Genomic DNA, 284,003 nt, shown 5'->3' on the forward strand with positions numbered 1-284,003 from the left:
TGGGTGGAGCATCTCCCAATGGGATGATGTAACTAATCTTACCAGCCACAGTGAGTAATTCAATAGCCCATTAGCAGGACATTGTCTTCCTGGCAGTGTCATTGTTCTTGAAAGAGATAAGAAAAACTGCCTAACCCCCAACAGATGGCAAAAAAAAATACATGCTTATTTTACAAGCCAGGACATTATATAGCCCATTAGCAGGACATTGTCTTCCGGGCAGTGTCATTGTTCTTTAAAGAGATAAGAAAAAACTGCCTAACCCCCAACAGATGGCAAAATAGAATACATGCTTATTTTACAAGCCAGGACAATTCTCTGCTGTTTTCCAGTGCTGGCCTCTGAGATGAATAGGGTAGGAGATCTTTCTCCTTTTTAATATTTTTATTAAAAAGAAGCAGCTCAGGTGGGAAGAAATCAATGGGTCGTGCCCACGCTGCTGGTGCTCCCAGGAGTGGCACGGAGAAGGAGGATGATGCAGCTGTGTCCGCTGGTCTGCAGACAGAGCTGGGGCTTCCGTCCTCATGGGACATTAGGAGATTCTGCTTTTTTGGTCGAACATTCCAGGTCCTCTTTCTACTTAAGACCTTTTCAGGTTAGGGTGAGAAGTAAAAGTATTTTAGCAGATACTGGATTAAGTTTCTCATCCTTAGACATCACTTAGGTCTCTTAATTCCATGTTGGCTCATTGTTTTTAGGGGTTTTTTCCTGGAATGTTACAAAATCTGGTGAAATGTATTCTCATCTGCATACTAGCTCTGATGTCACTCCGCCCCTGCTACCTGTGGGGGTCTGGTGTCACCCCTGGCAAGCATCAAGGGGGACAATGGCTAATTACCAACCATTAACAGGTAATTGAAGAAGAACTCTTAACAACAGGTGGCTGCCACATGCAGGTAAACTTCAATTCAACAGCAACTGGCTCAACTTGTTTAACTCTGCAACCTTAAAAAAAAAAATTGATAACTTTTTATTTATAACAGCCTCGACAGTCTGTTTTTTTGGGATTTATTAACATTCACACTCAGTCTGTTGGGGGAAAAGCAGGGGATGATTTTTCCCAGCCTTTTACCTCCTTCCTCTTCAGATCTGGCATGTCACCATTTGAGAATATTCCATTCCCTCTGGATGTTAAAGATACCATATTTGCTTTTTAAAAATTCTGCTAGCTCTCCTGCATAAGACTTACAGCACATTTAGAACCAGGGTTGAGATTTCCAGAGAGGTTGTCCAGACATCTGCCCCAGTGGTGGAAAATCTTGAGTGGTGTGGGATGTGGGAGGACATAGACCAAACCCTGAAGGAATTCTCTGCCCCCATAGATTGAAACTTTCACCCTGAAAAAATTCAGAATCCAGCTGAGGTGGGGAAATATCTGAAAAAAAAAAAAAAAATTGTAATGACAGCTCTAAAGAGAAGAAGCTCATTGCAATGTGCTGGGCCTTGGCTAATGCTTATCATACACTGCTAGACACTGTAGGACAGCAAATACAGCCAGAGGGGCAGGAGGATGAATCAGCAGACACCCCAGGCACACTGGCTGCAGCTAAGCCAGATGGTGAGCCTAAGCCAACAGCAATTACCCCTGTCCAGAGAAACCAAATCCACTCACCCAGTGGATGATTATGGGGAGTAAGGACCCTCACAGCCAGAGGAATTGGAACCAGAAATAATCACCAAGTCTTCATGAAATAAGTGGGCAGGAGATCTTTCTCCTTTTTAATGCCTTTATTAAGAAGAATCAGCTCAGGTGGGGAGAAATCGACGGGTTGCGCCCATGCCGCCGCTGCTCCCAGGCGTGGCAGGGAGAAGGAGGATGATGCAGCTTTGTCCACTGGTCTGCAGACAGAGCTGAGGATTCCGTCCTCACGGGAGAGTAGCAGATTCCTGGCTTGTTTGTCTAACACCCCGGGGCGTCTCTTTAATCAGTATCTTTTCAGGTTAGGGTGAGAAGCAAAAAGGGTCCAAGCAGGTACGGGACTACGCTCCCATCCTTAAACATCACTTAAGTCACTTGTTGGCTCGTGATTTTAGGGGTTTTTCTTGTAAAAACTGTAAAAATTCGGGGCGCAATGCATTTCTCATCTGCATACTGGCTCTGATGTCACTCCTTGGAGGGTCTGTCCTGGTGTCTTCTTGGCAAGCGGCCAGCATCAGGGAAACAATGGTTAATCACCGGCCATTAATGGGCAATTGAGGAGCTTTTCTTTGGCAGCGAAACCAAAGAGGTCGGACTGGTTTGACTTGTTTCTAACTCTGAAACTCAAAAAATTTACAACTTTCTATTCATAACAGTCCCCCCTTTTTTTCTTTGATCAGGCTTAAGCTTAAGCTTGCATCAACTTATAATTTTTGGCTCATTAACATAGAATTTCCTATATTTTTTGTATTGATTATACATTTCCTGAGCACTTTGGTAATCATATTTACCAAACTTCATTACTTTTTTTGGTTTTTTCAGGTTAATTTCTTTAGAGATCCTTAGGTTATTCTGTACAGCAGATGTCACTATTTTTGTTAAACAGGGAAATAAGAACAGACTAACAAGTGTACCCACAGTGAAGGTTATAGTTTTCCAACTTTTTTTGAAAGTCCATAGATTATTCCACCAACTGGAATCATGTGTAGGAGTCCTTTGATTTCTTAAATATGCTAGTTTTTTTATTTCGTTTAAAGTGTTTCTAATGACTGCTACAATTAATTTGATTTGATAAATTACTGTTTTGGTTTGGTTGAATTGGTCATTAATATGATTAAGTGCTAATGTGGTCTGATTAGATATTACTTCTAATTCTGATTGTAGTTTCAAAATTTTGTTTAACATATATTCCTTCTTCAGTTTTTTTCTTAAATCCTTATATATAGGAACTCTTAAATTTGATCCAGATTCTTTGTGTATTATAAAGACAGTTTGTTTTATAATTCTAATGATGCCACCACTAGACCAGTCTCTTGGCAATTCAGTGGATGTTGTGGTACTATTGACCCAAAACAGGTGTTTAGGGGTTTCCTGAAAGATATTAGTTTTTGTTGTGCCCTCCCAATATTTAGAAATACTTTTTCCTTTGACCAGATTTACCAGACTTGCTTTAGTAGTATCACGTTCAAAGCACCACCAGGCTTCTCCTACAGGGTGCTCTCCCAGGAGTGGCTGCCTAAAGGTGGCGGTGTTCCGGGCCATCCAATATCTTATTCTCTTGATAAAAGATCAGTTGGGAGAGGTTAACACAATTGTTGTGGACTCTCAGCAAGGAACTTACTTCTTTCTCATAGAAAGGTTGGTAGTACTCATTGCACAGCTCTCCTGGGCTCTCCAGAGCACCACCAGCAATCAGAGCCAGCACTACTACCCTTCCCAAGAGTCCGGTATGGGTCATCTTGCACAGCCTGCCCACCCGGCCTTGCCTCTTGAGGATTTTACTGAGAAGAAGTCTCCAAGCTCTTTAGAGTCTCTTGCTCCTCTGGTTAAACCTCTCTTGATCTGTCCCTGCTAATTTGGTCTCTCCTAGGGGAGCACTCTGCAGAAGATCAACCTGGGATCTTTGGTACTAAGTTGGGCCGACTTAACCAGAATCACTTATTAACAATTTTTAACTTCTACAAATTTCTTAAAACACTATAAGACATGTTATGATTCTAAACTTTTTTCTTATGCAGTTCATCAGTCTTTTTGAATGTCAACTTTAAGTCATTTGGTCCTTTTATAATAGTATACTCAGCTGAATTAACTCCTGATGCGGTTGAATCCTGTCCTGAGTTAGAGTGTGAGGGTAGTGTAGAATCTGGTCCAATACCAGAGGGAGACACTGACGAATCTTGTCCAATGCCCAGGGGTGAGAGTGGTGTGGAATCTGGTCCAATACCAGAGGGAGACACTGACGAATCTTTTCCAATGCCCGGGGGTGAGAGTGGTGTGGAATCTGGTCCAATACCAGGGGGAGACACTAACGAATCTTGTCCAATTCTCAGGGGTGGGACTGGTCCTTTAATTCTCGTGATGTGGGTCCAACCTTTTTCTCTGGTTTGCACAGCAGAATTAGTGATGAGGAGTACCTGAAAGGGGCCTTCAAATTTAGGCATTAATGGTCTATAATTCCAGGATTTTATTAAAACCCAATCTCCTGGGTTGATGTCATCTGCTTTTGTATCAAGAGGGGAGGTTTGAGGGAGGTATCCTTTTTTTCTAAGTCTTTCTAGGGTTCTTCCAATTACTTCTAAATATTTCCTTGTAGCTTCTTCTCCTTCCAGGTAGTCTCCTGTGCTATAGGGTGTTAACAAGAATGGCAATCCGAACATCATTTCATAGGGTGAAATCCCTATGTCAGACCGGGGTCTTGTTCTGATGCGCAAGAGCGCTAGGGGCAAACACTTTAGCCAATTCATTTTTGTTTCTTAAATCAATTTAGTCAATACATTTTTGAGAGTTTTGTTCATTCATTCCACCCTCCCAGAACTCTTGGGGTGCCATGGAGTATGCAATCTCCATTTTATCCCTAAAGCTTCAATTATATTGTGCAATGTTTGGGCCACAAAATGTGGACCTCGGTCTGAGTCTATGGTATTCACCATTCTGTTCTGGTTCACTTTTTGGCAAGTTAAACACTCTTTTATAATTGTTTTTGCTAGGTCATATACACTTATGCACAGGTTATTTCTTAGGAAATAATCACATAATCCTTGGACTCCCCAGTGGGTTAATTTCTGTCGTTCTATTAGCACCATCCTAGCAAGTGCTTTGTTTAGAAACACCCGTCCGTCTGATGTTAACCACTCCCCCATTGCCCTTGATGTAACTTTAAATTTCACAAAATATGAATTCTTCTCTTCTTTTTTCCCTACTCGGGTGTGGTTTTTGCTTAAAAAAAACCTTTTACCAGATCCTCTGGTCTTAAAGCTGCTTCCTTTGCTATCTTGATCAGCTAGCAAAGGTTTCACAACTTTAGGCTAAACAGTCTGGGGGGGGGGTCCAGTTGCTCCACAGTAATAGCAGCAGCTTTCACTTAAAGGGACTCGAGGCCTCTCCATGCCTCCTGTCCCTGACAGTACTGGCCTATCCTTGCCTGCTGCTGGTGGTGGACCCCCCCACTCTTTTGTAGCCTTGGACTGCAGGAAAGGGTTTTTTGCTCCTACATTTTCTCTGGCTATAGAGACCATGATCCTAGCTTTGGCCTTTGCTTTTTCTTCTTCCCTCCTTAAATACACCTTCAATGCTTCCCTCAATAACTCATTAATGTCTTTTTCTTGCCAGTCCTCAATCTTTTCCAGTTTTCTCCGTATATCAGGCCAAGATTTAGTAACAAAATGGAATTTTAGTAGCATTTCACCCTCTTTGGTGTCCAGGTCTGTTCTGGAGTACAATTGAAAGTTCCATCTCAGGCGATTAAGCCAAGTGGCAGGAGTTTCATCTTTCTCTTGTGTACCCTCAAATGCCAATTTTGTATTAGTTCCTTTGGGAATTGATTCTCTGATCCCCCGAATTATCAAAGACCTGTACTCCATCATGGCCTTCCTCCCTCCTCCTGGTTAGGGTTCCAATTTGGATCCACTAGTGGCAATTTTTCTTCACCTGATGGCACTTGGGGCTCTGGATGATTATCTTTTTCCCAAATTCTTATGCTTGCGGCCCTAATCATTCGGGCCTCTTCTGGGGAAAATAATATATTTAGAATGGAATTCATCTCCCCCCAAGTGTAGAAATTTGGACCTAAAAACTATTCCACTTGGTTAGCAATGCCCACGGGGTCTTCAACTAAATTCCCTAACTCCTTCTTGAATCCTCTCACCTCAGAAGCAGTTAGAGGACCATCCACAAAACCAACACCTCCTGCTACTCCTCCCATAGGAACTTCTCTAAGGGGAAAAAGTCTCTCTGCCTTGGAGGTCTTGGATCGGGTACTACAGTATGGCCCATCTTCAGACACAAGATTACACATTTGAGGGGTATTAGCATTAACTTGGGCCTGCTGTAGGTCAACGGCTGTACCTGGTGTTAAGAGGTTACTAGATAAGGAAGCATTTGTGTCCCAGTTAGGAGGAGGTGGAGGGACAGCAGTAGGAGGGGGAGAAGAGCTTGGGTGCATGTTAGGTGGAGCTGGAGAAGGGGTGGAGCATGCAGCAGGTGGAGTGGGTATTAGTGGTGGTGCAGAGGCAGCTAAAGGAGTTGAAGGGGGTGGTGAGGGAATAACCCCCATGGCAGCCGGGAGAAGAACTGGATCTGCTATTTGAGGTGCTCGAAGGAGAGGATTATAAGGTGGAGGGGCATCAGGAGGCAAGTAGTCTAGGGGGTCCCACCTTTTACCAATTTCTTTAATTCCAGCATCTCCTCTTTCATTCCCTTCTTTCTTGCTCTGCACTTTACAAATTTGCACTCCTTCATTCTTTATAGCATTCAACCAACAAGCTACATATAATAATTGCTCAGGATCAGTATCTTCTCGAGCCATTAGATAGTTACTCAGTTGTTGACACATCCACTTGTCTTTCGTCCCACACCACGGCCATCCTCCTTGCACATCTAATTCTGGCCACGCTTCTGAACAGTAATGTATCATCTTAACTTTATCTAGTCCTTCTGTGGCTTCTATAGAGTCCCATCTCTCTAATAGTTCACCTAGGGGACTGTGGGGAGGTATATTCCTCAGTCTTTGGCCACTTTTCTTATTACTGCACCCTCCCATTTTTTCTGCCTCAAAACAAATCACAAAGATGCCTTTTTCTCTTATTTAAGAAGTCTCGACCTCCTGCCAAAACTCCAATTTCTCTGACCCTTTTCGTCAGGACTTTGTTGAGACCTTGGCCTTCTCTTGCCAAGACTCAACAAACGAACAAAACAAAAAAAATCCTCGAGGTCCTGGCCTCTGAGTTTTGCCTGACCTCCTTCGTCAGGACTTTGAGAGATCTCGGCCTCCTCTGCTGAGACTCAACCAGCCAAACCTCGAAGCCCTGGCCTCTGAGGGGTGCCTGACCTCCTTTGTCAGGGAAAAACTGCCTGATATTCTAAATCGCCTAACTTCCTTCATTAGGACCTGTATCAGGGCTTTTGGGGTGCGTGCCACTCACACAGCTATTTCCTCCGCACGCCCGGAGGGGGGTCCTCTTTACCCCTTTGGAGGCGCCTCAATCACCAGTTCCACTCGCTTCCCCCTGTTCCTGGCCGGCCCCCTCGCGGGGGTGCGGAACCGCGGTACTGAGGGGTCCTCACTCGCTTCGAGGGGCCGAGCTGCCGGCCCTCGTCTCACTCACACACACTCGCTTTTCTCCCTCTCCTGCCGCCGGATATTCTCACCAATCCGGCGCTGCTCTGTGTCACTGTCCCAAGCTGATCTTCTCTGGTCCTGATAGCCAGCTGTCCTGCAGGTCCAGGGTGGGCGGCCATCCCAGTCCTGGTGTCCTCTTCAGGTGTGGCTATCCCGGACGAGTCCCTCAAGCTGAAATAAGTGGGCAGGAGATCTTTCTCCTTTTTAATGCCTTTATTAAGAAGAATCAGCTCAGGTGGGGAGAAATCGACGGGTTGCGCCCATGCCGCCGCTGCTCCCAGGCGTGGCAGGGAGAAGGAGGATGATGCAGCTTTGTCCACTGGTCTGCAGACAGAGCTGAGGATTCCGTCCTCACGGGAGAGTAGCAGATTCCTGGCTTGTTTGTCTAACACCCCGGGGCATCTCTTTAATCAGTATCTTTTCAGGTTAGGGTGAGAAGCAAAAAGGGTCCAAGCAGGTACGGGACTACGCTCCCATCCTTAAACATCACTTAAGTCACTTGTTGGCTCGTGATTTTAGGGTTTTTTCTTGTAAAAACTGTAAAAATTCGGGGCGCAATGCATTTCTCATCTGCATACTGGCTCTGATGTCACTCCTTGGAGGGTCTGTCCTGGTGTCTTCTTGGCAAGCGGCCAGCATCAGGGAAACAATGGTTAATCACCGGCCATTAATGGGCAATTGAGGAGCTTTTCTTTGGCAGCGAAACCAAAGAGGTCGGACTGGTTTGACTTGTTTCTAACTCTGAAACTCAAAAAAATTACAACTTTCTATTCATAACACTTCATCCTTAGAAAGCCTTCACAATCTGAGAAAATATCTCAGCCAATGGCCTGATGAGTCTATATTATGTAGGTTGGTCCAAATCTGGGACACTGCAGGCTATGATACAATTTTGGATGGTACTGAAATGAGGCATTTTGGACCTCTGTCATGTGATGTATTGACCAGGGGATTGCAAGGAGGCCCAAACCTCTCAGCCTCTGGACACAGTTCTTAACAAGTATGAAGGAAAGATACCTTAACTCAGATCTTCAGCTGCAGCAAGGCCTCTGGAAGACCATGGAGCAAGGAATCCAATACTTGAGAAAACCAGCTGTGCTAGAGGTCCTTTTCTTAGATGATGACCAAACCCCTAAGAGTCCAGACATTGTAAAATGTATGACAGTGATGTGGCTCAAAGTTGCACAAATCCAGCCACGCATGTACACCCCTGTCATAGCAATGCTGCAGTGGAAGGAGAGGGATGAGACAGCAGTGCTGGGACAAAGAGGCTCCGGTACTATGAAGACACTGTTCATGGCCCAACAGAAGCAAAAATCTTAGCTGTGGAAACACACTTGGCGGCGCATATATAGAAAGTGAAAGACAGGACTAAAGAGACCCATCAGAAACTCAGGAAGGAGATGAAGAGGACCTTCTTTAAGTCTCATCAGCACAGTGCAGATGCCCTCTTATCTGATGCAGATGGCCCCAGCTAGGGACAGGGGGTACACCCCACAAGCTGACCTGTGGTTCTTTCTGTGTGAGCACAGGGAAGATATGAGGTGAGATGGAAAACTAATTTCTGTCTGGCAGCACAGGTGTGTAAATTAAAGGAGGAAACTACTAACAAGGGAGTTCCACCATAAGGAATGCAGCTACAGCTTCCTGTAGCTGAGCTGCCAGGTAAAACAGAAGAGATGTTGATATGTCCTTCCCCTTGAAGGAACCTCTGGGATATTCACAGAGGGAGTCAATGGTAGCCAGGAGAAGAGGGGCCCTGGCCTCCAGCCAGGTAAATGCTGGGGAAAATTGCGTCTTTTGGACTGTGTGGATCCAATGCCCTAGCACAACCGAACCACAAAAATACAAGGCTTTGGTTGACACTGGTGCACAATGTACTTTACTACCACTGGGACATGTGGGGACAGAACCTGTTTCTATTGGTGGGTCAACAGGAGAGTCACAACAGTTGACTCTGCTGGAAGCTGAGGTACACTTGACTGGGAAGGAGTGGAGTAAACACCTTATTGTGACTGGTCCAGAGGTCCCATGTATTCCGGGAGTAGGTTTCCTCAGGAGTGGTTATTTCAAAGACCATAAAGGACTCAGGTAGGCTTTTGGAATACCTGCTGTGAATACAGAGTGTCCTCTGTCTTTAGACGCCTTGCCTGGTTTCTCAAAGTACCCTTCTGCAGTAGGACTCCTGAAAGTAGAACAGCAGGTACCAGTGGCCACCACTATAGTACATCATTGGCAATACCACACAAACCGAGACTCTGTGATTCCCATACATAATGTGATCCATGAGCTAGAGAGTCAGGGAGTGGTCAGTAAGACCCATTCATGCTTCACCAGTCCCATTTGGCCTTTGTGCAAGTCTGATGGGGAATGGAGATTGACTGTGGACTATTTTTGCCTAAATAAATTTATACCATCACTGAGCGCTGCCATGCCGGACATGCTGGAGCTCCAGTATGAGCTGAAGTCTGAGGCAGTGAAGTGGTACTCCACTACTGACATTGCCAATGCATTTTTCTCCATTGCTCTGGCAGCAGAGTGCAGGCCCCAGTTTGCCTTCACCTGGAGGGGTGTGCAGTATACCTGGAACTGACTGCTCCAGGGGTGGATACACAGCCCCACCATCTGCCATGGGCTGATCCAGGCCGCACGGGAAAAGACCGAGGCTCCAGAACATCTGCAGTACATCAATGACATCACTGTATGAAGGAACACGGCAGGGGATGTTTAGGAGAAAGGAGAAAGAATAATCCAGAGTCTTCTGAAAGCAGGTTCTGCTATCAAATGAAGTAAAGTCAAGGGGCCTGCCCAGGCAATTAATTTCCTAAGGGTTGTTATAAATGGATAATGAGATGATTGGCTCTCACAGTTAAGGGATAACTATTGTGTGAATATTAAGAAAAGTTTAGTGATGTATAGTTATGTTATTTTAGTTTAGGTGTCCTCTGTTCTCCCCATGGTTCCCTTTTCTCCCCTGTATTGTGACCATCAGACAGCCGGGGTGGTTTAGGACAGGTAAAAAGAAGGCATGCACATGTGTCCCCTGCATGGGGCAGTTGAGAATGGAAAAGCTTGTTGCTAAGGGGGTGCGGCATGGCAACACCTGATCTCCAGTCATGTTACAAGAAAGCAGACTCCACCGATAAATGGCAAAGAAGAACTGACTGACAGACTTTAGGAGGGGCCAGGGCTGGCTGATGCAACCCCCAGGGGTATAAAAGACTGAGCATCCATCTTAAAGATGAACTGGCCACATGGTATGCATGAAGGCAGTTCCCAGTGCTGCAGCTTTTTCCTTATGTAGTCCTTTGCTGTATTTTTGTTAAGGTTTAATAAACCTCTTTAAATTTTCAAAGTGAGCAGTTGTCTCTCACAGGGTGAAGTGGCAAGATGGATACAGACAGATGCCAACAGATATCATTAATAAGATAAGTGCTATGTCCCCACTGACCAGCAAGAAAGAAACACAAGCTTTCCTAGGCACTGTGGGCTTTTGGAGAATGCAAATCCTGGAATACAGCCAGACTGTAAGACCTTTCAACCTCATGACACAAAACAAAAATTGTTTTGACTGGGGCCCTGAGCGACAGCAAGCTTTTGAGCAGATCAAGCATGAGATTGCCCATGCAGTAGCACTTGGGCCTGTCAGGACAGGACATGATATGAAGAATGTGCTCTACACCACAGCCGTGGAGAATGGTCCTTCCTGGACCCTCTGGCAGAAGGGACCTGGGAAGACCTGAGGCTGACCTCTGGGTTTTGGAGTCATGCATACAGAATCTGAGGCCAGCTACACCCCAACTGAGGAAGAGATTCCTGCAGCTTATGAAGGGGTTCGAGTTGCCTCAGAAGTGACTGGCACTGAAGCACAGCTCTTCTGGTACCCTGACTACCAGTGCAGGGCTGGATATTTAAAGGAAAGGTCCCTGCAATACATCATGCCACAGATGCTACCTGGAGTAAATGGTTCACCCTCATCGCAGTGAGCTTGAATAGGAAACCCAAACTGGGATCTTGGCAGTCATCACAAACTGGTCCAAAGGCAAGAACTTTTGATTATCATCAGAAGAGGAAGAGCAGGTGACATATGCTGAGGAAGCCCCACCATATAACCAGCTATCTGAAAGTGAAGGATGGTACATCCTCTTCACTGATGGATCCTGCTGTACTGTAGGGACCAGTAGGAAATGGAAAAGAACTGTATGGAGCCCTATATTGTGAGTTGCAGAAGCTACTGAAGAATGAGGTGGATCCAGTCAGATTGCAGAGCTGAAAATTGTCCAGCTGGCTTTGGACACTGCTGTGTAAGAGAAGTGGCCAACACTGCCACTACACTGACTGGTGCATGGTGGCAAACAGTCTGAGGGTGGCTGGAAAGGTGGAAAAAGGCCAAATACAGTGTAGAGGAAAACCAGTCTGGGCTGCTGAAGAATGGCAAGACATCAGTGCCTGGGTAGAGAAGCTGATCATTAAAGTCTGTCATGTATATGTCCCTGTGCTGAAGAGTCAGGCAACAATGAACAGGTGGATCAGGCTACAAAATCAAGGTGTTACAGATACATTTGGATTGGCAACACAAGGGGAAGTTGTTCCTAGCTCAATAGGCCCATAATACCTCAGGTCAGAAGGGCAGAGAGGCTACCTAAGACACAAGAATGAGAGGAGGATTTACCGTGGCAGTCTTCCAGATTATCCATGATTGTGAGATGTGCTGATAGGACAAGGGGAAATGGCTTTGCAGTGACAGACAGTAGCTTTGTACATGTCTTCCCTGAGGAGTTGCAGGATGCCCTACTGTTTATTTTTTCCCCGAAATGAAAATTCTGGGGTTGAATAAATGGGTATAAAATCTCCGGGAGAATTTGTACAGTACCTATATGATTTGTTAATTAGCAAGTTAAGATAAGGTTGTTTCCCATCCTGTCATGATTATCTACAGCCCTCAGGCAAATGAGCACACCATGCTGCAGTTTGCCTCTGTGCAGCTGCCTCTTTGATTGCTCCTTCTCTCCATTGGCCAGGCTTATACAGCCCCTCTCATCTTCCTCAACTCCCCCTTTTCTCTGCCCTTGTCTCCTCCCAAATATGGAGCCATGTCCAGGCATCATTTGCCCCTGGCTCACAGGTTGGTTGTGCCTGTGAACAGCCTTGGTGTTGCAGGTGGTGTTGGCCCACTCACCTTGGCCTTCTGTGGCATTCCTGGTGTACTTTCCTACAGTTCCTGCCAGGTTCCTCTCCCAGAATGACCCCAGCAGTTCCTCTGAGTATCTGTGAAGTGTGACCACTTGGCACATCAATCCCCCTTTGCTGCCTGTGAAATCTGGCTCTGCCTTAGGGCACTGGCACTCCAGTCAGGAGCCAGGAGTTTCCCTTGTCATGTCTGGGAGTTTCCCAGATCTGTTCCCTTAGCCCAGGCACACACCAGGCCCTAATTAGCAGCCCATGTGCATTTGAGCACCACCCCCAAGGTGTCAGCTTTTATCCTGTTCTCTTCTGAGGCTTGATGTAGCAGGTTCGAAGGAACCCGTGGTGGCTCAGAGCACTCTCCTCTCTCACCAGGCCCTTTGCCGCTCTTTGGAGCCCCTTTGTGCCCCCAGGCTCATTCTGCAGGTGTGGAATATGGAAGTCCTTGCCTTGCCCAGGAGTCAGAATTCAGTCAAAAAGATGGTTCCCGGTGATGATTGGTAACTTTACTTCAACAATTAAATCAACTCCAGTGTGTGCATGCAGGATCAGCAGTCATTCCCCACCCCCACCCCCCCCCCCCGACCCCCCCTTCCCCGCCAGAAAACAATTTCTGTGCACTGAGGCACACCCTGGAGGCTGCCCACCCTGGTGCACAAAAAGCACTTTAAACATTGTTTGTGCCCATGTGGGCTAGAATCCAGTCATAGAAGTACTGAGTGGAGGTGTAGATTCCAGGACGCCTTGCTCTGCCACAGCTTTTTCCCCAGCTGGTCACTCCGACAACCCACCAGTAATCAGCATGGTTATCTTGGCACATGAGAGGACCACCGCTGTCACCCTGCAGCAGAGCACAGAGGATTAAGGTGGTGTTGGGTGGCCCCTGTCAGCACTGGGGCTGTCTCCTTCTCTTGCACAGTCCATGCCAGAGCTGTATCCAGGCACTTGAGCCTCCAGAAGCTTGGCTGTGAATGGCATGGGGTCCTAAAGGGTAGGGTTCTCTGTGTTGTCCCTGCACAGGACTCCTGGATGTGCAGAGGATGGATGTTTGGCACCTGGACCTCTGTGCTGCCAAGAGCACTAGCTGGGCTTTCTGGGCTTTTGGCACAAGGGGAGTCCTGGGCAGGCAGGTGTGGATGGGGAGTGTGTGGGAAGCCCCCAGAGCAGTCGGGGGGGAGCTGGCTGGGCAAAGCAGGCCCTGGGGTGGGGTGTTGGGGTGGTGCTGCCCTGGCTGCCAGTGCTGCTGGAGGCTGAGTGGCTTGTGGCACACTCCTCCTACCTGGCAGGTGTCGATGTTGCCCTGTGGGTAACCAGCACACAAGTTGTATGGGTGGAGTTTCCCTGAGTACCAGAAGGTGCTGTTGCAGAGCTGGATATTGATGACGCGTACCTTGGCCTCCTGGAGGTCATCACTTGGGGTTTTATCTGTGATCACAGAAAGAAACGAGCCACGAGCAGCTCCTTCCCAGTTCTTTTCCCTTGTGTGTGGGGGATCCCCTTCCCTAGGATATGGCTTTGCCTCTGCAGAGGCACTGGGGCCCTCTGACCCTGCTGCCTGCCTCTGGGGAGCAGGCCAGGCCCATCTCTGTAGACGTCTGTACGTCCTGCAGCCTGGGTTTGGCCTCTGCTGTGGGAAAGCCCAAACCATCTCCCCAGTGTGTTAAGCTAGCTCTGGAGTACCTCTTGGAAACCCACCTTTTGCAGTGGTGGCACCCCAGCCAGCAATCCAGCAGTTATGCTCCTGTGACACTGACACTCCTAAGATAGCATCGGCCACACAGGCCACCTGGACGTAGGGGCTGCACTGGACAGGCTTGCTCAGCTCCAGCAAGGCAATGTCATTGCTCATGTCACGTCTCTGATAGTTTTCGTGACGCAGTAACTTCTTAATTTGGCGGACTTCTGCCCCAGGACCGGGCTGACTTAAATGGGTGGCCCCAATCACCACGTAGACCAAGGTGGTGTTACTGGAAGGCAGATGGAGAGAGGGCTGAGAGTGAGCAGAGCCACGTGCCACAGCAGTCCAGCAGTTGCTAGACCTCTGCTCTGTCAAGGCAGAGAGGGAGCAGCGCTCTGGCAGGTGTGAGTGCCTTAGCACACCTTAGGCTGAGGGAATGCCAAGCTGGAGGCTGCTAGGAAGCCTTGGCACAAGCCCAGGCTTCTCCTGAGCAGTGTGGCAGCCTGACTGCCTGAGAGGAAAGGGAATGGGAGTAGCAGGTGATGCTGCTGACAGGGCACCTGTTGGTGTTGTAGAGATGTCCCCATTGCCTGCCCCTTCTTACAAAATGAGGTCAAAGCAGTGGGCTGCTGTGAGGACCCACTCTGCCCTGATGAGAGACCCTCCACAGAAATGCTTTGTGCCTGGTATCCTCGGATGCTGGATGCTGACCATCCACGGCCAGGCTCCTGGCTTGGCCCCTGTGCCACCCACAATGCGTGTCATGCCGTAGTCACGACTTTTGTAACCAGAGTCAGACACCAGGGGTCGGAGGCCACAAGTCCATCTGGAAGCAGAAAGTGATTTCCGTGCTGCTTCATGGCCTGCTGTGGCTCAGGCTGCAGCTCAGCCCTCTGCCCTCCCCACAAGGCCTTGCACGCACAGCAGGCCAGGGAAGCCCAAGGCGTGCGCGTCTGTCCGTGCCAGCACCTGGTTGCTGGCAAGAAGCTGAGGCTTCCTGTGGTGGGTGGGAAGCTGTGACCCGGCCATGGGGAAAGGCGGGTCCCCTCCAGGGAAGGCCGCAGGTGCTGCAGTGGCTCCTCTCCAGGGCCTGGGGCCACTTACCCGCAGGTGTACTGGATACTCTGTGCCAGCCCAGCCACGGTCAGCAGGATGAGGAGGCCGAGCCAATTCATGGCTGCCAGAGGCATGTGTCAGCTGCAAGCACTGAGGGCTCCGTGCAGCAGCACAGCCACAGCCGCAGTGACCACAGCAGCCGCGCTGCCCGTGGTGCCCTTGGCCCTGGGGCTGATGTCATGGAGGGGTGGGTTCCATGTTCTGGGCACTGTGGGGATCTATGGCACAGGGCCCACTGGGGGAGGGGTAACATGGAATTGAGGAGCCATAGAATGGTTTGGGTTGGAAGGAATCTTGGTGATCATCTAACTCCAAGCCCCTGCCATGGGCAGGGAGGGATAGCACTAGGGATCCCAGGGAGGGATTGGGAGGGTCTTGTACTAGACCCAGTTGTCCAGAGTGTCCAGAGCTTGGCTTGAGAGCAGTCCTTGAACAAACTCATACCAGTGCCTCAGTACCCTCACAATCCAGAATTCCTTCTTATGATCTTATCTACATCTACTTCTGTCACTGTAAAGGCATTGGCCCTTGTCCTGTCAGGACCTGCACTTGTAAAAAGGTTCTCTGCTGCTTTCTTTAGGGCCCTCTTCTTGCAGGATGAGGCTCTGCAGTCCCTAGGGCAGGCAGCAGCTGAGGAATCCCTTTGGGGCAGGGAGCTGGGTGTGCAGCTGCAGTGCCAGCTGCAGATTGAGCTCTGGCTGGCAGGAGCCTGGGACCAGAGGCTGTGAACTGCCCACACTTTGCATAACAGAGAGCACAGGGAGCTGTGGCACTGGCCAGGGATTTGAAAGAACACAGCCGGAGCCAGGGGCTGTTTATGGAATGTGACATCTGTGAGTCTGCTGGGAGAATCCTGAGGTTGAATGGGTATGGAAACCTATTGGTTGTTACCAATATCACTGAATGGGACGTGTCGTGGCTTGTCTGGCTCCTGATGCTGAGCCAAATAACAGCAACTGTGGTGTTTTCACCCCACAGACACTCTGGCTAGCAATGAGTTGCAGCTGGGCATGTTGGGGCAAGCCTAGACATGTCTGAGCTCCAGTGCTTACAGGCTAGAGCTTGTTGGTAGAAGAGGGTTACTCCTCAGGCCTCGCTGTGCTGGAGAAACCTTTTAAGGCGATGGTGAAGGAAGGAGTCGGCCCTGATGGAGGGTTTAATCCAGAGTTTTTATTCAGGACCGCATGGCCCCTGTATGTAGCAACAGCTCCACAAGGACTCCCTCACTGTGTGCAGTGCTTGCCCTTTTACCCAGGGGAGAGGGGGAGGGGAGGGAACACAGGGACCACCAATCCAGGTACAGGGGGAGAAGGCCTCAGGGAAAAGGACACCTGGGTGCCCCAATGCCTTTCCAAGGGCGAGGAGCATCTTTTGAATCTGCACAATCACTTGATGCTCCTCTGGAAATTCTGGGTTGATAGACAGTGCCCAGCAGGAGTTAGGGTTGGGGAAAGGAGATGTGATTGACACCTGGGAAGGACCAGGGTTGCTGAGGCAAGCCATGACATCACACTGCAACAGAAACCTGCTCTGACTGGGTGAGAGCAGCATTGGTAGGGAGTCAAACAGGGCGACCATTGGATTGTTGGAGCCCCCTGTGCCTCTGGAATGGTCACACAGGGGAGTTTCCTCAGCACTATTGAAATAAGTGGGTAGGAGATCTTTCTCCTTTTTAATGCCTTTATTAAGAAGAATCAGCTCAGGTGGGGAGAAATCGACGGGTTGCGCCCTCGCCGCCGCTGCTCCCAGGTGTGGCACGAAGGAGGAGGATGATGCAGTTTTGTCCACTGGTCTGCAGACAGAACTGGGGACTCTGTCCTCACGGGAGAGTCGTTGAGTCCTTGGTTTGTTGGTTTAGAAACCCGGGGGGGTCTCTTTAATCAGTTTCTTTTCAGGTTAGGGTGAGAAATAAAAAGATTCAAGCAGGTACGGGACAATGCTCCCATCCTTAGACGTCACTTTAAGTCACTTGTTGGCTCGTGATTTTAGGGGTTTTTCTTATAAAAACTGTAAAACTGTAAAAACCCAGGTTGCACTGCATTTCTCATTTGCATGTTGTCTCTGGTGTCACTGTTCATTCTCTTTACCCTGGAGGGTTTCCCTTGGTATCTCCTTGGCATACGGCTAGCATCAGGGAAACAATCAGTTAATCACCGGCCATTAACAGGTATTCGAAGAGCTTTTCTTCGGCAGCACACCTAAAGAAGTCTGACCGGTTTAACTTGCCTTTTTTTTTTTTAACTCTGAAACTAAAAAAATACAATTTTCTATTCATAACACTATGGCAGCCCAGATGGGACTGTAGAGAAGTATCCTTAGAGCCTCGCTCCACCAAACATGCAACTGTTGGCAGCAGGTGAGTTCACCGGGATTTTTAGAGCAGGAAGGAGCTAAATGGGGAGTGTTACAATTCCATGCACAGACTCGATGTAAATTATATGGGTGCATTTGAGCCTTTCTATTGTTGTAGCATTTGGTGCAGAGTTGATGAAATCACTGGTAGAGGGTGAAGGCATACACAGCATGATCAGTGTAACAGAGGAGTTGTGGAGGCCCCCATAAGGTGTGATGTGGGGGGCCCCTCAGTCTCTGCTAGGACACTTGAGTCTCCGCTTAAAGGGTTTTGGAGACAGGCACAGGGAGAGCCTTGTATGCCTTGTGCCAGGGTGCTAGGGTTCCTGGGCACACACAGAAGGGGGTGGAAGTCCCTTTTTGGCATAAAAAGGAGTTTTACAGCCCTTGTGGTTTTTGACATGATGGGAAATATTCTTATAGATGAAAAATGAAAAATAGCCAATTTTAATAAAAATATAAAAATAAAATTTATTTCACGACCGTAATACAGTCTCAACAGCCACCAGCCAAATCGGACAGTGTACCACTCCTGGGAGGTGATGCGGGTGAACGTGAGATTGGCCTCGCTAGTACCAATTCTACCCTGTCCACACTGGCTGCTCCGAGGCAGCAGTTCTTATACAGTTTATTTCACCCGAGGCAGGATGTCTTTGTTTCTTTCTGAGTTCTTCATATTCAAGTTGGTTTCTTTCTTTGGCTCAGGCTGCACAAAGCCTTCGTCAGGGAATAGAATAACACACTTCCCCAATTCCCGGAATCTGTCATTCAGATGGAAGGTGTTGATGGCCCTGGTCCTCTCAGATAGGTATCTTGTCCGGGCCATCATCGCTTGGGCTTCACTGGGTGTAGGTTCTTGTGAATGCCCATCTCCTGTGCAGCCAGAGTTTCCTTTGAATGCAATTGTGGTGGTGCCTCTCTGTCCATCTGCCGCGGTTTCTCCATCCTGGGGAAGAATCTCTCCCCCCTCTTGTACACCAATAGTTCATTTTATACATATATATTTTGATACATCTCTTATTCCCATGAATTACTAACCATATCTATAACATTCTTGTTCAGAGGATGAGAACAAGATCCTCTGTGGCTGAGCTTGTGCAACACTGACAGAAATTCTTATGGGCAGCAGAATTTTGCCAAGACAGCACAGTAAAGTTGTGCCAGGGTGATTCGGTGACTCTAAGCTGGTCTCCTCACTGGGCAGGGTAATGGCATTCTGCAGCCTTGAGTGAGACACTTGCACCAGTGTTGTAAGCTAGCAACCGCTGACTTAAGTCAGGTGGCAGGGACCAGTACAGATGTAGGGTGGTTGTTCTCAGAACAGCCCATCTTGATTAACACAAAGGGAAGAGTGCCACCCACTGTGAGACTCCACTGGCCTGGAAGCCAAGAGAATGTGCTTGGCACATGTCCTTCCCAAGGCATTCCAAGATCCTCTACCATTCCCCAGCCCCAGTATAAAATTTTGATTGAAAGGGTTTAAAATTAGAGTGCACATTTGCACAGTTTGTAGATGATTTGTTAATTGGCGAGTTGAGATAAGAAGGTTGTTTCCCATCCTGTCATGATTATCTACAGCCCTCAGGCAAACAAGCACACCATGCTGCAGTTTGCCTCTATGCAGCTGCCTCTTTGATTGCTCCTTCTCTCCATTGGCCAGGCTTATACAGCCCCTCTCATCTTCCTCTACTCCCCCTTTTCTCTGCCCTTGTCTCCTCCCAAATATGGAGCCATGTCCAGGCATCATTTGCCCCTGGCTCACAGGTTGGTTGTGCCTGTGAACAGCCTTGGTGTTGCAGGTGGTGTTGGCCTACTCACCTTGGCCTTCCACAGAATTCCTGGTGTACTTTCCTACAGTTCCTGCCAGGTTCCTCTCCCAGAATGACCCCAGCAGTTCCTCTGAGTATCTGTGAAGTGTGACCACTTGGCACATCAATCCCCCTTTGCTGCCTGTGAAATCTGGCTCTGCCTTAGGGCACTGGCACTCCAGTCAGGAGCCAGGAGTTTCCCTTGTCATGTCTGGGAGTTTCCCAGATCTGTTCCCTTAGCCCAGGCTCACACCAGGCCCTAATTAGCAGCCCATGTGCATTTGAGCACCACTCCCAAGGTGTCAGCTTTTATCCTGTTCTCTTCTGAGGCTTGATGTAGCAGGTTCCTCCAGGCCATGGTGGCTTAGAGCACTCTCCTCACTTTGCAGATCTTTGGAGCCACTGTGTTCCTTTGTGCCCCCAGGCTCATTCTACAGGTGCTGAGCATGGCACTTTTCTTGCCCAGGATTTGGAATTCTGAAAAGGTAGTTCTCTGTGAACAAAGGTAACTTTACTTCAACAATTAAATCAACTCCAGTGTGTGCATGCACAGAGGAGAGGAGTGTGGTCAGGAACACAGAGCAGGGTTTTGCCCCTGAGGCTGACTTTGGATCAGCAGGCTTTGCCCAAGCAGGATACACTTGCTGTGCACTGCAGTATGCCGTTGATGTTGCCCACCCTGGTGCTCAAAAAACATTTTCAATTGTCTCCAGGCCGATGTGGATGCCAATCCAGTCATAGAAGTACTGAGTGGAGGTGTAGATTCCAGGACGCTTTGCTCTGGCGCAGCCTCTTCCCCAGCTGGTCACTCCAACAATCCAGAAGAAATCACTGTTTTTATCCTGGCACATGAGAGGACCACCACTGTCACCCTGCAGCAGAGCACAGAGGATTAAGGTGGTGTTGGGTGGCCCCTGTCAGCACTGGGGCTGTCTCCTTCTCTTGCACAGTCCATGCCAGAGCTGTATCCAGGCACTTGAGCCTCCAGAAGCTTGGCTGTGAATGGCATGGGGTCCTAAAGGGTAGGGTTCTCTGTGTTGTCCCTGCACAGGACTCCTGGATGTGCAGAGGATGGATGTTTGGCACCTGGACCTCTGTGCTGCCAAGAGCACTAGCTGGGCTTTCTGGGCTTTTGGCACAAGGGGAGTCCTGGGCAGGCAGGTGTGGATGGGGAGTGTGTGGGAAGCCCCCAGAGCAGTTGGGGGGGAGCTGGCTGGGCAAAGCAGGCCCTGGGGTGGGGTGTTGGGGCGGTGCTGCCCTGGCTGCCAGTGCTGCTGGGGGCTGAGTGGCTTGTGGCACACTCCTCCTACCTGGCAGGTGTCGATGTTGCCCTGTGGGTAACCAGCACACAAGTTGTGGGTGTGGACTTCCCCTGCATACCAGCCACTGCTGTTGCAGAGCTGGACATCGATGAGCTGGACCTTGGCCTCTTGTAGGACATCACTTGACTTTGGAGCTGTGAGCAGAGAAAGGAATTATCCCCCTGTAGCTCCTTGCCAATTCTGCTCCACTGCTTTAGGGGATCTCCTTTCCTAGGGCATGGTTTTGCCTCTGCAGAGGCACTGGGGCAGAGGCACTGGGGCGCTGTGATCCTGCTGCCTGCCTCTGGGGAGCAGGCCAGGCCCATCTCTGCAGAGGTGTATGTCCATCAGCCTGGGTTTGGCCTCTGCTGTGGGGAAGCCCAAGCTGTCTCCCTAGTGTGCTGAGCTGGCTCTGGAGTCTCTCTTGAGAACTCACCTCTTGCAGCAGTAGAACCCCAACCAGCCACCCAGCAGTTCTGCAGCTCTGACAGGCTTAGGGCGGGGTCAGCCACACAGGCCAGCTGGACGTAGGGATTGCAGTCAACAGGCTTGCTCAGTTCTACCAAGGCAATGTCGTTACTTTTGTCACTTGGATTATAGTGTTCATGACGCACTAACTTCTTAATCCGTCGCAGTTGTGCTCCATGTCCTGGCTTAGTCAACTGGGTGGCCCCAATCACCAGATACACCATGCCAATTTTCCTGGAAAGTAGATGAAGAGAGGTCTGGGAGGGAGCAGAGCCACGTGCCACAGCAGCCCAGCAGTTGCCAGATCTCTGCTTGGGAAAGGCAGAGAGGGAGCAGCACTCTGGCAGGTGTGAGTGCCTTAGCACACCTTAGGCTGAGGAATGCCAAGCTGGAGGCTGCTAGGAAGCCTTGGCACAAGCCCAGGCTTCTCCTGAGCAGTGTGGCAGCCTGGCTGCCTGAGAGGAAAGGGAATGGGAGTAGCAGGTGATGCTGCTGATAGAGTACCTGTTGGTGTTGTGGGGATGTCCCCATTTCTGGCATGTCTTTACCTGATGGGGTCAAAGCAGTGGGCTGCTGTGAGGACCCACTCTGCAGTGATGAGAGATCCTCCACAGAGGTGTCTTGTGCCTGGTATTGCAGGATGCTTAAGGCTGACAATCCAGGGCCAGGCTCCTGGCTTGGCATCTGCACCACCTACGACGCGTGTTGTGCCGTCGTCATGATCCATGTACTCATAGTCATACACCATGGGTCGGAGCCCACATATCCCTCTGCAAGCAGAAAGTGATTTCCATGGGCTGCTTCATGGCCTGCTGTGGCTCAGGCTGAAGCTCAGCCCTCTGCCCTCCCCACAAGGCCTTGCACGCACAGCAGGCCAGGGAAGCCCATGGGGTGTGCGTCTGTCCGTGCCAGCACCTGGTTGCTGGCAAGGAGCTGAGGCTTCCTGTGGTGGGTGGGAAGCTGTGGCCCGGCCATGGGGGAAAGGCGGGTCCCCTCCAGGGAAGGCCGCAGGTGCTGCAGTGGCTCCCCCCCAGGGCCTGGGGCCACTTACCCGCAGTTGTCCCATGACCCGTGCATCATTCCAGCCATGGTCAGCAGGATGAGGAGGCTGAGCCAATTCATGGCTGCCAGAGGCATGTGTCAGCTGCAAGCACTGAGGGCTCCGTGCAGCAGCACAGCCACAGTCACAGTGCCTGCAGCAGCCGCGCTGCCTGTGGGGCTCCAGGGCTGATGTCACAGTGATGGGGGTTCTGTGTTCTGGGCACTGTGGTTTTCTGTGGCACGGGACCCACTGCGGGAGGCACAACATGGAATTGGTGAGCCACAAAATGGTTTGGGTTGGAAGGGACCTTGGTGATCATTTGGCTCCAACACCCTTGCCTTGGGCATGGAGGCATGGCCTTCACTAGAACCAGTTGTTTAGAGCCTGGTTCAGAAGCTGTCGTTGAACACTTTCAGGAATGGGACATCCACAGATACTCTGGGCAACCCATGCCTTTGCCTCAGTACTGTCACAATCAAGATTTCCTTCCTTTGATCCTAACTGAAGCTACCCTTATTGTAGCAAGACGTCCCCAGTGGGGGACTAATGAGCATTGACTCCATGATTCCGAGAAGGCTGATTAATTGCTTTATTATACTATACTATACTATTAAGAAAAACCCATTGCCCTTGCCAGACAAGGATTGGATCCTTGTGGATCCAATTGGTCAATGAATCCAAACCACCATCACCAGAGTTCAATTAAAAAATCACCCTCTGGTAAACAAATCTCCATAACACATTCCACATGTGCACAACAACAGGTGCAGCAACTGAAGATAATAATTGTTTCTCATTCTTTTATCCGAGCTTTCTCACAGCTCCTGACAGCTTCCCAGGAAAATCCTGGGAGAGAGCTATGTTTCTCGCTGTTCAGAGGATTACCACATACCCTCTGTCACTGTAAAGCCATTGGCCCTTGTCCTATTAGACCTTGCTCTTGTAAGAAGGTTCTTTGCTGCTTTCTTTAGGCCCCTCTTCTTGCAGGATGAGGCTCTGCAGTCCCTAGGGCAGGCAGCAGCTGAGGAATCCCTTTGGGGCAGGGAGCTGGGTGTGCAGCTGCAGTGCCAGCTGCAGATTGAGCTCTGGCTGGCAGGAGCCTGGGACCAGAGGCTGTGAACTGCCCACACTTTGCATAACAGAGAGCAGAGGGAGCTGTGGCACTGGCCAGGGATTTGAAAGAACACAGCGTTGCAGCAGGAGCCAGGGGCTGTTTATGGAATGTGACATCTGTGAGTCTGCTGGGGGAATCCTGAGGCTGGATGGGTGTGGAAACCTGCTCTGACTGAGAGTGGCGTGGGTAGGGAATCAAACAGGACAACCATCAGCTTGTTGGAGTCACATGTGTCTCCAGAATGGTCACACAGGGGAGTTTCCTCAGTACTTTGGCAGCCCAGATGGGACCCAAGGGCACCACTGTCTTGGTGTTGCAGGTGGTGTTGGCCCACTCACCTTGGCCTTCTGTGGCATTCCTGGTGTACTTTCCTACAGTTCCTGCCAGGTTCCTCTCCCAGAATGACCCCAGCAGTTCCTCTGAGTATCTGTGAAGTGTGACCACTTGGCACATCAATCCCCCTTTGCTCCCTGTGAAATCTGGCTCTGCCTTAGGGCACTGGCACTCCAGTCAGGAGCCAGGAGTTTCCCTTGTCATGTCTGGGAGTTTCCCAGATCTGTTCCCTTAGCCCAGGCTCACACCAGGCCCTAATTAGCAGCCCATGTGCATTTGAGCACCACCCCCAAGGTGTCAGCTTTTTTTCTATCCCTTTCCTAGACTTGATGTACCAAGTTCCTCCAGCCCATGGTGGCTCATGACACTCTCCCTCTCTGACCAGGCATTCTGGTTGTGAGTAGCTCTTTGGAGTTGCTCTGTCCCTTTGTGCCTGGCACATCTGCCCTCAGACTCATTCTGCAGTTGCCAATTATGGCAGTCCTTACTTTGCCCAGGTGTTGGTTCACTGAGTTTGCCCAGGAGTTGGAATTTCACTGAAAAGATGGTTCCCTTTGACCACAGGCAACTTTACTTCAACACCTAAGTCATCTCCAGTATCTGCATGCACAGAAGAGAGGAGTGTGGTCAGGACAGAGTTTTGACCCTGAGGCTGCCTTTGGATCAGCAGGCATTGCCCCCGCAGAAAACAATTGCTATGCACTGCAATCTGCCCTGGATCCTGCCCACCCTGCTGTTCAGGAAGCACTTCCAAATGGGCTCAGCCCCATGTGGGCCAGGATCCAGTCATAGAAGTACTGAGGGGAGGTGTAGATTCCAGGCCTCATTGCTCTGCCACAGCCTTTTCCCCAGCTGGTCACTCCAACAACCCACCAGTGGTCAGCATTGTTGTCCTGGCACATGAGAGGACCACCGCTGTCACCCTGCAGCAGAGCACAGAGGATTAAGGTGGTGTTAGGTGGCCCCTGTCAGCACTAAGCTGTCTCCTTCTCTTGCACAGTCCATGCCAGAGCTGTATCCAGGCACTTGAGCCTCCAGAAGCTTGGCTGTGAATGGCATGGGGTCCTAAAGGGTAGGGTTCTCTGTGTTGTCCCTGCACAGGACTCCTGGATGTGCAGAGGATGGATGTTTGGCACCTGGACCTCTGCGCTGCCAAGAGCACTAGCTGGGCTTTCTGGGCTTTTGGCACAAGGGGAGTCCTGGGCAGGCAGGTGTGGATGGGGAGTGTGTGGGAAGCCCCCAGAGCAGTCGGGGGGGAGCTGGCTGGGCAAAGCAGGCCCTGGGGTGGGGTGTTGGGGTGGTGCTGCCCTGGCTGCCAGTGCTGCTGGGGGCTGAGTGGCTTGTGGCACACTCCTACCTGGCAGGTGTCGATGTTGCCCTGTGGGTAACCAGCACACACGTTGTGGGTGTGGATTTTCCCTGCATACCAGTCACTGCTGTTGCAGAGCTGGACATCAGTTAGCTGGACCTTGGCCTCCTGCAGGTGATCAACTGACTTTGGAGCTGTGAGCAGAGAAAGGAATTATCCCCCTGTAGCTCCTTGCTAATTCTGCTCCACTGCTTTAGGGGATCCCCTTTCCTAGGGCATGGTTTTGCCTCTGCAGAGGCACTGGGGCAGAGGCACTGGGGCGCTGTGATCCTGCTGCCTGCCTCTGGGGAGCAGGCCAGGCCCATCTCTGCAGAGGTGTATGTCCATCAGCCTGGGTTTGGCCTCTGCTGTGGGGAAGCCCAAGCTGTCTCCCTAGTGTGCTGAGCTGGCTCTGGAGTCTCTCTTGGGAACTCACCTTCTTCTGTGGTTGAACCCCAGCCAGCAATCCAGCAGTTCTGCAGCTCTGACAGGCTTAGGGTGGGGTCAGCCACACAGGCCACCTGGATGTAAGGGCTGCACTGCACAGGCTCATTCAGTTCCAGCAAGGCAATGTCATTACGTAAATCACGTCTCTTATAGTTTTCGTGACGAAACAGGTTCTTAATCTTGCGCACTTGTGCCCCAGGACCGGGCTGAGTCAGTTGGGTGGCCCCAATCACCACATTCAAGATTCTGATTTTCCTGAAAGGAAGGTGGATGGAGGGCTGAGAGGGAGCAGAGCCACGTGCCACAGCAGCCCAGCAGTTGCCAGATCTCTGCTTGGGAAAGGCAGAGAGGGAGCAGCGCTCTGGCAGGTGTGAGTGCCTTTGCACACCTTAGGCTGAGGGAATGTCAAGCTGGAGGCTGCTAGGAAGCCTTGGCACAAGCTCAGGCTTCTCCTGAGCAGTGTGGCAGCCTGGCTGCCTGAGAGGAAAGGGAATGGGAGTTGTAGGTGGTGCTGCTGACAGGGCAACTGCTGGTGTTGTGGGGGTGTCCCTATTGCCTGCTCCTCCTTACTTGAGCTTGTCAAAGCAGTGGGCTGCTGTGAGGACCCACTCTGCACCGATGAGGGTCCCTCCACAGAAATGCTTTATGCCTGGTTTCCAGGGGTGCTGGATGCTGACCATCCACGGCCAGGCTCCTGGCTTGGCCCCTGTGCCACCCACAATGCGTGTCATGGCGTCATCATGAGGTATGGAGTCAGACACCATGGGTCGGAGGCCGCAATTCCATCTGGAAGCAGAAAGTGATTTCCGTGCTGCTTCATGGCCTGCTGTGGCTCAGGCTGAAGCTCAGCCCTCTGCCCTCCCCACAAGGCCTTGCACGCACAACAGGCCAGGGAAGCCCAAGGCATGCGCGTCTGTCCGTGCCAGCACCTGGTTGCTGGCAAGGAGCTGAGGCTTCCTGTGGTGGGTGGGAAGCTGTGACCCGGCCACGGGGAAAGGCGGGTCCCCTCCAGGGAAGGCCACAGGTGCTGCAGTGGCTCCCCCCCAGGGCCTGGGCCCACTTACCCACAGTTGTCCCATGACCCGTGCATCATTCCAGCCATGGTCAGCAGGATGAGGAGGCCGAGCCAATTCATGGCTGCCAGAGGCATGTGTCAGCTGCAAGCAATAAGGGCTCCGTGCAGCAGCACAGCCACAGTCACAGTGCCCACAGCAGCTGCGCTGCCCCTGGTGGCCTTGGCCCTGGGGCTGATGTCATGGAGAGGTGGATTCCATGTTCCGGGCACTGTGGGGATCTGTGGCTCAGTGGTCATGGAAGGAAGAACAACATTGGCTCAAAGAACCGTAGAATGGTTTGGGGCACAAGGGATCTTGGAGATCTTCTAGATCTGACCCCCCTGCCATTGGGAGAGAGGGATAGCTTGCACTAGGTGCTGTTGCCTAGCCCCTGGCTCAGAAACCTGTTCTCAAGCACTTTGAATGATGGGGCATCCACAGCTGCTCTGGGCAACCCATGTGGGTGCCTCAGCAACCTGAGAGTCAGAAATTTCTTCCTAATATCTAATCTATACCTACTCTCTCTCCTTTTGAAGCCTTTCCCTTTTGTAATTTCTTTTGTTGACCCTGAACAAATCATTACCTGCATTTCATACAGTGTAAATCTGTATTTAGTCTAATTATCTATTTTTGTAAACTGCATTAAAGCCTTTGTTCAGCAGCATATATGCCAATGCAAATTATTCTTCTTACTGGAAATGTATTGTAAATTTTGGCTATTAATTGTTTAGCTGAATGTCTTTAGGAACTTCGCTTAAAATTATGCCAGATGTTTTTCAAAACATAGTTTTGTTTTCTGTAGTCATCCATATATGTAAAATGAATCATTAAAAATTAGGAACTACTGAACTTATAAAAAACACATTAAGGGCTATTGTGTAGGCAAAGTGTTAATATGAGTTTATCTGTACTCAAGACTGTCTTGAAATATTGGCTTATTTGCTGAGTATTCATTGCCTTATTTTATGCTTTTATTGGTATCTTCATAGTTCTTAACTTGACTTCTTCATGTACAGCAAACCAGGCAGGTTTGATATGACAGTCTTACACTGTTCACTATTCTCTAATGAGGAAAATTTTCATAATGTGATGAAAGTTTCACTAAAGAATGACAAACCATGTTGTTAATTTAATTTCTTGCATACTCTTTATTAATTCAGTTGACATTACTAGTGACCGTGCATGTTACAATTCTAAAATGTCATTAAATAGTTTTGTTTACAGGCTCTATAAGTTTACTTAGAGCATCTGCAAATCTACCAGCCTCTTGTCTCAACTTTTCCCACATTGTGACCTTGTTTCTGAAGAGTATCCTTCCTATTACTCCACATCATGTAATTCTATGTTTGTTCAGAAAAACAGGATTGAACAACTCTCTGCTGAATAGCCACAGGATTATTCATCTGCTTAAATTCAAGTCTAACCTGTGTATTGCCTGAGGAGCCACAGATTTGAAATGTAAACACAAAATGTTTCTGTAGTTGCCAAGGGCAAAATTACTGAGCCCTGATTAGTTGTCCTGGGTACAGAGGAAAAGACCATAGATGGAGTTTCTAGCACTCTTTAATTCAATACTACCTACCTCATTGTGGGGCTGTGGTATCAGCAGGAAATCTGGAAGCAGAAAGCTCCTCATATTTTCGCAGGCTCGTGGAAGAGGCTGGGACTGCATGGCTGCTCAGCACCCAGATAAAGCCACCATGGCCACTGTAGAGTCCTATTGCTGCCACCTCAGGTATATTTTATATAGAATAAATTATTCATTATGACATATTATGAGATGAAAGATCTTAACCAATACAAAAGTTAAAACTACTAATAGTGTCTCATACAGGGTAATATAGTGCACTATATCAAAGAAATTATATTAAAACTAGCAAAAAGAAACAATGCCAGGCTCTCTCTCTTCAAGAAGTGTTCGTTCCATGCTGAATACCCTCTGTGGGTATTGCCTCTTTTGTGCCCTCTTTTATTGGTACTGCAGTACTGCATTTATTACAAGCTTTTCAGCAAAACTGTGATTCCTGCTAGTGTTTTGTCGCTTGTTGGAAGAGAGTGGAGGAGGAGATGCAATTCAGTGGGGTTAATTTTCCCGTTGCATTTTAAACCAGCACATCACTACAACAAAATAGAATAGCTGAAGACATTAAAAAGGTATCAGGGTAAATATAAGCCAGTTTCTTTGCATATCTCACAAGAGATTTTCTGGCGTTTATAACTTGTTATAGTCTGTGCCTTTAGGACAATCCAGCTGGAGCCCATTTGGCATGAAACTTCTCTTAGTAAAAATTTGTTTAATCTTAGAAGGTATTTAAAGACACGTAGAAGGCCTAGAACACAAACCAAACTTGCAGAATAACTTGGACTTTCTCAGTTATTTCTGCTTTTCTCAGTTATAGCTGCTTTTAGCTACATAAGACAGACATTGCTATCTATCACATAAAAGAGCCCTGTAAGAAAATAAGAAAGAGTTCTTATATACATATATATGTATGTGTGTGTGTGTATGTATGTGTATGTATACACATATAAAGGCTAGTCAAGCAAGAGCCATTAAAAAATTTGTCAAGTCTTATGCACAGGAGAATTTTTATTTCCTCAGGGTCTAGAGAACATCCCTCGGTGTTCTTCCCACACATTCTTTTTTCTCCTTACCTGAAGAGGAGGTTTTGGAGGCTGCAGGTCAGCTGTCAGCATTGTACTGATGTCACTCCACAGCAAATCTCAATCATCATAATTGCTGCTGTCACTCAGATGCTGCAGTGTCCAGAGAAGGAATAGAAATGGGTTGACATTAAATCTAAATAAAAGCTTTGTATTTGCAAGAGCAGTCAATACTGAAAGAAACCCTGTTCTCACTAACCATGTTTGCTATTCATCAAAGTAACATGGGGGTTTTGGGCTGTGCTGGTTCAATATTACGTCTAGATGGTAAAATCCAGCTGAGGGAGTTAGTATTGTTTAGCCTGGAAAAAAAGGTGTTCAGGGATGATCTCACAGTTCTCTACAGCTACTTGAGAGGAGCTTGTGGATGGTGGGCGCTGGCACTTTTTTCCCAGGCAACTAGCGACAGGACAAGATTAAATGGGCTCAAGCTGCGCCAGGGGAAACTCAGGTCTGACGTTGGAAGAAATTCTCCACAGAAAGTGCGACTGAACACCGCAATGGCGCGCCCTGCAGGGCGGTGCCTTCAGCGCTCCTCCCTCAGCACCTCCCCCTCGGGCCCCGCCCTCCGGGGCGCATGCGCTGTGCGCGGGGCCGCGCCGGGCCGGAGGGACGCGGCCGAGCATTTCCGGGTTGGGTGGCGGCGGCTCTACCGGCAGCGGGAGCATGTCCTGCGCCCTCGTCCCCTTCGCCCACTTCCAGGACCTGGAGTTGGCCCGCGACTTCCTGAGCCCGCACCGCCGCCAGGGCATCGCCGCGGCTGGCAAGGAGAGCGGTGAGTCCGGCCCCCGGTGCGGGGCTGTGCCCGCCGCCCCGCGGGGCCCGTCCGGCCGCGGGGCTGTCCCTGCGAGCCCTGCGCTCTCTCGGCGCCGCGCTGCCATCCCCGGCCCGCGGGCGGGGGGCCGTGTTATCCGAGTGCTCGGGGTCGCCCATGTGGCGCAGGGTGGGTGTCTCGCCATAGCTGCCACATCTTCAAAGTCAGCTGTCACATCTGCAAAGTCAGGCTTTTCTGGCGTCCAGAAGTTTCAGGTGCGCAGCTGTTCGCAGGTGTCACTGCTTATTCCGTAGTGTGGAGGTGAAGTTCTTTGGCCGCTGACCCTGCGTGCCCCAAACTTTAAAAGTTTGTAGTTTTCTTGCTGGGAATGTACCTGTCTGAAGACGCTCCCCTAAAGACAACACACGTTGTGCATGCAAGGTTACCTAGGAATGCAGAACGTGCTGAAAGTGTATAAAAGGTTTAGCTTGACAGATTAAATTAAAAGGCAACGAATCTTAAAGCAGATACGGTCTGAAGTTGTGGACCGTGTTTCTGCTGTGTGAGGCAGTGCAGGCTGAGCTGCCTGACACAGAAGCTGCATTCTCAACAGATCCATGCCCACGCTAGAACCCAGAGTGAGTTAAAATACTGTTTTTTGTATTTGTTATTGCATGCTGTATTAACTGTACACTCTGTGTGTGTGTGTGTAGATGTAAACCCCCCAAAATATACAAACTCTATCTGGCTGATGTTTTTTGATTTCTGACAACAGTAGGGAAGGAAAGTGTCTGAAGTGGTTAATGGGGATGCTTGTAAAAAATCCTCACAGCTGTGGACAGAGCTTTAAGAGAAAACATCGAGGTGCTTATTTTAAAAGTCTAAAATGCCTGTGGGGAGTTACAAGAGGGGAGATCATAAGATGGTTTGTGTTTGAACTGACCTTTACAGTTAATCTAGTTCAACCCCCCTGCCATGGGCAGGGACACTTTTCACCAGACCAGGCTGCTCAAAGCCCTATCCAGCCTGTCTTTGAACACTTCCAGAGATGGGGCATCCACAGCATCTGAGCAACCTGTTCTAGTGCCTCATGTTCTTTATTATTAAAAAATAAATCTTCCTAATATACAGTATAAATCCATTCCCTGTTTAAAGCCATTGGTCCTTATCCTGTAACTACAGGTCTTGTTAAAAAAATGACACAACACTTGTTAAAAACCTTTAAAAGTACATTACATGTTCAGCTAGTTGATTTTGCCACTAAAACTTCTGTGTGCAAAACTTTTGGTAGAAAACAGTTTTCTGCTGCTGCTTGTTTTGTAATTCTTAACAGATTTTGAAAAATGCATAACAAGTTCCAGATGGCTTTTCTTTGGTATCATCCGTATCTTAAGGAGGGATTGTGGAAGCAGAAGGCTTCGGTTACTATCTCTTGAATTCTGAAGATAAAAGCAAAGGATTGGAATGTGTTTGTGTTTCTAAAAGTAGGTGTTGAAAGAAATTAAGAAACTATTTTTCTCTTACTTGATGATACATGAGAGGTGTTTGTGTAAAATAACTTGGATATTTTATTGGAGTGGCTTTATCAAATAGCAGCCATAAAGAGAAAATGTTTAGTATGTTGTAAAACTACCAGAATAATAGAAGCAAAGAAATGCATGGCTGCTGTTCCATTTTAATGGGTTGGCTGTCTTCTGGACTATTTTTATATTTGCTTATTCAGTCATTGAGGCAGAAGTGAGTGTTTTTCAAAATAATGCTCATTTAGATTCATTGAAATCTTTTGGATTTGTGCCTGTAGTTTTTTGCTACCACAGCTGTTTTCATGGTTGATTATAAATAAGTATAAATGTCAGCAAGTGAGAATTCCCAGAGTGGTTTAGACATAAGATTGTAACTTAGTGATTTTTGAAGCAGAAATTCTTGATGCATTTGTGTTTGACAAGGGAGAAATGCTGCTCCAACTTGCCTAGGTATCTTAAATTAGAAGTGAGTAAATTGTGGTTTTTTATCAGGGAATACTTTGCTAAAAGCTCTTGTGTTGACAGAATCTACTGTTTTAAAACAGTAATTTAATAAGGTTGCATGTTTAAAAACTTGCATTTTAATCTGTTTTTATATTTTTACTCTACAGGGAAAAAAGAAAATCCAGGGTTTTTTTGCTAGTAAGTTCAATAAAGGTGTTAATTTGCTTTCAAATCAAACTTTAGTTTTCAACTTAAACTGTGTTTATTTTTATTCAAACAATTATATAAATACTAGCAAACATCTGTCAAAACTCTTAAGTATTTTTTTTTACCTGAGGATGAGAACCTTTCTTCTGCTTTCTTTTTTTTCAAACCTAAGCTTCATTTGTGTGAAAACTCTTGCTAGTATATTAAGGTTGTAGTTACAAATGATGGCTACCTTAGGGAAATAAATATATATTAAATATTTTAATTTAACAAAGCACATTTTAGTTAACAAATTATTTTAGTCATAACTTAATGTTTCAAGTGTTGAGTAGAATTTTCAAGAATTCCTGTCAGGTTTTGGATAACAAATGTTTTTGAACAGGTGCCTCTGGAATGCTCAATGTGTGAGGTTTAGGGTTTTTAGTGGAGGCTGTGGGCCTTGTCTTTTTTTTTTTTTGTTTCTTAGTTATAGGGCAAGGAAGTTTTTAATGCTGTTTTAGCTTTGGCCATATTTTAGGTCTAACAGAACTAACCAAAGTATTTTCTGTGAGTGTATTTGCTGCAATAAAATTTAGGGTTATTATGGTAAAAGCATTTTTGCAGTAACATTTTAAATGAAGAGAATTTGCTTGCTTCAGAAAGTGCAGGCAGTATACGTTTCTAAATCATGATGTGATACTGTGACTTTAGTCCAGTTTTGAAGTTAGATGTCTTTAATTTGAGTAAAAACCCTGTAACTTGTCATCTTGTATTTAAAACAGTATACTTTGTTTATATAAAAGTTTATCTAGATTGTCAATTTCAAATTTAACTTGAAAGACTTAGCAAAGTGTGGATTATATTAAAAGCACAGATGTAGGTAAGTGAAAAAAAAACAACTGGATTTTTATTCCAAGGGGACTTGATTTTTTCCCCCTTTCTTTGTACAGGTAAGCATTTAAACGCATTCTACAGTAGAACAAGATGAAGGAAAGCATCCTATCAACCACAGCTTCACTTCAGTTTCTCTTGTAGCCCAACAGATTGTCTTGTTTGTGCAAAGGATACACTTGTCTGGTAAACTGGGAGGAAAAGAAAGCTTCCTCCTCCTCTGAGCTTTGTGTGAAGTCGCTGCTGCAGGTGCCTGTTTGCTGCTCACTCAGTAAACACTGGAAGAAAGGGTTCATGTGCTTGTGTTATGCAGTCATCTGTTAAAATTGCCACTGATGCCATGCTGGAATAATGTAAGAAATGTTCATAGACTGCTTGAGCTGACCATTGATCTGCCATGAAGGAAAATGCAGCTACTTTTTATTGTCACTATTGGAAGAGAATAACAGGTGTTGGCTCACGTGCTTTAAGTAAATACACCTGGTGTTACAGAGGGAGCTGGTTAAAGATGCTTCATATGGAGTTGTTCTGTCTTTATTCTTTAGGAAAATTCAGGTTGGAGTGCTTTTTCATATTTTAATGAGGAGGACTTAAAGAAGCATAAGAATTTAAAAATCTTGAGAAGAGTAATGCTGCTAATGAGACACAAATCCTCTGTGGAGCCTGAGCCTAGTGGTGTCTAAGTGGCTCTGAAAACTGCTGTTCTAACTGTGCAAGTACTGGGAATAGGAAGTGTTTGCACCACATTTAATTTGATATCTTGCTGTGTTGAAGATGTTTTGGGCTGCTGTTGGCTGGACCGGGAAACAGCTGTAACAGTTAACTTTCTTATAAAGCTGTCTAAAATAAAGGCATGCACATGAAGGAAAATATCCATCTTACTCGCAGTATGTGACAAAGCTTTGCAGACATGATGGAATTTTAGCATTCAGAAATTAATTAATGGATGCTTAGCCGAACAGAGCAGAAAGTAGAGCAAGAGAGATAAAATTTCCTAGAATCTTTATAAATTGAAGAATTTAATTACAATTTTGAGCAATGTGTGTTTCTGTTCCTCTAGTACATTCACAACTCGAACTGCGTTTTAAGACGTTTTATAGGCTTGATGACATCAATTCAGTAGCATAGCCAAGTACGACTGCTGCTAGATGAACTGTGGGGGTGTTAAGATGAATCTGAAAAATTAGTACTTTGTTGATGTGAAGATATTTTTAGTTCCCAGGTGTGTTTATCTCCTATTACCTAAATGAAATGAATAAGGAAAAAAGCCAACAAACCCAAACTTGACCTTGAGAGTTCCCAGGCAATGATATCTCCATTTATGATAGTTTGTTCTTATTCAGGGGAAGAAAAAAATTGATCCCCTGACCTGAGGGTTTCCTCAGAGCTACAAGGTATCACTTTGCTGCTTCTTTTTGCAGTGGAAGTGATGGCTTAAGCATGTCAGAGAAATTCCTTTCCAAAATCCTGCCTTCTTACATTGACAGCAGCCTAAAAAGTGCTCTTCAGCCCAGTTCCTTTAAACAACATCTTTGGACTTGTACACTTTGCTTTATCTGGATCAGCTGATTTAGTTCAGAAATACAGAAGGCCAGGCTTTTTATTTCAGAGTTGTCAACAAGGTTACAAAGAAAAAAATACATTACTAAATGAAATTCTAGATTGCATTTAGCATTAGGGTTGTTGTTAGCTGCTTCTGTATCAGTCTTATTGAATAAGTTATATTCCTATTGAATACTCTTATTACAAGGTCTTTTTCATTGCCTCTTTAATCAGATTCTCCCTTCCCAGATTGTAGTATTTATATTTAGTATTTCTTTCTTTCAGTTTTCCTGCAAAGGTTCATTAAAATAGGCACTCTACATGAATGGGGTTGTATCTGTAGCAGTTAATACATCTCAGATATGGGGAAGAGTAAATGACATGCTCTCAGCATACCTGACAGAGTGCTGTCAGAGTACTTCATCCAAATGATCTTTTCTCCTGAGTTTTTTGCTGCCTTAACACCTCCTTTATAGCGTAGCCTTCATTCTTTCTTGCTGTAATTTAAGACATTGCTTGCATTTGAGGAAAAAGTATGGAATACTATGTTGTGTATGTAATCTGTTTAATTTGTCTCCTATGGCCTTTGGTTTATTCCCCCTCTGATATTTCAAATTTTGGTTTTGGGGTTAAGTTATAACTGTAAGCCATGGGATTTTGCACTGTTACTTTAAAAAAACAATCTTTGTAGTACCTGGATTATTTTTAATTTAGTAATTTAGTAATTTTTCACTTTGTCGAAACAATTGTGACTTCCTTAAGGAAGAAAAAATGCCCAAGTGGTTATTTTTGTGATTAGAATACTAACTTAGTTGTACTTTTGGGGTTTTTTTCCCCCACTTAAGGATGCCTGAAGTGAGAAGAGAGAACAAATCTAAAACTAGTCTCAAGAGAGGCTTCCTTGTATTGTTGGTAAAATAACCTTATGTATTTGTCAGTCCTCACATAGGAGGAGCTTTGGGAATAAATGCTCTATGATTCCTGAGTAGCAAGAAGATTCTAAAGCTGTTTCTAAAATTCCTTAGCCTGAAGAAAAAAGAAACTGCTTCTATTTCTTTTGTAATTATGTAATCCTGTGGTATCAGAATTGCAGTAAACATGCATAGAAGAAAACCTGCAACTCTCACCGTTAAGCAATAATTTCTTGCACTGTTATCTAGTAATGTTTTATATTCATGAAGCATGGATGGGACTTCATTGTGTGTGTCCAAGCACATACTCCAATAACCTCCTGCTGGGAATTGGAATGTAAATATAAGGGCAGGAAGGAAAGGCTTCAGCTGCCTGCCTCAGGTCATAGTGCTGCCCTGGAAGGGAGGGCACTGGCAGTTCTCTCTGCTCAGGTGCCTATTCTGTAATTTGAGAAGTGAGTAAAAACATCTTTCATATTGAATTTGAGCTGTTAAATGCCAGTTAGACCTCAGTGGTCTTGATCTCTTGTGATTTTTTTCTCTCCTCTGTTCTTGTCTTTTAAACAAAACATTCTTGTAGGTAAAAATTGTTCTTGTAGGTATTATGTTTGATGATAAATGTGCTTAAATTAACTTTCTTATGTATTAACACCAGTGTTGCACATGTGCAGCATTTAAACCAGCCCTTAAGTTTCAAATGTGCTGATGCTATGTGCTTCAAATTAAAGAATTAAGTCATTCATGTAAATCCAGTAGATGAGCTTTTATTTTTGCAATCTCCATAGTAAAGCAAAATCTGGAATATTGCTGCTGCTTTATCCAAGTAAGGAGAACTGTTTATAAGACATCTACTACTAGTCAGAGATAGAGTTGAATGGAAATAGAGGTTTGTGCAGGAAAGTTTGTTTTATTTTTTACATTTTTTTTTTTCCTGAAGAGGGTCTGGAAAAAATCATGGTGTTGCAGCTGTTTTGGGCTTGCTTAGGTATTGTTTACTAGATAATGTGTTATGTTCCACCGTTGCTAGTTCTGATCTGTAATGTTACTAAAGGAAATGGTGGGGGATGATTTCTTAAAATTGTTGTAACAGAACTTGGACCCTGTGGACTTGCACTCTGACTTGACCAACCTTATCAAGTGCTGGTGAGTGGGAAAGGCTCTGCAAGCTGGTAACCTCCATGGAGTACTTTATAATTCTTTTGCACAGGTGAATAACTGGTGCTTTGAGTTACTTTGTGACCATGTCTCCTCTATCCATTGTTCCAGGGATTGTTGTCTGTTGTTTAATGCCTCGCTTCGTTATTCATCACGTGGGTGAAATATCAGAATAATAAGAATGATGTGAATAAGAAAACAATTTTAATTTCATTTCTTCTTAAAATAAGAAGCAATGTGTAGAGGGAAGGCAAGATGGATGCAGGTCTTGAGAAATACATATAATGGCACATTCTGGGATGATCTATCCAATGAGAAGGATGCATATGAGGGAGCAGGCTTGTAAATGCTTGTAAGCTGGAGAGGGTGCTGGCTTTGCAGAGCAGGCCACACACTGTTCCAAAAGATCTCTGCAGTTTCGTCAATGGAGTGGTGACTCACCATTTTCCCATCTTTTTTCATTATCTACTGTCATCCCATCATGACGACAACTACCACAAAATTGTGGCTATTCACAGAGGCAGCAAGAATCCTCACAGCTGCAGTTTTATGTTGTGGATGTTCAGTCTCAGAATTGAAGTGGATGAGGTTTCTGGGGAAGGTTGATCTGCTCTGTGCTGCAGGGAAGACATTGGCCCCAGCTGTGTTTCTTAGATATGGTTCTGTTTCTCTCTGGACCATGGGACATGGACAGACTTCTTTCCTCCATGAATTTTATAGGAAGGAGATTTTTTAAAGATCTTTTTAGATAACAAAATGTGAGCAGAAGTAGAGTTTCATTAGCTATCTTAATCTAAACATTGAAGTTAGCTACTGTTTTCTCCTTGTGGTTACTGTATTCAACAGTATCAGCCATAATTTTCCTTTATATGTTTGTACACTGCAAAAACTTTCAACCTCAAATACAAGATGAGACTGTCACCCTTGGAAACTTGTTGTTTATATAGTGGTGTCTGAAATAGCAGTGCAGTTATATTTGCATTGATGATAATGCAGTAGAACTGCTTGGCTTGCCCATTTTGCAGATGGTACAGACCTTTCCATTTCACAGAGGTAAAATGAAGTGGGTATTTTGTCTTCTACATCCTCCTAAAATACCTTCTTGACAGCATTGGGGAAAAGTCTGTCTTAAATGAAAAAGTTTTTTTCAAAGGTTTTTGTCTTCATTACCCATACAGAAGATTTAAAATCTAACTAAACAGGGAGACTGCAGATTTCTGTTTTGTTGTTCAGCCTTTCCTTGCTTGGTGGTAACAGAACTACGAGTTTTTAGACCAAATAAAATTGTTCTTAATCCAAACCTTCTTGTCTGTACTGTTTGGCCATCCAAGATGGCAGAATCTTACTTGCTTAGAACTAATTTAAGCTCATTTGAGACAATGTGCTTAAAAAACTTTTTCAGGTCCAATTTGCCATGACAGCAGTTAATGCAAAAACTTGAAAGATATCCTTGGAAAACTCTTGGAGTTGATGTTACTGCTTCAGATTACACTCTAGTGCATGCTTGGATGGAAGTCAGTCCTTGGCTTTTCTGCTGAACTACAATGATGTTGATTTTATTGAGGGTCCCAGGGGTGGTAGTGTCTAAGAATTGTACATCTGCTACTACTAAATGCCTGTGGCTTTTCAATTTATTTCAAGTTCTGTATTTTTAGGTGAAAAAAAAGAACTTCCACTTACAACTGAACATTGTTCATGTTGTTCACAAAAGAACTTTCACTCTTACAACTAAAGAAGTAGGCCTGTCTCTGTTAATCTCTGTTTTCTGAGGTGCTTGAGGTATTTTGGGAGCTTTTGCTTACTCTGAGGTTTCTGAATTACATGATTGAAACTGATCAGTGTCTCATTAATTTTCCTCTGTTGTCATGCAAAGATGTGAATGAACAAGACCCTTGTGTTCATTTTCTCATCAGAGGCCAAACCTTCAGCTTTTGCTTTGCTGCTGGGCTCAGCTGTTTTGTGGTCACAGATGAATTTGCCTGTACCATTGTTCCCTTTTGTATCTTGGGTACATCTCCTGTTAATACTTGTCCATAGTGTCTGAAATGGAAGTAAATAAAATACAGAAAAATAAGACACTTAAGGGTTCTTTCAGCAAAACTCCTTTAGTATCTGTCATAAAAAAAGTTGTAAGGCATTAGTGGGGAAAGGAAAATGATTATTTTATCGCCTATGCTGTATTCCTGTGACAAGTCTTTTTTCACTTAAAGCAGGCAAATCAACAAGCTGGGAAGATGGTGGCTGGGGAGCCTGGGATGAAGCAGAATTACAAGAACCTGTAAGTTCATATGTATGTATGTGTGTTTATTTATTTATTTATAACTAACTTCCCTTTTATAGAGGACTTTTCCTTTAGTTTGTGTGTGTGTGTTTTGGTTTTTTCCTCCTATGTAACTGTTATCTGGGCAAGAAAAGTCTTGACTTGTGTTTTAAATGTGACTGCTTTTTTGTCCCTTGTTCCTGTAGTTTTTTTCTAAATATAATGTGGATGTTATCTATTGAGAAAATTGCTCATATTCTTGTGTTCTTTGGGCTTTTCTCACTAAAGTATATGTACATCTTCCTGTGCTTCTGCACCTGAGGGCATCCTTTTTGTCCTGTAGCTAGTCAGAAACAGTAGGGCATGGCAGTGAATTGTGAAGAAATAGAAATCAAAAAGTCCTAAATAATTAATTACTGGCATAGACATCCTCCTAAGGATCACTAGTGCTCCTTTTATGTTGTGATGTGTGGATGGTGCTGCAGAAGGATTTAAACTACCTGTGTGGGATGGAACAACACAATTGCTCTTTAAAGGGGGAAAAACATTTCTCTGCACATCTCATTCTGCTGAGAGTAGCAGGGCTGGTCTGTTAATTGTTTGTAAGGCTGAGCCTTCCCACTGCCAGCTGACTTCATGAGATGTCAGTGAGGCTGCTTGTAGAAATCCTTTGCAGCTGAATGAATCATCTCAACAGAATTACTTGATTAATTCCCTCTAAGAGCGCTGAGAAATCCAGACCTCACCTTGCTAACAAACCCTTTACCTGCCGTCTTTTTCTAAGTGTGTGGGAAGGATGCCCAAGCTGTTGGGCATTGTGTATCCTTGTGACTATTCAGCAGAGAAACAGATTTTTCAGGTGAGGTGACAGACAAATTGAAATGAGCATGATGTCTCCCAACGATGAATCACTGACACTGTCAGGAATGACGGGGTATAAAACCTTTTAAATAGGATGGGTACTCAGCTGCACTGTAATTGTCATGAAATGAGTGTGTTTCTCAGGCCACATCTTTTCTTAGATGTACTGTAATGTTTACAAATTCCTGAATGAGTGGAACAAATACTTGGTTTTCTACTTTTGTTGTAATTTGATGGAACCAGCAGGCATTTCTAAATTGAAATAGTTGAAATTTTCACTCTTTTCTTTAAAATATCACACTTCTCTGCCAGGTGGTTCGCATCTTTCTGGCATCCTTTACTTCCAAATTTTCCTCTAAAGTTGCCAGTGATTCCAGGCCAACTTCAGAAAGGGTTTGCTATCATACACAGCAAAGAGGTTGTTCTGTGTAGGAGCAAGTAAATACAGGAGTCTGTGTGTCTGAACACACATCAAAATGAGTGCATGAGAATTATTAGTAAAATACAACAATCAATTCCCTTGTTTAAACTTTTAACTCTTGATTTGCATTATAGTTGGTGAAAGATTCATTGTTTCTTGGAGTTATTTGTGCCCTGGACAGGTATCTATTTCATGGAGCGTAGCAATTTCTGAGAAGGCATTGAAAATTTTGAAAGTGTTCTGTTTTTTTATAAGGTGTCCTTTTATGGATCTGATTAGTTGTTTTGTAGGAATGTTGATGTCTTTTCCTAAATGCAGATTTTAATAATTCTGTCTTTCACCTTTAAGTTTGTTTTGATAAATTCAGTGCTTTCCCTGTTTTAACCCTTAGCTTGTTTTTGTAGCTAATATGGGATGGTGATGTTTTATGTCTTTGTATTTCAAGTTCTTTGTTCATGCTTGCAGATAATTTTAAATTTTCTGCCTGAAATACTGTTGTAATTCCTTTTAATCTTCTGACAAGCCTTTAATTTCTGTTTCTTTTTCCTCAGTCTGAAAATCATGACAAAAATTAATACAAGGCTTTTCTTTGGCTTTTGCTTATGTGACACATTTATCTCTGCCAGGAGTTAAAATTGTTATTAGTATATCAGATGACTTCATTGCCTTTTTGTAAAGTCTTGAAAAATGCCAGTAAATAGGGGGAAATTGTTGCTAAAGAATTTGGCATCCATCGGCAGACAAAAATCACATGAAAATAGGTTCTCTTACATAAATTAGGAGATTGTGTGGACAACAGTAGTTGTCCACACAATTTTTATATGTGCTAATGTAGACTTTATCATGGATACACAGTGTATTTCTGTGTGCAAAGTAACCATTTTTATGGTACAAGCTTATGCAAGGAAATAAATACAATGAATAGCTGATTAAGAGCATGATATGCAAATTCTTCCTACAGTTTGGTGTTTATTTTTCTGCTGGGAGTAAATGGGCAGATTTTCAAGTGGTTGCAACTTTTCTGTAACAGAATAAATAGAATGAATCAGAAAATGAAGTTGTTGGGTTTTTTATTTGTGCATAGCTGCTTTGAGATATTAGGTTGGAGTAATATTTTGTAGAGTTAAGAGGAGGTAGGGTTGGATATGGAAGTGGAAATGGAGTCTGTGGACAAGGAAAAGTGTGTTGCTGTGATTGGATAAAAGGATGAATCTAACTAACCAGGAGTATCAACTCTGAGACTTTGCAGCAGTTCACTCCAAGGCTGTTACTTCCTGACTTTGAACTATGATTAGCAGAAGCTACTTTGTGCCACAATAACATATTTGGCTTGTTGCCCCAAGGAAAAAAGATATAATTTTTTTTCTCTCATACATGAGGATGGTATCTAAATTTTTACTTACCCATCTTGATACCTTTAACATTTGGCACCATTTAGTTTGGAATTTTTTTTCATTGTGGAGTTGCTTTGTGGAATAGCACCTGATACCTGGTGCCATGTGAATACCACCTTAGTTACCTTCTTCATATGTGCATGTATTTGCTTAATGCTGGTCATTGTATGAGCTTGGATAAATTCTTCATTTTGAGTATGGATTGTAATGAGAATAACTAGAGAGATTCTCTCCACTTTCTAACCAGTGATTTTAAAACTTTAGATCTCATTCTCCTAGTGTCTCTTTAAAAGGAGATAATTTGTGTAGAGCTAGTGATGAGTGCTTCTTTGTTTTCTGTTTTGTAAACACAGAATTAGTACAAGGCTGATGCATTTCTCAGGGCTTTTCATGTAAGTTGGAGCTGAAGTGATGTGGGCAGTAATGAAAAGTCCATTCAGCGCTGCTATGGAGGGCAAGCCAGATTTTTCTCATAGGTCTTGCAAGTTCTGCTGTGTCTAAAAATTGTTGCATCCATTGACTAAAGCTTTACCTGTAGGAAGAAGAGGAATCTACTTCCAAGAACCAGCGAAATTACTGGCTTCAGGATTGTGTGTTGTCCTTATCACCAACCAATGACCTAATGGTAATAGCTAATGAACAGAAAGCAGTCTTTTTAGTGCGTAAGTATCCGTTCCACTGAGTGTTTATGCCAGGACACTTTATAGTAACCAAAGCAAGATTTATTTGCACTACTCCCTTTTGTTTATCCCCCAAGTCATACCTTCAAGAATTTTGAAGTGTTTTATAGTACACATCATGCATTTTCTAGGTGCTGCTTGTCAAGTAAGTTGCTTTGTCTTTACTTCTCAGCTGTTTTTGATCTGTGGAAACTATTTTGTCACACAAAATGCATATGTGTTATAACTACCCAGTTGTTTTAAAATGCTCAGAGACATTGACATTTTTCTCAGTAAGAAAAGCAAAAGTTTTGGATTTAGCTCTTAAGAAATGCTTGACCTCAGTTTTCTTTTCCCTTAAAAATTACCTAAGCCAGTATTCCTCTTGTAAAGGAGTATTAATGTGATGTTCTTGAAATTCCACCTTCAATAGAAAATTCTTGAATACCATCTTGAATAACGCGTGGCTTGGTATTTTATTCTGAAGTAGGGCTCTGGGAACTTTTAAAGGTATCACTAGTATTATATGAACACTGATCAGCCAGCTGCTGTTTGTTAATATGTTAATTGCTGTTTATAGATATGCTGTTGTTTGGGGTTCTGGTCTTTTGATGGCTGAAGTGGTGATGTGAGGAAGATGAAGGGAAACATTGTGATATGGGGACTATTATGGCATTTTAAAAAATCAGAGTGTTGAAACTCAGATTTGCATAGTTGGGCAGATTGTATTGAGTTGTCATACTGCTTTGTCATTCCTTGCAAAGCTTCCTGTTCTAAATCTGTTGTAGTCCAGTTGCTAATTTGTCATCAAAATTGGAAAAATGGCAGTACTCTTCATTAAGTTCTTATTGGTTCAAGCATAAAAAAGTGATTTATATTGCTGGAGAACTGCCTCTGATGAACTTTACAGTGACAACTGTCCCCCACTGGGCAGAAGTGTCCCTGTGCCTCTGGTTTTAGGTGTCAGACAAATGGCACACAACACTAACTTAGTTTTGGCTGTCCATTGACACCTGGTAGATGATTCAACAATCAAACGCCAGCTGTATCAGCACCCTGTGAATAACAAAGTATGGTGTCCTCTAACCTCCTCTAACCTTGAATTATGACGCAATGATTAAAGATTGTCACATTTAATGTGGAGTACTTATGTTCTTTTTGGCAGTTAAAATTAAAATTTTCTATTCACTGTAGCTCATGTTCAGTAGTGTTCCCAGAAGTTTTTCCTTGCTTAGTACTTCTTTCCTAAGGATCCCTGTTTCCTGAATTGAACCTTTTAAAATTTGATTGATTACTGTATAAATATTTTTAAACAAAACTAGATATTTCAAAACTTTAGTGTCTTATTCCGTGTAAATTTCTAAGAAAGCATATGAGTCCTTTAGAAAAGTCACTAAGAATATATTTTTACTATTATGCTTTGTAATTGGCACTTAATCTAAGTGTTGGAGGATATATTGTATCAAAGAGAAAAATTAAAAATAGAACTATTTGTGCGATGCAAAACATTGGAGTTTTATGGATGGTGTCTTTATTCTTCATGGCAGCTAAATGGAAGCACAGTGACAAGGGAAAGGAGGAAATGCAATATGCTGTTGGCTGGAGTGGCTCTCTGAATGTTGAAGAAGGGTAAGTGTTGAAATGCAGCTGTGATTAATATGTTATTTTCATGTTTAGCAATTAGTAACCTGATTTTTACTTGTTCTCTTTTTCCTTTCATCTGAGTGCATTTGTGGTTTTATGTATATTAGTGTTGGGAACAAATAGAGTAACATGGCTCGTGGGAAGCAGTATCTGCAAAGCTCACTCCTGTGTATTATGTGGAATCACAGAACAAGTTCTTACAAATTGAAAGAATGGTTCTCTGGAAATCAGTGTATTTGTGTGTAATTTAGACATGCTTTTTATAAATTCTTATTCTAGAAGGGGGAAAAAAAAAGTACTTCTTTGAAAAATCTTTTACAGTAGAGATGAAATTTTCTTAGGGAATGTTGCCACTGGAAATGTATGAAGTTGTTCTAGAAATACTTCTCTTCGTTTTCAAAACCTCATTCAAACAAGCATAAAGTCACCTTTGATCAAAATATGGTTTTGGGCTCTAAGTGTCTTAGGGACTTGGAAAATTTGCTTTGGTCATACATTTGGTATTTATACAATATTTTTCCTTCATCTATCTTCAGATAACCAGACAGATCCTTTTTTGAATCTCCCATATGGAATAAGATTTTGCACTTTGCTGTTACATTTGCAGCCTTGAGTTGCTGTCTGCCTTTGAACATGCTCTCTAATGCTTTCAGCCTTCTGTTTGCAGCAGGAGGTGTTGACTTCATCAGCTTCTCTCCAATCTGTAAAAATCATAATCCTTTTATAAAACTGATGTTGCTATGCATTTTAAATTACCCTGACATTTTTTGTAAAAAAAAAAAAAAAATTCTATTTGAGGGTTTGTTTCTTACTACTGTTACAGCCCTAAGGGATGTTACCCTATGAAACAGGTAGCTCTGTTTATATAGGGGCACTTATTTTCAATAAATTTTGATTTATTATTCTGTGGAGGTGTTAATATGTTGATTACTGTCCAATTGTCAAAACATTTGACTGGTTTTGGTTGGTTTTTTGGTTGTATTTTTTTTTTCCTTTCCCCAAAGTTGCTTTTAACTGAGAATGTTATGTGGTGGCTAAGCTTTGCTATTGCAAGATGAGATGTCACTCAGATATTTAATGTTGCTTTGAGGATGTAATGAAATTGCAACTCATCTCAACCTTGCATTTAGATGCTTTCCTTCTCTAATTCTCTACCCTGCTTATTTAACCACTCTTTGGGAAATGGAGGTGACCTGGAATATAAATAATAAACAGTACTGCTGGCATTTATGCTTTAAGTGCTGTTTGGGATGTCATCTTGAATTCTATGCTGTCTCATAAAACCTTTGTACTGCTTCTGTTTCCCCAGACAGTGTAAAACTTTGTATCATGGTAACTGTTAAATAACTTCTGAATTGAGATATTGAGGCATGCTCTCTGCTTGCCTTCTGCATGCTTTGCCTGTCACTGAGCATGCTCAGTTATTGCATTAATTGGGAAGACCATATTCAGATGCTCTCAAATTTTAAGGCACTGAAAGGAAGTGGATATAAAATCTACCTAATTGCATATTTCAAAAATTTATTTTGATATGTATGATTCAGTTAGCTCTTAAAAAAAGTGTTTTTTTATAACATACTATTATATATCAGAAGAAATAATTTCCCTTTAGGCACATGAAATTCAGCTTGAATCTGCTGAACAATAGTGACAGAATAATCTGTCTGTGATTTATGAAAGAGGTACAAAAAGTCTGGGCACTCTTGAACTTGTAATTGAAAATGTCTTTAAAATGAAGGGACTTTTTTTGATTCTTATTGTGAATTTGATATATGGTGTGCTGCATTAATAAATTATTAAAACTTTCAAAGGGCTGACATGGCAATATCTTTTGTGTGGAGTAAAATTTCACAACAAGGGAAAACCACTAATTTTGTGTTTCTGTTTCTAGTGAATGTGTGAGTAGCGTATTGTGTATTCCACTGGCAAGTCAGAAGAGGTAAGGATGTATATGCATCAGTAATGTCCTTACATGACACTTTTCTATGTCACTGGCTTAGAATGGGATTTGTTTTTAACTTGAGTGTATCTTTGTGAACTAGGAGCTCCACAGGCCGCCCTGACTGGACGTGCATCGTGGTTGGCTTCACCTCTGGCTACGTTCGGTTTTACACCGAGGTGCGTTTCTCAGCAGGACAGGACAAGGGTGCTCTTGGCATAAACATCTGGGTGTTTTAAACTTTGGTCCCTGCAGATTGTGCTTTTTGCCATCCCCAAGAAAAGCGATGGAAATGTTCATGCTTCTCATCCTTTCTTTTCTAGAGCGGAGTACTGCTTCTTGCACAGCTTTTGAATGAAGATCCCGTCCTACAGCTAAAGTGCAGAACCTATGAAATTCCCAGGCATCCTGGTGTCACAGAACAGGTTTTGTCAGATTATTTCAAAAGCAAAGTGCCAGTGTTATGGGGTATAGAAGGGAGTATTCTCTGTGAATCCTCTGTGTCCTTTACCCATTTTTGATGGGATGGACAATTCCTTGGAACAAGAGGCCCTTGATTTCTTGTTCTAGATATATTCATACCTGTATAGTTTGAGCATTCTGAGTGTCTTTTGGAGTATTAGCTCTATAGATGTGTTCTGTTTTTCTGTGTTTGCAAAGGAATAGTTAATTTATTTTCTGTTTATTCATTTATGTGCAAAAACCATGACAATGCATTGATGAAGGGAAAAAATGTAACTTGATAGGTGCCAAGAGCTATTCATACTCATTCATAAGAATTTATCTTAGTTATTTCACAGAGAAGATAGCTAGAAATTAAAAGAATATTTATAGGGTTAGGAACCTGCATGTCATTATGAGTATTTCCTGCAGAGAAGGCTCTGCAGAACTCAGACTATTTAGTAAAGAAGACAGCTTTCTTTGCTTTTTGGCTGAATTGGCAAGCTTTATGTGGAAAATGAACAAAATCACAGAAATTTCCAAGTATTCTTTGTAGAAATACTCACATGATTTAGTGTGACATTTTTGGGATCAGTTTTGAAATACAGAAGTATTAAGGAATTTGACTCTTGAATTTGTATTGCCAGATTAGCATTTATGTGCCCAAGTCATAATTCAGGCAGGCACTAATCCAGTTTCAGAATCTGGCTTCCTAAAACTGATTTTTACATTCTAGATGAACCTGTTTTTCTGTTGCCTTCAAAAGCTGCTGTAACTTATGTATTTTCTTCCTAAGCCGTAAGATATATTAAGCAGACAAAGAAATTATTAAAAGAAGATAAAAGTAGAAAGCTATGTGGCTAAAATGATTTTTGTGAGAGTTTAATACTGAATTTCTGTAGTTTTGTCTTAGTTGTCTCTGGCTTGTTGGGTATGAACTCTCTGGATGTAATCCTCATCTTTGCGGAGTTAATAGTATAAAAAGCGAGAAAATAAGCTGGTCTAACAGCAGCAATGATCTATTTTTGTCTCCTTTCTCTCATTTTTTCCCCAGAATGAGGAACTAAGTATCTTGTACCCAGCAGCAATTGTGACAATTGATGGCTTCAGCCTCTTCCAGTCCCTTCGTGCATGTCGCAATCAGGTAGCAAGAGGTACGTGTAAGGGAAATGCTTGTTTTTCAATCTGTTAATAGTTCTTTATTTTTTAGGAAATTTACTTAGATTAAATATAAAATCAAGGTGGAATTTAGATCTTCCTTGCTTGTTCATTGATACATTGACACCTACTGCATTCAGGGATGTTTCTTCCTTTACAGAAAATGTTCCCAGAGGCCAAGTTGTCCAAGTAGTATTGATCTTCTGCATGCTCACCATAATACTGTACACTGGTTTTGGCTGGGATAGAGTTAATTTTTTTCCTAGTAGCTGGTATGGGGCTGCGTTTTGGTATTGTGATGAAAACAGCACTGATAGCATGCTGATGTTTTAGCTGCTGTAAAACAGTGCTTACTCAGTGTCAAGGCTTTTTTTGTTTTTCACACTGCCCTGACAGTGCCAAAGCTGGGGGTTCTCAGAAATTGGGAGGAACACAGCTGGGACAGCTGACCCCAACTGACCGAAGAGATATTCTTGCCATATGATGATGTTCCTGGAAATAATAGCTGGGAAAAGAAAAGGAGGAAGGGGGAATCATTAGTTATGGCATTTGACTTCCCGAGCAACTGTTACATGTGATAAAGCCCTGCATTCATGGAAGTAGCTAAATACCTGCCTGCTGATGTGAAGTAGTGAAGTAAATTTATTATTTTGATTTGTTTGCATACTGTTTTTATCTCAACGCAACAGTGTTCTCACTTTTACTCTTCTGACTCTCTTTCCCATCCCACTAGGAGGGAATGAGTGAGCTGCTGTGTGGTGGTCAGCTGCCCACTGGCATTAAACCACTGCATAATGCTGAGGTGCTTCTTAGCATGTCACTGTCAGTGGAATGTACTTCTTCACAAGAAAGACTTTATGGGAAGTGATAATGCTGGGATGATGGCAGTGGTGGTCCCTGCTCTTTGTGTTCTTGTCTAAGAGCTTTTCATACCTTGTTTGATTGTGCAGACTTTGATCCTGTTCCTTTAGTACAGTGCCTGTTCATATCTAATTTGGAAACAAGCTCAGTTTCCAGGGGGTAGAGGAGAATTATGTGACAGTACTGTGTGATGGATGGCACAAAGATGGTGTTGAGAAGGACTCAAAGCTTGTTGCAGTATCTGTAGCTGGAGTGCTGTATCTTCCTTCATTCTTGGTCATCTGTATTTTGGGTAATGATATTTTGAAAGTGACACTCATGGTTTAGTCTTACCACTGTTCTTACCTCCCACTACTACATATCTAGTGAGTGTTCTGACTTTGAAAGTACTTGGGAGGAGAAGTTTCCACTTAAACATGCCCAAACCACAAAAAGCAATTGTAGTAGCTTTTAAAAATTGTACAGAATATTATACCATAACAGCTAGTAAATTGTACAGAATATTATACCATACAGAATATTATACCATAACAGCTACTATCTGCAAGTATAAAATGTATTTATGATGGAATATCACGTGCAATTTTCTTCAGTTAATTTTTTTGAATGTTTTAATTTGATGGTGGTATTTCAAAAGTCCATTTTAACAGATGTTCCAATGCATGTTAACTTAAAACTAGGTTATTTTATGTCTTCAGATTGCATCAGGTGGTTTTTTTCCTCTCTTATGTTACTCCTTTTACTCAGTAGAAATTTTTTTGTGCTTTATTGACTTTTGCCAGCTGCTGCATCTGGCAATGAGAATGTTCAACCTCCACCATTAGCTTATAAGAAATGGGGTTTGCAAGATGTGGATACGATTGTTGACCATGCTAGTATAGGTAAGCATTTCTATTTAATGTCAAGTATTTTAAAAAATGAAATTAATGCTTTTCTGCAGTTAAATTCTGGCTGAGAGCACTTAATGGTACTGGTTGGATAGAAGTACATAATGAGTGAAGGCTGTCATAGGGAATGATCTCATTAACCGCTACCAAAAATATTTTTGATTTTCTTTTCTAGTCGGATTGAATCTTCCCTCTTACAACTGTAACAGTATTGTTCTTTGTTGCTTAGTAAGAAGCAGCTGAGAGAGGCCAGATCAGATGCAGTTATTTCCATTTCTGTCAGATGAATGAACTGTCTGGCAGGCAGGTTAAGACTGGTATGGGTCTTTCCTGAGTCTAGCACGTAAGGAAATTTAAATTTGAGATGGTTCCTTTCAAAAAAGGACAAATTGACTCATAAATTCTCAAATAATTTTACCCTTCAGGAAATTGCAGATGCCTCAGTTTTTGTCAGAGAGGCATATCTGAGGGATAGCAAGCTTAATTTCTCTTCCACCCTTTCTACAAAAGCAGCTAAGACGTCAGAAGGCTGCTGTCAAGGCAGGTGAAGTGAGTTTGGTGCATGTATTTTTGCTGCTGAACTCTGCTGAATTTTTTTCTTCTGAACAAACCAGATGTGCTTTATAATTAACCCAAGCCCGTTAGGTTATTTCTGCCATGTTGTTTGGCATTTCTATGGTTAAAGCTATTCCCTTCCCACTGAATGCTGGCTGGTCAGTCAAGAAGGCAGGAATATATCTATGCTTTTAGAGCAATTGCATGCCTCTGTTCTGAATGTGTAAGACATGCTTTAATGTTTTTATTAGGCATCATGACACTGTGTCCTTTTGATCAAATGAAGACTGCCTCCAATATAGGAGGATATAATGCAGCTATAAAAAGCAGTCCACCTGCCATGTCCCAATATGTTACTGTTGGAGCCAATCCTTTCACTGCGTTCTTTTTTGCCCTGGAGGTATGTACTACCAAGTTGACTCGCTGAAACTTTGAATAATTAATCTTTTTTCCTCTATGAGTATTTCTGAAGTATTCTTATGTTCTTTTTATGTTGACATTTTCCTTCTTGATCTTCTGCAACTGGAGTGATTTGGAGTGGATGTGATAGTAGTATCTAGCATGGGTTCCTGCTACTGAGAAATTTTATTTTCTATCTTAAATTGAGTGTGATAATTAATTTTTTCAGATTTGTTAATTTATTGCCAACTAATATTCTTGAAAAATTATGTTGGTATTGTATAAATATGCATCTTATGGATATTTGGAGGTCTTTAGGTCTTTGATTCAACACGACTGAGTACATTGTAGTGATTTCTTGTAGGAGAAAATAGCAATTAGTGCTTAGCTGTAGCATATTTACGTCATATTCTGTTGTTTAGGAGGAAAAGGATGTCAGTGTGGCTGTGTCTGTTCATTCAGACCCTATGCATATGCTGTCCTTTCCAGGATTGAAAGTTAATTGTAAATTCTAGAATTGGAATTATGGTTTTTGTACTTGCTTTTCAAAAGGTTTGTGAAAAAACTGCTTACGTAGATATTTGCAAGGATGCCAAAGCCATACGCCAGCCTGCTCTCTGTGATAGGTGATGCACAGGGTTTTTTTAACTTCTGTTGCAGACAAACATACTGAGCTACCAGTGACTTGCAGAGGATTTTGAAATGGTAGAGATGTCAGAAAGGCTTTTCTGGGGGCAATGAATTTAAATTTTGCAGTCTTAAAGCTATGTTTTCTGAGCTGAAAGTCCATAGGAGGCCTGAAAAAGTAATCTGCATTTGAGTTGAGTGTAAGAACTATTTCTTGGCTTTCTAAAGGTTTTGTTGCTTCATTTCAGGGTGATTCACAGCTGATTATTTATCGACTTTCCAAACACTTTATTCCTGTATTTCAGGGTAGCTCACAGCCTCTGTTGTCTCATGTTGCCTTAGCAGTTGCAAGCAAGCTGACTTCAGCATTATTTAATGCTGCCAGGTAATAAAATTTTTTAAAATGTCTTTTTCTTTTTTTTTTTTTTTTTTTAGTTGTAGCTGCATAATATTTTCAGGACCATTATTGTAATTCTTGTTATGTTCTTCTGTTGCAAGTGGCTGGCTTGGTTGGAAGAGTAAACATGAAGAAGAACCTGTCCAAAAACAGAAACCAAAAGTGGAACCTGCAACCCCATTGGCAGTGAGGTAAGTTGGGGGTTTTTTTACTATCAGTTACTTTGGATGTCTTGTGTTTTAAATTATTTACATTATCTTGAAAAGCATATAATTGATGAATATGTGACTTCAAGCAGTAATGGTAGTTTGCAGGTCATTTGTTTTAAGCTTTGTTTCATTTCAGTTTGTTGTTCTGGACAAATAATTATTCATATTTCCTTTCCAGTGCATGGGTTCATTGTTACGGTTGCAGTCATTGCCTGACAGTGCATGACAAGGCAATCACTTACCCCACTTCCTGAACTTTGCTTTTTCAGTAGGACTTATGCAGAGCTATGGTATATCTTAGTAAACAGAACAAGAACTTTTTTCATGACTTGCTTGTAATTTTACCCATACCTTCTGTTATCTTAACAAAAGTCATCTTAATCCTTAGAAGAAAATCTGTTTCTGAAGAAAAGGATCTGTCTGGTGGGTTTGCTTCATTATTATTTTTTTAGGTTTGGACTTCCTGACTCCCGGCGCCATGGTGAAAAGATATGTCTTTCTCCATGTAACACTTTGGCAGCAGTAACAGATGAATTTGGAAGGGTTATTTTGCTGGATGTTACAAGAGGACTCGCAGTTCGCATGTGGAAAGGTATGGTAGTGATATTAGTATAACAAATAATATTCTCCAGAACACTGGGGCATCTTATGTTCAGACTTAGAATTCCAAGAATTTTAGTACATTGCTTCATTACAAACCAAAGTCAGGTGTGATATGAAGTCCATAAGGGTATTTTTGCAAATCCCTGCAATACAGTTAAAATTGGGTCTGTTTGTTTTGTATTTTTTCTGGAAGAGCTTTAGCTCTATTCAAGATTCTTTCAGTTGATAAGCTCTAGTACCCTTTTTAATTCTGCTGAGAAGATAAACTTTAACAAGCTGTATGTCTTCTTACTGACTTTTCAGATTCTCATTTCATCATGATGGCTGCACAGCAAGGGACTCCTCAATGTCTTGCATTGGTTTAATGTCCTGAGCACTGACCTGATGAATGTTAAGGCTTTTTAATATATTTTTCAGAAGAATTTGTTCCTCCCCAGAGCTTTGGTCACTCTCTGGTGGGCCCTGTTCCAAGTCAGTGGACTAGAGTTCTTTACAGGAGTGAGGAGTTGACAATTTGAAACAAAGCTTAAGATTACAGCTTGATGCTCTAATCCTGTATTAATTTCTGCACACTAGTAACCTTCTATCTTCTCTTACAAAGGATACCGTGATGCAGAAATTGGTTGGATACAGACTGTAGAGGACCTTCAGGAAAGGGAAACTGAGAAGATGGATTCTTCTCCTTTTGGAAATGCACAGGGTCCAAGCAGGGTAGCTCAGTTCCTTGTGATCTATGCTCCAAGAAGAGGCATTTTGGAAGTGTGGAGCACACAGCAAGGACCTAGGGTTGGAGCCTTCAATGTGGGGAAATACTGCAGGTAAGAAGCAGGTAGGCATGGTGGCTGTGCTGCTGGAATAAAGTGATATACGGCTATGCCAGGGTAAAAGTGCTAGTGGTGCTGGCAAGCACTTCTGTGCTGCCCAGTGTTTCCACTGAATGCAGCTTGTTGTTCTAGAGGTGGGGATATGTTGTCATATTTCATCACTCTACACTCTTTTCTGATAAAGGTGTTTTGCAGTTCTTAAACCTTAGCTTCATAAAAATTACTGCCTCTTTATTTTGTTTGTGGACAGGGAAGGTTGCTAATTTTGGTCATTTAAAAAAAATTTCAGGTTATTGTATCCTGGTTATAAAATAATGGGTCTAAACAATGTGACCAGTCAGGGATGGCAGCCCCAGACTTACCAGATCTGCCTTGTTGATCCAGTCTCTGGAAGTGTAAAAACTGTCCATGTACCTTTCCATTTATCACTAAGGTAAGAACATTTTGTGCTCTATATAAGTAAATTAATTTCCTTATTGCTTTTGGAAACAGTTAGAGACAGCAATTCTGGTGTTCCTTTTCAAGCTGAATAGTACTCTCTAATAGTCTCATTGGTTTGTATGGATTAACATGATTTTTGTTATTGGATTGTTACCTTAAAGTAGCGTAAATAATTAAAAGAATACCGTTTTAGTGAAAAGAACTTTTAGTTTGCTTCACTCATACAATTAAAAATTCTTTTCCTTCAGTGATAAAAAGAGTGAACGAGCAAAAGATATGCATCTAGTGAAGAAGTTAAATGCTTTACTCAAAGACAAAACCTCAGATCCAGGTAGGTTCTCTTGTATAATTTCTTGAGATTGTGTTACCAAAGAGTTCTTGGGTTATCTGTGTTGTAAGTATGCAACCACAAGTACAGTTGTGATGCATTCTGACAGCTCTGTGTGCTATGAGCTATTATCTTTAAGTAGCTTGGGGTTTCTGTTATTTTGTTTCATTTTCCTCAAGCTTATTTTGGCAGCTTCTGCAACAGTGTCTTCATCTTTGTCATGAACTCACAGGCACCTTAACTGTTGTGTGCAGGTTTATTTGCTCTTCAGAAGGCATGTGAGAAGTATGAATTTAAACTGTGATTGTCTTTGTTTGCAGATTTATTTGAAGCTGAAGCAAAGGAATTAATACTTGATATCAAATATCCTGCTACAAAAAAACAGGTGAACATCTAGCATATACTTTAATATTAGAAAAATAATACTGCATTATCAGAGTTCTAAATATTTCAAAATAAGTTTGGGTTTTTTTCCCTGGAATTACTTGAAGCAAGTAATTGAGCTGTTTAGGGTTTCTCTGTGTTTTTCTGGGTAGTTTTTTTACGACATATTGACTAGAATTAACTTTGACTTGTGACTTCCACAAGGCATTGTCTATGAATAATAAAAAGAGAGAAGACCTTTCTGTAGGAACAAATTATGCCATAAGTATATGTGAAGTTGAAATACAGATGAAAAATCATGGTCAAAGTTGTGCTATTGTTGGCTTAACTTCCATGTTTTTACAATGAGATTAAGTGAATGTTTAATTCTCTTGAAAATCTTCTTAACAGGCTTTGGAAAGTATATTGACAAATGAACGTGTGCCACTTTCATCTCTCACAAACATCACTCAGACATTAATGGATAATTTAAAAAAACAGGGTAGGTGGTTATTTATTTTGCAAATATCGAGAGGTATTTGCACCTTGTCTGCAGTGCTGTAAGACTATTACTATTATATGTAGAAATGTTCTGTTCCAGAGGGAGACCAGGCTTGTTCTGCTTAGTTTCGGTGCTAGATATCACAGGATGTTGCTTTTCTTTGTCTTTATTTAATGCAGACTAGAAATAGCTTGCTGGTTTATATGTTTGGCTAAGCTTGCTGGGTGCCTAGTAACTTGTGATTATATTTTTTAAAAAAAACAACAAAACAAACTCAACAAAACTGGTCTGGGTACTTGTGTCCTGTAAAAACATCCTTTAGAAAGGGGGTTCATAGGCTTTTGCCTGTAAATGTTTTAATTTATTCTCTGTCCAAAGAAGGGAGTGAGGATGTGGCACGAGAATCTGAGCTGCGACCACATCTAGTACCTTTTTTGGTAAACTTTGCTGAAATTTACCAAGTAATTCATGTTTTGATAAAGATTTCAGAGCTTATGTCAGGAAATTCCATTGCCACTTCAAAATCTTGTTGCTGAAAATCAAAGAAATTTCTCCTTCATTTCTGTCAGTGGTAGTTTCTTTTTATGGTTTTCTTGAAGTACATAGAGGAGATTGAGACCTTCACACATGCAGTTCTCTACCTAAATTTTCTAAATCAATAGTGTTATCCATTTCTGTTAGAATTCCTAAAACATCCAAAGGGAAAACAGGAACATGACTTTTAATTCTGAAGAGAGGTTGACAGAGTAGTATATTTCCTAAGGTCTGTGTGTTTGTGCATTTTTCATCATTAATCTCTTGTTGAACATAACATTATTTCCACACAGTCACAATATACAGTAAACTTGACTGATGTTCCAGCCTTCTAATTTCACAAGAGTAGTGCTATATTTCTCCACTTCTGTCTAGTAGGTAAAACATAATATAAAGCAGATCCTGGGCTCTGTGAGTGCTGTGGTTGTGAATTCAAGGTCAAGTGGTTCTGTGACAAACTCTGTGTTTTTCTGTTTTTTTGGTAGGATTTTAATAGCAATGTATCAAATGTATTTAAGGGTTTGTATATGAAAATCATGTTTAGAAGCAGCTTCAGGTGAAAATTTTGTATTTAGTGGAATCTTTTGTATAGAAAGGTCATTTTAGGATCTCTCAGGAAAGCTTTCTTTCAAGACTAGTTGAAATAAAAGGGGTTTTTCTGGACATGTTGGTGTTAGTTTCCTATATTGTTTGCTTTAATTGTTACTGGAATTTGAATGTCAATAGATAGATTAAATTTCTGAGACTAAGATTGCAAAAATACAGAAGGCAGTGTCTTGCTGAGGTGAAATTTAATTCATGTCAGTAGTTATCAAGGCTTCTTCAGATGAGGGGAATATGCTTAAAGTGTCAGAATGAATAAAATATTATAGTTTGTTATTCTTGATGAAAGAAAACAGGAACTGTATTTCAGTTTTTGACAATCTGTGGTTTGGTCTTAAACCGGGAGAAGACAATAGATTTGTCTTTGTTCCGTTTCATGTTGTCAACCTCCAGTTTTAAAACAAGCTTCATCGCTTTCTTTAATACCTCTAGTAAAAATAATTCTTATTTTATGCTGCTCTGAATTGAATGCAATGATTGCAAACAGCAGTGCATCAAAAAATTACAGTGAGTTTCAGAAATCCTCCAGTTCTGTGTGTGTGTTTCACTATTTCAGGCTACGTGTTCAAGTTCAAATGCAGTTTTATTTCTCCTCAGAGCTGGAGTGTGTGGACGAAGGACTGCTGCAGTTCTGTGCAAACAAGTTAAAGCTGTTACATCTTTATGAACTGGTTAGCAAACTAAATTCCCAGAGCATACAGAAAGAGACTTCACCTTCAGATAATGTGAGTAAATTGAAAATTCAGTTATCTTTTAAATTCAAGTGGTGATTTGAGCATAAAAATACATTTTCAAAGCCTCAGATTAAGTAGATAAGCAAGTTTCCCCTTTTGTGGCCTGCAGCTTTTAATGAAGTAATTCTTATAATACCTTCCCTTCAGCCTCATACAAGTGTCTGGTGATTCATCTACCTAATATTCTTTAGGAGACACAAAGTTGAGATACGAGTGAAAATAAAACCACAGTCTCCTGTTTTCAGTCCTTTATTCAAAATACGTAGTGTGTTCTTCACTTTAGTTTTGGAGGGATATTTTGGGACCTGTAGAAGTTAAAAATTTTGATGCTTGCATAATTTAGCTTGCTTTTGCTATAATTTATAAAGCTGCTTGTATATTTGCAAAACCATACTGGTATTTTATAGGCTTGTTTACTTGATGGACTATTGTTATGCTATGGGCAGAATCTAAAAATGGGAAATGCATCTGTTCTGGGCGTTAAAAAGGAAGTTAGACAAGCTCTTTGTTTGAGCAATATGAATAACTGATTTGGAGATCACCTTCTCAAAGATGTTTTTAATGTTTGAAATGGAATATTTTGATTCTTCTGACTTTTTACATTTTCACTATGTTTTGTGTAAGTCTTTTGTGAGATGAGATTTTTTTTTTTTTTGCTTTTAAGGACTTGGCTAAACTGCTTCGTCTTGAAGAAAAATATTTTCATAGGCTTGAAACTTTACTGGAGAATTACAAGAAAGAAAATGCTCAAACTACCACTCAGTTGACTGATGAGAAGGATGACATATTGTCTGTGAAAATATTCTTAGAATATCTAGAATATGAAAAGGATGTGATTACTGTAAAAAATATGGAAGATGGAGAATATGTGGCTTTAGGTAAGAGCTATTTGCGCTCTGTTGCATTTCTCAGACTGATTGTAATCTAAGATGGTTGTCTTGGTTTGAAAAGACAGGAGTCTGTGAAGGAGGGCAAAAGCCTCCTGTGAAATGGAAAAGGTAAACCCCCTCCTTCCGAATTATCACAGTTTCAGAATTAAAAGGGCTCTCAGGCAAAGATATGGGAATGGGAATAACAGTTTTTTACTAGGAAGAAACAAAAAACTAAATAACAATGTAATTTAGCACAAGCAAAAAAACCACTGGCAGAGTGAGAAAAACCTGACACCCTGAGAAGTCAGGGTGCTGATAGCAGTCCAGCCAGATGGTGGCTGCTCCTCCTGGAGCGGCGATCTGCAGAAAGGTGTAGATCCTTTCTGAAAATGCGGCGAAGGAGCAGCTGGGCCTTGGTTCCTGATTCCTCTGGGAAATTCAGCGAAGAAGGCTGTCTGTGGTCTCAGAAATGCTTGTTTTATGGTGGCAGGGATGCTTGACTCCTCCCTCTGGGTGGAGCATCTCCCAATGGGATGATGTAACTAATCTTACCAGCCACAGTGAGTAATTCAATAGCCCATTAGCAGGAGATTGTCTTCCTGGCAGTGTCATTGTTCTTGAAAGAGATAAGAAAAACTGCCTAACCCCCAACAGATGGCAAAAATAGAATACATGCTTATTTTACAAGCCAGGACAATGGTATAAATATTTTAGCCCTAATTTGAGGCCTTAGCAACCCATCTTGCCTTGAAGTGGTATGTAACTGCTCGTTTTAGACTCTTACCTTTAGCTGGAGGGCAAGTCTTTTTCATTAATGACTATTAATACAAGTTAACGGCATCTGTGGATACAATTACCCTGAAGCCATGTAACCAATTTATTTAATTCATTTATTTAATAATTTATATAATAATTTAATTTATTTAATTCATTTCTTAACACCACAAAATTGGGTGATAACTGGATACTTCACAGAGCAGCTGTACCCTGCTGCTTCTTTCATGTTCACAGCACTCTAAGAGTTGAGTTAATGGCAGAACTCACATTAGCCTTCAAGATGGGGGCGCTGACCAGAGGCAGCATCAAGGCCATTAGGTGAGGCAGCAAGGACCTAATCCACCTAATTTATGGAGTTGAGATTTTCAACAAGGTCCCTCTAAAATGTCTCATGATTTCATTTAGTCCATGGCTGTGGGCTCCCTCTGTCACAGTGGTCCTCTAGGGCAGGAGAAGTGGTGTGTGCTGTTGGATTGTTGCATGCTGAAACCAGTTCTGGATCAATCACTGCTGTGCTTGTCATGTTATAGCATCACTGCACTTTAGCAGATTCATCAAAATTAAATTGTAATTAATCTTGGTAATTTTTATTGTAATACCATTGTTACGGCATATAGCATCCATAGTAGTGATGCCATACAATTTTATATAGCAATTAACATACCATTTGAGTCATTGTGTGTTCTCATCCAGAATCAAATCCCCTTGAGGTACACATCAGACTTCCCCAAGTGCAGCCAGGTCCTTTAGCAAAAGCAGTTCCACAAATGGGTTTGCTTTTGCCTGAGACAGGAGCAACATAAACTCTGTTCTCCAGCGTATTTTTATCCCCTTCTATTGTACAGTAGAGTTTTGATTGGGCAGGGATAGTTTGATTAGCAGATCCCATAGTGCTGACCAACCAAGTGACCTTAGTTACCTCTGAATGTTAGAATGTCCTAGCATCCATTGCATTCCATATAGCCTTTTTAAAAGTCCATTGCATCTTTCAGTCTTTCCAAAAGGTGGGTTCACCCTGTTCTGTGCAGTCTGGATCAGTCTGCTTGCCTGGGAGATGTGTCATGTATTCCTTAAAGGGATTCCTTCCCATTAGACCTTGGGGAAGTTGCCTCTAGAGGCTGAGGATTTGTGCCTCTTTTCCATTTCTGTTGTCAATGCCCTCTTTCCTAGAAACGGATCCCAACTTGTTGGCTTCCTTACCGTCTTATTTCAGGCTACTGGCCCTGTTATCCCAACATAAGAACAACTGAATGACAGTGTACTCACCTGGATTTTGGCTGAAATCTTCAAGGATATCTTGCAGCTCCCTCAGAGAGAGAGATTTTTTTGCTTACTGCCTTGTTTACAAATTCTTCCTCTTCTTCCTTCCTGAGTAGTGAACACCTCATTCTGCTGTTCTCATGCTGGTCCTACTTTGGAGTAGTCTGCCTCATCCACCTCCTCCTCCTGTTCCTCCTACTGAGTGAGCTCACTTTCACTTCCACTATTTCTTCTTGTGTAGAGTTGTCAGCGATTTCAATGTCAGGTTGTTTCTCTAGCTCAGCCACAGTGTGGTTGCTGGGCTCAGAGTAGCCACAGTACCTGTCACTTTGCCATCAGATCCAGAGGCCTTCTCTTTTCTCCGACTATACCAAGCAGTGTTGAGCAGAATGATTGTAATTCAGCTGGAAAAGGGGGAGGTGGAGGAAGGCGTTTACCCCTGGATGGGCCTGTGGAGGAGCAAAGGTGTAATTGCGAATCGTTACTACTGCGTGGCACCCGAGGGCCGGAGCCGGTGGCCGAAGGCAGATCAGTGTCAAGACAGCCATGTGCCAGCTTACAGCACCGAACCAAACCCCCAGGGGCGATAGAGCACAACAGAGAGTGTTTACAGCAATTTACACTTTACACTGCTCTGGCAGCAAATCTGTCAGCATTGTGACCACTGACTATTAAAGTAATGTAATCAATGCTTATGACAAGTTTGTTTTAACATGCTCTGGTCAGATCTGTCTTTAGCTCAACCCTCTGTGTCCCTTGTTGGGCATCAGAAAAGACTGTTGTGGTTTAAGCTCACAGGCAGGTGAGCACCAGGTGATCTCAAATGTAACTGTTATTTTGTATTGCACTCACTGGGACCTGATCAATAGATTGCCTTTTGTGTAAGTGTAAGGAGAGGGATTGTGGTTTTAGATAATGTTCATAATGTCTACTAATTTGTGCTTCAGGCAGCTTTTTCTTCTGGAAGTGTTTGTGTGGGGAGAGTTCCACAGAGGAAATGTGCCATGCACTGGAATCAGCTGGTTTTAGCCCACAAACCTTGTTGGTAAGATGTTTATTACAAGCTTCAGAACTTTGATTTAGTGTTTTGAAAACAAAACACAGAAAGGAAAATTTCTGCATGTTGACCTTTGGATTACTGCTGTATTTAGGCTGTGTTCAAATACTCCTGTGTTCAGTTCTTTAGTTACTCATGTTTGCATTTACCAGTTAAGCGATATCAAAGAAAAAAAAAAGAAAATATTCTAGTAGAAAATGTGGGTATTCTAGTGGGAATGTCTAAAATATTCATTAAGGACTACAAGTGTTCTGAATTTTCAACTATAATATTAACTCATAATGTTTGCCAAGTTGAGCTTTTAAAAGGGAGTGTTTTCTAGAATATCTTCCTAATTAAAAGTACTGATTGTATTACTTAATTTCAATATCTGTCATAGAGTGCATTGTGCTGTATATTTTTAACTTGCAATGTTAATATAATGGTTCCTGAATATAATATTTTTACTTTGTGACATAAAACTTGTTTGAGAAACTGTTTGCATTAGGTGTGTTGCAATATTAGAGTTTCATTTTACTGCTTCAGTTCCATATTCTCTTTTTTTTACAGTCACTACTTCTCAGTTTATGGCTTTCCAAGGAAAAAGATATTCTAGACAAACCAGATTCTGTCAGTTGCCTTTACACTATGCTGTCACTTCTGAGCAAAATGAAAGGTGAGATGTGCATTTAAAATACTCAAAGGCAACTGTTGTTATTATTAGAATTTTGCCACTCTGACTAGAGTCTATTATCACTTTGGGTTTTCCCCTTCACAAATTATACAGCAAAACTTAATGCTGCATGCTCATGGATTAATTAATCATGCCACATTTTCACTCTCACTCTACCCTTAGTTGACACAACTCCAATTTGGCCCAAGAACGTGGCTGTCCAGCTTGCTTTCCTAACATTTTTTGAGTGTTTAGTTCCATCTCTTTAATTTGTGCTGACTGGCTCTCAGACATCCTTTACTTTACTGTTACTTTAGCAGCATTTGTAACTCGAGTACTCTATAAATTATAGTCAGTTTGCCATAATTTGGAGTAGGTTGTACATATGTTGTACGTATGAATAAATGCTGATTCTCCTACCTCACATACAGCTGCTATGGATAAATGTGTGCTGGGTTTTCTTATTGTCTACTTCTCCATAGAGCAGCAATATCAGCTTGAAATGGGAAGCATGAATAAGCTGCTGCTGCTGTCTGAGTAATTAATTAATGCTGCTGAACACAAGGTAGCCTGAAGGGAGACAGCTTGAGTGCATTGAATATGTGTGGCATCTTGAAATCACAAATGAATCTGTTTGCATTGTGAAGTGTAACATACCCTAGATCTTTTAAGCATGCAGCAGTTTTGGTACCTAGTGATTCAGATCTATTGCCTGTTTGCTACAAATGAGTTTTGAGAATGAGTAATTCACATTTAAAATTGAGTTGCAATCCAAGAACATGTGTGCTAAATATCTGGAAAACCAACAGGTAGAGTAATCAGAAATTGCTCTTCGTGGACAAGCTGTGTTCACAAGTGCTGGTTCTGGGGTTGGTTGCTCCTGCACAGTGACCCCAGATGAGTTTCCTGCTCTCCCTTTGCCTCCAGTCGCTATAGACGAGTCGTGGGACACGCAGTCGGTGTCCCCATGGTGGCAGCAGATGCGCACGGCCTGCGTTCAGTCCGAAAGCAGCGCGGCTGCCCTGCTGTCAGCTCTCGTGGGACACTCTGTAACCGCTGAGATAATCGACAGCGTGACTGAGAAAAAGGTAACTCATCTCACACCTCTCCTTCACTTCTAGTTACTGTATTGCTTCCCTGCAACTGTCCTCATAACAGTAATATCCTCAGCATTTGTCCTCATTCCAACCTGGGCACAGGTGTGACATCCTGCAAGCCTGAAAATTTGTATTCAGATTTGAAGAACATTATACTGAGATGAATTAATGATATGTCAGGATAATTTATGAAACTTATTTAAATATGGAAACTGTACATTGATTTTCTCTCTCAATAGCAAATGATGTTGATGAACTTAAAGCTTACACACTTTCCACATAAATTTGAGAAGTCCACCTAACTTTGGATGGTAAACCTGTTTTAACATAATTGAGATTTTTTTTTTAAGTAACCGTTCAATTTTTGTAGTACCTATGTTACTATCCCTTCTTAACATGATGGATATTTGCTTTTCTTGGCAGTAAATACCTTTACCAAGTTGTGATTAAGGCTGTAAAACTGCATACAGCATTTAAATTCAAAATGGAAAACATTATTCCATTTCCAAATAGCACTAGGCAAATGTGTCTGAATTAGATTAGGTGGGATGTAGGTGGTGTTCAGCCTTTTAAATAGAACCAGAGCATGGCTTGGCTTGGAAGGCACTTTAAAAATGGTCTGATTTCAGTCCCTGCTGCCCTAGCAGGGACATCTCCCACTAGGCCAAGTTGCTCAAGAACATCATTATCCTGGCCTTGAACACTCCTTGGAAGGGGCATCCACAATTTCCCTGGGCAACCTGTGACTACCACCCTCACAGTAAAGAATTTCTTCCTAATAGCCAATCTAAACTTCCTTATTTGTCTTTAAAGCCTGTTCTGTCATTCTCTGTCCTGGTAAAATGTTCCTTTCCTGTAGACCCCTTTTTAGGTACTGAAAGGCTGCAGTAAGGGCACTCTGGAGCCTTTTCTCTTCCAGGCTGGGCAATCCCAACTCTCAGCCTGTCTTTGTAGGAGAGATGCCCCAGCCCCCTAATTGTGTATGCCTTATAAATTTTAACTAAAGAACAGGAAGTGTTTCAGTATTTTTGCACACTCACCTCAACTACTGCACTTCAGTTTATCAAAAATTCTGTTTGTCACTGTTTGTCAGTGTTGCAAAATAGAGTTGTTGATATGTTGCAACCTACATGCCTTCTTTGTTCCTTTTTCTTCTGTTCTGCTTTAACAAAAAAAGTAACAGATTTATTTCCTTCAAGATTTCCCTTCCATAAATTCATGTATCTTTCCCCCCTCTTTTTCCCTACCAATCTGGAAAAATTCTTGGGTTTCCTGGCAGAGTATTTGCTGATACACATGAGAATTAACAAAATAATGCACAGAACTGCCATGTGATGTGATCCAGGATTTCTGGGTATATGGTCTATATTTTTTTAATATGATAGGAAATGGAAATGTAGGTGGATTAATCACATATTTGGGGAAGGTGTATATGGTGGAGGATTTAAAATTAAATATTTTTAAGGGATTCTAACCCACTTTTGAGCTAAATATGAACTTAAAAATGGGACTGTAAGATGATCGTTCAGGTCCTTTTATTTCCTTTAGGCTTTTATTTAAGGACGTGTGTAACTTGTGAGCAGTGTGGGATGTTAATTGATCTTTGCAAAACAGTTAATGCATACTTTGAAGTCAATTGTTCTTTAAAATGCATTAGCTCTTGGGATATAGTTTTGAATTTTAATGCTATGCATTTTTTATGAACACAACTGTGGTGCTTTAAAATGAACAGACCTAAACCAATTCATATCTTCTGTTAGTTTTCCCAAATAATTGTAGGCTCAGACACAGAATCCTGGGAAGCACTTTCTCTTGATACCGAGTATTGGAAACTTCTGCTGAAACAGTTAGAGGATTGCCTGATACTTCAAACACTACTGCACAGCAAAGTGACCAAAAGAAAAAAAAGAGTCTCATCACTCCAGACTGAGCCTTTGGGGAGACTGTCTGTTAAGAAACTGCTTGAAGCTGGAAAAGGTAATTTTTTTTTTTCTTGGAGAGATTGTTGATTTTCTTTCTAATAGACTTCTGAGCCATCCTTACCTATTTAATGATGTACTCTGCACTGGAAATTATTTTGCCATTTTAATTTATCATTCTTAATTTTAAAAGCAATGCAAATCATGTTGAACAGTGCTTTAAAATTGTTAAAAGCTGTTACTGTGAAGACTGCATTGTAAGCTTCTTATCAGTAGGTTAGGAAATATTTTAATTGGTAGAGTTACCTGTATGTAATTAAAGGTAGTAGTTAAAAACCCTATATTGTCTCTTGTCCTTAGATTGTGAACCATAAATAATCTGCAATATATTGACTCTACCTCTTACTTTTCAACATCCTAGGAGGTATTGCTGACACTGTAGCAAAGTGGGTTTTTAGGCAAGGCTTCAGTCCGATTATACTGAATGTGGCCCAGTACAAAAACACTACAGACACTGAAGACAGTACTGAAGAATCTGTAGAAATGCATAATAATCTCTTCCTTGAGGAGCCAGAAGCAGCTACAGGCTTGGAAAGAATCCTAGGTAAGAAAATAATGTGAATTTTTCAAATTATAAAACTGTGCAGAGACTGTTGTGAAGTAGCAGAAATATTAGTGGGAAGAGGTCTGTCTTCTAACTTCAGATTTTGTTTCTCTAGAGCTGCTGCAAGTAGCATATCAGCAATTTCCATGTAGTCTTGAAGTGGATGTACTCCATGCACATTGCTCTTGGGAATGTATAGTGCAGTGGAATAAGGACCCAGAGGTAAGAAAGTATCTTTTGCAGGGAATAATGGTTAAGATCAACTTGATAGAAGGAGCTTTACAAGCTTCTGGTAGTTCAGCAAAACATCAATTAATAAGACTGACTTTGAAAGCAGTTACTAGGTGCAATTTTTCTGTGCTAAGTGGCAAGTGGAAATTGAATTGAGAAAATGAGAGTATGTCCTGAGGCTGAATGGCACATCACTGTACATTTCTAAGCTATCAGGTTCTCAATACTGGGATTACAGAAACTGGGTTCAGTTTGAAGAAGGTTTTTGGCTGTTTGTACTGCCGATATAAAACAGTTTCAGTACTCCAAAACAGAGGCACATTTTTCTCTGTTCTAAATATGCTTAAACAAGTCACAGAATACTACATTTTTTAGACAAGAACCCATTCTATTGTGGGCGGAAAGAGGGATTTCTTGAATTTTCTCAGATTCCCTGGCCACTGCTGGCAGTTGTCATAAGAAAGAAAATAAAAAATTTCCTTTTTTCCTCTCCTGTCCTATAGTTTCTGTAAGGGAAAATGTTGTGCTAAGTTCAGATGTTGTTAAATTAGAACTCCTTAGAGCTGTGCCACATCACTTGATGTAGAATAGAAGGTTCATCTGAGACTTGTTAAGAACTTACTCCACCATAGCAAAATGGAGTAAAAATTACTCTTTCTATCAGAAATGAATTTTGTATTTGAAAAATTATTGTAGTCAGTGGAGGTGCCTTTCAGCAAAGACTAGGTTAGCAGTACTTACTCCAAAAAAACCCTGAGATTACAGTTGGCTTCATGATGACTGAAACAAACTTTGCCATGCACACGTTTGTCAGATACTGGTAGAGAAGATTGCAACAGCAGAATAACTTACTAGTTTTATAACTGTCAAAGTAAAAGTTTTAAGATAATCTACCTGGGCCCTTTAAGAATTAGTAATTTGCATTTAAAGCAAGTTTTAAATAATGTATTAACCTGTACTTTTGTTTATTTTTTTCCATAAGGAAGCATGTTTTCTCAATAGGTCTATAGATCATCTAAGATGCATCATTAATGCTCACATTCAGCATGGTAAGTACAAAGCTCTTCGTAAAAATGATCTTTGTTGAAATTGTAAAACAGATTGAATTTTTGTTAATTCAAGTAAATGAATGCTGTTCATAATAGTGATGGCCATTTTGTCTTAAAACCACCAAACCACCCCAAAACTTTCTGCTGACATCCACACTTCTCTCTTCCATGGTGAAATTGAGTTTCCATCACAACTGTGAAAATAAGGTAATTAGATAAAGTTGATGTGTTCAACTAAAAGCTGTATTTAAATAGTGGAACATCAGTTGCAGTCAATTACTTTTCATGCAGTTCTTGATACTCTGTTTCAATGAAGGTGATGAACATTTTCTTTTTTGTAGGCTGTTTATGTATGCAAATAAGGTGCTCTCTTGATGTGTACTTAAAATGTTTAATCCAGTCCACATAATATTTTTAACAAGTTATTGCACTTACGACTGTATTTGATTACCTGCGTAGTCTCCTCCTGAGAAATCTAAACTGCAAGTATAAAGCAGTGTGGATAATTCACAATTCCTTCTTGTTTTGTTCGCTATCTTATAAGATCCCTTTTCTATTCACCAGGAGTTTACAAGTCTGTGATTGTTCTAGGTATTGCTCTGATGATGTGGAACACATTCATAGTAAAAAGGCTTTCTTCTGCCACATATCTTATGGACAAGGTGAGTGCAATGTCTTGAAGGCTGCTTTTGTTACTAACTGAAAAATGAAACCAGTATTTATAAACAATTTCATTTTGGTGTTTTGTTTTAAAAAGTATTTGGAATATCTTTGAGTTAACTATGCAAATCACCACTTTTTATTTGGCTTATTATATAGCTAACATTTGGAAATGATGATGAAATGCATATTTTAAAATATCAAATCTGTTAGATGATTAACTAGAGCTAGCTGATTAACACTGGGTGATGTGTTCTGAAGACTTAACTGCAGTTTTTTAGCTTATATTTACTAAGTAAGAAATATTTGTGAAACAGTTTGAAATTATCCATGTGTGCTTATATAACATTTTGTTAGAAAACCATAAATATATTTGAGTGCCTGTGTCTGTTTCCTGTTAAGTTATTACCAAGGATCTACCACAAATCCAGATTTCATATACATGAACTCTTCTGCAAAACACAGATTTTGTGGATGTTGTTGAGCACTTTTAACTATTGCTACTATTGTAAATTAGCTTTTGTTCTAGTATGTAGTCTGTCTGCTTTGAATTTGGGTGGTCTTTTGTCCCTGCATTTCAGTTTTTTTCATGCTTTATAACTATGCAGTGGGGCTGTTTACTGGAAGGCAGTTTAGGAAGAGTTCTAGTAAGTGGATAGTGACTTAAAGAATAAAACTCCAACACAAAACCTGCAAGAATTTGCTCTCCTGTCTTGTCTTCGTTCTCCTTTGCTCCTCTCGTTTTCTGCCTTTGCTTCTGGTTTAGCTCTCTAAGAACTGGAGAATATCCTCTTCCCCATTCCTTCCAGCAAACAGGCTCAGTTGTGTACAGTTGTAGGAGGTGTTGCTCCTGCAAAAACCCTTTTCCAGTTTTCCTGCATGCATTTATGCAAATCCTTCACCATAACTCCTCTACCTGAGTTAACACCTGCAGGAGAGGAGAGAAAGGTTTTTATTAACTAACTGGTTTCTTCCTAATATCATGCTTGGTGTTACAGCTTTACTTATGCATTGTGGAAATCACTGGGAATTTCTTAGCTGTCTGAGATTTGAATGAGGACCTTGGGGCCTTATTTCTAATCCTAGGCTTTAAGAAGGATGAACTAAATATGGGCATCAATGATGTTCATTCCTTTACAATCTGTATCAAGTCTTTTGTTGAAAGCAAGATATGCAATGAGCTGCATCATGTAGCTGTAATTGAGCTATTTTCTCATTTTATATTCGGAAAATAGTCATAAAAGATTAAAATGTGGGTAACAGATATCATAATGGAAATTTAGTTGTGATACATTTTACTTTTTTTTTTTTTTTGGTAAAAACAGGTTGGAAAAGCTCCAAAGGACAGATTATGCAGACGGGCAAGTAATACTACTTTTCTCTGGGAAAAATTAATCAGAAATGCCTTAAATTTAATACTGGTTTGTGATTTATTTTTGAAAGTTTTAAAAAAATTGAGAATGTAGCCCTAGAGAAAATGTAACACATTTTTAGTATAAATTAATTTTTGTCTGAAAAAGCAGATTAGAACTGTAGTGTAGGCTTGAGACTATATGATGACAAATTACTGTTATTTTTCATGCATAAAATCATTAGTTAAAACTTCTTTGGAAGACCACTGATATGATCAGAAAATTAAATTTATTAGGTGGCATTACTTGATTCAGTCTTCATTGGAGATACAGTATTGTAAATGGCTACATTTATTTTATTCCAAATTTTCCTGTTAATTCTTTGTTGTACTTCAGTAAGTATTTGTTTACATTTAAATATAACAGTTTAAGAAACTGAGCTGAACTGAGCTGTATTTTATGTCAACAACTGTCTTCTCAGACATAAAGAGATAATAAAAGCCTGTTTCAATTCCAGCTGATATAATTTAAATCTTACTGTTTATTACTAGGATGTAGGGATGAGTGACACAGCAATGACAGCTTTTCTTGGCTGCTGTTCAGAACTTCTGCAAACTTTGCTAGAGGTAAATTTTTATTTTTCCCATTGAAAGTAAGGAACTGATGGGTTAAAATCTATTTTTTAAGACCGTGGTTATACTAATTTCTGTCCTGTTCAGTTCAGACAAATGTTAATGATATTGTAAACAACATGAAGTTTTCTTTTTAATTTCGCTGCAGAACTGGCCAGTGTAGGAGGTTTTTAGCATGTGACTGCTCTGGTGTGTTGCTTGACAGGCAGACGTGAGCAGTGATGAGATGCAGGCCCCTGTGCTGGACACTGAGGACGCCTGGGTGTCGGTGGAGGGCCCGGTGTCCATCGTGGAGCTGGCCCTGGAGCAGAAGCGCATCCACTACCCACTGGTGGAGCATCAGTTTGTGCTCTGCACCGTCCTCTACGCCATCATGAGGCTCTCACTCAAGGGTGTGAAGCCACTGTCACTGTTTGACAGCAAGGTATAGCTTAGAAAGTAGATAATGAAATACTGCCTTAATTAATGCTCCCTTCCTCTTGGTATCTGGGATACTTGCTGGCTTTTGCACTTTAAACAGTTCCTGCATGATTTTATGAAAGCCTTTAGTCCACTGTGGTGCATTGATGAAATTATCAACAGAATTCAGGCAGAGACTCAAACCTGGTGAGCTTCCTTATGAATAAAAGATTTGTAGTGACCTCAGTTGTATGAAGATCAGCTCTTTAATTATTAGCTGGCCTGAAAATACTGCAGAACACTAGATGACAGGTTTCCCTGGTTGCTTTGAGAAGTGCCAGGCCAGTGGAAACATAAGTATTTAAAGGTCAGAAATGTTGTTAGTGTCACTGTTGTTTCCATTATCGCTGATGATTATTGCAGAATTCCCAGCATCTCAAAAAGAATGAACAATTTTTCATTTAACCCATACAAACCACTTTGAAAAGCCACTGCATTTAAAATGCAGTATATTACAATCAGAGCTTTATCCTGATACCACAAATTGACCTTTCCTCTTCCTATCATAACCACACTTTGATTCTAAGAGAATTTAAACACAAAATACTGGTGTAGACTGTGGTTTGATTCCTGCTGTGGAGAAAATAATTTAGTGATGTAACACTTCAGTTTTTTTCCTAAATGATTTTCTGGAATTTTATAAATGCAGAATATTACTTTCCTTTTGATGTAGGCTCTTGTCTGCAAGCTCTCATCGAGCATTTTAGTCTGATTTTAGCATTTTATCACAGGTCAAATTCAATTGGTTTTGTATTTTTTTTACTTATCTGTTAGCAGAAAACATTATAGTACCTTTTGTCATTTAAGAGTGCATATTATGTCTTAAGTAAAATCAGATCCTATTCCTGTGCCTCCATTCTTCTACATACAACTATTACTATTAGCCATTTTCTTTTTCTCCTCACTTACTCAAGGTCTCCATTTGTTCTGTGAGCAAGATAGAAGTGCAGTACAAAATACATTTAAGATATAATTGGGCTGTTTAGTATTGGATCAGAGTGGATTTGTTGTATAGCCTGAGACTTGTCTTTGGTTCTCAATTTTAGGGCAAAAATGCATTTTTCAAAGACCCAACATCAATTCAGCTGCTACCTAGTGGGGATATGGATCCAAACGTGTTATCCATACGACAGCAGGTAGGCAGAAGTTCTGTACTGAAAGTTCTTAAACTTCTGAAGTTACAGATACTCCTGAGGTAACCTGTGATTTTTGCTTCAAAGTTCTTGCTCAAAGTTGTGACTGCAGCGGTTCAAACACTGTGTTCGTCACAGACGGACAGAGAAGTCTCAGAAGAGGATTATTTTCCTTTTGAGAAGGGGAAGAATTGGCCAACTTTGGCTGCGGACCTGGCTCAGTATCTTCAAATCTCTGAGGATTTGGTCAGAAGGCATTATGTCTGTGAACTGTACAGTTATGGGATGGATCATCTTGGTGAAGAGGTGAGAACAGCTTTTAACATTTTACAACATTGTCATGTATTCTGCTAAAATTACTTTTCTCTCACTTAAGATGCCTGGAAGGGTTTGGCAAGACTTATCAAGCTTAAAAAGTCCCCAGGCTGAAAAGTCAGAGACTAAAAGTATCTTTTCAGGACTAATAATTCCTTTATTTTTCCATTTTCCCAGCAAGAATCTGTGTAATGCAACTAGTGGAAATGTGACAGGGAGTTACACTACTGGTATAACTAGCATGGCCTTTTTAATTTCGTTATATTTGATAATTTCAGGAATTGGCTTCTTTTGCCTGTCATGTCTTTTAGGACAGGAAGAAAAAAAAAAAGAGGACCAAAAAACTCCTTCCCTTCCTTGAGAGGGGATTGTGATGCTGGACTGTAAGACATATTGTGTTCCTGCTAAAGTACAGAGTAATTCTCTACGCTGTGCTGCTCTGAAGCTCCTAATCTTGTGCTTTGTTACGTAACACAAGAAACAGTCTCAAAGACTATTTGTCCTTTTCGTATCAAGAACTTTCTTTTGTTACAGCTGTTCAGGCCTCCAGCTAAGTGAGCTGTCACACTGAAACTGTTTCTAGTCCCTTTGGTTTTTCTGCTTTCAGGCCTTCCTGCAGGTGGTTGACAAAGAAGTGCTGGCATCCCAGCTGCTTATGCTGGCTGGGCAGAGGCTGGCCTTTGCTCTGCTCCATGGACAGATCAAGGATGGCATGGAACTTCTTAGCAGGCTTCCTCCAACACTGAGCACTTGGCTCAAAGCTATGGTAAGTTAAGCTCCAGTTTGGAAAACAGGTTGATTTTCTGAGGTTTCTGTTCACCAAGCCAGAGATTACATCTGAATGGCCCTTTCTTACTCATGGAAATAGGATTTTTCCCCCTGTTTTTTTTCATGGTAGTTCTGTTTCATGGAGGCTAGAGCAGTTTCATGGGTCAAAGCATCAGCTTGATTGTGTTTATAAACATCAGCAATCAGTCTTATAAAGGTTCTGGAGGGCTTAGCTGTGACATGACTGAGAGGCTGAGTTGATTGTTTCACACAGGACCCTCAGGAAATTCAGAACGTGGAAGTGCCAATTGCAACAACAGCCAGGCTGGTGAGCAAGGTGATCGAGCACCTGCCCGAGAACCACGGGCAGTACAGCCTGGCCCTCAACCTCATCGAGGCTGTTGAGGCCATTCCTGCCTGAGCGCCTGCGGAGCAGAGCAGGCTCCTACACAGAGCTGAACTTAATGGGAAGAAAATTCCACAGCATTCTGGTTAAGCAACAATAAGAACAGTGCTCCCCATCCCAGAATTTCAGAAGGTAATTTTAAATTGGAGTATATTTTAAATTCTGCACTAGTAAGAATATGTTTAGTTTCTAGTACACTTGTCAGTATCTGAACTGCTTTGTTATTTATTTCTGACTTGAGCGCTTTATGCAGTTGTTTAAATTGGGTATATTTGACAGCAGTTTTACTCTCTCAACACAATCACATCTTGTGAAATTCTGTATTTCATGTTGGCGATAACTGCTGCACTTTCAGTGTTCCATGTATGATTTGTTTTCCAAAAGCAACTTTAGAATTAGACCCAAAAAGAACTTCAGTCTCTAAGTTACCATGTAAAGCCAATACTGCTTTTTCTGAAGCTCAAGCTGGTGTTGGGCTCACACCTTGTAACTACATTATGTGACAATGACAACTGCACTCGATGTAGGATGAAATGTGCTGGGGCCTTAGGCAAAAGGGAGAACAGCTTGGGAAGGAGAACCCAACTCTCTAGACATATGAGTATGGACTTTTAGTCCAGCTCTCCCCGTGCTGTCTCTGGGGTACTGGGCTTCAGCAACAACTGGATTTATATCCCTCTCCATTATTACTAAGCTCTGCTGAGTTTAAGTAGGTCAAGGAATGTCTTACTGTAAGGTTTTTCCTCCATCTTATCACTGTAGGAGATGTAGTATGCTATGAATCTCTGCACATGTTAACTTGTAGTCAGAAATGCTTAAAAAGTTGATCCAACTTCTCTGAAGATTGATAGTACTGAGTACTTTAGCCTTAAAACCCACACTTTATTGATGGTACCTACAGGGAATCCTATAGTGAGTATCTTCACTATTGGAATGGTGTTGAACATGGTTATCTGGCATTGGTGACTCCTGTTCACTACTTGTCTGAAGGAAGCCAGGAGAGAAAAATAAAACTGGTGTAAACTTTTTGCCCTTTATCAGCTGAAACTATGAGCACCATCCTGTAACCTGCTCCTCCTGCATTATATATAAGAAACATTTGGAATGTTATGCCTTGCTAGAGACAGAATTTGGAATTGAGTCTTATCTTTCTGAAGTATGTGCTGCTGTTATTGAGGGGTTTGAATTCCCCGCCAAAAAGGCAATGCAGGTGGCTTGCTCCACACAGCCTCCTCCAACTGTTCTGCAGCCCCACTTCCTGATCACTGCACTCCAAGGCAGCTGGTGAAGGATTCTTTGACTTCCTACAGACAGAACAAAGAACAGTCAGAATTCCAGTAAAATTCCCTTGTCTATGTTGTATTGTACTTCTCTACTGCCTTCCATAACTGAGGTTAAAACAGCTGTAAAGGAGAAATGGAAGAGGCAGTATTGTACAGGTGCCATGACCACCTTGCTTGACAGCACCTCACATTTCTGCAGAAATGAGTGAGCTTGACATTTGGTCATCATGGAGCCTGAGGAAAGCAGAGTGTTCCTTAGCTGCGTTACATTCCTCTATCCTGGTACAGCTGTGTAAAGGAATTTACTGTAACTGAGTATCATGTCAGAGCTGACACACTACACCAATCAAATCTGTAATGTACTGTAAGTAATACTCTGTATATAGTGCTATTTTGTGTTTATTTTGCTGTGGATTTGTGTAAATTGATTAAATAAAATCTGAGATTTCATTGTGTCTTTTCCTTCCTTTTAGGGAATGGTGGTCACCATTTTCTCTTCTGTTTTGTAGAGAGGACTGGGGTTATGCTCTGGGGTTATGCTGAACTACCAGCTGCCAGTATAAAAACTAAACAAGAGCTGGTTCAGATTTTCTCTTAAATGGAAGTGAACTTCCATAGAACACAGGTTGCTAAGAACAAGCAAATCAGTCAGTTATTTTTAAGCATCCCTTTTATTAAGTTGAAAAGTGATATACACAATTAGTGTGTGTATATATATATATATATATATATATATATCTATATATATACACACATACATAAAGTTCCCCAAAATACATGATGTTCCTGCTCAGGCTGGGGCTTAAGCATCTCCTTTTGCAGGTTCCAGTGCACAGACCTGCTGCTTCAGCCACTGGAGCAGCTTTTGCATAGGCATTTTGTCTTCACATGCTCCCCTTTCCAGCAGCAAGGACTTGGAGGCACCGTGGGCAGGGAGTGCTTGAGGACTCAGCTGTGTATCTCCTGCAGCGAGGGCATTTTGCTTTGGCAATGGGTCGGGCTATAACTTTGTATGAAGATTGTTCACAGATGTCACCACCTATCAAAGAAAGTGTCATTGCTGAGAAAGAGGCTGGAGTTGTAGGTAAGACTCAAGCCATGAACAAACCTGTGTTGTAGTGCAGGAGTCTGTCTGGAATGGTTCTCTTACCTTCCAAGTTAATCAGAAAGTTCCCTTTTACGATGTTTGCATCTGAAGGTGTTTCTTTGGGGAGCTCGCTCAGCAGGGTTGTCTGGGAAGCCATCATTATCTCATTCAGCTGGGAAACAGTGGAAGTTTCTTCAGCCTGCAGTGCCTGGGGGACAGAGAGCTTTCAGACTTGGAAGTTGGTTTTGTTTCTCAGCACCGTCCAGTCTATAAAATAAATACTGAGCTGTGGTTCCTAAGCAGAGTGGATGGTTTGAATAAAGAGTCTGATTTACTCCTGCCAGGAGCAGGAGGACAGACTTGAACTGCAGTGGCCAAGAGAAAGGTGTGTGAGGGCCAAGCTGCTGCCCCTAAGCCAGCATTCTGCTCTCCCAAGGGACAGGGACAGTAGCATCCCACCTTGGGATGCTGTATTAGAGCATTGCCAGCAGGGTACAGGTGATCCTTCTCCAAGAAAACAAAGCTGATTTTTTATTGTCAGGGTGATCAAATACTGGCACAGATAGCGCAGAGAGCTGGTAGGATCTCCATCCTCAGAACCATCCAAAAACCAATGGACAGAGGCCTGGGCAACCTGCTCTAACTAAGCCTGCCTGCGCAAGGGGCTGTGCTGTACAGGCTCCAGCAGTGCCTTCCACCTCAACCATTCTGTGATTCCCTGGTAAGTACAAAACAGAAGAAAGTTTTCGCACAGACAACATTACTCTTAGTTGCTTTTTTTTACCTCCATTAATTCAAACAGCAATCCAGGCTCAATTACAATGATGACTTCATATTCCAAAGCATTCTTGCCAGAGATGGACCCTAGGAAGGAGTCTCTCATTGCACATGCACCTTCTATTGCTTCCTCGATGCCAGGCTTCTTCCATGCTGAGCTTGCATTAATCCAGCCAGTACGAAACACACCCTCCGAGTCTTGAAAGCAAAACAAAGCAATTCTTATTTTAGTCTATTTGAGCATTTATGAAATGAATAAAAAAGAACTGCCTATTTCTCTAATTGCATTCCTTGTAACCTTTCAATTAAACAGTGCACTAAAGGAGTTGCTTAGCAGTGGTATGTGCTTTACCTTTCTTGTAAGGGATGTACTGAAAAACCTCCTCTGCCAAGTGGGGCAGGATGGGTGCAAAGGAGCGGATGATGATGTCCAGAGCCTCTGCCAACACAGTTTGACATGAACGACGCTTAGGATCCTTTGCTTCTTCACAGTACAGCCTGCAAGACAGCAGGGAAAGCTGGAAAGTATTCCTGTGTTCATGTTTCTGCTCAAGAGCCTTTGGGACTGCCAGTGGACATACAGAAGTCTGATCCACCCAGCCTTTGTAAGGAAAGCTTTTCTGGAGTGCCCTTCCCTAGGAAAGCACAGTGAGCTACAGAGAGGACCATCTGCAGCAAGAGGAAAGGAGTCTGTCACAAGAAAGGAGATTCTTTACATGGTAATTTGGGGAGAGAGAATCTGTCCTCAGGGAGCTAAGCTGTCAGCCCTTTGCTCTGGTTCATCTGTAAACCTCAGCATTTGGGCTTTTTTTTCCCCCCACTCCTCCTTTACTCACATTCTGGCAACTAAAGATCAGTGTAACCTCTACCCCTCCTACCCCATGAAGGCAGGAGGGGTGGAGGTTATACTGATTTTTAGTTGCACATTTACACAGGTATCTGTCACAGCCTTCGGATCCTTTCACTGATCTAAAAAACCAGATAAATACATTTAGTTGCACAGCTAACTGCTAAAAGCCCTTCCTCCTGTCTTCCCAAATTCAGATGCACACCCTTTCTGGGTAAAAATATAGATCCAAGACTCTGTCTTTATTTATTTGGTTTTAAATGTGCTCGTTTGATGACCTTTTAAACTGTTCAGTACCACCAGTGGACAGAAGAGAGCACAACAATGACAACCACTCAGCTGAATGTACTGAGAGGTCCTCAGAGATACCTGTGTTCACTCAGCATTCACCTGGAAGCTTATTACCTCCATCTCAGACCCATTCCTTTCTTTTTTCCCTTTTAAAGGCAGCAGGAAGGAACTTACCTGTCCTTGATCATGTTGAAATAGAAGTTAGACAAGCTTCTGGAACAGAATGCTTGCAGCAATCGAACAACTTTGCTATAATCATATTGTTTGTAAGCTTCTGTAACCTGGGAGAGGGAGGTAAGAACAGTGCATTGGTTGGCATCACACAGCCCCTGATAAACTAAACTTACAGAAAATGGAAAGAGTGCCAAAATGTCTGGCAGAAACTTTAAAAGGTTGTTGGAGTGGAAAAAAAGTTAAGTCAGTTAGCAGGCTAAAGACTTAATTTCTATTCAAGTTTGAATGGAAAGAAAAGGGGAAATCCCAGAAACTATGTTCATGGTTTCAGCAGAATGGTTCTGAGTGACAGAAATGTCAAAGTACTGTACAACCGCAAATTTCCAAAGCTCTAGTTTTTGGGTTTGTTTTTTTAAAATATCTATCTTTAACTATTTTAAAAGACTTCTAATTTGGGACCTTGGGCAGTGAGTGGGAAAATTTGCTAATGTCCAAACCAAGTTAAGAATGTTAAAGTCTTCCTCAAAAACTGAGATGGGCTTAAGGGAGTGCACATTGCATGGAAAGATCGTTTGTGGTTGTAATGTGCCTGCTTGACACACACACACTTTACTCACACACCTGAAGAAAATAAAGCCAATGGAAAACATGACACTCATGCTGATCTAAATACAATTCACCCTACCTTGCTGCCATATTCGTGCAGTAAATGCAGCATGTATTGATCCACTATGTACATCTCTGCAGGGGGGATGGAATCTGTCTCTGGGTTGAAGCCCTCCACGTTTCCCAGCATGAAGCGTAGTGTGTTCCGGAGCTAGAACAACCCAGAGCAATTAAGCATTATTAGCCTTCACTTTAGATGAAACACAAAATGCTCATATTCCATCATTAACTAAAATTGACTACTTTTCAAAATGTCTGGATAGTTACAAAGGCATCATAAAGAACACATGGCAAAAGGACCTACAGAAAAATAAAGACTGACTGTTACCAAAGCACAAAGCTGTGAAATCAGTCTTTTTCTCAGCACACTTTACGATGTGACCCACAGGTGTAAAAAGCAGTAGTACCTCCCTAAAGAAGCTTGGAAAAGCTTTCTTTAGGCTAAAGACTGGAAAGCTTTGCAGGAAAGACACAGAGGACCTGTTGTTGGGATGAATAGTGTTGGCAGTGGTGGCTCTACCTTGTTGATGTCGTCTCTGGCAGCATTGAGCACCACAGGCCCAATCATCACCTCTGTGAAGACATTGGATTCTGCCACCCACCAGCGGAGAACATCGGCACCGTATGGAGGATCCTTGGTGTGATCCTGAGGACAGACAGGAAAGCAGAGAGCCATAGAGTATCTCCAGCTGGAAGGAATCCATGGGGATCATGCAGTCCAACTCCCTGTTCCTTGCAGGACTACCTACAACTCTATGTGCCGAGAAGCTGCTGTGCTTAGAGGCTTCCCCTTCTTTTAGCAACCCACACCTGCAGGACTCTGTGTACAGGCAGTGCTAGAGCCTAGGTAAGCTGAGAGAAACTCATCTGCAGCCTTAAATCCTTTGACTGCTTATCATTAAAATAGCAATGTTAATATCTAAAATTACATAGGTTTTTCTTCCCCTTCCGACTGTTTTCAACTCTGAAAACTGCTTTTCTCCTTTGCGAAAGAAACAATTGTGTGTTTTAATTAACCAGGTAAGCAAGTCATGCAAGGATTGTTTCTTTTGTCCAGTGAGTTGCAAAATCTGTTCAGCAGCATCAGAAAGAGCAACAGTGGGACTGGGGAGGGAAGGAAATTCAGAGCATCTGAATGCACCGGCAGTGCAACCTCCCTGACCAGGGAATGAAGCTTCCAGAGTCACTAATAGCCTGAGAGCAGAGAGATTGCTGGAGTGCAGCTGCTACATCTGACTGCTCCACTGCCAGCCACACATGGTAGGCTTCAGTCAGTTTGACAGCAGAGGTTCATTATTTTAATTTTTTTTTGTTTGTTTTTATTATTCCTTTTCTCCATTACTCCATTAACACTGGTTAAAAGGAACCATTCTACACCCTCTGCATAATTTTATTTTCTCTTAGTAGAGAATGAAGGTGAGGGGTTTTCTTGCACTACAGTAGAAGCAGCACAACTCAAGGTTTTCAGTCTAGCCAAATGGAACTGCAGTATAGCCAAAGAAGAGCCTGACACAGTTCTGCCACAAGATAGCTGCAGAATCTGGCAGTGAAAGGTTGTAAGTGGCAGTTCTGAGAAACTCAGGAGCTTGACCTACTTCGCCTCCATTGATGACGACATCAGGGTCAACCACATTGCCAACAGATTTGGACATCTTCTCCCCTTTCTCGCCAAGAGTAAAGCCATGAACCACCAGAGTCCTGCAGGAAAGATTTTAGTGAAAACAAAATCCAAGAGAAAAACCTATGCTAAGAACTGATTTTTAATGAGGATATTCTTAAGTCAAAGCACACAAGAAACCCCGTTTTGGAGAGCCTGAGGCTTCATCCCCTGAGTTCAACGAGCCATGAATATACCCTGCACTACTATTCAAGGCAAGCAAACAACTTTATTTTCCTCATTTAATTTTGTTGTGCAAGCAACAGATTGTTTAGATATCCAAGGCATGAATATTTCAGATTAATTAAAGACTAAAGTGTTATTTACTTTTTAAGCCAATACCTTTCCCAAAACTGCACAGCATCCTTGCAGCTGAGCCACATTCCCCTTCCCTATGCTTTCCATCTTCCAGGAGATAAATGGTGTGCCACAGCTCCAGCAGAACACAAGCACACAGCTATTCCCAATTCCCTACAGCCTAATATTGAATTCACAAGTCAATGATCTTGGGAGATTTGCACTTCCCAAAGAATTTCTTTAATTGTGGGAGTGGGAGAGATAGCAAAAAGTCTGACATGTATCTGATAATTCCTAAATGACTAAGAATGAAAACAGAATTATGATAGGAAAAAGTTAAACAGTAAATGAATTACAATCTGAGAAAAACTTTATACTGAAAATGTAAGAATACGAATCAGATACTTGGTAGTGGCTTGATTTCTCGTGTTTATACACTATTGCGCACACTTCCAAAAGCTCAATATTCAATAAATGGACTAGAAATGTATTTGCAATGCACACACTTACTTGTATGGTGCCTTTTTCCTTGCTGCCACACTGGTTAAGAGAGAGGACTGAAACCAACCTCCCAGCTGGTCTTTTCCTTCAAGGTATGTATCTGCTCTCTGATCCGCACCTTTAAAAATCAGAACATTTTATTTGAAATATCAGACCTCGAATCTTAAAACAATTAACACATAAAATCTCTGAAAGTGATTAGTAACATTTATCCTGCTTTTTAAACACAGTAAGTTACTTTTCTAATGGTGTGTGGTTACTTAACCATGATACAAAGGATTCATTAGTACCACAATTTTTAAAAGAATCCAAAACTTGCCACACTCCAGAATTTAACAAATAAGCTTGCTCTCTCCTAATCTAAATAATAAATTATGAAAAAAACCTATCATGCTCAGATTGCTTTGCAGAAGTTCTCAGAATACTTTCCAAATGCTCCTAAACAAACTGGAATACCTAAGAAAAGTTCACATACTTTGAAATTAATAAAAATCTATGCCACCATCTGAAGTGTCACCGTTTGGAATTACTCAGGGCACAAGGCACAGAGGTAAGGTGCCCAACCAGCCCATGAAAGGCATTTACAGAGGAGAGCAGGTCGCTTTGGCAGTGACCACAGCTCACCTGTGACAGAATTTACATTTTTGGTCACTGGTGCTCCAGGAAGATTACAAACTTCGGGAAAGAGTTAGGGCAATGTGGGAAACAAGAAAGCCTGTTGGGGATAGAGGCATCTGGAAAAGCCTGGCTTGGGAAGGCTGAGTAGAATCTAATTTACTAATTTACTAATCCCTGTAAATACACACACAGAAAAAAAGAGGAATGCTAGGGAAGAACAAGTGGAGCTAATGTGTACTTTAGAGGAAAATTGGGCTACAAGGTAGGCAGGGTATTAGCTGACTACACATTAAAAGCAGAAGAGCTAACCCAGCCATTCCACAGGGTTGAGAGAGGACAGCACAGGTTAAATGGCTTTACTGGTGGAATTCAGTCACTGTACAAAAAGGTACAAAAACTTGTTGACTCAAGAAGTCCTTCCTTGTCCTAAGCAATCCTAGACAGGTCACCAGAGTGAGAACAGAGTAATGTGAACACAGCAGAACATGCAAATAAAAGCCTACAAAGGTGCAAAACCATACACATATTTGTCAGGGGTTTAGTTTTGATTCTACAAGTTGATGGTGTTGCTTTCTCAATATTCAGACAGAAGTTTCTCCACTCAATTTTTATTCACTATCTCCTCTTTTCCTCTTCCTAAGACCCCTGAGACAATGCTTCTTTCTGCCGCTGATACACTTGATTTATTTGTTTAACTTAATGGAAGTTTCAATATTTAGATCCATCCTGCAATAAAGGGAAGTTCAACATTACAAAGGTCAAGGCCACACAGTTCCAGGTAGCACAGGAAAAATGTGTGGGTGGATATCACGGTTTTTACACATCTGCTTATTCAGTTAAGGAAATCCACAAAGAGTCTGGGGTTTAGAAGTACAGTAAAGTAAGGAGCAATCTTTGTATTAAGAGACTGCAAAAATACTTGTGGGGACAAGATAAAAAAAGAAGATTTGTGGTAAGGAAGACAGTAACATTAGAACATCTGTAACAACACATTTGTTGCCTACAACTAGTTTAGTAGCCACTGGTTTTAGAGAACTTTTCCATGAACTATTCATGGAAATGCCAGTAGTTAGAGGAGAGAAGAATTTAAACAAACAACTGATTACAAACAGCAAACTGGATTGGGCTTTTCTGACAGGAACTAGTACATCTGGCAAGCTGGCTGCCAGTGCTTGCAAGGTTAACAGAGGCCTGAACATTTTATCTGTAAAATATAAACATGGGGCTTGCCCTATACAAAACCTGCCTTATAAGTAGCTCCCCTTCCTCAGTTTTGTTAAAATTATGATTGTTATATATAAATTAATTACAACAGTGCTCACTTTTTTTTTTTTTTGTAAATGGAGAAGTATGTCCAACAACCCCAAAGAGACTTTTGACTTTTCTGTTGTTTATTTTAGCTGAGGTATAGTACATAGGTCATTAAAGAGAATTACAATTTATGATCCTTCTGGTTTGGATTTCAAGATTCCATATCTTTGATCTTACAGACTTTGACTTTTAGATTAAACATAATGTATTTTAATGCCAGGAATGAACCAGCTAAGATAATTCAAGCCTCTCAGTCAGCACAAAAGTTTAAACACTTCGATAGGCAAGCTGTAAAATAATCACATTCATTCAGTTAAAAATTAGCCAATAAGATAGGGAAAAAAAGTTATGATGTTGAAAACTACCATCATTGCAATACCCACATAACTGGGTAAAAAGCTGTGTGACTTTTACCAGTGGCAAATCACATCACAATAAAGTCCAGTGTGCATTTTTATATTAAATATTTTTAAAAAGAACCATCTCAAAGTTGTAGTGAAGATGGCACTCTGCCCATGAGGAAAATGTAGGAGAATTTTAAGACATTGAAGAGTTCTTTTAAATGAATGCTCTGTAATGAGCTACTGAAATGAGCTCTGTCGAAAGGCTGAACTTCAAAGTAAAAGAACAACAGAACAAGAGCTGGGCACCACAGCATTAAGTATTTAAATTAGCACATACTTTTGAACAAAATTCTGCTTTTACCACACTTTCTTTTTGAAAGCATTGTATTAACATTCTTCTACCTCACAGCAGCATTATGAAAATGCAGTTATCGATGTATGAAGCATTTGGACTTAAATTTTAACACTGTATAAAACAGTTCTTCCAAAAAAAAAATTTGAGGCATGTGTAGCAAGAAACAAACAGGATGAGAGGGCACAACAATAAACTGTTCAGTGAAAACACTGTTACACAAACAGAGCATTAACAAAGTAAACAGCATCCCCAGGAAATTTTAGGGGATTTCAGAGAATGTTGCACTTGTGGGTCTGCTCTCAGTGATGCCAGTAAGTGGTGTTTATTTCACACAGTCTACTTGTAGCTGTGCAATTTTGGGTTTGTGACTAAAAATCTAGTAGCCAAATCTCTGATTTTAGTGTGTAAATTGCACCTGCCACACTGCTGACATAGAATGGTTAGGTTAATCTGTCATTTAGCTACATTTAGCTACCTTAGGCACACCCAGGCTGGAAAAAGGAAGCCAACCATAACTTAATGGAACAAGAGTAACTTTAAGCCGTGTCCTTCAGAAATAGGCCCAGTCCCTGGAAGGAGATGCAGCAGGGCAAGCATTAGAAATAGGACTGTGCAAGTGCAAAAGGTAATGCAACCTATGATTTACACCATTGGGCTTGGCTGTCACTGAACAATTCCTTTAACCTCATTCAGCAGAATCTCTCTTCTTGCCCCTCTTTACCCCCTTCCCAACCTGCTGTATTTGCTGACAGCAATCTGTGTGGCTATCAGCCAAAGGGATTCATTTTGTAACAGCTGCACCTCCTTTAGTAAGCTTGGACACAGCTGGGTCAAGTGCACTGAAAATTCAGGCCAAGTTCTGAGTTGCAGAGATGCTGAAGAGAAGGAATTATTTTCACAAGACTGGAACTGACAGGGAAATCTGTAACATCTGTTATTCCTGCTGGTTACTAACAGATGACTTACTTAGAATTTTCAATAACTTGAGTTCAGGGAAGAGTGAAACAAACATTAGTCTCAGTTTTAGCCATCTTTTGTATCCTCCAGTTGCCCTGAAAGTAACTCTTGCTGTGAAAGAACCTCTGTCATCAGTGCTGACATCAGAAGGCAGCAACAACCTCTGCTATCACTCATCTCCTGACACCAAATTAGTTCTTCTTCACATAATGATATTCTCTAAGCAATCTTAGATTTCTCCATGAATTCCATCTCTTTTTCTCCAAGAGTACTTTGGAGAACAATCCCACCCATTAGTCTGTCTGTAAGCCTTGCTTATTATCATTGATATTGGAAATTTTGCAAAAAGCTGTAAAAACTGGAGCGTATTTGGGAAATAGATGACAAAACTCTTAATTCAACAACTTCTCTTGCAAAGTTTCATAAAAGGTGAGTTAAACCAGTAATTTGATATGAATCACAGACTACACTTCTGGCAGTGGCTGGAAGCCTCGATTACACAGAAAAAAGGTAATGCAATTTTTGTGTCATTTCTGAGAATAAACAGGGTTAGGAGGTTACATTGCTGGTTAGCCAGTCCCCAGCTTTGAAAGCAGTGGGGCCACTCCAGTTATGTCACACAGCAGAAGACGATGCCTTACACACACACCAAGCTCCAGCAAATTTCATTAAAAGAGAGGACAATGCAGAGAAGGGCAACTTGTAATGATTCCATGAAAAAAGTCTGTACTGTGATAACCCCAACATTTATTAGACACTAAAGAATCCATATGGGAGCTTTACACCAGTTAACAACGAATCCAGAGCCTTGACTGTGCTTATGAAAAGTTGATTGCTTGTGAAAAGTTATCTCCTTTACACAGGGTTAGAGGGCTGAGGTGTTCAGCCCTTTAACAATGCAAGTTTGTAACTGCATATAATACCACTACTTTGTTACAGCTTTCAAAATCAGACCAGAAACATTTTTAAAGAGCATAAACCTCAATATATGTAAAAGTCATCTAGAAAATTAATGTTTGCTGATGGTACTGTTGCCTGACCATGTTGCTAAGAAATAAAAGTCTGGTACTAACGTGTTTTTATAATTCAGCAAGATTGTTATCATGCAATTGTGTACAGAGGGTTTAAAGTCCAACAGACTTGATGTATGGGACCAGACTCCTTTAGAAAAGACTCCTGACTTTGCCCTATCCTCCAGGCAAACAGTGTATATTTTACATCTTTTTATACAAATATCTATGTGCTACCTACTGAGTAGCAACTACTGGCAGTAGGAGCCATAAATAGCATATAGCAAGTATAAATATTTTAAGCCACAATATAGTGCTTTAGTTACTGAAAGTAATCAGAAGTGAAAAAGCACACTTACACTTTTAAATTATAAAAGACCTAGACTCAGCAGCTGATCTCAGTCTTTGCTGTTTGTGATACTTGTTTCAAATAGCACAGACATGCACACACTGAAATCTGTTAACTTAAAACAATTTAAGAGTACTAACTAGCAGCAAAGTAGCTTGGCTGTCTGTGCCATGAGATTTCTCCACCCAAAACAAGTATGAGGTGATCAGCAGTTACACAGTACACCGCATGTCAGAGTCATTAGAGCAGCATATTAGAAAAACCCCAACTTTAATTATGCTGAAAATGGGTTTGCCAACATTAAATCCTTATCTTCACAAGCAAAAACAGCTTTACAAGTCACAGACAGCCTGCTGATGGCATAATCTGCCTCAGTTTTGCTGACACCAACACTGTCACACAGAACAGTTATATTCTGCTCTCCAAGTATTTTAAAAGAAGGATCAACATAGCAAGTCTTTACCTTCCAAAACATGAGCCCAGGAAGTTCCACTGTCAAACCAGATGTCTAGGACATCCTGTCCCTTGACATAATCTGAAACATCACGACCACCAGCCTAGAGACCAATTGAGAAATAAATTATTAAATAATGCAAATAGAATACTCTCTATCATCAATGCTTTTCAAAGCTAGAAATAAAGCAAATTCAATTTCTGGACCAGTTTTATACAGTTCTGTTGACCAGTTTTTGGTTCTGTTACCAATTTTGTGAGTGAACACAAAATAATATAGGTAATTTTTGACAAGAGTTTTCAGATAATTCCTGATGAAAACTCAAGGCAGGGCAAGGAAAAATTACAAAGAAAACCTCAGATGGCACAGTAACACTACAGCTTTGTGCTAGCTTAACTACACAATTGTTAAAGAACAATAAAAAGTTAGGAAGAACTAAATAAAAATTCTAATCCATCTTAATGACCAAGACCTAATACATATTTCAGCTCATAATTTGGTTAATTAGGATGTCACTTTCCTCCTGATCTAAGAGGAGGAGGATGGAGATCTCTGCCCCGAATTAACAGCACAAATCCAATTTCATATGTTCTGCCCCACTCAGATCTCACATTTGAACACTCTTTTCACAATGAGGGTACAAGACTGAAGAGCATCATGGGACTAAACAAAATGTTTCTATTATTTCCCATCACTCAACTGTCTTGAGCACCTGCTGTACCTGAAGTCAGAAGTTTACCTTTGCTACAGCCTCTTTTGACAAGAGTTGTTCAATAGGCAGGGCCCACCATGCATCTGTCCCTTGCTGCTCCACTATTTTGATGATATCTGTGATGGTTTCACTGGGTTAGGAAGAAAAAGGGGGTTTATGAATGGAGGAGTTAATCACAACTTTCCACAAGCATCCCAGACCCAAAGCAGTGAGAGATGCTGATACACAGACCAAGCTATTAGAACCTGTGATTTTCCAGCTCCTAATCCATACAAGACTTCACAGAGCTTCCTGCCTGCATTAAATACTTTCTGGCTTTGCCTTCCAAGATGGGAGGATTTGTATAACATACAAAAACCCACATGGATTCCAAATATCTTCTTCTGCAAATACCTCATAACTGGGGCACTCAGAAAAGATACCAGCAGCCTGAAAACTTCTAAAATCCATTTTATTTGCTATTTATTGACCATGAATTTAAAGAAACTGCACAAGTATTTCCCCTCAAAATATGTGCTCTTTTTAACAACAGGTTTATTTTTCCTACTGGATACAGAGACTTCAAGAACTCACGTGGAAAGGAGTGAGGAAATGACAGCTTTTCAAGTAGCGCGCGCACACACACACACATATATATATCTTAAGCTTCCAGTTGCCTGACTTTCCCTAATTTAGCAATATATTTGAAAAATTGTAATAAATATAAATATATTAATCCAAATATGTAAGAAACTGAAAATTATGCACCCATAGAGGAGTGATAATAAACCATTCAATATACACTCTGAAGGCAATCTATGAGTTCATATCATATAGCACCAGCCAGGACAAAGGTCCTGAAAATAAACAGATATTATAGAAGTAAGAAAAATTAAAAAGTTAACTAAGCATTTTTTCTGATCTGAACAGATAAGGCAACCTCAAGGTGTGCAGTTCTGTGCACTATGACATATTCAATCCTTGGACCCAGTAGGTAAGGCTATGGGGAATTGATTTTTAATATTGCTTAATACCAAGTCTAGACATAAATTAAAGTATCTTAAAAAACCAAAGAGGAACCCCACATGTTTTGTCTTGCTGACTCACAGAGCACTTGCAGGTGATTTTTAAGACGTCTGCTGTATTTAAGGAGTACAGTAGATCATCCTGACCTGTCAACTTCAAACTAAACCTGCTGTGTTACCCAGGACACCAAAGATATGTTTATAACTCGATAAATGAAGATTTAATCAGTTAACTAATTTCTTGACACAGTATTGCAAAAGGGGGAAAAGTAAAATAAATATCTGGCATAATTATCTTAAAAACACAGAAGGCAGATGATCTTCTTCAGTCATTACTCAATTTTGTGTTTGGTTTTCAGTACAGTATTTTACTGCACTGCTAATAAGCTGAGCTACATCACTAAAACATTTAATGGACCCTTACACTTAGGTTTTAAGCATGAAAACATGTTCTCCAAAAAGCTGTAGAATAAATTACTTCAGTTCATGACACAAGGTGCAACAACAAGAAGAAAATCCAGTTTTGCTCTTGACTGCTCAAATTGCAATGACAGAATATCAATTTTGTATCAATCAATCAATCAATCATCAATTAATCAATTTACTTCTCAAAATAAATTCCTGTAGAACATCTCAGCAGATTCTCTGCAGGGAAAGGCCATTAAGCAGCAATACTTACACATGGGCATCCCTGTGGCACCACCACCATTTCTGCCCCTTTCAAACCAGCACAGGCATCATTCACCTTCCATTTTAATGGTGGTAGGACACAATTTATGGCTTTGTAATGTATCTGCTAACATTTGTCTTGCTAAAATAACACTGAGGAGCTCCAGTTGTGAATGGTACCACTTCTCAGAAATATTTGCACAGAGGCCTGTTTGGCTGGCTGTACTTCCAGTTGTGAGAGTGTTACTTCTTCAAGACAAAAGCTAAAAACAACCCCAGTCGAGGTACAATTCCTGGCAGATAGCTGATGTGCAATCCTTATGTCTTGCCTCCTTAACCCTAAATCTGCAAATTCAGAAAGCTTACAGGAAACACAAAAAAGAAATTTGCCTCAGCCTGGACTAAACTATTTGAATGAATTTGTCTTTTGTAGGATGAGTACCTTCCACTAACAAAGCTGGATTTACGCCCTGACCTTCAGTGATGTTACTGCAGCGCCCAGGAACATTTTAGAAAAAGCTATACACAATATTGTTTTTCACTCTTAACCAATGAAATTTTCCACCTTGGATTCTTCTCAAATGCACTATCAGTGTATTTTTAAAGACAGTTATAGATAACCAGTTGTCTTCATCTGAGGATTTGAAGAGCTCTCTCCACAGTTTCAGTGCTTTCCTCTCACTGGCTGAATCTCTACCCATAGAACTCACCAGCAGAAGACAAGAGTAGCTAAATTAAAAAGAGGATGATTTACCCTAAAACATGTTTATTACCATGTAAAATATTTGTGTATATTTCTGTATGTGTTGACTGATTCATGCAAGAAGTAATTCAGTGCTCAGCTAATGGCTCTGACATCAACGAGAGCCAGAAAATTCTCTGAACACGACTCATACCCACAATTAGTACAGAAAAGCTACCAGCTCGTCCTGTAAAGCAGAAAATTTAAACAGGAACTAAGCCCGTCTTCCATATAACTTTTTCATTTGCAAATACACTTCAGTGGAGGGACATAAACTCCACTGATGAATTAATTTTAACAATATTCAACAGGTATTTCACAATATCAATATTTGGAGGGATTTATAAAAGGTGATAAATCCAGCTATAGATCAAAACTAACAGTTATGTTGGACAGCATATAAAAAGATACTCTTAATAAACTACTTTTTCCTTTCCATCAGAGGTGGGGGAGGGGAGAGACAAGAAGGAAATAAACCCTTGCTCTTACTCTCCCTTGGGAAACCATAATAAAATGCCTGTCTTCATTTACAGTAAGTATTGCCAATATCACACAAGACTTGTGTAGTCTTGTAGATCCACCAGTCCCACAAAATAGACCATGAGCTAACCTTTTATCAAATATATTGCCATGCAATGCAAAGATTACACTAATAATTTATGAAGATCAGATTTTTTTAAGACATTTTTGTTACACAAGAACCAACAGGTACAATTATGCTACAGATAAAAGTTTTCAGATAAGCAAAAGAAGGTCAGATTTGTGTTACCAATCACTTACAAGAAACAAGGAGTCAAGGACTGTGAAGTCAACTTTTTATTGACCGATATTCTCAAAATTCTACCTATAGTTTCAAATCACATTTTAAAAAAACCCAATAATTTAGCAGTGCAAGTTTCTTTCACTATATAGCGTTTCCCTATGGAAATAAGTGAACATTAAAAGCATTTTAGAAGAGGAGGTAGTTTAGACGAAAAATTTCCAGGGTACCTTTCAACAAATCTTTTTTACTCCCACAGTTTGAAAAATACAAGACAAACAAACACAGCCCCTGTACTTGTCTCTGCTCTTCTTGCAGGATCCTTATTACCGATTTCCCTTCAAAAGAGAAATAACTTTTATTTAAGGTATTGGCATTAAAAGAAGCAGGACTTTTGCAAAGTACTTTTCTGTAAGGTGCAAGTGAAAACCACCTTGCTCAAATAACTACTCATTACTTTATAATCTGCAGCCTTCAAGGTGAGCATGATAATTCCCCGAGTGAGCCATAAAAGCATTGTAAAACTTTGCCCTGTATTCAGAGGCTATCTGGAAGAACTTGCATTACGTGTCCCTGCTATGCTCTGACACCCCTACGGCAATTCACGCTACCACAGCTCCAGCCAATCACCCGGGAGCCAGCTATTGATTATGCTGCACACTTATTTAATCTGTTAACAGAAATTAGACAGCATTAAGATACAGTCAGGAGCAGAAGAATACAGAGCCTGATGTTCTCTCCATCTGCTTTCCAACAGCAGCAAAGAGGGAAAGATATCTTCTGCTTTACAAGAACATCAATACTACAGCTGTAAGTATTTAGGGGAAGGTAAGCTGCTATTAACTGCAATTCACTGAAATGTCTATTATTCTAAAAAACAAGTTAGAGCACAGGACAGACCTTCAAAAACATGTTGGGTTTTTCTTCTTCAGAAATTTGATTTACATGTTAATCAAAGTCACAGGGAAGTGGACAAAGGCTGTGAGGCATTAGAACAATCTTTGCAATACTACTATTTATTACCAACATCTGAACAGTGAATTTGTAAAGCAGTTAATGCATGAGGTCAGACTAAAGTATGTATCTCACATTTATTACTGTGCTGAGCTACTACTGGAAATACAATTCTCATATTTTAGTTTTGGAGGTCCTTCTTATTTTCCATGCATTACAGAGTTTCCTAGATGGAGAATGTTTTCTCTTGAAATCTGTTAAATGTCGAAAGCTGTCACAGAGCATAAGCATCTATTTGTGCATGTACTCCAAATTATTTAAAGTCTTTTTTTCTCCAATTGTGCAGAAAAATCCCAAAGAATCTCACCTTTGTATTCTTACTGAAAATGGCAATAATGAAAAAGTGCTCTGTCTTTTCTCTCTCCTATAAGGGATTTTTATTAATAATTTTTACACTCCTAGTCACAATATGATGCAGCACACTCTGCATAAAATAATTTAAACATCATTGGTATATTAAATTTCTAACCATGGATGACAATGTAATTGAATCAAATATCTTTTAGGGTTATGGGGGGGCCACAGCAGCAAGGAGACTCATGGAGATTCTGCATTGAACATTACAAACTACCTCTTGGCTTTTAAGCTAGAAAGACTGGATTGCTGGTGTGCCAAAAACACTGTTAGAGAAAGCAGTTCCACCTTGAAAGAAGGGCTTTCAGCAGCTTTTCACATGACAAATTTAGGGACAACTCTCAGAGGGAAACAGCAGTTTATTTTAGGGACTTTTTTTTTCTTTTTAAAAGTCTTTTTACAGGTGATACATGAACAGGATCACTCAAGATCGACCACTGGTGCTCTCATATGTAACAGCAACTCCATGTGGACTACACTGACTTCCAGTGGAGATGCTGTTACTTTTGATAGTCACTCAAAAACTCCACAGCAGCTGCTACTGAAAGGTTGTTTATCCAGCATTCAAGTTTAAAACAGCTCATGTTTTGAAATGCGAGTTATTTACTGGTGTTTTAACTATATTAATGATTCACACCATCTAAATATGAAACTTCTTAAAAAGTTTCACATTAAAAGGTATGTCAGCAACCTGTTGTAACATGATTTTCAAAATGATAATGCAAATGTAACAAACCGTCAGGCTTAGATGCTGTTTTCAATAAGAAATGGTGTCCAGGAAAATGACCTATGAATTGACAGACTGTCTTCTGCATTTGTCTGTCACTTCTATAGGCCAATATTCTGTGCACTTCTACTCCAGTTATAGAAGTTTCCCACAGTTAACTTTACAAATATTTAAGCTCAAATTTTTTAGAATATTTAATGACTGCTTTATACTTTCCTTTGAAAATTCCACCAAGAGTAAGTAAAATTAGAAGAGTACTGGCTATAAATGACCATCTGAATCTGTTAGTCGAATGAAATAAATCTCTTTTCAAATATAGTGAATATGTCTGGATTTTTTCCTAAATGCTTCTCTATTCCCCAGATCAACTCTACCCAAACATGCCATGCTGTCCCTTCGTTCACTCCCCTACAATTCTCACTGCTGGGCCAACACCTACACACAAAGGTGGAAGTGTTAAGCTGTGGCAGAGTTTACCACATCAAAATGCTGTGATTGCCACATTTTGCACAATTTCGGGAATAATCGCACACAACTTGAGCACTCACAAGAGGCAGGGGCTTTAATACAGGTCACGGCCTTTCAAAGTGATTTTACTACAACCTAAAGGAATTCCCACATATCCCATCCCTCCTTTCAAATGCATTCTGTCCCAGCTCCTCAGTGTTCAGAAGGAGCTTCTGCTTCATGGTGCCCTTCACATTTGAGTGCCAATTGCTGGACTGGTTTTCATTACACTTTTTTGCTTGTTAAACTATATACTTAAGAATTTTTAAGCAACACACACACTCTCAAGCCTACTCTTCAGAATATAAAAGGTATTCCTCAGAAATAGTAGTTTTTTATAGACACACACCTGCTTTTTTGCAGGTAAAATGGTTTTATGTCCCACACACCCTCCACCCATTTATTTCCTGATGTGTATCAGCATTATCCAGGCACTAGAAACGACATTGTGACTACTGTGCTCTTTTCTCACAGTTATTGCCTACAGTGAGAGAGCCAAAGTACATCTCTCTGCACACCTACACACCCAGTCACACCAGGTGAAGCTAAGGACTACCTGTCTAAAGTCCATTCCCTGCTCCCCACACCCTGAGAGCCTCACCTACTACTGTCTACTATCTACTGCTTGTGTGCTCAGAATAGCCTCTGGAAAACACGCTAGACGCCTGCAGTACATTTACTCAACACCAGAATAAAAAAAAAGTATTCAAGTTCAGCTGTAAAAACTTATTATGAATTTTCACAAAAGGTTGTTAAGGTGTACAAAATTGAGTTGCATCAGCATATCTCAAGGCAGAAAAAATAATGAAACTAATTCAATAAATGTGGAACTGCACAATACTCTTTTTATGAAATAACCTCTTAGAGAGCATTCACAACTGTAAACCTTTGCTCCCCAAAGAAGTAAAAGCAGAACTCTATTAGTCCTTACAGGACAGAAAAGGATCATATTTGGTTGAGTTTCTTTGTTTTAAAGCATAGCTTGGATTTCTTCTGCATTATGTTGTCTATAACTTCTGAAATGCAGTGTTTGAAATATCTGGATACTATTAGCCAAAAGATAGCAGAATCAAGCTAGCATCTAAAGATCTGGACATACCAAATCATACAGAGTCAGTTACACTTGAGGCTGGTCTTCAAAACCATTCTAATTTTGTTTTGAAACAAAATACATTTATTTATTCTGCAACCAATGTAGTTATTCTTCTTCAGATCTCACTGTCACTTAACTGCAAAAAGCTATTTTGACACAGTGGTACAATTACAGTTGCCATGTATTCTAACCACAACTTGCATTTCACTGCTTGCTTACATGGAAAGGCCAGTCATGACTGTCAGCCCACTGAAGACGTGGGGTGAAAACAGCAATTAATCTCAAGAGGAGTTTTCAAGTAACTTAAGTATGTAAGTAAATGGATTCCTATTATTTATATGTAAGTCACTTTCAGCCACAAGCTTTTGATTGTTTTAACTTACATCTAAATTAGATCTGCGTATTAACAACTACCAGTAAAAGTGTGTATTCCTACTTGAAATACTAAGAAGTTTTATAATATCATCAACTGCAACACAACAGACAGCACTTCTTCTGTCACTTCTCAGTGTCTAAGGCTAGGCAGGTACCTGTTTATCAAGCATTCTCCTGTGCTCTTCTGATAAAAAGCAGGAATCGGGACACCCCAGCATCTTTGCCGTGATATGCACCAAAACGTCCTTCTGTCCAGCATCTCCAGCATCCTGTTCACTGCAGATGTAGGGATCACTTTCACTTTTTTCAGCACATCCTATAAAGGAGACAGTGAACTGTTGAATATGCTTCAGCTGTCCCACAAATAACGTTTATGCTGCTAGTAAAATATGGTACAGATCTACTCTCCCATTCCCAGTATCAAACAATACATTCTCAGGCAACTGTCTGCTGCTCTTCAATAACTTATTTGAACATTGCATATACTGTGTATTTCCCAACCAAACCTCAGCTCCCTGATTCACCAGCAGACACACCCTGAACATGTGTTAAAAGTGGCATCAGTGACTGAATCTGAAGTTTAAAAGCTGACTGTATCTTGTACTGTTGTCTACTTTGAAAACCCACCTTGACGCAAACTCTCTGTAGAGGGCTACCACTCACTCCCAGCCCTGCAGAGTAACCACCGTGTTTTCATCCATTCTAGATAAGGATGAATATGGAATATACACCTCATATCCTAATTAGAATAAAATCACTGTTACCCTAAGGTGCTGGCCTGAATCTTCTGTGTGGGTCTACGTAACTTCAAAGAGCAAAAGACCCTAAGCTTTAAAGTTATTTAAAATAGGACTGTGACAAAATTAACAGGGCAGCAAACAAAGACATCTAGCCACACAAGGCTAGCCTAACAAAAAAAAAGGTAATTTTAACAGTGATAAAATTATCTCTTCTAATTTAATTCCTTGAAATATCATCTTTTAAAAAATATCTTAGGGAAAAAAACATCAGTAGCTCTAAGAAACTTCTGCATCTGAAAATACAATGAGCGAATATATCAGTCAGTGTAGCTACCCTGGATTATATCAACATTGACAAAAGAATTGACAACATATTTCACTTCAACAAGTAATTAATGCTTTTCAACTACTGTTCATAAACCCTGGAGAAGATCATATTCTGAAGGGAGTTACAGCAAGAGTTTTTTTGTTGGTTCCAAGTAGCATCAGTTGTCTTCAAGTGTCTCATAAGAAAGCAAAATTACATACCTGTGCTGCAGCCTTCACATCTGTTGTGTTTACAAACCACTGTTTGCTGGCACGAATAATAATTGGTTTCTTAGTCCTCCAGTCATAGGGGTAACTGTGCATGTATTTCTCCTCTTTTAACAAACTCCCAGCTGCTTGAAGCATCTTAATGACTGAGAGAAAAAATGAGGCCAAGATTAAATTTCAGTTTGAACATATGGCTGCTGTTAACCTCAACTTAGTACTTTTCCATAATCAATACTTAGCAAGAAATGCCTGTACCTCATCCATATTCAAAATATGGCCAGTTTATGCAAACTCTCAAAATATAGCTGCAGGACTGTAAGTGATGAAGTAACAAATGGTCAAATATCAAATACTCACCAGCTTCATTCCCTTCTGCAAGGACATTCTTGTTTTTAAGTTCAGGACCTGCTGCTTCTGTAAAACACCCACTTTCATCCACAAGGCAATCCTGAAAATAAATAAATTAATCATGTCAATAAAATACCATGTGGCAACTTATTATGTTTTTGGAATTCAAAAGTGAGTTAAATACTCTACTGGGTGACTCCTTTTCTGATGAATAACAAAATATATAAGTACACTTCAGATTTAGTGAACTGCAGTTTAGTAATCTACCAGGTAAGTGAATTTCAGGTGTCAGAAAAAATGAGCACCAATGCATTTGCACACATACCACAACTATCACACATAAAGACACTGGTATTTTGGTGACTTTTCAAATAAACAATGCAAAATAAAAGCAAACCTAGCCCTCCACATCCTGAATCTTCACTCCCATCAATCACAAACTGGCCATGCATAAATGAGCTGTATTTATGTATGTGTTTAAAATAAGCTTTGCTGAAAAAAAAAAGTAACAATGACCCACATAACTGGTGACTTACTATCTGCATATAAAGGACAATTCTGGGTAGTGAGAGTCAATATCTGAGAAATAGTCTCTGTGTTCTCCTTTAAAAAACAAAACCACATAAAGAGCAGAAAAATCTGATTCTAACACCTTCCTATAAGTTTTAATCAGCAGAAGGAAACTTCATTCTTTTAACCTGATACACATTTTCCTTAACGTTAGTCTTGCATTCCTGCAGGCCATTAGTGATACTCACACTTCTGTGAATGCTTCAAAGTATTTTCAAGTTTTATGCAGAAATTAAAACAAATCATTTTAGTGTCACACAGTCAATCAGTTGCAGGAAATCAAGAGCAACAGCTGAAAAGATAAAGTACCGTGGGTAGCTGATGGTGGGAAGCTACGCTGTAATCTTCCATACCATGAGCTGGGGCTGTGTGAACTAATCCTGTCCCTTTTGTCATTGTCACATGATTTGCAGGTAACAGGGGAGAGACTCTGTTAGGAATGGTGGGATGAGCACAAGAACCATCTGCCAAATCTGCACCTGAAAAATACAAACAGAAGATAAAATAAATACAACTCCCACATTCAACTTGTTCTTTCACTGCTCTGTGATAGAAGAAGTTGTTAAAAAACACAGAAGAAAATATTATTATTATTAAAGTCCTGCAGAAAGTCAAGAATTGCAGAGCTTGAGGCATGTGCCATACGACAAAATGGTGTTCACAGAATTATTTCCTCGCAGAAGGAACATGCTTAAGAACTGCTATCACAAAGTTATGTACACAAATACAGAAAAGTAACAAACATAATTAATTACTGAATATATGGAAAGTTAAAAAGAATAGGTTGCAGTATGAAATTTCTTTTTAAGAAGGTTCAACTCTACTACTCTTGGATGTTATCTGTAAATCACATGATTCAAAAAGGTGGAAGCTGTGAGAAAAAACATCCCCAGTAATTTCATCATTAGGTAAAAACGAGACTTTCTCTGAAAGAGAAGGCATGGAAAGACACCAAAAAAAAAAAAAAAAAAAAAGAAAACAAAAAGTAATAGAAACAGAGTCCTCACTTTCTTTACAAATGCATATTTCCAGCACTGAATCACTGATGGAGGCAAATGAATAAAGCTCACAAATGACACACCAAATCCCAACTCATGACACCGAATCCCAAGCCTGCCTGTTAAGAAATGCCACTATGCAGCTTGTTAGGATGCCAACTCAACTGCTTTTGTTTGTCCAGACAGACAACAGCCACCTACAATACAGCACCAGTCATGCTTGTAATTAGCCCACTCTTGTCATCAACAATGGATGAAAAGACAAACTTCAGTATAATCAAGATTTTGATACTGAACAGACTAGATATAGACTTATACTCTACATCTCATTTTTCCAAACGTGATGCCAGATTTTAAAAATTCATTTGAAATCTAGGGATGATAATTTGAGTTACAATACACCAACAGTAAATTTGAGATTCCTCCTCCTTGTATTATTTTAGTGAAGGATATTCTCAAATTATAAACACATTTAAATGAAGCAGTTTTCAGACACCTACCAGCAGATTTCTAAGCAATTTAACAATTTTAAAACCTACCTTTACACGTTGATACAACTTCAAACTGTGTGTCCAGAACAGCAGCTGTAGATTCAACTCTATCTGCAGCAAGGATGAAGCATTGTCCAGTCGTTGCACATTTTACAATTACATATCTGCAATGCAAATACGAATTTGTGATACTAAATAATTACAAACACCACAAAGCTACCAATTTGTGAAATGCTTCATCTCTAAAAGACAGACAAGTATGCTTTACATGTCAAATTCACTCACAAATCTCAAAATTAAAAAAATAACTGCCTCCTGAAGAAGAAATAGTTTAATAAAAATTTAGGCAGAAATTAATATATTAGTAAATACAGAACAAAGCTTACAATTGCAACACTTAAAAACAAAACCAAAAAACCCCAAACAAAACCCAAAAATGATGCCCTTAAGTAAACTGTACTGGCAGCCCAGAATGTTTTAATTTTGCTGCTAAATACCAGTAGGGACTGACACAGACAACTGAACCAAGGGAAAAACACCTACGCTGAGTCTGGCATGTAACAAACTGCTTGATTGGCTGGCACAGTCCAAGGCTGCGTGGTCCAGACTAGCACACTAGCAGGGGATGATCCATCTACAGATGTAAATTAGAAGTACTTTACTCACAGTTATAACAAAAATCAAAGCTGTCAGTCTCTAAAGCTACAGAGAAGTCATACCTATCACAGAAGTCAGCTTAGACGGTGACTTCAGCAGCGGAAATTTCATGTACACAGAGCGACTGACATGCTGCTCATTGTACTCCAGTTCTGCCTCAGCCAAGGCTGTTCTGATACACATCAAACACAAGTTACATGCTGCAACATCAAAAGCTATTAGCATCCTTGCTAAAATTTTGAAGACAAAATAGTAAATTGATTCTTACTTTGTTGAAGGGGACCAAAACACAGGTTTATAGTCCCGGTAAATTAAACCCTAGAGAGGACAGTGAGGGGAAAAAAAAAAAAGTTAGGAGAACCAAAACTCATGAAAAATCAATACAGACTTCCACAGAAGTTCAATATACCTTATCATACATCTTGCAGAAGACTCTCAGCTGGTTTGCTTCATACTTTGGATCAAATGTAAGGTAGCAGTTGGCCCAATCTGCCATTACACCCCAACGAATGAAGGCGGATTTCTGTTTCTCAATTGCTCTTTCTGCAAATGCTCTGGCTGAAGGGAATGGTTCCATTAAGTACATGGTTTATCACACTAAGATCAATACAATACCACTTAAAATGTACAATTGATTTTTTTTTTTTTTTAGTAAAGCCAGAGCTGAACGTAGTGAACCTATGCCTTAACTATTATGTTATGTATGTTCAAAATACATACATTTCAGATTGGTTGCTACAAAAAATGACTGCAAAGAGTAAACAGGTGTGGCACTTTCTCACTAACACAGGAACTTTAAGCACATGTCTTCGGACTACAAACTTTCTTTTTAAGAAAGAGGGGGAAAATATAATTTGTTAGGAAGAAAAATTTCTCAAAATAAGTTCTCAACATAAAACTAATAAGAGTGAAAGTTAACTCCCTCTGTTTATGCTGATTCAAAATTTTCTAAGTAACATACATCCGAAAAGAAGCTAGTCCATTTCATTACCACAATTTCAAATTAAAGAAGCTTCAATTGCTCATTACAAAAAGCTTTGCAGCTGAATGATGATGCCTTTCAATTGTATTTGAAATTATTTCTTCAAAACAGTTTCCATATAATACAGACTTTCTTCTAAAGGATCCCTCCTATAGTTTTGTAGGATTGTTAAAAAGTCAACAAATACATTCCTACTTGTGATACTGAACCAAGCTGTCCTGAAGGAGTCTGACTTCTACATGCATCTTTTCAGTTCTTAATCAAATTCAGCCTTCAAAAACCAAAAGGATGCTGATCTGATAAACAGCAGCTTCTTGCCGCTATACAGTTAACTAAAGCAGATGTCCAAATCCCCTACCCTCCTTTTGTTTGTTTTTTAAACTGAGGGTCAATGCTCTGCATGCCCATTTCAGCAACAAATTAAGGCTATGTGAAATTATCCCATTTTAGCAGCTTCCAGCCTGCTCTATCTGCTTGGCAAATACACCCAGTGATCATAGAAAATGTCACCAACAGCTAATAGGAAAGGCCACAATGAAGTCTAAAAGCCTTCATTTACCTCTCTGCCGAATTTCCATAGGTGAAAGATTTTCAGCTCCTTTGACTTCTGACAGTGCCTTCAACTCAATTGGCAGTCCATGGCAATCCCACCCTGGCACATAATGCACTTTATAACCTCTCATCACATGGAATCGATTGGTGATGTCTTTCAAAATCTGAAAAGCCACAAGGTCTGTTATCACTTTAGCTCCCCCATGTGGAACAGCCACATTTGTAATTAAGCTCCTCCTGTTTAAAAAATATAATTATCAAAAGCTGCAGGATAAATTCATATTTAAGAACAGAGAAGCTCTAGGTGCCCCATCCTTAGAAGTGTTCATGGCCAGTTTGGATGAGGCTTTGGCCAACCTGGTCTAGTGGAAGGTGTCCCTGTCCATGGCAGAGGGTTTGGAAGTAAATCATCTTTAGGGTCCCTTCCCACCCAAACCACTCTGTGATCCAAAGACAATGCATTTTTTATTTTTCTTGCCTATCATTTTGTAATTTGACAGAACATTAGAGGACCTCTTATCCAAGGAATTCACAACCAGTGTAACTGAGAGATGCAGTTTATAAACTCACAAGACTTGAACAAATCTGACTGACTCTCATTTTTAAAACACTGAGTTGGACCTACAGCACTGGCCTAGAGCACATTGCTGCAGCCCAAGCTCTGGCACCGGCTGTGGGTGACAACTCACTATTTGAGTCTTTCTCCCTTGGTGGTCAGCGTAAGGCTGTGAATCTCAGAGCTGAATCAAAATGAACACTGAGCATTCAGTACAGGATATTTATGTTGGGGTATAGTATCTACATCAACACGGCAAAATATGGCAAACACATAACCATACCATTGGTTTATAAAAGCCCCAACTACCAAAATCCCAAACATTTTAAAGTGCTATTGATTTAAATGGCAATGGAGAACACAGGGCACATGACAGCAGGTTTTTTACCACTCTACAAGAATAAAGTATGAACAAGTAGGTAATTACTTTGTTTAATGCATGGCCAACATGAGGGTCTCCATTGGCATAGGGTGGTCCATCATGTAAACAAAATTCCTGTTTTGTCTTCCTTTGCCTCTGCCACGAGTACAGTTCCGAAAAACCACATTTCTGTAGAAACAACAAGAAAAAGACCAAAACTATCACAACCCTCTGTACTTCCAAAAAGTCTGGATGTAAAATTTACAACAAAAGCAAGCAGGCAAACAAATACACTTTTCTAACTCTGCAAGAGAAGACGTCAGTGGGTTTTAAGTACAAAAAAAGCCCAAGAGGGTGAAATATTAGGCCTGAGATTATCCTAGCACTACACTATCCGGACGGTCGTTACTCTCCTCCAAACCAACCTGTAAAAATATTATGACTATCCAAATTAAAAATACCTCAAGAGCCAGAGCTTTTCTAAAAAAGAGCCCGGACTCGCCAGAAGTTCGCCCAGCGCGGCGGGACCGAACACAAACCCTGGCGGCCACCCCCGCCCTCCTGCCGGCCAGGGGCTCGCCGCGCCCGGGGCTGCCCCACGCTCCCGCCGGGAGAACCGGCCCGGCCCCGGCCGCACCTGCTGCGTCTTCAGCTCCGTCTCGGGCTGCAGCCGCCCCGGGAGCTGCGCGGGGAAGGGGCTGCGCGGCAGCAGCACCGTGTCCCGGTACCGGGAGTCCTCCCGGCTCTCGGCCGCGGCCTCCGAGGCGGCGAAGCGCGCCCAGCCCCGGGCGGCCCCGGCCCGGGCCCGCGCCAGCGCCGGCGCCCGCCAGGCCCGAAGCATCCTCACGGGCTGCGGCCGCGCTTCCGCCGGCGCGACGGGCCGCGGCAGGGGACACACCGCGATGGGCGGGCGGCACGGCGGCTGCTCGGCGCTCCCGACGGGCCGGGCGAGAGCTTGAGCCCCGCCCGGAGCCGGAAGGCTTTGGGGCGTTCCGAGGTGGTTTGGTAGAGGAGGTGAGTCCTCGCTGCCTGCGGGCGGGGAGCGGCGGTGCTGGGGCGTGGGTCGCTCCTTGGCACGGAGACCAACGCGAAGGGCTCGGAGCGCCCCGCACGCTGCCGGCGATCGGTGCCGGGCCACGGGGGCCGGCGAAGATCCTGGGAAAAGCGAGGTTGGACGCGGTGAGTTGGCGGCTGCGCCAGGAGAGCTGCTCCTGCCATCCCCGACTAGCCGTGGTGTGTCCGGCCACGCTCCGCTGGTGCGTTCGCGGGTACGGCTCCATGGCTCCGGCTGCGCTGCCCTGCAGGCGCTTTGCCATCGGGAATATCATGGCAAGAACATCAGGAACAGGCTTCCCTTTTTTTTTTTTTTTTTTCCTTCTTTTTTTTTTTCTTTTTTTTTTCCTCTCTCTCTCTTTGGTGAAATGAGGTAGCGCAGCCCTTTCCCATTTGGAAGTCTGTAGGTGAACCTCAATGAGATTCCCACCCCGAATCCTAGCCGGCTTCTGCTGGGTAAATATTGCTCCCTTACATAATGGAAAATTTATCTTTTATTAGGTGTGGGCTGAAGTTTATTGTAAAGAAACAGGGAGCTCCGGCCTCTTAGACATTGAAGAATTCCAAGAATGAAGTCGTGGCTTAGCACTTGGATTTAAGGACATGCTCTGTGTGATGTCCACTTTCTCCTTTCATCAGACAAACCCATAAATTTAAAAAATGGAAGTTTGCATAAAAGAGGATGAGAACCATCAACAAATCTGTCATGTGTGCTTTGATAAGTTAATTGTTGTCAGCCTGTAGTACTTAGATACATCAGAATTAAAAAGTAGAACTAGAACTCATTAATTTTAACAGGTATCAGAATAGGCTGATTTGTCAAGACCAGTCAACAGTTTGGTTGCTGGGCTAGAAGAAAGGAGGGAAGATCTTTAGAGGAAAATGATACCCAAATTTAACTTGAGGCATAATTGCTGTGCATTATTTGTAAACGGCACAGTTTTCTGGGAGTCAAACTATTTTTGTCCAAAGCAAGCAATATATTCTTAAGTGCTTTGTGGAAGTATACATTAGACATTGCCCTCATCGGAAAGAATATGCCATAAACCTATAAATAAGATCAAAAAGTTACAGAGGTAAAAAAACTTAGAGGCAACTACTGCATTCACTTATCTAATCAAAAAGGTCCAGTACACCAGAAGATGTGTCACAAAGGAGATGCAGCCCTGTAAAAATCTAAGGCACCTTTGCACTAATAAAATACTTTGCAATTCATTAGGTAATTACTCCAGAGTGATGAGGAAGGGGTGTTGAACCTCTCATTTCAGTTTCTTTTAATAAACCTTATTTTTTCATTAAAATATTTTAATTTTAAGTTTTGCCAGGAGATCCTGGGTTCACCACACAAAGTATATTTGTTTGCCCTAAGTATAGACAAGAAAAATGTACCTGAAAATACCTTGGGTCAAGCTTCAAGAATTCAAGATAGTATTTCTGTATTGTTTTCTGAGTATTTTGAAATTTTATGTGTTTACACTTTATGTTTGTAAAGTAAGTCAAGACTTTAAAACATTTAAGTTTTCCTCTCATTTTTGAAGTAGGATCAAATGTACAGTAAAAGGTCAAATGACTTTTTTTTTTGAGCAGCTGAGCAAAGAATATTAATTCTGTTTATCTTTAATCCAAACTTTCCATCTCATATGCTACTTTTTTAGCTCTTTCTCAGAAATTCTCATATTCCGTATATTTTCATTATGGAATAAACTATTTTCCTTCCTGCTAACTTGTTTCACATGATGGTATAGACTTAAAATAGTATGTTGCTTTCCATGTGTCATGATACATATTTGCTCTGCAACTTTCAATTGTTTGAGAGCTGCTTTTTGCCACAGGTAGCATTTCCAAAAGTTCCTCTGTAACTATTGCTACCTGTCCAGAGTTACTTTGGGTATGGACCTTGGCTATTCCACAGAACTCCAGTGCACTTTGCTCCTATCCATTAGCTGGAAATAATAATTAACATTAGCAACTCTTCTTTTTGAATGTGCTTGCACAGTTGCTCTACTCTTTCAGCCTCAGAGTGCTTCTGACTTTACTCATACAGGTATGGTGTTACTAAAGTGGTCAAAAAGTTCTTAAATCAGCTAAATTTGGGATTCTGGTACCTCTGACATTGCCGTTTTGTGAACAGCCATGAACTTCATTTATAAAGGAAGACAGGAAAGGTATAATGACCTATTGCCACTTAAGTAGGACTCGCTGCAATGGCAATATCTATGGTATGATTGTTGTATTGCACTTCCCCCATAATATATCGTCTTTTGTGAGGTCATCAGTGAGTTCCTCTGTATTTTGTTCTGCCTGTGCTCAAGTGTTTCCTTGGAAGCGTGTCATACATATGACGCCAAGCCAAAAAGTGTGTCATCTACACAGACGGAAACGACTGATAGGAAAATATAAAAAGCAATTAACTCTGCATTTTAAAAAAATGCAGTGTGGTTATCACTCTTTAACCACTCTTGTGGTTATCAAGTTCAGCTCTTTTTCCTGAGCTAAATAAAAGCTGGGAGGAATGCCAGCCTTACCTAGGGTGATGGTTATTCTACTTGGTAACTGAAGGCCCAGTGAATTGCATTGGTTTGTGCTGGAGAACAGGTGAGGAAGACAATGCAATATTAAGAATGACAGGACATGGAGTGGTGAGGGGAAGCAGGAAGATAGCAATTGATTTCCTTAAAGAAATCAGGAGAAGTTAACAAATACAAAAAGGACGGTTAAATTGAGATGGCTAAATTCAGCTTTTGCATACAAGTTTGCAGTATCTGCATATCATTAACCTACTTTGTGTACACAATTGGCCATCTACAAAACCCTATTTTATAGTTAAACAAAGGGGAATAGTAAGTGAAGTTGCCAATGTCATCCTGTCCTGTAGTCTTGTGCTTGAGTTCTCGGCACAAACCAAATGTAGGGTCAGTTCTGAAGAAATGAACTTATGTTCAAAGTGTGCAAAAAAGAAGTGCTGTGTGTAGACTCTTCTTTTTCTTAATGTTTATGATAAGAGTTTCTGCTGCTGCTGTTGTTCTTTTTTAATTCATTCTATTTTAGTGAGAACCAGGTTCACTGTCAGACAGAATTTGGGTATTTGCAAGACCTTGTCTACAATAGCTTTATATCCTTGTGTTCATTAATTGTATTTTTTAAAAAATCCAAAGCTCACCTCATTACTATTTACTGGCTGTAACCCACTTTCTGCTTTCTACTCTGTTTCAAATGTTATGTAAAATACCTTTCTTCTGTTGAAGAGAGAAATGTGCAAGTTTGCTTTTTGTTTCTTTTCAGCATTCAGCATGGCTTCTCCAGCTCTCCTCATGCGTGTGGTGGCCTCGGCATATTCTGTTGCAGAAAAAGCTGCAACAATTGTTAGAAATGTGATGTCTGCAGGAGATCTGGGCATAGTCGAGAAGGTATTACCTTTTACTTTGTTCCAGTTGGATACAAGCCAAAGTGGTATTTTTAAAAATCAGCAACTGTGAGAGGAAATACAGCCCTCACCTCCCCCACCACCACCTACAACAAATATTCCTTTTTAAAGGATTAAAACAGCCCTAGAAAAGTGTATTTTGACCAGTACTTCTAAACAACATTTGTACATTTAAAAGAAACACCATAATTTTGTCCTGATTTCCCTCATAAAACAGAAGGTTTGCATAGCACCTCAAAATTCATAATAAGGTATATTTCCTGTTAATTTCTATACCTGTGTTCTCACATCTATAGTACAGCTTAAAATAACCATGCCCTGATGAATTTTGGGTTAGTATAAATCAGTGTTTGATTTCCTAAAACAAAAAAGAACCTTAGCCTATATTGTAAATCAAAGATTTCAAAACCAATTCAGAGCTTCAAATTTAATTCTGAAAAGAAACCAGGTATTAAAGTTCTTAATTTGCTGTAATTTAGGAATTTGCACAGAGAGCCAGGATCTTTGTTTTGACTACAGTACTGGAATAGGTAGAAGTTAATTCTAGCTTTACAGATATATAACAATATTAAGGGCTTCATTAAATATATATAATTTTTGGTCTTTACATTGAAGGTACTGCAGGAATTTACATTATTCAAAAATCATAAAATATAACAGGTGATATTGGTTCTAAATAAGATTGGTTTTACATACTTTTAAATTTTTTGAAGAATGAATACTACAAACACACAACATTAGATTGAAAGCAATGACCAACAGAAGAGGTTCCTGTTTGAGGGACTAGAGATCTTGAAATTCCTTCAAGATTCTTGCCAAAGTGGCTGCTGAAGGCAGAGGAAGAAGGCAAGAGAACTGCTGCATGTGCCTCTGTTTTGCAGTCTGAAGGGAAGAGATGCAGAACAGAAAGGAACAGAAATGCTGCCTCTCATCATTCATCCTCTTTCTGTAGCCAGCAAAGACCAAGACCAATTCTAACTGGCCTTACTGAAAGCTTTAGAACATCTGGGAAGGGAATGTTCCACTATTTTCCCTCAACATAGTGACCCTCCATCCATTTATCTAGTTCAGGAACACCCGAGTTTTTAGCCATCTCCTCTCCTGATATCCTGAGTTTTCTTTCCTTCAGTCAACTCTAAGCTCTCCATTTATATTGCTTTTCTTTGTAGTACTTGTACTTTCCACCCCTGCCCCGCAACTTGGTGGTAGACACTTTTGTCCACCCATTTTTACATTAAACAACTACTTATACTGTTTTATTTGGTTCATGTCCCGGAACAAAGGACATTCTCTGCAATAAATTGATCTTATTGAGTCTAAATTCAGGACCAATTTCAACCAAACTAATTAGGGGATGAGAGGGAAATTTCCAAGAAAAATGTCAAGTTTCATAAAATTAGCACTTGGCTAAGGGACAGACTAGTTTTGAGCATGCAAAAATTAATCCATTACATGATTCTAAATAGAATATCCCATTCCTATGGCTAATTCCTGTGACTGGATAAAACACTTGTTGTCAGAAAATAAGATACAAGCAGATAAAATTTTTGTTTGATGCAACTAAGATGCAAATCCTAGATGAATTATCTTTCTGAATTCCAGTGCTAACAGAATTATTTCTTACTAGGATTCTATCTCTGGACCTAAAGGGTCAAAGAAAGTGTTAATAAGTTACCCACTTTCATATGTAGCAGGTTATTAACATTTAAGAAATTACTGTAACATATGTAGCAACTTATGTTTGGCTACACAACATTGGGAAAGCTTGCAGTCATTTTTTTTATGTCACCTGGGGGCCCCAAACCCACTGTTCTATTGTCAGAGTAGTCTGTCTTAGCTCTGGGGTGCACAGGAAAACTCTGCCTCTTGCAGTTTTTAGCCTGCCTTTCACAAGGTCACTTACTGGGTTGAAGATTTATCAAACTAGATTACAAGTAGATATTCAGGGTGTTGTATGGGCCACTGTGCTGGTATATTTTTTTAGTACACAAGTTTCTATCCACTCTTGGACAGGCTGGACCCAATGACTTGCAGACCAAAGCTGACCGGCTGGTACAAATGAGCATTTGTGCTTCCTTGGCACGGAAGTTTCCCAAGGTGACAATCATAGGAGAAGAAGTAAGTACCTGCTTAATTCACACTAACAATTTATCATGCTGTAGCTTGCACTAGAATTTGCTTTGTCTGGGTTTAGGAAAACATTGATTTTAATTTAAAAAAAAACCAAACCAAACCAACAAACAAAGGTATTTCCATCCCATTTCATCTTTCCATTTCATTAGCTTTTTCAAGCTGCTGTCAAATATACAGCTCTAAGGCAAAATGAGGTGAGCCCAAAACATTTTTCTGATCATTCTGAGAATTTTTTTGTTAGGATCTGCCCACTGATGATGTAACTGAGGACTTAATTGAAGATGGTCACTGTGAAGAAATACTGAAGAAACCTTGTCCTGCTCAGTACACAGGAATTAAAGAGGAAGAGGTAATGCTATGTCTATGTCTTAATATTTTACATTATCTATACTACTTTCTGCTTTTAGCTAAGAGTGTACAATGAAGAAAGGTTTTTTCAATGTTGCCAGTTTTTCTTTTTTGTTTGAAAACTGAAATGTAGTCGTGAGAATCACACCTCCAGAGCTACAAATGCTGCATGCTCCTGTCTGCAGTAATGGGAAATGGAAATTGGCTTCTTACAATTTGTGATTCAAATTAATTTGGCAGGAATCTAGTTTGGGGATATGAAAGTAATCTCATTTTCCATTTCAGCTTAATCCTTCATACTTCTATTAAGAGATTTACTGAGACATTCCAGTCAATATTTAAGCCCTTTTTTTAGTGTAAAATACTATCATAGGTTTCAGCCATATAATATTGTTAAAACTTTGGATCTCTTCACTTCCTTACTATCATAAGGAAATAAAAGCACTAAAATAAAATATATACTTTGTGTGGTAATTTATGTGATTTGTATTTGTTAATTTTTCCTTATTTTTTTAATTCTTAAAGCTTGTAATATGGGTTGATCCCCTGGATGGAACCAAGGAGTACACTGAAGGTTGGATTTTCTTTTAATTCTCTTGGTAAAAAAAATAGCAATAGTAATAAAGTAGCATACATATCCATAGGTTTATCATAGAAGTTGCTTACAATATGGTTTCATAAGGCTGATGTTTCTGTACTTATTGAGTGCTTGGAATGTATTTTTTCACTGTATTCAGCTCTAACCAGTACTGAATATTCCTGATAGGCTACTGAGTGCTGACCAGTTTTTATCACTTCAGAGAGAAACGAGCTGCTTTTGACTGCTGGCTGGTTGTCTTGAGTTTTTAGCTAAATTTACAATTTTGTATATCTTTGAATTGAAGGACTAAATTTCCTCTTCAAACAGGAATGTGCTCAGTTGTATTTACATCTTCCTCTCAAACAACCCAAATACCACAGCTGTACCTGTAGGCCTTTCAAAGTAAAACAAATATCCTCCCACAAATCACGATTTTTCAGTCATGGGAAGAAACTGTTCTCAGCAAAGCCTAATTTCTATCCATAGAAATAGACCATCAAAATGAAAGAAAAGAAAAAATAAAAAGAAAATCCTCTAAGAAACAATATGCTGAAATATGCTTTTGCCTCCTAATGCATGTTTTAGTTGATTAATATAAAATCTTTTAGGCAGATTTTTTCCCTTTTTGGGGAGAGAGATGTCAATAAATTGCTAGTTTTGAATAGCATTAAAGAACTCCCACCACAATTACAGAAGAATGTCATCATATACTGCTGTGTAGTTGTATCTTTAAATGTCCTTCTCATTATGTGTTAGTTATAACATAGCTCTATTAAAAGAACTCTATCTGATCTGCTATCTTTTTAGCAGATCTCAAGGCTAAATGACTAAAAAATTATACCAACATCTGAGAATCCTGATTATTATTTGAATTTTTAAGATAGCACTCTGCATATTGATTTGTGGACTTTTACTGAAGGTATATGTTTTTATTAAGATCTTTCTCTTCTTCAAGCCTAACTACATTCCTGCTTTTTCTGTCCAGGTCTCCTTGACCATGTAACCGTTCTCATTGGAATTGCCTATGGAGGCAAAGCAATAGCAGGAGTTATTAATCAGCCATATTACAACTATGAGGTATTAAATAATTGATTTCTTTAGAAGCATTGTGTGATTTCTAAATGTTACTCCTAAGCTATTTCAGTTAGCACACCTGCAACTGAAAACTGGCATGTAAGGGAGTTATTGTTGTAATATAAGGTATTGGGGTTTTTAAACTAAATATATATAATTTTAAATGTTGGTTTCCAGGAACTGAATGTCAGGAACTTACTAACAACCATACTGAATCATGAGGCTAGTGTAATGCACTAATACAGTATATATTATGTATATACTGTGCAAATTACTACAGTCTTTATAAAGTATCTACTGTAAAACAAGTACAGGTCAGTGGTGTTGCAGTCTTTGCTAGAAATTCTTTAGTAACATGCAATGGGTACATTTGCAATGTGTGGTAACTGCTATAAATCTGCAGCCCTAAATAAACCAAGCATAAGTTGTCACTGACAGCTGAGTTAGAGTGTATCATGCCAGGCTTCAGGATGGCCAACCTACAGACATTTACATATTTGGTGATTATTTCAGTATTACTGGGGGAGCTCATGATACAGCCTGATTAATTAAACTTATTGGAGTTAAAAGGCCCTTGAGCTGATGTAATGCTGTCATGTTTTGTATGACATGGATCACAAAATATTTCAAATTACGAGATACTTTCAATTACAGATTGTGCCCCAAGTACAGAAATATACAAATATTAATGTGCCAGTCACTGGAGGCAGGATGTAATGCACCACCACAATGTCACAGATAAGAAAAGGGTCAATGATGTCATTGCCTTATAGGGAAAGAGAGCTAATTTCTCACTCTGGGCTCTCAAGTAGTCCTTTTTAAGTGCCACTGTTTAAATGTACAGCCCAATATTAATATTATACTCCCTGATATGCCAAGATGCATCTAGGTACCCTTTCTCTTTGTGCTTTAACTGCTGGTCAGTGTGATAAACCATCATTCTGTGCCTTTCTTGTAGGCAGGAGCTAATGCTGTGCTGGGCAGGACAATCTGGGGAGTGCTGGGCATGGGTGCCTTTGGCTTTCAGCTGACAGAAGCACCTGCTGGCAAACACATCGTCGTTACCACCCGCTCCCACAGCAGTGCCCTGGTGAATGAGTGCATCGCTGCCTTGAACCCAGACCATGTCATCAGAGTGGGAGGAGCAGGAAACAAGGTATGAAAACCCCAAATCTTCTGGTTTTACTGGGAGGTAACACCTTTGGAAAAAAAATAAAAATACTTTCTAAAGAAATTATTTGCTTACTTGCATGAACATACAGGAAAGACTTCCTCCACCTTACCCAGCACAACTCTTCCTAGCATTCAGTCTGCTGTGAGGTTGAGAGAATTTGACACAGGTGTATTTCTACCAGTGGCCATACTGGTTATGGCTGAGGTCTGTTTCCCCCAGTATTCTGTTTTTAGGGGGAAAGTAAAAAGTTGTAAGACCAGAATGAATAAATGGGAATTCAGTTTAATCTCAATTATTAGACATGTCTTCCTGTTTGTGTTAATACAGCTTTTGTTCCAACTATCTAGTAGCACATTTGAAAGGATAAAAATATAAGCACACTGTGATATTTCCTTTGTGAAATTTCTCTGGTAGAAGGAACACTCATTTAGTACAGGTTTTAAAGCTGTTTTGTCATAGTTGTCAAAAACACACCCTCTCATCTCTTTTCTCCACCATGTGTAAGGCCCAAAGTGGCACTAACACAACATGTATATATTTTCCCCTTTATTTTTTTAGTACTTGCACAAGAAGTGAATTCTTGTTTCTGAAACTGAGAGCAGATTTTCATCCTATAGACTGTATTTATAATGATCAAAAATATTGAGCTGGGAATGGTGATATAGTGTAGCTTCCAAATTTTAATACATTTATTGTAACATAAATAAAGAAATGGCTGGTGTTCCTTTCCTGACTATCAGTACTTAAATAAACAGATTTAATCCCCACTTCCTGGTGTTATTTCTACCAATTTCTAAATGTCTAAATCCTTTGCAATGATTGCAACTCTATTCTTAACAGATCATTCAACTCATAGAAGGTAAAGCATCTGCTTATGTATTTGCCAGTCCTGGGTGCAAGAAGTGGGATACATGTGCACCTGAAGCTATCCTACATGCTGTGGGAGGTAAGTTAATAGCATTCAAAGTTCCAGGATAAGTAAAACTGCGTTAATTTGAAGTTAGTTATGCTTTCCATTGAAAGAAAAATGACAATGCATGTGTGAATTACTGTCATGTAATTAAAAAAGCCAAATCCCTAAATTTGGGGTATATTCATTTTAATATTTTCAAAACAAATGTCCCTTTCTTTTTTCTGTTGGCCACTATCTCACAGTAAAATCTGATGTCCTACTAACTGAGTATAGTAGTTTATTATTAGTAACATATTATGTAATATGTGGACATTGAATTCTTTAAACCAACAAAAATAGGTCAAATCATGCTGTCGTTCTCTGGATGTACAAACTTCAAAATTGAGTCATTAATGTAATTCAATAGAATTAATGGTCTCCAGCCAACATGAGACACTTCACTTATCTAGGGGCTAAAGGGGTTGAAAAGTTATGAAAAGACTCACTACTGAGGATTTGAAGTAGTATTATTTTTTTAATTATTCTTTTCACATTAATAGGCTTTTACTATATGCTAAAATTATGGGGTTTGATTCCTAAATTCTGTCAAGCAAGGATAACAGCCTTCATAATGACACTATTGAACTCCTCTGCAGCCTGTAGTGTTTATAACTGTGGGATGATTTTAAACAGGGTTAGCCCAAGCACAAAGCAACCCAACCAATCTGGGGCAGCACAATGCTGTATTTAGCATCTTTGGTAGATAGGAATCTCCTGCTTAAATTAGCTTGAATAAAGATCTGTCTTGCTCTTCCTAAGTGATTCTTAAAATCTCATTTAAAACCAGGTGGGGTGTTTCAACATTATGTCAGAGTGTGTGGTATAGAGTTACCCTGGTTTTTACTTGGACTGTTGATTTTTCCTTACTGCTTGTCAATGGCAAATGCAAAAGCTACTCAGGAAGCATTTTAAGTAATCCATGAGAGAGACACGTTTTCCTTTTCCTCAGACACAAAGAATTTAAGTATTGTTGAAAAAAAAAACAACAAAAACCCACTAGTTATTTGATTTCAGTCAACATAAAACCTGTTGTACATAAAATGGAAGCAAAGAGAGTTCACATCTGAAGACAGGCATGTGTACCACAAAGACTGCTTTTAGTTATTTCACTTGAACTAATAGACTCCAACTCTTTTTTGCTGGAATATTTTTTTCTTTTTTTGTTTTTTCAGGCAAGATAACTGATATCTGTGGAAATTCATTTCAGTATAACAAGGAGGTGAAACACATGAATTCAGCTGGTGTCCTTGCCACTTTGAGAAATTATGACTACTATGCCAGTCGTATTCCAAACACTGTGAAAGAATCTCTTGTGCCTTAAAGCGGGGAAGAGTCTTCACTTGGCCTGGAAGGCTGAGAAAAGGAGCTTGGTAAAAAAGAAAGGAAGAAGAAGACTGAGCATGAAATTCTGTTTCATAGAATCTGAACTCTTTCAGTATGGTGTTCAATAACTTCAAAATTATACAGAATCTCTAAGTATCTGTTGGATCAGATTGTTTGGCTATGTTGAGCAGACAACATCAAAACAGTCACGTTTCTTCAGCAGTTGTTTTCTATATTCTTTGGGAGTTTTTCTTCCTCATGACTGAGTGTAATATACTGCTAATCGTAACACTGCAGACCAAAAATCATCTTCATATTCTGGACACAAAATCACATTAAGTCATGTACCTGATCTTGCTCAATGGTTTTTGTTGTCAGTAAGGGTTATTGTGTTAAATACAAATGGACTAAGCATTTCCCCAGATGGATGATCTCATTTGTTATGAAGTTGCCAGTTTTGATTCTTAGAGTGACATCTGAATTTTTTTTGGTCTGCACTGAGTTTTGCAGGAGGCAGGACACGCAGCTGGGCCTGGAAATCTCAAATAAGGGTTCATGGATCACTGGATTCATTGAGGATCAGTGAAGTGCACATACATCAGAGTTCAGAACAGCTCAGTTGGGAACCCAAGGAAACATGACAAGGGCACCTCTACGATGATTTGAAATGGTTTTTCAGGGTTTATGCCACTGCAGTCTTGGAGCACTTTGGGCACCCAAAGCCAAGGACACTTTGGCATACTTGGGAATAACAGAAAAGCCAAACTCTGAAATTTTCCATGCCCAAATTCTGAGATAAACCAGGTGCCTTTCCAACAGCCCCAGAGTTGAGGAAGTGGACAGTACCATTTCCCCTGCCTGTGGAACACAGGCATGTTAGAGGAGGGGAGAAGAACAGGGCCAAGATCACCTAAAATTAACTTTGGAGATTCTGTTTCAGTCAGCTTTCCCGTAGGTGTGGCTGTTAGGAAAGCAGGATTAAACTGCCCAGTCCACTTGAACACAAAAGAGAAGCTGTAGTATATTACTTATCACTAACTAAAATTGGAAACTTAGACAAACCCTTTTGAAGTCTCTTCAAGCTGAATTTAGGAATTACGCTCTTGAACCAGCAAGGCATCTCTGCCCCTTCTTTTCTCCAGATGTTGTGACTCAAGTCCCTTACTCTCAAATGACAGTCCTAGGGCCTCCTTTTCCCTATCAATGTGATACATACTGAGGCATGCCATGGAGAGATGCCAGTTTCAACAGACAACATGGAGATTTGCTTTTCTTTCTATTCTCCTTGTGGAGAAAAGAGTGACATATGTCAGGTTCTCAGGCAGGTGTTGTCAGGGAGGATGTCTGAACACAGCTGCTTGCTTACCTAAAGATTGAATCCCTAAGCTCTCACACGATTTTTTTCTTTACCCTCTGCTGGCACCATGAATGCCAAAGTAGCCTGCAAGATGCACTGCACCCTTTCTCACCTCCTCTCTGCCCACAAGATTAGGTCTTCTAAATAACTGCACTCTTCATCCACACAAACTGTCTTTAAATGAGTGCCTCAAGGTACAAAAAGTTGTTTTCCATAAAAAGAAGGTTTTGAAATTCAGTTTTCCAGTGTGTTCAAGTTATTTCTTTCTCCTGTCATTATACAATATATTAAACAACTCCACTTAAGAGTCCTTAGATTAGATCCTTTCCTCACATTAGGGTTACACCAATATGTCTTCACTGGCTTAAAGCTGACTCCATTTCCAACAAGCAGGAACATCTTGCCACCAAAAGATATGAACCCTTGCTAATATGTTTGTATCTCTCCATGTACACACATGGAACAGAATCTAAGGAATCTTTTCCTTAGTGAGGTCATCTTAGCCTAACATTTACAGATAAACTAGCAAGATTAGCATTTACCTCATTCTAGCATTACACTGGATTAGAGCTGCATATATAGGAACAATGTGTGCTTCTAATCCCTTGATCTAAAGCCTACCTTTCTTCTCTTCCTCAATTGCATAACTGGTAAGAGCATGCAGGGCAGATTCAGCCTGCTTTAATTAGAACCTTCTTCATATTTTGGCCCATTAAAAGTTTAGTCATTCCACATACTGATTGTGACTGAAGTTTGAACCACATAGCAAGTACAATAATTTCACTGCTTGTTATACATAATTTTTACCTTTAATTTATACAGGATTCTTTGAATTATATGCTGTGACATTCCCATCAAAATCTGCATGTGAATTTGCAAAACATGTTAAGATAAAATGCAGAACAATTCAGGCAACACAAAGGCCTGCCTTAATTGTTCTTTCCATGCAATCATTAAAATACCAAAGACAGAACTCACTGAATAATCTTCATCTATTGCCTCTATAACCTTATTTTCATCTGAACTTGCAATAGGTTTGAAAATCTCTTCAGCATAAGCCTATTTCTAATTCTGCTGTAATTTCTGTCGGTTCATTAAGTTACCTGAATGGGAGTAGAACTTACAGCATGTATCAGCTTCTGCATGGTGTGTAAAGATACTTCTGTATGGAAACTCGTGGAAATACTTTCCATTCTTACAGAAACTGTAGAACTGCTAACACAGGAGAAGAATAATGAAAGTTGAAATTAAATCCAGCAGCAGGAATCAAGCATAAAAATCAGCACGTAATGTGCAGTCGTGCTCTGGCTATACCACTACCACTGCACAAAAAGCAGTGGTTCACCATTCAAGCATTTGATAACGTCTCTGTTAACACATTAGGTGCTACCGTAACATCTATAAAATAGATCGGGGGGGCGGGATCACAGGGGCACTGCATTGTCCTTGCAACAAATTGAATTTGAGCCAGTCTCCTGTGAAAACTCGGTGACACAGCATTTTGTAATTCATCCCAAGGCTCCAGAAGGTGGCTGGGCACTGGGACAGGCTCTCCAGTGAAGTGGTCACAGTGCCAAGCCTGCCAGTTCAAAAGCACTTGGACCGCGTTGTGCACGGCCAGGAGCTGAACTCAGTGGTCCTTGTGCGTCCCTTCCCACTGGTGATATTCTAGGACTCATATGAACCGCTGCAAAATTCGCAGGTTTGTCAGAAGTTTAACAAGTGACATCCTACAAAACCAGAGGAGTGAAACCACCGCACTCAAACGAGTCGGTGTGTGTTGCGCTGCTCGATTTGTTTGGATCATCGCACATAGAAAAGGGGCTGGAGGCACCTCCACGTCTGCTGCCAGACATCCAGCTAAGGGCTTTCGCAGGCAGCGCCCGCAAAGCCCTCAGCCGGAGAAGCCGTGAGAAGTGAAGCACGGCATCTGGTTTGCTGAGGAGCAGGGCAGCCCTCACCCAGCACCCATCCCTCATCCCGGCCGGTTCCCCAGAGCTCCACCGGCGCGGCCGGGACTACCCCGGGCACCGCCCGCTCGTCACCGGCGGCCGGCTCCGGGCCGCAGCAACAAAGGGACACGCCAACCAACTTCCCTCTCCGCCGCCTCTACGGCTTCTCCCGCGGAAGTGACGAGCGCTTTCCCGCCCCGGGGCGGGTCCTGCCGGGCCGCGCCGGCCCCTGCCGAGCTGGCAGCGCTGCGCGCCCCGCCCCGCTGCCTCCCTGGGTTCCGGCGCTGGCGGCGGGAATGGCGGCGCTGAGCCTCACCGTGGACGTGGGCAGTCCTCCGCTCGGTAAGTACGGGCCGGGCCTCGCCCCACGCCGCCCGACTCCGCTCTGGGGGGGGTCTGCCTGGGCTCTGTCCCCTCCCCGCCTCCCTCGCTCCCTCCCGCCCGTGTTGCATCATGCGGCGCCGGCCGTGCCCGCGTGCGGAGCCGGGCGAGGCGGCACCGGGCCCCGTGCCCGTCCTTCCCATTCCTCCCGTCCTTCCCATTCCTCCCGGGCCGTGTGCCCGTTGCGGGTCCCTCTGGGCAGCTGCTCGGGCCGTGGCGGAGCGGCCGGCGCTGGACATAACTCTGGCTGCAGGAACTCGGGCACCGGTGAAGCCTCGGGTGACTTGGCACGTTGAGGCTGAATGTTCAAGGCAGCCCTAGTTCTCATCGCCTGTTCGTGAGCTCTGCGCTGTCTTGCTACCTTTCATTTTCAGTTCTAATCTGCTGCTAAAATTCCCCTCTGGGGAGCTGGCTCGAAGTTCTCAGTTGCTCACTGCCCTTCGATGTTATTTTGCCTTTAAAAATGTGAGAACCTCCTTCATTGCACTTCCACCCATCTGGAAACAATCTTTTGTATGCGTTCCATAAAACTTTTCCATTTCATTGTAGCTGTTTAAAATACATTTTCTTCCTATTCTTCATCGTAGTTTATTGATTTCTTTTTTTTTTGCTGTTACTTCCAAATACGTTTCAGAGTTGAATACAACTTGCATGATTACTTATTCTTGGTATAAAAACATACTCATTTTACATAAAATTTCTCCTGAGACTTGTTTATACTGATTTGCCAGAAAAGAAAATGATGCAATATGAATTATGATTAACATCAGGTTTAGGGGCTTTGGAGACTTATTTTGTTTGACGGCTGGTGTGTGGCACTGGAGGTTTATTTCAGGAGATTGCATGATTTTGTCAGAAATGTTACGTATTACAGATGAAACATTTATATCAAGGAGACAAGCACACTCATCTTACTCATCCCTCCTTCATACTCTTCATTGTGTCTGCTGTGCCAGAAAAGTGTCGTAGTTTTTAATGTCATCAGTATTAATTACATAGCTTGGTGCACATAATAGTTGTCATTTTCAAAGCATTTCCGTGCATGTTATTAAAATACTTACACGTCTTACTAACGTAATGCATAAGGGATGTCAACCTGAATTTCACAGATGGATAGCTCAGGGATGAGAAGAAGAACCTTGACTTACTCTTAATGCCAGAAGAAGGGTTTTCAGCTGAGAAGAGGTGAGAGCTAGGGAATTCCTAGCTCCCCAGTGGTTTGTATTTAGGCCAGTGTATTAATAGCTTGTAGTATCATCTGCTGTGGTGGCAGGAGCATTGTTCTAGGGAAGGTAAAGTGCACAGCACACTGTGGAGACTGTAGCAGGTTAGGTGCGTTTCCAGTCCTTGTTTTGCCTATGCAAAAGCTTGCTGCCTTTGTATGTGCTTCTGGGCAAAGTTAGAGAACACAAGCTCCTCTGCTTATGCTCAGCAAGCTGAGTCTGGAGCAGAGCCAGTGCAGAAACACAGCCAAGTGAGCTTGGTGCTTTGAGCTGCTGTGTCGTGCTGTAGAGCCTCGAGATCAGAGCAGGTTTGCATCAAGCCTCTTGGAATGTGGGTAGAGCTGTCTTCCAGTCAATGGTGTAGCCTAAAAACTTCAGTAATTCTTCTCTTCCTGGAGATAATTTTTACTGTTGCTGGTGAACTACTTTGAAAACCCTGCTTTTACACAGATAAAGTTTCTTGGTTTTGAATGGCTAATCTTTTCATAAACTTTAAATCAGGTTAAAAATAGTCGCATCCTTGTTCAGAAAGTGCTGGTATATTCAGTAATTGATCTCCTTTGATGCATGTGTCAGGGCGGGAATGGAGTACATTAGTAATACTGTTCAATAATTAAGAGCTTTTTGATTACATTCTCCTCATATAACTGGGGGACAGGATTAATTTTTACCATACCCTTAGGAAGCAAAAATGTATTGCAGCTGACATTTTCTGAGCTCACTGCAGATCACTGTGTGCTGGACATTATCAATTTGAGGCTGTAAGGATTGCCAAGAAGAAGCCTCTTGCATGAGACTGAACATTGATTTTTTTGTTTCCCTGGGCATTCTCACTTGAAGGAGTCAGTTCAGTCACCTGGTTCTAGTGGATAGATGTTAAGTCTTGGTTGTAACTATGAAAGGTATCTCTCCTGGACAGAAGTTCAGTATCTTTTTCTTTTGTTTTTTCAAGGAGCTCTGCTGACAGTGGAGCATGTGAAGAATGATGTTGAAATTTCAGTGCAAGAAGGCAAAGAAACCATCCTCTCTGTGTCCGAGTAAGTGACTTTGCACCTCTCCTTCTACCTTTGGGTCAGCAGTTTTAAAAATCACGTGGTTGTAGCATTGACAGTAACCTTTTGAAGTAGGAGGGAAAGAAAAAAAACCTCAGTCTTATTCATCACTGCATTACTGATGTCTCTAGCATAGGCAAAACATTTACAGTATATTATGAACTAGATCTTTATGGAAAAAACTCTTTATTTATGTGTACCTGTGTACAGTATTTATGCTGTACCAATCACTTTACTGTTTAGGACTTTGTGTGGTGCCATGGGTTACCAACAGCAAGGCTGTTTTATTCTAGGGAGGTTTGATAACATAAGATTCCTTGTACATGTATGGTGGACTGAAATTTGAATTTTTAGATTACATAATTTTAAGCTCCACCGTGTGTGTATGAGCAAAGGCATGATGTTATGTCAGGAAAGTGCTAATTAACTGTGCAGTGCTATTCAGTGTATCCACCTGCACACTGTAGAAAGAATATTGGAAATTTTTGTAGTAATCTATCGTCTGTCCTTCCAAAAATACTCTGCCATTGGAATGGATAACTTCAAGTTTGGGACACAAAGATGGTTTTTACAATTTCAGTAAGATCAAATGCCTATCAGAAATGCAGAACTAACACTGTTAGTTTTGGGAAGCTGCGTTTTCATCTTTGATTCCATATGAGTTAAGACATCGGGATATATCAAGAGGAGAGATCCTGCTGTCAGACATATCAGTGGAAACTCTTGCATTTAGTATCTGCAGTAAGGAATATATGAGCATTGCAGTTGTAACTTGAAGTATGGTAACACCATGATGAATTTGGAATTACTGATTATAACTGTAGTTTTTGAACATTGATTGGTTTTTTTTGAAGACTGGAGGGATTCTATTGTTCACAGAGTTGCTAGCAAACTCTCATTTTGTCAGCTAATTCAGTAGAAGATGCTGTTAGAGCCACCAATGCATCATAGACTGGAATACCTGCTTGTCTGTAGAATCACTATAGAAGCAGCATATTTCATCTTGTATTGCAGTAATTTTGTTCCTCATAAATTAACACTGAGCATTTCCATGTCTTCTAACCTTAGGTAATAAGCTTGTCACTATGTACATATATTTGCAGAAAATCAAAGCACAGGAAGATTCACAGCCTTCAGTCATGGTTGTTTTAAGGGTTGAAAATATTGTTTTCTGTTTAAAATGTTAGACCTGAACTCAGATAGGGGTTCTTGCATAATCTGATATTGCTTGTTGTCTTTTGCTGTGCCTGGTGATGGCACTGAATTTGTGGTTTTCAGTGAAAGCAAGAGAAATATGACAGGTTATATTGGGATTTAATTGGTACAGCTTTAATAATCTTCAGTGTGTGTTTTGCACATGTGTGATACAGCTTATGTAACAGAAAGTTAATTGAATATTTTTTACTTGCAGGAGAAAGTTTTCCTCTTAAGTAGCCTTCGTCAGGTTTAGATTTTGTTTTACTTTGACTGTTTGGGCAGTGTATGGATATATATATATTGAAATATAAGCATATATGTATACGTATATCTGTTTATACATATATGTGCACCTGTGACAATTGGAATATTTTTAATGTATATGGTTTGCTTTGAAATAATATTAATTTCCTTAAATAATTTAGCGTTGCCATGCCTTCTTCCTACTGCATTGCAAAACCACTCATTTTGGCTGTAATGGAACTTGTCAGAAATGTAAAGCAAACACTTTTTTTCTGCTCTTTGGCCCCAGATGGATAATGTCCAGAATCATGGGCCCATCAGTTGGAAATTTCTGTGTGATAGTGTCTTCTCATCCCTGGCATTGGCTTATGTTCAAGAAGTTATTCCAGACCTCAGTATTGCATTAATTTTCCCTTCTCGGTTGTCCAATAATTTTGAAAATTGATTCTCTGCCTTAAAGTCTGTTAAAAGTATATCTGCAATGTGAGAGGCGTCAGCTGAACTCGTATCTCAACTAGTGCTTTTGCTAAATGGATTTCATGGCATCAGTTCTGCTGAAGCATCTTGTTTTGGCATGATGTGAAAGTCACTTGGGATGTTTCAGACTTTGATTTTTTTTTTTTTTTTGGGGAATCCATTAGTTCTAATGACTTCACTTGAACAAGAATGAACATTTTATTTGTGATTCTTCTATGTTTGGTTTTGAAGCTCAGTTAAAATTTGGTGACAAAATTTTTGCTAACTAGCTGAAACTTAGCTGCCAGCCAGCTACCTAATCGGTTTATTGCTCATTTGAGTTGATGAATTTTATTTTAAAGGTTATTTTTGAAGACTTAGCTTCAAAACTTCATGTAGAAATAGCTCCTAAGCAAACTACTCTGCTAAGTGCTGATGGCTTTGTGGAGAATTTTGGTGTACCTGTGTCTTGTCAAAACAAGCTGCAGTACAGCTTTTGTGTGGTGACCACATGCACTTTTCAGAGTAGTTATTCCTCCTAAGCAGATCAAGCAAAAGCTTTTTGCAAATAAATTCAAAATTGATTTATTATGGTTGGAAATAATTTGTGGTTTGGTTTGTTTTTTTTATTATGTGTTTGCTTTTATTTTTTGGTCCCTTTTTCCCATCTTGTCTTCTTGAACACTTGCCCTGGTGTTTAATTATGTGGAATTTCATGTCACTCTCAATAGCCACTCTGCCTGTAACATTGCGTTGTCCCTATTTATTCTTCCTTACTTAGCTCTGGAGTTAGCAAGCACTGGCTGCAAAAAGTCTTTCATAACTTTTTCAAAGAGGTAAATTAGTGATGTTTGGGTGGGAGTATTTTGTTTTTCCTGAAGAAAATAACTTTTAAAGCATAAGTAAGATTTTACTCGGAGTAACATTTTCCCATTTCATACATGTATTCAGTTTTGCTTGAGTAATCAAGGGGTATTTGTTTTGGTATGAATTAGTGAAAACAGTAAAAGTGCATTTCACAGACTTTTCAAGTGAAAATGTATTGGAAATTATTTGTTTTTCTCAGTTTATAAAAGCTCCCTTAAAATCTGATAGTGGGAAATTAGAATAAGAAACATTTTCAGTTACACAGTAAGGTATATTTTAAACACCCTACTGTGACTTTTGGTTTCAGTTATATTTTATGGGTCTTCTATATATATACTGGATCCTAGATGCTTGGAAAGCAAGCAAAATTAAAAACAAGCAAACCAAAAAACCCCTCTCAATGAACTGTATTCCTTAGGTTGTACTGCAGTTTAGCCTAATGAGACTGGCTAGTCCATTTGTACTAAAAATGGGACACATTCTAATTGTTAATATATCAAGTACATTCTGTATAATTTTCAGAACTTTTGTTGATTTTTGCGAGGCTTAAGGGCTATCAGAATTCTTTTAATTTTATAAAGGATGCAGTTGGTAAAAAAAAGGAAATAGAGAAAAATGACAGAACAGAAGTGACAACTTGGTTGGACAAGTTGGGGTACAACATTCAGTCCATTAAATTGAGTAAATGTTAAAAGAAAAAAAAACACTTAGAGGGACTCCTTTTGTTGATATCAGTGCTTGATTTAGAAGCAACTGGAGCTCTGTTTTTGCAATCTGCATCTATGTGGGACTGTAGAGATGAATATTATCTGGAGAACCGATGCTTCTGATGCATCTTTCTTCCAAAGCTCTTTAGTAAATATTAATTTATCTTAGATGAACTGGAAGCTAGATTTCTGACAGTGTACAGCTTTTTTTGATACTGTAGGTAGTGTAGAAAAGTGACCTGAAAACAAGGAAGTACTCCCTTTGGAGAGCCTTTTTTCTGCAGGTGTTGAGGACTTTTATAAGCGGAATGGGGACAACAAATTCAAATTAGTCTGTTATCTGGAGAAGACTGGGTAGAAAAACAAATACAGGCAGGCAAGTTTGTTCACTAGGGGGTGGTTTCTGTGAAGTGTGAATTGAGTAAAGGAAGTAACAAATGAACAGGGATTTTTCCCCTGAGGCTAGCCCTTAAAACCATGATGAAGACCTCAATTCTTCTGTTGATTCACTAGGAATCCTCTTCAAAGTGATCTTTCTTTTATGAAAAGAAAACAAGTATTGATTAGCTCCTTATAATCTGGAAAATCTGTAGCTCAGGTTATACTTATGAATTCTGTCAGATGGGGAGAGAATTTTAGTATTTGAAAGAATAATCAGTCTTATTTTCTTATTTTCAGCTTAAACAAAATTCTTGCAATTTAGAAGCTTATTATTCCATGTGGTGATAGAAAAGCAAGGACTTATTTATTCTTGTGCTAGGTTTATTTCATTTTTGCTTTTCTACTCTGGTGACTTGGTACCTGTTGTCTCGCCTGGAAGTTATTTTGTGTTTGCTTTGCACATGTTTCAGCTATGTATGCGCAATTAAAGTTGAACTGACTGGAGGTAGTAATTTACCTTTGCCTTGCCCGTCTCTTTTTTTTTTAGGCAAGTTTCATTTACTGATGTGAATTCAATAGCTCGGTACCTGGCTAGAGTGGCTGCCTCTGCTGGGTTATATGGCTCGAATCTGTTGGAACATACTGAGGTGAGAAGGAATCACAGAATCATAACTGGTTTGGGTTGGAAAGGACCTTAAAGACCATGTATTTCCAACCCCAAAGACCATCCATCTCCCATGGGTGGAGATACTTACCTCTAGACCAGTTTGCTCAAAACCCCATCCACCTTGGCCTTGAATCACTCTCTTGTCTCTTGGGTTTTTGTTTTTTTTTTTTCCTTTTCCCTTTTTTTCTGTTGGCCTGTTCTGAGTTTGGGGCGGGGGATGGGGGTGGTGAGGAGGTTTTTTTTTAACCTTGTGTCTGTTGTTCTGCATTTTACTGTTAGACTGAGGTTCCAGCTATGTGGGGATGCTGAGGGGTTTGCTTTGGTAAGCTTCCTCCTTCATATAAAGAAATATAAAGACTAAGAAATCTGTATAAACACTAAGACATCTGAGCTTTGGAAGGGTTGCCCTTGCCAACCCCTGCAACAGCAACTCCTAAGCAGACAGCTCGCTAATATAAAATAATTCAGGTTGGAATGTAAAATATGGGATTTTCCCTCCTCACTTCCCTTAGCTCTGTTGCCATCGTTGCTATCTTGTAACACTTCAGTGTAACACCAAGGAACACTGTGTGTCATTGAAATCCTAAAATATTTTTTGCTGTCTGTGATAGATAAAACCCTGACCCTGGTTTCTTCCAGGGTTTCTTCCTGGGTCTAGCTCAGAATAATCAATCACAAGCTGAATTTAGCATACTAGCAAACAAATTGAAACTAGCAGACAAATTGAAATTTACTTTCTCTGAAATTTGGGGAGGAACTGAAGGATTTGATTCAGGTCTTTCTTCTTGAAGCCAGTGGTAATCACTCTTCAATCACTCTTCCACCCTCATAGCTGGTCTCAAGGGAAATATTGTCTTAGTACTTTGCCTGTGAGGCATTAAAAAGTTGTAAGTTATCTTGTGGCTATTTAAAATTTCTGTCCAAATCCCTTGTTTTTAAGTTAAGCCCAGACCTCAGCAAACACACTTGCAGGGCTGGTATTTCTGATACAATACTTCCTTTCACTTCTGCCTTTTTCCAAAATAATACTGTACTTGGAGAAGTACAAGGACAGCTGCATTTGTGGTGCACATGTTTTGGCGTGCAACTGCAAATGACTGAACTGAATTCTGTGGCGGTTGTGATTACATCTGTGCCTGCCACGTTGGCTCGAACATTGGAAGGATTCCTGTTGCAGTTTGCAGAACAGTTTACACATGAAATAAGACCAGGGAAGAGACACATAGTCTCTTGTAGGATTGAGGGATTCAGTTTATATACAGGGCTATATTATTAACCAACCTAATTCTTAATATTTTTTTGTGTTTAAGTACAAAGATAAGTGGAAAAGACTTTTGCAGGAGTGGGGACTAGGACTTGTGAAGATCAGGGGTTTGATTTCTTCAAATCTAAAAGGAGATGAGGAAGAGAAAATAGGGACTGAGGGGAAAAAGGTATACTAACCATCAGCAGCACCAGGAAGAGAAAATAGGTCACAAATATGACATATAAATAGCTAAAGGACAGTGATGAATTTATATATACTCTTGTGAAGTGAGTACCTGAGAACTGCTTATTATTTTACCAGTGGGAATAATTTCAGTGAAGTTAATGTTTTCAGCAGTTTGAATTCATGCTGAAGGAAGAAATTAAATTTCATTATTTAGTATCATTCTTGGTGAGTTTTTCAGTATAATTTATTTTAAATATTCTTTCAACATAATGTCATGATATGATATGTTTAATTTTAATGTTCCTGTTAATATTTTCTGTTCAGCTGTTAGATCAATTGTGTATTATTCAGTTATTTAACAAGCTTAATTCTCATTCCTTTAGTAACTTTAACTGTCTTTTGTCCCTTCAAACAAGATTGACCACTGGCTGGAGTTCAGTGCTACACAGTTATCTACTGCCAGCCAGTTCCCTTCAGCCATCCAAGAACTCAACCACTGTCTGTCTCTACGGACCTACTTGGTGGGAAATTCTCTGAGTCTTGCAGATTTGTGTGTCTGGGCTGTACTAAAAGGTATTGGTTTATGTTCCCTGTTCCAATGGCTTGCAATATCAATATATTGATACTCAATCAATATACAACAGGAATCCCCAGTTTTTCTTTTTTGTGGACGCTAGTAGTGACTCCTAGCTCTACGACAGACTGTACTGTCATGCACACTGCTGTGACCTGTGCATCACTAGTGGTGGCAATAGTATAGCTTAGGAAATCCTGGATTTTATTTTTTAAATTGTTGTTACATTTGGAAATTTATGAACTGTAATCCCTAGGCAGAGCTTTTTCTAATTTCTTTTGTGCTAATAATTGCAAGAACATCTTTTATTGCCTGTTGCCTCAATATGAAGATGTGCAACTTAAAATTATATGCATTGACCTTTCTGTGGCATTGTCTTAGCAGAGGAAATTTCTTCAGTGTTTACTTTGAATTATTAAAAGAGGTAGATGTTAATCTGCAAAATACCCTTTAGAGGTTAAAGAAGCTTTGATGATCTGTTTTTATGGATTTGGTTTTTATTTTCTCGTACCTCTATATCTAAAGGTGGTAGGGGACAAGCTACCATTCAGTATAACCCAATTCCACTTGAAAATAAAGGGAATAATTAGGATTAAGAGCTAGCAGCTTTTGGTATTTTTTTCAATGTTGCTGCTCTTAAGAGCAATCTGAAATGCTGCTGTTGATGAAAATAATTTTATTTTTATAATTTAATAGTTTGAAAACTTCTTTGTTTTCTAACAGATAATAGTACATGGCAAGAGCAGTTGGAACAAAACAAGGCTCCTGTGCATGCAAAGCGATGGTACAGCTTCCTTGAGGCACAACATGCTTTCCAGTCAGTGGGAGCCAAGTGGGCTGCTGGTACACCAAAAGTTAAAATGGTAAGATTTACTCAGATCTTCTGGGGAGAGTAGCTTTATTTCTGTGAATACACTGCAAGAATTTTTTCTTTTTAAGTTAGAGAATTAAGAACTGAAAGTAAGCAGTTGTAGAGTGAACTAAACTTTTGTAAACTCTTGTTTACAGCTCAAGCTGTTGCTTTCAAATTTAGAAAGGCATGAGTTGTCTCGTCCAGTGCATAGGTGGAATTGTGGAAATATGGCACCTCTTCTTTTAATCAGCACTGCTCTTTAAATATATTGTTTGCTTTTTCTAAACACAGTTTGAGATCCTGATTGGAGCTGAAAAGATTGCTCTTGTCAGTTGACTGAATCTGTTAATCATGTACAAAACTTTAACTAGCAATTGTTTTCTTTCAGGGAATAAATTAGACAACTTGGTGGGACTTTTTAGTCCTGGACCAGATTTGAAGAAAAAATAACTTAAAACTCTAGAATTAATCTTTATTTGGAGTGCCTTGAGTAATGTGAAAGTTGTGAAGAGATGAATTTGGGGTCCAATATGGCAGCTTGTAGGTTTGAAAGGAGACTGTGATACAGCAGTTATTATCTAGAGTTATATATCTGATTTTAGAGCTAATACAATCTGTAATTATGTCTCCTTTCAAGGCAACAGAAAAAGAAAAGAAAGCAGATGTTGGGAAGTTTGTTGAACTTCCTGGTGCAGAGATGGGAAAGGTCATTGTGAGGTTTCCTCCTGAAGCAAGTGGGTAAGAAACATGAATACTTTGACAAGGTTCTATTTTGTCTTTAAAAAAAAAAGTGTTTTGGTGAGGATGTTAAGCAGCTTATCAGACAAGGCTGTTAAACCAAATGAGTGTTTAAAGGTTTGTCTCCTCTAGAGCCGTTTGTTCACTTCTCCTCTGTATTTCATTGCGCTGTTGCCTGAACTTGGAATAGGGAGTTTAGTTGTGAGGTGATGTGTGTTTCTCAGCAGTGGGATGAGGAGAAGCAGGAGGATGGCATTTACGTGGATAATGGATGTGTGTGCCCTGCCAGGAACTATGGTGTGGACATGCAGTCCTTATGAATTGGGTCAAGGGACTCGGTGCTTCCCAAGGAAGCTTAAATTTGAGAAAGGAAAGATGTATTGGATAGCCTTCCTTGGGGAAGCTTGACACCAAATGTATAATGGAGGGCCTGGGGTCCAGGCTGTGTGGAATACCAAAGCACAAACTCCTTAAAGACCCCACAGAGGAGCCAGTATAATAAACTCATTTTTCAGCCAGCTTTTCATTTTCTGTTTCTTTTTGGAGTTGCCTGATGGCCTATAAAATTTCCACTATTGCATTTGTTCATTAAACTGGCTGTTCAGCATCATGTGACTTCTGTAGTTCTGTTTCTTACTCTATTAGTCCAATATAAACTGTTACTCAAATATTGTAAATTATATATTATGTACATGTATGTCTATAACATACATTATTCTCAACTTTAGTAGTTTTTAGTGTCTTAATCCTGTGTTTTAAAACACTGTTCTTCAGGGACATGTTACTCTCTTTTTGTAAGAGATTTTAATTTTGTGGATTTGGGGATTTATATTTAATTTAAAATGTCAGTAGCTTTATAGCTTATATTAAAAAACACACAGCAATCAAAAAATTCCACTCTTGTGAATGTGGTAGGTTCAGATTATCTGGTAGCTGCTGCTGGGTAACATCAGCAGTTGGTTTAAGTTAGCCTGTAAAAATGGAGATAATTGCAGTCCAATCTTTATATCCATAGTAACACTATAATTTACGATTTAGTTATTTTTAACAGTTAACTACGAAATTTGTGGTAGAAGAAACATAATTTATTTTTATAAATGTGTAGTATTTCAGCAAATATCCTAGGTATTGCTTTCCATTCTTTCTCCTTCCCTCACAAATAAAGAAGTCTAGCTGAAGTAGTTCTGGTGTATATATTTTTTTTTAAATTTTGTTTTTAGATATCTCCATATTGGTCATGCCAAAGCTGCCCTGCTAAATCAGCACTACCAAGTTAACTTCAAAGGAAAACTTATTATGAGATTTGATGACACAAATCCAGAAAAAGAGAAAGAAGACTTTGAAAAGGTATGATAAGATAGCAGAGTGATTATAGGCTGTGAAAGAATGATAAGTGCATGCCTCTCTTTTCTTTCATACTTATTCTTATGGCTTATCCTTCCTGGACAGTGGAGTATTAAAAACACCACATCTTACATGAAGAGGATAAAGATGTAAGAAAACTACCTTTCCTGAATATTACAGTGTACATTTTCACACTTGGCAGGTGATTCTCGAAGACGTTGCCATGCTGCACATCAAACCAGATCAGTTTACATATACCTCGGATCACTTTGAAACAATAATGAAATATGCTGAGAAGCTTATTCAAGAAGGGAAGGCTTATGTGGATGATACTCCTGCAGAACAGATGAAAGCAGAACGTGAGCAAAGAGTGGAATCTAAACACAGAAATAACTGTAAGATATTTTAAGCTTTCATTTTGCTTCCTTACCTTTTTGATTTGGTATCAAAGCTTGATTTTTATTAACAAATATAAGTGAGGTTACTAAATTGTGCATCTTCAAGGTGCTTATAGGGACTTTAAAGTGTTTAATGCTTTGTTCTACAAGGCTGGATGGATTAAGTACATTTAGACCAGGGCAATAAACTTGTGTATGCATTAATTCATCACCATTCATTATCACTTAAAAAATTCACAGTGTAAAATGTGTGAAAGGGAATTCCAGTGTCCAAAGAGGGGGATGACACTGATTTTTGTTACTGCAGTAATAAAACTTGATTCTGTATCAGCTTCATTTAGAAAATGGTGTATTTTTGTTGTTCTTAGGTGTTAATAAGAATCTGCAAATGTGGGAAGAAATGAAAAAGGGAACTGAATATGGACAAACTTGTTGTCTACGAGCAAAAATAGATATGAGTAGTAATAATGGATGTATGAGGGATCCAACTCTTTATCGTTGTAAAAACCAGCCTCACCCTCGGACAGGAAGTACCTACAAGTATGTCCACTTTCTCCTTGTGTGGCCTGTAGCTTTTGCTCTTTCCAGGGCATTTACAATTCCTTAGTAAATTTCTTTTAATACTTGGAACTTGCTAATTTTTCAACTAGAATATGTGATGAGCCTCTTGACTTTCTGAAACTTGTGCAAATTACTTTTAAAGCCTGTGAGATAGCCGTTATGGTCAACAGTGAGTATTATTTCAGTTTTGGTCCTTATACATGTTTGAAAAAAACATTATCAGTGTAGGGTAATTTTTTTTTAGGCTTGAATATTAAGGCTGTTATCAGTTCATTTCTTGAAGGCTTTCTTAATCTTAAAAATATGTTGCCTTCTGGATCTTTCTGTGGACAATTAGTTGTGTATGTGTTATTTTAGTCTTGATCTGAAAGATTTCAGGATCATAGGTTAGAAATATTTATAATACATGAATATAAAGTTGAAATATTCAGGTGGGAGGAAAGTGTTTTGATCTACCCTGCTAATTAAAGATCTTTTTTGTCAGGGTTTATCCCACATACGACTTTGCCTGCCCCATTGTTGATAGTATTGAAGGTGTCACACATGCGCTGAGAACAACTGAATACCATGACAGAGATGAACAATTCTACTGGATTATTGAGGCTCTGGGTATAAGGAAACCATATATATGGGAGTATAGCAGGCTAAACCTCAACAACACTGTTCTCTCCAAGAGAAAGCTCACGTGGTTTGTCAACGAAGGCCTTGTGGATGGATGGTATGTTCCATGGCTGTAGGTCAGCATTGTTCCCTAAGATTCTTGTGACTGGCACATTTATTTTTGCTTTGGGATAGTTTGAATGAATATTTAAACAATATTAAATAATACAGATTAATTAAACTGGCTTGTGTATGTACGATGTGTCTGTTTCCTACTCTACAGTAGCTGTGTACATATGTATTCATGGCCTGTAATAAACATGAGGCAGCTTATTTTTGGACTCTGGCTCTGCTGTGGGTGGCATTTACATGTTTTCCACTCTTGAGTAATTGGTTGTCATTGGAGTAATTCCTAAAAAATGCCAGAAGAGAGCCTGGATTGAAGTGTTTCTTGTCCTGTCCATCTAGTCAAATCCATCCCACTTCTCTCCAACATGCCCTCACCCTCCTTCTTTCTATTAATTTTTTCAGATTAATTTGATTTCTGCAGAGAGTGTTTGATGGACTAGTTGTCTAGTTGTCAGTTTAATTGGAAGCTTAGATTCCTAGTTTATGCATGGAGCCACTTTTCTAGAGCCAAATTTATCATTTCTTACCCCTGCCGAGTTTTTTTTTCCCTAGAAGTGTAGCTGATCTTATGATGGCCTTTACCCTTCTTTCCCTAAGCCCCCTTGTTAGGTCCTCAGCAAGGTTTGATTCATGTTCCTACCAAATTCAAATGTTACACTGGAGATTAGGCCTTTTTATTTCCTCCATAAGAGAAAAAAAAAAAATCATAGAATTCTATCACTCATATAAAGAGGTAGCATTGTCACTTTTCTCCAGTAACATTTTCTGGGTGCCCTTGGAATGGAAATAATGGATAGGGACATAACTTTTGCCTTGCTAGGTTTTGAGAGACCTGACCTTCACTGTACATTTTGTATGGATAAGAGCTCAGTCTTCTCAGTTAGGTGCTCTCACCTAGCTGGGAATTCAGTGACTAAAATACACTGAGGCTGTGCCTTTCGTGTGTGGCAGTATTAGTAAAGTTCTTGATAAGCGCAGAATTAGAAAATTTACTGTATGGCACTAATGGAACACTGTTTTCCACTAGGGATGACCCAAGATTTCCCACTGTGCGTGGTGTCCTGAGAAGAGGCATGACAGTTGAAGGACTAAAACAGTTTATTGCTGCTCAAGTGGGTGTTTTCTTCTGATTCTTTGAATCTCACTCAATAAGTTTCACAAATTTTTGTGAAGCTTCACTTAATGTACTTCTCACTGGAAAGTTTCTGCTTTTGAAGCTTTGCTACTTTGATGTGTATTGCTTCAGCAATGGTAGCACACATGAGTAGGTGTTGGCAAAATGGACTTGCAGGTTTCTTACTTGGAGTGGGTTTATTTTGCAAGCTCAAAAACTGTTTTTGATTAAAACAAACCATAGAGAGTTTTCAGTTTAAAGAACTTTGTTTTAAATTAGTCTAAGAGCTGGAATATTTACATTCATGTGGTGTTGTTTTTTTTTTTAATCCAGGGCTCCTCTCGATCTGTCGTGAATATGGAGTGGGATAAAATCTGGTCCTTTAACAAAAAGGTATGTGCTTACTCGGATTTGATGCTACTCCTGATATCCTCTTTCTAGGATATGTAGAGAATCCAGTGTTCATTGAAGAGCTTGTCACAACAAGTAGCAGTTGCAGTATGCTGCATCATTTGGCGCACTCTCAGGAAAATGGAATGTGCCCCCCTTCTAACCTGAAGAAGCACTAACCCTATTGATTCTTCTATACCAGTACTTACTTGCCTTCCTTAGTAGTATGGGAAAGGATAATGTTATTTGTGTAAATCTGATCTGAAAACTGCATTTCATTTTTCTGCTTTCAAGCTGCGAGCTATCTGTAAGAAGGTATTACTTAATGCTTTTTACCTCAGCATATAGCTTACAGTGCTGTAAGCATACATAGCATAAGCTATCATTTTGCAGCTTCATAGCACAGTCAGTCTTGCTTGTATAACAGGAGCTCTACAAACCCACTGAAAATGCATTATTCCTAGTTTTCAAAGGTTGTCCACCTCTGGGTTGGCTGATTTGTCAACATAAACACAAATTTTCCCCGATTTGGTTCACGTTGGCCACGTTTCCTTTCTGTGGCAAAAGGACAAACGTACTGCGTGCTCTGCCTGGGGAGACCAAGCCAGCACTGCTGGAGTTGTGACTGAATGGCAAATCAGGAATATTGCATCTTGACATGATAAGTTGCTTTTTGGCAGCAGATGCTTGGACACTATAATAAGGCGATTTGTTTTCATGAGGATTGCATATTTTGTGTGATTGTGGAAACACCTGTTATTTTGCATTGGGATTCCTGCTTGGTTCTGCTTAGATAGTACCCAGATCTGTTCATTTAAGTAGTTTTTGCTTGTCTGGCATGTGTCTCGTATTTCTTCGTGTATTTTGCATTTGATTTGCTACATACACGTAGATTTATGAATTGGTTCTTTCTGTTGCTGCATAAATATATTTGTGACTAACAACTGATTTGAGGGGAAGAATCCACAATGGACTGTCAAGGCTCATTTTTTTAATTGGCTTTTAAACTGAGTTTCTTAGGCCTCTGACTCAGCTCTTTGTACAGCACCATATTTATTAGCCCGTTTTATTTACATGTGGCTGTGCAGATTGAAAGCTATCTGCAATATAAGAAAAACCAGTTGGCTGCTTACAGGTAATTCTGAGCTCAAAGACTTTATCAATGTGACAGCTCATATTTTATACGTGATCCTGTAGTTTTTAGCACCTGATGAGGGTTTGAGAGTTTTAATGACTAAAATAAAGAGCCTGGTAATAACACTATAAAATCTGGTCATTTAATTATCAAAATTATGATATTATATCATATAATACTCCTACATTTTGAGATACATACACAAGTCCTTTTCCGAAGTGTATGTTTAACATTTAGGTGTCTGACTTCAGTGACTACTAACTTATAAACGTATATCATCGTATCACTTTATTATCTAATGTCAAGTAATTAGAAGCTAAATACTTTTTCCAAAATATAGAAAAATGTCTAGCTGTGCAGCTTTTCACTTTAGCAGGAATAAACCAAGGAGAGAAAAAAATCACTTTGTATTAATAAAAGCAGGTGTTTTCGTTTGTGTCAGTTTCCAGTTAACTGGGTAGATCTCTGATACTCCTTTTGGCCTGAGATGACTACTTTACTTGAATTATATATTTAAGTGCTTCTGAACAGTTTGACAACCCAGTATTTCAGGTATAAAAAATGCTGTGAAAAACTACAGCAGCTAGATTTGATAATGGGCAATGAAAATGCAGGAAGACCTCCTAGTGGTACCTTTTTCTTACCAAATTCATGTTGTAGAAATCCTAATGAAGTCAGTGTTATGGTATTGCCTTATTATAGTATCTGATGTGTCTGTAGTAAAATTGCAGACTTGATTGGTGCCTCCTCTACAGCCAGTTCTGTTACTGATTCTGCTGGAGTACTGGCCTGGAAAATGAGTATGAGATCAGGTCTTGTACTGCTGGAAAAAGAACAAACTCCACTTAAAAATTATTGCTTTAAATTTAGTTAACTAAAGAAAATGTGGTTTAGATGTATTAGCCTATGTGCTCAATAAAACTGTATCAGAGTACATTTTTGTGTCTTCCCTGTAAGGCATTGGGTCATAATTTTGGTTACTTCTGCTGTCAGTAGTACCCAGTTCATGTTTTACTCAGAATTTTAGTAAAGATTGGCAATTGTAAAGTACTACCACTGTTTTCTCACTATTCTGTAGCTTTGGATGAAAGTGACATGAAAGCAAACTTTGAAAAAATGCAGTAACATAAAGAATACCAGTTAATGTTATTTTTCTTTTTTTTTCTCTTTTTTTCTCTTTTTTTTTTGGTGATTGTTTTGTAAAGCATCTTATTTTTTTTTGTCAGTGGCATATATGCATGATCTACTTTATTTGTTTCCTGTAGGTGATAGACCCAGTAGCACCTCGGTACACTGCTTTGCTGAAAGATGCAGTGGTCCCAGTAAATATTCCTGAAGCTCAAGAGGAGATGAAAGAAGTGGCTAAACACCCAAAGGTTCTTGCTTTATTCTCTTAATATTCTTATACTGCAGCTCAGTGAGGTTGGGAAGTACCTTGGCATGGAACAGTCAGGAAGGAGAGTCCTGCTTTTAGCTTGCTCAGATAGCAGGAGATCTATCCAAGGGGTACTTTTGTTTTGCCTCAGAATTGTCAAAAACTGTGCAACTACTAAACGTTTGTTCTTTTAAGAGGGAACTCTTTTTGTAAATATATAGATTGTGTATAAAAGGTGCCTGAAAAGGCCTCTCTGGGACTTTTCAGAAGAGGTGAGTCATTACAAGCCTGGAGTGCTACTCAAGCTGGTTTTCCTATTATTTGATGCTAACTTTCACAGAGGTTAAATATTAAATTTTATTCAAGCTCAGTGGCTATAATACAGTAAACACTCTTTATCCATTAACAGTGAGGTGTTTTTTAAGTGGTTTATAAAATCAGGTTTTATGTGGAGAGGTAATATATTAACCTGTTGATTCTGTCAATCTCTGGATTTTTAATATGACTTTTAAATTTGTTTACCAAATAGTTCTTATCAAAAACTAAGAACTTGCTGATTTGATACTTTTAGTATCCAGTAAACAGAGTAATATCCCTATAAAAGGAAGTGTGTTACTGACACAACTCTTTCTTGGTGCTACAAGTAATAAAGATACTTTCCTTTGAGTCTGATGTCTTAAATTGTTTTTAAATGTCACTGAAAGCATCCCTTAGTTATACTTATGTACACTTACACTGAGAAATGAGTGAATACTGCTGAGGCTTTACTTCATTTTTTTGTTTTGATTTTGTTGTTCTGAGTGCTCCTGTAGCCATTTCTTGTAACTGAGAGTTGGACATTGGGTTTCCCCTCTTCCCCTGGCTGATAACAAGGAAACAGGTTTTGAGCAGATGTAAGTGAGAGTTGTGGCTCTTCAAGGTTCAAAGATGCTAAAGTTTGGTCAGATGTCAGCCAGTATATTAAAACAATGATAGTACCAGTAAATGCTGCCTCCAATATGTAATGAAATGAATACTGACCAGCGGGAACAAATTGAAAACTCCTGACCAGCTGAGAAAGTCTGAACTCACAGCTGTCAGCCTTTTTAGAAAATAGAAGTTTATCTCAATTGTTGAGATACTTTAAAGCTGAATATTTTAGAAGTGATGTAGTTCTGGTTTCTGTCTTTACAAATCTATGCAGCTAAAAGAAACTCCGTATATATTTCCGTAATAACTTTATAAAAAGGCAAAAAATGAGAGTTCTGAAATTAGTTTTAAAGGGAATTTGCATAGCAAAATGGAAACTTGAGAAAAAGTTTGGGTTTACCTGTGAGATCTTAAAGATGCATGGACCTTAAGGAAACGGAATATGCTGTCAGTGGGAAGCATATTCCCATGTCAGGGGAATGCAGACAACACATGTAAAAGAAACCAGAGAGAGTTGTGGAAAAACATTGTAGCTTTGCATTACTGTTATTGTCCATCTTCTGTCTTCATCTGTTGTCTTTGAAATGTAACCCATTATTCACAGAATGCTGACATTGGGTTGAAGCCAGTGTGGTACAGCTCCAGAGTCCTCATTGAGGGTGCAGATGCAGAGACCCTGGTGGAGGGAGAGGTGGTTACATTCATAAATTGGGGCAATATCATCATCACCAAATTAAACAGGTAACCTGTTCAGTGGCAGATGAAATTAATTTTTACTTTCCAGCTTTTTGTTGCCTTTTGTTTTAACAGGAAGCTTGTAACAGTAAAGAATTGATGGTTGGCCATATATGTCTATTCTATGATTCTGTGTCTATAAATCTACTTTGAAATATGCCATGAAGCTGCATGTTAGCATAGTGTGTATATTTCTGTAGATTCAGGTTGGAAATCATTAGTCAGTCCTGATACTGTGTGTCCCTGTCATCCAGTGCTCTCCATGATTCTGTGGTAATATTGCCACTGTAAAACAGCTTTTTCAGACAGAAAAAAACCACCTGAATGTTAACAATTTTCCACCCCTTAACAAATACTGCTTTTGCATAGTGAGAAACTGAACCTGCCGCAGTTTCAGTTGCACAGCTGTTGAGGTGGGGAAGGAGACCATTTAATGTCATCATGGTATCTTTGAAGTGGTTGTGTTGAAACACAGAATGGAGTGAGCTCTGATAGAGAACATAAATATGCAAAGATTTTTTTTCCTCATGCTTTTTGCTCTATATTGATATTTAAGACAACAAAATTAATGGAGAACATAAATGGCAATGAATGCACTCTTTCATTTTCTATGATTCACACTTCAAAAATTAACTCTGAACACTTGTTTTTGCAGTACTGAATCAGAACTGGTCATTTAGGCTGTATCATTATAATTTCTGTTTTCCTGTAGAAATTCAAATGGAAAAATTGTATCCATCAATGCCAAGTTGAACTTAGATAATAAGGACTTCAAAAAAACTACTAAGATCACTTGGTTGGCAGAAACTCCACATGCACCCCTCATCCCAACTGTCTGTGTTAATTATGAGCATCTGATCACTAAGCCAGTTCTAGGTAAAGATGAAGACTTCAAGCAATATATCAACCGAAATAGCAAGGTGAGTTGTATTTTTGTCCCCTTTAATTCCACAAAACTTCATATTGGTTTTGTTTGTTTGTTTTTGGTTTTTTTGTTTTGTTTTAATTCAATGTTTCTAGTTGTGGTTTTTAAAATATAACTGGTTTTTTGTTCAACAGATAAATTGTGCTGGTGTATCTAGTTTCTGTGTTTCCATGTAAGCTGTCATAATCTCAAAATTAAAATATGACTCTTGTTTATTCTCAGTTGTTAGCAGGCTTTTACACATGTGAGACCAATAGTTTGAGTTTTTGTCTTGATACATTCTTACAACGTAGCATCTTCTTGCTAGTACTTGTTCTGCTGTTTCTGGAATTAAGTAACATTTTGACACTTGGAAAAGGAGTAAATCACTACTATCCTTCTACAACTCTTATTTCTTGCTTTTCCTTTGCTCTGTTAGACATGGACTGATTTCTTTTAATACTTGCAGCAAGAAGAACTGATGCTTGGTGATCCGTGCCTTAAGGAGTTAAAAAAAGGAGACATCATACAACTTCAGAGAAGAGGATTCTTTATTTGTGATCAGCCCTATGAGCCAGTGAGGTCAGTTACCTGAGAATGGCCTAAACAGACGACACAGAATTTGCTTTAGCTTACTGTATTTTAGTGTTTTCACACACATTGGCAAGAGTAACGTTGTCTGCAAATGTTTATCCATTACCATGATCTTTGTGAGGAATATCTTTGTGGACTGGCATTGCTTTTATTTTTTATTACATTCCTGCCTCTTCAAACTGTCTTAAGCCAAGTATGTGGTACTTGAGGTGCACCCCAGCTAACCTGGACTTGGTAATAAGGTTGTGGTTTCGTTATGATTTGGAGTATAGAAATTAAGTAGTAGTGCTACAGAATAAAACAGGCATTTTTCCAATTAGGGTGTGCACATACTACTTACTTGTAACACTTTCTTAGCAAGCTATCAAAACATCTACATGCAATTATAACATAAACATATAAATATTATAAAAAAAGGAAAACGTGCATGCAAGAGGAGTCATTGCAGATCCCCAATTATGTAAATTTAGGTAATTACAGCTGTGTATCAAAGATAAACCTGCAGTTGTGTGAAAGCATCTTTTAGAAAGAGTAGCTCATTTGTTTCAATAAATGTTTGATAATCATCTTTTATTTCCTTTACTGTTGTGTTTTCTATAAATCTTTTTATAGTCCTTACAGCTGTAAAGATGCCCCATGCATTTTGATTTACATCCCTGATGGACACACTAAAGAAATGCCAACATCTGGGTCAAAAGAGAAGACCAAAGCTGAAACTGCAAAGAAAGAGGTAAACTGGTGGTTTAGGAAAGTACCATAAAATGTATTATTACACATCTATTTCTGTATGAGATTACATGCTGAATACTTGGCTTGGTTTTTTTTTTGTGGTGTTTTTTTTTTTTAAGGCTAGTTCAGCTGTAAAAGGAAAATCTGCTCCAGTTGTTGGTCATGCCTCTACTCCATCCTCTACTGAATCATCTGAAGGTCACTTGATCATCTACAACAAGGTGGCTGCACAGGGTGATGTAGTTCGTGACTTGAAGGCTAGGAAGGCAGCAAAGGAAGATATTGATAAAGCTGTGAAACAACTGCTGGACTTGAAAGCAGAATACAAAGAGAAGACAGGCCAGGAGTATAAGCCAGGAAATCCTCCAATATCTGGAAATTCACAGTCATCAAAGCTTAAGACCTCTGGTACCTTGGACAGTAAAGCTCTGTATGATAAAGTAGCAGAACAAGGAGAAGTGGTCCGAAAACTGAAAGCTGAGAAAGCATCTAAGGTGATGATTAAAATAATCCTGTGGTTTTGTCTGGGTTTGCATAGCCCACTGTTCTCTCTGTGGAGGTGAATGGGTGCTTATGGATCCAGGGTTTTTATTGTGGTCATCATTTGGACTGGGCTCTGTTCTGTCAAGACTCGTGTTTTCCAATACTTACTTCTTCAGTTATATTTGTATGATCAAGTTTGTATTGGTGAATTCCCATATTTCTGAGGCTAGTGCTCTGAAGCATGAACAGAATTTACCCAACAGCAAGAGTTAAGTATCCAAATCAAGTCCTTGAGATTAAAATGCCTTGGCAATTTCTTAATTTGTTTAACTTGGTATGGTCAAATTATGTGACTTCACAGGATTGAATTGTTGCTGTTTAGACCTTGAAACAAAGCTCCAAAACCGGAAAGGAAAGATCCAAATGCCACAGATGTTTTTGAGAATCTTCCTGTCTGTAACTGTACATAGCAAACATAGCTACTGTTAGCTGTGTTATTTCCTTTCTTTTTAATGCAGAGCAAGAAGAGAGGGAAAATAACGTAGTTTGCCCAGTAGTTAAATAATGTTGATAGTAGTAGTATCTTGATGGCACCACAGAATCTAAATAAATGAGAAGATCTAAATTAATTTATTGTTATAATTTTACTTAGGACCATTAGGGTTGTATATCCCTTAAGAGGAGTTACTTTGTTAAAATAGGAAATTAGTAGAGAAGACTTCTCTGAATTACTCTGCTAAGTACTTAGGAAAATGGAACAGGTGCACATAAACTGCAGGTCTTTTTATGAAAGTATTTGTGGTACTCTTGAGAGTCTTATGTCTCTATGTCTGTGTTCCTCCTCTTTTTTACCCCTTCCTTTCTTCTTTCAGGATGAGATAGGTGCTGCTGTGGAAGTCCTTTTATCCCTAAAGGCAGAATATAAGCAACAGACAGGCCAGGAGTACAAGCCTAGAAGCCCACCTGTGGCCTTTGTCCCTCCTCAGTGTTCTCCCGTTCCCACTCCTCCATCCCCATGTGCAGTAGACAGCAAGGCTCTGTACAGCAAAGTAGCTCAACAAGGAGAAGTGGTCCTCAAGCTCAAATCAGAGAAAGCTTCAAAGGTGTTCTACCTGTGGATACTTCTGAGTGGAACAGTGTCTTCAGTTTAGCCTAAAACTCAACGTCAGGTTTTGTGAAATTTGAGGAGCAAAACATAAGCTCGTTCCATGAAGTGCTTTCCCAAATTCTCTTGAGCTGATGATATGGCTGACTGCATGAGTTCTGTGTTAGTGCATGGAAAAGAAATAAGTTGTTTTTTAGTCATACAAGATTAAGTGAAGCAGAGTATAGGCAGTAACTTGAAAGAAGGGCTGTAACTTGGAGCCAGAATGGCAGCAATAAATTTGGGAATTACCTGATCATGACCAAACAACCATTATTTCTTCAGAGCCTGTGTATTTGCTACTATCTCCAGTGTACAGCTCATGGACTGCTATAACTGGAGGGGACTAAGCCACCTAAATGGGAGGCTTTTATGGCACAGAAATCAGCCCTTACCTACACTACCTGAGTTAGCCCTTTAGTGTACAACTTGTAGGTCTTCTGGCTAAAAAGTTTTGCCACAGAACTTAGTAGTAACAGCTTATACTTGCAGGATAGCTCTAGAAGTTTTATTACAACAGCTGTGTTAGTGCCATTCTAGTAATGGCTTGTGTTATCTCAGCTCTTGTGTTACACCTCTGTCTTATCTGCAACTGCTGTTTTTTCTCTCTTGCTTCAGGAGCAAATAGATGAGGCTGTGAAAATTCTTTTAAACTTAAAAGCAGAATATAAACAAAAGACAGGTCAAGAGTACAAGCCTGGAAATCCACCCTCAATGCCTTCTTGTCTATCTTCCACTGCACCTCCATCTCCTGTCTGCTGCAGTAACTTAGCAAGCTGTAGCTTAGTGGATGGCAAAGCACTTTATGATACTGTAGCTGAGCAAGGGGAAGTCGTACGCAGACTCAAGGCAGAGAAAGCTTCCAAGGTACAATAGGCATTAGAGTGAGCAATTGTAATTGTAATCACATTTGACCACTGGGGGGAAATCTTTCACCAAGTAGTGATCAAGCTCGCTTATGTCCAGGTCATGCATGCTCTGATAATGCCAAACAGAACTGTTCTAGTGCTGGATATTTTCCTGACTCAGATATATGAAGTCAAAGTTAACCCCTCATATATAGGTGAATAGGCATGAGCATGGCAGATATTGACCTTGCAGAAGTGTTTAATGTATTTTACTGTTTATTGCTGTATTTGGGACAAGTGACTGTTCAACTGTCTAGTGTGCTGCAGCAATAGCAACATCTTTCAAAACAGAGACAGATTCAGTGATGGTTGTGGAAAAGAACAGGAGACAAACCTGCAGCTTTTTAGGTGCTTCTGGGGGATGGGGTGGGGGGGTGTTCTGCCTGTATTTCCACCTTGCAAAATTAGTTTTGATATTGGGTTGTTTTTTTTTGGGGGGGGGGTTTGTTTGTTGGTTAGGTTGGTTTCATAGCCTGATAATCAATGCTTCTGGCCAGTTCTCTCTTTAATTCTCACCAGTAAATCTTGCTATTTGTCCTCCACATAGGATCAAATAGATGAAGCAGTAAAACTCCTCCTTTCTCTAAAAGCTGACTACAAGGAAAAGAATGGGCAGGAGTACAAGCCAGGACACCCACCAACAGCTCAGGGGGCTTTGCCTCAGGCATCAAACACAGTATCCAGCGGTCCAGATACTCCTGAAGCTAAAGCCCTGTTTAGCAAAGTAGCTCTTCAAGGAGATGAAGTTAGGAAATTGAAAGCAGAAAAAGCAGACAAGGTAATAACATACACACTGTAGTGTAAAAATGTAATATATGTATTTAAATCTAAAAAATCTCTTTAAAATTCAGTGTGATTATGGGAATAAGAAATGTACCTTTAAAATAGGCAGCATTTGAATTCTGGGATCTGAAATATTATTTTTAAATTAGATGTGCTCTCAGGTATGATCCATAAAATGTCAGCACATTAAAGTTAAGTACTGGCTTATACAGATTTTTCTGCCAATAGTCTGAATGTCCATAAAGCCATATAGATTTTTTTTTAATAGATCCATATTATTCCACTGATTTTTCTATAATTTTCTTACTTTTTTCTTTCCTTCAAGGAAAAAATAGATTTGGCTGTTAAAGAACTTCTTCAGTTGAAGGCCCAGTATAAGTCTGTTGCAGGAGTTGACTATAAACCAGTGTCTGCTAGTGGTGTAGATGACAAAGACAAAAAGAAGAAAGAGAAGGAGAACAAATCTGAAAAGCAGAGTAAGCAACAGAAGCAAAATGATGGCCCCAAAAAAGAACCTTTGCAAGGACAAAGTGGTAATGAGCGCTCCTCAAATGGATCAGGAGAGGGCCAAGGCCCTAAGAAGCAAACCAGGTAAAGATGCAATCTTTAATCTTATTGGATAGAACTATCAACCATCTACCTATGTTCAGATTTAGAGTTTGATACGTGTCTCATTTCACTTGAAAGTATGGACATTTGCAAAATAACTGTATTGATTTTCATATTCAGGATTGAGCCAAAGGCAAGTTAGCAAAGTTTATTTAGTGTCAGTTGTACTTCAGCATCCTGTATTGTTACTGTCACTGACAAGTTTTTGTGCTTATTATTTGTTTCTGTAAATGTGCTGCTGTGTCTTGCTGAAAATTTAGAGGTCTTTTTACAGCATGTATTATGCAGCACTATGTATTTCCTGTTTTATATACATAAATCATATATTAGAGACAGAGATGCGGTTATTATGTATAGAAATAATGCCAGAAATCAATGTATTTCCCTCCTTTAAAACTTCTTTGTTTGTAGAGATATAAAACTTTTACTTTTGTGTTCTGTCATTTGAGTCTGATGAGTTTATTAACCTTCTTTAGAGTCCTATAGTTTTATTGGTTATCTTTATTTTGAGGTGGGGTCAGTTTTCTCAAACAGTGTGACTGACATTCACATGAATGGTGAATTCAAGTTGCATGTCTTTCCTGAAATTTTAGCTACTGTCTAGGTAGGAAATGTTTAAAATAAAGAGTAGAACTGCTTACAAACAGGTCTGGTTAATCCTAAGCTCTTACTGGACTGCTTACTGGTGGTTTGGTTTCTTAATATGTTGCTGTGAGGTTCTTTGATACAGCCATAGTGAAAATTAGAAGTGTTCAATCTATACTAAATAATTGGAACTGTTCTTATTAAATATTCTTGTTAGGGTAAGGAAATACTAGCAACTCTCACCAGCCAAAACTTAGCCTTTTGATGTAAAACTAAAACATTCTCTTCCACCTTATTATTCCATACCTCCTGCCCCAAAAAAAGAAGAGGAAAAAAAAGGGTTAGGATAAGTTTCACATCTAAATGCTGAACAGCACAAATCTGTTTCTTTTGTCATACCTTAGGCTGGGTCTAGAAGCTAAAAAAGAAGAAAATCTTTCAGAGTGGTTCTCTCAGGTAAGTGCACCTTGGTTTGATTTAATTGTTTCATTCTGTAATAAATCAATGTCTGTTAGGAATTTACATCTTTTTATTGAGTTCCTTTTTTTTTCAATACAAAGCGAAGTATTTTCTCTTTTCTATGTCTTATGTTATCATGGTCTTAAATAGAAGTGCCTTGGAGTGAAGAGCTGAATAAATTTAGTAAGCTGTAAAAAGATTGAGTGTCACCCACCCAACCTTTTATATATAATATATATGGTTTCCTCGTTTCATGTCTGGATTCCTCTTCTGTTAAGAGTAAAAAACTTAGTTGAAATTATAGGAATTCTACAGACTTGAGAGTTTAATTTCAACTCAAGGTGATGCATAACAGAGTGAATATCTGTTGATACTTAACAATTTTGCTGGCTTGTGAGATTGAATAAAACCCAGGTAGAGTAGATTAGTTTAGATTAGTCTTGCTATGTGAGATTGTAAGTAGCTGTCAATGGTGTCCATTTCCTGTCAGTAGTATAATTTTTGCCTTTACTCTAAGGAATAAAAGTCTCTGAGTGAGTTAGAGACATTTCTTAAAGAAGTGCAATTTTTTTGTTCCTGGAAACTAGCTATAGTCTCTTACTTGGGTTCATGAAATTCAGTTTAAGTGTTTAACAGTATTTAGACCTATTATTAAACTTAATGTTCCTGGTTAACCTTCTCTAGGTAACACAAATGACCCTAAAGTATATCTTAGCTGCTAACAATTTCAGCAGTTTTAAGTAGAAGACTTCTCTTGAGTTGCGTGACACACACTTGAATTACTGAATGTTCTCTGTGTACAAGCTGAAATTTCAGCCTCTGATTAATCTTTTGCAAGGTGATCACTAAATCAGAGATGATTGAATACTACGATGTGAGTGGCTGTTACATTCTTCGTCCTTGGGCTCATGCTATTTGGGAAGCCATCAAAGACTTCTTTGATGCAGAGATCAAGAAACTTGGAGTGGAAAACTGCTACTTCCCCATGTTCGTGTCCCAGGCTGCCCTAGAGACAGAGAAGTCTCATATTGCTGACTTTGCTCCTGAGGTACGCTTCAAAATTTCATTTTAATCTGACTGTAAGAAAACCCAACCACTTAGTCTGCAGCTGGATATGAAAGTAAGTTTGGGGCTAGAGGATTTTTTTCCAAACTTGTTTTGTTTGATTTTTTTTTTTTTTTCTCCTTTTTTTAGGTTGCTTGGGTCACAAGATCTGGGAAAACAGAACTGGCTGAACCAATTGCTATACGTCCCACAAGTGAAACAGGTGGGTCTGTTTTCATGTAGTTTGGCTATAAACTTATCTGTGAAGTTCTGTGTATAGTGTAGCTGATAGACGAGAGTCCCTTCTGAAAAGTGGAAGCCCCCACTTTTCAGAATGTTTTCTGTAACTCCTTAGGAAAATTTCTTAATCTTGTTGCTGCTCATAGGAAATCCACATTATATGTTGCCTTAAATAGGCACTTTTAGAAAATGCAGACTTTTCAGGAATTTTGTTGTTCATATTCTGAACAACTGACTTACTTTGTCTGAACACATTTGATTATTTGGTTTATAATGTTTATAAGAATGTTTTCAACTCATAATTCACTTCAGTTTTGCATGTGTTTTGACTGTAATTGTTCATCTGAGTAATTTATACAAGCATTTTAAGACATAAGGCTGGATGAGTTTTTAATTGAGTCAAGTCTAGCATAACATCCTAAAATCTGAGGTCAGGTAGTTCCTATTTGTGAACCCAGGTGTATTTACCATACTGTAAGCCAGGGATCAAACCCAGTGTCATTAAATAATAAGCTTTGGATTGTACTTTGAGCCGCAGCAGCCAAGCTCTTTTGCAGAGACTCGGGATGAAGTGGAAGTACTCTGGTGAAAATATTATGTATTAAGACAAAAAAATATATTTTAAAGGAAATGAAACATAAAAGCATAATTCTCACAGCAGAGAATGTTAAGCTTATATGTACCAAAAGGAAAAGTTTGGCGTGTCTTTATTGTGTGGAGACTCAAAGCTGCTTTTTTTTTTCAGTAATGTATCCTTCCTATGCAAAGTGGGTGCAGTCACACAGGGATCTTCCTATCAAGCTTAATCAGTGGTGCAGTGTTGTGGTATGTATACACAATTCCTGAGTACCTCTTCTTATCACAAGTGCAGTGTAGGACAGTTATTCTCTGTGGACTTGGCATGATCATAATGATCACAGCACATATTTCAAAGCAAAATTATTACCATAGTTTATATGATATGTTTTTCTCAGTGTTTCTAATAAAACATTCTTTATCAATGTGTGTAGTTGATTGTATTAAATAGAAATCTGTGAGTAGTTGGCTTTTTTATCTTTATTGAGGATTTTCTAGTACTTGCTTATAAACATTATTTGTAACAAAAATTTGATGCTTCATAGTGTTACATTTTTATGCTTCTGCCCCTCCAGCGCTGGGAGTTCAAACATCCCCAGCCTTTCCTTCGCACTCGTGAGTTCCTTTGGCAAGAGGGTCACACAGCATTTGCAACATATGAAGAAGCAGCAGAGGAGGTAAAAACAAATGCACTGGTGCCTCTCCTTTCAGGAAGTTACCTTACTCCATAGCAACACAAATCTTTGTACTGAGACCTCAAGGAAATCTTTTTTTTTGAGAGCCCTTATGAAAAATGCCAAGTTTATTAGAGCCCATTTTTTTCTCAGAAGCAACTCATTTCTGAGGCTTCGTTCTTTACAAACAATATGGAAAGTTAGAAGCGTGTGATATAAAGTGTGTGCTTACCTTAAAAATTATTTTTCTTTAAAATACATAAAAATCAGTTTTCATTAAAAATTTAAATAATGCATCCATGTGTTTACTACTAGAAGTTCTAAAACTTTCTTTGCCCAGTTTTATAACTTTCTTCTTGTTTTCTGTCATGACTTACAGTTGTTGCTTTTTCGTTCAGGGAGAAAAACATCCAAAGTAATTGAAGAAATCTTAGTTTCTAAACAAAGTCTTGAGGAAGTGTTAAATCTTAAAGATTTCAGACTCTGTCACATAAAAATATTTCATGATGTAACAAATGCAAAATCCTGAGTAATTCTGAAGATAGTTTGTTCATCATAGGTGCTGCAGATACTTGATCTCTATGCTCGGGTGTATGAGGATCTCTTGGCAATACCTGTTGTGAAAGGAAGAAAGACAGAGAAGGAGAAGTTTGCTGGGGGGGATTATACAACCACTTTAGAGGCATTTATATCTGCCAGTGGAAGAGCTATCCAGGTATTTAGCTATTAAAATAATTATTTATTTCATTAAATATATGAAGTTTAAATATTTAAACTGACGCTTGATAGACTTAGATTTTCATTGAATAGAATTTTCTGTGTGCATCTATTTCAGGGTGCAACATCACATCATTTAGGGCAGAATTTCTCAAAGATGTTTGAAATTGTGTTTGAAGATCCCAAGAAGCCAGGAGAAAAACAGTTTGCTTACCAGAATTCCTGGGGCATTACAACTCGGACTATTGGTGTAATGACAATGATTCATGGAGATAACATGGGATTGGTACTCCCACCTCGTGTAGCCTGTATTCAGGTGTGTAAAAATACCTTAAACTGCTTTAGTTTCCTTTCTTGTCTTGGAATTAATAAGTATTTTGTATCGGGCAACTGGAAAACTTAATTCAGGATGGAGCTGCCTAGTTACAGAGTAGCTGTGTGAGTTTAATACAAATCATTAGGATACTTGTGGTGGACCAGTCCCCTTTGACAGTTCACCCATTTGAAGTAATGTTATCTGTGCCATTAGTATGGAAAGGGAAATGTGTCCTTCATTTCTGAGGGCATGAAGGCAATTACTGGAATATAGGGCCACAATATTGGTTTCAAGTTTTTTATAACTATGAGCTAATTTTTTTTGTAGCATAAAGTACATGTCCTGTTCTATTACAGGTTGTAATTATTCCCTGTGGTATCACAAACTCCCTTTCTGAAGAGGACAGAGAAGCTCTGTTGAAGAAATGTAATGAATATCGTAGCAGGCTGCTTGCTGTCAATGTCCGTGTCCGGGCTGATTTAAGAGACAACTACTCACCTGGCTGGAAGTTCAACCACTGGGAACTTAAGGTACTTTTCTTTCCAAGAGAGGTTTTGAAGCCTAGGTGAGGAGAATATATGAGGTATGCTATGTGTGCCCTGTGTTCTGAAGGCAAATGTGTTCTGTAAATTAAAATCTGCTGCCTGATAGTGATCATTTTCGTGAATAGATGAAGAAATGGTGTTTTCGAAGACTTGTTCTGTTTTCTAGGATTTGCATGTCATTAGGGATTTTTAAACCTCCAGGGCTCTACTTATATACCTAGAAATTCAAATTAGGACCATAAATTACTTGCATTTTTAGAAATATGTACTGATACTTCAGTGTGTCCTGACTCACAGCATAGCCTTTTGTGCATACAGCAGAACAGAGGAAATAAACCTGCAGTGTCAGAAACGAAAGGAGCAAATTTTTTTGTTTCAATATTGCCATGTTCCCCTCATATAGCACTTGAGAGGAAGAGTTCTGCTTCCTCTAATAACAGAAATAGTGAGCAGACTAAAACAGTGGTAATAATGGTAATTAAAAATTGAGTGATGTGTTGAGTGTTGTTATGGAATAATATTTTTATTCTGAATTTAAAATCAGTTTCAATATGTTAATCTTCATAGTAACCTGATAGAAGTGACCCAAATTGTTCAAAGTTTCTGTTGTCTCAAAGTTCTCTTCCCTTAGTGTAACCTTTTTTTTTTTATTGAAGCTCTAGTACTGTGAAGCCATGTTGGAAAACTTTCTAAATAAAACTAGGTTTTTCAAGGAGGCACATAGCACAGGGTAAACTTGATGTTTTTCATAAAATGTACTAATGTGTAGATAATACACATTAGTATAATAATGTGTGTGTACATATATCTATATCTATATCTATCTATCTATCTATCTATCTATATATATATATATATATACACACTAATGTAGTATAATACCAGTCCAGCATAATACCTAAACTGCATCTTCAGGCTCATTGCAGGAACAATACACTCCTTTTATTGAGTGTATAAGGAATTTCAGGTAAAAAATACAAAGGTGCTGGAATAAGAAGTAAAGGAATTAACTGGAAAATATTTTGCCTTATGCACTTGTCAGCTTAGCAGACTTCTGATGTTACTTCCTAAAAACACCAAGTCAGTGGTACTTTTTTTGTATTGTCTGGTATTAGTTCCACTGCTTTCTTGGGAAGTCTGCTTAAGGGACCATGAACTCTTCTTTTACTCAGCAGTATTACAATTAGAAATCCCGAATACTCCCTTCCAAGTTTTTATTATGGAAACAATGCTTTGTGGGCATAAACTAGACTGTTCAGTTTGAATTGCTTGTTAATCATAGTTTTGAGTAGCTTTTTGTGTAGCTTTGCAGCAGTAGTAGATAGTTCATTGGTCATGTATTATTCACCTTTTTAGCATAATTAAGGTAGTTGGGGCAGAGGGAGTATAGGGAATCACTTGGAAGCTGTGAACCTGAGGAGATTCCAGAGTACACAATGCATAGAAAGCTTGGTACAGGTTTTGATTCTCCTGTTCATCTCTTGAACACTGTAGAATGGTTTTAGCTTATAAGCCTACTGATTCAGTTTCCTTGGGGGAGAGGGGGTGGGGAACAATCCTCCAAAATGTATTTTTATGCACTCTTTTAATTTCCTGTGAAAGAATGCGTACACTCTGGGATACATGTTAGGATGTAAAGAAAATAAGTTACGTGGTAGACTCTTAACTGACTCTTTTCAGTAACATGGAAAATCTTTTTGTCTGGTTGTGTGTGGGGGATGAGAAATTACATTTTACCACCAAAGTTTATAAACTTTGATAAACTCTGACTTACTTGAAATGACTTGCTTTGCTAAAGCAATTAGCTGTTTGCATTAATTGTAATGCAATTAATGTTGATATTAGAGCTGTACTTAACAGAACTTTTACTGCTAAAACAATACCTGTTGAATGCCATTGAAAGCATTCTTTGAAAACAGAATTAAATGTATTATTGGGTGAACTAGAACATTATAATTGCTGTAGAATTAAGTCTTAATTGTTCAGACTTAAAAATCTGATTTGCACTATGTGGGATAACTTAGTGCAGTTTCAGCGGTGCTTCAGTATTACTTGCATGCTGGCACTGATACAGTCTTCAAGCTAGTGAAGTGAGGTAGAATGCACAAGTGAAAAGAATGTGGATGAGAAATACAGAAATGCATAAAAGCTTTGCAATATATTGTGATTCTTTTTTCCAAAGAAACTTAAATGTATCAAGTGAGCCTATATTAAAACTGGACTTTAAAACAACAAAAAGCCACAGAGAGAGAAAATGAACTCTTCTGAGAATTACTTCTTCATCGTAACTTCTAATTTTTTTTCCACAAAGGGTGTCCCAGTCAGAGTTGAAGTGGGACCACGAGACATGAAGAGCCAACAGTTTGTTGCTGTTAGAAGAGACACAGGGCAAAAGCTGACATTGTCTGAACATGAAGCAGAAGAGAAACTTAAGCAGATCTTGGAGGAGATCCATGCAAACCTTTACAGCAGGTAGACTAAGAGTTACAGTAAGTGGCTCTGCTAATCACACATGCCCTTCATCTGTCAGAAGAATTTCTCACGTTAATGGTTTGTCTGTGGAGAAAGACAGGTTAAGCTCATCTTCCTGTTTGTGTCATATAATTTTCTACCTCTTAAACTCCTTCACATTCAGCGATAGGAGCTGCCTGTTGTTCTTATGAAATGAAAGGTAAGAGGTTGTGAACTTACTTTAAAAAATACATCATTGAGTTGACATGTATTATTAATAAATACCATACACACACCATAAATAGGTGTGACCCATTGGTCATTATGTGACTAGTGACCTTAACACTGCCCAAGGAAGGGCAGCAGAGCTGGTGAAGGGTGTAGAGCACAAATCCTGTGAGGAGTGGCTGAGGGGAGGGGTGGGGTGTTTCTTCTGGAGAAGAGGAAACTCAGGAGGAATCTTATCACTCTCTACAACTGCCTGGAAGGAGGACGTAGCCAGGTGAGAGTTGATCTCTTCTCTCAGGTAACATGTGACAGAATAAGAGGAAATGATCTCAGGTTGAGCCAGGGGAGGTTTAGATTGGGCATTGGAAAAAATGTATTGACTGCCACTGTGGTCAGGCATTGAAACAGGCTGCCCAACAACTAATGGAATACTCATCCATGGAAGTGTTCAGAAAACATAAATGTGCTTATGGACATGGTTTAGTGGTAGGTCTGGCAGTGTTGGCTTAGTGGATGGACTCAGTGATCTTAGAGATCTTTTCCAGCCTAAATAATTTCATGATCCTATGTACAGGACTTATTTGTGAAAGATGCTTTTGGTGCAGAATTTTGAAAGACACAAAGCTGTCCAAGTAACTTCAGTAGCTGAAGTTCTGTGTCCAGAAGTGTATTTTAAGACCCTATGGACCTTCACAGGATTGTTTTCTTGTAAGCAATCAAATACTTTTGAAACTGTTTTTTGCCCTTACTGCAAACGCCAAAATCCCTCACAGGTTTCTCACTGCAGATTGTTGCTCGTAAGTCCACTGAGAAGAACAGAGTGTTGACACAGCACTGTGGCAGATGAGCTTTTCTATTTCCTTCTCTGATGATCAAAATTGTTTACAGACAGAATATTTTTACCTAGCTCAAAAGCATCTTGGGATTTAGACTTAGAAAATAATTTAAAAAGCAAAATACACATCTGTCATGGTTTGACGCTGGCACGATGCTAGTGCCTTCATGAAAATATATTTTTTTTAGTGGCTGTTGTGAGATGTGATCAGAAATAGAGCAAAGTAGGCTTTAACTTAGGAATAAAGGAAGAAACAACTTTATTAACTACCATATCTATAAAGGAACAGACACAGAATTTAGAATGAAAAGTTTCTAAATATATTGTTCTTCTTCCTCTTATTTCTTCTACAGCATGAAATAAAACTTTAGATTTTTATGTAGTTAGTATCTTTTAGATAATTAGCTTTCAGTCTGTCACGACTTTTTAAATAATTAACTTCTAGTTTATTAGGGAGAGAGGAGCTTTTTGCACTATAGGCTTTTTTTGGAAACACAGTTGAAATATTTTGTGTCTTCATGTTATTTGTGGCACTGTTCTGAGAACATTTGTTTTCGTGACTTTTTCTTTTTATGTTCATATTTTCACTACTGCGTATGGACCGGAATTGTTTTAGGGTTCTCTTTTTAAGGATGTGTTGCTCTGTTTTAAAAAAAGCAACAGTTTCTCCGCTTCGGGACATAGTCCTTTTTAAATTTACTTCTTGGGGCTGAGGTACCTCGTGAACATTCTTTTCTTCACTGAAGATGGGGGACATTACTACACCTTCTTCCGCTGTCTTTGTTTACACTACCGCTTCACCGTACTTTTTTGGCTCTAAGGCATTGCTTCCCCCTAAATGTAGTTTTTGTGTTACAGGAAAAACATGGGTCTGTTTATGGCTATGCAAGAAAAGAATCTAGCTCAAGGCTATTCCATCATTTCTTCTCACCTAGGATTCTGCTTAACTCTTCTGACATTTCTTACTTGCACTGACTTTCATCACACTTACTTATTTCTTTTTGTTTTATTTCTCTGTTTCCTCATTCAGATTCAGGAGGATCAGTATTTGTAAGGTTTCTCTTATTTAAGAAAAGGGTTAAATTTTTTGCTTTTGTCTGCTTAGAACTCTTACAGGGGCCAGTCACTTCTGGCCAGTCGTGCTGCTAGCACATGATATCAAATTTTAAGGCAGCACAGGCACTGGCTCTCTCTCTCTCTCCCAGGGGGTAGTGGGGTGTGGGGGGGTCTGGTGCTTCTTAATGTTCTTCTACTTTTTCATCTTGCAAAGCCTTTGCCTTCTTCCTCTGCCCAAGGCTGCGGCCTACCTCACCGGTGGCTTCCCCTCCCCACCCAGCCCTAGCTGGGCAGGGGAGGCCTGACTTCTTTCACTGACTGGGACCAAGAGAGTTTTTTTGGGAGTTGTCTGCTTTTTAATCCCCTGTTCTCAGAGGCGGTCCATGTTTTCAGTGACTAAACTAGGTGCTAATATTCAATTCTAAGCACTGATTGGTTTGACCCCAACTTCCCAAAAAATTCACTTCTTTCTCAACCTAGGACATCTATAGTATTTATTTCTGTCTGCTTCAAGTCAGTGTTTAACTGTTGGGCACAACAGTATGAGTGAGCACAGTGAAATATGCAGCAACCCATCAGCAATTAATCAAAATTTTACCTCCTTGGGGATCAGTGGTAGAAAGACATAACCTGATTAGGAAGATTTTAATGAATATATAGCTCTTTTTGTAACCTTTGGTTTGACTGGCTCTGAAAACTCAGCTCCATTGGGCCAGTGAGTTTGTTTGAATAAATCTGCCCTGACTGAATTTTTTTCCTTTTCTTAGAGCATCCGAAGACCTAAAAAGTCATATGGTGGTGGCCAGTAATATGGAGGACTTTCAGAAAGAGCTTGATTCAGGAAAGGTAAGGGGATTTACCACTTCTATTTTTGTGCTTCACACCCTTTTTATCCATTACAAGTAATGGTTTTATCCGAGTATGCTTTTAAGAGAGAGTAATGTAAACATTTCATTCAGGTTACAATAACCTCACTGTCATTATTCTAATGCAGTGACAAAACACTTAAGTCTCATATAAGGGTCCAGGTAAGAGTTTAAAGTACAAGCTATTTACGTCAAGGAAGTTTTACCTTTATGACCTGAGTAGAAGCCATGAGGTTCACTAAGAATTACTGCAAGTCAGAAACCTCCTTGGATTTATAGTAAAAATAACCAATCACGTGGATGAGTGAGCTCTACTGATCTAAACATCTGTGAAAAGCTATTGAAGTTTAGATGAGAGATTAAGTTTTCAGCACAGAATTGAGCTGTTTCTTTTACAAAGAACTGCTGACCAGATTTTTTAACCCTGAAATTCTGTCACAGATCAGATTGGGAAATTCTTTATGTGTTTGGATTAGTGTGTTCAAGAGGTAGGATCCCCAACATTTGTTATTAAGGTTGTTTATTTTTTAAAGAGAGATCAGTGGGTTGTGTATCAATTAGATCCACTCTGAGAATTTCAAAATTCCTAATGAAAAATGTACAAGTGCCAAGAATCTATAAATACTCTGTTGAACTTCAAAAATAATTTTAAGTTATTCCTGGTTAGGCTTGACCTTCCATTATACTATTTTCTTGTATTTCTATTGCACTTAAATTCAATTTAGAACACAATTTAAAAGAATAATGATGAACTTCAGAGGAGGAACTGAGTTAGCAATGTCCAGCACTCACTGTTGTGTGCAGCTAGATTCTAGATGTGACAAAGAGAATAAAGCTGTTTTTTATAATATTTAGAATTCTAATGTAATCTAAATGCAGTTAAGCTTGGAAATGTGAACAAATAATTTTACATTCCATGTTGGATACTTCCACTGTTTTGGTACTTAGGTCATATGAATTTATTATGAACTGCATATCTGAATTGAAAAAAAAAATCAAAAAAAGATGCCATTTGGTCTTTGTTTCACTCTCTACCTATTTTTGTTGTACTAACATAATTTTATAGCATATGTATTCTGAATTACTTAAAATTGCACTCTGTTAGCACTGACTGCTGTGTAAGAGCAAAATTTTTAAAGATGAAATAAGTGCTTCTGTTTAATTCCTGCTGCTGTTTTTCCCTTAATGGAATTGCAGACTCTTAGCTCTTTAAAAATGTGGACTATTTTTCATTTCACCAACAAAAGATTCATGCAAGAACAGTGATGTAGAGTGGTAATAGTTCCTTTTTTCAGTTGCACGAAAGCGAAGCTATAAAGTGAAGTCTACTAAAGGTGTGTTCCAGTTAATGCCAAATTGAGACATTTGCAGTAAGAATGTGAATTAGGTGAAAGAAAGATGCACTGAGTGAATCTTATTCACAGTTTGGATAGAGCTACAATGAATGAAGGCTGAATTTAGTAGCTAAGGTTGCCCTCAGCTATCAGCATTTCATGAGTGTTCAAATGTGTGTAGGGTGTGTCTTTTTTACAGTAATGCTACCTCTTGGTAGCAAACTGAATTTTCTCTGTGGAAGTCCATTTAAAAGTCAGTAAAATTGAATATAAAACAGGGGCAAGAGATCTGCTCCAATAGCTAAGAGTAGTACAGAGAGGAGTGTGTGACATTATCATTTCAGCCTTACTCTCTCAATTTTCTTCAGTTAAGCTAAGTGAAGGAAAGAGCAGGAGGCTGCACACCCACCCCCACACCCCCCCAGAAAAAAAGTGCTGTTGGCAGTTCTGTTTTCTTGAAATAATGTATGCTCAGAAAAAATGAAAATTCATAGTAACAGAATTTAAATCGGAACTTGTTAGGGCACTGTTTTACAGTGTATAAGGTGAGCATTTGCTCAGTAGTTTGAAAATTTTAAACTGTTCCTGAAAAACAGAACATTTGATAAAAAAAGAGTGTTTATACTTTGCACAGAAGAAAGATATATTTGGTTAAAAAAATTTAAATGGTGCTTTGGGTTTGTGTAAGATTTTCCATACTGCACTGTGGAGGGATGGCTGGGCTTATCTATTGCTCTGAAGAAGAGCTATTAAAATTCACTTGTAACAATTGGAACTTTTCCCAGCTTGAGATCTGTATATGAGATCTGAAGGTCTTAGGAATCTTCCAAAGACAAAGATACTTTTACATGTATAACTGTTGGGTTTTTCTCTCTCCCCTCCTCCCTTCAGATTGTACAAATCCCTTTCTGTGGGGAAATTGAGTGTGAGGATTGGATCAAGAAGACCACTGCCAGGTAAAATATAACTGAGCTGGAGAGTATATACCAAGATCAAAATCAAAATATTTTGAATATAAAACAGGAATGCAAGATGCTTTTGGGTATAACACTTATGTACAGACTCCTGCTGTCCTACATAATTCAATATATTTACTTCCTTAACTCTGGAACTTTCAGAATAATTAATGTGGTTTTAAGATTTATGTATAATACACTTTATTGCACTTTTATTTTTAATATCTTTATTTATTAATATCCTTTTATTTCAGGGATCAAGATCTTGAGCCTGGTGCTCCATCCATGGGAGCAAAAAGCCTCTGCATACCTTTCCAGCCACTCTGTGAACTCCAGCCTGGAGCAAGATGTGTGTGCGGCAAAAACCCTGCCAAGTTCTACACCCTCTTTGGTCGTAGTTACTAAATCACTAGTGAAAGAACCTTCTCCTTTATCTGTGAATTGAACTTTTTTTAATAAGACTGAAATAGCCCCTTAAACTTCAATCGGTTTTGTGACCTTTTTAAATAATTAAAAGACAAAGCCATAAACCATAACCTGGCTCCCTAATGGTCAGTCTTAGGCTAGCAGTAATTCACAGATTTTTCTGTAAACATCTCCAATAAAATAAAGATGTATTGTGAGCTGTAACATGCTGTGGTGGGTTTTTTCTGTTGCTTAGTAGGGAGGAATAGGTATCCTTTGCTCATGTCTTTTTTTCTGGTTTAGTGCATGTATTTCCTTGTACATTGAGAAAAATGCTTGAAAGGTTGGAGAGAATGTCATAAAAACTACAGTGCACTTCAGCATCTACTTTCTAGATAAAACATCTGCTTTTAATTTTGCCTTCAAATTTTTCAGTAGAGACTTGCTGCTATGCTGCTAAGCTGTAGGCATAGTAATTACTACCTTTAGAAAACTCCCCTTGAAAGCCAGGTCTTTCAAGGAATATTTTCATAAAAACATAGAATCATAAATGGCTTGGAAGGGGGCCTTAAAGATCATCTTGTTCCAATTCCCCTGCTGTGACAGGGACAGCTTTCACTAGACCAGGTTGCTCAGAGCCCCATCCAGCCTGGCCTTGAACACTTCCAGGCATGGAGTATCCACAACTTCCCTGGACAACCTGTTCCAGTGCCTCACCACACTCACAGTCAAGAGTTCCTTCCTAGTATCTCGTTGAACCTGCCCTCTTTCCATTTAAAACCATTCCTCCTTATCCTATCACTACCTACCCTTGTAAGTCCATCTACAGGTTTCTCGCGGGCTCCTTTAGGTACTGGAAGGTGCTCTAAGATCTCCCTGAAGCCTTCTCTGCTCCAGGCTGAGCAACCCCAACTCTCAGCCTGTCTGCACAGGACAGGTGCTCCATATCTGTGGGTCTCTTTATCACCCTTCTCTGGACTCATTCCAATAGCTCTAAATTGTTCTTATGTTGGTGGCCCCAGAGCTGGACACAGCACTCTGGGTGGGGTCTCACAAGAGCAGAGGTAGATGGAAAGAATCACCTCCCAGATTTTCACCCCCTTGTAAAGCAAGTTTGAAAGATTAAATGACACCTTGTAGCAAGGTGCAGGTGGTGGCTATTTCTTGCAGATATTTTGCCAAGCTCTGTTTTTCTTATTTTGCAAACTGGCCTTAATGCCTGTCTGACAGTGATACTGCAATGAGTAATGCAAAGGCAGTCTGAAGAGAGTTAAGTTCAGTGCTAGAGATTTTAGCCTGTGGTTATATCTACAGCATGTTTCATAAAACCTTTTTTGCTTTTCCTACACTTACCAAGTGTTGCTCTAGCAGAGGAGGCTGGATGTTACAGAGTTGTAAAATCATTTTAAAAATAACATCACTTCCACTTTGAGCAAAAGATTGGCTTCTAAAAATAAAGAGGTGGCCCTGGCACAAAACAGCGGTTAGATGACACACACTTGATTTACTATTTTGCTCCTGTATCGTTGAAGGCTGTCTACATGAACACCTTTCCCTGAAAAGAGTATAGTGAAAACTTGGTCATTAAAAAGTTGGACCAGTAAGATTCTCCCCAGACTCTTCCTGGCCCAACACAACACGGCTGCCTGTTTCCAAAAAGCTGTTTTTATGAAGCAGCCATAGTCTAAAGCATGCAGGAGACTTAGAGTGCTATTGCCAGATCTCTCTTTTTCAGACATGCAGAATATTTGCTTCTCCCCAGATTCCTGGGGTCAGCCTTCCTAGTCAAAATTTTGAATATTAAAATTTGAACCTGGCCTGTCCAATTTAAGATTGTGTGCCTTGTGCCCCAGTTTTTCCACAGAAAAGTAAAAAAAAAAAAAATTAAATATTTCAGATCAGCTTGCTCAGAGTGCTTGAAACTTGGAAATTCTCTGTAATAGTCTTTGGTTTATGATTAGTCCTGAAGGATTTGCTTCAATTGCAACTTAAAATCATCTGTCTTCCATTTGTGTAGATATTTTCCCAGGTGTAGTAATGGGCAAAGGATTTAGGGAAGGATTTGTCTGTGCATGTATCTTTGGATACAGTTAACAAAGCAGATGAGTGGCCCTAAGGTCTGTTATCCTCGTGTGCTGCCTCTAATGCTGGCTGGCATTGTACTTTGAGAAAGAGAGTGAGCAATAATGCCAGAGTGATGTTTTCACAGCCTGAAATGGTGGGTGACTAAGAGTAGCCTGGAGGGGGATGTCTAAGAGGCAGGAATGTGCCCAGATTTTTTGGCAGAGCAAACCAGATTTTTAAGAATAAATGAGCACTCGCAGCTCCCACTGAAATGCTCTACAACACCCATATTTTAAAAATCAGATGTGGAAGCTCTTAGTAACTCAGAAAAAAGGAAAGGCAAAACTAAACGCATCTTCTGACCTTATCAGTTTGAACAAACAGCCAACCTTCAACCAGTAGACTGGATCAAATCTTTGAATAAACATGTTGACACACTGTTCTTAGAAATTAGTTGCTATGAGCCTACAAATAGGTTTGTTTGAAGACAGATTTTACAGAAGGCCAGCCTTCTTTCTTTTTTCTTCCCCCCTCTTACGTTTCCCGAACATATTTCTTCCTGGTCATAATAGGACTTGAAGGGTCTGAAATGTTGGTACCTCACATGCAGATGTCCCTGTGATGATCTTCCACAAGGAGACTAATATTTGCCTGGGAAAGATAACATCCATATCAACCATCCTTTTGCCAAAAGCACAATCTGAGCTATCTGTGAAGCATTATAGAAAAAATCTTTCAGACCCTGAGTAAATTCTGTCTGTAAGAAAAATAGTTATATGAATTGAAATAATATACCACTGTTATAACAGTGTATAATAATATAACAATATAATAACAGTGTATAATAGTATATCAGGAATAATATACACTGCTGTTGATTAAGTGATACTGCTTTGTGTTTATAATAGAATTGCAAAATTTCTGGTGTTCTTTAGTTCTTATGTACTGCTAAATTTGAGTTAAATTGTAAAGGGGGTGTAAGGGAAGTGCCTTAACATCGCAGTAGCAGCTCCTTATTGGGAAGAGAGCACAGGTGAACATTTTAGCTCTGCTGCAGAGGGAGTGCTTCATTTATCTTGTGTTTTGGTAATCACAGCCTCGTGTAAGGCAGGGCTTTTGAGGCCACTGAAGCTTGACCGTAGTTTGTACCCATTGAAAGGAGAAGAACTTGAAAAAAAATTCTCACTTTTCATGCTCTGTAGTTCGGGTAATAAAATAAGTCACTAAACATCAGTTTAATACAAGAAGGGAAAGAAAAACACAGTGGAAATAGCCAGGGTGGAAGTGGTAACACAGGTGTGAGAAGATGAAAAGGAAGATGAGTAAGTGCCAGTTTTCAATGTTGTAATTAGTTCTAGTAATCCACCCTTCCAGGTTTAATGGTGTTCTTAAAATTGCAGGAGGAGGGGAACCCTTGAGTTGCAGCTGCAGTGTGTAGGTAGGCAAATGACCAAATGTTAAAAGTTATGTATGTTGGCAGGAAAGGCTTCTAACAAATTGGACTTTGAACATAAATATTTTGGCTGTTGAAACCCTGTGAGCAAAAATCCAGATGAAAAGTGGGGGTGGGTGTTTGTTTTTAACCTAAAGTTAATTCACCTTGGGAATCCTAAGGCCAGCAGGGACATTTGGTAAGCTCGGGTTATCAATATTATCTTATCTCTCCATGGCTGTACTGCATGTAATTCATGTAATTTCCTTCTGTCCTACCTCATAACTAACTGTGTGCATATATATACACATATAGGCATTTTAAATAAAAAGCTGGATCATAAATTTTTCAAGGAAAACATCTGGTCTTATGGCCCATACTGCCTGGTGTGCCATTAGTGGTAGTTTGTGAGTTTGTGTTAATATGGGGGGCGCTCAGAGTTCAACAGGTACTGCAATGAGTGACAAATAATGTCACTGCTTCAGGATCTATTTTCCAGAAATGGCACAAAGTACAAGATAGGACATCAGCAGCTTGAACTTCTGCTTGTGCTTTCCTCAAATCTGACTTTTTTGTGCAAGCAAAAGAATTACTTTGAGACAGTTTTTCAAAATGGGAAAAAACAATGTGCTTTGGGTTTATTGTTAAACCTCAGCTTCCATGTCTACTGGCAGTTTGTTTAGAAAATGGCTTCCCAAATTTCTCCATATACATAAGCAATGTTAAAATGTGCTAAAATACAAAAAGTTGTTGTATAGTTGTTGTATTAGGTTGCTAAAATGGAAGATGCATCAGTGCAGTTGTCTTTGAAAACTGTTCTATGGACAACATCTTCAGTGAGTCTCACAAGCAGTTCATGATCACTGTGATCTTAAAAATCATGTCCACCCACCATGGATTTCAAATGTCTTTTTGCACAGGTGTATAGTAAGATTTTTTCAGTTCTAAAATTACTGGCAACAGAAATGGCAGGAACAGATATGAGAGGAGAGTTTTATGCAAAAGAGAGATCTTTTCTAACCACTTAAAATTCTGAGCCACCTTCTTATGCACTCCTGTCTGGGCCTTACTCGGTTTTTCAGGATACTGACACAGTGTAGTAGCAAGTGCTGGTACTCCCAGTAGTCTTCCTAGGTTTATTTTTGGTTTTGTAGGAAAAAATGCCTCCTGAGGGTGGGACACTTGCAGGACTGGAGCCCTCCCTGTGTCTTCACATGACAAATCTCGCCGAACTGCCCTTTAAACTGATTTATTGTTTTACTGCTTCTTATAAAAGTAGCTCCCAGGCATGAGCAGCGCTGACAGCTGAAGGGCAGGATTGTGGGCAGGGAGCTGCTCCCCGCTCAGCACTGTCTCCGCAGATCCTGGGAGCAAGGGACAGGGATGGGCCGCTACTCAGGCCGCAGCAGCCGCCTCATCCTCATGTGTGTGGTGAGCCTCGCCATTTTTGCCATTGAGATCTCGGTCGCCTACGTGGGCAATTCTCTCTCCTTGGCCTCAGACGCCTTTGCTGTTCTCTCCCACTTGATCTCCATGATCATCGGGCTGGTCGGTGTCCGGTTCAGCCGTGTCAAGTGGCACAAGGCCAGCACGTTTGGCTTCAGCCGGGCAGACGTGCTGGGGGCTTTCGGCAACTCAGTCTTTGCCACGGCGCTCATGTTCAGCATTTTCGTGGAGGCTATCAAGAGGTTTATCAACCCTCAGAAGACTGAGAAAGCGCTGCTCGTCCTCATTATTGGGGCTTCAGGTCTGTTCTTCAACCTTTTGAACTACATTATCTTCATGGAGTGCTGCTATTGTCATGCAGTCCCTGGGGACACCGGAACAGGTAAATAACCTCAGGTGGCTGCTCTGCCCCTGGCACTTCTGCTTGGTTATATGGACTATTTACTGCTTCTCTGAGATGGGCAAGGAAAATGTAGTTTTCTTCACTCTTGTTAGCAAGGGTGATGGATTTTTATGCCTGAACCTGTGCATGTTTCCAGCTGTTGCCACAGGTGTGTATCAGTAAGTTATGGGCAAGCAGTTTAAGTGTTGTCTTTCCAAAGCGTACAATGATCTGCAAGGGAAATTTCTTCGCTAATCCACTGGCTGGCCATACATAGGATAAAGTGTGCTACCACCCTAAGGAAATACTTGTTATAAAATACCTAATCCTGAAATACCAGTCATCCCAATCTCCACCTCTCAATATTTTAGTAGTTCTGCTGTAACTTTTATCAGAGACATGGTTATCTTTGGAGCAGTGTTCACTGTTTGCAGGACACAAAAGAATAGGTAAGTGCAAAAGGAGAGTCTCACCCTTTCTTGTTTTGGGAATATGTTGTGAAAATATTTGGATGCTGACTGAAATGTCCTGTGACTACAGTGCTGAGGATTCTTTACTGATGTTTGTTAATGTGTCTCTTGGGAGAGCATGCAGAGGAGAAATGGGCATACTTGACCACAGAAATATTTTGCAGGACTTTCTCTTCAGTGCACAGAGTTTTTGTCTTTCAGTTTATTTTTCTTAGCATAGGATTTTAAAATTTTTACATTTGGGAGGAGAGACGGGGACTGATACTTTTACCCCCGGAGAAACTCTCACTTCATTTGATGTAAGACACATGTGAGCGCTTTTTCTCTCTGAATGTTTTTATATACACATACAAAAGTATTTCTTAAAACTAGAAATGTTTCAGTTGACATAGGAGCCAAATATTTGCAAAGTATTAACTGGATGTGCTGTGGGGGGAAGCTGAAAACCTGGCTGAAAAAGCAGCTGTTACATTCTGCTCTAGGTGAGGTAAGGTAAGTTCTGTGTTTGACTTTCAGGCTGGACAGGGCTTTGGAACTAGAAATTAAAAATTTGTCAGCTTGTGATAGTGCTTAATGTGTTTTCTGATGGTCTTTCAAATTGGAAACTCTTTCTGTTTATTATTAAAGGCATCTCCAGATCATATTAAAGCTTTAACTTTGTTGCAGCTTAACATTAAAAACAGATGCATAACTGATTTTGGTGCCTGCTTGTTTATATGCCCACCTGTTTAAAACTGAAGCTTCTCTTACTCTAAATTTCTGGTGATGTTTAATTTTCTGGGGGATTTGATTGGCTTTTATGCTGGGAACTGTCAGCAATTCATGACAAAGTCTCTATTTATGATGACTTATTGGAAGGCATCTTCTGAAATGTGCTTCTGAGTGAAGTTAGGGAGGAGGAATACATCTGCACTTACAAAAGAATTAACTGAAATTGATGGCAATTGTGTAGCTAATGATCTCACTGAATTTTGAGGATCCTGCTCCTAATAACTTTCTGGAACAACACATCCATCCCTCTCCCTCCAACAGACTCATGTCCAAAGACCTGGCAACTTGACTTTGTTTTCAACTGAATTTGAATTGCATGAGCCAGGGATGAATTTTGTACTGTCCTATATATATAGTGTGTAGATTTGCTGCTGGATTTGCCTCTCTGTTTCTGGTACAGTGAAACTTCTCTGCTTCCAGTAGTGCCTATAGGCAAGATAATGCTGTTTTATACAGTAGAGGAAATGTTCTTTTCCTCTGGACTTAATTTTGCAATTCCCAGTTAGGTAAAATTCCACATTTATTTCCTCTAATCCTCTTTATATTCAACCTGAGTGGGTTTTTATTACCTTTCTTTCAAAAGATAAACAGTTATCTGTAGTCTGAAAAGTATGCTTGCATGTTTCACATATATTTTGAGGATATATTAAGAAACATGAAAGAAGAGGAATTCTATCCCTCTGCCTCTTGTCAGCCTGCATACAAAGAAAATATGCTCTTTCCTGGAGCCGTAAGGCAAAGTGAATTTTCTAGTATGTCAGCACCACTAGAAGAAATTCAAGCAGTGTGTCTGAATGCTGCTGGTGCTGTCCACCTTTCCATAGGCAACACCTTTGGAGACACCTGGGCAGGCTCCCGACATCAGTGATGGTTTGCTGGAAGGTAAACATTTGTAGAGTAGCTCTCCACCTCTTAAGCTTTCTGGGAAAAGAGAACAACTGCATTCACATCTCTCTTCTCTAGGCAGGGAATGGATTTAAACCACCCTCTCCTCCCTTGTTTGCACCACTTTGAAAAAAACAAAGCAAAAATAGAAGAGAGCAGGCCCATCTTCTAGTGCTGAACTGTGTGTGAGGAGAGCAATGGGGGCATTTGAATCCACTGAGGCAAATTCTTCCATGTGTGTTAGTGCCACAATTAATCACCACAGGCAGCAGTTCATCTCATTGCTTTGCTGCAAGGCCCACCATCAGGGGTGGAACAATTAGCTGGTGGGTTTCCTGGATGCTGCTGACAGCAGGGGCAGAGTGAGATGTGTCTATAACGAGCCCAGTGGACTCTGAGGGAGGTGTTTACAGGTGCCAACTCAGCTCTCCACTTTTTCCCTTGTTCAACAGCTGTACTCCTCATTTAACTCATTGTAACTTCCAGTCCCCAAGTTCCCATCTTAGTATGAATATTCTTGTTGAGCGAGTATAAATGTGTTTTTTCCAAGTTACCATCCCTGCTTACCCAGACAGGGCCAATTTCCTCCATCATCCATTTTCTAGGTTTGTTTTGCTTCTCACTGCTGACTCTCCAATCCCTCACCCTCTATTTTTCTGGGTTTTGCGACCCTTTTGCTCTGTGTCCTATTCCCTAAGTCTTCATCTGCTGCCATTCCCCTGTGGCTTTTTCTCTCTCTCAGTTGTTCAAATTACAGCTGTCCAGCTGTAAACACCTCTCTTCCCACCAGGCTGAAATCAGGTCTCTCTGTCCTGTAGGTCCATCCTTGTGGATCCTTGCACTTGACTCAGACAAATGCACTTCTTCACACCAAGTCAGGACTAAGAGGAGAGGTCAGCAAGAGAACAGGGCGGACATGCCCCTATTCTTTCGTTTGGTGCTGACCCAAAGCAGCCACTACAGGTATAAAAGTATTTCTATACTCTCTGAAGGAAGTGGTGTGTAGGAGTTTGAGCCAGCTGGGCCATCAGCAAAAGGGCATCATGGAGTAGTTAGTACTTTGGCTTAAAATCCAGGAAATACTTGTTAAAACACAGAAATATTAAAGCTTCCCTAAGAAACTTTTCCCAGAAATTGAAATTCACAGAAGGCTTTTCTTACTGTTGCTGCTGGAAATGACAGAGCACCTTCAGCTAGGGCTTTCTGACACTTTTGAGGTCTTGTGTCTTACACAGAAAATTTTGGCACAAAGATGAAGAACATGACTGAATAGCAAACATAAGAAAATAAAAACCAACATGCCCTCATAATAAATACGAGACAATTTTAATACTGGCCATACACCTTACAATCAGTTGTAAAAATACAGAAGCCTGTTTTACTGCACATAGACACCCAATTACTCTTGTCCATGTAGGTCAGTTCAATTGTCTCTTCGGCTCATTTATACACAGTTTTAAACAATTAGAGGAACCACAGTTTGAAAAGCACCACATTAGTCTGATCATAGTATTTCTCTCTTGTTTGTCTTGAGAAAATAAATAAAGGTTTAACCTGGAGAAAACATTTGTTCTGCTGTTTTGTGATCTGTACAGGGTGGTGGGGAGGGAAGTAGGAAATAAAGATGTCACCCAGCCCAACCCACTTGACAGTGAGCCACCCATTAAATGTCTCAGACTGGGAGAAACAGCTCTCATCCTCTCACAAGACACCTCACGGTCTCTGCACAGCTCATTAAATAAAACATGTTCTATGTTAGCAGCCAAGTGCCTTTTGCTTTTAATGACCCTGTTTGTGTAATTTAGCAGGTATGTGAGCTTTTGGTGTGGCATCACTGCTGGGTCTTGATTCTCCTCTTTCAATGTGCACCAGCAGCCTGCCCCTCAGATAAGAGTTGGAAAGTAAGTTAGCACTCACATAAATGGAAAGCATACCTTCTTTCTCCTTATGGACTTATGCAGAGTGAGTTTCTTGATTCTGAGGCTTGCTGTGAGGTAAATATTTTTTCCAGGCTTTGTATGTAGGAGACATGTGGGGGCAGATGTGTGAATGAAGAGAGGCACTAACCTGGCTGGGTGATTTGGGACGACTTTGTTGCTGTAATATTCTGGACTAAATATTCACATCTGTTGGTACAAACATGCTGATCCCAGGGGAAGTGAATAAATGGCTGCTTAATCTGTATCTTAATGTCACAGACCTTCCTAGTGGAGACCTGGTGAGCTAAAATGTGCAGGTATCAAAAACAAATTGTATTTGTAGCTGTGCTCTCTGATTCAACAATTGCAAAATGTATCCTGCAGGTGGCAAAAATGACCTGGGAAATAAAGAACAAAGGATTTCAGTTTCTTAGGTTATCAGTCTGGAGAATTTAATGACTTAATTTAACCCCATTTAAAAGAGCAAAATAAATTCCCTGGTTGAAATATCTTTCTTTCTCAAATGCACTGCTGAAAGCATATCAGACTTTGCCAGGTGATGATGACTCAGAGACATTTTTAAGGAATTAGAAGGAAGGAACCCTGGGTGTAACACCTGTAATGACAAACCTCTGGCTTACTCTGCTTTTCACACCTGAAAAGCCTAAAATCCTTTCCTCAAGATCAGCCTTATTCTGTGCTTCCTCTCTTTTGAGTGTATGATCAACAGGTTGATTTTATTTTTCCCTGAAAGCACCAACCCTTCAGTAAACCCTGCTGCATTCATACAGATGATTGTAGAATGCACAGCATCAGAGTTTTCCAGAAGACAGCTCTGTCACACAGTGCATACTCATCCTAAGGGTTTATGTTACCTCTGTAGTGCACTGTGACATCCAACTCCTAAACATTATGCATAAATGCATAAATGAAGGAATGTATGCTTTATGCATTTATTTCCACAAATCCCAGAGGTGTTAATGTGCTGGCATGCAGGTAAACAGAGCCTACTGTAACAAAATATTTAGATTTGATAGCTTTGCTGGATGTAGTCCTCTCAAATGGAATAAAAAGGCCAAGGGACAGTCTCAAGGAATTTTTAAGTGTTTATCAAATGCTTAAGACTGAACACAGATTTATCTGAAGATCTTCTTTAGTTTAATAGTATGGCAAATGGTCCTCATCAAAATTTTCCAAAGCTTTTCTGAGAAGCCATTGAAAAGGTAACCTGATTTTTGTTAATTTATGTTCAGTGGAGCTCTAATACAAAGTCTTTAAAAAGAAAAAGGAGTACCATGAAATTTTTTAAATGTTAAAAAAAATTAATTTATATTTTATTATTCTCTAAATTTTCTTTACAATTTTGAGTGCTCTTCAAAGAGAATTCAGAAGATAATCTGGGGATTAGTTGTCAATGAGAAAATTGTGCATCTAAGTGAGTAAAAGCAAATGTTTTAGGACTACGTTGTGTCCAAAATGGAAAGTGCAGAATGGAAAAGTGAAGTCTTTGGGTAAAGTAAGCAAAGCATCCCTGGATGGTTTATGCAACAAGATAAAGGTGAGATTAAACTCTCTGAACCTAGATTCCAACAGTGCTAGTGCTGCTGAACTTTGGGTACCTGCCTTTGCTCTCAACCTTGAACCAGTTTCTTAGGAAGGGCATGGTTACATCTGAGTTACATCACAGTATCTGGGGTGAGCTGTAAGGAAATAAAAGGACTCTAAGATGACTGAGTTCAAAGTCATAAACAGTTTCAACACAATGGGGTTTTTTAAGGCTGACATGTTTTATATGTTAACTGCAATTGCTTTATTTGGAAAGCAGATAGTTTGACATAGGCATAAGTCTGGTATCAGTTTCAGTCTAGAAATGCTGCTGATATTAAAAAAAAGAAGCTTTTGCAGTAGGACTCAATGGAATTTACAGTGATGAAATCAGTGAGTGGCTTTCTCATTGTCACGTTCTTTACAATGGGCTGTGCTACCTGGAAAAGGTCATATGTAGATATAAATATACACAAAAGTACATTTATATGAGAAACATAACAGAACTACACTTTTTAAAAAAAGAGAAGCATTTGAAATATTTCAGGAAGCTTTATCCAGGTGATAGAGAAGACACTGACTGAAGTATGCAAAAAGGTTTTTATGTTGGGTATTAAGTGCTGAGAATGGTGATTTAATGGTGAACTAAAAAACTGAACAGCCATCTTAAAATAGAGAAAAATATAACAAAAAGAAGACATCATCCTAGGAATTAAATAATCCCACAGGTTCATAATTTCAGATTGACCCACCAGTATATTCAAGTGAAATTTAGGAGAACATGAAAAATACATTCCCAGACCAAACTCCAGCACAGACTCTCTCCCCAGGACAGTTTCAGGACTGTCATGAAGAGTAACACCTGTGATTAAAAATCCAGCAACATTCACCTCTGTACTCTGCCAAGGACACTGATAAAGCTTTCCCCCAGACTGAAGTCTTGCTAGTGTAGGCTTCTGCTCACTGAGTTGAAGCAGACCTAAAGACTTTCCAGACGTCAACCTTTCAGTCTATGCCAGGAAACCCCATCTTCCTCTCTCAGGTGTGAGAGGGAGACACAAATAAAATGAGGAACAAACCACCTTCCACAAGTAGGTCTGTTGGCTGGGGTTTATTTTGATCTTCATTTTGTGGTTGAATTTATTTGTGGCAGAAGCCAAACACATGGTTTCTAATTAGATTTGCTACAATTTGGTCCATAATTCCTAATTTAGAGAAACAAGCTTCACAATCAAGGCTGCAACCAGGTCTTCTTGGAATGAACCTTAAACACCCTCTCACAGCCACCCATTGCATTTCAGGCTAGGAATGCTGCCTTAAAATGCCATGTGCTCAGAATCAGCCTCAGCTTTTTAGTACAAATGCAATATTTTCCTCCCCACAGCCTTAGAGCTTAGTAACTCCTTCATTACATACAGCAAGGTGTTGGCTTTGCTCATTCTCTAGTTTCTTTCAGGTCATTCCTGAAATGTGTGTTGTAAATAATTTTTATGATGGGCTAAAAAATAAAGTCTGACAGGACTTTGATAAGCAGAATGAAGAGAGATTACCTCTTAATGGTAATGCTAATGGTTCCTTATTTTCATGATTCTCTTTATTATCCAAATTCTACAGAAGCATGAGACTATGAGTGACCTTATTTTCATTCAGCAGTAGAAGAAAATTACCATCATTGCTGCTGTTATTATTGTAATATTTCATAATTATAGAGATATCCTACTCTCAAAGGCTGGTGATGCCTTCTCTGGAAGGAATTAGGTAGATTTTTACCTGCCACCTTGAAAATGAATAAGTTAAGGAGGATGTGGCACCTTGCAAAACCAAGTGTGGCATAGGGAAGACCAGTAGCTGTTGAATGTTTGTCCCATCTTCTGAAACAAGAAAATATTAAGTGAAACTAGCAGGATTCAGATTCTAAACAAGGAGAAAAAGGAAATAGGCTGAGAGTTGAGGTGTTCAGCCTGGAAAAGGGACGGCTCTGGGGAGATCTTAAGGCACCTTCCATTATCTAAAGGAGCCCACAAGAGAGCAGGAGAGGGACTTTTTACAAGAACAGGTAGTGACAGGACAAGGGTGAATGGCTTTAAACTTGCAGAGGGTGGGTTTAGATTAGATACTAGGAAGAAATTTACTCTGTGGGTGGTGAGGCACTGGAGTACATTGCCCAGAGAACCTGTGGAAGCCCCATCCTTGAAAGACTTCCTGGCCAGGTTGGATGGGGCTTTGAGCAACCTGCCCATGTCTCTTCCTGTGGCAGGGAGGTTCCAAACTAAACTATCTTATGGTTCTTGTTTCCAGTTAATGTTGATGTCTGCATTTCTTAGCAAGACCCTGGACTAGCACATGAAAGAAAAATCCACTGAGGGATACTAGATACAGATATCTAGCTCAGAAACTCACTTGGGATGAAAATACTTGAAGAATAAGAGAGTATGAAGGGAATGTATACTATATACTTACCCTGCTTTACTGTTACCTAAGCATCCCCTTATGGCCACAGGTGGGGACAGACTCATGGCTGCTAATGGCTAAGTGTTGAAAATTGATATGTTGAGTACTTTGAAAGCTTCGTACACAGAGATCTTGAAGCTTACAGGAGGGCATTGCATCTTTGGGGTTCAGAAGGGAAGTTTTCTTGTTTGTAATAATTTTAGAAATTCTGAAGAATTTTTCTAATTTTTGTTCCTGATTAGGGTGAGGAAACTGCAGCTTTTCTAGCAGCATTGTAGCTGAAACTAAAGTTGGCAAATCATTCAGAAAACTAAAGTGCTGGACAACCTTTTCTGCATCTCCTAAGAACTTGTTCCAACTCGGCATAATCAGAAATGGAGACCCTGGCATATTTAGGCTGCTTTTTTGTTTAATAATATGTAGATTGTTCAGGCCATCCCAGGACTGGATGGATAAGTGAAATCATAACATTCTACTATTGAATGTCTACAGTCAGTGTAAAACACACATGGATGCCAAGCACACTGCAGAGCAGTGCACTGCATACACATGGCTCCTTTCTGAAACGATTTGAGACCAATGTTCTGATACTGCAGGTGGATTTGTGCAGGCAGAATAGAAGTGCCAGAAAGGGGGAAGAGTCTGAGTGACAACACTGGTAGTGGGGTCAGTGACTCCTATGTTCAGGATCATGGCTTTCTTTTGGACTGTGTGGAAGGAGATCAAAGCAGAAAAGAGCTATAGGGATAACACATACTTTATTCTGAAGCTTCACATGAATTAATTATTCTTCTTATTGAAAGCAACAACTTGTTGAATGAGAATGATTGAGGTAACTTTGCTCACCTGGCAGTTTTAGGAGCCATTTGTCTTTAAGTGATGGTGGCACCCCGATAAAGAGAGGACAGGGAGATTTGGATGCATAGTGAGACGAGTAAAATCTTGGATGTCTAAGAGGCTTCTAAGCAGCCATAGTGTAAAGGCCCTTGCATGGATGAAGAGCTGCTCAGAAATTGTCCTGGTTTAGGTTGGGTTAGTTAATTTTCTTCACAGAAACTGGTACGGTACTGCATTTTGGATTCAGCATGAGAAAAATATTGATAGCACTCTGATGTTTTAGTTGTTGATGAGTACTGGTTACTCCAAGTCAAAAAGTTTTTGGTTTTCCATGCTCTGCAAGTGAGGAGCTGCACAAGAAGCTGAGAGAGAGCACAGTCAGGATAGGCAGGACTGGACTAGCCAAAGGGATATTCCATACCACAGAGTAATTTTCAGAACATAAGCTGAGAGGACTTGGCCAGGAGTCACTGATTGCTGCTGGGGGATGAGCTGGGCATCCGTTAAAGGGTGGTGAGAAACTGTTTGTGCATCATGTGTTTCCTTGATTTATTTTTTGTTTGTTTCTGTGGGTTAGTTTGTTTTTACTTTGCTTTGATAATTAAACTGCTCTTATTTCAACCCACAAGGTTTTTTTACCTTTTTTTCTGGTTCTCCTTTCCATCCCACCTTGGGCGAGGGAGAATGAGTGAGTTGCTCCGTGGCACTGAGTTGCCAGCTGGACTTAAATTGTGATTGAAGATGAGAAACAGAGTGATTGACCAGTTCCACAAAAATGTGTGCTAAATGTTCAGAACAGAAAAGTGAATCAAATGTGAGACCATACAGGGAAAGGAGTAACGGAGACAGTCAGGACTTTTGCCGTTCCTCTGTATCAGCGTATCTGTGTATCTCCTGTTCCTCTGTATCTGCTCTGCATTTTGAAGACTGTGCAGGTTTAGTTCCCTTGTCTCCCAAAGGTGTAGATGAGAACTGGAAACAGTCCAGACACGGATCTGTGGTCTGACCCAGCAGACACTGTGCTGTGTCTGTGTCAATGTCTGGCTGTTTTGTGGCAAGCAGATTGAGATGTGTGAGCTTGACAGAAGAAATGATCCTGTGTCAGAGCTGAGGCTCTGAACACATACGGTTTCTGACACCTTTAGAGAGTTAGCTGTAATGGTGCTCCATGCCAGAGGACTTAGTCACAGCTTTATTTGCTGAAAACAATATTTTTAACACTATTTCTTCAAAATAATTGTGATATTTTTTATGTTTTGAAGTGAGTTCAGGGCTGTGAAACTTCCTTTTTTTTTTTCTAAAGATGATTGATACATATTTTTCACAGGAGGATTAATGATGTTTCAGCCACTGTATTATGTCTTCCTAAATTAAAACTCACTGGAAATTCTTTTCAATTCTATAAAGGTGCAATTAGCTGGGCTTCAGAGAGCTGTCTATTTTTTTTAATTTTTTTTTTTTGTAAGTGAAGTGCCAGAGGCAGAGTTTTCTATCATCAATTATAGTAAAGAAGATATAGTCTGTCATTTTAAAATTTAAATCTGACTATTTCACTTCCTATGACTCCTATTCTTCTTCTTATTCTTCTGCCTATTTGCTTTTGATTTGGCCCAACCATTAAGCATTTCTTATCCTATGTCAGTAGTTGCAGTTGAGAGCTGAAATGTGTGATGTAAGTTATTCTATCCTCTCCCACAACTCTGATTATTTTTATGGTAAGCTTCATTTCAATACATTTATTTTCATGCATTTGTTAATTTGCATATTGCAGGATATCAGGTGTGTGAATCTCTGCTTAACTGGGAGTTGTGTGTTAATTCCTTGCAGGGGAGACCACCTCCTGAAAGGCTGCTCAAGTCCACTCCGGAGGTTAATACACATCTTGGGTTCTGTGCACAGAATTAGGTGAAATGGAGAGGCCTCATGTAAAAGATGCATACTCAAGGAAGGGATCAACTCAATCAACAGCCATAACAATGCAACTTCTTCAGAGTTAGAACAAAAAGGAAATTCCTGAGGTCCTCAAGGAATTTCTGTTTGTAGAGAGCACTGTCTTAGGAAGGCGGGACAAGATAGTGTTCCCTGGCCTTGCTGGTTTAAAAGGTGACAGCAATGGGTGCCTTGTAAAGTGTGGTGAAATGTGTGATGTGGCACCTCAGTGTGAATTTTAGCTGCTGAAGTGGTACCTCAGCACTGGTTTGCCTCTGGCATAGCTAAAATGCTCCCAGCTCTCATAGGACGTTTTAAGAACCTAATTTTCTCTAGCTCTTACATATTTTATTTATTATTTTTGGGCCCAGTTCTGATACTGAGAACCCCATAGTAGAGGATGACTTGATTTCACAGCAGCTGCTTTAGCTGTCCAATTTGAAATTATGTATTAGTAGTCCAGTTGTCTTTTTCCATTTGCAAGTGGGGCTGTCATTTTTGCAAGAACCGTCATAAAAACAACAGCAACAAAACATCTGCAAATAAAAGAGGTTTACTAGCTTTTCATGGTTCTTGTAGACTATTCTGTAGGTTAAAAAGTGCATGCAATTATTTTTCTTATAGGATAATGATAGAGTTGTGAACACTAAGGCACTATTTTTATAGAACAATAAAATGTTAAGGGTTGGAAAGGACCTTAAAGATCATGTTCTAACTCCCTGCCATGGCAGGGACACCCCTCACTAGACCTGGCTGCCCAGAGCTCCATTCAACCTGGCCTTGAACTGACAGGGACTGGGTATCTACACCTCCTTGGGCAACCTCTGCCGGTATCTGTCCACCCTAAATGTGCCTCTTCCAGCTTGTAACCATTACTCCTTGTTTGGTAACTATCATTCCTGATGAAGAGTTCCTCTCCGGCTCCCCTGTAGCCCCCCTTCAGATACTGGAAGGTTGCTACAAAGTCTCGCCACAGTCTTCTCCACAATGAACAGACCCAACTTTCTCAGCCTGTCTTCACAGGTGAGGTGCCCCAGTCCTTATCAAATTTGTGGCCTCCTCTGGACTTGGCCCAACAGCTCCGTGTTCTTCCTATGTTGGGGTCACCAAATCTGGACGCAGCACTGCAGATGGAGTCTCACCAGAACAGAGTAGAAGAGAATCGCTTTCAAAGTTCTGGCCACGCTGCTTCGGATGCAGCCCAGGATTCCCGTGGCTTTGACACACCTTTTTAAGGCTGGTGGCTGGAAATGAGCTGGCTCAGTAGATGGCACTCTGTCCTTTGGTTTGGCACTTTCATCGCCAATAACGCACCAAAGGTCCGTAGTTATTGGATCCTTCGCTGAACCTCACCGTCTTGGCGTGGCAGGAGCGCAGGCAGCACATCCTTGGGTAGCTCTGCCTGCCCCGGGGCCCTTTTCCCGCCGCCGCCGGCACCGCGCCTCCCCGCGGCCCATCTAACTTGTCTTTACTCCAGGTCGGCTTGATTTGGTGTCGCCGCCGCCGCTGCTCAGGGCGGGGCGGTGCCCTCGGGCGGGGCGGTGCGGGCCGGGCCGGCCGCACTTATTGCGGGCGAGCGGCGGCGCTGGCGCGGAGCGTTACCGGCCGGCAGTGCGCGGCCGCCATGGGGCGGTACTCGGGCAAGACGTGCCGCCTCATCTTCATGCTGGTGCTCACCGTCGGCTTCTTCGTGGCCGAGCTGGTGTCCGGATACCTGGGCAACTCCATCGCGCTGGTGTCCGACTCCTTCAACATGCTCTCGGACCTCATCTCCCTCTGCGTGGGGCTCTCCACCGGGCGCATCGCCCGCCGCAGCCGCCGTGGTCCCCGCGCCACCTACGGCTACAGCCGCGCCGAGGCGGTGGGAGCGCTCAGCAACGCCGTCTTCCTCACCGCCCTCTGCTTCACCATCCTCGTGGACTCCGTCCTCCGCCTCGCCCGGCCTGAGCCTATAGACGACGCCCAGCTGGTGCTCATCGTCGGCACCCTCGGCCTCGCCGTCAATATCGTGGGGCTCCTCGTCTTCCAGGACTGGGGCGCCTGCTGCGGTGGGCGACGCCCGTCCCCCTCTCCGCCCGCGGCCGCCGTGCCCGGTAGCATTCCGAACGGCGAGGAGAATGAAGCAGGTGCCTTTCGGCTGCACTTCGCCTTCCCCTCGTGTCCCGCATCTCTCCCCACCCCTCCCTCCAGCATCCCTCTCATCCTTCCCCATCCCCTCTTCTCCATCTCGTTTTCCCTCGGGACCTGCCAAGCTGTTGGCCCAATCCTCTGGTCCCTTTCAGAGCCCCAAGGCCACTCGTGGGCCCGGGGGGGTTTCACTAAACTCACTCAGGCACCCGGGGCCTCTTTCACCTTGTACTTTACACTGGGCTGCTGGGCGTGCCCCCGGGGTGGTGGAAGGTGTTGCCCAGGGAGCTGCATGGGAAATTTTTGAATTGCTTTTGTTTTTCTTCTTGTCATCTTTAAAGTAAGTTGGTTTTGAGAAGGTTGATGTTTTTTCTGTTTGTAGAACTTATACACAACACAGCGTTTCTTCTTTGACTGCAGGTGAGTCACCAAATGACCAAAAGAGCCCTGAAGAGGGGTCTGAGAAGAAAAAAGAGAAAAAGTCTGAAGCCTTGAACATCAGAGGTATGGCATAGGAGTATACTGCTCATGTTAAATTAACTTCAAATGCTCTATGGTTTCCATTTCAGATTTGCATACACATCCACAAATATCAGTAAGAAAGAGAGAAGTCCAAGACTCATCCATGTAATTGGATCCAGTTATTCTCTAGCAGAAAGATTTTTATTATATGGAATAACATAAGTAGTAACAAAATAACATCATGCTGATTTGGCTTTGAGTGTGCTCACGTTTTGTTTTTTATTCTTAGAAGAGTGCAGCTGGACATTTGGAAAGGACACAAACCCTGCTGCACTAAGCTCAAGTCATTAGAGTCTTTACAGGAAGGTAACACAGGGAGCTATGAGGTGAATCTTTGAGTAGTAGTTGAGCAGTTTTCAACCTTAAAATGCTCTTGGGCAGAAAACATAAATCCTTCTGAATCCTGTGGTTGATCATATTTTGTTGTCAGCATAAGGAAAAGGGTTCTGAAACTGATGCTTCAGCATGGTGTTTTTGCAGGTGTGAACCCATTCCTTTGAGAGTGTGACAGGATCAGCCCTTCCTACACTGTAATTTGGCAGGTCTCTGGGAATCTGTGGAGTGAAACATAAAGCTACTCCTAGGAATAAATTACTCACATCTCTCCCTGTCTGTGTAGGTGTTTTTCTGCATACACGTTTATGTACCTACTCTGAGCAGAGCCAAAAGCAAATGTTTTTGAGGATATGCAATATTTAGTTTGTCCCCAAGGAAAGGACTGTCGGAAACCTCAATCAGAACAGTAGTTTCAGGTTTCTTACAGTCACTGATCAGCAGTTGATATTCCCCCAAGGTTGTGTGAGTTTGCTTTGCATGAATTCAGCTTGAGAGGTCAATGTGGCTGTCAGGCATGTGGGTTTGCTGGTTTGTTTTGTTTTTTCCCCATGTGTGACTTTCAAAAGTGTTTGCAGAACTATACAATTACATCTGTAAGGGAAGATGCTTTGGAAAATCAAACCATGTGCTAGAGTCACAACACTTACTTGAATGTCTAGAAGTTAGTGTCACTGGATATTATGGCATTATAGTGGTAAGATTTTTGGAGAAGGATGAGCAAACTGTCACACTCAGGGATGGAGGAGAGAAAAGTAAGGAACCAATTGCTTTAGAGAAGACCTTGCTTGCCTGAACAACAGTGCTTAGGTATAAAGATGCTGGAAGCTTTCAAAAAATGTCTGAAAGATAAAGAATTTTGTGACAGTTATTTTAAGATATCTTTGATTTTAAAAAGAAATTTTTACGTGTTACTTTAGTATGTCACCTTTGCAAAATCTATTTTTATTCTCTTTATGACTACAGAAGTAAGGAATATTTCTAAAGATACATGTATCTGAAATTCTGATTCACTCCATACTTTTCCTTTTAAGTTAGTTACGAGCTGTACTTACTTCACAGTCACTTGGCAAAAAATTCTTTTTCTCAGGGAGCCTCCCTGAAAAACATGGCTGAACAAAATGGATTGGCAGAGGAATGATTTCCTTGATTTTGTAACTGGTAGGAACAGGAATTCATAGATTCTGCCTGGCAGGATTAATTATTGTAGTGTGAAATTATTCCTTTTACTGCTTGAGCATACATAGAGTATTTCAGTTAGACTTTGGAATGCAAGCTGTTGGAAACTGCTGCCTATGGTCTTACCATACTGACTTCATTTACTAAAAATTAATTTTTTTTTCCAGCTTATAATCATAGCTTTTTGGGATTTGATAGGGAAATGGACACATTTCTGTCTGAGCCCTAATTCTGTGATGCATTACCAGGGTATATATATTAATGACATTAAGAATGTAAAATAAACATTTCTCCAAATTCTGTATTCTTAATTACTAATTCATCAACATTCTGACATATTTTTTTCATTTTTTTCTTAAATTTTTTTAAATTTTTTTTTTCCTTAACTCTAAAGAAGGCTTTCTGAAATATTTTCCTGTTCTTTATAAGCTGTGCTCTCTTGTTAGTTGCCTGGGCAATGTAACTGCATCCTGCCTGTCCCTCTTGTTAGTGCAACAGCTGATAGCCTGTGCTGAATCAGGCCTATTTGTAAATGAAAAGGAAACACTGCAACACTGTTGGGAGGAGTAAAACCCCGTGGTAGTCTGCCAAATGGGGCAGAACATGCCTGACTCCAGCAGAAAGAGCTGGACTCACCAGGAGCTTGTACTTTCTTATCTGACCCAAGTGATTTGGAGGAATTCCAGAGGTTGTGGCCTTCATTTCTTGCACAGATCAAGGTGCGTGTACAGAGCTGGTAAGAAACACCAGCATGGGCAGAGTTCTAGGGCTAATCCAGTATCCAGCACCATCAAAACTCTTTGCTGTGTTGTTAGTGAGTTTTGGGGGAGCCTTTTACAGCTTCTTGCCTGAAAGTGTATGTGATAGGGTTGTTAGAAAGAGATCATTCATTTTCTTTTCTCACAGTCCCCAAATAAAAAATATTGAAAAATTCAATTCATATAGAGAGACATGTTCTGAATTCAGGCATGGGTTGGAATAAAATCTGAGTCTGAACAGTAAAATCTAACAAAACTGGAGTATGTTTGAGCACTGATGGGAAGAGGAGAGTTTTATGTAAAGTAGTAAGAAGAAATAGAAAAAAAAGGCACTTCTTGGATTTTTGTAACTGTAACAGAAAGACTGCTTTGATCATTGTAGTTTAAAGAGCAGCTAAACATGTTACTGTAAGAGCCTGTTTTGTGTCTTTACCTTTTGTACAAAACCATCTTTATGAGATGTAAAAAGAAGTACCCAGCATTCCTCTCAGAGTAGTCCAGGCACTAAACCATATGACTGACTCCAGAACCAGATTCTGATTTTTGGCAGGTCTGAAGGCTAGTAGTATTGATGAAACAAGGTTTCATATGACTGGTAATCTAGTTTGATCTAAAAATTGGAGTCTGAGGGTATTTGGAGCCAGTTTAGATTTCGCTTAGGCAATTTTTCTGATTTCAGCAGTGTCACAGAAACTGGTAGGGGAAGGTAACTGTGACTGGAGGTGGTCTGCAGCTCTCAACTCCCAGGGTAGAATGGATAGATTTAGTCATCAATTTTTAATTTAGATTTAATGTGCCAGGATCTGTTAATCATCTTCATGCATTTAAGCAAGCACATTTTGTGTTACCATGGTATTCCAGTTGGACAGCAGTCGCTAGCATACCCTGCATGCTTAATAATGCATCCCACTCAAACAGCAGTGCTTCAGAGTCAGTATTTTCTTGCTGTTTTTTCCAAAAGCTGTTACTGAAAACTTTGGTTATGATTATTTATGGCTGGAATAGTGCATTCTTCATGTCAAGTGGGACATATTTGAAAAACGCAGCATTACACCTCCCTCTAGAAAAAAACCCACCAAAACAAAGCAAAAAACCCCAAACCTGCCCTGCTAATGGAAATTGTGCTGTTTGTTTCAGGTGTTCTTTTGCATGTTATGGGAGATGCACTTGGATCTGTGGTTGTGGTAGTTACTGCTACTATCTTCTATGTACATCCTCTGGGGGATGCTCCGTGCAATTGGCAGTGCTACATTGATCCAAGCCTGACAATAGTTATGGTGTTCATCATCTTGTCTTCTGCATTCCCACTTATAAAGGAGACCTCAACTATTTTGTTGCAGATGGTCCCCAAAGGTGTTGATATGCAACTGCTGAGTAAGTCAAATTTGTTGTTGAAATGCTGTTAATTTTAATGGCGTATTTCAATGCATATGTTACTTGTGGAATGACATGTTTGGATTATTTATTCATAATAGCTCTAAATTCTCAAGAACTGTTAGAAATAGTCACATGCCTGTGTCCTAGCAACCTCACTCAAATCTCTCTGGATTAGTTAAAGCATGCATTTTGAGAATGTGGTAGTCCAACATTACATCAAACATACCAGGTCTTGAGCTGTTAATACTTTGTGTGGGTTATTTATGAAAGAAACAACTTTGAGTTACAATCTTTTCCAACCCTGCAGTGGCTGCTTCAGAAAAGCCATTAAGGTTAGTTAACTTTGTAGCTCTTAGGTGCTGTTCACACTGGTTAATTGTGGAGTAACACTGGGTATTTCTGGAATTCCCCCATTCTCAGGGCTTAAAAAACCCAGAAGATGTGGGGTCTTGATGGAGGAAGTGATGTAATATTTCCTCTGTGAACAGCTGGTAAATTGCCATTAGGGAGCCTGAGGGACTGATGAATCCAAAAGGAAAGGTGCTGTGTTCATCACCTGTAGGCTGAACTGAAGGCAGCTGGGAGTAGACACATTGTACCAAGTATATCTCCTCTAAAATGATAATTTTGACACTGCTGCTTTTGGATAGGGTGTCTAGTGAAGCAGCTGATTAGGCAGGGCATCAAGCCCCTAATGCCTTTCCCTTATGCCTTCCAGCTGACAGACTAGCTCGTGTACCAGGGGTGAATAGCCTCCATGAGGTGCATGTCTGGGAGCTTGCAAGCGGGAGGAACATCGCCACTCTTCATATAAAGTGCCAAAACCCTTCTGATTACCAAGGTGCTGCTTACCAAATACGGAAGGTTTTCCACGAGACAGGAGTCCATTCTGTGACCATCCAGCCTGAGTATGCTGACCACAAGACCTCACATCTACTGTGCAGCTCACCCTGCATCTCAAAAGCCTGTGACTCTCATCTGTGCTGCAGCCAGAGGGAGCCCCTCCGGGCTGAAACAAATGGCTACGTGGAGAAAAGTGAAAGCTCTCTTTCTGCACAGCACAAAGACAATGGTTCAAGGAAAAGTGACGTTGAAATCCCTATGGAGGACCCAGTGTCAGAGGAGAGCATGAAAAATGTGAAAAATTGTGATGTGTCTGATGACAAGTCACAGTCGGGTAGCACACGATTTTAGGCAATTTGCTCTGCTCTGTGTCGTGTTCTCATGGAGCAAACATATCCTGGCTGGGAAGGGGGGCATCAGTGGTTGTAGCAGAGTTTGTGTGGCAAAAAGATTTCTGTACTTTAGCTGTAAACCAAAACACACCTAAAACCCCCTTGTACCTGGAATAAGGACTAAGATTTCCACCAAGGCTGTTGCATTCATGTGATTTTTGTGATGCAGCCTTACCCAGTTCCTTACCAAACTAAGGCTGACTTCCTACTGTTAGAGTGGATGGGGTATGTCGCTCACTCTCTGCACTGAGGTTTGCAGTTTATGGCCAGTAGCACTGGGAAAGAACCTCTGGCCTTTCCTACTGGAGCAAGCTGTTTCTTGAAAGCCCTGTGGCCAGGTAATGATTGTACTGGGCTGAAGTACTGTGTATTTATAGAGGACTTCAGTAGAGATGCTTTACTGATCCTTTAACCCCATTTTTGCATGGACAGTTCATTTTTAACAGTAACAATTCTGGCCAGTGGAGTTTGTGAAAGAAATTAAGAGTGTCTAAGGGGAAGCACTCAGGAATTATGACTTGTGTTATTTTCTTGATTGACTCCTGTATTTAGGGACAGAGCAGAAGCTGGTCTTGCTTCTCTACGAGTAATACTGGAGTCCCAGCCTAATCACAGATGAGTGTGCTAAGGAATAGATTGCTTGTCATCAAAGCAAATAAGTACCTACTAACATTGGCTGTACTGATTCTAGCAAATGGAAATGCAGGCAGTCATCCAATTAACTTTTATCTTTTTCACTGCTGTGATTGTACAACTCACTCTTTTAAAATTCTTGTTAGCCTTCTCCTGACAGCACAAATTCCAAGAGCTATGGTCTTATTTCATCACTGTGCAGGATGATTGCACTATCTTGAACACTGAGTCCGTCATTATTCATGCTGAATAAATAAGCTAATGTGTTTATTATGAACAGCTGAAATTCTGCAGTTCTATTATTAAGGCGTAATTTAATATTGTATTAATTAAGGAAGCACCTTAAAATCTTGTATGCAGTATTATCACTTAGAGGGAGCTTAAAAAAAATTTTAAACCAGGAAGTTTTTCCTGGTTTAGTCTCAATTGTTTCTTGTTGACTGGTTTTAAAGGTCTTGATGCCTTGAACCCTACCCTCTGCCCTGGCCCTCCTCCCCCTGTGCAAACATGTACCTCAAAGTGTATTTAGTGAAGCAGTTCACTACCTTTTTGCTGCTTGCTCTTTCTGAAGGTATGCAAGGGTGCTCTAAGGAAAACAAGGTGATGAGCCCTGTCCCCAGTGCTAGATTCAGTCCAGTGTGTTCCACAGGTTTCTGGGAGGGGAAACCCACTACTCAATCCACACTGAGTCTAGTGCTTGATCTCCCTGGCTGTGCAGATCAGATCTAGAAGATTCCAAATATAATTTGCTGGCAAAAAGCAGCCTTTCAATGGTCTGTGTGGCCTGGACAGGCTATTTTATCTATTTATTCACAGGGACACCTTTGTAAAATAGTTGTCTTTGCCTCAGTGACATATTAACAGAAAGGCCAAATAGATTTCCAGCCTGGGCTGGGAAGATAGCAGGATCTTCTTTTAAGGATGGCTTAAAAGCAGCCAACTCCTTATTAATAAAGATGATTGCAATAATTCAATGAATATTGAAACACACAGCAGGATATCTTACTGCTTGGAATGTAGTATTTACTGAAGCAGTGATTTTAGTCTAAATAGAACATTTCTAGTATTGTAATTACCCCTTTAAAACAGATTTTTGAATGAATTAAGATATTTTATACCATATCATTGTAAGTTTGTGTCATATAAATTAACAACATATTTGTTAATATAATTAAGAGCTTGATTCTCCAGCCTCTTTGAGTCCATGGGCAGCAGCAGGATCTTGCTTGGCAGTTATTGCATGAGTTAATGTAAATCAGGAAACATCGTAAGAATTGCTCTGTCTTTTAAAAGGATGCTATGAAGTAAGACAGCCCTTTCTTCTGTTCTTTTTTTTCCCCTCCTCTTTATTTTCACCTATGATGATGCTTAGATGTAAATGACAAATGTATTTATCATGGTTTTGAAAACTGGAAATCTCCCAAAATAATGACAAAGAATTTTCTTCCCAGATATCCTCTGCACCCTTTCATAATTCTTTGTGTCTTAAATCAGGTTATTTGATTTATATATGTATTTATACACATACATGTTTTATTAAATGGTTGAAAGCTGGAATGGCAGTATTTACTCTGGGATTAAAGAAAACTAGTATGTGTGATGTTGGGGCATTTGGCAAAATGGACAATTTTTATTCTTCCAGTGTTAAAACTGTGGCTATGTATTTTTTAAAACTTTGGAAAGTGTTGTAACCTGAAAATACAATGAAATAACATTTTAAACTTTATTTTCTCTTGTCTGGTTGAATGTACTCTAATTGCTTCCTGTGAATAAATGGGAAAATACCAAGGGTTATAGAAATCTTCATATCTAGATAACAAAAATATTTTAAATTTGCTTCATTACTTCAGCAAGCAAAACCAACAGCTGTGTTATTTGTGAGATAAACCTTGCTCTTTTTTTGTGCTGGGACTTTCAGGGTATTCAGCTAAGGTTTCTGACCAGCATCTTTGCCTTCCTTTGAGTAACAAAATATTTTTCTCCTGTACTGTGTGTCCCCACTCTACTTCTGTGAGAGACTTCATTCCAATCCATATGTATTTTGTATTGGCCTGTTTCCCTTCAGTTCTTGGTGTATCTTTTCTAATTCTGTTGAAGCAGGCTTCCCTCATTTTTGAGATACAGTATATTTCCATGTTAGCCCTTATCTATGAGCACTTGTTCTAAATTCAATTTTGTGGTCTATTGCACTGTCATAAAAGCTCTATTCTGGCCTCTTTAGCTGAATCACTTTGTTTCCCTCCCTGACAAATGTAGGTTGATTGTGCTTCTCTGTCTACTTCAAACACTGCCTTGTAATTGTCTTTCTTGGGTTTTGGGCTCTCTTGCAATGATTGTCCCTTCATTGCTGCTGGCGGCAAAGGAAATCTGCTTAAACTGTGTGTGACTTTCAACTGGTTGTCCAGCTCCTGTGGATGTGATCCACAGCCAGTCATGCATGTGACCTAGTAGGATGATGACAAAACCTTTGCTAGGCTTGTGAGATCATTCTGCAGTAAATGTGAAACCTGGAATAAGTTAACATGACACTGAAAGCAAAAGCAATTTACTGGCCTTCATCAGTCGTATGCCTTTTCTTAAAGGGAATCAATTCTTTGTCACCTTTTCATACGTGCCAAAAGTGCCAATTTGATTTTAATTTTTTTTCTTATTCTGAAACCCTCTAAGTGCAGATGTGGCATTTATTCTTCATTATAAAGAAAACTGCTACTATTTTCAGGAGTATTGCTTCTGTTTTGCCAGTTTACAATTGACTTCCTTTTCCTTGTCTTCTTTATAGTACTTGACTCAGTGCAAGTGTGTTTTTTCCCTCTTAATGGTTTTTTTCTCATTGTCTCCTCCATAAAAGCAGGATGGTTTTGATAGCCTGGTCAAGGTGATCTACCAATAATACAATTTAGAAATACCTTTTTATGCACTGGTTTAATTTTTGCATTCCATTCTATTAAAATACACCCACTTTCTGGTTTTGCTATGTGATACACCTTACCATTGCAAACCAGTTTTTGACCTTCTTTATTTTTTTCCTATTCTTTCCCTCTCCCATTCCTGATTATAATGCTTACTGTCCTGAGTACTCCCTTTTATTCTGAACTTTGAAGGGAAGATGCCAGCACCTGAATTTTTCCCAAAGAGAAGTTCACTATCCAAGTACTATAGATGGCTTGATGTGAGCTACCCTGAGGACTATTTTGTGTCCTGTGGTCTGTGTAGAAGTGTTAGATAAGTAGTCATCCTGAGATATGAACACATGTGCTTATGTATAATTAAACTCTTTATAATCACTCTACCTGAGTCAACTTCTTAAGAAAGGGGGATTTCTAAACCTGGGAAGATATAATGAAATCAGGAGGGTTCATTGGTCATTTGTTAACATCTTGAGGGAAAGCTTGATAAAAGATAATTCAAAAGCCATGAACATTCCTATGTTCTACTACTTTGCTGTACAGTGGAAGCACTTTCTACATTAAATACTTTATTTGAACAGTGATACCTTGATGTGAGGATGCCACTGTATAAGATTGTTACATTTATGGAGCTGTGTTGCTTAAAAGCTTCCTCCAGTTTTTCTGTTCCTTAAGTAATTTAATGTGCCAAAATGTAATTTCCATGATTGCCGAATCTCACTGTGCTTTTATTAACCATTAGTGAGAAGTGACTTAAGGTTTTATGTACAGCTATACTTTTATCAAAATGAAGTTTGAATGTCTTGTAAATAAAGTGTATTTTTAAATAAAACTTTGTTCTGAGCTTGATGTATGCTAGCAGTAGGGAGCTTGTGTCTCTGGATAATTTTAACACATTTGTATGAGCAAAATTTGTTCTCATCCTGTGAGACAGTTAATGTTGCAAATTTTGTGTGTATTTAGAAGAAAAGGGAATCAACACCCAAAAGTTTTTCTTCCACAAGCAGCCTTGCATTTTGCCACATGGAGAAAGTTGAATGCGTATATTGTGATTCTCAGTCCTGGTTTTCATGACCTGAATGTACATGCTAGAAATGGGATGAGGTCTAACACTATGAGTTAGGTGCTGGTTTTGGAGCAGCAATCCTGGAAGTGCCCTCATATGTTTCTCTCTCCTCAGTATCATGTGTCTGCCACCTGGTTCCTACCCTATTGTGTCCAATTGTCCCTACTTATTTTGCTTACAATAATCAACAAGGAGGCAGTGGTCATTGTGCTTGGCTTTTGGTTTTTTTTATTCTTTGAGTCTGTCTGAGTGGCAGATGCTACATAAATGCTACATAAAAAGTTCAGTTCATGTTTCAGCAATATACTGCCTGGGCTTTTGTGTGTGGTTGGTATTACTCAGCTTGTAGATGATGGATGACTAGTGATTTGGAAGACAGAACTGAAAAACTGAATTTAAAGTAATTCCTGACAAAGTTAAAATTATACATAGATTCATAGAATGTTAAGGGGTTGGAATGGACCTTAAGCATTACTTAGTCCTGCCCCTCCTGCCATGTGCAGGGATTTCTCCCGCTTAACCAGGCTGCCCAAGGCCTTACCTAATCTGGTGTTGAACTCCAGGTTTGGGGCACCAAACAAATTCCCTGGGCAACCTGTTCTAGTCTCTAATCACCCTCACAATAAATTTGTTCCTTATATCTAACCTAAATTTCCCCTCTTTCAATTTGTACCCATTTTTCCTTGTCCTATGACTGCAGTTCCTGAGGAATGGTCTCTCTGGCTTCCATGTAACCCCACTTCAGATACTGGAAGGCTGCTATGAGGTCTCTCCATAACCTGCTCTTCTCCATGATGAACTGCCCCAACATTCTCAGCCTGTTTTCCTAGGCAAGGAGGTCCAGACTTCCTATCAACTTTGTGGCCTCCTCAGAGTTACTCCAACAGCTTCATGTCTTTGTTATGTTGGGGTGTGGTAGTGGTGAGCCCCTTAACAGGGAATAATAAGCATTGACTCTATGATTGCAGAAGGCTGAACAATTGCTTTAGTATACTATACTATACTATACTATACTATACTATACTATACTATACTATACTATACTATACTATACTATACTATACTATACTATACTACACTACACTACACTACACTACACTATACTATATACTATTATGAAAAACCCATCACCCTTGCCAGACAGTCTGATACAGCTTTGATCTAATTCATCAGTCAATCAAAATACCATCAGCAGAGTCCAATTAAGAAACCACCCTCTGGTAAACAATCTCCATAACACATTCCACATGTCCACAACAACAGGTGCAGCAAATGGAGATAAGAATTGTTTCCTCTGAGCTTTCTCACAGCTTCTCACATGTCTCTCTCTGTTCAAAGGATACATGATTGCCACATTGGGGTCTCCAGATCTGGATGCAGCACGGCAGGTGGGTCTCACCAGAGCAGAGTAGAGGGGGAGAATCACTCCTTTGACCTGCTGACCATACTGCTTTGGATGCAGCCCAGGATATCTCTTCCCTTCTGGGCTGCAAGCACACATGGCCAGCTCTTGTTGAATTTTTCATCCACCATCACCTCCTTTCTTTATATGGCTGCTCTCAACCACTTCTCTGTCGAAACTGTGGGTGTGTCTGGTATTGCCATGATGCAGGTGTAGGACCTTGCATTAGGAACAGTTTCCCTGCTACTGACAGACATAAGCACTTGAAATTCCAGGACTTCTCTACACAGAGGCCCTTATTTTTGTGTCTTGGTCCTTTTGGAACAGAAAGTGTTTTTCCACCTTAGAGGGCTGCTACTGTTTTGGTACTTTGGTACTCTCCAAGAAGCCACAGAAATAGGATGAGTTTGGGCTGGATATGGTAGATTGTGTTTAAAAAACAACAACAACAAGAAAAAAAAAAAAAAAAAAAAAAAAAAAAAAAAAAAAAAAAAACAAAACCAGAAAAAAAGTCCAGAATCTGTACAGCTTCTTATGCATTCAGTATTATTTTATGCAAAATGTTTATGAATTCAAATTATAATATATATTTGCAATTATAGTTTGTTGTTTTTCCAAATGTGTGATTTTAAACCCACACCTTTCTGCATGGAAATTTTAGGTGGCTGCTATGGATTCCCCACAAGTGGGTGTATGTCTATTTGCTGAGGGAAAGCACTTTCTAATCTGGTGAAAATCTTGTTCTGACCCAAAGCTATAGTAAGAAGTGAGGAAATAGCAGTGATCACAAATAGGGGATGAAGAATCAGTTAAATTCTCAGCAAATTTAGAATATATTTGAGGGGCATTAAATGAATCTTCCAGTTAGGATAAGGTGGAGGTTCAATAAAAAAGAGTAGGAAATGTGCAGTGAAATGCCAGTGGAAGTTTATAAGGTATTCATCAGGGATGAGTAAGCCTCTATCATTTCAAGGACACAAGCTTTGCCCTCTGATTCAAATATGGAATTTATTGTTGAGTCCTAGTTGTGTTTTACAGTCAAGGAGTTATTTTGCTATAAAATGGTAGCTGGAAAAGCATAATTGCAATGCTTACCATCAGTTGTCTAGAGAGCCAATAGAAGTTTGTGGTTGAACTTGTCTGTGCTGAGGTGACATTGTTTGTCTGATGAAAGAAGCATGTATCTTTGTCAACAGATAGTAGTAATGAGCAACCATGAATTATTATCAATTACTTGTATATCAGTCAATTACTTATACCTGGGGACATTACCAGGCACAGAGAGCAGCCAGCACACAAAAGCTTGTAATCTATGCTAGGGAGATATTCTGGGAGAGGGTGGCTCCCTGCTGGGGGCCAGCTCAGATTAAGTCCTTGACTATGAACTGTGCCTGTGAATGGCTGGGAGAGCAGTAATTGGCACAGGCTGTGAAATGTTTGAACACTTTACTAGTACAGATGGTCATGGTTTATTCCCAGTTTTGGTTTAATTTGCCAATACTGGTGAGGGCCTTGGTCCTTGAGTCTCCACTCTCTATTGCAAAGTAGCAGAACCTGCAGGTAGAAAAGGAGATGAGGCTGCTGTTGGTTTCTTGGGCTCTAGAGTGGAAAGGTTTCCTGTCTTTCCTCTGCATCAGTGCACATGCCAAGCTGGGTGGGGGGAGGCTGCCCTGATCAGCAGTGCAGTCAGCAGATAATGCTATCACCCCAGCTACTTGCATGGCTCTGGAAATTAAAGGTGCAAGGCAAGTGGCATGTTCGATATGGCACTGCCCTTTGCTTTACCTCCTTCCAGTTCTAGTACAGTCTTTTTTTTTTTTTTTTCAATGTTCATCCTTGTATAATAAAGCTTTGTGTCTGTTTAACCATACATTGCTGGCTACTCTGTGGTGAGGAGGAGGGAACAAAGCAATGGTAAGGAACTTCAGGATACGTGTAGGAAAACAAGCCAGTGATGACATTACACAAATCATGGACATGACACAGTAGGTCCACTGCCTAGAGTACAGAAAATTGTTCAAGTAAAAGATTATATAAATCAGGTGGTAGAAAGCAACCCCTTTTTTAAAAATAAACACCTTAAAAATCAGTCTTGTAACAAGCATCTGATGTGGATGAGCCTGTTCCCCAAGCTATAAACCAGGAAGTACAACAGACAGTGGAAATCAGCACAGTGAATGCCATGACATCTTGCAGAGCATTCTCTTTAATTAGCTGTTTCTTTTTAGAGTTCCCATATGAAGTAGGGATGGTAGCCTTTTTGCATACCGCAGTTTCCTTTGCCCAAATTGGTCACAGAAAGTTTCCGAGGCCATTTAGAAGTGGTCAGTGGTGTAAGCATCTTTCTGCCTCCTGCTCCTGATGCTTTTTCTTGAAGGGAAGCAGCTTGCTTGAAAATGTGTTGAGGCTTTTTTACAGTTTCCTTGATTCCTATTGTCTCCAGACACAGTTCTTTCACTTGTTTGCAATAGCTCCTCTTTGCCTCTGCCCTTTATTATATAAAATATGAAATCTGATCTTAACCAGCCAGCTCCTTACATTCAAAATGACAGCAAGTCCATCTACCCCTAAAAGTAACACTGGCACAACTTTTATGCTAATGTGCTGGCACTGTTTGTGTGAAAAGAAAGAAACAATCAAAAGCAGAGATCCAAAGGTATAGTACTCCTAAGAGCTATGAAATTCTACAAATGATGAAACGGATATGCTTCCTCCTGGTTGTAAGGCAGGGTATTGCTCCCCCAAGAAGGAAACTGGTCTTTTTGGGTTAGTGGTTGGGCTGACATGAAGGCTGTTTCCAAAGCCTGGCTGTCGCAGACTGAGCATCAATGCCCTTGTGCTTCTTTGCCAGGCCAAGAAGGAAGGGATTTGGCTTCTGGTGCAGGAATACAGAAGCAAGCTATCTGCTGATGGAAGCAAGTGGAAGTGTGTTGGCTAGAAGGAAGCTCTGGCTATTTTTACCAGCTGAAAATCTGTTCCTGTGCTCTGTTCTTCTCCAGGTGGCAGGGAACCAGGCTGCCAGCACAGCAAGGAGGGGTTACACAGCGACTCAGCTGTCACCTTAAGGGGATGAAAATTTATTTTTCTGGCTGCAGTGAGGATCTCAAGGGACCATGGAGCAGCAAAGCAATCACCCTGTATTCCTGCAGGTTCCTGTATATGTATGTATTTATTATTTCTGGCAGATGTCAAAGGCTTCCACAAATTATTTTATATTTGCAACCCCCAACTCACACTTAAGTTTCCTTCTGAAAGACAAACATTGTCTCTCCAAGCACTTTGTGTCCTGGCCAAAGAATAATCACGTGAGGCAGCAGCAATGGGAGGCCAAGGGGAACAAAGAGGAGCCTGGCTCACAGAGCTCTTTCAAAGCAGTTGTTCACTTGGCCAAAGAGTTCGGCAGTGTGCCTGTGCTTTCTTTGAATCCAGCATCTCTGTCCAGCCCCATGCCTGCATGGGTAAGAGGAACCTTCTCCGCATGGAATACACACAAAGCAAAAATAATTCTGGACAAATGTGGCTTCAGGACAAGGATCCATAAGGAAGAGATGTATGGAGCCTCTTGTAGGATAGTGGTTGTTTCCACAGCAAGTGTCAGCAGCAGTGGGTCTGATGAAGCGGCGAAATGTCTTATATTTAGGGCACATTCACATATATGCATGTATTTATTTTTGCATGCACACACAGGTATATCACACACAGTATGATACTGACTATATATGGCCATATTTATTACCATGTCTCAGCAAATGCAAGTTCTTGCTTTAGTCACAGAGTCATAAAATATGGTTTACTGGGTATCCCTGCTATCTTCTCTCTGGTGTCTCCTTCCTGCTTATTGTTTTGAAATTGGACCAATTTACTATGTCAGGATTTACAGTTGCCCTGTGTGTCTGCCTGGCAGAAACCCTAGCATCAGAGTTTTGTGTGTATTTGCTATATTTTCTGTACCGTTATTGAATACTGCCATGTGGATCCCAGCTGTGTGAGGCATCTTTCTGCTAAGTACTAAAGCTGTGTCAAGGGCAGAGGCATAATAGTGGACTTTCATTGTCCTGGGGCTCACACTGATTTTTCCTGCTGTGGTTGGTCTGGGAAGAGAGGAGAACCAAGATGTTGTTTAAAAGTTAATGAAATGTGCACAGGGAGAAAAGAAGAAGGCATGGATAGACAAATAGAGCCATTCCTCTTTGAAAAGTCCTCCTACTGCTTTCTTCTGTGCATAGTTACTACTACAATATAATTTTTTGGCTGGCAACAGTCCCAATCTGACCAGCTCTTATCACCCCTCCACAAGCATGCTGGGCCCTGCTCCACCCTACCTCTATCTGGGCACTCCAAAATTTGGCCCCTCCAATTCCTTTGCTTATTTTCCTTCTGCTTACTCTTCTCAGATGCTTTCTCCCTTGTCATCCAGGGGCCCCCTAATCTCCTTTCTTCCTTGCTCATCTGTTTAGGGCTGCCAATCTCTCCCTCCCCAGCATGCTGCTGGCCAATTTGCACTTGCTGTTTTTCTGCTTGGAGACCTCCTTAACCTGGCCCTGCAAAAAATCTAAAATGGAATTATTCAAAGTGACAAGGTCTGAGGCTTGAAAGTGCAGTGAGCTTGCAAACTAATTTGGCCTTTACAGAACTGCTGCTCAATTATATACCTAGATGTGGACATTGAATATACATAGCTGGTCAATTTTCTCTTTTTTACTGAAAACTGACCAGAGGTCAGCAAATTTGAAGATGTGAAAACTCAGCTTAGTTACTGTGGCTAAGTTGAATTGTTTTTTAACACTACTACCACCACTACCACTAACATTAAAAGAAAAGGCTGTGGTGACTTCTTTCAAGCAATTTGGAGAAGAGTATCAATACAAAGATACTCTGCAATACTGCTGCTTAAGGAAATACTTGTGAGCCCTCAAAGATTATGTGGGAAACCATGTAAAATCAGGGGTATGGGAAGTGTTTGACTTGAATGTTTTCCAGTCTTCCTTCAGGGTCACATACTGTCTCCAAGACAAAGATCCCTCCAGCTGCTGAATTTTATTCCTTTGGCAAATACCACAGATAACCTCAAGATCATCCTTGAGGTCCTGCTCATCCATAGCACTTACAAACCACCTCTTTTTAAAATCTGTTTTTTTCTTATTTGAGACCTGACTGGCTAGACTGCAGGTGGGTCTGCCATGAGGATGACCTGTGCTCAGCTCATTCCTGCCTTTGCCACTTTCGTCCATCTGCCCCCCAACAGGAGTACTCAGAAAAACCCAGGCATGATTTTTCTCAAGACACTGAGGACATTTTAGAGCACTTGAGGTGAGCATGAGATCCAGAAGAATGCACCCCTGCATGTGTCTCTTGTTCTTGATTTATTGTTTGGGGAAGAAAAGAGGGTGTTTTAGGTTCAGTGACAATAGAGGTTTATATGTTCTCTTTACTCAGCGCTATGTGATTTAGCATGAACCTCTCGACCCCTGGAGAATTGGCTCTGTCATGATAACAAGCAGACATTATGAGTTAATGCCTATAATAACCTTTCATATGGTAAAAAATTTCCAGGGTTTACAGCTTTGAACCTGTTATCCTACACCAGATTAATACAACTGTATTTACAAAGTGATTACAAGGGCACTACTCTTGAGATAGACAACTTTTCTTGTATGAATGATTAAATGATTCTGAGTAATTTGATTGCTCTTACACATTTAAAGAAAAGAAATCTAATAGATCTTGAGCAAAGATTCTAGGCACTTAACCTTTCAGTCTAATTAATTAAAAATTAAGTTCAGCTGACATAAAAGACTGGTGGTTATTTAGAAATGAAGTTCAGTTGATTTGAAGGACTGATGATTCCACCTTCACTGAGATCATGGGCACTGTGGGACTGAACCTCATGAACTTCCACTGTGGCACCCATCACAGCTGTTTGTTTTTCCTGGCTGAACTAATGGCTCTGTCCTCTCGATTATTTTCTTTTTGATCCCTCTTCTCCTTTGGGCTTTCAGTGATAAGACTATGTTAATAAGGCTGAATTTTGTTTGCCCAGCTGGGCATTGTAAAGGAACAATCTGAAGTCTTGTTTGATCACACACTAAGGGGTAAATGCTTAGAAATGTTAATCTCTCTTGAAATGCACTGAAATTTATTGCTCTAAATATTACTAATTGTTCCTTTATTAGAAGAGCACCTGAGAATGAAGGTCAGATCCCTCTTTTGCCAGATGTACTAGTAACATGAAATGGGTTGGTGGTTCTGAGCCTGAAGAGTTTATAATGTAGACCAAATTCTCCAACTTCTAGCTATTTTGAGAATTTTTGATGTGAGTTTTGCTTTTTAGTGGTGTTTGATGTGGTTAGCCAAGCTAGCTATGATGAAAGGGGTGTCAGGAGCATGTGTTACTGTTGTTTCTTGATTGCTTTGTCTTAATTTCAGATTTAGTGATGCTGAGTCCAGTTATGAGTTGGTACATCAGGATAAATAACTTAGGTTTAATAAAGAGGCTAAAAAGTTGATGAGTCTACAGCTCTGAAAGTAATGTTCAGACTGGCTCCCAGTCCTGGTGTCTATTTCAAGCTTTTTGCTTCTCCTGTGGATTCAGAAAGGAAATTATTTGGTCCTTGGTCACAGACTTATGGCAGTCAAAGGCCAATATCCTTTTGTAGGTCTTAGGTTGGCAATATAATTCAATTAATGCTTTCCAAGAAATATTTCATGAATTCCTACATGAAAAGTAATGACCTTTACTTTTATGGAAATTGTGCTGAACTAGAGTTGCATGGGAACAGAGGTCTGTACTATCAGAATTTTATTATCTGCCTGAAGCACATCCTTTGTTTCTTATCTGCTTATCACACTATGCAGCCAGAAATCTCCTTTCTGTAAGCTGTACACAAAACAACTTAAGTATTTATTTTAAACTATGGGGCTTCTTAGTGAGCAAGTAATTAGCCAGCTTTGAAAGCATGCACCTCTTCTATTACATTGCCCAGGGATCAGAAGTTGTTCAGTAGTGAGAGAGCCATACATTTACACGGTAGTTCCCTGATATGTCTTGTGTGATCCTTAAAAAGCATGACCCTGATGAGTTGCCCTCCCCTACAGTTGCAGTCTGACACTTGCATCTCAGAATGGAATGAGGTAACTTAATGTAAACTGAATCACACTTGAGATTTTGTTCAAGAGGAAAAATCCAAATGAGCAAATGGCTGTTATCTTTGTGAAGCATTTGGCTGCACATGCATCTGTCTGGGCCTGATGTAACTAAGCAGGGTCCACTTCGGTGCTTGCTTAAGTGACATTAAAAGTGGCCTGCTTAGACTTTCGGTTTATTTCTGAGGAATGGAGAGTGACTACCGTCTCTTGTCCCCATCTCCCACCTATGCCCAAAATCCCCCAGGGGGAGGCGAGATGTCAGTAAAACAGAAAATCATATGGGAATTCATATGAAATGGTAGGAAGTCAGACTTCACCTTTATACTTGAAGATCAGCATAATCTCCAGAGCCATTATGTAAGACCCTGGCTCTAAGGGTTGCTTTTTATGCCTTGACATAAGACAGAGATGCAAGCCTGATAAATATTGTACTGACTTAAATCTTTCACTTGCTGTGGCTTCATATTGATATTGCAAATTGAATTTATCCTGGTTCATGCTGGAATAAATCAAGGGAGGGTCTGTGCCATGGTGTCTTGAATTCTCAACAACAAGTTTAGTCTGAAGTGCAATAGAGTTAAAATCCTAGTAAGCTTACTAGGCACTGGATCATGGTCAAAGTTAAAGCTTTTGATGACACATGAAATTTTGGTATCAACAAAGGGTTTGTTCTTGAGTCAGTAATAATTTGTAATAATGATTCATAGAAGAGACAGAAAGTGGTGGTCAAAGGTGAGATGAATCATGCTGCCAGTGAAGCTCCATTTTGCCACTGATTCATGCCTTCCCAAGCTGGAAGAAAGAGTGACTTTTTGTAAAGCAGCTATGAGATTTGCTTCAGGAAATCCAAAATTTTTTGAACTACTAAAGTTTTGCAAACAAAAGCATCCTGCACTTGTTTTAAAACAGATTTTCTCTCCTCATTGCCACTCCTTGGTTCTCTGCTCTTCTACACAAACTGCACACAGAGTGAGACTGGCAATGCTGTGCTGTTGGTACCACTGCTGTTCCTCCAGCGCTGCCAGGAGGAGCTGCAGCATGGAGCCAGTTGTGAGGTACCTGGAACTGTGCTAGCTGCTGTCCCTCTACCAGGGCGGGCATGGCCTCAGTATTTCCAGCTTGCTCTGCATTTTCATCTCCTTTTTCGAGGTGCTGCAAGCTAAACTGTCACTTGTGTCACATTGCCATCTGCAGTACTTTAGCTGCATAGGTCTTTGCTAACAATGGTTGAATTCAGCTTGTTGATGATCCAAGTTCATTTAGGTCCCTATAGGGAGTCACACATTGCTTTCTCAGGGACTGGGAGGTAGCTTTATGTTTTTTTGGATGTGGGAGTGACTTCTTGCTGGACTCCTGACTCATCCTTTCATTTAAGTCAATATTGCAGGGGATGTATTTGTTCAATTTGTTCAGGTTAATGTGTGCTAAAACCCCCTCCCAAAACAGCATCTATGTGTGCTCAGTAAAAGCGATCACAAAATAATAAACCCAAATATTTCAAGATGTTTTTAGATAAAAGCAGATGAAAGAGCATAGGAAGGAGACTGGTGCTGGTTGTCTTAGGCTGACTAGTACAGTGTCATAGTATTCCTCAGACATGGAAATTATAAAGAACAAACCAGTGAGGGCCATCCTTCAGGTGAAGTATGAAGCAAGGCTTAAAGAAGTATGTCAGGGAAGATCTCTGAACAGTACTGCTCTTCATTTCCCTTTCCTCCAAAATGTGATTTTTAAATCCAGTTAATGAAATTTCTGCTGCAGAAACAATATTCTTTAGGGTGTTCATTTGCAGCATTTGAAACAGTACCTAGCAAGCACAAGCCTACAAGATTACTTAATAATGTATTTTATAAAACATTCTGGGTATTAGTGGGCAATGCTAAAAACAGGTTGTGTTAAAATAGTACTTATTAGAAGAAAACTAGTGCTGCAAGTACCTGAGATGAACACAACAAATTTCAGGTCTGAAAATCATAATAAACTGATCAGTCAAGGTGGTCTTTCTTAAATTAGATCTCTGTCTCAAGGAGGATTGCCTGAAAGAGCACATTTCCTCTTTGCTAAAGGGAAAAGGGTTTTGGCAGATATCTGCCCATTTACCACTAAACTCTTGTGAGTGTGGAGTTAAAGCATTTTCAAGACACATTTCTGCATGATGTGATTAAAATCTGGGAGAAGTAAATAGTCCTAGGAAAGCTATTTTATATTTGATTGCTGCATTTTAATGCTCACTAATTATCAGCAGATTAATGGGACATAGTGATGATGGAGTTAAGATCAATGTACAGGGAAGACTGGAAAAACAAGCTTCCAGAGAAAGTTAGATAAAATATTCCAAGTCATAGAACCACAGAAGATCTTGGGTGGGAAGGAACCCACAGGTATCTCCCAAATTCTGGCCCTGAGCAAAAAAAGCCCCTGCTGATATCCAAACAGTTCTTGAGTTCTGTCAGGCTTGGTGCTGTAACCGCTTTCCTGGGGAGCCTATTCCAGTGCCCAAACACCCTTTGGATAAAGAACCTTCTTTTGATATCCAACCCAAACCTCCTCTGACACAACTTCATTCCTTCAGGTCCTGTCACTGGTCACCACAGAGAAGAGGTCAGTGCCTGTCTCTCTCTAAAGTAAAGTTGTATTAGAAAGCAGGATAGAGTAGAAAAAAAGTATTTCAAAGTCTGGGAATTATTTAAGGAAGAGGTATAAGAAATATTAGCTAAAGGCTATATCATTTTCTTTCATCTGAAACTCATCAAAAACTTTTTGAAATTCTTTTTCTTAACATTCCTTTGCTTTTGGGCGGCCTACCTCTGAGCTGGGAGAAAACCTGGCTGTTTCAAAGGCCAAACACAATTATAAGTTAGAAAATAAACCAGACAACCCCCCCCCCCCCCCCCCCCCCACACACACCCTATCCCCATCCCACCCAGTTAATTTAATTATGGGTACTTCAAATATATTTTCTTGCAGTGTGTTGAAATTAATTTTTAGCCATTTCTTCCCTGATATGCATGGCAGTCCTAGTTTATTTTCTGCTTTAGAAAACAGCAGATTAGTTATCATTGTTGCATGCAGGCACAAAGGTAGCAATGCCTGTGACACAGGTGTCCACATTATAATATTTGAGGCATTTTTATTAAGAAGTGACATGGAAACTAGGGAAGTTTACGCAGGATAATTAACAGTTTGAACCCAATAACTCTTATAACTGTAATACACAAGAATTTTCCATTGCACTTTCTCCTCTGCAATGGACATATCTGATTTCCTTTATAGGTTATTAAGTGTCACTGGCCAGTCATAAAATATAACCTCTTTTCCCTGCAAGGAGTGGAATGTCCTGGACACAAGTTACATACATCTTCTGATTGCAGGACAAACCAGTGCTTCTGAGTCTTCCCTGGAGGCTTTTCTTTTGGCCACTGTAGGACCATTCTCTCTGTTAAAGTTATCAAGAACAGTATCAGGGCCAATCTGAAGTGGAAGTGATTTCTCTTGCAGAAAGCATTCCTCACTTGGGGAGATAAATGCTATGAAAGGATGGAAAATTATTTTGCTGTAGCCAGGAGATGTGGTGTAGGGATTTGCAACTAGAAGTCAACGCTGCAGAGCCTTTCTTAAAAAAAGAAAAAATATCTTTGCTGAAAAATACCAATTAAACAAAGGAAGAATGAGACACTTTTCTACCGAGCAGCAAGACATCATGACAAACCCTCTGCCTACACAGCAGTTCCATTTGGACCCATGACGCAGATCCTGGAGCCCATTTGTGCCAGTTATTGGAGCAATCTGGGGGCATTGAGTTTGCTGCTCTGCTATCAGCCTTTCCTGCTGGCCGTTGGGTTCACCTCATGATTTGAGTTCACTTATGAGGTGGTTAACAGCCCTTTAAGAATTTGCTCTGTGTATGTAAAGATGGATTATATACCCTGAACTCCCTTAATCTCTGGATGCTATAAATGGTTCTACGCCCTTGACACAAACAGTTTTTTTGCAGACAAGGCCCATTCAGTGCTCTCCTTGAGTGAAGGTACTAACCTCTGGGCTGCATCCACAGGCTCATTTTTTCTCCTTAGGCCAGAGATCACCCCTGGGGCACTGTCAGTGTCCATTTGACCCATTCCGTCTCCTGTTTGTGTCATTGCCCTGAATGAGATCAACCTCTGCCTGTAAGGACAAACAAGAAATCATTTGCTCCAGAGTCCATACCAGTTCTTACAACTGGTCTTTTTGCCTCATTTTAGAGTTGCTTTTCACCAAAGGTTCTGAGCACAGCTCCTGAAAAATCAGCAACAATAGCAAAGTTGCTAGTAGATGTTTTAGAGTGCCTGGTATTTCACACTTTACAGAGAAAACCTGTTCTTGAAATGATTTTTTATCTGCCTTCAATTTCTTTTTGTTCTTGCATTGCTTTCATTGATGTAATTTTTTAAAGTTGTTGTTTTGAGGCTATACATGCTTTGCTAGCACCTTAAGGTACTGCATATTGTGGTATGTTGTGGCCACTGCAAGGCTGGATAGTCACAGTAAAGGGGAAAGGAACCCTTAACCTCCAGGATATGTAGATGTGACACTTAGGGATAAGATTTAGTTGTGGACCTGGCAGCGTTAGGTTTACAGCTGAACTCGATGATCTTATAGGTCTTTTCTAAGCTATATTTCTAAGCTATAATTCTATAATTCAGTGATGCGATTACTTCAGCTTTTTTGGTTGGTTTTGTGCCCCACCAGGAGCATTAGAAACATCTTTTCTCCCAAGTGAAAGCTGAAATCACCCATGGGTTTATTAGGTGGGCAATTTAATAAACCCCTGCAACAAGAGGAGACTTGCCGAGATTTCGTGTGTGCGGCTGGCACTGAAGTTTGTACAAGCAGGGCTGTGAACTCCAAGGGCACAGTGCTACCTGCACCCAGAGGTGGACAAGATCCTTAAGGCCACTTTTATCTCTAGACAGAAAAAGCTTTATCCCATTGTTGGACTCTGAGACTAATTTTTGTATTTTATACTTCTTGAAGGAGATGGCAATTTTTCAAGATAAAGAGCTACTGTCTGTTCAGTTAGTTTTCATTCAAGCCTTCCATTTATTTCAGTGGGCTGTAGATATCTATTTTTATCCCACCTCATTTAACTGTGTTCCAATGCCAGCTTGTACCAGTCTTTTATTCGGAGGTTAATTTTAATTGCAGATGTAAAAAAGGACTCAGTCGAATAGTTTCCTTTCATAAACCAGGCAATAAATACACATCAGGTAACTGAGCTGTTTACAAGCCATGACTACCCTCAACAGTACAAAGGCACACGGGGGCTCCAGTGTCGTGGTTTGACTGACAGGGATGTGGATGCTGATGAAGAGGTTTGCCTGCCGTGCCTCTGAGTCCTATGGAAATGATCCCTCTAGTGGGGACTTGGAAAATTAACTGGTGGTGCTGCTTGGCAGTGCGGGAAGGCTAAGGAGGGAACAAATGAAAAAGTCACCCAATGCTGGGGAGAAGAAACCCCAAACAATGAAAGAGACAGTTGTATCTTCCTAACCTAAAATTACTACTGAAATAAGATTATAAGGTAGTTGTTATGAGATGTGGTAAACATCACCAGAATGCTCATTCAATGATTTCTGCACTTTTTTATTTATAATAAAATAAAATAAACAGTTTTATTCAGTTTTTTTTCATTGAAATAATGAGGTTGTTTTTTATTTATTATCATCTCCTTGGGAGAGAAGAAGAATAAACTATTTATAAAGTACTTTCTGAATGATCGGGGGAAAAAAAATCTTAGTGATATCTTCCTTAAGATGAAAGCATTAAATCTTTTTATGGAAAAAACTTTTTAATTTTTAAAGAGATTTAAAAATATTTCCAAGAGATTCAAAGAATTTTCTACCAGGAAAAAAAACCCAGGACTTGTCTCTGATTGCAGGTATTACCTTCTTCTGGTCCATCATGTGCCTCTTGTTACTGTCATTACTCATAGCGTCTCTTAAGAGCAGGGCATAAAACATGGAGCTTGCTGGCCCCTTTGACACAGAGGTGTGTTCTGCCTGAGAATGGAATGTGTGACATTCCTGGACAACTGCCTGATGGAGGTTGCAGGTGTCTCTTAACTGTATCTGCCTTGAAGGATAATTTGTAGTAAACATTTTCTTGTTGCTGTTACTGTTAAAAGCCTTTGTGGCAGCAGCAGCAGCTCCTCCCTGTATGATCTGGTGTTGTATCATCCATGCTTTCCTGAAGGATCAACAGTGTAATCCTGTGTTGCACCAAGTGTTCCCTTGTGTAAGGATAAATCTGACAGCTTTTGGATAAACACCCAGGTGACTCTAATGACACTGCTGGATCACAGCTCCTGTTGCTGACCCTTGCTTGGCTCATTGGAAGAAGACATGGCCATAGACAGGAGTTATGATGCCAAAATCTGGCTCCTTTTGACATCTTCAACATCCACTTCCCCTTTCTCCCTTCAACATCTCCTATGTCTAACTCGAATACTTCCCTTTCCAGGTCCTCCATCCCACAGCTGCTCTGTACCTCCCACTTGCTGGGGTGTCCTAAGCAAACAGTGGAGCCTGCTTCATCAGGTGAGCCACAAAACCCACCCTTTTCCTGACCTGGTGCAAATTCTTGTGTGGCCAAGGGCAGACCTCTTGAGCTGCTCTTGTCTGAGCCACATCTCTAACAACTCTTTTCAAGTAAGAATTTAAAATGTTTTAGTTTTAAAACATCTCTGCTTTCAGATTTGAGATGTGAGAATGTGTTTGTGCACTTGTCAAGCAGCCAGTGACAATTTAATTCCCCTGTATGTGGCGACACAGAAGGTGTATGCTGATAAGTTGTGCCACTCATGAATTATGCTTGTCCATGCTGCTGCTCCATGAAGGTTTGGTAGAAGAGATCCATTATTGGAACTATATTGAAGTCTTCAAGTATAATGCAAAAATGCTTCTGTTCTCCAGATATGTTCTTGGGCTCTCTCATTGGAGGGTGTCTGTCTCTTTTGGGGGCTAGCATAGAAATGCTCTTTCTTTTATATTCACAAAATATAAGTTGTCAATGAAAATTAATGTGTACTTGGGGGGCATGCAGATATAAAAAGTAAAAGAGAGGAGGGCAGAAAATAAAGAGAGTACCTTGTACCTTGTCACCAGCCTGAGGCTGTGTGGTGACTTAATAACATTACAGAACCTTGAGTTTCCTGAAATTATAAATCAACTTCAAAGAGAGAGGTCAGAGTGTTTTAAGTGAGAGTGGAACAGTTCTACCCTCATGGGTAGCATGAAGAATTCCACTCTTATGCATTGAATATTAAATGCTTTAGAATAGAGGTGCTTGAAGCTCTGACAACAGCTGTAACTTCCCCTTGATGTCATATGCAAGGTTAGTATTAGTTTGGGTTAAAATCATGTCTGAGCTAAAGGAGTTTGGCAAGTTTGTGACTATGGAGTCACTGAAATGTATGGAATCAACTCTTTGTGGGTATTAATCACAGCATAAATGTTTGGATCACGTATTTAAACTGCTATTGCATTAAAGAAAAGTGTTTATTGAAAAATACTTGTTTTGCAAAGAACCACAAAAGTATTCCATAAGTTCTGACTTCAACACACTGGTAAGAGTGCAGTTCCAGTGAGGGATGCTGTTGGAGTTCTCCACTCATCTTTGTAGAAAGGATGCTTTTTTGAGAGTTGTGATTTTTTCCTCTCCTAATCTGTAGGTTTTTCCAAGGTGCAATGGAAACAAAGGAATTATCATGACTGTTTTAACTGTACTTGATGGGAATAATTTTTGCAGACATTATGTTGAATTCAGCTTCTCAGAGAAATCCTGTAGAGGACATTCCATGCCACAGAGAGCAAAACTATGAGTTCAGGCAGCAGTGTCTCATAGTCTGGAAGGATAACAGGTGACCTCTTCCCTCCATCCTGGCCAAGGGCATCTTGCAGTGATTCTTTCAGGCAGAACATGGCTTGCAGGTAGAACATGTTGTTGGCTTTGTAAAGGTTCCTCTGTCATGTGGGGAGACTATTGTTTTGCTGCATATTGTTGTTCTGTTAATAAAGGTGCAAGTTTAGTAGCGACTTTTTACTAGAAGGAACTGGATCAGGTTCTTACAGAATTCATTGCCACAAGTTGGTTTTGTGTTTGGGACTCAAATTCAGAGAAATTAAAGCCTGATGTCCTGTCTTGAACAGGTAAAATGAAAACCAGTGAAGTTTACAGTGCATTGCTTGCTTAACTGAAGTCTTATAAAACTGACTTCTATACAAACTATTTTTGCAAACTTCAGAGGCCTCTCAGTACCTGAGGGGAGCCTACAATAAGGATAGAGAGATCATTTACAAGAGAATGTAGTGAGAGGAAAAGGGGGAATGACTACAAACTAAAATAGAATAGTTTTAGATTAGATATTAGGAAAAAAATCTTTACTGTGTGAGTGATGAGGCACTGGAAACAGCTTTTCAAGAGACTGGATGTGGATGAGAATAGATGCCTCATCCCTGGAAGTATTCAAGGCTAGGTTGGATGGGGCTCTGAACAATCTAATCTAGTGAATGTGCCCCTGCCCATGTCAGGGACTGGAAGAAGATGATCTTGAAAGTTCCTTCCAACCCAAACCATTACAGAATTCATTACCCTTGTGTATATAAGACCTAAGTAATCAGCATTAATATGTTAATTAATATAATTACATGTTTGTGCTAAGGAATTAGTTATATGGGCTAATGATGCCCAAACTCTGTTCTTTGATTGTTTTTAGTTGTATATAGCAAATAGGAAGTGAAAGCAATTTACGCAATTATGTGGATGTTGTAAAAAATCAGACCTGACAGACCACGGATTTCAGGGGAGTGCTGTTATATGCCTCAAATGTACTGTTAGGCTGGCAGTTGACTCCAATGACTCAAAGAACCTACAGACCACCTCAAAATACATCACCACAGGGTTTCCCCGTGGTTGAAAGTTTTGTTGGGATACTGTTTTTATTTCTCTTTTAATTATAGGTTATACCCTGGAAAACTAGGGGTGCAATGTAACCTTGTAATTGGCAATCACAAAACTCTACCCTGCTTTCTAAAATGTCAACAATGTACTCATCAAATGTTCTCAAGGTTGCCATAAAGTGGAGCTTATGTGGGGATTTTTGAAGCACTGGTGAAGTTTTGATTCCAAGTACAAAAATCAGCTTAGTTCCACATTTTTTATATATATGAGGTCCTGGTAAATATTCTCATTGAGCAAGAGTGTTGCTTTGCAGGGTTGAGGATGAAAAGCTGCAATGAATTTCCGAGCACATGTGACAATCCAGTCTTGGAAGGTTTCATTGCACTCATGACTGGAGTATTGGAAGAAACAGATTTGAAAATATCAGGCTTAAGACAGGGCGGTTTGGCAGAGCGGCCAAGTAGGTAGCTGGAAGAGCTGCAGGGAACAGACTCAATTTGGGCTACGTGTTAGCCGAGTAAGGCATGACTAATAAGATTTTTTTAATAAAGCATTTTTAGAATCTATTGAAACCATCTATTTCCCTTGAAGAAAATAAAACATTAGCAAGTTTTTCCACTAATTCTAAAATAAAGCTCATGGTCTCACATTTGGCTTGTGTGGTGGGAAACTCCCTACAGTTAACTTCTGAAACTTTTCACTTTGGAAGCCTTTCTAGGATTTAATAATCATCAGTGAATTGAGCTACTTAGGTAATTAAGCATTCAGCTGTTCTGCCATCTCAGTGTACAAATGAGTGCCTGCTTTTCATGTCAGCTGGGGTTAGAATGTTGGAGAGAAGAATACTGGATTAATTGGAAAATTAATATAGATTGAATTACACTTATGTGAGCTGTCAGTGATTTGGATGGAGAGGCTGGGAGTGTTTATTGGGAGATGCAGCAGTGTGGGGAGCGGGCATGGGCTTTAAATGCATGGGGGCAGGAAAGTGTTTTGGATTGTGGTACTTATTGAGATGGAAGACAGGTGGAATCTGTGCCATGGCATGAATAATACATGGCATAATAATTTTTTTTTCCTTTTCCTCCGGTGGCTTTGTGTTTTGGTGCTAGGCACAATGCAAAGGATGACTTTCACTGAATGCAAGTGCTTTCAGCAGGCTATTGATTAAGGGCGTGACAGTATTGGTTTACTCGGTTTAAACTTAGTAGGTTCTGTAGGTATAGGCCAGGTTTTAAATGGAAACCATAGATTTAGAGTAGATATAAGGGCTGGCTGCAACCAGCTTGGATAGGGATGAGAGCCTTCGGCTTCCCTCAGCTCTGAATGACAACGAGACATGGAAATTTGGGTTTACTTGTGCTTATGAACATCACAGCTCAAGGTGTGCTCTGTGTGTGGGATTTTCAACTCCTTCCCCTAATTTTTCCTCTTCTATTAGGATTTTAAGAGAATAAAGCACATTTCAGACACCGGTGAGGTGTGAAAATTGGACCAGATAAATGAAAAAATACAAGTATTAGCATTGGCATCTGTACTGCAAAGCACAATGCCTATTTTGCCACTGAGGAGAGTGGGAAATGACATAAGGGAGAAGTGCCAGTGTCATAAAAAAGCAACACTTCTCACAAATGGTTATTATGGGTGGAATTTATCTTTACTGCAGTGAGACAGTAATGTCTCCTAGGAGTTTTTAACAAATACTGGAGCCTTAACAAAAATATTTTCCTATCTTCTTCCTAGGCTTGATGTAGCAGGTTCCTCCAGCCCATGGTGGCTCAGAGCACTCTCCTCTCTGACCAGACACTTTGCAGTTCTTTGGAGCCACTCAGTCCCTTTGTGTCTAATAGGTCTTACCCACGAGTTGGAATTGCATTGAAAATCTGGTTCACTTTGAGCACAGGTATTTTATTTCAACAGCTTAGTCAAGTCCAGTGTTTGCCTGCACACCGGAGAGGAGTGTGGGCAGGACAGAGCAGGTTTTTGACACTGAGGCTGCCTTTGGATCACCAGGCATTGCCCCAGCAGGAAATGGTTTTGGTGCACTGCAGTGTGCTATGGATCCTGCCTGTTCTGCCACTCAAGCTGTGGTTTGTCCAAGGACCTCATGAAGGAGCTTCTTCACGTTAGTAAAGAAGTCTACCAGCTTGTTGAGTGGAAATGGGCAGGAGCTAACCTCACCCAATGGTGTTGGCTTTGGAGTGGGGGGTGTTGTTGGCCAAGGCTTTTGAGAAGGGATTGGTGTCGGCAACGGCTTATGAGTAGGGGGTTGTGTTGGCCATGGCTTAGGAGTGGGAGGGGGTGTTGGCCATGGCTTAGAAGTGGGAGGGGGTGTTGGCCATGGCTTAGAAGTGGGAGGTGGTGTTGGCCATGGCTTAGAAGTGGGAAGTGGTGTTGGCCATGGGTTAGGAGTGGGAAGTGGTGTTGGCCATGGCTTATGAGTGGGAAGGGGTGTTGGCCATGGCTTAGGAATAGGGGGTTGTGTTGGCCATGGTTTAGGAGTGGGAAGTACTGTTGGCCATGGCTTAAGAGTGGGAAGGGGTCGTGTTGGCCATGGCTTAAGAGTGGGGAAGGGTTGTGTTGGCGGCCATGGCTTAAGAGTGGGAAGGGGACGTGTTGGCAATGGTCTCAGAGTTGGTAGGAGAGGCGTCAAAAAATGACTCCAGGTTTGTGATGTTGGAGAACCCCTTCCAAGTGTCTTTGTGCCTGTGTGGACCAGAATCCAGTCATAGAAGTACTGAGTGGAGGTGTAGACTCCAGGCTGCCTTGCTCTGGCACAGCCTTTTCCCCAGCTGGTTACTCCAACAACCCACCAGTGGTCAGCATTGTTGTCCTGGCACATGAGAGGGCCACCACTGTCACCCTGCAGCAAGAGCACAGTGGATTAAGATGGTGTTGGTGGCACCTGCCAGCACTGGGGCTGTCTCCTTCTCTCTCACAGCTCCTGCCAGAGCTGTATTCTGGGCAGAGGAAAGCTCTGCTCAGGGGCTGGAGCCTCCAGAAGCTTGGCTGTGTATAGCATGGGGTCCTAAAGAGTAGGGCTCTCTGTGTTGTCCCTGCACAGGACTCCTGGATGTGCAGAGGATGGACGTTTGGCACCTGGACCTCTGTGCTGCCAAGAGCACTAGCTGGACTTTCTGGGCTTTTGGCACAAGGGGAGTCCTGGACAGGCAGGTGTGGATGGGGAGTGTGTGGGAAGCCCCCAGAGCAGTTGGGGGGCGAGCTGGGGCTGGGAGGGTGACTGAGTGGCCGGGCAAAGCAAGCCCTGAGCTGTGTTGGGGTGGTGCTACCCTGGCTGCCAGTGCTGTTGGGGGCTGAGTGGCTTGTGGCACACTCCTACCTGGCAGGTGTCGATGAGGCCCTGTGGGTAACCAGCACACAAGTTGTGGGTGTGGATTTCCCCCGCATACCAGCGGCTGCTGTTGCAGAGCTGGACATCGATGAGCTGGACCTTGGCCTCCTGCAGGTGATCACTTGATTGTTGAGCTGTGAGCAGAGAAAAGAATAAACCCTGAGCACCACATTGCCCATTCTCCTCTCCTTACTTGGGAAGGGTATTCTCTTCTCTAGGGCATGGCTTTGCCTCTGCAGAGGCACTGGAGCGTTGTGACCCTAGTGCCAGGCTCTGGGGAACAGGCCAGGCCCATCTCTGCAGGAGAGTACATCCCACAGCCTGGCTTTGGCCTCTGCTGTGGGGAAGCCCAAACCCTCTCCCCAGTGTGCTGAGCTGGCCCAGAAGTCACTCTTGGAACTCACATCTTGCAGTAGTGGCTCCCCAGCCAGCCACCCAGCAGTTCTGCAGCTCTGAGACTCTTAGGGTGGGGTCAGCCAGGCAGGCCAGCTGGATGTAGGGGCTGCACTGGACAGGATGGTCCAGTTCCAGCAGGGCAATATCGTAGCTCATGTCAGCAGGATTGTAGTACTCGTGTATCAGCACCTGTTTGACACTGCGCATTTGTGCCCCATGGCCTGGCTGAGTCAACTGGGTGGCCCCAATCATCACGTACAGCAGGCTGATGTTACTGGAAAGGAGATGGAGAGAGAACCATGTGCCACAGCAGCCCCGCAATTGCCTGACCTTGGCTTGGAAAGGCAGAGAGGGAGCAATGCTCTGGCAGGAATGAGTGCCCTCACACAACTTAGGCTGGGGGAATATCAAGCTGGAAGCTGCTAGGAAGCCTTGGCAAAAGCCCAGGCTTGTCCTGAGCAGTGTGGCAGCCTGGCTGCCTGAGAGGAAAGGGAATGGGAGTAGCAGGTGATGCTGCTGACAGGGCAACTGCTGGGATTGTGGGGATGTCCCCATTGCTTGCTCCTCCTTACTCAAACTTGTCGAAGCAGTGGGCTGCTGTGAGGACCCACTGTGTGCTGATGAGTGACCCTCCACACCAATGCCCTGGGTCTGGTACCCAGGGGTGATGGATGCTGACGATCCAGGGCCAGGCCCCTGGCAGGGCACCGGCGCCACCGACGATGCGTGTCATGCCGGAGTCATAAGCCATGTCACCGTAGTAGTACGTCATGAGGCCGTAGTCAGACACCACGGCTCGGAGTCCGCAGGTCCCTCTGCAAGCAGAAAGTGATTTCCATGCTGCTTCAAGGCCTGCTGTGACTCAGGCTGAAGCTCAGCCCTCTGCCCTCCCCACAAGGCCTTGCACGCACAGCAGGCAAGGGCAGCCCAAGGCGTGCGCGTCTGTCCGTGCCAGCACCTGGTTGCTGGCAAGGAGCTGAGGCTTCCTGTGGTGGGTGGGAAGCTGTGGCCCGGCCATGGGAGAAAGGCGGGTCCCCTCCAGGGAAGGCCGCAGGTGCTGCAGTGGCTCCTCTCCAGGGCCTGGGGCCACTTACCCACAGTTGTCCCATGTCCCGTGTGCCAGCCCAGCCACGGTCAGCAGGATGAGGAGGCTGAGCCAATTCATGGCTGCCAGAGGCATGTGTCAGCTGCAAGCACTGAGGGCTCCGTGCAGCAACACAGCCACAGCCGTAGTGACCACAGCAGCCGTGGTGCCCTTGGCCCTGGGGCTGATGTCACAGAGGGGTGGGTTCCATGTTCTGGGTACTGCAGAGTTCTGTGGCACAGGGTCCACAGAACTATATGAGAAACCAGTGAATGGTTTGGGTTAGCTGGGACCTTGGTGATCATCTAGCTCAAACCCCCTTGCCTTGGGCATGGTGGGATGGTTTGCAGTAGACCCAGTTGTCCACAGTGTACACATCTTGACCCAGAAGCTGTCCTTGAACGCTTTGAGGGATGGGGCATTGAAGTACTAAGTCCTGATGAACAGGTCCTGACTAAGGCCTGAAGAAGAGGCCTTTAGCCAAAATTGGCCACTAGATGGACCTTTAAAACTAATGTTATCTATATCCACTCAGTCGAGAAACATGGATTTACCTTTCCATACTTAGGAACTGGACAAGGCCACATCTGGCATTGTTTTTGGGGTGTGGGATCACAGACAAATCTGTTGGTTTCTCCTGGAGCCCTCCCAGGCCTTGGGAGCATACTATTAGGAAAATGAAGCCAGATTTTACTGCAGAAGAAGTTTTGGTATCTTGCTTATAAAAGTATAAAAACCTCTCACAGCCCAGTCAGAAATCTCACGGCCTGTAAGGGAAGGCACCTGCAGGATTTCCCAGTTGCTGTCAGTGGTTCCCCTGTCCTTTGCCATGAAAATGACTTCCCCGAGCTGATGGGCAGGCCTGGGTGATGGTAAAGGATTCGGGTAACTTGGGATGTGTCTTTCTTCATCACTGTAGGCCGTCTTTTATAATTATGATTAGATGCATTGCCTATCTTATCCTTTTGTAAATATTTGCTAATGATTTGATGTCCTCTTTACTTATCCATTTGCAATTTTTTGTAGTTTCAAATTATAGTAAATTACATTTATTCCTGCAGTTGGTGTCTGTGTCTTCTGTGCTGACCCTGCCTACATGAAAAACAGGCATCCACAGCTGCTCTGGAATGCCTGTATCTCAGCAGCCTCACAGTCAAGAATTCCTTCATATGATCTCAGCTGAAGCTATTCTCTGTCACTGTAAAGCCATTGGCCCTTGTCCTATGAGAACCTGCCCTTGTAAGAAGGTTCTCTGCTGCTTTCTTTAGGGCCCTCTTCTTGCAGGATGAGGCTCTGCAGTCCCTAGGGCAGGCAGCAGCTGAGGAATCCCTTTGGGGCAGGGAGCTGGGTGTGCAGCTGCAGCGCCAGCTGCAGATTGAGCTCTGGCTGGCAGGAGCCTGGGACCAGAGGCTGTGAACTGCCCACATTTTGCATAACAGAGAGCACAGGGAGCTGTGGCACTGGCCAGGGATTTGAAAGAACACAGCGTTGCAGCCGGAGCCAGGGGCTGTTTATGGAATGTGACTTCTGTGAGTCTGCTGGGGGAATCCTGAGGCTGGATGGGTATGGAAACCTGCTCTGACTGGGTGAGAGTGGCGTGGGTAGGGAATCAAACAGGACAACCATTGGCTCATTGGAGCCACCTGCATTTCCAAAATGGTCACACAGGGGAGTTTCCTCAGTACTTTGGCAGCCCAAGGGCAGTACTGCTGGAGCCTCTGTCTTTCAGAGCAGGTACTGCTGAGTTCACCTGGGATCTTTAGAGCAGGAAGGAGCCGAATGGGGAGTGTTACAATTCCGTGTGCAGATTCTGTGTAAATTATAAGGGTGAATTTGAGCCTTTCTATTATTGTGGCATTTGGTGCAGATTTGGTGAAATCACTGGTAGAGGGTGGAGAAGGCATGCACAACACGATCAGCATAAGATGGCCACAGAGGAGTTGTGGAGGCCCCTGTAAGGTGCGAGGTGGGGGGGCCCTCAGTCTCTGCTAGGACACTCAAGTCTCTGTTCAAAGGCTTTTGGAGACAGGCACAGGGAGAGCCTTGTGTCCCTCATGCCACACAATGGGTGCTAGGGTCCCTGGGCACACACAGAAGGGGGTGGAAGTCCCTTCATGAGGGACTCCTTCAGAAAGGGGTTTCACGTGCCTCGAGGTGTTTGATGTGATGGGAAATATCCCTGGTCTAGGTGAGGAAATGTCTGTGGCTGAGGTTGCGCAGAACTGGGAGAAATTGTTTGGGCAGCAGAATTTTGCTAAGAGAGTGCAATAAGGTTCTTCCAGGATGATTGGGTGACACCAAGCTGGTCTGCTCACTGGACAGGGTAACGGCCATCCCCAGCCCTGAGTGACACTCTTTCACTCAGTGTCTTTAGTGACCAGGCAGCCCCTGAAATGTACCTCCAGAAATATTTGAAGAAGCTTATGCCAGGGTGGCAAGGATCAGTACAGATGTGGGGTGGTTGTTCTCAGCACAGCCCATCTTGATTAACACAAAGGGAGGAGTGCCACCTGCTGTGAGACAGGACACCATTGCCCTGGAGATGCCAGATTGATTTTTGCCTTTTTTCTTTCATATATTCTCTGTGTTCTTTACACATATATTTGTAACTCTGCAGCCTGTTGTTATATCTGTGGCTAGTTTTTCCAGTACTTTTCCCTACCTTTTCTCTAAGCAGAAAGAGAAAACATATGTCAGAGCTCCAAGCCCTGGAGAGTATAAGGCCCCTTAACCTATATTGGTTCTTCATGGGAACCAAGGCTAGAAACAGCTCTTTGAGATACATTTTCATAAACAAAATTTAGTTTCCATCTGTTTGGGGGAGGAATTAGAGACTGTTGAATCGAGGGAGGAATTACTTCACCATGTGGTCCTAATTGGTGATTTTTGTCAAATATGCTAATTTATTAAGCTTATAAAACTGTATTCACCCCACGAAGGGGAGGAATTCTATGGTGATCTGCCATATCTGCCACTGGAGTCCTCCAATAAAGGTCAGCCTTAATATTACCTCCTATACTAACATTATGTGGAAAGTGTGTTGTTTTGTTTCTAGGTTCTTTAAGGTATCAGTTTGTTATGAGTAAAAAGTTATCTATTTTTTTTTAAGGTTTTAGAGTCAAAACAAGTTGAAAGACTCCACACAGGATAACAAACTGTTTGTATTGTGTGGTTGAGTAGGGAGTGATCAAGTGTGTGTACGAGACGTGATACTATCATGAAGCAAGTGTGGATCCCAAGATCGCAGTACCACTCTTCCGTGAGGAAAGTGGTCGGTTGCAGGGGAAGCGGGTGAAAAACTTGTTAGAAAGCACACACACCAGCCCAAAACCCCCGGGAAATTGGGAAGGGAAGAGGGTTGTTTTATCGATCACGGGCTGGATCAGAAGGGAACGGGAATCCATCAACAACCAAGGACCATGAGACCTCGCTGGATTGAAGGATAGGTAAGAGAGCTCTTCTATTTTTTGTCAACTAAAAATCTGCAGATGGGTTCCCTGCACAATTAGTAGGTCAGCAAAAGTTTCATTTTTTGTGGCATATTGTGATTGAGAGCCAAAAACAGGGTGCACCCATAAAAACCAGGAAATAGGCCTGCTTTTGACTAAATTCACCAAAGAAAAGGTAAGTAAAGTTAAAAGTACATGGGCTTGAAAAAGAGTAAACTCCAGGGAAAAACCCCAGAAAAACCAGGGAAAAGGGAAAAATATTGTATTCCCAACGTACCGAGGAACAGTCCTCTGGGGTGGATGCTAGAACATTGGGAGGATTGCTTTATGAGGAGGAGAAAATCTAACGAAAAGGTAATTTATTATTGTATGGAAAAGTGGGCAGATGTGGAGATCAGGAAATATCTATTTTGGTCTATGTTTGGGTCATTTAACAGAAATATGTCGAGCATTAGGCGAATTTGTGCTTGAGGAGGAGGGGTCGACAGAAGAGGAGATGGAATATGCTCGGTTATGGGAATATGCCAGTATCGGATTATTCCCTGTCAGAACTTGCAAGCAGCCTAAAGATCCAGTAAGAACTTGGAAGCCCCTGGGAAACCTTCCTCTCCCTTACCTGAACCCTCAAGTGCAAGGTCCTCTCCCCAAACCCTCAAACTGTGGACACCAACAGGCAATGCTGCAGGCACTCCCACCTGAAGTCACGCATCTACAGGAGCAAGCTTCGGAGATGCCCTCCCCACCAGAACAAACCCCTTCCCTTCCCCCTCTTACACAACCGGAAGAAAACACGACACACACACACACATCCGCAGGGAAAGAATCCCCACCCTCCAGCCGTACGAGACGCAGGACTCGGAAGGTGTACATGGATGATAGTGAGGACGAGGAGGGACAACAGGGTCTCTTTCCTCTCAGGGAAGTTCTGACTGCTCCAGGGGTCATTGGTTATGTAAATGTGCCAAGAAATTCAGGGGATGTATGGGCATTCAAAAAGGAAATGGGAAAGTTCATGGATGATCCGTTGGGGGTGGCGGAGCAACTGGATGAATTTTTGGGGAACAGCATTTACTCGTATGATGATATTAGCACTATGATGATATTAGCACTATTATGAGGTCATTGTTCAATGCCAAGGAATGGAACATTATAAGGGTCGTTGCAATAAAAGACTGGGAACACAGAAACCCAAAAGGGGGGAGGGGGAGGTCAAATGGCCCAGCCAAAGGCCATCCTGGAATGCCCAGGTAGAAGAAGATCGGCAGAAAATGATTAACCTAAGAAATATGGTTATTCAAGGTATTCAGGGAGCTGTGCCAAAGGGACAGAACTTGGAGAAGGCTTTGGAGGAATGCCAGGGGAGGGATGAAACTCCTATGGTATGGTTAGAGAGGTTAAGAAAAAGTCTCCAAATGTATTCAGGAACAGACCCAGACTCCCTGGTAGGAGCCATACAATTAAAAACGCAATTTGTGGCTAAATCTTGGGAGGATATAAGAAAAAAGTTGGAAAAATTGGAGAAAGGACATTGCAGGAGTTGTTGCGGGAGACTCAAAAGGTTTATATGCGAAGAGAGGACGAAAAACAAAAGACACAAGCCAAGGTTTTGGTGGCAGTGGTAAGAGAGGCTCAGAAACAGGAACAAAATACTAGCACCGGGAAAATGGTGCAAGAACAAAAGGCCTTAGGGAAACCCACGTATCCACCGAGGAAACCTGAGCCCCGCCAGAGGGAGGTGCCAGAGTGCTATTATTGCAAGCAAAGAGGTCACTTTAGAAGGGAATGCAAGAAGAGAATGAGGGTTGAAAAAATGTTTCAGGAGGATTAGAGGTGTCAGGGGCTTTTTAATATGGGGTCTATAATACCAAAGGAGTTCTTGATAAAATTTAAAATTGGATCCCATAAACTGGAGGTGATGTTTCTGGTGGATTCAGGGGCTGAAAGGAGCACCATTCAATATCTACCACGGGGATGCTCAAAAAGCAAGGATTCTATGATGGTAATCGGATCAAAGGGGGAACCTTTTAAGGTGCTGGTAGTCAAGGACGTAGAAGTAGAATCTAAAAATAAAATATGCTTGGGGAATATGTTGTTGGTAGAAGAAGCAGACTATAATTTATTGGGAAGGGATTTGATGGTAAAATTGGGCATTAACCTAATAGCTCAGGAATCACAGCTCGTGGTAAGTTTATATAAGCTAACCATAGAGGACGAGGGAAAGATCAATCCCAAGGTGTGGCATACTAAAGGGGAAGTGGGGGAAACTAGAAATGGAGCCCATACACATAGAGATTGAGAAGCCTGAAGACCCTATTAGGGTAAAACAATATCTGATACCCATGGAGGGAAGGCGGGGGTTAAAACACATAATAGAGGATTTGATAAAGAAAGGTACTTTGGAACTGTGCATGTCAAGACATAATACTCCCATTCTTGCTGTCCGAAAACCGGACAGAAGCTACTGTCTAGTACAAGATCTGAGGGCAGTTAATCAGCAGACTAAGACCCTGTTTCCCACGGTTTCCAATCCATATACCCTCCTCAATAATGTGTCACCAAATATTATTTGGTATAGTGTGATTGATTTAAAATATGCTTTTTGGACTTGTCCGCTAGCAGAAGGGAGCCGGGACTATTTTGCATTTCAATGGGAGGATCCAGAAACAAATCCTGAACAACTCAGATGGACCTCCCTGCCCCAAGGGTTTGTAGACTTGCCAAACCTGTTCGGCCAGGCTCTTGAGCAAATTTTAAGTGAGTTTATCCCGACAGAAGGAACTAAATTACTACAATATGTGGATGATCTATTAATAGCAGGACCCAACAAGGGTGGGGTAAGGTCAAACACCATTGCTCTCCTAAACTTCTTAGGAGACAAGGGTCTGAAAGTCTCCAAAATCCAAACTACAGTTCATGGAGCCCGAGGTAAAAATATTTAGGACACTGGCTGGTAAGAGGAAAGAAAAAGCTAGGCCCTGATAGAATAGCCGGGATCATCTCCTTGCCTTCCCCTCAGTCTAAATGGGAGGTAAGACAGGTCCCAGGACTTTTGGGATTTTGTAGACAATGGACTGAGGGGTATAGCGAAAAGGTAACATTTTTATATGAAAAGCTGACTACGGATAGACCCAAGTGGACTGAGCAGGATGAGGAGAAATTTAGGGAACTGAAGGGGTCTCTTATAGTGGTTCCAGTATTGAGCTTGCCAGATGAAAAAAGACCATTCCAACTGTTTGTGGATGTAAGTAATCATACTGCTTACGGGGTGCTAACACAGGATTGGGCAGGGTCAAAGAAGCCGATAGGCTATGTGTCTAAGCTTTTGGACCCTGTCAGCAAGGGGTGGCCTATGTGCCTACAGGCTATAGTGGCCACAGCTGTGTTAGTGGAGGAAGCCAAAAAGATAACCTTTGGGGCTCCTCTAGAAGTATACACCCCACATAATGTCAGGAGCATTTTGCAGCAGAAGGCGGAAAAATGGCTCACTGATGCACGGCTTCTGAAATATGAAGCTGTTCTAATCCATTCCCATTACTTAGGACCACAGCAGCTCAGAATCCAGCTCAATTTCTCTATGGAGAAACTCTGGGTGTACCTGCCCGTGGTTGTGCTGAAACCGTTCAACTGCAGACCAAGATCAGACCTGATTTGGAAGAGGAAGAATTGGAGGAAGGGGAAAAGTGGTTTGTGGATGGATCAGCCAGGGTTATCGAAGGAAAACGAAAAACAGGGTATGCAATAATAAATGGGGTAACTGGAGAGATGGTGGAATCAGGTCCTTTGCAGGATGGTTGGCACAGGCATGTGAATTATATGCAGTGCTGAGGGCTTTGTTGGGACTGAAGGGTAAGAAAGGAACTATTTACACGGACTCAAAGTATGCCTACGGGGTTGTTCACACTTTTGGTAAGATCTGGGAAGAAAGAGGGTTAATTAACACAAAAGGGAGGGGGTTGATACCCAAAGGATTGATAAAGCAGATTTTGGTAGCTATCAGGGAGCCCGAAGCAATCGCTGTGATCTATGTAAAAGGACACCAAACAGGAGCACAATTTAGAACAAGGGGAAACAACTTGGCAGACCAAGAAGCCAAACACACAGCACTCCTACAGATAAGTACCCCAGAAATTTGTGAGGGTGAGGCACGGGAATTTCCCCCCCCCCCCCCCAACTCTCTCAAAAGGAGATTGAGGGGTATGAGAAGATCGGGGGAAAATTGGACAGAGGTAAATGGAGGTTGCCAGATGGAAGGGAATTGGTATCGAAGGAGTATACCCGGAAAATCTTAAGGAGGTCACATACCCAGACTCATTGGGGGGCCCAGGCTTTGGCAGAACAATTCTTAAAATTCTTTGGATGCAAAGGGATATATGAATTGGCGAAACAAGAGGTACAGGGATGCGTGATATGCCAAAAGGTAAACCGGAGCCGAGCCAGGCAAACGGCACTAGGGAGCTGCCCAGTGGCATACAGGCCCTTTCAGAGGGTCCAGGTTGATTTCACAGATCTGCCAAAGGTGGATAGGTACCAGTGTCTGCTAGTAATAGTAGACAAATTGACGCATTGGGTAGAGGCATTTCCTAGCTCCTGAGCTACTGCACATGTGGTATCCAAAATATTATTGGAGGAAGTCGTGCCTAGATATGGACTAGTAAAGTATATTGATTCAGATCAGGGCACACACTTTACCTCCAAGGTAATAAAACAAATGACAGAAGCTTTGGGAATCCGATGGGAATATCATACCCTTTGGCATCCCCAAAGCTCTGGACAGGTTGAGCGGATGAATCAGACTCTGAAAGCACAATTGTTGAAATTAATATTGGATACCAAAATGTCCTGGGTCAAATGCCTCCCTTTAGCTCTGCTCAATGTCAGGACGCTGCCCCACTCAGAAACAGGAATATCACCTTTTGAAATGTTATATGGAATGCCTTATGAACATGGGATGCCGGTAGGGCACCCTAAAATCGAGGATGGGCAAATAAGGCCATGTCTTATAGCTATTAATAAGAACTTACAGGAACTACGAAAACAAGGGATTATAATGCAAGGGACTCCTTTAGGTTTTGCTATTCATCCAGTCCAATCCGGAGATCACGTCCTCATAAAGATGTGGAAAGACATACCATTATCTCCGCATTGGGAAGGGCCATTTCTTGTTCTCTTAACCACGGACACAGCAGTAAGAACGGCAGAAAAGGGTTGGACTCACACATCGAGAGTTAAGTGAGTTGAACCTTGGACGGAAGCACCGGAGTGGAAAGTAGTTTCTCCATCTGGGGATTTGAAGCTTACACTGCACCGACCGCACTAATGACCGAGATAACTGGATAAAGTGTCAAGAGCCTGACTATCTGTGCCACCAGTTTGCTATATTCAAGTGCTTGTATTGTAAAGAGTTGTGGCTGGCGCACTGTGAAAGGGGATTGAGATCAAGGGATTTGTGTGAAAAGTGTTTTGATCATGAAATACATTTGACTAACCTAATTTTGACTCTCTTCACAGAACTATGGGTGATTGAGGCAGACTCCCTAGTGTGGTTCAGACTTTTCCAAAACGGGGTAAGGGGAAAACTCCAATCTCGAGCCCAAATCTTAGCGGTCAAGTGCCGAAGATTAAACAAGGTACCCTGCAGTGCCCGGCCAGTGAGACTCAACCAGTGGGTGTGTTTAAGAGGAGATACGTGGCTCGAGCTAGTTATGACCTCCGGGAAACTACTTCCTGCTGCCAAAAAGATGGTTTTCCCCACTGGTGGTGGCAACCCAGTGGGTGCAGGTGGAGGCAGAGGAATGCTAGGAGGAGTGATTCTAGTGAGCCCGAGTCTAGTCATGTGCCTCAAGACTAGTGCTCATGCCGAAAGCCAGGGTAACCTGGGTTGGCGGGACCCCAGCTACAAGTGTGTAGTCTGCACCCAGATTCTCGAGGAGGGACAGGGTGAAGTGGAGGCTTCAACCAACCTGACCTCAGAGGACTGGAAATGGCACGGTAAGCAGGTACTGTTTTATTGATGGCATTCGATATGGGGTTTGTGTTAAGGAAGGGAAAGAAGTCTGCATCCCACAGAGGATTGTGTCCAGAGTGATATAAATGGGCAGGAGATCTTTCTCCTTTTTAATGCCTTTATTAAGAAGAATCAGCTCAGGTGGGGAGAAATCGACGGGTTGTGCCCTCGCCGCCGTTGCTCCCAGGCGTGGCACGAAGGAGGAGGATGATGCAGTTTTGTCCACTGGTCTGCAGACAGAACTGGGGACTCTGTCCTCACGGGAGAGTCGTGGAGTCCTTGGTTTGTCTGTTTAAAAACCCGGGGGGGTCTCTTTAATCATTTTTTTTTCAGGTTAGGGTGAGAAATAAAAAGGTCCAAGCAGGTACGGGACTATGCTCCCATCCTTAGACGTCACTTTAAGTCACTTGTTGGCTCGTGATTTTAGGGGTTTTTCTTGTACAAACTGTAAAACTGTAAAAACCCAAGGTGCACTGCATTTCTTATTTGCATACTGGCTCCGATGTCACTCCTATTTTCTTTACCTCGGAGGGGTCTGTCCTGGCAAGTGGCCAGCATCAGGGAAACAATCAGTTAATCACCCGCCATTAACAAATGATTAAGGGCTTTTCTTCGGCAGCGAAACCAAAGGAGTCTGACCCGGTCTGACTTGGTTTTTTTAACTCTGAAACTTAAAAAAAATACAACTTTCTATTCATAACAGCTCCCCCCTATTTTTCTTTGATCAAGCTTAAGCTTGCATCAACTTATAATTTTTGGCTCATTAACATAGAATTTCCTATATTTTTTGTATTGATAATACATTTCTTCAGCACTCGGGTGATCATATTTACTAAACTTCATTACCCTTTTTGGTTTTTTCAGGTTAATTTCTTTAGAGATCCTTAGGTTATTCTGTACAGCAGATGTCACTATTTTTGTTAAACATGGAAATAAGAACAGACTAACAAGTGTACCCACAGTGAAGGTTATAGTTTTCCAATTTTTTTGAAAATCCATAGATTATCCCACCAACTGGAATCAAGTGTAGGAGTCTTTTGATTTCGTAAATATGCTAGTTTTTTTTATTTCGTTTAAAGTGTTTCTAATGACTGCCACAATTAATTTGATTTGATAAACTACTGTTTTGGTTTGGTTGAGTTGGTCATTAATATGATTAAGAGCCAATGTGGTCTGATTAGATATTACTTCTAATTCTGATTGTAGTTTCAAAATTTTGTTTAACATATATTGTTCCTTCAGTTTTGTTTTTCTCAAATCCTCATATATAGGAACTCTGAAACTTGATCCAGATTCTTTGTGTATTATAAAGACAGTTTGTTTTATAATTTTAATGATGCCACCACTAGACCAGTCTCTTGGCAATTCAGTGGATGTTGTGGTACCATTGACCCAAAACAGGTGTTTAGGGGTTTCCTGAAAGATATTAATTTTTGTCGTGCCCTCCCAATATTTAGAAATACTTTTTCCTTTTATCAGATTTACCAGGTTTGCTTCAGTAGCATCACGTTCAAAGCACCACCAGGTTTCTCCTACAGGGTGCTCTCCTAGGAGTGGCTGCCTAAAGGTGGCGGTGTTCCGGGTCATCCAATATATTTTCTTATTCTCTTGATAAAAGATCAATTGGGAGAGGTTAACACAATTGTTGTGGACTCTCAGCAAGGAGCTTACTTCTTTCTCATAGAAAGGTTGGTAGTACTCATTGCACAGCTCTCCTGGGCTCTCCAGAGCACCACCAGCAATCAGAGCCAGCACTACTACCCTTCCCAAGAGTCCGGTATGGGTCATCTTGCACAGCCTGCCCACCCGGCCTTGCCTCTTGAGGATTTTACTGAGAAGAAGTCTCCAAGTTCTTTAGAGTCTCTTGCTCCTCTGGTTAAACCTCTCTTGATCTGTCCCTGCTAATTTGGTCCCTCCTAGGGGAGCACTCTGGAGAAGATTAACCTGGGGTCTTTGGTACCAAGTTGGGACGACTTAACCAGAATTACTTATTAACAATTTTTAACTTTTACAAATTTCTTAAAACACTTCAAGATATGTTATGATTCTAAACTTTTTTCTTATGCAGTTCATCAGTCTTTTTGAATGTCAATTTTAAGTCATTTGGTCCTTTTATAATAGTATACTCAGCTGAATTAACTTCCGATGCGGTTGAATCCTGTCCTGAGTTAGGGTGTGAGGGTGGTGTAGAATCTGGTCCAATACCAGAGGGGGACACTGAAGAATCTTGTCTAATGCCCGGGGGTGAGACTGGTCCTTTAATTCTCGTGATGTGAGTCCAACCTTTTTCTCTGGTTCGCACAGCAGAATTAGCGATGAGGAGTACCTGAAAGGGGCCTTCAAATTTAGGCATTAATGGTCTATAATTCCAGGATTTTATTAAAACCCAATCTCCTGGGTTGATGTCATGTGCCTTTGTATCAAGAGGGGAGGTTTGGGGGAGGTATCTTCTTTTTCTAAGTCCTTCTAGAGTTCTTCCAATTACTTCTAAATATTTCCTTGTAGCTTCTTCTCCTTCCAGGTAGTCTCCTGTGCTATAGGGTGTTAACAAGAATGGCAATCCGAACATCATTTCATAGGGTGAAATCCCTATATCAGACCGGGGTCTTGTTCTGATGCGCAAGAGCGCTAGGGGCAAACACTTTAGCCAATTCATTTTTGTTTCTTCGATCAATTTAGTCAATACATTTTTGAGAGTTTTGTTCATTCGTTCCACCCTCCCAGAACTCTGGGGGTGCCACGGAGTATGCAATCTCCATTTTATTCCTAAAACTTCAATTATATTGTGCAATGTTTGGGCCACAAAATGTGGACCTCGGTCTGAGTCTATGGTATTCACCATTTCATTCTGGTTCACTTTTTGGCAAGTTAAACACTCTTTTATAATTGTTTTTGCTAGGTCGTATACGCTTATGCACAGGTTATTTCTTAGGAAATAATCACATAGTCCTTGGACTCCCCAGTGGGTTAATTTATGTAGTTCTGTTAGCACCATCCCAGCAAGTGCTTTGTTTAGAAACACCCGTCCGTCAGATATTAACCACTCCCCCATATCCTTTGATGTAACTTTAAATTTCACAAAATATGAGTTCTTTTTTCTTTTTCCCTACTCGGGTGTGGTTTCTGCTTAAAAAAATCTTTTACCAGATCCTCTGGTCTTAAAGCTGCTTCCTTTGCTATCTTGATCAGCTAGCAAAGGTTTCACAACTTTAGGCTAAACAGTCTGGGGGGGGGGTCCAGTTGCTCCACAGTAATAGCAGCAGCTTTCACTCAAAGGCACTTGAGGCCTCTCCATGCCTCTTGCCCCTGATGGTAGACTCTCCCACTCTTTTGTGGCCTTGTACTGCAGGAAAGAGTTGTTTGCTCCCACACTTTCTCTGGCTATAGCAAGCATGATCTTAGCTTTGGCCTTTGCTTTTTCTTCTTCCCTCCTTAAATACACTTTCAATGCTTCCCTCAATAACTCATTAATATCTTTTTCTTGCCAATCCTCTATCTTTTCCAGTTTTCTTCGTATATCAGGCCAAGATTTAGTAACAAATTGGACTTTTAGTAGCATTTCACCTTCGCTGGTGTCCAGGTCTGTTTTGGAGTACAATTGAAAGTTCCGCCTCAGGCGATTAAGCCAAGTGGCAGGAGTTTCATCTTTCTCCTGTATACCCTCAAATGCCAGTTTTGTATTGGTTCCTTTGGGAATTGATTCTCTTATCCCTCGAATTATCAAGGACCTGTATTTGAGGTGCTCGAAGGAGAGGGTTATAAGGTGGAGGGGCATCAGGAGGCAAGTAGTCTAGGGGGTCCCACCTTTTACCAATTTCCTTAATTCTAGCATCTCCTCTTTCATTCCCTTCTTTCTTGCTCTGCACTTTACAAATTTGCACTCCTTCATTCTTTATAGCATTCAACCAACAAGCTACATACAATAATTCCTCAGCATCAGTATTTTGTCTAGCCGTCAGATAGTTACTCAGCTGTTGACACATCCACTTGTCTTTCGTCCCACACCACGGCCAACCTCCTTGCACCTCTAATTCTGGCCACACTTCTGAACAGTAATGTATCATCTTAACTTTATCTAATCCTTCTGTGCCTTCTATAAAGTCCCATTTCTCTAATAGTTCACCTAGGGGACTGTGGGGAGGTATATTCTTCAATCTTTGGTCACTTTTCTTACTACTGCACCCTCCCATATTTTTCTGCCTCTAAATAAATCACAAAGATGTCTTTTTTTTTTCTAAAGGAAATATATCTTATTTAAGAAGTCTCGACCTCCTGCCAAAACTCCAATTTCCCTGACCCTTTTCGTCAGGACTTTGTTGAGACCTTCGCCTTCCCTTGCTAAGACTCAACAAACAACCAAAATACAAAAAAACATCCTCGAGGTCCTGACCTCTGAGGTTCGCCTGACCTCCTTCGTCAGGACTTAGAGAGACCTCGGCTTCCGTTGCCAAGGCTCAAACAGTCAAACCTCGAAACCCCTGGCTTCTGAGGGTGCCTGACCTCCTCTGTCAGAGCCAAACTGCCTGATATCCTAAATCCTAACTTCCTTCGTTAGGACCTGTATCAGAGCCTTTGGGGTGCGTGCCACTCACACAGCTATTTCCTCCGCACGCCCGGAGGGGGGTCCTCTTTACCCCTCTGGAGGCGCCTCAATCACCACTTCCACTCGCTTCCCCCTGTTCCAAGCTGGCCCCCTCGCGGGGGTGCGGAACCGCGGTACTGAGGGGTCCTCACTCGCTTCGAGGGGCCGAGCTGCCGGCTCTCGTCTCACTCACACACACTTGCTCGCCTCCCTCTCCCGCCGCCGGATATTCTCACCTATCCGACGCTGCTCCGTGTCACCGTCCCAAGCCGATCTTCTCTGGTCCCGATAGCCAGCTGTCCTGCAGGTCCAGGGTGGGCGGCCGTCCCAGTCCTGGTGTCCTCTTCAGGCGTGGCTATCCCAGACAAGTCCCCCAAGCTGATATAAATGGGCAGGAGATCTTTCTCCTTTTTAATGCCTTTATTAAGAAGAATCAGCTCAGGTGGGGAGAAATCGACGGGTTGCGCCCTCGCCGCCATTGCTCCCAGGCGTGGCACGAAGGAGGAGGATGATGCAGTTTTGTCCACTGGTCTGCAGACAGAACTGGGGACTCTGTCCTCACGGGAGAGTCATGGAGTCCTTGGTTTGTCTGTTTAAAAACCTGGGGGGGGGGTCTCTTTAATCAGTTTCTTTTCAGGTTAGGGTGAGAAATAAAAAGGTCCAAGCAGGTACGGGATAATGCTCCCATCCTTAGACGTCACTTTAAGTCACTTGTTGGCTCGTGATTTTAGGGGTTTTTCTTGTACAAACTGTAAAACTGTAAAAACCCAAGGTGCACTGCATTTCTTATTTGCATACTGGCTCCGATGTCACTCCTATTTTCTTTACCTCGGAGGGGTCTGTCCTGGCAAGTGGCCAGCATCAGGGAAACAATCAGTTAATCACCCGCCATTAACAAATGATTAAGGGCTTTTCTTCGGCAGTGAAACCAAAGGAGTCTGACCCGGTCTGACTTGGTTTTTTTAACTCTGAAACTTAAAAAAAATACAACTTTCTATTCATAACACAGAGAGGGTAAGCCAAAACATCCAAAACAAAAACGCAGTGTTGAGTCCATAAAAATCCCTGTATGTGACAAATGTAACTGCACTCTTTGGACTGGGGAAAAATGGAATCGGTTTTTGTGGGGTATTACCAAGTAAATAAATGATGCTATGATAATGAGCAATTAGGAATGTGTGCTATGGGGGGAAAAACCTACTGGGCAGGCAAAAATTTAAAGTATGAAAATAAACTTCCTATAAGAAGGGAACCGGTTATCATCGACCTACTCGAGGATCATGATGATAGAACCTGTCTGCAGTATGATAAAACCTTTTGTTTCTCCAGGAACACAGAAGGAGTAGACCCGGAGAGTAAAATTCAGCAAGTTGCTCAGGAATTAAAAAGACAGGAATCAGAAATGAGAAGATGCAGTGTAGAATAGGAAAGATTAAAAACCATAAGTGAGCAATATGACCAATTAGAAAAGCAATATAATGATTTTGGTCTGCCTGCATCAGACAGAAACTTGTTTATAGACCTAATGCAGGAAATAGCCACAGAATTGGGTTTGTCGAATTGCTGGATATGTGGGGGACTAAAATCTGCTGAGAAATGGCCTTGGAAAGGGGAAGGGTTAACCCCAGAACAACGACTAAAATGGGACAATACTAAAATCTCCAAAGTAATACAATGGCCCAAAGGATGGGTCCTGGACAAACGTGTGATTGGAACAATTTGTATAAGCCGGGAGGGGAAAGAATATACTAAGGTAGTAGGATATACACCTTGTATTTCCACCCTGGCATTGAATTTGGATGATAAAAGTCAAAGTTGGCAACCAGAACCTCCTTCAGGGTACTGGAGCCAAGAGAAGAATGAAAAATGAGAATGGAGAGAGAAATTTGGGCTATGCTGGAATAAAGTGGCTGGGGCTAACCCTTATCAATCCATAAAGGAACTAAGAGAGTTTTTGAATGGGCCAAGAAATAGAAATAATAATTGGAAGGCACCCAATGGGATATACTGGATTTGTGGAAACCAGACATACAGTGAGCTGCCTCAGAATTGGAAGGGATTGTGCACCCTAGGACTAATCAGGCCTTGCTTTACCTTGCCTTAATCAGAAAGCAGTTCATTGGGGACTCCCTTATATGAGACCCTGGACCGTCAAAAAAGGGAGGTAAGAAAGAAATTTCATGTTTTTGGAGGTAGCCAAAAATGGGGGGGAAGAAGAATGGCCAGCAGAACGCATCATTGAATATTACAGGCCAGCCACTTGGGCTCAGGACGGTAGCTGGGCTTACCGTACCCCAATATACCTCCTGAACCGCCTGATAAGACTCCAGGCAGTGGTGGAAATTGTGTCTAACCACACTGCAGATGCCCTCGAGTTACTATCAAAACGCCACTCTCAAATGAGGGCATTTGCTTATCAAAATAGGATAGCCCTAGATTATCTATTGGCAGAAGAGGGGGGAGTCTGTGGAAAGTTTAACAAATCAGTGTGTTGTATTGAAATTGATGACTACAAGGAGAGCATCCAAGGTCTAACTGCTGAAATAAAAAGGGTAGCTCATGTGCCCATCCAAAAATGGAATTCAATTTTAAATGCTTCCTGGTGGGACAATTTGTTTAATGGGGTTTGGTGGAAAAAGTTTATCTTTTTCATACTCTGTTCCATAGCCGGAGTTATCTTCCTGCCTTGCCTGATTCCTTGCTTTATCCGTTTGATACATTCGGTAGTGCAGGGCATGCAGATTGCAGCCATGCCGATAGATCCAGAGTGTGGAACAGGGGAAACAAATCTGGTTCCAAAAATTATGAAATTAGAAGAAGAGGATCCACATAAGTGGGCAGCAAGTGCTCTAGCACAATTTGAGAAACAACTGGATGGTAACGGGTCAGAATATATAAATTATCAGGAAATACCTCAAGAGGATTAAAAAGGGAGGGCTATTTAAGTACTCACAATTCTGTATATAATTCACTGGGTGCATAAAGATCATAAAAGGCTAAAAATAAAACACATGGGTATATTTTTAGAAAAGCAGCACAAATTAAGGTGTTTATAAAAAAAGGGGAGGCAATTGTTAGGGATATAGTTAGTAATTACTGCCTATAAAATACAGACTTCTATAAAGTATATGAATCAAACTGGCTGTACAAAGCGCGGGCTAGGGATTTCGTTCTCAGGATGGTGAAACCTCGGGAGACTGGCAAGGGAATACCATGTCATTTACATATGAAGGAAACCTTGGCTGCACAGAAGACGGTCATTCACGGTGGCATGTATACAGAGATGCCCAGAGATGACGGCTCACAAAGATACCCATCTGAGATAACAAGGGTCATCAACACCTGCCACCTGAATACAGAATTTTGGGAATGGGGAGAAGCATTAATCTATTCCCAGACGAATGCTTTGTGCAGTTCGGACTCAAGAAAAGAACCAACTTATATATGAAGAACTCTAAAAGGAAACAAAGGGACTCTGCCGCGGGCGGAATAAAGAGTATAAAAACTGTCCCCTCGTAGCAGCTAGTGCGGATGAAGGGGGATTTGGTGTGAGATAGGCCAAATCCACGTTCACCCAGGCAATCTCCAGGGGGTTTTGCGCTGTCAGTTTGATTGTTGGCTGTTGGGACTGCAACACAGTCGCAAATAAATTATTTTTGTTTTCCTATTAGAATCGGGCCTATTTTATTTTTACGTATAACACTAATTTATTAAGCTTATAAAACTGTATTCACCCCATGAAAGGGAGAAATTCTATGGTGATTTGCCATATCTGCCACTGGAGGCCTCCAATAAAGGTCAGCCTTTATATTACCTCCTATACTAACATTACGTGGAAAGTATGTTGTTTTCTTTCTAGGTTCTTTAAGGTATCACTTAAAACCACGAAGAGTATCCAGAAGCATGTGGAGTGAGACCCAGTCCAAGGCATTTTGAAGCATTCCATTAGATGAAGAAAGTCAATGTTCACTTGCCTTCACCTGCAAAAGATGGGTGAAAACTGTCTTCAACAAGTCTACCCCATGGCATTCCACAATCCTCTACCATTCCTGTAGCCACAATATTTTAGTGAAAAATCCTCTGCTAGGATTTTTCCTGTCCTGAGGAGGTGAGGGCCTCAGGAAAGAAATGTAAACAATAACTGTCTGCTGCTGTGGAAGGCCACAGGTGCATCTTTCATTGGTCCATGTGGATTGTTTTCAATTAGTGACCAATCACAGCCACCTGTGCCAAGGCTGTGAGCAGTCACAGGATTTTGTTATTGATTCCTGTTCTATTCTTCTCTTTGTAGCCTTCTGATCTTCTTTTCTCTGTTCTTTTTAGTATAGTTGTAATGTAGCATTTTAATATAATATAATATATAACATAATAAATCAGCCTTCTGATGAAAATGGAGTCAAGCCTCGTGTCCTCGCATAAGGGGTCCTTGCCTAAACAAGACATTCCCCCCTCCCCACCCAACAGTATCAAAATTTGATTGAAAAGGCCAATGTTTTCGTGCACATTTGTACAGTTTGTAGATAATTTGTTAGTTAGAGAGTTGAGATAAGAAGGCTCTTTCCAATCCTGTGGCGATTGGAAAATGGGATTGAAAACCTCAGGCAAATGAGCACACCAAGCTGCAGTTTGTGCAGCTGGCTCTTTGACTGCTCCTTCTCTCCATTGGCCAGCCCTCTCATCTTCCTCAACTCCCCCTTTTCTCTGCCCTCATCTCCTTCCAAATATGGAGCCATGTCCAGGCATCATTTCCCCCTGGCTCACAGGTTGGCTGTGCCTGTGAGCAGCCTTGGTGTTGCAGGTGGTGTTGGCCTACTCACCTTGGCCTTCCACAGAATTCCTGGTGTACTTTCCTACAATTCCTGCCAGATTCCTCTCCCCAGAATGACCCCAGCAGTTCCTCTGAGTATCTGTGAAGTGTGACCACTTGGTACACGAATCCCTCTTTGCTGCCTGTGAAATCTGGCTCTGCCTTAGGGCACTGGCACTCCAGTCAGGAGCCAGGAGTTTCCCTTGTCATGTCTGGGAGTTTCCCAGATCTGTTCCCTTAGCCCAGGCTCACACCAGGCCCTAATTAGCAGCCCATGTGCATTTGAGCACCACCCCCAAGGTGTCAGCTTTTATCCTGTTCTCTTCTGAGGCTTGATGTAGCAGCTTCCTCCAGGCCATGGTGGCTCAGAGCACTTTGCAGCTCTTTGGAGCCCCTCCGTCCCTTTGTGCCCCCAGGCTCATTCTGCAGGTGCTGAGCATGGCACTTCTTATCTTGCCCAGGAGTTGGAATTGCACTGAAAAGATGATTTTCTGTGAACAAAGGTAACTTTATTTCAACAACTAAATCAACTCCATTATGTGTGTGTGCACAGAGGAGAGGAGTGAGGTCAGAACAGAGCAGGGTTTTGCCCCTGAGGCTGCCTTTGGATCAGCAGGCATTGCCCCAACAGGAAATGGTTGTGGTGCACTGCAGCCTGCCCTGGATCCTGCCTGTCCTGTGGTTCAAGGAGCACTTTTAACTGCGTTTATACGCATGTTGTAATCGATCCAGTCATAGAAGTGCTGAGTGGAGGTGTAGACTCCAGGCTGCTTTGCTCTGGCGCAGCCTGTTCCAAAGCTGGTTAGTCCGATGACCCACCAGTAGTCAGCATTGTTGTCCTGGCACATGAGAGGGCCACCACTGTCACCCTGCAGCAAGAGCACAGTGGATTAAGATGGTGTTGGTGGCACCTGCCAGCACTGGGGCTGTCTCCTTCTCTCTCACAGCTCCTGCCAGAGCTGTATTCTGGGCAGAGGAAAGCCCTGCTCAGGGGCTGGAGCCTCCAGAAGCTTGGCTGTGAATGGCATGGGGTCCTAAAGGGTAGGGCTCTCTGTGTTGTCCCTGCACAGGACTCCTGGATGTGCAGAGGATGGATGTTTGGCACCTGGACCTCTGTGCTGCAAAGAGCACTAGCTGGACTTTCTGGGCTTTTGGCACAAGGGGAGTCCTGGACAGGCAGGTGTGGATGGGGAGTGTGTGGGAAGCCCCCAGAGCAGCTGGGGGGGAGCTGGCCGGGCAAAGCAGGCCCTGGGGTGGGGTGTTGGGGTGGTGCTGCCCTGGCTGTCAGTGCTGTTGGGGGCTGAGTGGCTTGTGGCACACTCCTACCTTGCAGGAGTCGATGTTACCCTGTGGGTAACCAGCACACAAGTTGTACGGGTGGACTTCTCCATCATACCAGTCACTGCTGTTGCAGAGCTGGACATTGATGAGCTGGACCTTGGCCTGCTGAAGGTGATCAGCTGACTCTAGACCTGTGACCAGGGAAAGGAATGAGCCCCCAGCAGCACCCCGCCGGTGCTCCCTCCCTGTCAGGGGAATCCCTTTCCCTAGGGCCAGGCCCATCTTTGCAGGGTTGTATGTTCTGCAGCCTGGCTTTGGCCTCTGCTGTGGGGAAGCCCAAACCCTCTCCCCAGTGTGCTGAGCTGGCCCAGAAGTCGCTCTTGAAACTCACTTCTTGCAGTAGTGGCTCCCCAGCCAGCAATCCAGCAGTTTTGCAGCTCTGAGACTCTTAGGGTGGGGTCAGCCAGGCAGGCCAGCTGGATGTAGGAGCTGCACAAGACAGGACGGTCCAATTGCATCAGGGCAATATCGTAGCTGTAGTCACTACGCTTGTAGTTGCCGTGTACGACCACCTTCTTGACACTGCGCACTTGTGCCCCAGGGCCCGGCTGACTTAACTGTGTGGCCCCAATCAACACGTACAGCAGGCTGATGTTACTGGAAAGGAGATGGAGAGAGGGCTGAGAGGGAGTCACAGCAGCCCAGCAGTTGCCAGACCTTGGCTTGGAAACGTAGAGAGGGAGCAGTGCCCTGGTAGGTGAGTTCCCTTGCACTGGGCTCAGGGAATGTCAAGCTGGAGGTTGCTAGGAAGCCTGGCACAAGCTCAGGCTTCTCCTGAGCAGTGTGGCTGCCTGGGTGCCTGAGAGGAAAGGGGATGGGAGTAGCAGGTGATGCTGCTGACAGGGCAACTGCTGGGATTGTGGGGATGTCCCCATTGCTTGCTCCTCCTTACTCAAACTTGTCGAAGCAGTGGGCTGCTGTGAGGACCCAATCTGCCGTGATGAGTGACCCTCCACACCAATGTCCCAGGCCTGGTACCCAGGGGTGCTGGATGCTGACGATCCAGGGCCATTCTGCTACCGCAGCTCCCATACCACCCACGATGCGTGTCATGCCGTAGTCATAAGCCACGTCACCGTAGGAATAAGTCATGGGGCTGTTGACAGGTGGCGGAACTCGGAGCCCACAGCTCCCTCTGCAAGCAGAAAGTGATTTCCATGCTGCTTCATGGCCTGCTGTGGCTCAGGCTGAAGCTCAGCCCTCTGCCCTCCCCACAAGGCCTTGCATGCACAACAGGCCAGGGAAGCCCAAGGCATGCGCGTCTGTCCGTGCCAGCACCTGGTTGCTGGCAAGGAACTGAGGCTTCCTGTGGTGGGTGGGAAGCTGTGGCCCGGCCATGGAGGAAAGGCGGGTCCCCTCCAGGGAAGGCCGCAAGTGCTGCAGTGGCTCCTCCCGCCAGGGCCTGGGGCCACTTACCCGCAGGTGTACTGGATACTCTGTGCCAGCCCAGCCATGGTCAGCAGGATGAGGAGGCCAAAGCAATTCATGGCTGCCAGAGGCATGTGTCAGCTGCAAGCACTGAGGGCTCCGTGCAGCAGCACAGCCACAGCCGCAGTGACCACAGCAGCCGCGCTGCCCGTGGTGCCCTTGGCCCTGGGGCTGATGTCATAGAGGGGTGGGTTCCATGTTCTAGGCACTGTGGGGATCTGTGGCACAGGGTCCACTGGGGGAGGGGCAACATGGAATTGAGGAGCCATAGAATGGTTTGGGTTGGAAAGGATCTTGGTGATCTTCTCACTCTGAGCCCTTGCCTTGGGCATGGAGGGATAGCTTGCACTGAACCTGTTTTTCAGAGCTCAGCTCAGAAGCTGGTCTCATACACAGTGGCAATGGCTCCCCCAGTTGATGGGCTGACCTGGATGATGGTCAAAGGTTAGAGTAACTTGTGATGTGTCTTTCTTCATCACTGTAGGCCGTCTTTTATAATTACGATTAGATGCATTGCCTATCTTATCCTTTTGTAAATATTTGCTAATGATTTGATGTCCTCTTTACTTATCCATTTGCAATTTTTTGTAGTTTCAAATTATAGTAAATTACATTTATTCCTGCAGTTGGTGTCTGTGTCTTCTGTGCTGACCCTGCCTACATGAAAAACAGGCATCCACAGCTGCTCTGGAATGCCTGTATCTCAGCAGCCTCACAGTCAAGAATTCCTTCATATGATCTCAGCTGAAGCTATTCTCTGTCACTGTAAAGCCATTGGCCCTTGTCCTGTGAGAACCTGCCCTTGTAAGAAGGTTCTCTGCTGCTTTCTTTAGGGCCCTCTTCTTGCAGGATGAGGCTCTGCAGTCCCTAGGGCAGGCAGCAGCTGAGGAATCCCTTTGGGGCAGGGAGCTGGGTGTGCAGCTGCAGCGCCAGCTGCAGATTGAGCTCTGGCTGGCAGGAGCCTGGGACCAGAGGCTGTGAACTGCCCACACTTTGCATAACAGAGAGCACAGGGAGCTGTGGCACTGGCCAGGGATTTGAAAGAACACAGCGTTGCAGCAGGAGCCAGGGGCTGTTTATGGAATGTGACTTCTGTGAGTCTGCTGGGGGAATCCTGAGGCTGGATGGGTATGGAAACCTGCTCTGACTGGGTGAGAGTGGCGTGGGTAGGGAATCAAACAGGACAACCATTGGCTCATTGGAGCCACCTGCATTTCCAAAATGGTCACACAGGGGAGTTTCCTCAGTACTTTGGCAGCCCAAGGGCAGTACTGCTGGAGCCTCTGTCTTTCAGAGCAGGTACTGCTGAGTTCACCTGGGATCTTTAGAGCAGGAAGGAGCCGAATGGGGAGTGTTACAATTCCGTGTGCAGATTCTGTGTAAATTATAAGGGTGAATTTGAGCCTTTCTATTATTGTGGCATTTGGTGCAGATTTGGTGAAATCACTGGTAGAGGGTGGAGAAGGCATGCACAACACGATCAGCATAAGATGGCCACAGAGGAGTTGTGGAGGCCCCTGTAAGGTGCGAGGTGGGGGGGCCCTCAGTCTCTGCTAGGACACTCAAGTCTCTGTTCAAAGGCTTTTGGAGACAGGCACAGGGAGAGCCTTGTGTCCCTCATGCCACACAATGGGTGCTAGGGTCCCTGGGCACACACAGAAGGGGGTGGAAGTCCCTTCATGAGGGACTCCTTCAGAAAGGGGTTTCACGTGCCTCGAGGTGTTTGATGTGATGGAAAATATCCCTGGTCTAGGTGAGGAAATGTCTGTGGCTGAGGTTGTGCAGAACTGGGAGAAATTGTTTGGGCAGCAGAGTTTTGCCAAGAGAGTGCAATAAGGTTCTTCCAGGATGATTGGGCGACACCAAGCTGGTCTGCTCACTGGACAGGGTAACGGCCATCCCCAGCCCTGAGTGACACTCTTTCACTCAGTGTCTTTAGTGACCAGGCAGCCCCTGAAATGTACCTCCAGAAATATTTGAAGAAGCTTATGCCAGGGTGGCAAGGATCAGTACAGATGTGGGGTGGTTGTTCTCAGCACAGCCCATCTTGATTAACACAAAGGGAGGAGTGCCACCTGCTGTGAGACAGGACACCATTGCCCTGGAGATGCCAGATTGATTTTTGCCTTTTTTCTTTCATATATTCTCTGTGTTCTTTACACATATATTTGTAACTCTGCAGCCTGTTGTTATATCTGTGGCTAGTTTTTCCAGTACTTTTCCCTACCTTTTCTCTAAGCAGAAAGAGAAAACATATGTCAGAGCTCCAAGCCCTGGAGAGTATAAGGCCCCTTAACCTATATTGGTTCTTCATGGGAACCAAGGCTAGAAACAGCTCTTTGAGATACATTTTCATAAACAAAATTTAGTTTCCATCTGTTTGGGGGAGGAATTAGAGACTGTTGAATCGAGGGAGGAATTACTTCACCATGTGGTCCTAATTGGTGATTTTTGTCAAGTATGCTAATTTATTAAGCTTATAAAACTGTATTCACCCCACGAAGGGGAGGAATTCCATGGTGATCTGCCATATCTGCCACTGGAGGCCTCCAATAAAGGTCAGCCTTTATATTACCTCCTATACTAACATTATGTGGAAAGTGTGTTGTTTTGTTTCTAGGTTCTTTAAGGTATCAGTTTGTTATGAGTAAAAAGTTATCTATTTTTTTTTAAGGTTTTAGAGTCAAAACAAGTTGAACCAGTTGCCATTAAATTCAAAGTTAGCTTCATGTTGCAGTCACCTATTGTTGAGAGTTCCTCTTGAATTACGTGTTAATTGTTGGGGATCAGCCTGGCTGATTGCCAGGGAGTGACACTGGACCCCTGCAGGTAGCAGGAGAAGGGTGTGACATCAGATCTGGTATGCAGATGAGAATGCATTTCACCAGATTTTGCAATTTTCCAGGAAAGAACCCCTAAAAACAATGAGCCAACATGGAATTAAGAGACCTAAGTGATGTCTAAAGGTGATGAACTTAGTCCAGTATCTGCTAAGATCCCTTTTTACTTCTAACCCTAACCTCAAAAGATGTTAACTAGAGAGAGGACCTGAAATGTTAGACTGAAAAAGTGGAATGTCCTAATTTCTCATGAGGACAGAAGCCCCAACTCTGCCTGCAGACCAGCGGACACAGCTGCATCATCCTCCTCCTCCTCCATGCCATAGTTAGGAGCAGTGGCGGTGTGGGCGCGACCTATCGGTTTCTCCCCAGCTGAGATGATTCTTTTTAATAAAAGCATTAAAAAGGAGAAAGATCGCCTGCCCCGTTTATTTAAACTTGAAACCACGAAGAGTATCCAGAAGCATGTGGAGTGAGACCCAGTCCAAGGCATTTTAAAGCATTCCATTAGATGAAGAAAGTCAATGTTCACTTGCCTTCACCTGCAAAAGATGGGTGAAAACTGTCTTCAACAAGTCTACCCCATGGCATTCCACAATCCTCTACCATTCCTGTAGCCACAATATTTTAGTGAAAAATCCTCTGCTAGGATTTTTCCTGTCCTGAGGAGGTGAGGGCCTCAGGAAAGAAATGTAAACAATAACTATCTGCTGCTGTGGAAGGCCACAGGTGCATCTTTCATTGGTCCATGTGGATTGTTTTCAATTAGTGACCAATCACAGCCACCTGTGCCAAGGCTGTGAGCAGTCACAGGATTTTGTTATTGATTCCTGTTCTATTCTTCTCTTTGTAGCCTTCTGATCTTCTTTTCTCTGTTCTTTTTAGTATAGTTGTAATGTAGCATTTTAATATAATATAATATATAACATAATAAATCAGCCTTCTGATGAAAATGGAGTCAAGCCTCGTGTCCTCGCATAAGGGGTCCTTGCCTAAACAAGACATTCCCCCCTCCCCACCCAACAGTATCAAAATTTGATTGAAAAGGCCAACGTTTTCGTGCACATTTGTACAGTTTGTAGATAATTTGTTAGTTAGAGAGTTGAGATAAGAAGGCTCTTTCCAATCCTGTGGCGATTGGAAAATGGGATTGAAAACCTCAGGCAAATGAGCACACCAAGCTGCAGTTTGTGCAGCTGGCTCTTTGACTGCTCCTTCTCTCCATTGGCCAGCCCTCTCATCTTCCTCAACTCCCCCTTTTCTCTGCCCTCATCTCCTTCCAAATATGGAGCCATGTCCAGGCATCATTTCCCCCTGGCTCACAGGTTGGCTGTGCCTGTGAGCAGCCTTGGTGTTGCAGGTGGTGTTGGCCTACTCACCTTGGCCTTCCACAGAATTCCTGGTGTACTTTCCTACAATTCCTGCCAGATTCCTCTCCCCAGAATGACCCCAGCAGTTCCTCTGAGTATCTGTGAAGTGTGACCACTTGGTACACGAATCCCTCTTTGCTGCCTGTGAAATCTGGCTCTGCCTTAGGGCACTGGCACTCCAGTCAGGAGCCAGGAGTTTCCCTTGTCATGTCTGGGAGTTTCCCAGATCTGTTCCCTTAGCCCAGGCTCACACCAGGCCCTAATTAGCAGCCCATGTGCATTTGAGCACCACCCCCAAGGTGTCAGCTTTTATCCTGTTCTCTTCTGAGGCTTGATGTAGCAGCTTCCTCCAGGCCATGGTGGCTCAGAGCACTTTGCAGCTCTTTGGAGCCCCTCCGTCCCTTTGTGCCCCCAGGCTCATTCTGCAGGTGCTGAGCATGGCACTTCTTATCTTGCCCAGGAGTTGGAATTGCACTGAAAAGATGATTTTCTGTGAACAAAGGTAACTTTATTTCAACAACTAAATCAACTCCATTATGTGTGTGTGCACAGAGGAGAGGAGTGAGGTCAGAACAGAGCAGGGTTTTGCCCCTGAGGCTGCCTTTGGATCAGCAGGCATTGCCCCAACAGGAAATGGTTGTGGTGCACTGCAGCCTGCCCTGGATCCTGCCTGTCCTGCGGCTCAAGGAGCACTTTTAACTGCGTTTATACGCATGTTGTAATCGATCCAGTCATAGAAGTGCTGAGTGGAGGTGTAGATTCCTGGCCTCATTGCTCTGGCACAACCTCTTCCCCAGCTGGTTACTCCAACAACCCACCAGTGGTCAGCATTGTTGTCCTGGCACATGAGAGGGCCACCACTGTCACCCTGCAGCAAGAGCACAGTGGATTAAGATGGTGTTGGTGGCACCTGCCAGCACTGGGGCTGTCTCCTTCTCTCTCACAGCTCCTGCCAGAGCTGTATTCTGGGCAGAGGAAAGCCCTGCTCAGGGGCTGGAGCCTCCAGAAGCTTGGCTGTGAATGGCATGGGGTCCTAAAGGGTAGGGCTCTCTGTGTTGTCCCTGCACAGGACTCCTGGATGTGCAGAGGATGGAAGTTTGGCACCTGGACCTCTGTGCTGCAAAGAGCACTAGCTGGACTTTCTGGGCTTTTGGCACAAGGGGAGTCCTGGACAGGCAGGTGTGGATGGGGAGTGTGTGGGAAGCCCCCAGAGCAGTCGGGGGGCGAGCTGGGGCTGGGAGGGCGACTGAGTGGCCGGGCAAAGCAAGCCCTGAGCTGTGTTGGGGTGGTGCTGCCCTGGCTGTCAGTGCTGTTGGGGGCTGAGTGGCTTGTGGCACACTCCTACCTGGCAGGTGTCGATGAGGCCCTGTGGGTAACCAGCACACAAGTTGTGGGTGTGGATATCCCCCGCATACCAGCGGCTGCTGTTGCAGAGCTGGACATTGATGAGCTGGACCTTGGCCTCCTGCAGGTGATCACTTGATTGTTGAGCTGTGAACAGAGAAAGGAATAAGTCCCCAGCAGCTCGATATCAGTTTCCTCATCTCTTGGGGGGGAGGATCCCTTTCCCTAGGGCATGGCTTTTCCGGTACCGAGGCACTGTGGTGCTGTGACCCTAGTGCCAGGCTCCGGGGAGCAGGCCTGGCCCATATCTGCAGAGGTGTACATCCCACAGCCTGGCTTTGGCCTCTGCTGTGGGGAAGCCCAAACCCTCTCCCCAGTGTGCTGAGCTGGCCCAGAAGTCGCTCTTGAAACTCACATCTTGCAGTAGTGGCTCCCCAGCCAGCAATCCAGCAGTTTTGCAGCTCTGAGACTCTTAGGGTGGGGTCAGCCACACAGGCCAGCTGGATGTAGGAGCTGCATTGGACATGATGGTCCAATTGCAACAGGGCAATATCGTAGCTCATGTCAGCAGGATTGTAGTCCTCGTGTATCAGCACCTGCTTGACATTGCGCACTGCAGCCCCAGGGCCCGGCTGAGTGAAATGGGTGGCTCCAATCACCACGTAGACCATGCTGATGTTTCTGGAAAGGAGATGGAGAGAAGGCTGAGAGGGAGCTGAGCCATGTGCCACAGCAGCCCCGCAATTGCCTGACCTTGGCTTGGAAAGGCAGAGAGGGAGCAGTGCTCTGGAAGGAATGAGTGTCCTCACATGCCTTAGGCTGGGGCAATGTCAAGCTGGTAGCTGCTAGGAAGACTTGGCAAAAGCCCAGGCTTCTCCTGAGCAGGGTGGCAGCCTGGCTGCCTGACAGGAAAGGGGATGGAAATAGCAGTGGGTGCTAAGCCCACTGCGGTGTTGTGGGGATGTCCCCATTCCCTGCTCCTCCTTACCTGACATCATCAAAGCAGTGGGCTGCTGTGAGGACCCACTCTGTACTGACGAGGGATCCTCCACACATATGTCCCAGGCCTGGTACCCAGGGGTGCTGGATGCTGACCATCCAGGGCCAGGCTGCTTCTGCAGCACCTGTGCCACCCACAACACGTGTCATGCCATAGTCATAAGCCACGTTGCCATAGGAATAAGTCATGGGGCTCTTGATAGATTGTGGAGCTCGGAGTCCGCAGGTCCCTCTGCAAGCAGAAAGTGATTTCCATGCTGCTTCATGGCCTGCTGTGGCTCAGGCTGAAGCTCAGCCCTCTGCCCTCCCCACAAGGCCTTGCACGCACAGCAGGCAAGGGCAGCCCAAGGCGTGCGCGTCTGTCTGTGCCAGCACCTGGTTGCTGGCAAGGAGCTGAGGCTTCCTGTGGTGGGTGGGAAGCTGTGGCCCGGCCATGGGGGAAAGGCGGGTCCCCTCCAGGGAAGGCCGCAGGTGCTGCAGTGGCTCCTCTCCAGGGCCTGGGGCCACTTACCCACAGTTGTCCCATGTCCCGTGTGCCAGCCCAGCCACGGTCAGCAGGATGAGGAGGCTGAGCCAATTCATGGCTGCCAGAGGCATGTGTCAGCTGCAAGCACTGACGGCTCCGTGCAGCAACACAGCCACAGTTGCAGTGACCACAGCACTCCTGCTGCCTGTGGTGCCCCTGGGGCTGATGTCACGGCAGGTTGAGTTCCATGTTCTGGGCACTGTGGGGATCTGTGTCACAGGGCCCACTGGGGGAGGGGCAACGTGGAACTGGTGAGCCACAAAATAGTTTGGGTTGGAAAGGACCTTGGTGATCATCTAGCTCAAACCCCCCTGCCTTGGGCATGGAGGGATAGCTTGCAGTAGACCTGGTTGTTCAGAGACTGGCTCAGAAGGTGTCCTTGAACACTTCAAGGTGTGGGGCTACCACAGCTGCTTGGGGCAACCTGGGCCAGTTCCTCAGTATCCTCACCATCAAGAACTCCTTCCCAATATCCCATCTAAAGCTACCCTCTGTCACTGTAAAGACATTGCCCCTTTTCCAGTCAGTACCTGCCCTAGTAAGAAGTCTCTCTGCTGCTTTCTTTAAGTCCCTTTTCTTGTGTGATGAGGGTCTGCAGGCCCTAGGGTCAGCAGTGGCTCTCTTTTCTCACTGCCTGCTAATATCTCACAGGAAAACACTTATCATGGCATCACAGCCTCTTTGAAATTTCACTGCCTCCCTGCTCCTGCTCCTCTCTGCTCTCTACAGTCTTTTTTCCATGAGATTCTTCTCAAAACCGAATCACTCTGAAACAGGGCGCCTTCAGGAAGCATGTGTGTGTTTGAGTCAGGAGCCAGTCCAGTCACAGCCATAGTGGGTGAGCATCCACATTTCCAATGTGGATGTTTGAAGAGCAGCTGAGAATGCAGCTGCTTCAGATTCAGCATGGAAAAAAATCTCTCCTAATAGCTTTAAATAAACAATAATGAACAATCTGCTACTTATTTAGTTTGATGTTGACAAGTTAGCTTAATTTCTCAGGTGGAAGCATCCTAGAAGATGTTAGTAGTTTTGAATGAGGATCATTGTTTGGAAGTTATACTTCTAGATATTTCTGTAGTGATTGTGAAATTTTTTTTGGTGATTTTCTTCTAGAGATGGAGTCATGAAATGTAGGCGCGGTAAAATATGTAAGATTTCATATGACTTTTTATTTTGAGAAATCCTGGGTTTAGTGAGTCATGACAGGGATGATACTGACCTAAACAGAGTAGCTGACTTTATTGCTGGGGTGATACGTCAGAATCTTCGCTTGTCTTAAGGTACATCACAATTGCTCCCAGCATGAGTTTGCCAGAAAACTTTGATAACAATGCTGAGTTTTCCAGAATTTCAGCAGCTTATCTGGGAAACCTTACCTGGTATTTCTGGAGCAAACAGAATTTCTTCTAAGACCATATTGACCTTCTGGAAGTGCTTTATGTTTGGCACCTATCTAAAGCAGCTCTCCTTTGGAGCTCTATGAGAAAAGGGGTGAGAGGGGAGAAAAAATGGTTAATTGCTTTGCTTCTCATAGGCAAAATTTTTTTTTGTTTAAAGGGACACAGAAAAAGAGATACTGGAAATTGCTGTTTTTTAGAAAAATGTAAATGGTTGAAATTTTATTTCATATTGGAATTGGATTGTCTTCAATGTATTTTCCAAGGAATTGCAGCTGTCTGTAAGCATAGAAGGGCTGGGAAAAGTTAAGTTACATAGCAAATCTGTTTATTTCTGCTGTTTTTTATTAAACTGCATCCTTCAATATTAATGTAGACCAAGAAAAAGATTTGCTACACAAGTGATCATATTGGTTTACCAGGTATGTTTACAACTGTTCTTTTGTTACGTGGCAAGATAATACAGACATCCGGATCATTGCTAATTCTTGGGTCTGTAGCATGGTGTTACTCTGAATGATGTACAGTGTAAGGCTCAGGCATTCCAAGAGATGCCTAAAGATATTTTATGGGGAAAAAAGTTAATTGCCAATTGATTTATGAACATAGCTTTCTGCAGAACAATGACTGGATTCAGTAGAGTTCAGGAAACTGTGATCTTTTGTGTATTTTTATAGGACAGTTGGATGCAGTTGTAACTGTATAAAGTGTAAAGCTGAAGACTCAGTTTTTGTGATGTTAGCATGGGAAGCTGACTTCCTGACTTCTATAGCTTCAGTTCTTCAGGTTCATTCACACTGCAGCTGAGAAATGTTGTTCTGCAGTGTCTAATATTGCCCATACACTACGCAAAGAGCTGCAAAGCAGTTATAGTAGAAGCAGGCTTTGGGTTTGCATTAATCAGGTGGTGTGTAGCATCTTTATTCATGTTGTGCCAGTGTAAGCTAAGAGATGCAGTGCATAATGTACTCTGCTCTTGTACTGAATAACAAGTATCACAATCCTTGTTGTCCATGCTATAGGTAAAGAAACTTACAGATTTGACTTGAGCAATAAGGAATAAATGTTGACTGTTAAGCATGGCATTCTATGGTGCAAATTAAAAAGAGAGGGAGAAAAAGTAACCAGTTGTTACTGGGAGGGTGATGACTGTAGGGAGCTTCTCTAGAAAACGGGAAAAAATTTGCTTGTAGGAGATTCTTCTGCTGGGGTTTGGAGAACTCAGGAGTACATTAAGAATGTGTGTGTATATCTAAAAATTAATACTTCACAGTTTTGAGATGAGGGAGTAGAAGAAAATAAAAGTGAAACAGAAATAGAGAGAGTTGTTTTGGAAATGAGACGTTTCCTATGGAGTTTTTTTTCTGAGCAAGTGAAATATATCTTCATGTTTTTGTGTTGAGTTTGAAATAATTTCTATCTTCTTCATGCTTTTATTTTTCCATAACCTGTATTTATGACATTATTTTTATTTTAATTTAGTAAAAGTTTATTTAAAACATACTTCAGTAAAAATGGGAAAAATAACCTTAAAGCATGGGTGTTCATATAAAGTCTGTTTAATCTGTAGGTGTTGAATATTTTATTCAGTTTGCTGTTTCTGTCCACATATGGCTACATGTATACATGCATATATAAAAGGTTAATGGATTGTCTGGATTTTCCAATATCACACTGTACATTTTCAGGCATATTTTAAGGCTTTATGTGTCTTTCACATTCCGTCCCAAGCCATAGAGACATCTTTGTCTAAAGATGTGTACACATTCATGGAGGATATGAAGTTTTTACAATTTCCTTGGCAACCCAACAATATTTACATCACCACGATTTTCTTATGCAATAAATATTTGCAGTTCAACTGGCTGGGACATCCCTAATATCTTCCTTTGAGCTGTATGCCTGGGGTAGCCTAGATTTTTGAACTGTTGTTTCCTGGGCACATGCATGGACAAAGGGCCTGTTGGTTCTCTGTAAAACTGTGTAAATTTGCTTGTTTATTTCATGGAAATGCAAGCAAGAATTATCTGTGGTGCCATAAAAATTTTGTAAGGAGTGCTTATGGGAAACTGGGAAGATTTCCTAGGCAAAATACTAAATCTGTGGCTTTTCTTGCTGCTAGTTCATATTTTCTTAAGAAGTGGTCCCAAGTCCTTCCAAGTCTTTTTCCTCACTTGCTGAGGGCTACTTCGATCTTCGCTCATGCAGTTTTTCTGCTTTTCAGAGTTTATTCATGGAAAAGATGTTGCTGGTGTTTCTAACTAAGTATATGATCAAAGTATAGAGACAAACAGATGCAGGAGGACATCTTGGTTCAGCTCACAGAAGGATGGTTGTGTGGATTCGGAAGAGCCTTTCAGGAGTGAGTGCACCTAGGCTGTAAGAGTTTATTTTCTGTCTTAGGGCCAGGCTGGATTGTAATGTATCTAAGAGCTCCAGAAGTTCATGGCTCTGCTGTGGCTGCTGGTTTGTCCCTGTGTCAATATGTGTTGCTGACCACACACTATCATTGCTTGGACCCAATTTCATAATGAGCTGAGGACCAGTGACAGGACTTGAGAAAATGGCCTGGAGCTTTGTCAGGGGAGGTTGAGATTAGTCATTAGGAAAAGCTTCTTCACCCAGAGAGTGGTTGGGCACTGGAAGTAGTCACAGCAACAACTGACAGAGTTCATGGAGCATTTGGACAATGCTGGGAAGTGGACTTCAATGATCCTTGTGGGTTCCTTTCAGCTCAGGATAATCTATGATCCTCTGATTCTATGAGCACCTTATGCCCTGAAGGAAAACGCAGTTTTCTGGAGGGAAAATATTTCGTTTTCTGAGACACAAAAAAGGAGAGGTCTACCTCAGCTGGTGGAGTACTGAACCCGGGGACTGCAGGATTCCACAGGCGTAAAGACACGGAATGACACCCCCAAGGCCGGCAGGATGAGCTCAAGCAGCCATGGGAGGGCGGCAGAGCCTCAGGAATGGAGAGAAGCCGCTGGAAAACAAGTTCAGCAATAACAGGAGCTACTAACAGGGGTTGGTATGTCCCACAGACAAAACAGGAAATGAGCTCAAATTCGACTCACTTCTGCTCTTATTTCCATGGGTCATTCTTTAATTATATCCATCCAGATTAAGCCATAAGGTTCTTGGGGTAGGAACTTGTCTGAACGATGTATTGTTAGGCACACCTATGACACTGCAAATAATTAACTGCTGTAATTGTTGTGCTTGTAAAGCACCCTCACTTGACACTGCTATGGGACAGTTGCTGACTGTATCGAGTGTGGCTGTGTCAGCCAGAATAGGACCTTGAATCAAAAACTAGAGAACGCTAAGCCCTCATTGACAAATGTAGTTTATTGCTTTGAAACATTTGTAGAAGGAAACCAAAATGTTACCCATTTAAGCTCTTCCTCTAAGTACTTCCTGGACAAGAATGACCAAACTGCCAAGGATTAATTCTTCTCAATTGAGAGATTTGGGACAACCAGATTCTAACCAGGTTCTATTGGTTAGACCTCTATATTAAAACCAGGAAGAAGTGCATTAGCTCTTGTGAGAGCTTGTCAAGTTTTTAATCTATTTCACCATCTTTTAAGATGTTCACGAGTAGCAGATGAAGTGTCTAGGGGCATGGCCTTCCACAGATGCTGATCTTCTATGTACTGTCGTGATTCTCAGTGGAAGCTGAGAGCAATCTCTGTCATCTATCTCCAGAAGAGTTGCTTGGGATGTTCTCCATCCCCTGACTCTCAAAGTGATGCAGTCCCCCTTTTCAAAGGTGTAATTTTTGTAGCACAGGAGTCCTGAACAGGGGGATAGCAGGATACTGCTGGTAGTAAAGGTGGCTGTCAACAGAGGAAATGTTCAAAAATAAGTTTACACGAAGAACGTGCATGGATCAAACAGGATTAACATTGAAGAAAACCAATACAGGCATGTGCATGCTTGTGTGTGTAAAGCTTCATCCCATGTGTTAGAAATATAGATAGTAATTCGTGGAGATAAACAGTGTATAAATATATATGTGAACAGAATAAACCGGCGAGAGAAAGAGCAGGGGGGAGAAATCCCTTCGTTTCCTTCAGGTTGAGAAATCCAACAGGATGACGAAACCACGAGACCACGAAACCTCGGCAGATGGACATCACGGCATTTGCATCTGAAGAGAGAAGCAGTCATCAGCACCTACACCAGAAGACGCCAGATGCTGATGGCCCAGACAAGATGCCTATCTGTGGGGACCAGAACCATCAACAGCTCGAATCTGAATGCCAGATTCCGGGAACCAGGGAAATGGATCCAGAGAAAGAAACCAACTTGAATATGAAGAACTCAGAAGGAAACAAAGACTTCCTGCTGCGGGCAAAATAAACTGTATAAGAACTGCTACCTTGAAGCAGTTGGTGTGGACGGGGAGGTCAGGCACCAGTTGGTCCTTTCCTCATGTTCACCCGCATCACTTCCCGGGGGTGATACGCTGTCCGTTTTGGTGGTGGCTGTCGAGACTGTTTTTACAGTCACGAAATAAATTTTATTTTTCATATTTTTATTAAAATTGGCTAATCTGCATTTTTTATTTATAACACCATGGTTTCAGGGAAAAGGCGGTGTTCACTCCCAGAAAGCATGCTGGTGCTAGCAGGAGCTGGCTTGGGTGTGTCAGACCTGCAGTTAAGAGCTTGAAACCAGCACCTAAAATGGTGGTCAAACTTTCTGTCTGAAAGGGGTTATTGGGACTGCCTGGATTATTTCCTTTATCTCCAGTGGAAAAAGCATGTCTTGGTTTGAAAAGACAGGAGCCTGTGAAGGAAGGCAAAAGCCTCCTGTGAAATGGAGAAGGTAAACCCCCTCCCTCCGAATTATCACAACTTCAGAATTAAAAAAGGCTCTCAGGCAAAGATATGGGAAACGGGAATAACAGTTCTTTACTGGAAGAAAAAAACTAAATAACAATGTAATTTAACACAAGCAAAACAACCACTGGCAGAGTGAGAAAAAACCTGGCACCCTGAGAAGTCAGGGTGCTGATAGCAGTCCAGCCAAATGGTGGCTGCTCCTCCTGGAGCGGCGATCTGCAGAAGGGGTGTAGATCCCTTCCGAAAATGCGGCGAAGGAGCAGCTGGGCCTTGGTCCCTGATTCCTCTCGGAAATCCAGCGAAGAAGGCTGTCTGTGGTCTCAGAAGTGCTTGTTTTATGGTGGCAGGGATGCTTGGCTCCTCCCTCTGGGTGGAGCATCTCCCAATGGGATGATGTAACTAATCTTACCAGCCACAGTGAGTGATTCAATAGCCCATTAGCAGGACATTGTCTTCCTGGCAGTGTCATTGTTCTTGAAAGAGATAAGAAAAACTGCCTAACCCCCAACAGATGGCAAAATAGAATACATGCTTATTTTACAAGCCAGGACATTATCCACCCCTTATTCTATTTCCATCTGTGTCACAATGAAATCTTATACTCAGTTTTCACTTAAGACCAGGTTTCCCTGTGGTACACAACGGGTTTCCCCATCTTTCTGCATTACCCACCAAGTGTAACCAGGTCCTTGAGCAAAAACAATCCCACGGATGGGTTTGTCTCTGCCTGAGGTGGGATTAATCCAGACAACTTTCCCTAAAATACCCTTCATATGTACCACAGGGACTTTATCTCCATCTATTGCAAGGGTTCAGACTTTATCTCCATCTATTGCAAGGGTTCAGACTGGGCAGGGCCAGCTCGATTGATGGACCCTCGGGTGTTGACCATCCAGGTTGCTTTTGCCAGGTTATTTTCCCAGTTTCTAAATGTTCCCCCACCAAGTGCTTTCAGGGTAGTCTTAAGGAGTCCGTTGCACCGTTCAACTTTGCCAGCAGCTGGAGCATGATAGGGGATATGATATATCCATTCGATACCATGTTCTCTGGCCCAGGTGTTGATAAGGCCGTTCTTGAAATGGGTGCCGTTGTCAGATTCAATCCTTTCAGGTGTGCCATGTCTCCATAGGACTTGCTTTTCCAGGCCTAAGATGGTGTTCCGGGCAGTGGCATGAGGTACAGGGTAGGTCTCTAGCCATCCAGTGGTGGCTTCCACCGTGGTCAGCACGTAGCGCTTGCCTTGGCGTGTCTGGGGCAGTGTGATGTAGTCAATCTGCCAGGCCTCCCCATACTTGTACTTGGACCACCGCCCCCCATACCACAGGGGCTTCACCCGCTTGGCCTGTTTGATGGCAGCACACGTCTCACAGTCGTGGATAACCTGAGAAATACTGTCCATGGTTAGATCCACCCCTCGGTCTCGTGCCCACTTGTAGGTGGCATCCCTGCCCTGATGACCCGAGGCATCGTGAGCCCATCGAGCCAGGAACAACTCCCCCTTATGGTGCCAATCTAAGTCTATCTTTGACACTTCTATTCTCGCTGCCTGATCTACCTGCTCGTTGTTTCGGTGTTCCTCATTAGCCCGACTTTTGGGGACATGGGCATCTACATGACGGACTTTCACCGTTAGTTTCTCCACCCGAGAGGCAATGTCTTTCCATATATCAGCAGCCCAGATTGGTTTTCCTTTACGTTGCCAGTTGGCTTTTCTCCACCTTCCCAGCCAGCCCCATAGAGCATTGGCTACCATCCATGAATCAGTATAAAGGTAGAGCTTTGGCCACCTCTCCCTTTCAGCAATGTCCAGGGCCAGCTGAACGGCCTTGAGTTCAGCAAGTTGGCTCGATCCACCTTCTCCTTCGGTAGCTTGTGCAACCTGTCGTGTGGGGCTCCATACGGCTGCTTTCCACTTCCGGTTCATCCCTACGATGCGACAAGAACCGTCAGTGAAAAGAGCGTAGCGTGTTTCCTCTGCTGGTAGTTGGTTATAGGGTGGAGCTTCTTCAGCTCTTGTCGCTTGTACCTGCTCCTCATCGTCAGTGAGACTAAAGTTTTCACCTTCTGGCCAGTTCGTAATTATCTCTAAAATCCCAGGGCGATTCAGGTTTCCAATACGGGCGCGCTGGGTGATGAGGGCAATCCATTTGCTCCATGTGGCATTGGTGGCGTGGTGGGTAGTAGGAACCTTTCCTTTGAACATCCACCCCAGCACTGGTAGTCGGGGTGCCAGGAGGAGTTGTGCTTCCGTGCCAATCACCTCCGAGGCGGCTTGAACTCCTTCATAGGCAGCCAAGATTTCCTTCTCTGTTGGGGTGTAGTTGGCTTCGGACCCTTTGAAACTTCGGCTCCAGAATCCCAATGGTCGACCTCTTGTCTCACCAGGCACCTTCTGCCAAAGGCTCCAGGACAAACCATTGTTCCCGGCTGCAGAGTAGAGCACATTTTTGACTTCTGGTCCCGTTCTGACTGGGCCAAGGGCTACAGCATGAGCAATCTCCTGCTTGATCTGGGTGAAGGCTTGTTGCTGCTCAGGGCCCCAGTGGAAATCGTTCTTTTTGCGGGTAACCAGGTAAAGAGGGCTCACAATCTGGCTATACTCGGGAATGTGCATCCTCCAAAAACCTATGGCACCTAGGAAAGCTTGTGTTTCCTTCTTGCTGGTTGGTGGGGACATAGCGGTGATCTTGTTAATGACTTCAGTGGGAATCTGGCGCCGTCCGTCTTGCCATTTCACGCCCAGGAACTGGATTTCTCGGGCAGGTCCCTTGACTTTGCTCTTCTTGATGGCGAAGCCAGATTCTAGCAGTATCTGGATGATCCTCTTACCTTTCTCAAACACTTCTGCCGCTGTGTTCCCCCACACAATGATGTCATCGATGTACTGCAGGTGTTCTGGAGCCTCACCCTTTTCTAGTGCAGTCTGGATCAGTCCATGGCAGATAGTGGGACTGTGTTTCCACCCCTGGGGCAGTCGGTTCCAGGTGTACTGCACGCCCCTCCAGGTGAAAGCAAACTGAGGCCTGCATTCTGCTGCCAGAGGAATGGAGAAAAACGCATTAGCAATATCAATAGTGGCATACCACTTCGCTGCCTTGGACTCCAGCTCGTACTGGAGTTCCAGCATATCCGGTACAGCGGCGCTCAGCGGTGGAGTCACTTCATTCAAGGCACGATAGTCCACAGTCAATCTCCATTCTCCGTCAGATTTGCGCACAGGCCAGATGGGGCTGTTGAAGGGTGAGTGGGTTTTGCTGACCACCCCTTGGCTCTCCAGCTCACGAATCATTCTGTGGATGGGGATCACGGCATCTCGATCTGTCCGATACTGCCGGCGGTGCACTGTCGAGGTCGCAATTGGCACGAGTTGCTCTTCCACCCTCAGGAGTCCTACTGCAGACGGGTTTTCTGACAGTCCAGGCAAGGTGTTCAATTGCTTAATGTCCCCTGCCTCTACAGCAGCAATGCCAAAAGCCCACCTGAGTCCCTTTGGGTCTTTGTAATAGCCGTTCCGGAGGAAGTCTATGCCCAGAATACACGGGGCCTCTGGGCCAGTCACTATAGGATGTTTCTGCCACTCCTTCCCAGTCAGGCTCACCTCGGCTTCCACCAGGGTCAATTGCTGTGATCCCCCTGTCACACCAGCAATAGAAACAGGCTCTGCCCCCACATGTCCCGATGATATCAGGGTACACTGCGCACCAGTATCAACTAGGGCATTGTATTTTTGTGGCTCTGATGTGCCAGGCCATCGGATCCACACCGTCCAGAAGATCCGGTTTTCACGTGCCTCTCCCTGGCTAGAGGCAGGGCCCCTCTAACACTGGTTATTATTCCTCTCCTGGGTATACATACTAGAGGTCCCTTCAAGGGGATCTGACAGATCGTACCCAAAAGCTTGGTCATGGGAGGTTGAGGCTACCTTCACCTTGGTGGAACTCCCCCGGTTAGAGTTTCCCTCCTTGAGTTGACGGACCCGTGCTGCCAGGACAGAAGTGGGTTTCCCATCCCACCTCCCCATGTCTTCCCCGTGGTCACGCAGGAAGAACCACAGATTAGCCCTTGGGGTGTACCCTCTCTCTCTAGCTGGGGAATGTTGGGCTTTGACTTTGGGGCCTGTGACTCGTACGGGTGCTGCATTAACCTTCCTCATTTCCTCCCTCATCTCTTCTTTGAACTCCTTAATCACAGCTGAGATATGAGCCTGCATTGGGCCATTAATCATACTCTCATAATTCCTAAGTTTGTTGGCAACAGAACCCACTGTCTCTCGGTTAGTGTCAGCATCAATTGTTGCAATGAAAGTGGTGTACTGAGATGGCCCCAGATTTGCCAGACTCCACAGCATTTGCCCTGTGCACCTGACCTTGTTGGGGTCATTATTATGTTGTCCATCCCTCCCAAAGAGTACCTCTAATACTGCCACTTCCCTTAACTGTTGGATCCCTTCCTCCAGGGTCTTCCAACGCATTCTATGGTGGTGCTCCTGCATTCTCTCCCTGTGGACAAACCTCTCTCTGACACTCATTAAAAGCCGCTCCCAGAGAGAAAGGGATCCTGGCTCCCTTACAAAAATCTGATTCATACCTGAGTCCTGGGTTAAGGGTCCCAAGTTCCTTGCCTCACCACCGTCCAGCTGCACGCCTGTACCCATAAGGTCCCAGACCCGGAGTAGCCAGGTAGTATAAGCCTCACGCCCTCGTCGCACAATGTCTTTGTGCAGATTACGGAGACTTTCGTACGTCAGGGACTCGGTGATGATCGCAACTTCTGGCTCCCCTGTGGGTTGTGAGGTTCCTCCATTCCTATCTCTATCTGGGTGCTCTGCTTTCATCTTAGACCTCCTTGTTTCTACCGGGGCAACTGCTGCTGGCTGTGACTGCCTTTGTGGTTCAGCTGGAACCTGGACAGTTGTAACATTTGTGGGTTCCACAGCTGTACTATTAGACTGTCCCTCTTCAAGGCAAAAGGCAGGCTTCTCACCAGCTGGTGAAATGCACTCCTTCAGCATCGCTTGCATCTCCTGCATCTCCTTAACCAGCACCCTCACCCAATCTGGGTGGTTCATTTCTGAGGCAGGCCGTGGGGCAGGGTCAGGCTCTGGAGCAGCAGCATCTCCAGTCTCTGGGGTAGTGTCAGGCTCTGCAGCAGCACCCCTAGTCTCTGGTGTAGGTGTCAGGGTAGTTATCCAGGTTAATCTTCTCTTATCTCTGAGTGCTAAACATAACAGGCATATCAGCAACACCACCCATTGTATGATATCATTAGCACTTAAAGTGGATCTTAACCCTTCGAAAACTGGTGGTGCAGACCCAAAAAGATGGTTAAAAGGTTGGGAGAAAGTTTCCCCCCGTGTCATTTCCTCACAGTAGGTACCATTATTAAAGTAACTCCAAAAACATGCAGTTAGTGTGTGATAGCTCTGAATCCATGTACCTGCCATCCAGAGGAAATTAAAGATCCATGAATCCTTCACCCAGAGGACAAACTTGATAACAGACACAGTGGCCTTAGTTATAGGACCCATATTTAGATAAGGGCCTGTAAATGGGAAGTATACACTTGCGACCACATGCCACCCAAACCAGGGAACACTGGACCACATGGTGGTACTTACAAATTAAGCTACCTAAGAACTGTTAATCCCCTTTTTTTCCTCAATGCCCTCGAGCCGCACGTTGGGCGCCAAAATCTGTCTTGGTTTGAAAAGACAGGAGCCTGTGAAGGAAGGCAAAAGCCTCCTGTGAAATGGAGAAGGTAAACCCCCTCCCTCCGAATTATCACAACTTCAGAATTAAAAAAAAAAAAAAAAAAAAGCTCTCAGGCAAAGATATGGGAAACGGGAATAACAGTTCTTTACTGGAAGAAAAAAACTAAATAACAATGTAATTTAACACAAGCAAAACAACCACTGGCAGAGTGAGAAAAAACCTGGCACCCTGAGAAGTCAGGGTGCTGATAGCAGTCCAGCCAAATGGTGGCTGCTCCTCCTGGAGCGGCGATCTGCAGAAGGGGTGTAGATCCCTTCCGAAAATGCGGCGAAGGAGCAGCTGGGCCTCGGTTCCTGATTCCTCTCGGAAATCCAGCGAAGAAGGCTGTCTGTGGTCTCAGAAGTGCTTGTTTTATGGTGGCAGGGATGCTTGGCTCCTCCCTCTGGGTGGAGCATCTCCCAATGGGATGATGTAACTAATCTTACCAGCCACAGTGAGTGATTCAATAGCCCATTAGCAGGACATTGTCTTCCTGGCAGTGTCATTGTTCTTGAAAGAGATAAGAAAAACTGCCTAACCCCCAACAGATGGCAAAAAAGAATACATGCTTATTTTACAAGCCAGGACATTATGTAGCCCATTAGCAGGACATTGTCTTCCGGGCAGTGTCATTGTTCCTGAAAGAGATAAGAAAAAACTGCCTAACCCCCAACAGATGGCAAAATAGAATACATGCTTATTTTACAAGCCAGGACAAAGCAACACCTCCACAGGCTCCTAACAGGAGGAAACAGCCCCGGTCATCCTCTTTGCAACTAAGCACCTCGACTGCTTAACTACAGGATGAGGCTTCTTCTTTGTCTCATGAGTTTTATCTTCTTGGCTATCCACCAAATTTTTAATATATATATATATACTGAGCTACCTTCAAAAGGAGAATAGACTGGGATCATATCTGGTTTATTAACACTCCGTGCTGAGGTGAAACCTGGGAGAGGGGATGCCATGGATTCACCCCCCTCTTGGGCCAAAAGGTTCCTAGGCCTGTGCCTTTTCCCCATGTGGAACTTGGCATGGGCATTTTTTGCACCACAGGTCCAGCCAGAATATTTATTCTGGCACCAAAAGAGACTATGCCCTACACTACATCTCGTCATTCATCCTGCATCTAAATGATATATATATGCTCATTGATTCAGAAAGGCCAGTATGCTTGTGGTGGCCCATTGATAACAGATAGGATTTGTCACATGGATGTCCTTAAGCTTTTCAGCTCTCCGGGAAGGTTATGTTGGTGTTGCTCCCATTTTAAAAATGAGGGTTTATTGACATTCTCTGAAAGGTTCGAGCAGAGCATAACTATGCAGAGAAGAGGGTTGTGTGCTGTCCTCATGCTGTGCTGCCCCACTTTGGCATCCCCTCTGTGTCAAGGCCAAGTTCTGCAGCTCTCCCAAGCACATTCAACTCAACAGAATCAAACACTTAGGAGAGCACAATTTGGTCTTAAATATGCAAAATATTTAAATGGGTGATTTGACACACCAAGACAAGAGAGGGACTTCTGAAAAATAGCAAAAGGTTGTGAAATTGCTAAGGGATTAAGTTGTTTGAATCAATGTTCCAGCTTTATTAAAGAAAGGTATAAATTCATTTCAGTTCTTAGTGTATCTCAAGCTGCCAATTTCTGAGCTTTCACAGCCTTTGATGTGATTCCAACTTTCTATGATGTAAGTGGATTACTTTTTCCTTAATTCTGAAGAGGCCATTTCCCTCCCAGCTCCCTCCAGAAAAATGTCACAGCAATCAGACTCAAACCAAACACTGACTTCAACTCATTGTGGATTTTAACCCACTCTCTGCAGTGGTTTATTTATCATTTTCTTCTTTTGAGACTTGAGTATAAGGGGAAGATACTAGTGGTAAACCACTATTTTAAATAACACTGATCCTAAAACACACAATGGACCTTGCAATCCAGTTCCAAACTGCATACATAAAGAACAGTTAATCCATCCTTTGAATACAGCCAACTTTGGGGTGGAATATGGCAGCTTTTTAGGATACAGAGCAGCAAAACACAATGTAGACTGCAGTATGAGGAATAGTTTATCCAACAAAAAACAAAAGGGAAATGTAGACAAGAAGAATACAATTATGTACCTGGATTTAATCCAAGACACCTGAGCTGACATTTCTGGTCTTGCTGAAACAGCCCCAGAACACTTAAATCAGGGCAATCAGTCAAGACTATGCACCTTGTGCAGTGGCAGACACTCCAGTGGTACCAGGGTCCTTCCTTTGGATGTGGATAAGCTGGATCACTGGAGATTCAGAGGAAGAGATCTCTCTATTGAATTATCAGTGTTCCAGCCTGTACCCTTCTAGCACAGTAATACTGCTGGCAAGACAAAAACACCAAATGAAAATTGCTGAAATCACATGTCAGACAAGCGTGGCTAAAGATATTGATGTATATCTGGGACCAGAAATAATACAGCCTTTAACAAAGAGTTGCAATGACAAAATCTGCATTTTCTCCTTTTGGGACGTTGTATGTACTTCCTTATGAGGCATCCAACACCTTTCGAATTACAGTGGTAACCGATGTCCTGAAGTGTCTGGTGAGGCATCCAGAAATAGGGAGATGCAGAAAACTTCCTGTGGGCACTGAGGAAGAATGAGCATTCCGTGGCAGGGCTATGGGGGCATGGACACACACCCCTTTTGGTAACTGTCACATACTGTCTCGTATCATGGGCAGGAGCTTGGCTGTTGCTCAATCCAAAGAGTGATTTAATTTTGCAGTGCAGCAGACTCCTACACATGAAACTCTTAGAACACACCATCTCCTTTGCCTTACATAGCTCCAAGCTTGTCTTATCATGGCAGAGGGGTGGAAAATTTGGGGAAATGCTTCACTGGCTTCTCCAGTATGCGATTTCTTGCAGGTGTGCTGAGGATCATCTGGTGCTGCTCTGGCAGGTTTTATTTTTATGTTCTTCTGTTCTATAAGCAGCATCTTCAGTCTTTCTGAATTGATTGCAATATTGCTCTCAGAAGCAAAACAGTGGTTTGTAAATTTGTGTGTTTAGTTCTTATAAATGACTTATCAGAAAGTTTTAATGAGCCATCATAACCAGTTCATTACTTGAGACTCACTAGTGATTCTTCTTTGATTGCTTTAATCTTCCTTAGAAAAATTTGGTACACAGGCTGTCAAACCAATACTGCTGCAATAAATATATGCCTAATTTTAAGGGTGGCTATGAATTTGTTGAAAGGATAATATTTTCTCTGCATAAGCGTTTAATGAAATAACTCAAAAGTTGAACAGATATAATTAATTTGCATACTCCAGACCTAACTTTTAGAGACAATTGAAATTTGAAATTTTGTGTTGAATGTGTGTTCAGGATTGAGCAACATAGTTGCTTATAAGATGTTTTCTTCGAGGAATAAAGTTGTTCAGTCTATCATCCAGTATGCACTAGATGGCACTATTTCATTTTGTAGCCTGTGGAGCTGTCGTTTGTCCTGCAACAGAGTTTATTTCTCTGCAGGGAAAGTCAGTGCTTGGATAGTTGCTACATTTGAAATACTGATAAACAAACATCTTTCACAGGATCTGATTGCTGTTGTTTAATATACATATTGGCTCAAAGCAAAATACTGAAACAACACTTGGTTAGGGATTTTGGCCTGAAATCTGAGAACCAAGTCCACAGCTAAAGCTTTAAATTACACCAACTAAACCAAAATCAACTAACATTTTAGGAGACTAATGTAGACTTAGAATCCTTGCAACCGTCCTTAGCCCCTTATCTGAGCAGTCCCACAGGAGCATGACACCAGAGACAAGGGAACCTTATAAGACATGCATGCAGCACCCTGTGTAAACCTGGACACTAACTCATTATCATCACCAGAGCCTGGATTTGGCCTAAAACATATGACATAAACATGTCCTGCCTGACTGTGCAACTTCAGTGCTTTCATCTGTAAAATGAGGGTTTCTCCTTTTTCCCCCCCTCTTAGTGGATTAGGCTGTAAATCACAGCTATGCTCAAGTTTCCCTGTTTTTGGCTGGGGCCTCAAGGCTGCTGTTACTATGAATAATGCTATGTCTTCATAATGTCTTATGGTCCCAAAATAGCAATGAGCTATATAAGAAACTGTGTCCCAGGACAGTACCAGTACTGGTTTTTACAGTCCAAGTGGATATTAATTTGAATAATATTAAGGTTCCCCTTACAGAATAGCAGACACCAGTTGTTTAAGTTTGGGTATTGCATTTTATGTATCTGAACCTGCTCATTACTCCATTGCACATACTTACTGCTAATGTTGCTTATGGGAGAGTGAGAGGATGGGAGTAAGATCCAGCTATTTGTTTTTTTTTCCCCTCTGCAACACAGAAGAGCTTTTTGTGGCTCTGGTTTGTCAGGTCACATTCATTTGCTGTCCTTCTAGGGTTTGAAACTGACAGCCCAACATTGATGGACAAAGGCAGTTAACCCAGTGAGCCGCCAAAGCACACTTCAGAGCCAACAAGCATTTCTGAGGACACCAAGGTCTGTTTTCCCTCTCACAAAAGCACTTCAGCTGGGTTTTGTTCACTAGGTGGCACAAATGCATAAGAGATTGATTTAGAAAAGTTTTCTCTTCAGTTTTATTCTTGATGTTATAAATGTTTCCAGGGTAATTTGGAACATGTTTCAAGAGTGATTTAGGCTCCAAAGTTAATTTTTCAAAAAAGACCCATGGCGATACATTCACTGGGGAGAAGCTAGTGCATGGAGTCTTAGTCAGCTCAGGCTTGCTTCTCTCAGCTGCATTCATGTCCTTCATGATGAACTGGTTGTATCAAGGTCTTCCCTTCCCTTCTTTGTCTTCTCTCAGATCACAGAACCAGCAGAACAAAAATTTTCACTAGGCCAACCCTAACATAATGGTGTCAATGTGGTTTTTATAAATTTTTATTGGAGAGGCAAAATATTTGTGTCAAAAATGTAATACTGAAAAAATTCCCATAATGGAGGAAAGAATGTAAAGATAGACACTAACTGAATAGTAAGAACAGTATAAACTGGACAACATTAATGGAAATACCAGTAGATGAAAGAGATGGTAGGCATATCCTTCCTCATCTAAGGTTTGTCTGGATGGAGGGAGCAAAAGCAAAGCCAGTGGTGAAGCAATGGAGGTGACATATCTTCCTGCTATCCAGCAGCCACATGGCTTCCCTCAGAGCTGGAAGCATTAGAGTGGACATGTGAGCTTCAAAGACAATCTGAGGTTCCTTTTCTGGCTTGTCAATACAGGTATGCTTCATACATGTGCTTTTCAAAAGTACTAGCATAAATCCTAAAACATCTGTGTGCTCTACTTCTTTATGGATCTGTTTTACTGCCTAAGATTTCCACAATTTTTATATATATGTATATAGGCTTAATATATTATTTCTGTTAAGGGATAATCAACTTTTGGCTTTCTCTCCTTATTTCCACTTCTTAACCTTGAAGATAATAGAAATTATGTGATTTCAGACTCCAGGGTGAGTATAAGACCTGCAGACTCATGAGGTTTGTGCTGTGCATCAGGAGGGAGGAGGCAGTGGCAGAAAGCCACCGCAACCATTAAAATGCAAGTGGAATACTGAAGGTAGGGAGGGCTCAGGCTTTGAAAACGAGTAACTTAAACATTTTATTTCCAAACATCTGTAAATTGTTAGTTTGATTTATTTTGAATTAAAAGTAATTTTTTTCAGACTGACAGCATTTTTTAATTTTCAGCCATTAGACTTTTCAGCTGTTTGAATTTCATGCTGTGCCATTGCATTTGGTGTTGGAGAAAGGTGCCCCTGTTCATCAGGTATACTTGGGTCCTTTACCAAGGAGTAAAGGTCTTTTCTTGCTCTGTGCACACCACAATGAAATCCTTGAGGTTGTCTACTACCTGTATTGAAACTCTGATACCATTTTCAGTCCTATTGGAAACAGCATTATGCTCACTTCCTAGGCCAGTCAGAAGAAGTTGTGTCATGCTTTAAACTGATGTTGCCAAACACTATAACAAATATGGGATGTCAATGTCTCTGCATGGAGAAAGCCAATTAAAAGAATTTAAATCATCCCTTTCTCCACTGTTTTCCCTCCACTGTTGCCATTTCATTTTTCTTTTGTTTGCAGTGGTTATTGTTTTTTCAGTAAAATGACTCATTGTCTCTTTCTGGAAATGCAAAACTCAACTAAAGTCTAAGTGTTTTTACTCCTAATTTCAAAAAGAATTATGAAAGAAAGAAAAGATATTTGATTGTCATTCACTTTGCTAACAAGTACTGACTGGAGTTCAAACAAATGCCTGTGATTCTGAGCTTGGTGCTCTGACAACTGGAATAGGTGGATTTGATATTTGTTTTTTCATCTACAGCTGAGTAAGGACTTCCAGGTAGTTCACATCTGTGCCATGTCATGATCTTTCTAGAAGGTATATCTAACCCTTAAACTTGGCAAAAATTTAAATATAAATTTAAATAGACTCATTTTTACCTAAAAACACTTGAGGTAAAAGAAGAGTTAAATGTTTCTACAGATAATAATGTTCAGCATCAAATTATCCACATATGCATAAAATGAAAATAATATGATATGGCTGCATTTTCTTTGTTTTCAGGCCCACATAATAGGAATTATTATTATTTTATCTTATGAAATTGTTCCTCAGCAAATCTTTTAGGTTTGCTCAAATGCAGAGCAAGCTCAGCAGACCTTTTAGATAACGAGTTATTTTGACAGGCCCCAGAATTGACTCATGCCTAATAAAAATCTGACCACCCTACAACTGAACCCAGTATGGATTGTGGTAATGACACCACAGGGTGTGTTTTGCTTTTTTTTTTTTATCTTAGTATTTATGGCAAAAACCAGTTTTCTGTTGATCATGGCCAGCAGATTGCAAACACACCTCCTGGTACATGACTTGACCTCTGAATGGTGTTAGGTTTGGACATTAGAGGAACAGGATAAATTAGTGGTTCTGGATTCAGGCTGCCATTCTGCAGACTTCCCTAGGTGCTTGAATTGTAAATAATATGAGCACTACGCTTGCGTGTGTTTCATCAGGAGTAGTATGATGAGCATCTTGCTGTGTCTGGGGAACTATTTGGTTAATGTGTAAGACAGAAAAAAATCTCCCTCCATCTGTGCCCATCTCATTTGAATGTTTGACAAAATATACACTGACAGATTCCTGAGCAATCCTCCAAGGCAATGGGTATCCCAATGTTTTCCCAGACCTCCCCGTGTTCTCCCTTGTTGTGACAGGTTCTAAGCCATAGCACTAACAAAATACTTCTCCCTAATACAAATATAACAAGTCCAGGATAAACCCAAGGGAAACCCATGCAAAAATCCAGTGAAAGAAATGTACAAACAGAGATTGAAAAGTATCTGCATGTTTAAATTATTAATTTGTACAATGTTTTGGGAGTCCTCAACTTTGAGGGATTCTGAGAAATTGCTTTTCATGGAAAGTGTTTAATGACTAGGTATCAAAAAATGCTTTGGGAGCCCTTGTCCAACCTGAAAATTTTATGCCTGAATAACTTTAGTCACCTCTTTTTTTACAGAAGTTGGACTGAATATTTTTCGGTGTTATTTCCACTGCAAGGTATTTCAGTAGCTTTTTTTTCCTCTGACCTTTCTGGAATCTCAGAGTTTCAGAGTTTGACTTGTGCACAGTTATGGGTGAAGTGTGGTATGGACATGAAGCAGATAATTCAGCTCTATAAGCTACCAACTGCTTAATGAGACCATACCTTTGCAGTAAGTGATGGAGCAAAAACACCTCATTAAACAGAAGGAGTCCAAGAAGTTTCTCAGGGAGCATGAGTTACTTTCCAACATCTTAAGCATCTGGCTCTTCCTTCCTCTCATCCTCCCATTAGCCATTCCCCAGTAATTGTCTCACTGGCCTCTGAGGCAAGATCATATAACTTTCAGAGAGGCCTATTGTTGCAATTTCTTCTTCCAGCCTAACTAATGGCTTGTGAAGTTGGAAATCCATGTCCCGAGTGTGATGGATTTTGTTTGGAAGTTGATCCCAATAGATAATTCTTTTAAAAAAGTGCCTAGAAATCAGATATGTCCAGGGAAACCTATTTAAAACGAGGCTCATGTTAACATTCAAGGTCAACAGAGAGATGTGAGAAAGAACCCTTACAGGATAAAAAGACTCATGCATATTGAACTATGTGTGCACGGTCATGCTGAATGATTTTCAAAGCCTTCTTCTTCCTCTTTTTTTTATTTTTTATTTATTTTTTAAGTTCATACATCATTCTTTGAGCTGTCTTTGCAAGCTGTCTTTCCCATGGCACTTGGCCAAGAAAAAGGACACAGGGCTATCCTATAATGGGAATCCCAGAGGAAAAGGTCAATCATTCTCAGCCCACAAAAGAGGACTTATCAATCAGTTGTCAGACCATGAAACCAGAGCATCCAATGTTAAAGACATTTGAAATAGATCACCAAAACCACCTCAGAGATCAGCTCTTCTGTAGCAAGTGCAAGGAGGATATGGAAGGAATGACTTAGCTTAGTTCCTTCAGGTCTGGGAGAAAGTGTCATCATTCAAAAACCTTTTGATAAACTGCCTTGTAGTTTTGGCAAAAAATAGCACATCAAGACAGTAGTCTGCAGGGCTGGGAATTTCACATCACCAAAGGGAGGGGATGCCTGCAGGCAGTGGAGAATAAGGAATGCAGATAAAAGGTTTTAGAAGAGCTATCCTTAGTCTCCTCTGTGCTGCTAATTGTTTAAATAACTGCTTGTTTGGTAGAAGTTTTTTTTTTTCCACCTGTGTGTTCACAATCTCACTACCAGTTGCACAAATCAAAAAGTGTCTGGGAATTTAGATATGAATCAATAGTTGCAGCCAGAAATTCCCAGAAGGTATTGGTGCACCAAAACTAGTGCATGCTATAGAGGACTCTAATACAATCTGGGTAACTCAAACTGAAGATGCAAACAATAATATGAATAATTAACTCTGAGAAGGTTCACATCTGTATCTGAAATGTTCCAGCTGCCCTCTCCATGTGTATAAAAGTACTGTTGGATCCAAGGAGACATATTCTGGGAAAATTTAAGGCAGCATGTAATCTGCCTTACTGGCAACCATCTCCTTAAAGAGAGAAAAAAAAAAAAAGAAAGCAGATGTGAACTCTAGGAGCATTATGGACGTTTGTGATTTTAATATGGACTCTATGTATACAGTTCTTTTAAAAGAAAATAATTAGAGTAGAGGGAAATGCTAAACTTAAGAGGGAGTCTTAAAATCCAGTTAGGTAGGTACTGTAATATACATTGTTCTATTAAGGGCAGTTGGGCCTAAATTTGTTTTTATATATATATATATATATATATATAAAACAAAGGGCTGTTGGCTGAAGTCAGGCCTTGCATGACTTCACTCAGGATGCCATTTCTCAGGTTCATTAGGAATTATTTTAGTCTTGTAACACCTAATATTAATTTGGATTTAGACAGCAAATAGAAAGCTGATGCCAGCTGAAATTCTGGTCTCATTTTGTTGAAGTATCTGTAAATGGTCAAAGTAGAAGGGTTTGGGTTAATGCAGAGATGAACTCAAGATGTTGCCAGGTCTTGCATCTGGACACACGTTTAAAAGCTCAAGTGTGAGGTGGGTGGAGGGCTACTTGGACCATTATAAATATTTCAAGATGATGAATAAACAAAAGATAGATATTTTGATTTAATTCCATTTCTGTTATCACTTGCCAATTCTTTACAGTCCCCACCCTAACTTTTAAGTCTAGAGCCAGACTGCAGAACTGTTGTAAATCTCCTGAAACTCTCAGCTCTGACAATTATTAGACTGAATCAGTTTGCACTGCTGAGCCACATCATCCTCTCTGGCTACAGCTGAAAGTGTTCACTAGTCATTGCTCATCCAGGTAACATATTTGATTTGTTTTTGAAGTGAATATCAGATCTGACTGCCTCTTGTGGGAATAGGCATTGCATTGCATGGGAGCATTTGATGAAGAGGAGTATCCACTTGAGGACCACGTTGTGTTGAGTTATAGGGGGCTGAAATGCACTTCTTGCTCATCTCCAGTGCTGCTTTGGGATGATCCACTGTGGCCATCTTGTCAAAGAAACCTCCGTGTAGCATCAAAAATTTACATAAGTGTTTTGGATTTCTGGGCTGTATCTTCAAGCATGTGTCTGTGTTGATTTGCAGGCAGACAGAATCAGCCAGATGTGAACTGGGAATGCTGTGGCTGTGTTAGGGCAGTGCTGAACCTGGGTAATCTGAAGCTGGCTCTCAACAGGGCTTGTGTTCAGCTGGGCTAACCACGATGGTGTGATTTCATGTTTGGAACTGTCAGACTTGGAGAGCACAAGCAGAGTCACCTTAGTTCAGCCCTGAAAACAAAAATGCAGATATGTCCTTGTGCTGGTATGAAATTCTGGCAATCTTTCTCTCACTGGCAGTGCTGAACTGATAGCCTGATAATACATTAACACAGATGGATGTGCTGGTCTTTGTTGTATCCATGGGGGTCCAAGACCTTTATGAAGACCATCCATGAGTGAAAGGTAGTGTTGTACTCAAAATTGTGCTTGTTCTGGAGGAAGAAAACACACCTTGTCTGTAATGTCAAATGTTGTTTGTGTAACTGAATTGGTATCAGTATAGTTAATGAATAATGAAAAGGAAAATGGAGTGTAATTCTGGAAAATACTTCAACAATGATGCAGTTATAACTGCTGTACACACACTCCTTTACACATAGCCTTACTCTGCTGTTATGCACAATTTTCCCCTGCCTTTTGGCTCAGTGGCTTCACTCTAGAAGAGGAGTTACTGTGTCATCCATCTCATAAGTCCTACACAGGTAGAGCTATAAAGGTGCTGTTGAAAGCCTTTCCCTCTTTCTCTAGTGTACATTTGGGAACATTTTCAGTTTATTTTTTTTCTAGCATGATTTAACACTTCAGCTTTTTCATTTATCTGCTGTTTGGAGTGTCTACATTTAATAGAATCTTGCTTTTGTTCACCTGAATAACAGTTTTACACATTCTTTGAATCTGCTGTTCTTTGGCGAGTTAAATAGTTGCATCCCCAGAGCCTCCAATGCTGTCTCATGACATCTCTTAGGTCATGGAGCGCCTGTACTCCTCTCCACTGTAAACTGTGTTCTCACTCTCAAGCCTTCTGCTCTCATACCTTGTCTTTACCCATAAATTATTTTGTTGTTCTAGATTATTTAAATCTACTTCATTCATTAGTACAGATGAGGTGCTTGTTACTGCTGACTCTATAAAAATGATGTCTGTACAACATAATTAGCCAAAGATAAGGATATAAAATAGACAAAGCAATCTCCACATGGTCATCAAAAAATTACTTTTACAAGGGGTAAACCTAAAAATAAAGAAAAGCTCTAGGCAAGCTGAGATGAGTCCAGACAAGGCTTGCAGAGTTAGTAGAAAGCTATGGTCTGTTACTAGCCATAGCCATCCTGTATTTACTGTTTGATGGACAAGAGTAAGAGGTGACTGGCCTCTGACTACACTTTTAAGGCCTTTGCCCAGCTTTGTTGAAGCAGGAACTTCAGTTATCTGATAGCTGACTTTCCTGCTGTTTTCTGCAAGGTCCCTGCATTTCCAGGAGAGTCCTCCATAACCTCATGGGCTATTGAGGCATGGAGTGGTGCTGTTCACTGTTGTGACTCAGGAGAATATGACAATTCAGGCTTTCCTATTCCAAAACATTCAAGTCTTGTGAACAGTAATGAATCAATTGATATTTGCTGTTAGCAGCAAAAGGCTTCTTGCAAACTCCTCATTCTGTAAGTTAAAGGACATTTTTCAGACACAGGCACACACATAATTGGCATAAAGCACTGGAGAATTGTGTCCAGATTGTGTACAGGTCTAGAAATGTTCAGGAACCAGGTTTTCCACCTGTAGGTACATATTAGGTATAATGTAGGGAAAGAGCAGAACCTCTGTGGGGGTGGGCTTCTATTTTATTTTATTATTCTATTTTTTTTTTTTTTTCATTTTTCAGATGTTTTGAGAAGACAATTAGTTTGCACAATTCCTAGGAAATATCTCATTTGCACAAGGAAAGGATAACATGTGGTAGCTTCTGCATGCTCCAGTTGAGCAGCCAGCACATTTCTTAATTTTCTTGTTTCTTTCTCAGGTGGGTGGCTATTTTTCACATCCAGGACAGTTCCATTTCTCTGCTCAGTCAGGCACTCAACGATTTTGCCTAATTATATCTTATGTTTTCCTCATAGTATTATGCTCTTCTTCAGAGGAAATGAAAAGCAGATTGTCTCCTTGGCAGCAAAGAACAACAAATGTGCTGCCCTGAATAGCTGCTAGATGAAAAAGGACCACAATCTTCCTCTGTGCCAACCAGTGCTAAAGATACTCTGGCAGACAGGAGGCTGCCCTGAGAACTACTCCCTGCTCCCTTGATGTCTTAAAGTGCTCTGAAGAAAAGTGAAGATTACTTTGCAGAGATGGAATTGTAGATATTTGATTAGGCATAAGATACTGAAAAGTCTCTGGTAGAATTTTAAAATTTGTTCCAATGAAGTTTCATTAAAAGAAATAATAATTATAATAATAAATTGGTCTGCTTCAATACAGCTGAAAGACATTTCCTTATCTGGATATATATTTTTATTTTGGATTTTGTTTTTTTTTTCTGAATAAAATTTGATTTATGTGTTTGGCTTCTTGTGTTTAAAAAATAATTACTATCTCCCTCTGAAAGCAAATATATGTATATGAGTAAATTAAAACAGATTTAAAAATCAAAATACAATTACATATTTTGGCTTTCAGAACAGGATATTTTAGTGAACCTGAATTTATTGCTATTTTTTTTTTTGCCTCTCAGAAATATTGTAGATTTTGTCTTCTTTAATGCTGTGGACAATTCCCCCTGCCCTTCTGAACAGAGACTATTTAATTTGGATAGTTTTGTGATTGTAACTATACCTATGCTGTCTATAAATTTTACTTACACATTTCATAAGTTATTTCAGATTCTTCTCATTCATTTTAGCAAGAAAATTTTTATTAAGAGTGTGCATGAAGCTAGCCGAATTTTTCCATTAGTTTTCTTTTCCCAGTGTTACCTAATTTCAGCAAGAATCATAAAATGTGAAACTCGTGATGGCTGCATGTTCTGCTGGTTATGTTGCTGAAGCAGAAAGTTTTCACGTGACTTGTCATACATTTCTGCTCACAGCAGGCTCTGTTTGACACCTTCACTACACATGTTAGGAATCATATTTCATATTTTAAGGAATCTGCAATGAGAACTTGTAGTGGGAAAGCCCAAACAAAAGATTCTGTGAAATTAGCCTAATTACCAGGGAGAGGTGGTTGTTGTCTGTTCAATCCCATTCCAAATTATTTCTCACTTTCCAAATCACTGCAACCCGTCCGAGTCTCAATAATACATAGTTCTTGTTCAATCTGCAATATTTTTTTTTCCAAGTTTTGTCTTCTTTATGTTAACCATCTTGCCTAACTAATTTTTCCTGCTCTGCCAACTCAGTGCTCAAGGCTGGCTTGTTCGTATCTGTCTAATTTTCCCATCTGATATCCTAATCACAAAGGTATTTTTTTAAAATTTTCTTTTTAATTGACTGCTGAGCCCCTTCCTTAGTGCATATGTGCAGATAGACTTTCTTCTGCTTTTTCATTGAACGTTGGGTGTGGCACTATCTTGCATTACGTCTTTCACTTACACAGACAAATTCTAGCCTTTCATCATCACTTTATACCACCATACAAATGAGAGGCTCATAAAATTTTTCTATCCTTCCCTTGTCAGCCAGAAAGCATTCTCAAATATATCTTATTCATGTTGCTCTTATAAGTCAGACAAGCTCAATCTCCAATTAGATAATGAATTTCAGCTTTGACACATCATTACTGCTCAATATTATTAGAAGTATGAGGCAGAAGTGTGTTTTGGTTTGTATGTTCTAAAAAATGCTGGAAGTAGCCCCTCTGACCTGGAATATCTCACCAGGACAAGCACAGATGAAAATGTCCTGGCACTGCCAGCATCACCTCTGAGAGGTGGACACCAAAGTGCATGGCAGGATAAAGTTTGGCTTACACTCTGTCCTGGAGGAGGATGGACAGCTATGACCCTGTGGCCCTTTAGGGGCTGGGACAGTAACTCAGAATCAAAATGTTTCTTGTTCCTAATGGCTTTATGGAAAAGTTATCTCCTGTGTCTTTCTTTCCCATTTTCTGCGTGCTCTGCTGATGATGTTACCACTCTGGAGACAAAAAAGATTACCCTTTCAGAATAAGGAGCATGTATTTCCACCTCTTCGTATCTTCTAGGGTTTTCTAGGTGAATTGCCAAGTTATGCTAAAAGACTTGAGACCATTGCAGTGCTGTCAGCTCCGCTTCCTCTCCAACTTCTGTATTCCCTCTCCAGCTCTTGAGCAGCAGGACCCAGTCCAGCACTGCAAAGGCACATAGAGTCTCCAAGCACCAGATGAAGATGGCAGTACAGGACCTGTGAGGACAGAGATAGGTTTTGCCACTTTTCAATATTATGTTAAAGAAAAGGAGAACAGTCTCCCGTAATGCTGAAGGGAGTAGCTAATTTGTGGAAACAAAAATATTGAGTAGATCTAGAGATTTTGCAGTGTAAAGATAGTGTCCTGTAAGCAGATCAATTCTCCTCCACAGGATCTGCTCTAAGACCAGCTAGTGACAGCAGGTGGGACTTTCCAGCTGTAAACAAAGGATATGGAAACGGAGTGAAAAGGAGGATAATACTGAAGTTTTAATTACAAACGAGCAGAGCATATGACATTCCAGATTTTTCGAGTGTGCTTACAATTATCAACCTTGTTTGAAAGAGCAACAGTAGGCACTCATTCTTAAGTTCTGCTTCAGCTTTTCTTTTGTCTTGTTTTTTGCACGGTATCTTTTAAAGTTTGTTTTTTTTATTTTATTTTTTTAAATGCAGTTAGTCCATCTTAGAAAACAGCCTTTTAAACAGTGCTTTTTATTGTTGCAAACAGCCCCTGAGTTCCTACCAGCTCAAATCAAGTTGACATATTCACGCAGTTGAAGTTGGCATTTTGACATGTGTACACATAATTTTCATCTGATTCCTGGGGATGACTTCAATGCCTGAGGTTTCTTTTAACACCCTGAAAAGCCTCTGGGCTTTGTGCAAAGCTGCGTTCCTAAACCGTATACCAACTCTGAGGATCAGCCAATATTTACTTTGCAAAAGAACTTTTTAATATCAAAATAAAACAGTCTTTTCACATTCCACAAAGATAGATGCTATTTGCCATTTAAAAAAAATAGTGCAGTAATAATAAGGATAATAATGATAGATGAAATTGCTATTTCAGGAGAAATAATTGCAGCTGAATCACAGCTGTGGGCTGACAAACAGATAAGCACAAAGTGTTTTGTCTTGTCAGGCATGTGATTCAGAATACATCTTCTTGTTTTGCCCTCTGTGAAAACAGGAGTGACTGGTGGTGAGGATAGGTTTCATTTTTATTGGAGAACTCCCTAATACATTCAGCTTCAGGGGGAGACTGACTATAAAAGGATAAACTCTAAGCTGGTGTAAGTCCAGACCTCTCTAGTGATTACCTAACTTTGTTGACTTATCAGCAAAGGATGCAGCCCAGTACATCTGAAAGATGCTGATGACCTAGTGAGGTTGAGTTGACTTCAAGCTATAAGAGAAGTGACTATTCCATTCTTGCCAGTGTGCTCACACCCTTCCCTTGCTTTGGCAGTAGCAATCATGCAGCAAGATGATCTGGCTAAAAAAATACTAAATTTTTTAGTATTGGATTTTTTTTTTTTTTGGGCAGGGCTCCCAATCTCTCCGCTCAAATAATTGGTCTCTGACTGCAAGGCCACACTGTTGCTGGTGTTTGTTTGGAGATGTCAACAAAAATTCTTATGGGGCAAAGGCAAGATATCCCCTTTGAAGGACCTCACAGATAGACTTGAAACCTCTGTCAAAAAACTCCATTAGACAAACAGTTACAGACTGAGACCTTGCTCTTGCTGAAATGAACATCAAAACTACCATGTGACAGGGCTGGGCTCTTCCTGAATAAATCTGCTGATGTTACAATAGAAATGTCTTTGTCATCTGTGTAAAATGCATGTATCAAGATTTTGAGGAGAATAAGAAACAGACACAACCAATTTATTTTGCAATATGTTTACAGTTCCCAATGCTGAAGGATTAAATCAATTATGGATAATATACATTCTGGGAATTGAAGCATGTGGCTTATGGAGCATGGGGAATGCCTTCATGAGCTGGAGAACCAGGAGTCAGGTGGGAATGGGGGGAACATCTTTAAGTGTTTGTAGAATTCTGATCTTCAAAAGCATCTGTTATGAGAGTGGCATGTTCTAGCAAGAAAAAGGATCACTGGAAACATGGTTATGTTAAAGATGATTTTAAATTCAGGAACTGATATGTTGTTTTCCTTAACGTAAAAACATGCTTTTATTTTTAATGACTGCTGTCTTGGGCTGTCATCTCTTCATTTCTGGAACCAAGAAGAAATCTTTCCAAAGCCATATGAGGCTATGTTAGTTTTACCAGGGTGAACCTGACATAAGCACACTTCCCTGCAAGGATGACCTTACTTATATCTCCTACTCAGCAGCTGATCTGTTTTTATAATGACCCAAATAGATTCAAAGGGGAGGAGGGCTGATCTATTTGTTTTCTTCCCACACAAGATGCATTTCAGATGCTTTGCACTTTCATAAAGGTTGTGCAATCAATCTCATTTGAAGATGTGCAGCCCACAATATTTATTCCTGACAACTGTGTTGACACAAAGAAAGAAGGTGCAGCTTTGTTGTTCTGAATCACTTCATGAAGACCAGCCAATCTAAACAGATTTTATTTGGGTGTAAGGCTCTTTTTGGTATTATTGCCAAGTAAGCTTCATGCTCAATTAAAAGCAAAACATGCTGAAGCCCTAAACCTTTTAGCATTTCCAGATCTACTAATGATGTCAGATTGGGCAGTTCCCCACCAAAGAGACATCATTTATTACAGAGGTTGACATCAGTAAGAGATGACGGTCTGCTGTCAAAGCTCGTTGGCGGGACACAAGAGAGCTCAACTCTGTTTTCACCTTCCAGGTGCAACCTTTGTGTGACCTTGGTGAAACCACTGCTTTCTGCCTTGACTTCATGGTAGCTGGGGAGTTTATGACATATTCCTAGGCTGGATGGTAGCTTCTGAAAAGAGTGGGTTAAGTGCAGTGCAGGAAACTTGTCATCATTAGTAATGTGCTTTTGCAATTTAGAAGCTAGTTTAATTCTGGGTTTAAGTTAGAGTAAAATTTCCCTGACTGTAGTGCACTGAAAATTATTCAGCTCCACAGACACTGTAAAGTGAGACCACTGGGATCAAGAAGCCGCATGCCAGTTTCCTGGAGCCTTCCATCTCTTCTCTAGAACCTTCATTTAGGCAATTTGAACAGGAAGGCTAGGAAGTGTGTCTCAGTGTCAAATTGTCATTTTGACTGCAATCTAATAGTAGTCGCTGATTGTCATTAATTACAAATTTTCATGTGCTGCAATTGATAAAATTGGGAAAATGTAGTTGATGGCAATCAAAACCAGGAAGAAGGACAGTCTGTATCTTTTTCTTATCTACTTAGGTTACCCTAGAACGCACAATTCATGATTGTAAAGTATCTCTTCTCTCACTTGGATGTCTCTCCCAATAGGAATGCTTGCCTTCACAACTGCTCTTGATAACCAAGTGAATTTTTTCTTTAAAAATGTTAAAGCCTTCTGCCAAATGACTATCTGAACAATTACATTTGAACTGAAAAATGGAAGGAAAAAACTTTGTGTCAGGTCAACTGGAAATGAAAGGCAGTTTTTTTTGGTGAGGTCAGTTCTCATCCATCACATTTTTGTAATTAGATATTTATTCCATTCAAAATAAAATGCATCAAGACAGATATTTTTTCACTGAAAATAAATATAGGTAAATTTGGTCTCAAAATGTTGCTTCAATATGGAAAATGGATTAACCTAATTTTTGTCTTTTCCAACATTGTTACTTTTTTGGCTATTCTTGTAGTAGTAAAGGAAACTCAGTAATTTCAGCAGCATCTTGTGAAATCACAGTCTAAAGAATAAGAGAATGAGACAAAAACATGGTAATAGCAGGGAAGTTGTGCTTTTCCAGTGTTCCTTGGCATTGTGCACTTGGGTGAATATCTGTATTCATGTGCAGAAGTAACTTTTTACAAATAAAGTTCCCAAAAGAGTTGGAAAAGTATTTTATATAAGAATGAGGTGGCTAAAGGGTAGAAAATATGGGGAGTTAGTCCTAGTTCAGGGAATTATGTCAGGCCATCTTTTCTTAATGGCAGAGTTCAGATTTAATTGGAGGTCTCTGGACATTTTTGCTTGGAGTTTTTGGTTTGATTTTCCTTTGTTTTGTTATTCTTTTCCCCCAAACTGTATGTAGATTTTCCCCTTTGAAGTATTCCCTTAGATATGCAGACAGATGCCAGATTTCCAGAGAGCATCAGGCAGTCACCAGTCTACTGCAGTTCCTGACAACAGAGCACACAAGCCTTGGTGTTAGAGGGATGCACACATGGATGGGTGATTTTATTTTTCCATGTTTTCTTCATGGCTTGTGCGGACGATCAGCCGTCAACTACCTGCCATATGTATGGTCCCTCCCTCACCACCAGATGAGCTGGTCTTCCTACAATTCCAGTTAATCTTTTTATGCTACTACTGACAAAGTTAATTATCAGAGTCATTAGATGACAGGCCCAAACCCAACAATCCAAAATGTAAAAGTCTGTAAGTCCAACTCAAAATTTTAAGTTTGTTTAGATTTCAAAACACACTGAGCTATTTGCATTGTGATAAAAGGAAATATTTTCTTCCTATTGGAAAGCAGACTTTTTTGTTGTACTTGACAAAGAAAGGAGCTTTTTATGTGGATTAATCCTTTCATTGTTTTTGTAGTATGTGCTGAAACAAGCATTTGTATGAATGCTGACTGTCTTTCCAAGAGAAGTGCCTGGTGGTAGAATAGCCTGCTATCCCCTTTTCTTGCTCCGCCTCACATTAATTGATGTTAAGTTCCAGTTAGGGGAAAGGCAAAAAATTGTCTCAGAACTTCATGGCAGGTTATAGATTCTTTCACACAGTGGGTTAGATGTTAAACCATGCTGACATTGATTGTTTGACAGACTTACCAAATGGGGTCTGTTTGACTATGAACAGTCATGCCCTGGAAATCATGGCCAGGCTGGGCAGTGAGAGTCAGGCTCTCTAGCAGCCCCAGGATGTGGCTGAAGAGCAGACAATGCATCATGCTGTGTTACAGAGGTGCTCAGGCAGAGCCACAGACATTCTGCAGTGGCCAGATGAGTGAGGGATGCTGTCAGAGCTACCCTTTGCCGTGACAGCTCTGCATTTCACTGCTCAGAATGATTACTCTGGCACCCTTTTCAGCCAATTATTCTGAATAATCAAATGATGCTTCTGTACTGGTCTTAGAGTCTGGATCAGAACAAAGTTACCAGCCATCACCTCTTACTGAACTTTGATTTGCAGCAACATAAGCTTGTGATGCTCATGATATGGTTTCTTTTTGTATGAAACTAACCTGGAAGATGTACACATAAAGCCATGTGGCTGCAAACGAACATTCAGAACATGGGGTTGGGCTAGACTTAGCATGAAGAATCTGTGGATGTCAAACCCTCAGGAACGAGTAGTTTGCCCTACAGAGGTGCCTCTACTGATTTGCATGACATGTTGTGAAAGCTGGATGTACAACTCCAGCTGAATTCAAATGGGACTAGGAAATCCAAACTCCTGCCTGTGGGTTATCCTTCTGCTGCCTCTGATGGAGAGAAGTGTAGCACTGGAAGACAGTATTTCAGGTAGAAATGAACAAAATAAAGAAACCACAGCAAGCAATCGCTTAGCCACATTCAGCGCAATGTTTGCCACAGGTTCTGCTTGAACTCCAGCAAAATCATGTGTTTGTAAAAGTTAATGTGGGTCTGACGATGAGAAAGATAAGTGAACTTAGTGACACACGGTGGGGAAAAAAATTGGATACCAAGTAGGAATGCAGTGTTTGGACAAGAAATGTTAGTGTACTGAGCCAAAGGAAAAGGTTCAAGATCAATCATCCAGAAGACAAAAAGCTTTAAAGGCAGAAGAAATGCTAAAGTTAGCATGTGTGGCTTACTATACATTGGGGTAATCTGAAACAGATATTCTCTGAAGAATGCTTCCAATATTTCCTGGCCCTGCTCCAGCTACTTCAAAGCCCTGTTATCAGTGAATTGTGGTCCCAGTGTTAGGAAAACTGGGTGATGTTCTAAGGAAATGTCAGCTTCAGATCACAGTTTCCTCTCATTTCTGTGAAGAGAGGTCAAATTAGCAAAGTGTTGTCCACACGCCATCTCTGTCACAGTCCTCCATGGTCCACTTTGTTAGTGCTTGAGCTAATACTTAGGATAGAGAACAAAATTGCTTTGAAACAGTAGGCTGTTTGCTATAAGAATCAAATTTTAAAATAATACCCCAGCAGTATGTGTTGCCAAAAATCTACAAGGCTGTCATGTTCATTAGAGACATGCAGACAATTAAGGGAAGTGTTTAATTTCCCTACTCCACTTGAGGATCCTAAGTTAAAATCTCTTGGGGCATTTAGTAAACCTGTACCTTGCTATTTGAGTGCTAATTAATACAAGGTTTGATCAGATAATTGGTGTGAATAGATTCCTATTTCTCTTGTGTCCTCTATAGGCAGCAACATATGAAGTTTCCTCTTTTACCTAAACAATACCCATGCTGTTCATCATGGCTTAGTTCTCAGTGATATGAAGACCAGAGTTAAGAAAGATTTATGGTTTTATTTTGTGTGAAGTATCTTTTACAAATCCAGGTGCTGCTCATGTTAAAATACTGAGATTTCTTAATCTGTCAGGATTCAATCTCATCACTTCAGAAATGCCTTTGCTAGCAGGCCACATCTAAGAGACATCTTAGAGGTTAGAAGTTGCAGTCAACAAACTGTCTTGGATCATAAAACTGAATCACTTCACTTCAGCTGCTCAGTTTCAGTGGGATTTGAGCTGACATTGGTAGTAAAGATGGTTTGCATGATGAGATTTTAGATGCATTCATGATCACCCTCATACTTATCAACTCAGGGCAGGAATATGCTGAATCTGGTGCATTGACGCAGCACAACTCACTGGATCTGCTAAGGATTAATGAAAGGATCTATAGCTGTTGCTAACCACCTAAGTGTGGTGGTGTCCAACCTCATCTTGGTCAAGCGAATGTGTGGATAAATTCCATCTGCTCTACACAAAAACCTGTTAAGTGTTGGATAGATAAATGCAATGCCATTTGAAGTGAATCAAACTGAATGGGATAGGAACTGAATTTCCATGATTGCACCTATATGAAAAACAAATTTATATATCTCTTTATATATCAATCTATAGATGTATCATGTCCATTAAATTCTTTTTAATGCTACATTCTATGGCAGAAGAAAGAAAAGCATAATTAAAAAAACTCAATATTTTATATTTTGATATAAAACTACCTCCAAGGACATAGGCGATTAAGACACATGTGAAAGAAATCAAAAGATAACAGTGTTTTGGCTGTGTTTATTTTTGCTGTCTCTGGGAGTACTAAGTGACAGAATAATTTACTACACTGATCATGGATGTAGCTGTATCAATAAGACAGGTGACCCTTACAAAACTCGTGGTGAAATCCCACCCCCCACAATGGTCTACGTCTTTAATGGTGTTCCCCCTCACAGCACAGGTAGTTACAGACTATCCTTGAGCAGGGTTTCACACACATGCAGTTGAGGTACAATATTGCATGTACCACAAATGTTTTGCCTTTATTATACTGTTCCAATCCGAAAAATTACTCCCTATGAAAAGACAAGAACTTTTACGCCATTATTCACCAATAATTCTTCATAATCCTAGGCCAGGTTCAGACAAAATAGGAAGGGCTACATTGGTGGCAAAACATCAGAAAAGGCATGCAAGACATGAGGAGAAAGATAGTTATGTATTACTCAGCTGGAATCATGAATCATGATCAAGAGTGCCTCAACTATTCAATTTACACATACTGGCTCTTTGGAAGAAAGGATAGATGAAGTGAAAGATTACAAGTGAGAGGTATTAGACACTTTTGCTGTGCTAATAAAAACTGCTCAGATGCCCAGCTGAATATGCCATAAAGACCTCTATAAAACCAGGTAGAAGAAGAGTAAGAAAGCCAGAGTAATTGGTAGGGAGAGACCTCTGTGAATTGGAAATGCCTAGTTAAAGCAGCCTTTTAACATTTTGCACTACTAGTGGCAAGTTGATGCTGGTTCTGGCCTTGTTTCTTTCTTTTGGCTCACAGCTCCCACCTCTCACAGAGCTACACAAAGTAATTGCACTGCCAAGCCAGCAATGGTGTTTCATGCATGATCTAAAGTTCATCTCTCTGAGATTAGCCTTGTCTTTCAAGGCTTGTTTTGCTTTTTTATCACCCTTGTTATTTTAAAAAGCAAAAGAAGAGATCGTGGCCAACTATGAGTACTAAATGACTTTCCAAAGGTTAACGTTTGTTCTCTTTGTAAGTCATTTATGAATAGCCAGCTATTCAGTTTGTTCAGTTATTGTGAGTCACTTCATTTCAGATTTGGAAGTTTGTCATGATCTATTTGCTTTGTGTTCAGGTAGTCTGAGTAGTAGAGTATGACTAGTCTGCAGTTTTGCTGACTGGAATGCTAATAAATGGGAGGAAAGTATTCAGCATATTAACTCTCACAGGCAAAACCTTTTCTGAGCAGACAGCCACAAAAGTATTCACCAGACTTTCACTTCCAGAAAACAGTCTAATGCACTACAAGGCCCTTTTTTATAGATGTAGAAAACTGGACTAATGTTTTCTGAGTGCTGCAGAAGTGGTTCACTTTAAACCACTGTTCACATACCCCTCTTGGTGTGGTGTGCCTGAGCCATCAACACATTTCACTGTGGGCAGAAGTTGTTCCTTTTGTTTAAACATATAGTGATTGCAGTTTTATGAGTTTTATCTGATCCCTACGGATTTGAGCTTTTTAGGAATAGAGCTTCCTCCAAATCCATGCTCTCCTATTCTTAGAAAATCATCCAAAGAAGTAGAGCTCAAGTAGAGCCAATGACTATATCTATAGAATAGTTCTCTCTTAGGCCAGGTCTCAAATTTATCATAACAATTCTACCCTGATTTACAGCAGCATAAAAGATGGAAACTGACTTCAAAGAGAAGGACACCCACTGTCACAATGAGTGAAAGACAGATTGTTAGATTTAAAGTATGTGGAGAGGGTAACTTCATGATTTTTCTGTCTTCCTGGTTTTTTTACATTTAAAACTGACAATAGTGTAGCAGAAAATAGACTGTTAATCTTTTTCTAGGTTTGAATAAGAAAAGAGAAAAATTACTTTTGATGCTGGATGAATTCAGATGTCGGGAGTGGCAAAGATATGTGTCTTGGGACTTTGCTGAGGGTTTGCTCCTTCCTAAAAACAAACCTGTTTGGCCTCATTTTAAGCTTCAAAAAATCACTTTCCTTTTTTTAAAATTCTTCTTCATTACAGTGTTAAGGGACTTACAGTCTTCCTTGTCAGGGAGGAGAATTGAAGATAATGCTGTTTTGTGGTCTAGACTGTGAAGTGCAGTGCTCTCTGCAGCTGCTGCAACTGGAGTAAAAACAAAATTATGTTGGGACCATGCAAGGTGATTATTGCCTTAGGCTGACCAAGGAACTGTTGGATGTGGGCTGAGAGAAGTCGCTGAGTCCAGGAGGCCCAGCTGTATGGTAACTGATTAATGACGTTTAGTTCTTAACAGCCATAAACTACATCTTTCCTTGCTGTTGTTTCTGCAAAGGAGGCCCTGGGTCCAATTGTGCTGCTGCAGGCAGATGTCAAAAAAAGAAAGTCTGAGAAGCAATGGATGTGTTATCTCTTCAAGGAGTAGGGGCATCTCCCCTGGCCTCTCCTATCCTGAGGTCTGACATTCCTTCCTCAGACCTGTCTTTAGGGTCACTTACTCAAAGTTACAAAGTGCAGTGCTGATGAAAAAGGTCTGGATAGACAGCCTGCCTCTTGTCAAGGATGGGTCCTGAGAGCCTCTAAAGGACCCCAACTTCCTCTCTAATCTTTTGAAAAAGATTATGTGAAGAGGAGATGGTGACTGTGTATACATGCTCAGGGAGAGGAGGAACATTTCTGAGAAAAGAGTTAAGTAACTCTCAGTTAGTCTAATGCAAACTTCCACTGGCTGACTTTTTGCTTGGGAAGATCCCTGCACACTTTGAAAGACACAATTTCCAAACTGATTTTCACAACCTTTCCTGGATATTGCAGACAGCTTTCTTTCACTTTTTAATTATTATGGTATTTAGGGAAATTTGTACAAAGACAGTTTTCCTCAGATGTTGGAAAGTTATAATTGTGGGAAAAAAAGATTAAATCCAAGAAAATTCTGAATCCTGGAGTTGTTCCAACACTATAACCATGGAGTTTTGTCATTATGGAGTTTTTATCTCCTGTATATTTCCTGGTTTGCATCACTAACACAGAATTATCTTTATGTTCAGATTTCAGCAGAGAGAAGTAGATTAAGAAAGGCATCATCCATTCAGATGATCAGAGGTGCTGTCTGTCAGAGACAGCAGATGGGTCCAAATTAGCATTTGATAAGAACTTCTAAGTAAAGGAACAAAAAGATGAAGAATTTTGATGTCTTCTTTTATGGCTAAATCAACAAGATTCATCTTAAAGGTATAATATCCTTTGGATATTCCCTGGATGGTGGGAGGCCAGTGTTTCATAGCGAACAGAGCATTGCTGGTAGCCTACAAGAGGTGGAAGCTCTTATTTGTAGCATTGCTGTTTGTGATGTTATACAAGCATCTCCTTCATATAGTTTCCCCTTCCTAAAATGGGGAAAAGCAGCTTTTAATCTGAATCTAAAAGCATGTTGAAACTCATTATGAGGTAAGGGTTTTCCTCATAGCTTTATTTGATTTAGGAAAAAAACCCCAATAAGGTAGAAAGCCAACTCGTCCCTGAAACCCCTGTAGATTTTGCCCTCTTTTTTTGAGAATGCCAGTGACTGAGATGAACTGTGACAGAGCTTTTTGAAGTGAGTGCCTGTTGTATCAGCTGAGAATCCCAAACACATTTAATAGGCTTTGGACTCCTGAGTAGCCCAATGAAGCCAAGCACAATGTTGCTGTTATGGCAAGGCCAAAATTTTTGCACAATTTTTTTCTTTAAACTGGACTGGAAAAAACTGCACGTAGAGCATTTTCTTCTTTTGTCTCCCTTTTCACTTCCAGACCAAGCCAGAATCAGACCTTCATGAAAATCCAGACACTTTAAAAAAAGTCATTGTTTGATTATGTGCTTTTTTGTGTGTGGGGGGGTTTACAGCAAATACAATTAGTGTGACTCAGGCTCAAGGTCAGAAGTCTGGGTTAACTGTGACTGGACTTCTAATTTCCTCCATACTAAGTCACCATCCTTTCTCTGAGTCATTCTCCAGCAGACAGCTTAAAGTTTAAAATTAGAAAGTAGAAACATATACCAAGTGGGATGACTGGGGAGAATGCAGCAGGCACAGCTTGCTTAAGTTTCCAGAGCTGATGTAGCAGCAGCAACTATGTCAAGGGGGCTCTGTTCTATTGTCTGCAACAGATGCCCCTTAAATCAAGATATTCGTAAATACTTCAGGCTGTAGAACATCTGCAAACATATATGGCATGAATGCATCATGGGCTGGTAAACAGGCCTGTTGTTGCTGTCAAACAAACCCTTTGTGTTCACTTCCTAAACATCTTTTATAGAAAGTCTTCTGAAGTGGCAACAGCAGTGGCATTTATTTTTCACACAGGTCCTTTCAGAGAGTACAACTCCCTTGCTAGAGGTCTTTGGCACTCACCAGCAGTCAAAGGTTGCAAATGAGACTCTCACCAGATGTATTTGAAAGGAAAGCTGAAAATCTGAAGCATAGAGAAGTGATAGAGTAAATAATTCACTATCCTGGCTCTCTAAGACCTTATAATGGTGCACTGAATCCCTTTCAAAGGGATTTCCCACTAGTCTGGAAAGATGTTTATCAAAAATGAGACAATTTATCAGACTAGTGAGCTACATACTCCTTTGGGATATTTAAAATCTATTAGGTTAAAGTGCTGGCACTCAAAAGGCAGGGTTGAATAAAACTGAGATCACCACATACATGAATAAAAAAGAAAATGTGATCTATCATCAATGCATTTGGAAGGAGTTGAGAGAGTCTATTCTGATTGCATAGATTTCTCTCTTGTGTAATTCCCTTTGCACTCCAGTCTGAAGCTCATGATGTCCACACCCTGAACTCTCATAATGGCCACCAGATTTATATATTTTTAAAAATACTCTTTATGTTATTGCAGTGTATGAGAGACTAAGTAATAGAAACAGAACCACTTGAAATGCTTGTAAGTATTTAAGCCCTTAGCATTTAAAATAGAAGATACAGTCTCTTTACATTTCAATTTCCATCTCTATCAAAAAGGGGAACATTGATGCCATTTGACAGAGTTTGAAATATTTGCAACCCCCATAGATGCTCATATGTCATGGTAATGGGCAGAAGAGAAGATCCTCAAATGCCCCATAGAAGACAGCTGGTGGGTATCTTCACTTGATGATGAGAGATTTACTCCAAAGCCAAGAGGCTGACAGAAAGTGTCTTACACATCACCACAGAACTCTCAGATGTTAGGACAAAGTAGCCAACATTTCTCTGTAAGTGAAAAGGAGAATGGGTAAAGCTTCCTGGCAAGGCTGGGTAACAAATAGTTGCAGTTTCCATTTAAAAATATCTTTGCCTTAGCCACTTATCTGTATAATTAATGTGTCTGAAAAAAGCTTGCATTTTCCTGAGGAAGAGTGTATAAAAGCTCCCCCCAAATCACTACTGCATATAAAGGTGTTCCGTAAGGGTCAGCCCTGTGGTTTGCTCCTGGAAAGGATCCCAAATTGAGGATGGGTTTCTGAAATCTTAATTGGCCTGTTTAAAATCCTAATATCTGAAAAAACTGTTTCAGATAACTAGTGTTAGGGCAGGAAAGGAAATAAATCCTAAATTAAGCTCAACCAGATCAAACTGACAAATTGGTGATTTTATAGAGTTTTACTTTAAAGGTCTAGTCTTCATTGTTTGAGATTTTTCCTATTTGGAATTGCAACCTAAATGTACTTGGTGCTTTTAGATTTCCAATAGCACCATCAACATTTAAACAAACAATTGCTGTTTTCTAGCAGTGCTAATCATCAGCCAACCTACAAGATTCCTTAGGTTGTGTGCCATTAGGAATGAACCTAACATATTTGCTTTGAAAACTTGTGTGGTTGTATTGTAAATATTCTGACAGCATTTGGCAGTATGGATTGCTTGTGAAAGAAGCAGTGCAATAGAATGGAATATGGGGAAATGAGGTTATATAATTTTCACACTTAAAAGCAGTGGCCAGATTATTTCTCAAAAGGAGGGTTAATACTCTGTTTTCACTCAATCTCACTTACAGTTATTCTTGGGTCAAATAGCTCATATAACACTATACAGTAACAAACCCAAAAAAACTTTTCTGATTTTGCATTATTTTTCTTAATTTTTGATTATATTTGTGTGACAAATAAGATGAAAAACTGGAGCCAAGGAAGAATTTTCATCAAAGTAATTGTGTTTTGGAAGTACATGAGGTGCTCTCCAGAATATCTTTCTGTCTCTTTCTGATAATGATCGACTATTTATATTTCATTGAGCAGAAAGAAACTTTTTAGAGGAAAAGAAAGAAAAATACGAGAAAGAAGTGAAAATATGCTTCTAAAACCCACAGCTTTTCAGGCACCTCAGTGACAATCTTGGTAATAAAGCCTGACTGAGCAGCCTTTAAAGTATGGGCGATTTTTCACTTATGGAAGTGTTTTTATGAAGTGCTTATACTTGAAGTTCTTGAAACAATATTTGCTGACTTCGCTGAAATGTTACAGGTTAACTTTCATTGCCACAATTTTTTATATGCAGCATAGTAATAAATATAAATTAAGCTTTAAAGCCTTATGATGAAGCAGGAAATTATCCAGTGACAACTTTCCTAACTTGTCCGTTGAAGACAGTTGGGAGAGACAAAGAGCATTTTCACAGACAAAAACAATTTGTATAGAGAAAGAATATTTGAATTAATTAACCTCCCATCTTCCTAAAACACAGATATTTCCTGAAGGTCCAGGTGAAGCAGCTTGACTATTATTTCTGGGGTGATGCTCAGGGAGACTCTCAGCCTTAAGACTCCAGGGGGGTGTCTGATGTAGATGAAAGAGGCCTCTATGAGCACTGTGGGGCAGGAGCAGCAGCCTTTTATCAATACTCAGGAGCATCCAGCCTCTTCTTGACTCCATCTGCTACTGTATTTGAGGATGATGGAATGATGGAATCTCCTCTATGTCGCTGAGTAAGGGTTGCAACACATTCAGGATGTTAACAATCAGCATTTCACCTCTCATTACAAATTTTCACTTGCTCTTTATAATGCAACGTTTCATCAAGCTGTTCTGTGTTTTAAGAAGCTCAGGCCTTATGAGAAGCTCACATGAGATAGCTCCATCTGTTGCTGCTTTTATTCATCCAAAAAGTTCAGGGATTTTTGCTTGAGTGTTGCTGGAATAGCAACACAGAGCCCGTTTTGAGCCAAAAGGATTAGTGTAGAGGCAAAATTTTCAGCATGTATTTTGACACTGAAATCAAACATGAATGATGTATGACCCACAATATATTTAAATAAACTCAGGTAACATTTTTGTTTTCCTCACTCAATCTTATTTAGTGACAGAGGAACTAAAAGCTGGTTTACACTACAGGTCTAGCTTGTTCTATTTCCTTTTGTTAGCCTTCATTTCAGTGGGGGAAGAACTTGTGAGGTAAAATGAGACAAAATTGTAGAATGTCTGAAAACATTCAGAATTTCTAGTTATTTTTAATGCCAGGTGTATGATAAAAAACCTTTTATTTTGCACATTATCTGCTAATTAGAATTCTACAATATGTTATGCAATTTCCCTCATGAAATAGCATTCTATGAGCAATCAGAAGAAGGCACAAAAGCTGTCTTGCACAAGTCCACAGAACACTTTTCTAATTCTTTCATGTAATGTTGGTGTAGATGTAAAATTTAATTGATTTCTTCTATTTTTTTGTTAACCATATCAAATTGAGTTTGGCTTGGACATTCTTTATCCTAGCTTTTGGGCAGTGTAAAAAAAATGTTTTATGAAGATGAATGTTTTAGGACCATCTAAAATAAAAGGAGAGGAAACCGACAGCCTTTGGGCAAAGGAAGGTTATTTTTACTGACTGTTCTGCAGTCAGTATGTTCAATATGAGCTATTGTCAATGATATTTCAAATTAATTTCAAATTTCAAACTCAATCCAAATAGTATAGGCTGCTACATGCAGGAGAGAGAAACTCAAGATAACAATGTGAAGAAGATTTCCTTGTAGTAGTTTCTTTCATAATTTTCAGAACTCTTAGAAATATAGGGTTAATGAAAATATACATGAATACATAAATTATATATAAGTGTGTATGTATACACTCGATCAACAAATATTCATTTCAAACTGAAGAGATAGACATATGAGTTTCTTTTGAACAGGGATGAAAAAGGAAAACTCTTTCCATAAGGGATTTTAAGCTGCTCTTTCCAGCAATACATCTAGGGACATGCTGAAGATAATTTTTATGTATGATCTTTTGAAAAATGAAGGAATAATCTGCGTCATTTATCTGTGCAACACAACAAGAAAAGACAACTTTGTATAATTCAGTGCCAAAAAATTATTGGAGGATGCGGTCAGCGCAGTTTTATGGCTTTCAGGCTGTAGTGCTTCTTTCAGTTCATGGTGTTCCAACAACTCGACACAAGGGCTGTCCATGCCCTGGATGGCTTTATTAAATTAAAGCTGCTTCCCAAGGTCTTGGGTCCCTGTTGGCGGAATCACACAGCGCAGACATGTGCATCCGCTGAACTCAAGCTGTGCTCGCTGCCAGCTCAGCAGCTTAAGGTCACTTGAGTACTTTCTAAGAGGAAGAAATCACTCCAAAGAATTATCTGCCGGTCTGGCTCCTCCAGCCAGGAAAACTGCTAACTTTCTCAACCCCCACGCTTCTGCCAGTGCTTTTGTACACATTTCTTTATTTCACGTTTACAAGTTCTTTCTGCCAGGTGCAAGTTGCAATTTCTATCTGCATTTCTCCAGCAGATCCTAAGATGGCAAAGCTGGTGGTCTGAGTGTCTCAGCTCCTCCAGGGGGGCACCTGGGGAGCAATAAAGCTGTGAAGTGATAGGTTATTCTCGCAATGCAATGCAGTAAACAAAAACACCCTTCCTCCCACTGAACATTTGGTGTTCTGAATAAATGTAAATGTAGTTCTGGTTTCCTACAGAACACCAAAGCACATGAGCTAAGGTAAAGATTGGACCAGCTTAAACAAAAGAATGAGAAAGATCTCTTGGCAAAATTGATGTAGTTATCTTCTATTAGAGAAAAAATAATCACACTTTGCTCTAATTTGATTACCTCTTGGCTTAAAGCAACTTCAATGTTAAATTAAATCATCCATTCAAGAATTTAACATAATTTGAAAGCACACCATAACTTGAAACATCACACCATTTGAAAGTTTTTATTCTCCTGAGTGATCCTATCTAGACAGCAATAGAAAGGGACACTAAGTAGTTCCTAAATAACAAATTTTGCCACACGAAAATTCAGAGTAGAGCTAGTTAAGAGCAATTTCATGGCCTTAGGACTTGCTAAAACAATGAAAACCAGAGTGACCTCCTGCCTGGGTGACCAACTGCAAGCTGCTTAAACTCTGTATCTTACAGACTTGGTGATAGAAAAGAGAATTTTCACTGGATCATCAAAAACCATTTTTGACATAGGGTCAAACTCTTTTCTATTTCCTGCTGAGATGCTGAGCTGTTCAAAACTAAAAATGTTGCCAAAAAAAAAAAAAAAGAAACAAATTTATACTCCTGCTTTTGTGTCAACATTCTCAGAAATGGCTTAACTGTTTGTGGTAAAACTTAGCATAAACCGTTGTCTTAAGCAAAAGCCAGGTAGAAGAAATTGAATTTTAAAAAGCTGAGAAAACTGAGTGACAGGAAAAACACCAAACAACCAAGCCTTTGAAATGGAAATGCTCAGATAGTGTGATTTCTTACCCTAGACAGACTGCCTAAATAAATATTTTTATGTACTGCCCCAGGTAACAACAGTAGTGTTGTCTGTTCTGCCCAGGGAGGGAGAGAGCTGGGGCTGTGCAGAGAGCTGAGGAGGCTGGCAGACCCAAGTCTGGATGAAACAAAGATTAAAAGTCAGAGTTCACCCAGCAATGGCTAACCCAAATACCAGCCATGAGCAAAGATTTGCCTGCAGATTCATGTCCAAATTGTTGCATGAACAGGAGAGATCTTTGAGTTCTGGTCAGCTAAAATACGCTGTTTTGCCTCTGTGATGTGGCAGGATGACTCTGTTTTTCCAGCCTGTGATGTCTTAGCCTTTCTATTTAAGGTGAAAACCTCAGAAAGTGTATGTTTTCTTTAACATCTCTCAGTGTCTTCAGTCTGAGAGGATGCAGTTATTATTTATACACACCAGCCCTTTGTTCTTGTTTAGGCTGCTGTAGCTTGTCTGAAATTACTCACTGAGTTCACATCCCTGAAACTGCAGTAAGCTTTGTGGCGTGATCCATGCTACAGCACATCCCAGCTGGAATTCACCCCAGTGGAGTTTCCGAAAACTTGAGGCTTCCCGAGGGAAAGAAACTGTGATAGGAAAGATGCCGTAATTTTGATTATCCCTGTTGTGACCCAGACTCCAGATGGCCACCTCAAGGTATTGAAGCCTACTTTTCCCCTGAGATCCACAGGGAAGTGACTCAAAGAAATGAGTGATATTTATCTTATGCAATGTGAACTCACTTGAATAAAACAAAATAAAGCTACACAACTTTGTAGCAGCACATGCTGAGCCCTCTAAAAATTAATGTCTTAGAAATAAAATTCCATCTTTTAAACTGTGTTGTTCTGTGTGAAATGGAGAAATGATTTCTCCATATCTTTATATTTTTTGGGTCAACATCTGACCCATCAAGTGCTGAATGGGTACTGTTTCTACTACAGTTCTGCAGACAATGCAGAAGTGTTTTCACTTCCAAAATTTTTAAATAGTTTGGGAAGAAGAGTGAATGTCTAGATAAAAATCTCTGTTTACAATATGGTTGTTGGAGTGACTGTTCCTGAGGCAGTCAGACTGAGAGGTTTAAATGCAAGATTTTTTCAAGTAGCATTAATGGAACTCACTACAGATCTGAGCAAAATTCCCTGCCTTGATTTATACAGAATGCAGGCTGAATGACCTAACAGGACTGATTTGCTTTAAAATTGAATTAGTCATATTGCTTGTGTGAGTAAAATAAGCAGCAGCAGACACACCCATGGGTATCTGCATAATTTACTTTAAATCACTTTAGACAGACAAAGAGCGTGAGATTCAGGAGCATTTAAGTTTTGGGGGATAATTTCCCTTGGATTGTTGGTAGGAAAAAGGACATCCTCCTATCATCACTGCAGAGCACCTAGGTGAGCTGTCTAGAAATACAGTCTTCTTCATCATCTTCAGAGTTTACTTGAAGCCAATTGTATTTAAAATGACTACTGTTTAAAACTACTACTAAAATAATAGCATTTTAATGTTTACAATGGGCTTGGTGGCAACATACAACTTTCTCATTGAGAGTGTGATAGATGACAGAAATGTCTCTCTTTACTTTCTATTGATATTTTGAGTGAATATTGTAAGAATGGAAAACCTCACACCTGACATTTAATTTTGGCATAATTTTAAGAGATGTCCTGCTTTTATAGTCAGCAATAATATGGTGTAAAATATAATGCTGCCAAGTCTTCAGAGTCATAATATATTAAATCATGATGTCCCTTGAAATTATTATAGATTTGAGGCAATTGTAGAGCACAGAAATCTTGGATTTTTTTTAATGTAAAGATAGTGTGTATATTTTAACCAGCATCTAATTACATCCTATAGGTTGGGATGTCAGCATTAGGATAAAACCTCTTCCAAAAAGGGCAAACCATAGACAGCAAGAACACCAGGAACATACAACAGCAAACCAAACTAGAAGAAAAACCTAAATGTCAGAAAGTAACTCTTCTTCCTGGTTCTTTACTCACAGTCTTTTATTCTACTAAAAATGAGATATGTAAAGAATCATCTTATGCTCTAAACATAAGATTTTTGTACTTTTCCTTGCATGACATCAAGAGTTACTGGTAATTACTCATGAAGTTATTCAGCCCTTCCTTAAAGACCAACCTTTCTTTGACTTCATGACCTCCCTTACAAGCAAATACCACAAGATATTTTCAGTATATGCCCATGAAGTAGTTGTGTCAGAATTTATTGCCTTGTAATTCAGTAATAAACTTGTTCTTCTAGAGAGCAAAAAAAACAGAATAGAGATGAGGAAGGTGGACCAGTTTTTGCTTTCTTTTATTCAATAGATTTTATTTAAAGCCAAGAGGCAGGCCTTTTTTATGTGGATATAATCTCATGGATAACAAAATGGTTAAAATTCAGCTTTGTTTGCTACCTTAAAATTTTTCCTGCTCTGAATATGAATTTTGTTCCAAAACGTGAACCAACAGCTTTCCACACCATCTATTTTTGTCTTTTGATCTTTCTTTTATGCCTTCATGAATGGGGTGTGATTTTGCAGAGCCTGTCAGGGTGCAGCAGCACGTACAGGGTTATAAGCAATAGGTTGAAGCATATCAATTGCCTGGCTCCAAGCTCAAGCATGAGTTAGAGGGGAGGGCACTCACTTGAAAGGCAGGGGGCAAGGCTCTGTCTTCAGCTCTTCCATGGACTCATCTAACTGCTGCCAAGTCCTTCCATCTCTGGGTCTTTGTTTCTCCTCTCTCTGTTTTGTATTTTTGGTTAGACTTCAAATTATTTTCAGATGGGGGATTATCTCTCACTGTGTTTGTGGAATGTCTAGCACAACAGAGCTACAATGCTGACTGCAAGTTTCCAGGCACACCTTAACATAAATATGGGGGAGTGAGAGAGTTTCATTCTTTCCAGGATACTCCTTTTGCTGTAGGCAGAGCAAACAGAATGCAAAATCACAGCCTTTGGTTGTTTATGACCCATCTCTTCCTCAATGCCTTCACTCAGTTACTACCATGACAGGTTTTTTCTGTGAACTAGTTTTTCAGTTCTGTCAGTTTTCCAGATCCTACTGAAAAGATTGGAGTAAGATGGTCAGGTATTTAAGGCACAGATCTGGTATGAGTAGATGTGCAGTGTAGGGCATGTTAAGACTGTGCCATGCCTTGTGGTGTTGAGATCTATATGACAAAGTCCCGAGCCATGAGGGGATGGTGAAGTAATAACCTCTACGGCACTAACTCTGCAGTCTTTGCAGATTGTGGTGTACACACACCTTTATTGTTCCTGGAATAATGCTTCTGCTCCAGGGATGCTAAAATCCCTGTACATTCATGGTGGAGAAGCTATACCATTTACTTTGTTTTGCCCAGATATGCTTTATGCCATGTGGCTGCTTTTTAAATCTTGCAGTGTCTACTTAGTTTTGCAAAGTCTTTGAGATTTTGCTTTCAGTTCTCAGCTAAACCAATAGAAAATCTCTGGGGTTTTTCTGTTAATTGAGAGTTATGCTGATACAATAGACATTTCGTTTGGCTATTTTATTTTTTCTCAGATGGAGACAGACTTGGGCCTTCTGCTGTATTAGAAATTAGCTTTTGTGATAAAACTGTGGGTAGTACATACTAATTTACAGGTATGAATGTCATTAGGTTGTACTGGAAAATTCCCCTCCATACACAAGAATTAGGTTTTTCTGGTCTACTCTGCAAGGTGCAGTGTTGCTTGGAGCAGCCAAAGCAGTTGATATTGCTGTCCCGTGGTCTCTTCTCCACTGCCATCATGGTGTGTCCCAGCGTTTCATGCCTTCTGTCGTGCTAGTACTGTGAGACTGACTTTGAGATAATTTTTTTATGGCCTTTCACTGGACACAAAATGGTTTGGGATGTTCACCTTTTTTAGATGAGTTATATTTACCATAAACCTCTTCTGTTTCTCAGAACCAATACCTTTCTCCAGAATCCAACCAAATAAACAGACTTTGTCAAAAGGACAAAATCCTGGAGGGTCTTGCAGGAAGCAGATCCTGTGACACAACTCAGTAACAAAACCCAGGGAACAGTCATCCTTTGCCTTTCTTTAGTTTATTTATCCTTTATTTAGTTACCAGAGTTTAACAAGGCAGTGATTTTGGCTGGAATATGAAAGCAGCTGAGCTCCACTGTACTAATTGTTCTGGCTTTGAGGTCGGTGGAAGATTTGGTCCACACTAAATAGCAGCCTTCCCCAATTTATACTGTCCTGCTTACTCCACGGGAACAAACTGAAGAGTTGTGCTCTGTTTATCCTGTGCTCTTTGAAATGTGAATCACTCCAGGACAGCCTCTCTCAGGCTAGACTGGGAAAGCTTATTATCACTGATTTACAAGCCTTTAGAAATCGAAATGGGCCAAACCAACATTTCATCCTTTCTCCTTTGAAACCAGAACAGAGCATCTGTCTAGTTTTGAAAGTAAGAATTCTTTCCATAGTGATTTTATTATTTTTCACTTCTACTGACAAATAATTTACTAATTTCTCCTTATTGTTTCAAAATAATTCTCAGTTAATTTGAGTTTTCTTTAGTTCGGGAAGACTTTTTGTTTTTAAAACACTAATTTCACTATGTCTTTAGAATATGCTCTTTTATCAGATTAGGTGTTCATCCATGGAAAATAATCTGCTGTTTCATAGATTAGTTATTAATAGAAAGTTTGGGAATGTGCACATAAGCAGAGTGCTGGGCTGATAGTATTGTTGGGTTATAGTACTTGCAGAATAGATTCCATCTCTCAGTTGCTAATGGAAATGTGCTTTGCTGTGGCACTGGCATCTCACTCAAGGGTTTTTAGGGACATGCAGTGTGACAGATGCCAGCACTGGCCAATGGCACAGCAGATGTGGGACCTGGTGTTTGCTACTTGATTGTCACGGTGCAGAACCCTGCACCTCTGAACCCTGGATGCCTCAGCAGCTCTTGCTCTTTGTGAAACTCCTTGGCCTAAAGATCCTGCACTCAAAACACAAGCACTACTGATGACACAATCCCAGCGTAAGAAGGGTTAGTCAGCCAAATACTGACTCTCTAAACTCTAGGGGTCACAGTAAAAATATTCTGTAGAAGCATAGAAATCAAGAAGACAAAATGAGGGAGCTCTTTTTTGGATTAGGGAAGGAATCCTTCTCTGTTTTGGTGGCAACCCAGATAAAAATTTTTGTCTCCTGTTTCTTTAGCTTGTTGGAATTGTCAAAAAACTGCCAGATGAGGTATTACACTTTCTTGGACAGTAGTAGCACTCCTTCACTGTATGAAGGAAACAAGTTGGGATGCATGTTACCATTATATTACCAGTGACAGGAGCTGAGGAAATGGCCCCTCTATCAGGGTATGTTCAGGCTGATATTAGAAAAGGGTTCTTCACCCAGAAGAGGGTTGGACACTGGAACAGGGTCCCCAGGGAAATTTCTGACAGAGGTCAAGAAGTGCTTGGCAATACTCTCAGGCACATGGTGTGATTCTTTCGGATGGTGCTGTACGGGGCCACGAGTTGGACTCAGTGGTCCCTGAGGGTCCTTTCCCACTCAGCATATTCTGTGATTTGGTGGTTACTCTGTCTGTGTTAGGGTAGAAAATAATTTCACACAGTCAGAGCTTCTCTTGGGAGCCAGTTCAGGGAACAGCCCTGGTTGTTAACTGAGCTAAACTAGTGTCTTGGTTTGGAAAGACCGGCGCCTGTTAAGGAAGGCAGGAGCCTCCCCTGAAATGAAGAATGTAAACCCCCCCCCGACTCTGAATTGCTATAAATTTTAAATTAAGGGGCTCCCAGGCAAAAAATATGGGAGCAGTTCTTTAATAGGGAAGAAAATAAAAGGATAAAATAAATAATGAAGTAAACTAAAACAACACTGACAGAGTCAGAACACAACCTGACACCCTGTTGGTCAGGGTCTTGGTAGCAGTCCAATTGGAAATGTGGCTGCAGTCCTCCTGGAGTGTCAGTGTGGTCCTGCTGGAGCAGGGATCCTGTAGAAGGGTGTACTCTTCCTCTGAAGATCCAGTGGAAGTGGCAGCTGCTCCTCTGGGAAATCCAGTGGAAAAGCTGTGCTGGTGTTCCAGAATCTCCAGATTATATCTTGGGTAGCAATGCTCGACTCTTCCCTCTTCAAGGAGAATCTCACAATGGGATGCTATAGCTCTTATCAGTCATGCAGAGGCATTCAATAGCCTATTATCAGCAGATGTCTGATGATATCCGGGGGGGGTGGGGGGTGAAGGATTGGTTGTGTAAGAGATAAGGAAAACTACCCACTTAACGGAAGCAACTGCCATACAGATGGCAAATAGAATACAATTTTCTTGACAATCCAGGACAACTACACACTTACTCTCAGTAGTGTATGCAAGAGTTGCAGATAGTATAACACAAGACACATATTTTGAATAGACCTGTAAATACAGCCAAGGACTCAGGGCTGTCAGAATTTGTATGACAATCTGATCAAATGAAAGGGGTCATTCTTTATAGCCTTGTGTAATACAACACTAAAGACAGGCACACATGTACATTTGTGTCCCAAGGGGGAGGTGAAGCACAGAGCCATTGTCAGCTGTGTTGCTTGGTTAGTTAGTAATGATGAGGAGAAGGACCTGCAGGTAATAGGGGCCAGTATCTCTCTCAGAAGGCTAGGATTTGGGCTTCAGGCTGGGGAGGGTGGTTGAACTTAAGTATTTAGTTTAAAATGTAACCTGGATCAGAAAGGCATATCCATGGTTCAGTTATTAACCTGTGTATGAGTATGAGTACACTGTTCTAAGCTACATATCCACAGTGTGTGTATGGACAAACTACCTTCTGGCTTGTTGTCCAGTTTCTCTGCAGAATCAAAGAGTTCATTTTGGCACCCTCAGCCAAATTTTCTCCCTCCTAACCACATCAAGGGCATTCCTAGCATTTTCCCTAGGAGGTTACAATCATTTTAATCATAACTTGAGTAAAAGAATGTTGGCATTTGTCAACACATTTATAAAATCTTCACCTGGAATCTCTTTTTTCTTGCTAATGAAAAACACCTGACTGCAGAAAAGCATTAATTGATGTAAAAGTGCTGAGAATGCAGCATGCAAACAGCAGATTTGATCTTGAGAACTGCACCCATACCATGGCTTCACTACTTTTGTTCATTAAACAGCTTTTGTTCATTAAACAGCTGAACACAATGGTCTACATGAGGTTGCCCCTTCTGCTGGAGAGCTGTAAGGAGATAAGTCATGGAGGTGGGCTGTCAACATCCTCTCTCCCTGCATGGGAATAAAGGAGAAGGGGAGTGAATGAAAATGGAAATGAAAGCGAAAAGAGAACATGAAGAATGTGTGGAAGTTGCCCCAACAAAAAATGGAGGATAATGGTATTTGTTTGGAGAGTGCCACTCCATAACTGCAAAGAACAGCAAGCTTCTACAAGATTTGTCCTGTTCCCAGAAATATAAACACATTGAATCAGACATTAATAATGGTGATGTCAGGGTATATAATTTTATTACCCAATTCTGTCATCCTAAAAGCAACAGCTGAAAGTTGTCATAGTGGTTTTTGGAAACAGAGCCACCTTTGGAGAGACATTTGTACATTTCCCATGCTAAATGTCATACATATATATATTGCCCTACTTCATCTCAGAGAAATCTGAATTAAGCCCTTTTGCTAATTGTTAGTTGCTAACACATTGGCTGTGACCCCTTTGTTTCTAAAGAAACAGAATGGGAATCCTTGCCACCTTTTTATTATAGCAACGTTCTGAGGAGATGCTAATGGAGCAGCAGAGATGTTTCCTCAACTTAGAGTAACAGCTG

General features: G+C 41.3%; 11 protein-coding genes and 4 long non-coding RNA genes across 57 annotated transcripts; 9 read left to right on the forward strand and 6 right to left on the reverse strand.

Moving 5' to 3' along the window:
- Positions 1 to 13,032: 13,032 nt before the first annotated feature.
- Positions 13,033 to 15,380, reverse strand: LOC135297036 (acrosin-like). The gene is made up of 5 exons (XM_064414164.1): positions 15,223 to 15,380; positions 14,723 to 14,944; positions 14,136 to 14,407; positions 13,720 to 13,865; positions 13,033 to 13,281 (listed from the first exon to the last, which is right to left on the reverse strand). Exons 1-5 carry the CDS (start codon positions 15,306 to 15,308, stop codon positions 13,108 to 13,110), a joined length of 900 nt encoding a protein of 299 aa, XP_064270234.1. The 5' UTR covers positions 15,309 to 15,380; the 3' UTR covers positions 13,033 to 13,107.
- Positions 15,381 to 17,556: 2,176 nt separating this feature from the next.
- On the forward strand, positions 17,557 to 73,192 carry RAB3GAP2 (RAB3 GTPase activating non-catalytic protein subunit 2). Of its 14 annotated transcripts, none has more exons than XM_064414150.1 (37): positions 26,721 to 26,876; positions 27,857 to 27,960; positions 28,149 to 28,237; positions 38,783 to 38,850; positions 42,047 to 42,170; positions 43,715 to 43,796; positions 45,703 to 45,750; positions 45,854 to 45,929; positions 46,074 to 46,175; positions 47,246 to 47,345; positions 48,993 to 49,091; positions 49,904 to 50,052; positions 50,984 to 51,063; positions 51,177 to 51,266; positions 51,737 to 51,876; positions 52,489 to 52,705; positions 53,001 to 53,144; positions 53,401 to 53,483; positions 53,801 to 53,865; positions 54,255 to 54,345; positions 56,080 to 56,207; positions 56,881 to 57,094; positions 60,073 to 60,170; positions 60,732 to 60,837; positions 61,762 to 61,922; positions 63,692 to 63,908; positions 64,272 to 64,454; positions 64,570 to 64,676; positions 65,668 to 65,734; positions 66,299 to 66,396; positions 67,720 to 67,755; positions 68,298 to 68,372; positions 68,584 to 68,802; positions 69,884 to 69,973; positions 70,058 to 70,276; positions 70,893 to 71,051; positions 71,328 to 73,192. In XM_064414150.1, exons 5-37 carry the CDS (start codon positions 42,131 to 42,133, stop codon positions 71,472 to 71,474), a joined length of 3,930 nt encoding a protein of 1,309 aa, XP_064270220.1. In that variant the 5' UTR covers positions 26,721 to 26,876; positions 27,857 to 27,960; positions 28,149 to 28,237; positions 38,783 to 38,850; positions 42,047 to 42,130; the 3' UTR covers positions 71,475 to 73,192. The 14 variants fall into 14 exon arrangements, with proteins under 14 accessions (XP_064270217.1, XP_064270218.1, XP_064270223.1 ...); XM_064414152.1 differs by having other exon boundaries at positions 26,732 to 26,876; positions 27,865 to 27,960; XM_064414153.1 differs by lacking the exons at positions 26,721 to 26,876; positions 27,857 to 27,960 and adding an exon at positions 22,440 to 22,479.
- Positions 19,884 to 22,396, reverse strand: LOC135297034 (acrosin-like). Its single transcript, XM_064414161.1, has 5 exons — positions 22,215 to 22,396; positions 21,712 to 21,933; positions 21,132 to 21,397; positions 20,705 to 20,850; positions 19,884 to 20,266 (listed from the first exon to the last, which is right to left on the reverse strand). Exons 1-5 carry the CDS (start codon positions 22,298 to 22,300, stop codon positions 20,081 to 20,083), a joined length of 906 nt encoding a protein of 301 aa, XP_064270231.1. The 5' UTR covers positions 22,301 to 22,396; the 3' UTR covers positions 19,884 to 20,080.
- LOC135297035 (acrosin-like) lies at positions 24,201 to 26,679 on the reverse strand. The gene is made up of 5 exons (XM_064414162.1): positions 26,512 to 26,679; positions 26,018 to 26,233; positions 25,437 to 25,702; positions 25,010 to 25,155; positions 24,201 to 24,575 (listed from the first exon to the last, which is right to left on the reverse strand). Exons 1-5 carry the CDS (start codon positions 26,595 to 26,597, stop codon positions 24,390 to 24,392), a joined length of 900 nt encoding a protein of 299 aa, XP_064270232.1. The 5' UTR covers positions 26,598 to 26,679; the 3' UTR covers positions 24,201 to 24,389.
- LOC135297044 (uncharacterized) lies at positions 29,954 to 38,754 on the forward strand. Its single transcript, XR_010359062.1, has 3 exons — positions 29,954 to 31,404; positions 32,055 to 32,085; positions 33,024 to 38,754. It is a non-coding gene; the product is annotated as an uncharacterized LOC135297044 (long non-coding RNA).
- Positions 73,193 to 73,394: 202 nt separating the features above from the next.
- On the reverse strand, positions 73,395 to 100,120 carry IARS2 (isoleucyl-tRNA synthetase 2, mitochondrial). The gene is made up of 23 exons (XM_064414154.1): positions 99,821 to 100,120; positions 99,250 to 99,372; positions 98,274 to 98,430; positions 97,142 to 97,290; positions 97,001 to 97,050; positions 96,795 to 96,904; positions 96,619 to 96,709; positions 96,124 to 96,239; positions 94,896 to 95,065; positions 94,026 to 94,116; positions 93,663 to 93,814; positions 92,550 to 92,710; positions 85,177 to 85,279; positions 84,447 to 84,540; positions 79,049 to 79,157; positions 78,180 to 78,282; positions 77,105 to 77,230; positions 76,604 to 76,735; positions 75,919 to 76,025; positions 74,959 to 75,104; positions 74,614 to 74,804; positions 73,893 to 74,037; positions 73,395 to 73,781 (listed from the first exon to the last, which is right to left on the reverse strand). Exons 1-23 carry the CDS (start codon positions 100,022 to 100,024, stop codon positions 73,627 to 73,629), a joined length of 2,985 nt encoding a protein of 994 aa, XP_064270224.1. The 5' UTR covers positions 100,025 to 100,120; the 3' UTR covers positions 73,395 to 73,626.
- Positions 75,911 to 79,543, forward strand: LOC135297040 (uncharacterized). Its single transcript, XR_010359059.1, has 2 exons — positions 75,911 to 76,038; positions 76,973 to 79,543. It is a non-coding gene; the product is annotated as an uncharacterized LOC135297040 (long non-coding RNA).
- On the forward strand, positions 100,072 to 111,666 carry BPNT1 (3'(2'), 5'-bisphosphate nucleotidase 1). Of its 2 annotated transcripts, none has more exons than XM_064414160.1 (9): positions 100,072 to 100,197; positions 103,519 to 103,643; positions 105,674 to 105,778; positions 106,035 to 106,142; positions 106,667 to 106,715; positions 107,707 to 107,798; positions 108,754 to 108,951; positions 109,810 to 109,915; positions 111,094 to 111,666. In XM_064414160.1, the coding sequence occupies exons 2-9, from the start codon at positions 103,527 to 103,529 to the stop codon at positions 111,240 to 111,242; spliced, it is 924 nt and encodes a 307-aa protein (XP_064270230.1). In that variant the 5' UTR covers positions 100,072 to 100,197; positions 103,519 to 103,526; the 3' UTR covers positions 111,243 to 111,666. The 2 variants fall into 2 exon arrangements, with proteins under 2 accessions (XP_064270230.1, XP_064270229.1); XM_064414159.1 differs by lacking the exon at positions 100,072 to 100,197 and adding an exon at positions 100,204 to 100,362.
- Positions 111,667 to 114,758: 3,092 nt separating this feature from the next.
- On the forward strand, positions 114,759 to 153,680 carry EPRS1 (glutamyl-prolyl-tRNA synthetase 1). 6 transcript variants are annotated; one of them, XM_064414134.1, is made up of 35 exons: positions 114,759 to 114,895; positions 117,110 to 117,194; positions 121,608 to 121,707; positions 123,576 to 123,732; positions 124,457 to 124,596; positions 125,224 to 125,324; positions 126,545 to 126,671; positions 126,871 to 127,063; positions 127,435 to 127,606; positions 128,112 to 128,345; positions 129,384 to 129,468; positions 129,804 to 129,863; positions 130,155 to 130,175; positions 132,261 to 132,371; positions 133,884 to 134,020; positions 134,727 to 134,934; positions 135,388 to 135,500; positions 136,125 to 136,242; positions 136,361 to 136,735; positions 137,597 to 137,827; positions 138,487 to 138,735; positions 139,324 to 139,554; positions 139,885 to 140,150; positions 141,158 to 141,209; positions 142,051 to 142,260; positions 142,407 to 142,479; positions 143,242 to 143,321; positions 143,648 to 143,749; positions 144,306 to 144,461; positions 144,582 to 144,779; positions 145,136 to 145,309; positions 147,636 to 147,796; positions 150,662 to 150,740; positions 152,986 to 153,050; positions 153,305 to 153,680. In XM_064414134.1, the coding sequence occupies exons 1-35, from the start codon at positions 114,850 to 114,852 to the stop codon at positions 153,453 to 153,455; spliced, it is 5,061 nt and encodes a 1,686-aa protein (XP_064270204.1). In that variant the 5' UTR covers positions 114,759 to 114,849; the 3' UTR covers positions 153,456 to 153,680. The 6 variants fall into 6 exon arrangements, with proteins under 6 accessions (XP_064270204.1, XP_064270206.1, XP_064270205.1 ...); XM_064414136.1 differs by lacking the exon at positions 137,597 to 137,827; XM_064414135.1 differs by lacking the exon at positions 130,155 to 130,175.
- A 4,708-nt stretch (positions 153,681 to 158,388) lies between these two features.
- Positions 158,389 to 179,476, forward strand: SLC30A10 (solute carrier family 30 member 10). 2 transcript variants are annotated; one of them, XM_064414157.1, is made up of 4 exons: positions 158,389 to 158,779; positions 172,134 to 172,217; positions 175,643 to 175,879; positions 176,601 to 179,476. In XM_064414157.1, exons 1-4 carry the CDS (start codon positions 158,485 to 158,487, stop codon positions 177,074 to 177,076), a joined length of 1,092 nt encoding a protein of 363 aa, XP_064270227.1. In that variant the 5' UTR covers positions 158,389 to 158,484; the 3' UTR covers positions 177,077 to 179,476. The 2 variants fall into 2 exon arrangements, with proteins under 2 accessions (XP_064270227.1, XP_064270226.1); XM_064414156.1 differs by lacking the exon at positions 158,389 to 158,779 and adding an exon at positions 171,151 to 171,712.
- Positions 179,477 to 182,821: 3,345 nt separating this feature from the next.
- On the forward strand, positions 182,822 to 222,459 carry LOC135297037 (uncharacterized). Of its 23 annotated transcripts, none has more exons than XM_064414167.1 (6): positions 182,822 to 183,110; positions 186,124 to 186,285; positions 188,273 to 188,434; positions 196,769 to 196,845; positions 220,183 to 220,238; positions 221,934 to 222,459. In XM_064414167.1, the coding sequence occupies exons 1-6, from the start codon at positions 183,097 to 183,099 to the stop codon at positions 221,940 to 221,942; spliced, it is 480 nt and encodes a 159-aa protein (XP_064270237.1). In that variant the 5' UTR covers positions 182,822 to 183,096; the 3' UTR covers positions 221,943 to 222,459. The 23 variants fall into 23 exon arrangements, 4 of the variants coding, with proteins under 4 accessions (XP_064270237.1, XP_064270236.1, XP_064270238.1 ...); XM_064414166.1 differs by lacking the exon at positions 221,934 to 222,459 and adding an exon at positions 221,237 to 221,584; XM_064414168.1 differs by lacking the exons at positions 220,183 to 220,238; positions 221,934 to 222,459 and adding an exon at positions 197,002 to 201,850.
- Positions 201,095 to 204,209, reverse strand: LOC135297029 (acrosin-like). The gene is made up of 5 exons (XM_064414155.1): positions 204,050 to 204,209; positions 203,528 to 203,770; positions 202,964 to 203,229; positions 202,548 to 202,693; positions 201,095 to 202,070 (listed from the first exon to the last, which is right to left on the reverse strand). Exons 1-5 carry the CDS (start codon positions 204,133 to 204,135, stop codon positions 201,288 to 201,290), a joined length of 1,524 nt encoding a protein of 507 aa, XP_064270225.1. The 5' UTR covers positions 204,136 to 204,209; the 3' UTR covers positions 201,095 to 201,287.
- A 909-nt stretch (positions 222,460 to 223,368) lies between the features above and the next one.
- On the reverse strand, positions 223,369 to 232,891 carry LOC135297833 (polyserase-2-like). The gene is made up of 10 exons (XM_064415787.1): positions 232,715 to 232,891; positions 232,193 to 232,435; positions 231,620 to 231,885; positions 231,206 to 231,351; positions 230,554 to 230,728; positions 227,878 to 227,884; positions 225,115 to 225,357; positions 224,554 to 224,819; positions 224,208 to 224,353; positions 223,369 to 223,750 (listed from the first exon to the last, which is right to left on the reverse strand). The coding sequence occupies exons 1-10, from the start codon at positions 232,798 to 232,800 to the stop codon at positions 223,565 to 223,567; spliced, it is 1,764 nt and encodes a 587-aa protein (XP_064271857.1). The 5' UTR covers positions 232,801 to 232,891; the 3' UTR covers positions 223,369 to 223,564.
- On the forward strand, positions 225,821 to 228,897 carry LOC135297041 (uncharacterized). The gene is made up of 4 exons (XR_010359060.1): positions 225,821 to 226,094; positions 226,277 to 228,208; positions 228,556 to 228,616; positions 228,750 to 228,897. It is a non-coding gene; the product is annotated as an uncharacterized LOC135297041 (long non-coding RNA).
- Positions 232,892 to 232,897: 6 nt separating the features above from the next.
- LOC135297039 (uncharacterized) lies at positions 232,898 to 238,681 on the forward strand. The gene is made up of 3 exons (XR_010359058.1): positions 232,898 to 236,491; positions 236,863 to 237,160; positions 238,212 to 238,681. It is a non-coding gene; the product is annotated as an uncharacterized LOC135297039 (long non-coding RNA).
- Positions 238,682 to 284,003: the final 45,322 nt, after the last annotated feature.

Source organism: Passer domesticus, chromosome 3, assembly GCF_036417665.1.
Source record: "Passer domesticus isolate bPasDom1 chromosome 3, bPasDom1.hap1, whole genome shotgun sequence".
NCBI lineage: Eukaryota > Metazoa > Chordata > Aves > Passeriformes > Passeridae > Passer > Passer domesticus.

Coding starts and splice junctions, on each gene's coding strand:
- LOC135297036 (XM_064414164.1), bottom strand. CDS start 15,308: ATGCCTCTGGCAGCCATGAATTGGCTCGGCCTCCTCATCCTGCTGACC. Junction 14,408..14,722: donor CACTGCTTTGACCTCATTTT/GTAAGAAGGGGC, acceptor TCTGCCTTCCAG/TAACACCACCTTGGTCTACG. Junction 13,282..13,719: donor GCAACATCGACACCTGCCAG/GTAGGAGGAGTG, acceptor GCTCTGCTGCAG/GGTGACAGCGGTGGTCCTCT.
- LOC135297034 (XM_064414161.1), bottom strand. CDS start 22,300: ATGCCTCTGGCAGCCATGAATTGGCTCAGCCTCCTCATCCTGCTGACC. Junction 21,398..21,711: donor CACTGCTTTGACCCCATCAG/GTAAAGACATGC, acceptor TCTACTTTCCAG/GAAAATTGGCATGGTGTATC. Junction 20,267..20,704: donor GCAACATCGACACCTGCCAG/GTAGGAGGAGTG, acceptor GCTCTGCTGCAG/GGTGACAGTGGTGGTCCTCT.
- LOC135297035 (XM_064414162.1), bottom strand. CDS start 26,597: ATGCCTCTGGCAGCCATGAATTGGCTCGGCCTCCTCATCCTGCTGACC. Junction 26,234..26,511: donor GGGTCATGGGACAACTGTGG/GTAAGTGGGCCC, acceptor TTCTGCTTCCAG/ATGGAATTGCGGCCTCCGAC. Junction 25,703..26,017: donor CACTGCTTTGACAAGCTCAA/GTAAGGAGGAGC, acceptor CCTTCCTTTCAG/GAAAATCAGAATCTTGAATG.
- RAB3GAP2 (XM_064414140.1), top strand. CDS start 29,833: ATGTCCTGCGCCCTCGTCCCCTTCGCCCACTTCCAGGACCTGGAGTTG. Junction 47,346..48,992: donor TCGCAATCAGGTAGCAAGAG/GTACGTGTAAGG, acceptor GACTTTTGCCAG/CTGCTGCATCTGGCAATGAG. Junction 70,277..70,892: donor TGGATCATCTTGGTGAAGAG/GTGAGAACAGCT, acceptor TTCTGCTTTCAG/GCCTTCCTGCAGGTGGTTGA.
- IARS2 (XM_064414154.1), bottom strand. CDS start 100,024: ATGCTTCGGGCCTGGCGGGCGCCGGCGCTGGCGCGGGCCCGGGCCGGG. Junction 84,541..85,176: donor CAAAAGAGGCTGTAGCAAAG/GTAAACTTCTGA, acceptor ATTGGTCTCTAG/GCTGGTGGTCGTGATGTTTC. Junction 76,026..76,603: donor TGCACGAATATGGCAGCAAG/GTAGGGTGAATT, acceptor TCCCTCTCCCAG/GTTACAGAAGCTTACAAACA.
- BPNT1 (XM_064414160.1), top strand. CDS start 103,527: ATGGCTTCTCCAGCTCTCCTCATGCGTGTGGTGGCCTCGGCATATTCT. Junction 105,779..106,034: donor TGACAATCATAGGAGAAGAA/GTAAGTACCTGC, acceptor TTTTTTTGTTAG/GATCTGCCCACTGATGATGT. Junction 107,799..108,753: donor AGCCATATTACAACTATGAG/GTATTAAATAAT, acceptor CCTTTCTTGTAG/GCAGGAGCTAATGCTGTGCT.
- EPRS1 (XM_064414134.1), top strand. CDS start 114,850: ATGGCGGCGCTGAGCCTCACCGTGGACGTGGGCAGTCCTCCGCTCG. Junction 134,935..135,387: donor ATATCAACCGAAATAGCAAG/GTGAGTTGTATT, acceptor TAATACTTGCAG/CAAGAAGAACTGATGCTTGG. Junction 150,741..152,985: donor AAGAGCTTGATTCAGGAAAG/GTAAGGGGATTT, acceptor TCCTCCCTTCAG/ATTGTACAAATCCCTTTCTG.
- SLC30A10 (XM_064414156.1), top strand. CDS start 171,211: ATGGGGCGGTACTCGGGCAAGACGTGCCGCCTCATCTTCATGCTGGTG. Junction 171,713..172,133: donor CGGCGAGGAGAATGAAGCAG/GTGCCTTTCGGC, acceptor CTTTGACTGCAG/GTGAGTCACCAAATGACCAA. Junction 175,880..176,600: donor TGTTGATATGCAACTGCTGA/GTAAGTCAAATT, acceptor TATGCCTTCCAG/CTGACAGACTAGCTCGTGTA.
- LOC135297029 (XM_064414155.1), bottom strand. CDS start 204,135: ATGCCTCTGGCAGCCATGAATTGGCTCAGCCTCCTCATCCTGCTGACC. Junction 203,771..204,049: donor GGGACATGGGACAACTGTGG/GTAAGTGGCCCC, acceptor TTCTGCTTGCAG/AGGGACCTGCGGACTCCGAG. Junction 202,694..202,963: donor GGGAGCCACTACTGCAAGAT/GTGAGTTCCAAG, acceptor CTCTGCTCACAG/CTCAACAATCAAGTGATCAC.
- LOC135297037 (XM_064414165.1), top strand. CDS start 208,702: ATGGCCCAGCCAAAGGCCATCCTGGAATGCCCAG. Junction 208,736..211,027: donor GGCCATCCTGGAATGCCCAG/GTAGAAGAAGAT, acceptor CCCATTACTTAG/GACCACAGCAGCTCAGAATC. Junction 211,220..212,996: donor GAAGGAAAACGAAAAACAGG/GTATGCAATAAT, acceptor CTCTCTTCACAG/AACTATGGGTGATTGAGGCA.
- LOC135297833 (XM_064415787.1), bottom strand. CDS start 232,800: ATGCCTCTGGCAGCCATGAATTGGCTCAGCCTCCTCATCCTGCTGACC. Junction 231,352..231,619: donor GGGAGCCACTACTGCAAGAT/GTGAGTTTCAAG, acceptor CTCTGTTCACAG/CTCAACAATCAAGTGATCAC. Junction 230,729..231,205: donor GCCTCATCGACACCTGCCAG/GTAGGAGTGTGC, acceptor CTCTTGCTGCAG/GGTGACAGTGGTGGCCCTCT.